General features: G+C 39.3%; 21 protein-coding genes and 1 long non-coding RNA gene across 67 annotated transcripts in view; 11 read left to right on the top strand and 11 right to left on the bottom strand.

Moving 5' to 3' along the window:
* LOC109980984 (membrane-associated guanylate kinase, WW and PDZ domain-containing protein 1) overlaps positions 1–76,895 on the bottom strand; it is an 87,279-nt gene extending 10,384 nt beyond the window's left edge. Inside the window, exons 1-18 of one of the 16 annotated variants that reach the window (XM_065961644.1) lie at positions 76,160–76,895; positions 48,402–48,518; positions 26,308–26,427; positions 23,675–23,863; positions 22,276–22,543; positions 21,925–21,972; positions 21,571–21,653; positions 20,962–21,000; positions 19,173–19,230; positions 18,926–19,035; positions 17,762–17,884; positions 16,997–17,182; positions 15,065–15,676; positions 8,348–8,382; positions 5,209–5,464; positions 1,830–1,921; positions 287–482; positions 1–110 (exon numbers count right to left, since the gene is read on the bottom strand). The exon at positions 1–110 is cut by the window's left edge and continues 193 nt beyond it. In XM_065961644.1, the coding sequence (XP_065817716.1) occupies positions 1–110; positions 287–482; positions 1,830–1,921; positions 5,209–5,464; positions 8,348–8,382; positions 15,065–15,676; positions 16,997–17,182; positions 17,762–17,884; positions 18,926–19,035; positions 19,173–19,230; positions 20,962–21,000; positions 21,571–21,653; positions 21,925–21,972; positions 22,276–22,543; positions 23,675–23,863; positions 26,308–26,427; positions 48,402–48,518; positions 76,160–76,457 (2,940 nt within the window). In that variant the 5' untranslated portion in view covers positions 76,458–76,895. Of the gene's footprint in view, positions 111–286; positions 483–1,829; positions 1,922–5,208; positions 5,465–8,347; positions 8,383–15,064; positions 15,677–16,996; positions 17,183–17,761; positions 17,885–18,925; positions 19,036–19,172; positions 19,231–20,961; positions 21,001–21,570; positions 21,654–21,924; positions 21,973–22,275; positions 22,544–23,674; positions 23,864–26,307; positions 26,428–42,042; positions 42,304–45,214; positions 45,555–48,401; positions 48,519–76,159 lie in introns of those variants that run through there. The other 15 variants (XM_065961646.1, XM_029276556.2, XM_065961645.1 and 12 more) reach the window with 15 other exon arrangements.
* Positions 76,896–93,364: 16,469 nt separating this feature from the next.
* Positions 93,365–98,039, top strand: ren (renin). The gene is made up of 9 exons (XM_065961803.1): positions 93,365–93,456; positions 93,878–94,025; positions 94,386–94,509; positions 95,065–95,183; positions 95,305–95,501; positions 95,987–96,109; positions 96,203–96,344; positions 96,448–96,546; positions 97,552–98,039. The coding sequence occupies exons 1-9, from the start codon at positions 93,380–93,382 to the stop codon at positions 97,711–97,713; spliced, it is 1,191 nt and encodes a 396-aa protein (XP_065817875.1). The 5' UTR covers positions 93,365–93,379; the 3' UTR covers positions 97,714–98,039.
* A 4,630-nt stretch (positions 98,040–102,669) lies between these two features.
* On the top strand, positions 102,670–111,727 carry csf1b (colony stimulating factor 1b (macrophage)). Of its 7 annotated transcripts, none has more exons than XM_065961109.1 (10): positions 102,670–103,221; positions 104,823–104,936; positions 105,030–105,092; positions 105,205–105,375; positions 105,547–105,748; positions 105,843–105,975; positions 106,057–106,132; positions 109,587–109,630; positions 109,719–109,756; positions 109,912–111,727. In XM_065961109.1, exons 1-9 carry the CDS (start codon positions 103,180–103,182, stop codon positions 109,753–109,755), a joined length of 882 nt encoding a protein of 293 aa, XP_065817181.1. In that variant the 5' UTR covers positions 102,670–103,179; the 3' UTR covers position 109,756; positions 109,912–111,727. The 7 variants fall into 7 exon arrangements, 6 of the variants coding, with proteins under 6 accessions (XP_065817181.1, XP_065817182.1, XP_065817180.1 ...); XM_065961110.1 differs by having other exon boundaries at positions 102,671–103,225; XM_065961108.1 differs by having other exon boundaries at positions 102,674–103,221; positions 104,817–104,936.
* A 140-nt stretch (positions 111,728–111,867) lies between these two features.
* Positions 111,868–114,992, bottom strand: fmodb (fibromodulin b). Its single transcript, XM_065961107.1, has 3 exons — positions 114,786–114,992; positions 113,795–114,688; positions 111,868–112,603 (listed from the first exon to the last, which is right to left on the bottom strand). Exons 2-3 carry the CDS (start codon positions 114,681–114,683, stop codon positions 112,452–112,454), a joined length of 1,041 nt encoding a protein of 346 aa, XP_065817179.1. The 5' UTR covers positions 114,684–114,688; positions 114,786–114,992; the 3' UTR covers positions 111,868–112,451.
* Positions 114,993–116,897: 1,905 nt separating this feature from the next.
* Positions 116,898–134,243, bottom strand: mapkapk2b (MAPK activated protein kinase 2b). Of its 5 annotated transcripts, none has more exons than XM_065961105.1 (11): positions 134,106–134,243; positions 132,929–133,053; positions 124,785–124,924; positions 123,231–123,295; positions 122,053–122,132; positions 120,894–121,020; positions 119,362–119,437; positions 119,153–119,277; positions 118,037–118,122; positions 117,854–117,934; positions 116,898–117,597 (listed from the first exon to the last, which is right to left on the bottom strand). In XM_065961105.1, exons 3-11 carry the CDS (start codon positions 124,922–124,924, stop codon positions 117,457–117,459), a joined length of 921 nt encoding a protein of 306 aa, XP_065817177.1. In that variant the 5' UTR covers positions 132,929–133,053; positions 134,106–134,243; the 3' UTR covers positions 116,898–117,456. The 5 variants fall into 5 exon arrangements, with proteins under 5 accessions (XP_065817177.1, XP_065817178.1, XP_065817175.1 ...); XM_065961106.1 differs by lacking the exon at positions 134,106–134,243 and adding an exon at positions 133,167–133,293; XM_065961103.1 differs by lacking the exons at positions 132,929–133,053; positions 134,106–134,243 and adding an exon at positions 128,331–128,926 and having other exon boundaries at positions 119,362–119,431.
* On the top strand, positions 130,143–140,188 carry eif2d (eukaryotic translation initiation factor 2D). The gene is made up of 15 exons (XM_020629444.3): positions 130,143–130,401; positions 131,226–131,416; positions 131,525–131,608; positions 131,702–131,792; positions 131,891–131,998; positions 133,319–133,617; positions 133,944–134,061; positions 134,139–134,184; positions 134,280–134,386; positions 134,502–134,657; positions 135,718–135,807; positions 136,373–136,468; positions 138,895–139,015; positions 139,703–139,877; positions 139,989–140,188. Exons 1-15 carry the CDS (start codon positions 130,346–130,348, stop codon positions 140,057–140,059), a joined length of 1,809 nt encoding a protein of 602 aa, XP_020485100.2. The 5' UTR covers positions 130,143–130,345; the 3' UTR covers positions 140,060–140,188.
* Positions 140,189–160,080: 19,892 nt separating this feature from the next.
* Positions 160,081–195,785, top strand: slc12a5b (solute carrier family 12 member 5b). 5 transcript variants are annotated; one of them, XM_065961578.1, is made up of 26 exons: positions 160,082–160,484; positions 179,510–179,613; positions 179,745–179,885; positions 180,695–180,841; positions 182,267–182,321; positions 182,413–182,543; positions 182,946–183,193; positions 183,268–183,479; positions 183,736–183,903; positions 185,490–185,588; positions 185,728–185,785; positions 186,759–186,933; positions 188,317–188,435; positions 188,576–188,674; positions 188,945–189,064; positions 189,221–189,325; positions 189,427–189,595; positions 189,703–189,898; positions 190,662–190,831; positions 190,996–191,127; positions 191,340–191,447; positions 191,731–191,844; positions 192,127–192,248; positions 192,764–192,778; positions 192,882–193,015; positions 193,615–195,785. In XM_065961578.1, exons 1-26 carry the CDS (start codon positions 160,430–160,432, stop codon positions 193,704–193,706), a joined length of 3,288 nt encoding a protein of 1,095 aa, XP_065817650.1. In that variant the 5' UTR covers positions 160,082–160,429; the 3' UTR covers positions 193,707–195,785. The 5 variants fall into 5 exon arrangements, with proteins under 5 accessions (XP_065817651.1, XP_065817649.1, XP_065817650.1 ...); XM_020629621.3 differs by having other exon boundaries at positions 192,100–192,248; XM_065961579.1 differs by lacking the exon at positions 192,764–192,778 and having other exon boundaries at positions 160,081–160,484.
* A 588-nt stretch (positions 195,786–196,373) lies between these two features.
* On the top strand, positions 196,374–198,755 carry rh50 (Rh50-like protein). The gene has a single exon (XM_065961581.1). It carries the CDS (start codon positions 196,870–196,872, stop codon positions 198,292–198,294), a length of 1,425 nt encoding a protein of 474 aa, XP_065817653.1. The 5' UTR covers positions 196,374–196,869; the 3' UTR covers positions 198,295–198,755.
* A 1,500-nt stretch (positions 198,756–200,255) lies between these two features.
* Positions 200,256–207,152, top strand: rbm39b (RNA binding motif protein 39b). 6 transcript variants are annotated; one of them, XM_065961239.1, is made up of 15 exons: positions 200,256–200,368; positions 201,303–201,360; positions 202,907–202,956; positions 203,068–203,259; positions 203,753–203,809; positions 203,968–204,085; positions 204,174–204,326; positions 204,659–204,796; positions 204,878–204,943; positions 205,028–205,232; positions 205,657–205,743; positions 206,016–206,112; positions 206,231–206,336; positions 206,454–206,532; positions 206,616–207,152. In XM_065961239.1, exons 2-15 carry the CDS (start codon positions 201,310–201,312, stop codon positions 206,714–206,716), a joined length of 1,500 nt encoding a protein of 499 aa, XP_065817311.1. In that variant the 5' UTR covers positions 200,256–200,368; positions 201,303–201,309; the 3' UTR covers positions 206,717–207,152. The 6 variants fall into 6 exon arrangements, with proteins under 6 accessions (XP_065817311.1, XP_065817309.1, XP_065817310.1 ...); XM_065961237.1 differs by having other exon boundaries at positions 200,259–200,368; positions 204,174–204,332; XM_065961238.1 differs by lacking the exon at positions 200,256–200,368 and adding an exon at positions 200,369–200,508 and having other exon boundaries at positions 204,174–204,332.
* A 1,049-nt stretch (positions 207,153–208,201) lies between these two features.
* On the bottom strand, positions 208,202–218,718 carry pabpc1l (poly(A) binding protein, cytoplasmic 1-like). Of its 2 annotated transcripts, XM_020629501.3 has the most exons (17): positions 218,399–218,718; positions 217,487–217,691; positions 216,825–217,018; positions 215,068–215,183; positions 214,796–214,882; positions 213,513–213,652; positions 213,337–213,431; positions 211,636–211,773; positions 211,434–211,529; positions 211,054–211,314; positions 210,752–210,839; positions 210,557–210,676; positions 210,338–210,474; positions 209,334–209,442; positions 209,092–209,222; positions 208,580–208,654; positions 208,202–208,364 (listed from the first exon to the last, which is right to left on the bottom strand). In XM_020629501.3, exons 2-16 carry the CDS (start codon positions 217,677–217,679, stop codon positions 208,592–208,594), a joined length of 1,968 nt encoding a protein of 655 aa, XP_020485157.1. In that variant the 5' UTR covers positions 217,680–217,691; positions 218,399–218,718; the 3' UTR covers positions 208,202–208,364; positions 208,580–208,591. The 2 variants fall into 2 exon arrangements, with proteins under 2 accessions (XP_020485157.1, XP_020485158.1); XM_020629502.3 differs by lacking the exon at positions 214,796–214,882 and having other exon boundaries at positions 218,399–218,658.
* A 70-nt stretch (positions 218,719–218,788) lies between these two features.
* LOC109980929 (14-3-3 protein beta/alpha-1) lies at positions 218,789–223,245 on the bottom strand. The gene is made up of 6 exons (XM_020629504.2): positions 223,089–223,245; positions 221,673–221,974; positions 221,438–221,561; positions 220,953–221,116; positions 220,710–220,805; positions 218,789–220,606 (listed from the first exon to the last, which is right to left on the bottom strand). The coding sequence occupies exons 2-6, from the start codon at positions 221,964–221,966 to the stop codon at positions 220,550–220,552; spliced, it is 735 nt and encodes a 244-aa protein (XP_020485160.1). The 5' UTR covers positions 221,967–221,974; positions 223,089–223,245; the 3' UTR covers positions 218,789–220,549.
* A 1,098-nt stretch (positions 223,246–224,343) lies between these two features.
* Positions 224,344–226,295, top strand: ognb (osteoglycin, paralog b). Its single transcript, XM_020629550.3, has 6 exons — positions 224,344–224,511; positions 224,628–224,688; positions 224,948–225,112; positions 225,191–225,393; positions 225,525–225,617; positions 225,724–226,295. Exons 1-6 carry the CDS (start codon positions 224,413–224,415, stop codon positions 225,892–225,894), a joined length of 792 nt encoding a protein of 263 aa, XP_020485206.2. The 5' UTR covers positions 224,344–224,412; the 3' UTR covers positions 225,895–226,295.
* On the bottom strand, positions 225,977–228,704 carry LOC109980958 (ubiquinol-cytochrome c reductase complex assembly factor 5). The gene is made up of 2 exons (XM_020629553.3): positions 228,411–228,704; positions 225,977–226,531 (listed from the first exon to the last, which is right to left on the bottom strand). Exons 1-2 carry the CDS (start codon positions 228,562–228,564, stop codon positions 226,440–226,442), a joined length of 246 nt encoding a protein of 81 aa, XP_020485209.1. The 5' UTR covers positions 228,565–228,704; the 3' UTR covers positions 225,977–226,439.
* Positions 228,705–229,960: 1,256 nt separating this feature from the next.
* On the bottom strand, positions 229,961–233,295 carry kctd6b (potassium channel tetramerization domain containing 6b). Its single transcript, XM_020629551.3, has 2 exons — positions 232,198–233,295; positions 229,961–231,680 (listed from the first exon to the last, which is right to left on the bottom strand). Exons 1-2 carry the CDS (start codon positions 232,222–232,224, stop codon positions 230,994–230,996), a joined length of 714 nt encoding a protein of 237 aa, XP_020485207.1. The 5' UTR covers positions 232,225–233,295; the 3' UTR covers positions 229,961–230,993.
* On the bottom strand, positions 232,162–239,321 carry abhd6b (abhydrolase domain containing 6, acylglycerol lipase b). 2 transcript variants are annotated; one of them, XM_065960835.1, is made up of 10 exons: positions 237,903–239,321; positions 237,576–237,707; positions 236,535–236,691; positions 236,068–236,181; positions 235,833–235,965; positions 234,457–234,674; positions 234,325–234,379; positions 234,120–234,220; positions 233,302–233,899; positions 232,162–232,298 (listed from the first exon to the last, which is right to left on the bottom strand). In XM_065960835.1, exons 2-9 carry the CDS (start codon positions 237,698–237,700, stop codon positions 233,720–233,722), a joined length of 1,083 nt encoding a protein of 360 aa, XP_065816907.1. In that variant the 5' UTR covers positions 237,701–237,707; positions 237,903–239,321; the 3' UTR covers positions 232,162–232,298; positions 233,302–233,719. The 2 variants fall into 2 exon arrangements, with proteins under 2 accessions (XP_065816907.1, XP_029132397.2); XM_029276564.2 differs by having other exon boundaries at positions 234,517–234,674.
* A 3,426-nt stretch (positions 239,322–242,747) lies between these two features.
* On the bottom strand, positions 242,748–249,555 carry slmapb (sarcolemma associated protein b). Of its 6 annotated transcripts, none has more exons than XM_020629453.2 (10): positions 249,414–249,555; positions 249,056–249,115; positions 246,865–246,993; positions 246,689–246,763; positions 246,303–246,605; positions 245,645–245,915; positions 245,325–245,496; positions 244,226–244,360; positions 243,661–243,740; positions 242,748–243,245 (listed from the first exon to the last, which is right to left on the bottom strand). In XM_020629453.2, exons 2-10 carry the CDS (start codon positions 249,105–249,107, stop codon positions 243,236–243,238), a joined length of 1,227 nt encoding a protein of 408 aa, XP_020485109.2. In that variant the 5' UTR covers positions 249,108–249,115; positions 249,414–249,555; the 3' UTR covers positions 242,748–243,235. The 6 variants fall into 6 exon arrangements, with proteins under 6 accessions (XP_020485109.2, XP_020485110.2, XP_065817722.1 ...); XM_020629454.2 differs by having other exon boundaries at positions 242,748–243,248; positions 243,653–243,740; positions 249,414–249,554; XM_065961650.1 differs by having other exon boundaries at positions 243,653–243,740; positions 249,414–249,554.
* Positions 249,556–253,196: 3,641 nt separating this feature from the next.
* LOC109980968 (ceramide synthase 5) lies at positions 253,197–259,217 on the top strand. Its single transcript, XM_020629568.3, has 10 exons — positions 253,197–253,579; positions 254,839–254,941; positions 255,150–255,280; positions 255,987–256,044; positions 256,163–256,213; positions 256,327–256,419; positions 256,912–257,040; positions 257,442–257,548; positions 257,708–257,864; positions 258,557–259,217. Exons 1-10 carry the CDS (start codon positions 253,404–253,406, stop codon positions 258,689–258,691), a joined length of 1,140 nt encoding a protein of 379 aa, XP_020485224.1. The 5' UTR covers positions 253,197–253,403; the 3' UTR covers positions 258,692–259,217.
* Positions 259,218–259,222: 5 nt separating this feature from the next.
* si:ch73-233m11.2 (NACHT, LRR and PYD domains-containing protein 3) lies at positions 259,223–265,042 on the bottom strand. 4 transcript variants are annotated; one of them, XR_010667498.1, is made up of 10 exons: positions 264,767–264,981; positions 263,050–264,650; positions 262,628–262,789; positions 262,342–262,515; positions 262,061–262,234; positions 261,716–261,889; positions 261,440–261,613; positions 261,173–261,340; positions 260,883–261,046; positions 259,223–260,751 (listed from the first exon to the last, which is right to left on the bottom strand). XR_010667498.1 is itself a non-coding variant. In XM_020629566.3 (9 exons), the coding sequence occupies exons 2-9, from the start codon at positions 264,636–264,638 to the stop codon at positions 260,977–260,979; spliced, it is 2,685 nt and encodes an 894-aa protein (XP_020485222.2). In that variant the 5' UTR covers positions 264,639–264,650; positions 264,988–265,042; the 3' UTR covers positions 259,223–260,976. The 4 variants fall into 4 exon arrangements, 3 of the variants coding, with proteins under 3 accessions (XP_020485222.2, XP_020485220.2, XP_020485221.2); XM_020629566.3 differs by lacking the exon at positions 264,767–264,981 and adding an exon at positions 264,988–265,042 and having other exon boundaries at positions 259,223–261,046; XM_020629564.3 differs by having other exon boundaries at positions 259,223–261,046.
* A 1,063-nt stretch (positions 265,043–266,105) lies between these two features.
* On the bottom strand, positions 266,106–270,139 carry LOC109980932 (intermediate filament protein ON3). The gene is made up of 9 exons (XM_020629507.3): positions 269,876–270,139; positions 269,542–269,750; positions 269,387–269,447; positions 268,979–269,074; positions 268,613–268,777; positions 268,284–268,409; positions 267,676–267,896; positions 266,532–266,578; positions 266,106–266,406 (listed from the first exon to the last, which is right to left on the bottom strand). Exons 1-9 carry the CDS (start codon positions 270,137–270,139, stop codon positions 266,324–266,326), a joined length of 1,272 nt encoding a protein of 423 aa, XP_020485163.2. The 3' UTR covers positions 266,106–266,323.
* LOC109980933 (deoxyribonuclease-1) lies at positions 269,854–274,591 on the top strand. Of its 2 annotated transcripts, XM_020629509.3 has the most exons (10): positions 269,854–271,483; positions 271,567–271,649; positions 271,907–271,995; positions 272,081–272,167; positions 272,254–272,366; positions 272,674–272,786; positions 272,981–273,138; positions 273,273–273,369; positions 273,483–273,606; positions 274,359–274,591. In XM_020629509.3, exons 2-10 carry the CDS (start codon positions 271,569–271,571, stop codon positions 274,478–274,480), a joined length of 984 nt encoding a protein of 327 aa, XP_020485165.1. In that variant the 5' UTR covers positions 269,854–271,483; positions 271,567–271,568; the 3' UTR covers positions 274,481–274,591. The 2 variants fall into 2 exon arrangements, with proteins under 2 accessions (XP_020485165.1, XP_020485164.1); XM_020629508.3 differs by lacking the exon at positions 269,854–271,483 and having other exon boundaries at positions 271,491–271,649.
* Positions 274,592–275,038: 447 nt separating this feature from the next.
* abtb1 (ankyrin repeat and BTB (POZ) domain containing 1) lies at positions 275,039–281,049 on the top strand. Its single transcript, XM_020629506.3, has 12 exons — positions 275,039–275,301; positions 276,494–276,556; positions 276,647–276,702; positions 276,869–277,013; positions 277,181–277,340; positions 277,451–277,496; positions 278,173–278,289; positions 278,481–278,593; positions 278,682–278,780; positions 278,900–279,067; positions 279,783–279,983; positions 280,258–281,049. The coding sequence occupies exons 1-12, from the start codon at positions 275,246–275,248 to the stop codon at positions 280,462–280,464; spliced, it is 1,431 nt and encodes a 476-aa protein (XP_020485162.1). The 5' UTR covers positions 275,039–275,245; the 3' UTR covers positions 280,465–281,049.
* On the top strand, positions 275,308–276,105 carry LOC136181021 (uncharacterized). The gene is made up of 2 exons (XR_010667499.1): positions 275,308–275,658; positions 275,931–276,105. It is a non-coding gene; the product is annotated as an uncharacterized lncRNA (long non-coding RNA).
* Positions 281,050–283,320: the final 2,271 nt, after the last annotated feature.

Raw genomic sequence — 283,320 nt, 5'->3', positions numbered from 1 at the left:
GTTCTGGCTCCCCTGAGGGGTTCGCTTTCCCTCAGTCAGGCTGGGTGCCTGGGTGCTGCTGTGGTGTGAGGATGCCGGTGACGGGGGGACATCACCTTCCCCTTTCGACACTAAGGATGGAGCAAGGGAACAAACTGGTTAGAATAGCAGTTTCCAGAGATTACTTTAACTTTGAAACATTTTGAGGTATTCATTGTGCCAGCCTTTCTTTGCATAGCATGCATGCAACATTACACATGTATACAGTAGATACATGTTCACATGTTTTCAATCAAACTCCCGTCACCTCCGTATCCAGGGCTCTTGCGTCTGACTGTGAGGTTAACGTGGCCCTGTTTGGCAGCCTGCTGCATCAGTTGCACCACCAGCTGGTGAGACTTGCCCACCACCGCTGTGCCGTCCACACAGATGAGCTCATCACCCGACCGCAGGCGCCCGTCCTCATCTGCTGCCCCGTACTTCACAATGTGCCCGATGTAGATCTGGAAAAAAAACATGCACAAACAATGACTTAAACTCTATCTGTTCATGTAAAAAATAAAAAAATTATGCAGTTCAAGAGTCCACAGTTAAATAAAGAAATTTCTTCTAATTTTCCAAAAGCAAAAAAAAATGGTTAATGCAATTGTGAATAATGGTTATAACACAAAACATGTACTTTTATACATTAAAAAAATCACAACAAAGCATGGAGGGGGGCCATGTTTTGGTCATAAAAATATGGCTAACACGCATCCATAGTGGCCGTTTTAGCAAGATTCTAAATGCAGCATTAAATCTGACCTCAAACTTTTGCAAGGCGGCTTCAAAGAGTGAACATCGCATACTCTACCATATTCTGTTTTATTTCATCATCTGTACATGTGACAATGGTCTGTATGAACATATTTGTCTTCACATTGATTCATTCAGAAAACGTGCTTTAAATATCTTCCTTTGTTGGAAGTAATGTGGCCTTTGGTCTGAAATAACAATGAATGGCACGGCAGATTACTGAGGGATTACTGACTGGAGTGAAAAGTTATTGTATCGTCTCACATTGACGTGAATACAGAAGCTTTATGAGGCGGTGTAATGGATGATTAAGAGTATTTAGACTGCAGTAAATTAAAACAGCACACATTAGAGAGCTCAATGACTCTTTGTGACTTAACTCTGATTTAAAATGCATTATTAAAACACAGTGATGTCCAGAGTCTACTGTTTCATTACTTGAAGGTTTTCATGGTCGACATTGGGAGAAACCATGAAGGCCAACCCAGCCTATTGGGACCGCATAGAGGCATGCATGCTTTCGGCATTGTGTGGGAGTCTCTACACACATCTCCTGACAGAAACATGTGCACAACAACCACCCAGCTCTTTTGGCACAAACAACAAGCAGTAACCCCTTTGGGTGCAGTCCTGAAGCTTGCTGCCATTTTATTTCCCTCTTTTCCTCAATCTCTGCCTCACAGTCTCATTCTTGCTCCCCCCCCTTTTTAAGACCAAAATATGGCACACAACCAGAGGGATTGTGGGTAAGGCCTTTGCTTCTCTTAACAAGCTGTCTATATGATCCTCCTGAGAGCAACAGCTCCGATTAGAGTCAGAATGATGTGGTAAGACTTTCTGCTTCTCTTGTTCAAAGGAAAACTGAATAGCAAAGCAGAAAGTCAGAGAAGCTCTTAAAAGTTGGAACCATACAGAGAAACAAGGACAAAACTCTCCCAAAATTTAAAATCAGCATCAGTATAGATGGACTTTATGAAGGCGCATGCATTGATGAGTTTTCAATGCCGCTGTTGTGATAAACTGTTGATGGTATTCAGTGGTGGAGGGATACTTACAGGCTCCCCAGGCTCATTTCCTCCCAGGATACGGAAGCCGAAGCCTGTATCCTTCCGCCAAAGGAAAATGTCCTGCTCCTGGCAATCTGGCACTGAAACACACAAGACAAACATTAAGAGAACTCAATGGAGAACAACCATCCAATCTGCCAAAGACGTGCATGCTTCTGTCATCAGACTGTTGAGCATCTTTGCAGGCAAATCACTGAACGCTCGTTGTTTGAATCAGCAAGTTATTTGCCTCCTTATCGCAGACCAAAAGCCAGCAGTGCAATGAAGGATCAATACTGTGATGGTTTTTCAATTTGTGTCAAAATGAAAGTGAGCAGAATCAGGAGTTACTCTCATTCATCTTCATCTAGCATCTTCCCTCATCTCAGTCCTGTTTTTTTTCTTCTTTTTTTTAGCAGATTGGCTTCTTGTTCTCCTTGTAGTCTGCAGAACCTCATGCTGTGACCTCATCAGACCCTCGCACTTGCAGTCTGAGAAGTTACTCCTTTGGCCTATTTTTATCCCCCATTTTAAACCGAACTTCCCCTACACAAATTGTTCACCTGTTAAACCCCTCTCAAAAGATACACACGTTCCCATACATAAGCATCTCGGCTTGGTCAGAGCAGATTGCGGAGGAGGACATGGGCCATTTGGCGTCATTCTGTTCAACCCGCAGGGCTGGTCCACACAGGAGGCGCAGACCATGTCCCCATGCGCTGCCTGCTGTCTACACGGCTGCCACGCAAAGGACAGCAGCAAACCGATTAGCCTTAACTTTTCAGGTTCCCTCTAGTGTGAATGAAACTGCTGTGACAAGACTTTTACTTAACATTACACTGGCATATGTCTATACAGTCGTCATTACAGCAACAGGGCCCACTCAAACTAGGCCAAGTTGCCCCTACCGTACTGATGCACGATTGTCAGCCCTCCCCAGTCCCCTGCACTTGCACTGCTCTAATTACATTTTCTCTAGTCTTACAATGGAGAACATGACGGCAACTTTACTGACTTTGCGGCTCATTTTGAGTCGTTTTGTTCAGATGCAGCCCTCCTACAATCCTGGATTTCTTGATAATGCAAGATGGCAAAGATTATTTGTCGTTTGTCCCATGTTGTTTTTCTGTACTTGTGCTCGTTCATTAGAAATCTTACCGTGCCAAAGCCCACCTCTTACAACAGTGCTGGATTGCCTAGTGTGAGTGCATCCTCACAGTTAAGTTAACAACGTGTTTGATTGAAATATTCTATGACTATTCAGGTGACTTTGCTGTTCGGATTTGTTATTTGTGTCTTTTAATGTCTAATCATGTATTTTGTATTTGTATGCTTGGCTGCTCCTTGTCTGTGTGAAACTCTGTTAATTGTGCTGCTGCCTGTCTTGGCCAGGACACCTTTGAAAAATAGATTTTTAATCTCAATGAGTTCCTTTCCTGGTTAAATAAAGGTTAAAGGAAAAAAAGGAAGCACACATTTTCCAAATTCTCTCATTTCAATGATATCCAGCCTGTGAAATATTCCTTTTTAAGTGCACTTAGTGGAGGCATGGAATCTCCAACTTGCAAATTCAACAGTCTGCTCTTTTGTGTGGACATGAATACATATGATAAATTATATAGGCCTTTTTGTCATTGCTTCGCCTTTTTCTTGTATCCGTGTGTCTCCCCCCCACCATAGACTTAAAAAGGGGCTGCAGCTCAGGGGTTATCAAACAGATATACCAATCAGCTGCAGCTTAAAGCAGCCCTCTCCGGGCTCACTTAATATTTAATCAGCAGCAGTCCTAGATTCTACAGGCAGCCGTGATTATTAACCAACACTGCAACACACGTCGGATTCAGGTCTGGGTTGCAGCACACACGGTAAACCTGATGTAGACATCGCAGATCTACAATCCCGAAAACAGTCTTTTACAACATCTGTGTTTATTGCACAGCACGCAGACCGCTTCACACTTTAAATATCATCTCCAGTACAAGAACAGGAGGTCTGAAAGATGTTGATCGGTCAGAAGAAGCGAGTGAAACTGTTATTTTGGAGGATCATTCTCCTCTCTCTGCAGCTCTTCTATTAGAAACAAGAAATAAGCGGTTTGACACCCTTACAGTGTTTCCCTATGAATAATGCAAGAAAAGGGCCATGAGTGCAAATGATACTGAGGAGTCTTACAGAGGGATAGAGTGCTTTCCAGTTTGGATTTTGAATACTCTTGTTTTTTCCCCTTTTTAACAGGGCATTAGCCAAACTGGCTGCAGGTGCCCACACCACTCACATGCAAACCCTTTGGTGTTTTCAAAGACACTTTCCTCTTACATGCACCTTTTGCCACCATCAGTTGTGACTCAGTCAACACCCAACTGCTTAGCCAACAGGTCTTTACAGATGCAAACATTGGTCAGATCTGCTCTGTGGTTATCACACTGTATTGTCATCTGTGGATCTTTTACTTTATGTTACTTTACCCTAATTGACGAGGTACAATTACGTACTGATTACATGACACAACTGAATCAGTTTCTTGTCAAAAATCCGCAGAATGGCACGGTAGCTCAAGTAATGCCAATGTAGCTCACCCTAATTTATAGGTAAGATGTTGTATTTTAGGATTAACATTTCTTCAGTGCACTGAGGTTTATAACATCAAAGAAGTACAACATCTTATTGTACAGCAATAAAAAAAACATTTTTCTTATTTCACTAGCATCAAAGGGGTTGTTTACAATCCAAACGCAAGGTTGCAATCATGAAAGTTTGTCAAAATTGATGTCATTTAGATTTTTTTTTTTAAATCAAAAATTTCCATCATAATTTTCCATTTCTTTATTGTCTTATGCAAAAATCATGAAATAGAACTGTTAAAATGGCAATTAAACCGAAGGGATTTTTACTAAATATTTTAAAGAAAAAAATGCAAGAAACAACAAATTGACATTTGATAATATCGAAAAGTACAAATTACCATGACAAGGAAAGAGCCCAAGGTTATTTAAAGTAACTGTTGACATTTATGCTATTGTGTTTTTTAATCTTTAATCTAAGGGTGAGAAAAGAATAGTAATACAAAATGTGTTTGTTTGTGAAGCTACAGTATGAAGGTAGTTGGCTCACCTCAGCATTATATATTTGTCATAAAATTCCTGTAAATCACTAAATAAAGGCCTATTTAAAACTAAGTTACTGCAGCCTCAGATCTATAAGCAAGCTATTCCATAACTAGGAATATTTTCTCTTAAATGTTTCAAGCCATTTCATGTCTCCGGCTGCAGAAAATATCCAGGCCTTTTCACATTAACAGAAGGTTGAAAGGTTCTTAATATCACTGGAGGACAAACTATTGAACCCTAAGCCAAATTCCTTTAATAACGTATAACAGAATTCTACTCACATCGGCTCTCGTACATGCTCCTGGACTGCGCCCATATCTTAAAGGGGTCCGGCTTCTTTTGGAGGGTGAGGGTGCCATCTGCGGGGTCCAGAGGGGGCAGGCCGGGCAGAGGCTGGGTAGGTGCAGCAGGAGTAGGAGCCACAGCCTCGCTGGGCATGGCAGAGGATGGGTGGCTGGGAGAATCAGCGTGGGTGCTGCGATGGCTGCACACACTGTGCTGGGAGCTGCTCTGGCTGTCTTTCCTCTCTAACTGGTGCTGGATGTACAGAAAATAAAGAGTCGGTGAGAGGTGTACATTTTTAAACGATGGGGGTGGATATACGTCGAAGAAGGAGGCAGAGGAGAGTGAGAGGAGAGAAATGCGAGAGTGATAAGTGAGTCAGAAGTGCGAGATATAGGGTGGAAGAGATGTGAGAAAAGTGTTTGATGAAGGACAAAGTGAGAAAAAGCACCCAAGGTCATCTTTTTTAGACATTGCAGCAGTAATGGAGTGGGTGAATTGACTTGGTTTCCATGGTTGCCAAACAAAGGCGGAAAGAAATGTGTGATCCCAATGATCCTTTGTTTATTGCAATGGGTCCCATGAATGGAAACCTGTGCAGAGACTCAAGGTTTCTCAGTCCAATCAAGCAGGAATTTGTCAAATGTGGCATGAAAGATAATTGTGAATTGCAAAATCTCACCAACAAAAAGAATCCCGGTGGGTGGTTTACAGGCTTTAAGTATCGTGTTGCTACTTAGTTAACTGAATATTGCCTGAAGTAATTGGCTTTTCTAAAAGGAAGCAAAGATAGTCATCAGCATAAGGCATTGCTCACACCATCTACTACTCTCTGGTTCCCAAAATCATTTGAATGATACTGGTCTGGTGACTGTTGAAAAGATCTACTGTTGCAGGCTTTGGCTGTGTTCAAACAAATAGTGTTTAGAGGATAGAAATGGACCCTCTGTTACCCATCAGCAGTAATCTAATGACATTTTGGCTTTAATCAATGTGAACATATATATGCACTCAAATGCTGCTAACAATCTTCTCTTTTATGTTGTTTTTCAAAATAAACTCTGGTTGCTGCTAAAGCTGCTATTTAGACCAAATGCTTATCATGTCCTTTATTAATAACTGCTGGCTACACCGGAAGCCCTGACAAACTGGGTTCAGAGGTTGAACAAGGCTCCATTTCTGGCAGCAATGTAACGCGCCATTGGGACAAACTCTTATGTTGTTTGAAGTGGAATCAACGAGGGCTAATTTGCAATAGATCACTTTGTAAAGTTAACTCATGACTGCCACTATGAAAGATTAATAACAATTTTAAAATCCTTTGAAAGAACTGTAAAGCATGATAAGAATTGAAGTGGAAAGGTCGGCTATTGAAACTCAACTTCCTGGATCATGTGGCTCATTATATTACTCGTGTCAGGTTTCACCCCTTACAACAAAGCTCCTTCTCTTTTCAACACAGTGTTGTTTATGGTGTGACCACATTTTGTTGTGATGTTATTGAGCTTCAAGGCACCATTTATTCTTCAATCTTTTAAAGGTAATTTTGCAACCAGAGAATAAACATATTAGTATCTTGTAATTTTCAGATGCATGTAACAAAACCCTTCTAAGCTTTGTGAGATATGAGCCTCCCTGAGAAAATGCAATTACTGACGCCTAAATGACAACTCCATCCTTTAGTTTTATCCGATATGAATAATAAACCAGCCCGTGAGCTGCTGGAGGGGACACAGAGCGTTCTCCCAGTGTCTCATTCATCACACTGTACAAGATGAGCGGTCAAATATTCCAGTAATGCTTCTTAATGAGGACAACAGCCATGCAAAATTGACTTCTCATTTGATCACCAGAGACTTGCCTAATGGGTTGAGACAGCACAGCCTCTTTTGCATATGGGAGTTTACTGTGAGCATTTATTTTGACTCTGAACTGGGGGCAAAATGGTTCTTGTGGGCTGACAAGAAGTCCCATGCAGCGTGACATTTCACTGTCATCACACAGAGGGGGGGAAACCAGCTTTTTCTGGATGAAAAGCTTATCCAAAGTGACACACAGGCAGTGCCACCATTGGTACAAATCGACCCCCTTAAAGTGCCCACCCATCCTCCATCACCATGCCATGTGACCTGTATAGTAACACACCCAAAGCCCTGGCTGATACCATTTTAGAATAATCCTAATACTTACATTCAACTAAATGTGGGGAAGGCTTTAAGTGGTTTTTCCTACTGAAGGTTTGGGAACTGAACCCTTCACTGACCTTGCAGGAAATGTACTCAAACTCAGTTTCTCTCAGGGGGTGGATTAGGGTGACTAATTTAAAGCTACACCGGCCTCTCTTCTGAGCGTGTATTGATTTTTTTTTTCAGGTTGAGATGAGTAGTAAAAATGAGGAGGCATTTGCTCTTTAAACTCCTGAATTACTGCACTGTCCCTTAAGAGACCCTCACTCTCCTCACAGAAACGCTCTTTCTTGCCCTTCTCCCCATCCTCTCTTATCTGTCACAAGAACAAGTCACATTGCAATCTGTTGCAATCTCTCCTCCAGCTTCCCCAACTCTCTCCCTCTGATTTGTATCCAGCTCACTGTGTCGTCACTGCCCTCTTCGCCCTGTCTGTTAGCCTCAGTGCGTCCTCTGTATCCACAGGCTCTCGGAGTGATTCACTGTACTGGGACAAACTATCTCTGCCCTGGTATTCCTTCTCCCCTCGTCCGAATCCTGTTTATTTTTTTTTTGTTCCATCCTTGCTTTAATACCTCTCTCCCATCTCCCATCAAGGCTGAGGCTGTGTGCCCCCTCTTGACAGCTGGTCACTGTTACACTGCGCAGCTTAATCGGTCACACGATGGCAGCATGGTAAGAGAATGAAAGAGCGTTTGAGACAAGAAGAAATGACAACACAGAGGCGGGAGACAATAGAAGAAAGAAGTGGAAGTGACAGACAGAATAGAACTAAAGAGGAAAGATGACAACAGCTCTGGATGCAGAACAGTAGCGCAAGAGTTGGATATCACATCTTCACGACTTTTGTTCTTTAAATAGCGCTCCTTCCTCCACTCTCTAGATTTAATATGCACACACACACACACACACACACACACACACAAAAGAATCTGAAGATCATAGTACTCACCACCAGCTTTGGACTCCTCTTGGCTTGCACCACGCCTGCAAAACATCGGCAGAGAGAAAGAGAGAGCATTAATGACCTGCTGTGCTCTACCCTGGTCCCCTCTGTTAAAAAAAAAAAAAAAAAAAAAAAAACTCCCCAGGACGGACTTGAGGACCCTGGTTCCCGCTGCAGAGCAAAGCTTAAACTAGCCCGACTCTCTCCCTCTCTCTCTCTGTCCTCCTCCTCCTCCTCCTCCTCCTCTCTGTTGCTTCCCCTCTCAGAGCAACACACTGCGCTAGGCAGCGCGCTAATCCAACTGATCTCCTCCCCCTCAGCGCTCTCACCCGAGCTATCAGAAGAGGAGCAGCAGATCTATCTGCATTAGACAGGATGCTGCTGCAGAAGCACCGGACTGCTGGTCAGAGCTACAGGTCCCAACAAACATCTACACACCCCCTCCCCTCCCAGCTGTCTCCACCGGAATCTCAACCTCTGAGAAGCTCAGCAGCCTGAGCATCATATCAAAAGGAAAAGTCTGAGCTTCTGCCTCACTGTGCACGTCCTCTTGAGTATCTACAGAGCTGTTTCCACTCCTCTCTGCTCCTCTGCTTTGCTCAAGGCTCACACAGACAACCTGATCTTCTCCCTTTGCCTTTTTTTCTTGTTCCCTCCCCCTCCTCTTCTTCTTCGTCTTCTTCTTCTTCCGTGTACCATGACTTGATCTCCCTTTATCTCCTCTCTCTCTCTCTCTCTCTTATATTCCAGTTAACACACTGTAGAGAGTCAACGAGAAGATCAATCTCATTTGTGCTAATGAAATATTAATACTCGTAGCCTGTCGTCAGGGGAAAAGATTCACAGCATACCAGTGTAGGGAATAATCTACAGTCCCACTCAACAGCTTTCCTTTCACACCCATCACAACCTAATGTTTCAGACACTTATCATGTAGGTTTCTTTTATCCTCAAATGCATCAACACATGCCTCATTAGACTCTATCTGATGGTTTACCTCCAAGACAAATCCTTCCTGAGGCATCTTTCCTCGCTGTTTACTACAACGCAGGGACAAAAATAGACAAATGCACAAACAACACAAAGCAGGAATGGGAGGAAATTTGTTGCCGTTGCCATAGCAATCAAGTTTTTTCTGTATATAGCACCATCATTCTACTTTGTTTAATATGACGTGTGAGCACATTTACATAAATGCCACACCTTTTATTCATTACAGCATCTTTCTCCAAACCATATTCTGTCCTGCGACGCCTGATACCAAGCGAGAAAAACCCCTGTTGAAAGTATAATGGAGAGTCATGCAACAACATGCAAGCATCCATCTTAGCCTCTTTCTGCTGCATTGGCAAAAAAATCATTAAATGTTAAAACTCTGTTGCTGCAAAGCCCCTCTCTCTACATGATTCATAATTTATCCTCCCTATTTTACCTCTCTCTCTCTCTCTCTCTCTCTCTTTTCCTTGTATTATGGGATCCAAGTGGAACATCTCAACTGCTGAAATGCTGATGAATGTATGTGTGTAGCCGTGTCTTACCCTGGAAGCACACGCATGAGGTCACGTGTCAGTGATAAGTGTTTGACATTACGAACAGCAGGTTGTATTAGAAGAGTCCTAAATTACACCGTGTTGGATGTCAATAGAAACCTTTCCCCTTTAAACACCCTCTGAAAATCTTCAAACTTGCAACAAGGTCGGCATAATTAAAATCAAGCATATTGAAATTGAGTTTAACTATGGCCATATGGTTGGTAACTTTGGGTTGGAGCTGAAGGGGAATAAAGATTCAAGTAATGGGCGTGTTCTGACCTCAGCTCCACTTTAATCCACTGTGTCAGCTGGACCAGCTGATTTACATGCTGCTTGGTGTGAACACATCTTCATGCATGCTGCAGTCTTTGAATCTGCTGAACTTGCTCCCGCATTGTGATGCTGATGTATACGTGTAATTCCGGGTTGATCGAATCTGGCTGAATGTAACATTTATGAGCGGCAGAGGCTCGGAGCAGGAAATATGGGAATGGCATGTTCCTGCACACACGCCACCATAGAAGCATCTATGAATAAATGCATGCTATATGAAGAAGTAATGTCTTCACAGAGAGGTATGCAAGAAGGTGAGCATTTATGAATGCAAGTACACACAAGCATTTACATTATGCAGCTATAATCCTGATATTTTTCACTCTGCTGAATGACAGTAAAGCTCTGCTTGAGAACGCTGCTCCGTTTTAAAGACACTGAATTGATTAAGGAGGATGCAACAGTGGCTTTAAAGTGTGGATTTCACTATGACTGAGTCAACCTTCAGCCAGAATTACTAAGACGGTGTCCATTAACTTTCAAATGAGACAGAAAGTAAACAAATTGGAATAGTGAAAGCGAGCGCTGTAAGTTACTTGGTGACCTAAGGATGCACCGAGCATCAGTGTGGAGGAGGATGCTTCTTAGCTTCTTTTACAGTAGACTGAAAAATATGACTATAATAAGAGGAGGAATAAAAAAGGAATATGCTAATGATGGGCATATTGAGGCTCAATAAGGCTCAATAAAATGCACTCTACTGTTGAGCAGAACCTGCAAACATTTGTCCTCGTTCTACTTTAAAAAAAAAAGTCCCCTATCCAGTCGTCCTCTCTCTCTCTTTTTTTTTTTTTTTAATCTTGTCTTCGTCTGTTTCTATCATATTTCATTCCTGTACATTCATTTCCTCTACATTTAAGACCCCTTTTCTCTGTCTTTCCATCTTCTCTCTCTTTTTTTCTCCATGTCTCTCAGGGGACAGGAGCGCTACGCACGATTGTCATGGCAACAATGATGGAAAAATCAAGATGGAGGCGTCATGACTGGCCTGGCCTCCTTTATGGGGGGAGGATCCTGAGTGAGAAAACACCAGATGTTGTCTTTAAAAATTTTATCAGAAAGAGAAAAAAAAGACTTGAGGTGAGAATAGCTATTTTGAACAGATAGGTATTCACAGATTGTAGCTGGTATATCACACTTGTTTAACACATTTCAGGCCACTGAAAGGTGATGATTCAGAGAGGTTAAACAAGAAAAATGTTACAAAAACTTCAAAATCTAAAATGTGCAATTTTTTTTTGCTTTAGAAATATAATTAGCTCCTTTTTTGGTGCACTGGCCTGCCAATGAGAGAAACATTAACATAAAAGCACAACACACTATGCTCTGTGACAGAAACACATGAAGTTTCTGATATTCAAACTTTCATTGTTCATTCTCCAGCGATACACACATGTGGTACAACAACAAATTTGCTTCGCTCTTTTTGTGGCATCTAATAAAAACAAAAACTCAATGTCATGCTTCGGAAGATCACAAAAGCTGCGTAAGTATTTGTCCAATGCAAAATATATCTAAATATAATTTTGCCACTTATTATTTTGCATAATCGCAACGACTGCAAAACTCAATCTGCTGCTCCCCAAAAAAAAAGTCATTCTGTAATGTTCCTGCAAATACCACAAATTGTAACTTCTCTGGAAAACATAAAAATCACGTTTGAGAGAAAAGAATCCCTGTAGTTTGTTTGACCTTGCTCTTTGTGCCCTCTCTAATAAAACATCCTTCTAACTCTGAGTCACACAGCGCAGAATGATGAGTCACAGATGAACAGATCAAGGCTTTTTCTTCTTCTCCAGCTGAAGTCCACCTTCTCCCTCTTCTTCCTCTCCTCGTCCTCTTATACTTCTCTGAACCAATCCGCTCATACACGCTCCCCTGGCTGAACTTCCAGTACTGTTCAGCAAATCTCACACTCTCTGCTCTAATCCTCCACCTCTACTTTCTAAAAAAAAAAAAAAAAAAAAAAAGATCCCCTGTTCCTCCTCTTTCTCATCCGCTACTTTCTCTTCTTATCTTCCTCACCTTGCTCCTCTTAGCGCACATAATTGTTGTTTGTGAATGATTATGCACTAGCAGCTATTGAAAGGTCACAGCATCATTCACAGACTGAAAGCCCAAATCACATCTCACTACAAAGAGCTGCTGTTACCGAGCACATGTGCAACTAATAATTATTTAGCATTTGGCTAGTCTGTGAAGCATAGCTTGGAGTCATTGATCAAGACGTTTAGTAAATAGTGGCAAAAGGACAACCACAATTCCCAAGAAACTAAAGTGATGTCTTCAAAATGCATCTGTGAGCAACTCCAAACTAGTCGTGCATGACGAAGAAAAACATTTAATGTGCAATAACATTGTGTGGTATCTGGATAACTCTATAAATGTGATACATAAAAAATAAAGAGTGCTTATTATATATCAATCAGTTTATGTCAATCCGCTGGGTTTGATTTTTTACACAATACTTGTGTTTGCAAAATTTCCCCCCTGAATCAAAACTACCTCAACATATTTTATTACCACTTAAATAGCACCAATTCATCTAAAGTGAGCTTGTGAGTCATATGACTAATTAAAACGATGTGAAGGCATTGCCATTATAACACAGCTTCCATCTGACAGGTAAAAATGCATGCTGGGTGAGAAAGCAATCCTTGTTTAAGTCAGAACATGTTCAGATTTATTGCGACGTATGGACATTAGATGTGTGAATGCCAATGCTATATATTATGATAATGCTGAAAATGCAAATAAGGTGTGCAGCTGTAGACCAAACCCCAATGATATTCAGTTATACTGATATTAACCAGGGAAAGGAGAGGCGCCGGATAGCCTAGCAGTTATGTGGTGCGCAACGCGTATGGAGGCTATAGTCCTGGTCATTTTAAACATTCATTTCAGGCCACCAACATTGTCGACATGATTTAGTCATTGAGCACCTTACATCACTCTTTTTACCTCTCAATCCTCCATATGATCAAACCAGATTTAAATAAAACAAATAGTTGGTAATCTAGAAACAGTAATGTCAATGTAAACAGTCAAGGATTATTCTTCAGACTGGTTCGGATTGAAGCAAAATGTTCCCAGTGTTGTCTACTTTATTTCAGCAAAATGACTGTTTAGCTGCTTGTGTTTATACAGCACGTAACATTTAAAGCTGTTGGCATCTTTTGTCAAATGAAAGATTGGTGTTTTACTCTTACAGTAAGTATCACCTAAGATGTCCCTCCGAAGTTTTAACTTGATGTTGTTCATCTAACCATTTAGATGAAAGATTAATTTAACAGTCCCCTCTCTGTCTCAGAGTGTTTAGCTTCTGACCCTAATCACCCGGCTACTCAAATGAGCTCATAACAATAACAGAGCGGTGTCAAAGGTACCAAAGATGATCTATGATCCTGTCAGTCGCCCCTTCTTGCCCCGGTGACTGCCGCCTCCTTCCTCCTTACCCTGTCCTGCTCTTGCTCTCTTTGTTTCTGTCCCTGTGTGCTCTGTTACCAGGACTGCTGCCTCCACATAATTCTCTCTGAAGACACACTCTGACAGGCCCATAATGATGCTGACATTTAACACAATACAGCAACGTTACTCCAGCAGCGGGGCACAAGGTCAGCTCATTAAAGGGCATAATTGATGTGGGGTGCACAATCCGGCCTGCCACGGTCAGATGGCACGGCACTTAACACTACAGCGAAGAATTTGTTCAGTTTTGACATTTCAACGCTCAAAACATTCGTCCCTGGAGTATTTCAAGCAAATTATAGTCACATGAATGGCAAAGTATGGCAGGTACCAGTAGGGGTGGGACAAAATATCAACTCGGCAATATATTTACAACCTTACCTGTGTAGTACAACTATTGCATAGCTGGTGCCAAATATAGACATTTCATGTTGTTGATTTAGGTGCTATTAACACAGATGTCCCTGCCAATCCGGCTCACATGTCACTACTTCACGATCAAAGAAGAAGTTGACAGCGCAATAATGTGGTGAAACTGACACCAAAAATCCAGTGAATAAATACTTTAATCCTGCACTTAAGGTTTTAAAGGGTACTTGGTATTCTTGTTAATCAGATACTGTATCTGTGACATTATATCATTGCTTTGCAATTCATGAATTATTGTGGAATCACTGTATCATGATACTTTACGATCATTATCTTGGTCTGAGTTCGGTGCATTGTGTTGTATCTTTGATTACCTTGTGATTCCAAGCCCTAGTCATCAGGCTGAGACTCTAGAGAAAGTAGCATCAAATGTCAAAAACCTGCTATCAGGTCGATTTTAGTGAATATATACAACTTGAGTACTTTATTTTCTGTCAAACCAATGAACATTTCACTCATGTAGGCTCTAATCTCCTCTCACTTCATAGTTCAAAGTAGGAGAAAAAAATCAAGACAGAAGCGAACGATAAAAAGTCAAACCAATCAAAAAGCCCAGTAGTTTCCAAGGCCCACTTCATCAGCTTCTGTATTCATAGCATACACATGTCCCTGACCTAATGTGCTCCTTCTCCCCTCCTATCATTCACTCATAACGCCTCCCACTCCTTCCCACACTCATCTGCTCATCTAGTGCCATGCTAACTCAGCCTCTCCTCCTTCCATCCCATCCAGTCCGAGCATTTTCAACCCAACACCCACTCTCTTCCTCACTTTTCTCTGCCGCTTCCTCATTATGTCACTCTTTTCATGCCAACTGTTCAAGCTGTTGTCTGTTTGGCGGACAAAGTTGCATTCTTTTGTGCTCTAATTCACACACCTTTCCACATCAAAACTTCAGATGTCCCTGCATGTGTTTATCAACCCCTGTATCAGACATATGACAGGAAAAATGAACACATACCTCTTTGCACAAGCATCGTAACCTCACTGCCTCTGGGACATTTGCTCAGCAGGTCCACCACCTGATTGTGGCTCATATTCTGAACGTTTCTCTTGTTGACCTCCATGAGAATATCTCCTTCCTTTAATCCACGGCACCGTGGATAGTCTACTATCTGCTTCACCCTCTGCCCGCCTCCCGTCAGACTGTCTGCAATGGTGAAGCCGAATCCCTTGTCGCCCTTTTCCATGTGGATGGTGATGAGTTCAGGCTGGGTGGCTATGGATGAGGCAAGGGTGACCACGTCGCTGCTGTAGCCGTGCGAGCCGTTAGATGCCACATCAGCAGAAGGGCTGTGTGGCCGAGGATCCCTCATGCCGTTTATTGGTCCGCCTTGGTTGGAAGGCGAGTCAAAGGTCTCCTGTCCGTTGACAATGATGGGCTCCTTGTCCAAGATAGCCACTGAGGTCACCAAGCTGGTGTTCGGGTCATCAGGGTCAAAGGGCAACGGGTAACCTCGGCATAAAGCGAGGTCGACCATGGAACCGATGGGGATGGATTGGAAGATCTTGACCACCTGAGCGTGGGTGTAGCCTAGCACGATGGTGTCATTCACACTCACTATCACATCGCCTGCAAAAAGCAAAAAAAAAAAAAAAAAGTTAGTGATGACATCATCATCACTAAAACCAGCTTTTTTTAATGTGGTAAAGGGCTTCTTGTTTTGAGGGCTGTTGTGCTTTTATTCATAAGTACCATTCAACAGTTTCACAAAATTCCATTGAGCAACGCCACAGTGACCAAGCTTTGCTGTGCCTCAATCTCAGAGCATGCTGGGATGTGAACAAGCCCCTTGTATTGCTAAATCAATGACCCAGTTTTAGTGTCCTCCCTAAACACAAAACTCTGACCCATTATTGATTTTTAAAGTGGTTTTCATGAATTTAAACATTGCAATACTAGAGCATTATCAAACCTAGGACACAAATAAGCCACATTGCCAATCAAATGCAGGTAGTTTCTCAAACGTTCTTGAATGTTACGCTATTAGCAGCTACTTCTGACTCAAGCTGCCTCAAACAAAGGTTTGTAACAGTTGTAACTCCGCATCACCGGATACATTTTTCATTTTCAATACTTGTACTTCCATCTTTCTCGTGCCCTAAAATGACATCACTAGAGGCCAATTTTGAAATGTCTTGCTTCTCTCTTTTGAAGTCAAAATGATGTTTCTACGACCATTTTAACATATTCAACGGGGCACCCCAAGACCCATGGTGTGCAAAATTGGCGGATTTCCCCTTTAATCAAGTACAGGAGGGTGTGAGGGCTTCAAATAGTGTATGCAGATCTGGACAGAACTTTGTGAAATCCTATTACCTGGGCAGGGAGACATTTTAACTCACTGTAGAGTGTGGCAAGTATATTTGACTGTGCTTGCATATTCCTTATTGTGTGCCTCCTTTCATGAGTAAAACACAACATCTTAATCCATACAGTATTTTTGGAAGTACTATAAAGTTATTGTAAAACAGACAAGTAGGCCTACATAAATAAAGCATGTGTCCTGTGTGCTTAGTTAACCTTTCTTAACCATGTGCAGTTCTTCTCTTATTGACATTTTAACGATTCAACTTTTTTGGTGATGACGTTATTTCCTCCAGAAAGGTCAGCAAAATTGCAGTCTTCTGGAAAGTTTTCAAAAGAGCTTAAAAATCAACTGGACAGCCCTTGCAGTTGCAGAATTCAGTGTGTAACAACCCTGAGCCCTCGTGAACTTTACCGGAGTGTGTGTGTGTGCGTGTGTCAAAATGTGAGTTAAAAAAAGGGGGACAATAACTGGAACATGGCCTATAAGAAGTTCAGAGAGTGGATGGATGTAGTGAAGAAGAATGCTGTGCTTTTTGTTGAAAGAGAACAGTGCCCCCTATGGACTGTGGTTATGTACTGCACCTGTCTCCATCTTGCCATCCACGGCTGCAGGCCCATCCAGCACCAGACTTTTGATCTGTAGGAACTCGTCCGGCTCGTCTCCTCCAACCACTGTAAAGCCGAAGCCCCGGCGACTCTTTTTCAGCTTTGTGTTGATGAAGGTTCCTTTAAGCTCTGCCGGGTTTCTCGTGAAGAAAGGCTTTCCTCCTGTAGAGCAACAGGGAAACAACTCTTCCCATCAACATTTTTTTTATAGTCAACGCTCCTAAATAATGTGAAGTTTACAGAAGTTTACAGTTTACAGTGGTGATCTTGTTGGATCAGGATTAAACTTTATTAAATGTAAACAAAAGTCTTCGAGCTGAGAGGAGTGTTTCAACAATAGCTGAAATGTTGATATGCGGTTGTTAGCAGTTTTGTTTTCTGATAGATATTTCTGACAAACACACACAGCTTCAACAGTTTGACGGGAGTATTGTTTGGTCTGTATGACAGACAGACAGGCATTTGATTTGTCTCATCCACATACAGTACTTTCCAAAATTGTGGGTGGTGTTCTATTCAGTCATCATATCAAAAGAATGTCAACATAACAGACATACTGAATGTTTTCTGACATGAAAAAAAAAAAGAGGAAAAACTGTCAAACAATCCAATAACAATTGGATTTTCTATTTTAACCAGATCTACAGGATACATCTTTGGGCCGCTGATAAAAGCACATGACACAAACAGTAACCAGTAGCAATGACGTTGAAACAGTGTCTGTTGAAAATGAAGCTTTACGTTTGATTCCTGCAGGGCCGGGCGGTAGAGCTGGAGGGCCTTGCGGGTCTCTGTAGGTCTCCAGGTGGTTCGGAGCATAGTTCGCTAAAGGAGCTGCTGCGGAGGAGTGCTCCTCTATCCACTCTGCGCGGACACAATCACACACGCATTGCTCAATACACAAACTCAACACAAAGGTGTATTAACATGCCACACACATGCACACGTTACAGACACTGAACAGCAACACACACAAAGACACACAAAAGCTTTAAGCACAAACTGTACATTCTTGTTTTTCCTACTTAACTGTCATCAGATACTTTTTTTCTTCTACTTGTGTTATTGGCTGAATGTTAGAAACGTTTGTAAGCGATGAGTAGATAATGACATGTATTAGATCTTGGCAGCAATATGTTAATGGTGAAAAAAAATAATTTTATGAAATGCAGAAGAAAGCAGGGCTTTTCAAAGACTTAAACAGAGGCAGGAACAACAAGTATGTGTAAATGGATAAAGAAGAGCTTTCAGTATTATCAGAAATGTAAAACGACGATCATTTTGATGGGACAATATGAGCCTCTTTTTAAATTCCTCTCACTGGACATTGAGAAGAAGCTTTCTATGAAAAGTATTAATCACACTGAAACTAACAATATGCACATATCATGTCTGTGTGTGACACGAATGGCTGTAATGATTGTAGAGAGCCTTCATTGCCTGTGTTAGCTGCATGTCACAAACTCATGACTAAAAGAACCCACTGAGCTAAAATAACTAGCCTCCATATGTTTTCACAACACCAGCATGCACCTGTCTCTTTCCTGTACTGCCGCATATTTGCCTTTCAGCCCTCAACTTAAAATCCCTTTGTTAAATTTTCATGATAAAGCAAATAGTATGATCAAATACAAATGATAAACGGCTGTTATGATTTTAAAAGTCACATAAATTAAAATCTAAACACCAAAATTGACACCAGGGTCTGGGCCAGCTCCATTGAGTGAGCTTATAACAATGTTCTTTTTTTTTCAATGTCATGTTGTGACATAAAATCGATTCGAAAAAAAGGAGATATATCTGTATGGCCCAAACCCTGGAGAGCACTGGACGAACTAGAAGGACACGACACTCACACACATGAAGAAAGAAAGAAATGGTGCCGTGCCAGGGCAGGAAACGAACCTCGAATATACCGCTCACCTTCTGGAGGCTGCGGCTGCTGCTGCTCCAGGATTTTCCGACGCCGCGCCTCCAACACGGGGTTCTCATACTGCGTCTTCCTGTTTATGTGACTGATGTAGAGAGGGAAAAAGATCAGTTAAAGTTTACAATAGCTCATCAGATGTTTTTGTAGCAACACGATAGAGCCGTATGTACGAAGAAACCCTCTGTTTCCACGTATTGGTGATTCCATGTGTCATTTACTTACTCTACATAATACACCCCGTACACTGGGTCTTCTATCCTTTCCCATCCTGGTGGCAGCTCTAAAATACAGAAGGCACACAAGATTAAACACATAATAACAACACCTCGCGCATTAGCTAAGCTGAGTGAAATAGTGATGTTGGGTTAGTCTCCGAACATAATACTGCACATTTTGTATCTGTTGTGTTGTGTTTATGAGCTTGAACACACATAAATGACCTGCCTCTATAGCAACGCTCTCATAAATGCCAAAAAAATTAAAAACCGGAAGCTTCAGCTGTCTAATACAGTGCGTCAGGGCAATGTATTCCTAATTTCAAACCGATGCTTCTAGCTGCCAAAGGCTCACAAAGCGTTTTATTACAGTAGTAAATGTACAATGTTACAGGCCCAAATTGGCTCTTGTCTAACAGAAATCTTTCTGCCTGCGCCAGTAGGGCTTAACATCTCTGAATATTAAACCATGTAGTCACCATGTCTGATGTTCAACCCTGCCAGAATGATCACAAACTGAATTATGACCTGGACCGCACCCATGCTGCTATATTATGCTTATTATAACGAAAACAACTCACAAAAACTTGTGTTCAAACCCGACCTGCAGCTGCAAACAACTTTAAAAAGGTCAACACACCAGTGGAGTCCAAAAATAAACGCCACATCCATGCTCATTGTGTACACAGCGGTACGCTTCATGGGAACAAGTGAAGCGGTCAGATGAGGCAGATCAAACGGACGCAATCCCACCTCACTCTTCCTCAGTGCATCCGATTTCAAACAAAGACATTAGACATTCTTGTGTTACTGCGGGCTTCTCCCAGGTCCAGTTAACAATTTGATATGAGACTGGATTTCACGATCAATAATTGCAGACTGTCTGCATCTGAGCAGACAGGGATATTAACAGCTTACAGCCAGACATCCAGGGCCTTGTTTAAGACTGAGCTCCAGTTACATTACAGAGATGTTTATGCCAACCTGCTATTGGGACGACAATCAACAGCCGAGCTATTTGACACTCTGGGATCAACTGCAAGAATCAAACCTGAGAACTTAGCAGAAGCTCTGCATTACATAGTCAAAATGTGTTTTTGTTCATCTAAGACAAGAGCTTGTGTCATTGCCAACCGTGAGGAGTAAAATATTATATGTGTCAAATAAAAAAGGATTGATCTAAATAAGTAAAAGGATACATCCTGTTTAAACTGATCTAAGGATGAAAGACAGCTTTGATCAGTGATGTGACAATTACTAAGAGAGGTTAGGGTTACATCAGATGGTTTTATTTACTATCTCTAAAGAGAAACCATCTCTGTTCTGCAGGGTTCTAAAGAAAAGAACACATCCTGCTTTGAACTTGCTTTAAGGAGTTTTCTCTAAGCAAAGACACATTTACACATCGTGTGAATGCTTGATATATAAGAAACACATTGTCGCCCTCCTTTTTTGTTTCTATAAAACACTGCCAACAGACAACATGCACGTCTGCTCTGAGCTGGCATAGTCATCTACCATGATGTCATCCCTTGCTTGTAACATACAGAACTTACGCTGTCGCAAGTGCACAAACATCATAACACTGCTACGCTGTCCTTATAGTCCAGTTTTAATCCTCCCTTTAAAAATTCTCTCCACCACTTGCTGTAACTTTACTTCATTTCAAAAACAGGACAATTCTTACTGCCATATTAAGAGCAGCATTTCAGAAAAGGTCAGTTCTTAACTGTGTCACCTATAAAGGTTTTTAAATAAATCATGAGTATAACTTTGGTTTAGAACACAAATCTTACCAAGATCGGCCTCCAGTTCCTCTGTATGTATCCCTTCTTCTCCAAAGTGAAAGCAGGATGAAACAAAGAAAGCAAAATGAAGAGTAGAAGGGGTGGATGGCAGGAGAGAGGTGGGTGAGGAATGGAGGAGTGAAGAGCAAATAAAGGATGAAGTGACCGTCCATGGAAAGGCAAATAGGGAAACGGACACACCTTAGTTTCAATTGTAATTGACAGGGAAAAACAACATCTCAAGAAGAAGAAAAAAAGGAACAGAGTGCAATGTGCCACCTTGTATTTCACCACTTGATGGTGCAATTTAGCAATCTTTGTTTTGGATCCTCAACTGTTATTTGAAATTGATCATTCAACTTGTATATCATTTAGAATTAATTGTTACTTTTCTAATGTGATAAAAGAAGTGAAACATACCAATGTAGGACATGCACCAAATCAACCTTCTAAAATTCAAATTCAATTGCTTCTGAGAAATAAAGGAATTAACTATGTCACCTCTCAGTACACGACAACAGCATGATATATTACACAATCACCAACTTCTAAATCCAGAGCACTGCAGAGAAGTGTGAATGCAAACTATTACAACATAAATGATGTGCAGCAGCTTACCATCGTCGTCACACTCTTCTAGAGGCCTTGAAGCTTTGTCTCTACACCGAGGATCCAGCCATGATGTGGTCTTTGTGTTGTGGCTGAGAGGAAACAAACAAGACAACAGCACAGTTCAACAGAGGCCGTCAAACCGGCATATAAAAGCACAGCAGGGGTGCATGAATGCATCAATAAGAATTAGAAAGTAAACCGCGTCAGCAAGTTTACAGAGGACAGCAGGCGTCTGCTGCGAAGAGAAATGAGAATAACAGAGCAGCACAGGCAGGAAACTGACAATAAACAGCCAGAAGTTTTCCCTCTATTGATACACAAAAACATACTGTAATTCGGTGATAGCAGAAATGAACATACAAGCTCTGAAAATATACAGCCATGTCCGGGTGGTGTGCCTTTGCCGTGCTGCGGAGAGGATAGAGAGGTGTAGGTAGTCAGGTGATCAGGATGTGATCTCCTTTAGAGATCGGGACATGCAGGGATTAACAGGAAAGCGGTTGCACCCAGGGGGCTGGGCAGGTTGGCTGGGGAGAGGCCTAAAAACCAAATCATGGGGGAAGACAAGGCACTGGACGAACAAAAGGGATAATAGTGCAGGTAAAATACACAAAACACCAGCTATAGCATAAGCTAAATGCTTATTCAGGCAGTGCAGGGAAGCATGTGCAGCAGGTCCAGAATAATATGTTGCAGGTTGTTGATACATACTCTATGAAGTAAAGTTCTCCATTCTCAGTGTACGCCATCTCCCAGTTTTCGGGCAGTGTTCCCAGTGGGTCTTCGGGAGACACCTGGGGTTCTGCGAGCGTCTGCTGCCCGCTTTCTGAGGTGGAGGTGGCCGCATTGTTCAGACCACAGGGTGGAGCATTGTCACGTACGGGGTATGGCCGGAGGATGCCGCCGCGGCTCTCGTCCGGGTCGTTAGGGTTACCTGTGCACAACAAAGGAGAGGGGAAGAGACTACGCACTAAGGATCCTGGGTAACAACAACAACAACAACAACAACGGGAACGACATGGAATGACAACACCAACAAAAAAGAACAGAAAGACAGATTATGTCTCATGCATGCAAGAAAGGAAGATATGAAATCAGCAGACAAACCAGTTCTCGATACTCTTTAGCACAATTCATGCAAATTGAACCCCACCAAACTCCCAGCACCCCCCCTCCCCTATTAACTTTGGCCCCCACCCATTTATAGTTTACTGAAAGAGCCCCAGGAATATGCAAATTCTTTCAGCAGCAGTCTTTCCCAAACTCTTTTTGACCCCCACCCTGTTTTTTTTTTACCTCTCAGCCCATAAGCCTTTTCTCCTGAAGCCAGCTACCCCCAACCCCCGATCCCCACCCTCGGCCCAATTCTGGCCAAGTGTTTTCCACTACTTCTGGGGGCCTTTCAGGGTTGATCAAATGCTAATTCAATACTCTGGCAGACAGTCTGGCAGTGGGACACAGAGAGGGCATAGATTCGTAGCGTCAATAGACGGGGAAAAACACAATCTCTAGCACTCAGAAGACAGGATGGAGCTCAAAGGAGAGAGAAAACACTGACGCTTTAGCATTAAATCTCCTGTGATCTTTTTTTTTTCTTTTTTAACGCATATATTTAAGAACTGGTAAACAGGAAAACAAAGATCCTGCTTACACATGCATGAACGAACGAGAAAAGAAAATCCGGTTATCACTGAAGGCAGGTATTAGCACTGGATGATCAAGTACACATGCAAGGAGAATTGAAAGAACAAAAATCAAAGAAAAGCGGCGGAGTAAGACACGGGTATTAGAGGGTGTGAGGCCTGTAGCATGAAGAGAAAATCAATAATGTTGTGTTTTGTCTGTGATCTACTTCCTGCCCCTCCTCACAGGCAGGTGGCAGTGTTTGAAGCCTCACAGAAAAAAAGAAAAAAAAAAGAATTCGGAATCACAAAGACATGATGTAACCTCCAGACATTCAGCTCTATACAACTGAGGAGAAGATGGTAAACATACACACATTATCTCCCTCTTCCTGTGTTTCTAGTCTCCTGCACATGCAAAGGTACACTGGCACAGAAAACCGAAGCTACGAAAACAGAAACTTCCGTTACAGCAGCAATGGCCTCACCTGTAAAACTGTTGTTCATTTCCGAGGCCTGGTCGTCATCATCGTCGTCAGCAGGCACTACTCGGGCGTTTTGCATGTCATTGTAGGACTTGGTGCGCTTCGGGGTGGACTGCTGGGAGCCTGCATCACTGAGAATCACTGTCCCAATGATGGGCTGCCTGGGCGGCTTGGGGGTCCCATAATAGTTACCTAGGCAACAAGAAGGACATTAGCATGCTTGAGAGAAAGACACAGAAGGAGGGAGAAGGAGAAATGGAGACCAAGAAGGAGGAAGCTAGGGATAAAAAAAGCTGGCAGAGGACCTATGAATCGTATCTCACACTGAGAGGAAAAGGAATAAAGCTTAATCTCAATGTGACCACAGAATGTGAAAATCAGCAGCTGGTAGGAAAATAAAACAGTTGTAGTTTGTTTTTTTTAAGGGTGCAGAGCATTATTGTCTAGACTCTGAAAGCATACTGTGCAAAAACAATAAAGCTGCTCACAAGAGCCAGCCTGTTTCAGCAGCTCTGTCTGACTGAAACTGTTTTAGTCAGCAGTGCAAACAAATAATTTATCAAGAGTTTTCTGGCACATTATAAATCATGTATACATGTATTCTTTGCAGAAAAAATAGGAGAGAAAGAGACTCCGTTGATGTCCAAAGCAAACCAAGGGATGGCAGCATTTAAGGAATAGTTAAACATTTTGGGAATTCTCTTATCTGCTTATTGCAGAGATATATGAGAAGACTAACCGACTCTAAATATGTTAGTTCTATTTGAACATGGAGCCAACAACCACTTAATATAGCCTAGCTTAAACACTTCAAGCAGGTAACGTAGTCGTACGTTATTAGCCTAATGTTCTTACTATCTAGAGTTAGCCAAAAGTGTTTTTAACAATACAAAAGACAAAAAAACTAGAAAAGAGATCTCTGATCCGGATGGGACCAACCTGGCTAAATAAAGGTTAATAAAAATAAATCAATACTAGTTTTAGATCCATACACTGCTACAGGTAGCAGATTTTAGCTAACCCTACATATAGGGCTGAAAAAAGTTGTACATTTAGCTTTAAAGATGCTGACGGGTAGGTTACATTGTGTTACCGCCACACAAAGCTAGGCTAGCAGTTAGCCCCTGGGTCCAGTCTTATAGTCTATGTCAGTGGCGTGCACAGACTTTTTGAAGGGCAGAGGCGAAAAGATAAAAAAAAGGGCACATACAGCGCCTTCTCGCCACTGAAGAGGACACTAGGTTCCGCGTGTTTTCGAGGGCACTTTAGACATGTTTATATGTTATAGAAATGGCAAATCATATAGCCTTAAAACAGACTAACTAGACAGACTACTCAAGTTTGTAGTTAGGATCAGCATCCACGAGAACTGTGTAGATTCAATATTGGACTGTGAAGAACACACAGAGACATGAATGTAGGAAGGAAATAAATCCCTAGGGGGTCTGAGGGTCCACCATATTAGCACCAGATAATCCAAACTGGTTCTGTGAGATAAAGTTCCGGCTCAATATAGATCCAAAAAGGGCCCAACATAAAAGTCACTGCAACTATAACAGAACTACTAACAAGACTTTCTGTCCTTAACTTGCAAGCATCAGTGAGTAGCTTTCCAACCATATCTGTGTTTCCAACTGAGCTGTGCACTTTAACTGTAGCTTAAAAAGCATTTTTAAAAATTAAAATAGAATAAAAAAATCAAACCACCATCTTGCTATATATTCATGTTTACACTATTGTCATGTTAGTGGTAACAATCATCTAGTGTAACTCTTGCACAATCTAAATTTCCAAACATGCCAAACTTGTTTCTTTTAACAGAGTTTAGTCATGCTGTTGCATTTCCACTCATCTCTTTCCTGTCAACTCTTCATTTTTTATTGGCAGATAAAATAGGCACAATTCTCAAAAAATGAGGGAAATCTATAAAGGTTGCATATGATAAAAAAATTTCTACGTAATGAAATATCCATAAAATAATCAGATATGAATCAATATTCTTGTCCTTCTTGGGTCGTCTGAACAGCCTCAGACTCCTGTGGACAGGTATTTGACATTGTCTGCGTGAAAGGAGGAACGTGCCAACACAGAGCAGAACCAGTGCCAAGCAGATTAATGTCGTAACATTCTCTCCCAGGCTGGATACACACAATCTGATACAGACACACGCACATACACACACAGGAATAAGATTTAGTGCTCGCACAGGCCTTGCAAACAAACCAAGGATGCCCAAACACACATCCGCCCACGCATGTTTACACACACAGGTTTGTGTCAGAATGAGACTTAGCGTTGCACAACAGCATCCTAATCAGAGTGAGAGGGGCAGATGTGGAGTGACCTGCTGTCTCCTGGATGCACCCCCCCCACCGCCTGCTCATCATGCAGCATTTAATCTGAATCAACTGAGTGCACAGTCTTACAGCCTGTCTGCATGCAGGGGAAAATAAAAGTTGATTGCTGCTATGCTCATTGTATCTGTGGAGAATCAGGACACCTGTGCAATCATGACGCCAATACAGTGTCAGTTCTGATCATTTTGATCTGTTCAGCACTTTGGATCCACAATGTTGTGTGTTAAGTGCTATATAAATAAAGTTGAGTTGGGTTTTGATCATAATCAGCTTTCTCACCGTCATATGTTCCTATCTCCAGTAGTGTGCCACTCTCCTCAAGTTCTAGGAAGTCCTCCACTGACAAGAAGTTGTAATCCACCCCAGGGACCTCTCCGTCTCGAGGAGGGCGGGTTGTACCTGAAGAGAGGACAAAACAAACACACTTTACTCGACTGCCAATATCTCGTTTAAAATTCAAACCATGCACTTACAGCTGACTGAAGGTGGTGTGATAGTTTTCCACCTGGCATGACAACATGTTCAAATATGCACTTTTCATTAGTGTTAAAATGCAGCCAACATTCCAAAGTTCATTCAGATTTGACAGAGACGATAATGGCAAATAAGAGACTTTTGAAATCCAGCGACTCAGATTGTGATTCAGTGTGGTGAGATGAAGCAAAGTGATTAGCAAGTGGCGGCGAATATCATGTCAGGAAATTAAATTGAGGCTTGCATCTCTAAGCCATTGCTACACCTCATGGGAAAGTGCTGCCTGCTAAGTCCGAAGATAAAATAAAGGTCACCTTAAGCAATGTTACAGATACTGTTATCAATCCATCACTTTCTTTATGGTGAGTCTGTAATTGTAAAATGTATCGAGATAATAGTGTGATAGTCATTTAACTTAAGCTGTTATTGATTGTTAAAGCTGCTTTGTCCTTGTTATGACTGCAGGGCTGAGCAGCAATGCTCCCTGCATTCTTAGGTGTCGTTACGTGTAACATTAGAACTATAAAAGCTTTTCAGGCCAAGACAGAATAAACCAGGAGTGATTCTTTTGTGTTCCGAGAGTAGACAAAACATGAGACAGTGAAAGGAATGAATCACACATCAGATATCTGATTGGGATTATCAATCACCTTTTGGTTTCTAAACTCTGTTAGAGAGGTCAACCATCATTCAAATGTCTTTTGCTGTCCTCACTACCTTATAGGTCTAATCCCCTATCGGGGTTAACGATTTATGGTCAGTTAGGCTTTTACTTTGTAGTGCAAACACTTTGTGGGAGGAAGCTGACACTAGACAATAGGAACAAGGCCTGTTCCTGTCTTTACAAAAAGGAGATGAGATGACAGGCCAGATGGTTGACGGGCGTTGTAGCCCATCTGTGATCAGGACAGGAGTGAATATATGCATATGTTAACATGCACACAGGTACAATGTGCTTCACATCCCTCTCAAGTGAGGTAAACTACTTTGGAATAAGAGAATTGCTGGCCATGGGAAAAAAAGGGAATACATCTTATTGGAAGACTTGAAAGTCCACCAGCTTGATAGTTATTCTCTGATGCTGTATGTATGCAGCTTTGAGCGTAATAGCTGAGATTTAAGTGATACAAAAGCAAGCTAGCATTTAGCAATTACTGGTAAATATGATTTATAGCTGATGATGATGCGCATGTCAAAAGTTTTTTAGGTATTGCAAGTATACGCAAGTACTTGACATATAAAGGTTTGCCCAAAGTGTTCATGTTTCTGATAGGGTTTGTAAAGATTGTGTAATTAGCAAGGATGCTATACATCTCGCGTCCTTAATAGGGCACAAGTGGAAATGTCAGTGGATCATCGCTTTAATATTTGTATCTAATGTCATGGAGTCCATCTATAAATAAAACATTTCTGTCAAATCAGAAAGGCTCCAAATCTGATGGTATTCAGATCAACGAAACCATGAGAGTTTATTGATGTTAAGCTAGTTTAGCCTGAACCAAAGTTATTGATCCAGTTGTCAGCAGACCAACTTACATTAAGTCCATGCCACTGACATGGCTAAAAAATGAATTAGAGCTCTTCAACAATTTTAACATCATCAACATCCTCATCATGTTTGACACAACTCTTTCCTGTTCAAGTGTTTACCTGAGCCTCTCTGAAATGCAAGCTTACACTCCATCCCTCAGGGTACATCCTGCCCACAAACAACAGATAATAAGCAAACCGTTACCTGAATTCTTCACCTGCAATGCACTGAAAAAAGGAACACTTGTTCTCTTTTTTCTTCCTGCTCTTTTGAGGGTGATTCTCAAGGCATATTGAAAAGACGTGATTTATTTAACAAACTATGTGCTATGAATTCTAGCAATGAAACAAATCCCCCATGTGAAGAAAAAAAAACCAAGATATATCATTGAACTGACCGCTTACAGCAGCCAGCACAGAGTTGATTTGTATGCACCTGAGTGGATCGGGATGAGATGAAAGCGAGGTTGTCTGGGAGTTTGAGTCATAGGGCTGGGTGGTCCCGTGGTGGGAGATGTTTCTGAGGCTCAGTGTGCTCTAATGACGCTGTCTGCTGAGCGGGGAGTGGAGCTGTTATTCCAGGCTATTCCCCACAGTGGACGGCTCTGATAGGATGACTAATTCTGTTGTGCGTATATTAGAGAATATTGAAGGCTGAACACTGCCTCGTTAAAGCAAGTCTTTTCATCTTCTGTTACATCACCATATGTTGGGCTTAAAACAATAATTTATCTGAATGCTTTTTTATCTTTTAAGCCTGCTGATAACTTCAATAGTACTGCATCAACTCTGCAACTATTTCAACATTTAACTACGTTGAAAAAACCTATGTTAGGGGGTTATGTAATTGATCTAATTTGTGCTAGGCTTTCTGGTCAAATCTTGCATCATTTAAAGGCCATATTTTTCCGTACAGTAGCACATCACTCTTGTCTTGTTGCACAGGATCCCTCATTGAGGTATTTTATGATGTCACAGCCAGGATTACAAACTCATTGGGATTAAATGCCCAAATGCTACGTTGCATTGTGTTCTGTTTCAGTGAAACCCCCAATAAAATCTCCCACGTTTGCTGGAAGGTATTGACTTCAGTCTGCTAAGAAAAAAAGATGTTCTCTCAAAAATGTAAAAATAAAGAAAACAGAAATTCAAACTACTCTTATCGCTAATCATGGACACACAAGCAGTTTTAAGGTGTTTAACCTCTAAATAAAAAATAAAAAAACACCAGACAGTCTGAAATACATAAACAAGCAGAAGAATAAAAAAGTAATGTATAACAGCAATTGTGCAAATAACTTATAACTGAACTTCTATCAAAGAGAAAGCAAGATCTTCATGGGAGTAGAGTGACTGTAAAAAAAAAATCTTTGCAGATTCACAAATGAGCTTCAAATGACAATCACTTTTATAAATACTACTGCGTTATACCAATAGTGGTAGGATTAGTTTCCATTAAGATAAATTGTATCACAAATTACAGCAAGTATGAGCAACTCAGATCAGGGCATTTGTTTTTCTCTAATCACTATATACCAAATGTCCCCTTTATCTTGGAAATGTATAATGGAAATTAAAACAAAACAAGTGGAAAAAATCAGTGACATGTGAAACCAATAAGCATATTGTTTGATTATCAAATCTTATAACTGAGAGTAAATCAAAATACATTTATTGAGGATGTTCTCGCAATTTTGCACAAAAAAAAAAAAAAAACGTAAAAAAAAATGTTTTTTTTGCCAGAATGATGAACTGGTAGAAGGACATTTTGTTAAGCCAGGGAGATAATTACAATAGATACTGGGCTGCTTGTCTCCAGCTGGAATCAAAAGAGAATGACAGAGAGACTGTTCTCACTGTACAGCGGCAGTGAGGTCAGGCTCGTCTCTTTACTATCACTGTGATCGTCTCTGTTGTCTCTGGCCTCAGAAACAATGACTTGGACATACTCAGCCCTGACCCCTGCTCTCATGAACTAACTTCCACAGACCGCTATCAATGGAGTCCATTGTTTCACTGTGAGAAACAAGCCAGTCCATGCATGAATGAATAATAAAACACAGCTTACTTTGAAATATCTCCAGGTTTGAAAATAAAGAAGAGAACAACCTTCGTTTAGGGAATAAGTAGGATGCTTAATGATACAGAGAACTTACATGAGAGTATTAAAATGCATTATTGTGCTTTTTTCATCTTGTTGTACTGATAAGAAAACAAGAATAGAACTTCAGCAAGTAAACAGCAATACCTGTAATATAAATGAAATTCAGCCTTTACAATAACACAAGAGCTGAACTGATATATATCTAACGAAATGCATTGCACTTTTATAGCAACTCTTTTACATGGGATTATGTTTTTGTTTGCACCCCTTGAATCCCCTCTTCGATGAAATTCAGAATTGACAATGACAATTCACAACCCAGGCAAAAACAGTCCAATTTGTACAAAGCCATTCTCTTACATTTCTAAAAATAATTATAGTAATTAACCACAACTAACGGATCTTTTTACTGTCAGAGGATGTCATCGTTTCTTTTTGGCTCTGGTGAAATAAATCGTTCTGCTTCCTGCTTTGTTGTGCTTTTAGAAAATCAAAAATGACAAGCCCTGGCTGACTTCTGCACGCTTCAAAAAATGCTCTTGAAAAGCCACTTTGGCACACTGCAGTTCAAGTTTAATGGTGTCAGTGGAGATGATGATTCATTTAAGGAGAGGACACATTGGTTTTACTCATGGTATTTTAACATTGTCTTAAATGTACCTCACTGAAAAGATGCATGTTTTAAAGCCATTGACTTGAACTGCTCAGCACTTTCATTAAAAAAGTGATGCTCACCTTAGGTATTTAGCACCATGAGAAGTTTCCAGAGGCTGTACGATAAAATGCAAGCTAGCTTATACTGTAGGTCTGTGTCTTTTACTGATGCAGTGATGTTTCATGTTTGTGCTTTTTTATATTTTCTAACCAGGTCAACTTAATTTTTGCTTCACTATGTGGAATACAGATAGAAAAGGGATTCATGTAAAATACCAGTCTTAAGTTGTCATTCATTTATTACACATAATGCTGTACAAGGAAAGGTAGCATAATATAACTACGATCCCAGTCCCAGTCTCTTTTATGAAAGCTTGTTTCGGAAAGAAAGACAAGACGTCATGCACATCTAACAGGGAGGCTGACGTCTACACTGAAGCTCTTTCCTCAGAAAAGCTAAAAAATCTAATCTTCAGCTTGGGCTGAGGCCTCCACAGGGAGTCAGAGCGTCGTCAGTGATGGTTTAAGTATTTGTCTTAAATCCTCCACATGTGAACACGAGAGCTGCATTTGGTAAAACCTGGTGAAAGTCTCACAGAGAATATTCACTGTACTGCACTCCTGGGAGTGGCGCCGCTAGCCATTTTCCTGTACACATTGTGTGTATATTTTATTACAAGTGCAAAAGCTAAACTGTGACTACAGTAACAGCAGATTGTGTGTTAAATTATTTTTCATTACTTTCCTCATTTCTGTTCTTGAGTTGCAGTTATTGGCTGTGTCCAGTCACCAACGTCATGATGTAAATAAATGAAGGCATACGGCTGCTGTAACATAACTATCGGTCATTACACTGTTATTATAGCAAAACATTGCTGGTGCTTAACTGTGAAGTTAGCTAGGTTGAATTAAGTTTATTTTTGTGTGTTGGTATGAACACACAATACACTGACACCAAAGCCTGGCTCACACTGCAGGATAATCGGGCCGATTTGAGCTCCGATTCTTCCTTCCCGACAATCGCAGGGTCTCTCCCGACGCAAGGCTGCTCGGAACCTATTATCTGCTCAGATTATCTTGTAGTGTGAGCGGTACAAAGGTCCAATCTTAACGTCCCCGATGTGCCCGGCGATCGTCGGGCACATCGGGGACGTTAGAACGTTAGAATTTTAAATCTTGACGATTACGTCATGAAAGGGTCCAACTGAAGTTGTGTGTGACTACAATATAATCACGAGAGACAAGGGAGGAATGTAGTCATGGCGACCAGCGGCAGGACGCAACCCGGCGTTTTTTTTTGCTTTTTTTCCGGTACAGCTCATCAGTGCAGCACTTTTCTGAAACTTGTATCCATATATCTACGATTGTATCTACTTTCCTCTATCCTACAACAACTCTCACTTCCTTCTCTTTCTCCAACCGTTTGAGTTTTTTTAAATGAAACTTTAATAACAACTGTCAACGCTCCGTCCCGATTTCACTCGTACAGTGTGAGCTCTCCGGCCGTGTCCGACAATCGGGTCGTACAGTGTGAGCACATAAATCTCAAGGTCTGATCGGGCGTCGTAAACGATTCAGTCGTACAGTGTGAGCTGACATGCCACCCCGACTTTTATACAGTCAGGGATAAATTGCACAGTGTGAGCCAGGCTTAAGGGTGCACTCACACTAGCACAGTCCTGTACATAAAATATAAAATACTAGGAGTCTGGCTGGATAAACTCCGGGTAAAGTCTGCGCGAAAAATGCGGCTGTTTGCGTTCACACATAGCCTAAAGAACCTCCGGGTAGCCAAATCGTGCAGAGTTTTTCAGGAGATTTCTGTATGTGTGAAGAGGGTTTCTGTAATCATAATGTGTGCTTAGTTTACAAGACAGGTGGACAGGTGGCAAAAAAGGGACGCACTGTCGGGTTAGCACAGCTATAATTTGTGATACAACAGAAGACAAGGCAGGCAGCTAGTGCATGATAAAGTCTTGTAGCAATCTAAGATGGTCGATACCCACATCAGTGATTGTTTTCCAAGCCCTAAAGACTCAGATATTTTCTCTACACAGCAGCAAATATCCACAGTATGTGTTATCTCAGCTTTCCCAGGTGAAATCGGCTTTATTACGGCTCATGAGATAAAAATGTTTCTCTATCAAAGCTGTACAGTACATTGCTCCCAATATTTAGCTGGTGGTTGGTTTTAAGGCCAGTTGTCTGGCTACTGGTGGTTAATGCCAGTTTCAGTGTTGTGTGAGTAGTGTCAGTGCACTGGCTTCCTCTCTCTCTCTCTAGCTCGCTCTGTCACTGTGATAGTATATGTGTGCGTGGGAACTGAGAAGATAAAGGTGTCCTACATCTTGTGCATAATATGAAATTTAATCCTGGCGGTGCCAACGACTCCTGGTACGATTCACTGACAGTATATCTTACTGATTTTTGGTGTTATGAGCAACTGTAGCAAACAAACTTCCCCCTGGGATTAATAAAGTATTTCTGAACTTGTTAAATATACGTTTATCTGACAATATATCTGAGACTGAAATAATCACTTGACCAAATCTCTATCAATAACACTCTTATGTCTGAAAATGCGAAGCTAAAGCTAGCAGCTTATTAGCCATGTATAGCAAAAAAGACTAAAACCAAAGATACAAAGATGACCAACAGCCTGTTTCTGCCCCAGGTAACCACTCCAATGTAAACTTATATGGCGGAGAATTGAATCAATTCCCAAATTGTCATACTTTTCTTTTAAAAGACCACATATCTTATCATATCACTCCGCCATGACTAAAAAACACTCATTAGGAAGGTGATAAACAAATATCAAGGTTGAACCAAACGGGTAATTCACCAGAGAACAAACATGAACGCAGTAATTTCAGCCAGGAGTTTGATCCGGACTTTTAAGGTTTCACAGCCACTACCTATGACAACAATCACATTAAAAGTGACAATATAGTAATAGTAATAGTGAGAATTCATTGAACACAAATGACAGCAGCGTTTTATGGCTTATATCCATCCAATAGTTGAGTCAAGGCCTTTCAACACCAACCTCATTATGGCACTAGAGCTAAAGTATGTGGATCACCAGAGTCATTGTGGTTTATCCTCTGGTCATTTTTACATTTATTTCACATTGATGACAATCTATCAAGTTGATGAGATACTCTACTCCTGACCAAAGAACGATGCTAACACAGGGGCGATGCTTTAAGACCAGCTGAAATGATAAATGGACATAATAATTCTACACTCCTGCAATGTTAGAAAGGTTTACTGCATGTAAACCTTTTGTGATTTCAAATGTTTGTGAAATAATCTAAAACATGCATCAGTTTGATTTTGATTTATTTACAAATAGCTCGTAGTTTTTCTCTTAAAAATCTCCCAACCTGCTGCCATAAGATCGCCTCCTAGAAACATGCTGTTGTCAAACATCCATGCAGCCATGCATCCATTTGTGATTATGATAGAAATCTGTCTGTCAGAGATTGTGGTATACTGGTCATACCAAGGTTACAATCCTTTTAATCCCTCTGACTGTATTAAGCTGTAGCAGGCAATGTTACACGTCAATCAGCTGGACTGCTTCCATAATATGGCATAATGCTTCAAAAAGGAAAGAATAAATCAGCAGCTTTGTACTTAAAAGCTCCCTCGGTTACCCTTTACTTTTTATTGTATTATGAATAAATATAACTCTCGCTGTCCGCTTAGCATAGCCTATTAGCATCTTATGTCCCTCCTACCATCTCTTATTCTGATTCCCTCCTTTTGGTGCCATGCAGGCTCCATTAAATCCCTCTCCTCTTTCATCTCCAGTTCTCAGTAGGTTGTTTGAATTCCCTATTCCAGTCTTCCTGCGTTAGAAAATATTCTTATATTTAAGTGGGTGAACACAGCAGTATTTTGATGTCAGCTTCTTTGGAGAGTTACGAAACCAAACACACACACACACTATCCAATCAATCGTGGGAGAAGAGAGCAGGAAGTACAGCCGCCTTCTGCAAATGTGAGGAAGGAGAACGATGGAGAGAGTGAACGAGGACAAAGCGTTGACACATGACACAGCATGGGTGGTGGTGGTGGGGGGGATGGGGACAATCACCTAATGCTAATGTGAAATCTTTGCATCACAAACTGCCTGCACTTTCTCCCTCATTCTCACCTCTTCCTGTCCGATAAACAACCAACACACACCAAAAGCACACACACATAACGACTCTATGGCTAGTTTCATGACTCCTACTTAGTCCTGGTTCTCCTCACATCTCCACTTTCATTGTGGAGAATCATGTTATTAAGTGAATAGCATCTCACACTCTCCCTCTCTCACAAGGGTGAAGCCGGGTATGTGCATGCATGTGTGTGTGTGTGTGTGTGTGTGTGTGTGTGTGTATATGTGTGAGGTATTGATCCTCAGACTGCTAAAAGGATAAACGAGTCCAAGCAGGCCTGTCTTCGCCTGTGTCACGTCATCAACATTGTCTTATGTCTCTTTCACTGCACTCATTCAATGAAGCTCTGCCTGAACACACAGAACACACCCGTGCTTTACCCAGCCAAATACACTTGACCATGGTTTTCTAAAACTAATTTGTCCCTAGCCTGTCTACAAACACCACAATTATGAGAGAAGTCGATCAGCTCCGCCTTTTGTGCGCTCCACTTATCAGAAAATGTGTTCTCAATCAGGCTGTGCGGAGATTTTCCCTTCATGACATCACAAAGGGAAGAAACCCCTCCCCCAGGTGGGTGTCACACCCACAGCTAGATGTTTGTTCTGCCCTCTGAGTCTACTTTTCCACCATAAACAATTGGGCATTGTGCAAGAAAGCTCAAGCCACATCCTCTTCCAGAGAGTGGCGTGGTCAGACACAGCTCATTTGCATTTAAAGCTACAGACACACATAACGTACCGTAGATAATAAATATGCAACTTTGTGCAATATATTCAAATATTACATTTCTAATTTGGCAATAGCTTAAGCTTATTATAAGCTTATTAAGTGTGTTTTAATGCCCCCCTGTATAACCAGGCGAGGGGCAAATATTGTGTATATCATTAGCCAAATCTTTGGGTCCAAACCTAAGGGTAGTATTGAATGTCTGCATTCTTCTCACTTCCTTCTCTGCTCTAGATTAAACTGTAGTCAGTATATTGAATTTACAGCAAACATTATGCTGTGTGAACCTCCACACTAACAACATCACACAGAAACACAATGAGAGACACATACAGAGGAGGGACAGAGTGTGTAAACACATATATAGTGTAGTGTATGGACTATAAATAGCAGGTTGTGGAAGCCAGTTTCAGTCCTTGCTGGCAGTTCATAAAAAGCTCAGGAGCAGGGGACATGTGTCCCTGAAGTGGCCTGTTGGACCGCTCGCTATGACCCACATCCTGACTCTGAATACTGGGCCACTCACTCAGTGGAGCTGAACAAGGAGCATCTTAGCTGTCCAAAGCCATTAATTACAGACCTTGAAGAAATGTGCTCTGTGTATTTTTCATTTCCATATCAACTCTTGATCGCTAATAATTTTTAGCTTTGATATGGCAAAAGGTGCCTATTAATCCATATCATGTCTTTTATTGGTAAATACCAATAATCTATGTGAGAAGAACATCCACAGAAAGGAAAAACTTTGAAGGGCAGCAAAGCTGTAAAATGTAGTGAGAAAATTGAGATGGCCATCATCTCTGAAAAGCAATCACTATAATGAAGGAGTTCGCCTTAATACTGGCTGTCATTCTTCTAATACAGTACATGATTACAAAAAAATCCCTGCCCTATAATAATGACACAAAAAGTTTGCATTTCTCCCCAAAAAAATGTAATCCCACTGTAAACAAGAGAGTAACAGTGGCACAACATCCGGGGGCCATTTCATGTAGCTTCAGAGAAAAGCAGACTCTAAGGCCATCTGGCTACTGAATCTTTTACAATGCACAGGGCTCAACTTCCACTTTTTTAGCAGCCAAAGAAACACAGTTTCCTTCCTCTACTGTTTGCATTGTTTGGCACGGTATTAGTTTAATACTGTGCCAATGTAGGTTTACTGAAATGCTACTACACAGAGTATTAGGAGATACATATGAGGTTTATTGAGTTGTAAATGTCATTGTTTTAGTGTACACTGTAAAATAACATCACATATTTGCATGAAATAAGGTTGCACTGCAGCCCTTTGTTGTGGGCTGAAACAAGCTGAGTGAGTGTATATTAAGAAGGAGGCTGTTATCTGTGTAGGCTGACTAAATATTTCATTCATCTTGCTGAGTGTACGCTTGTATCGTCTAAAAGTGGCCCAAGCCTGCCGGGGTATTCGCCTGTAACATTATGTACTGTACAGGAGAGCAAAGGTAAGAGATTAAAGAATTATATCTGGCACTAATTGTAATTTGTTATCTTAAAATTGAGGGATGGATGTTTATTTAATGATGTTTTATAGCCGTGCTAGAAGCTAGCATCATGACTCTATAGATTTGAAAATTGGTGAGTCTGCTGGTGAATCAACAGCTTTGGTCCAGACTGATGTTTCATAAGTGGCTGGTGATAATAGTTCAGGCATTGTTTCCAGAAGAGGAATCCTTGGAGCTTAAGGGTCAACAGCCACCAGCAGATTCAAATTTGAACTTATAACTCATAGAAGAATTGACATTTAATGATAAACCAACAAATTAGGGTTCCCAACATGATGCACCAAGTTTACTTAAGTGACATTCCTTCTTGCTCATATATCATAATAAGTTTGGCAACTCTGATTGAAAGTGAAATATCTTGTCAACTATTGGATCCATTTGCCATATTAATGTGCTCATTAACAAATGTTAACTTAAACAAGATAAACAGGATGTTAAACCAATATACTTACCCAGTGTCAGCATATTAGCATTGTTGAGCCCCTTGTTAGCTTGTAAACAACACTCTCCTGTATCCACCTAATCCTGAAGACTGAAAGTGACCTTAACCTGGAATAAATTTCTATCTTTAACCCCAGCCTGCAGATTAACCCTGAATTAGACAATAGATGTCTGCACACTGATCCCCTCCATTGTTACACCTGACATGCACTGTATATTTTTAACTGACATAATACAGTCACTTGAAAGCACTCCATTGCTATTATGCGCAATGTGGAGGATGCTTCAGAAGTCAAAAATAAAAACGGGTTCATGTATCTGCGAAAGCTGAGGTTCTGCAGGGTCTTCCAAGTAAAAAATGGAACATTGTTTGAGCCCTTACTGCAGGATTCTTTCCTTGTATTTATATATTTAACTTTGTGCTGAGCAAACAAACACGCAAGTGAAGTGCAGGATGCCAGACTAAGGGTGATATCTATCTTTACATCCTCTGCAGCCTCTCCCTTTATGTCCCGTTTTGACCCCTAGTTCTGTGTGATACAGTGTTCACCTGGGGCTAAGATAAACCTGAGTACCCTTCTGTGCACATTCACATGACCACCTGTCATCAGAGACACAAACGGCTTTGTTATATCACCCTTAAAGACTGAAAGCTGGTTTTATCTGTTTATAATACACAAAACAACAGGGAGGTATACTCAAATACGAGTACACCACGACCAAAACAACAGAAGCAAATTTAAATCCAGGTAATAAAAAAAGTCCTCCTGTGCACTAACAAAAGGCAAAAGGACACTAACAGCACTGGGATGACATCTGATACCCTCAATGGCCTTTCTACTGTTGATGGTCTGGGGAGCTTCCACTCATTGTCTAACACAGACATACACACACACACACACACACACACACACACACACATATACACACACACACACACACACAAGAGTTCAGCCAAACATCTGCTGTTTTAACCCCTGCTGGTTGTGAGTGTGCGCATGGCGTGGGGGAGAACACACAGGACTGAGCCACTTTCAACTGACCTGAGAGGGAGATTAGCCTGATGGTGGGACTTTAACCTCTGTAAGGAAATGCTTTGTTTTTATCAATCACAATTTATTCTAATGAATGCTATAGTTTCAATGCGTTGTTATCTCTCCTCACCTATCATTATTGTGTATTATGTGGACAATGAACACACAAACATGCAGTGTCGGTACTGTTAAGTAAACACACTTAGTGGTTATGTATTAATATTGATTGTTGTCCTACTTCATTCAGTAGTAGGTGGAGACAGCTATGTGAAAGCATTCAACTCAAAGACAACATTTCCCTACAAGGACAATAAAGTGCCATATCCTACCTATGTCACATCATATTGTATCATATCGTACTGTAAAGCAATACATAAGAATAAGTGGATTTCATCTCTAACACTCTGACAAATTGAACTCTCTCATTTAAAAGAAGTAAATCTTACCACTTATTCCTGTAAATGTCTCCTCCACAACATATTGAAGCCTTAACTGCAGCATAAATTGGGGTGTGTTTCCAGGGTAAACACACACACGCACACACACAGTGTTGATGGTGATGTGTGTGTTTTGAAAACACAGGCTATGAGGTGACGTGAGAACAAATCAAGAACATATCTCCGAGCAGACAGAGCCGGGGAGGGGCAGAGAAAGCCAACAGCCACACAGGGAGTTAGGAGGGAACTCTCTTGGGCCTTTAAGCCAATTACTGGAGCAGCATTGATTGAGGCAGCACTTTAAGGCCTCTTCTACACAAGTAGTCCCTTAATACACTGGTCAGAAGATGATGGGAGCTTCTTGACCACAAAGCATGGATAGATGTCCATTTACTTCCATTATTGTCTGCTTGACAAATCTATTCAGACATGCTGATACAGATTATTAGTAAAGGTGGTGTAAACATGGTTAAATGTATTTCTATTTAAGGTTGCGTCACTCCATCCTCAGGTACTGAACCGGATGACTCATCCTTGATAAGCTGACCCCATGAACAAGGTGAGTATCAATTCCTGGCTTTGTTCAATCAGCTCTTCTTTCCCCCCATTAAAAGGATTGCTGATCCATAATGATTTATGATGGCTGAGGTGATGCTAGCACACCATGCTGTTGGAAGTTCAATTAACTGCCATGAGGTCGGGAGAGCTTTAGCAGAGTGCCTCCTCGTCATTCCTTCAACAGAATATGATCAAAACCAGGTAAATGATTTTAAAAAAAGCCCTCATAATAGGGATGGGCGATGATACACACACAGACACCTAGCTAGATCATGCATCTCAGAATGCGTCACCAATGAACACTTGTGAGCAGATCCCACTTTCTCGCTTCATATGCAAATAAACACGGAGCCTCACTCATCTTTGTGAGTCTTTAAAAACATTGAATGATGATGACAAACCTTGATGCGGCACAGAAAGAGGGAAATGCACTTACAGTATGGGCACAAGTGGTACAGAGGAGCAGATGATTACAGACTATAGAGATAAGTGACAGACTACATGATCGTGTAATTTACAGTGTGTGGAAACATCGATTTGGTATTGTAGCGGGCCCTGCGCGGAAATACGTAACAGAACGTGTCCCTTATTATTGAGTCAGGAGCAGAGAATGACGAACAGACGGATAGATCTGTCGTTTTTCTCTCTCATCTTCTCCTCTGTGAATCATGCGTGTTCACTGTGTTATTATAAACTCTCAAAAACTGTTTGTGGATCACTGTATGACCCACGCTGTCTCACCCTCCTCCTTTGTCAGTACAAAGAGAAGGACCAATCACTTCATCACAGCTCTGTTTGTTTTATTATCATGTCAAAGAGTGTAGATTTATGGTACGCTACATTTACCTGGCAAAGTTTGTACTCATCCTCATTTTTTTAATTTTGTTTTTGTTACAGTCGTCCACACAGAACTCTTTGATAGCTAAAGACAAATCTGCATCTTTCTCTAATGCTTTCTTCTTCTTATATATTTTACTGGCGGTTAGTAAACGGCTTTAAGATGTGCTTCGGCCACCGTCTGGCAGGAGTATTGCATTACAACCATAAAAACAATATTAAACATATCAAGATGAGGTCATCGTTGGGGGAACACTTCAGTTTTCTATAATTGAATGAACATTCCAATTGTCAAAAAATCATGACCCATCGCTTTGTCATAAGTCACTTTTTAACAGAACAGGGTTCAGAAGATGTCAAGTTATGTCAAATGTATCTGCAGTGTTCGAAAAAAGTCTCCTGTCAAAGTGAATAATTCTTTTGGTGCCAGCAAATATGTCTTAGGCCCGATTGTAGCAAACGCATTTGAATAAAATAGTTAGTCTATGATGTTGATGCATGTGCTTTCACTATGGCAACATTCAATGTCGAAGACCTTTTGCTTTTTCTCATGGAGTTGCAACTGATGATGATTTAATTATCACTTTGCTGTCCATGATGTTATCATATAACCTTAATCAATTCTCTCTCATTTTGTCATTACTTTTTTTAAACGGCCTTTTGAATTTTCTTCAATGAAAAATTAAATCCAGAAATGTCTCGCTTAGTCAGTTCTGTTAAACAATTTCTGTCCAGTCACATAAGACAGAAAAAAATAAAACTGTCCACGTTTTAGGGCTGGAATCGGGTAATGTTTGGTCTTTTATGCTTGAAAATGTCTGAGGGTGCATTATTTGAACTTCAATTGATACTTTTCAGACCATACCCTGTTTCAAAATAATAAAAGGGGTCATTTTCCTTTCTTGAAGATTCTATTTTATTGTTCTCAGATTAGCAGGCTCCTGTCGGTGAGTGTTTAAATAAAGGCATGATGCAGTTATCCATTCAAGAGAGGGACACAGAGAGAGAGGACAGACACACAATACTGCTGCTCCCAACACAACAGGCCATTCTTTCAGCTCGCGCCACAACACTCCTCACAGCTGAGTCCCAGCCGCTATTCTCCTGCTGTCCCCCCCCTGCTCCCGCCCCATATCTCCCCTTTCAATATGGGGAGAAGAATGAGGGAATAGGGAAGGAGGGGGGGCAAGGATGAATAGTGGGCCAGCACATACAATCCAAGGCATCTTTAGGAAACCTTGTAAAATGTCCCAAAAGATTTCATGGTTTCTTTTTTTAGAAGAAAAGGGGCAATAAAGAAGCTTTACTTGAAAACATCACAGCTCATCAATATCACACCAACAATCTGCTAAGGTACAGATTCCTACATTTTCCTTTTAAAAAAATTTAATCCACCTGCCTATGCATTTCTGCGTATGTGTGTGTGTATCTGATTATTCTCCCACCCACATCTCTTCCAATCTAATCCCGGAAGCCAGGGCATCATTCCCAGGAGAAGAAGTAAATGTCACAGATTACCTCTACACCGTCACCACTGCTGATGCTGCTTTCCTCTCCTCTCTGTAAGTTATTCCACAGATATATTCAAAAAGATAAATCCATGCAGGCTGAGATCTGCTACCCCTCTTTGCACCAAAGCATCCATGGAGCCGTGTGAGCGAGTGCTAACTCCCAGCTTGCTAGGAGCTCACATTCAGGCAGGCTGCTAGCAGGCAGCTGCCGTTTTCCTTCAAAGCTCTACAAGCAGAGCAAATTAGAGGTCCAGCCCAGCTTAGAGGCTAAGCCATTGTGAGCTATTCACACTCTAGTTCCTGTCTGAGGCCAATGGCTGCAGCCCCCCTGCATCATACCCCCGCCCACTGCCTTGTACTCCCTCCCTCTTTCTCTCTCTTTCTCCTCCTCATCTCCTGCTATCTTAGCCATAAATATACACTCCTGACATTACCTAACACATGGTTCTTCCTGATAAACAGCAGCTTCAGGCGGGTCTCGTGACTGAGAATCATCTCCAAGGGTGAATTCTGGGTTAAGGGGAGGGCGGAGAGGGCAGCAGGACGAGTTAAGGGCATAGTATGAAGAAGGGAGGCATTTAACTGTCTCATGATAAAAGTGTCTTGATATGAGTAGCAGAGATTTTTTATTCGGACATGAGGAAGTTGAGTGTTCATCGCAGGTTGGGATTTTTTTTTTTACAATGCTTAGCCTGATCCTATAGGATAGGAAATTAAGAGCACAATGGTGGACCAAAAGAGATGTTGCACCTGGCAGTGCGGGTCAGTACCTGCATGGACATGGACCACTGCCCAGACAGTCTGACCACAAAACCCCAGAGCTGCCCTGAGGGGAGAAGACTGCAGCTTTCTATTTGGATGCACATGGTCCAATCTTAGAAACATTGCCTCATTGTACCTCAGCTAAAAGTTACTGGAAGTGAATCTTAAAAAGTACTTTTTTATGTTTTCTTACATCTTATTCTGAAGCATATCTTAGGTACAGTAATGCAATTATGTATAACAATTGTCCCATAGATCCGTAACACCTGAAATCCTGAATATACTGGTTAGCTCTGTAAGCTTTGTAAGAGGTTTCAAATTTGTAGAGTAACCGTTTTGATGGAGCTGAAATTGCAGTGTTATGTATAAACACTGTAATAACAGTAAGCTAACCCACAGTAGAGTAAACATGATCAAAACATAGCAGATACTGCAGGCAGAAACATGACAACAAAAGTTCTCTGTATGTAGATCAGACCGGCGTCATCGCACTCACTGCTCAGAGGCATCGAGGCTGGCTAACACTCAGGAGTTTCAGTATGTGTGCTAGCCGGCCGCCACACAGGATCCACATCCAAACCGTCACAAGACACTCACACAAGGATGAGTCGGGTTAAAGACGACAGAGAATCTTTGTCCGGTCTGTGAATTAGCTCAGTTCATATCCTTGACCTCAAAGACAGGGTTATTATCTTCATAGTACTCCATTAAAACAACGATAATCTAGCAGGACTGAAGCTCCCTCCAGAAATACAGAGAGAACAATTTCAATGACTATTGAAGTTGTGGGACATAATAGTGGTTTATTGGGCAGGGAATGATCGCTAAATATTAGTCTGAGATGACACTGTTAATCTTCCATATACAGTATCTACTCTACGCTATCAAAGGACTATTGCCTTTCAGGAACTTGCAGAGGAAACGTGAATAAGGCTTTTTAATGACAACAGTATAATGGTGAGCTGCAAGCTTTATATTTATAATCACAGTGGTTTCTCCTCAGGATTTATCTAAATGAAGTAAGGCACTGATTGTTCTAAACTTATGTGCAAAAGGGAAAAAAAGCAGATTTTGTTGTTGTAATGGTTTCTTCAATAATGTAGCATTATATGCCTTTAAAATGGGCCTCAAAGAGAGTGCCAATAACAAAAACAACACCAGACATTTCGGCCTCCAGTGCCACCTTCCACCCACCGGCCAATCATACTAATGGATCAACAAGGATACAGATCTGCAGTTCTTTTGACCTGTGGTAAGATTTATTTTAATGGTAGCAACTGATGCCTGCATCTGTATAAGAATGAATACACACCCACATACATAACCCTCAAACACACAGTGTCCATGTAAACACACACACACACACACACACACACACACACACACACACACACACACACACACACACACACACACAGCTTGCACCTGTCTACACACTCTTACTATGCAAAAACACATATTTGCCCAATTTCCTCATAAGCATAAGCTGACGTTTCTTTCCATCGATCATCCTTTTCAGAGCGAACTGAGGTTAACTCAGAACGTATTTGCTCACATGCAAAAAAAAAAAAAAAAAAAAATGAATGGTGCGTATGTGGAAAAAACAGGCAAACAGAAGCTGGGGCCCACTCATCCGTTACCGGAATGAATGGCCGTCATTAGCATGAGGCTCCCCGGCAGCACCCTGCAATGCAGCGACACACACAATGGTGAGTGCCACGCTTCCCCCCCCCACCTCCCCAAAAGAGAAGCCCCTTTTGTTTGAGCAGCATCTGGACCTGACCCCCATGCATTTGAGGCTGATGAACCCCCCCCCCCCCTTTACTTCTCTTCTCCTCTTGTAACCTCCTCTTTAAAAAACCTGCTCTGCCTCTACTGCAAACCGCCCTCATCCTCCTCCTCCTTCATCTCCTCCTATCCTCTCTACTCCTTTCCTCTCCTCTACCATGACCATTCTTCACACAGAAACCCCTCTCTCCTTCCCTCTCCTAGCTGAGGAGAGCAGCCATCTCTTGCCTCTTGAAAGAAGGTCTGTGTACTAGTGGGCCTTGCACAAAGCCTGCAGGGTGAATAAGAAAACCAAAGAGGAAAAAGCACCAGGGCTACAGGCCATCTGTCCCTCTGGGTTGGACGTGCCTGCTCCGAATGTGCCTGCCCCCCCTCTCTCTTTCCCCTCACATAATTCCCACCCCTACCCCCACCTTCTGATTCCCTTAGCCTATATACACAGCATCTACCACACATGCACATACACACATACACACACACACACACACACACACACACACACACACACACACACACACACACACACACACACACACAAACCATCTCCTCCATGTATACATCACAGGCTTCAGATGGCGGATGATGATGGTGGAAAAAGAGGAAGGAGAGAATAAGGAGCTGCCACTTGCCTGGATGCAGAGCGAGCCCAGCGTAGGCAAATCAAGCCGTAATCCCTTTTCTTTGTCTGAGCGGCAAACAGAGAAATTTGTCTCCAACAATGATTTCCCCGAGATCGGCAGTGGAGTGGAAAACAAGGAAGTGAGGGAGTGAAGGACAGCGAGGAAGGGGAGGGAGAAAGAGAGCGAGAAAGGGTGAGAGAGAGAGAGAGAGAGAGAGAGAGAGAGAGAGAGAGCGAGGAGGAGATGGAGGGAGACAGCGGGAGCAGCTCGAGTGTGACAGAGAGAGACAGAGGAAGGCAGCAGCCAACGCTGAGCCACAGGGACGCTGACACTCACAGGAGGATTTGAAGTGAAGAGAGGGGAGGACGACAGAGAAGAGAGCAGAGAGAGCGAAAGGGAGAGAGGGAGGGAGAGATCAGGTGGGGGGAGGGAAGGACTGGTTTGCTATGTGGATCAAATGCCGGGTTAACGCCAAGATAGCCCTCATCCCCGAGCAGCAGCTGTAGACGTGACAGGGAAATGAATCCCACGAGAGAACAACTTCTCTATCAATTGTCACATTTGCTGCACATGATAACAATGGCCATCTGTAGCAGTGGGGCTATGAGAGAGAAAAGCAGCAGGAGGAGGAGAAGGAGGGCTGAGGGGTGTTCTCCCTATAAACACCATCGCCCACAAGAGAGAAAAAAGAAAAAAAAAGAAAAAACACTCCGGCCAGTGGTGGCACCTGTTCGAGTCAAACACAGGCAGCAACACATGTGCTCAGGAGAGGGGGAGGAGACATGAGGGGACACACAGACAAAGGAGACAGAGGGCTGAGAAGTGTGGCTTTTATTTGACTGTCTTTGTCATTCTGCCTTGTCATGTCCAGGAAATATTTGCATGTGTGAGTGAGTGTGTGTGAGAGAGAGAGACAATAAACAGGAGGCTGCAGCGATAGTAGGTCAGCAAGAAAGAGAAAGAGGGAGGGACAGGAAGAGAGAAAGGAATAAGGGAGAGAGAGAGAGAGAGAGGAGGGTAAACACTATAAACATTTTAGTGCTTGACTGACCTGTCTTGATGTTTTTGATGTCTTGCGTGAAGCACTTTGAGTTGCCTTGTTGCTAAAATGTGCTATATAAATAAACTTGACTAAAGTATTGTTGTGAGCTAGTCAGCTTGCAAACTTTAGAATTTTGTACAAACCACTGAGCTTGTTCAGACTTCCAGCCCACATTTGGCTATGACCCCTAGACTGTATTTCAAAGCGTCTTTATAGCGTCACTAGCAATGTGACACACAAGAATGACTTCACATCTTAAGATAGAACAGCATGACTGTGGCTGAGCACATGTTCCTACTAGAAGCTGCTTTTTCTTTCTGTCCCAAATGAGTTCTGCACCAGGATTTGACAAGGGATGCTTCGTTTGCACTGTTCACTTTTCATACCAGGCTGGAAAGCTGCATTACAACACACACACACACACACGCAGTCCCTGAACACTGCGCCACCACAGCAACACAAGCAGATAGATTGGTGATGAGATCAATTGTACGACAACAGCGGGGACAGCCTGTCTTAAAGATCCTATTTGAAAAACAAATCAGATTTGCCAGCAATCTGAAGAAAGCCTCAGAACAGCGTCACAAAGCTGATGGCATTGCTGGAGATTTAGTCTTGAAAACTGTGGCAGTAGTGTCTTGGAATAGAATCCTTAATAAACACTTTTGACAACATTTAACTATTTTCTACTTTTGACCTTTTATCACATGTGGGTTGGGTGTACAGATTGTGAGCAGGGAGCTCCTTTTCCTCTTGATTTTTCATAGAAACGAAATTAAGAGACTTCTCAAGGTTATTTTTTAACTTGTTGAATATATAAGAAGCTGAAAGCACCTACCTTTGCTACCCACTTTGCAGTTTTTTAAGTCTATAGAGGTGGAAGCACCCTGTATGAAACTGCAAGTGCACACATTTGATGTCAATGCATCCTGAATATCACTGGGCAGAAGAAAGAATTAGTGAGATGTTAAAAAAAAAAAAAATCCCTGTAATCATCTGGTGAACCTTTGGACTGCCTTACTACAGATTTTGCTTCTTTTTTTCTTTGTCTATTTTTGTTGTTGCTACAATTATTTCAACACTGCGTGTTCCCTGTGTGCCGAGGCCTTTCCAGTGCCCTGTGTTCTTTGCAAGAGCCCAACATGTTCATCACATAATCAGGCAGGAATCTATTTTCAATATATCAGAACATCATAATCCCAGTCAGGGCACCGGGGAGGCTCACAGAGCCGGATTTACCGGTCACATGGCTGAGTGCAAGAGAAGGATAGAGAGCCAGAGATAGAAAGGCAGCGAGTGAAAAAGCAAGGGAAAGATGGGGATAGAGAGTAGGAAAAAATATACATCAATCTAGTCTAGAAGCTGTGCTATTAGGAAGCACCACAATGCAAATGCATGCAAACCAATGCACGCAGTCAAATCAGAAGTACAGTCGTGGTGTTTACTGGAGATGATGATCCCTTTCTTGGTTGATTAAATCATGTATGCATTTGTGTGATAATCAAAACAGTTCCTCAGAGAGGGAAAGACACACTCACAGCTTTATCGCATCCCTGATGGAGCCAGTTTGGTGTTAAAGCCTCGAGCTTTTTTTGGTTATCACAACTCCTGCTTTACGCTTTGAAGAACCAAAACATGACAGGAGTACAGTAAGACAACGAGCTGAAGAGAGCTGGGCTGTGTCTCCCAATCGCACATCCAAATGTTTGTGATGTCACAGAGCCCAGCTGTGGACTCTGGCACAGTGTGCTGTGTTTGGCTCAAGTCGCCCTTTTGTACAGTTGTGAGACACTCTGAGAAAAATCGAGCTCTGGCACTGTCAAAACATGTGCGTCTGTAATGGACAGTAATACAGAATGAATACTACAGTTCTGGTGTCTGGAAAATGTATGTTTTTTACTAGAGCTGGGGAAGATGTTTTGAATGATGAAGGGAAAATAAAGTGTAGCAGAATAATTTATGGATGAGTGAGAGGGAAACATTTGATTAATGATAGATAAAACAAAGGAGAAAAAAGCCAGAAGAAAGTAGGTCATAAGGGTAAAGATGGAGTGCTGAAGCTACAGACTGGTTAAAGACACAATTCATCAGCCAGATGTCCTGGTTAAAGCATCAAGCATCACATCATTATCTTTATAACTATTCTGTACTCACAAGGCACAGCATGGCGGTAGAGGTTGGCTCGGATGATTTTCTGAAGCTCATGGTCAGGGGAAGACTTCGGAAACCTCAAGCTCAGGTAGTGCTTGAGGTCCTTGTTGAGCTTGTGACCTGGAAACAGAAGACACACAAAAATAGCTCTAATAAAATAAGTGGAGAGCGAAAACCTACTTTCCTTTTTGTTTACAAGCTGTCATTTGACCAAAGGTAAGGTCATGAGAGGCAGTGACATTTCCAATGTCGGAACGCTCCTGGATACTAAAAGGGCACAAGACAGGCCTTGTTTACCCATCCTAGATAACAAGAAAAAACACAAATCCTCCAGAAAATGATGAAAATGTTTGGGATTATGTTAACACAATATAGTACAACTTAATTCATTTCAAGCAGCTATGATGAACTTTCATTTTGTGCAGATTCTGAATATATTCCCCTAAAAATAACATGCTGGTTCTACTAGGTAGAGTCAGGGCATCACCAAAGTCATTTTTGTTCATCCTCTGGTGGCAATGAATGTCTCCATAAAATCATAGCTGTCCACTCAATTGTATTTGAATTATTTCCACCTGAACCCGAGTGAAGGACTGATCAATGGACTGACCAAGGTTTAATAAGACTGCCTTTGAGTAATGCAGCAATAGACCAGAGTTAAATCCCATTTGACTTAAACATGAAACTGTGAGTAAGAAAATTGATACTCAACCTACTGGATTAAATGTATATATTTAACAACTTACTTTGATTCATTTCATATAAAAATAATAGCGTAAAAAAGCAAAGAAAAAAACATTCGAGCAAAAAGTAGACAACACAGACACACAGTATGTAACAGAAAGGTAATTCACAGAAAAGTACAAAAATTGAGGCAGTTTGAGCAATTGAATAAAAAAGGTTTCGATTTGCTCGGATTCCCAGGCCTTACTCAGCGTCCGACCAATCAGAGGTGCTGATGCTGCTGGCTGAGTTTGAAGGAAGCCCCGGCACTCACAATGGGGCCAGATGGTCAGAGCTCGCTCTCACACCAGGGTCTCATTTAGGAGCATTTAATGATCTCCAAATATATCATCCATGTCTGGGAGAGCTGGCAAGCAACTCTTGGGGGAGGTGCCATGGCCTCCTGTCGGCCTTCGATCACAGCCGAGGAGATTCTCCTGGCTCTGTGCTCTGAGGTAGCAGGGTCAGTGAGCGGAATGAACTTACTATGGAACTAATGGGAATTACAACATGGCATATAGTCATAGTGACACGCCAATTAAAGCCCCTTTCGCTTGTGTAATGTGACGTATTTCAGTGAACAAGATAACAGCGACAAATTTGAAAATGTAAACAAAGACTTAACATTCTCAACATACACAAAAACCTGAGTATACTTCATCCTTTATCCAAGTGGTTCTTAAACGTTTTCTGTCATGTCCCCTCTTAGAGGAGTAAACATTTTCACACCCCCACCCGACAAAATGGTATCTAAAAGGGCCAATTAAAAATATACAGAAATAAAATGAAACACAGTAATTATGTGTTGGAAAGGGGAATTTTATTTGAATTTCTGAGTACAGATTTTCTTACAAATGCCTTGCAGGTAATTACAGAGCCACAGGACACGCAGGAACAAAGTAAATGTAGCTTATTCTTGACAAAAAATATATCAAATTTGAAATTTGGTTTGCTGTAGCTTAGCAAAAAGACTGGAAAAGTTAAAGGTCACACACATCTGAGCTTATTTAGCAATACCTCATGTTTTGATTGTTTATGTTCATGTAGAGAAGTTACATGATTTTAGTCTCACAGCTAAGCTTGCTTGCTTCATGGTTTCAGCTTTACGGACATGAGAGCAGTATTAGTCACCTTAAGGGCTACATTTATTGCAAAAAAAAAAAAAAAAAAGTGAATTAGCTTATTTGACAAATATATCAAACCATTTCTTTATTGCTAGAGTTGGGGCTGAGGTTGTGTAGAGAAAGCCATACCAAACAAAGTAGGAAGTAAGGGAGGAAGTGCTGACAGGAAATGCTGCTTAGAGTTTCAGGGACAAGGACGGACAAATCAGAAGAATCAGCACAGCAGCTAAGAAAGTAAAAATGGTCTAAAAGCAGCAGCGCATCAGTCATCTGCCCTGAGGAGCGGCCCTGTGATGACATCATCATCTGTTAGCCCCGGTCTAACATTCACCTCCTCCCCCTGGGGACATTACTATAAATACTGAAGCATGTAGCACTGATAACATGAAGCACCAGATCTCAGGAGACAACAACACAGAGGCATGTAATACAATCGTTTTGACAAAAATATGAAAAACACAAATCAAATTAGGTGCTCTATTTTTGAAAAATGAACCGTGGAATTCCCAAAACAGTTGACAATGACAACCAAATTCAGGGGTAAACCTCAAGAAGACACACAGCTAAGCTAATTGTATCATAACATTGATTCGATGTAGGTAATGGGGCATTTTCTGCACAGAATGGAGACACTGGTTTGTAGTCTTCTTTGCTGTATTTTTCCGTTCCTGTACACACACATACATGCACACAGCCCACTGTGTAATTCAGTGCAAGCAAAGCACAGTCAGGTAATTGTTACCTAGCAACCATCTAGTGCTGACGACCATCATTACGGTCCCTGCTAGGCGAGCAGTAGTCAGATTGTAAAAGGAAAAACAGATACAGCAGCACGCACAGACACACACGCACAGACACACACGCACAGACACACACACACACACACACACACACACACACACACACACACACACACACACACACACACACACACACACACACATATACAAGCATTTTCACAATCAATGCATCTACAGATGCTCAGTTTGTCTATGGTGGTTAATCTAACTGCACCCTATCAAATTAGAATATATGCACATACATTAGTGTTTGCATTCAGCGTCATGTCAGTTTTGCTGCCTCAGATGCTTTCCCTGAGATAAGGACCGCAGTCAGGAACAACCCCCTCCAGTGGGTACGTACAGCTAGCAGAGGGCGGGCCACCCAGGTGTCGTGCTCCATCAATGAGAAAGTCATCAAATATTCAATATTTATGAGGATTAATGCTGTGTGGATCAGAGATTACAATCAAACCACTGTGGCCTGTGTTCAGTTCACATTGTGTTTACTAGGACTCTATGTGCATTTTTATCACAAATGTTGTCCCACCGAACAAATAAACAGACAAATCACAACAAATAACCAGATATTATGGTGCTGTAGATGTAGCTTGCTGCTACTGAAAAATGAAATCATGCTGATGTCTAGCTGCTTGGTAAAATAAGCTCCTTTCAAATCCAGACAGGAAGTGAATTCATGGATTTATATGAAACATTTCAGCTCTGCCACAGCTTGATACTTTCTCCGTTCAGAAAGAGACAAGAACCTGAGAACACCTCATTTATTTTCAATTTATTACAACAGTCAGCTTTATAACAATCTTGTATGGGTTTTTTTTCAATATTGGTATAAAACAAATGAGTGTTTCCTTTACGCATTTAGATTGTTATCCCAGCAGCATGTAACAAAAAGAGAGAAAAAAAGCTTTAAATCCAACAAAAACAACCAGATGTGCTAAGACAACAGGAGATATCATCTCAGTTCCACAGCCTCAGCACTCCACAGATTTTGAACAATACACATGGAGAATTGTTCAATTCATCCTTTGTACTGAATGGAGGTCCTTGTTTTCTACACAATATGATATGGCATGTTGTTTGTGACATTGTGCTAAATACTCTCAATATCTGTACAATTGTAGAGCTGCCTCTTTCTTCTGACTGTAGTCTTTTCTGTGCTCTTATTTCTAGAAATTTAATATTTGTTGCAAGTACAGACAACAATGGAAAACATTACAGATGACTTGACTAAAAATATGTTGATGTTATACCAGTAAATTATAAGTCTACGAGAACTAACAAAGAAGTCCCTGTTTTTATTACGTACTGTAATACCGGTAATAGGCTAAAGTGTAGATCTATGACAACAAAATCATAATTTTGAAAAAAATATGAAATAATTTTCATTTTAGTCTAAAGGAAATTAAATATGTTTAGCTAAAAGGCTAAATACAGCATGCTAACACATACTAAAATGAACATGCTATTGCTAAGAAGGTAAAATGCTTACCATGTTCACTTTCTTAGCTCAGTACGTTTGCATGCTAACATTAGCTACATTTGCGTAACGACAAACTTCTTTTTACAGTCTATGCAACAAACTAGTGTAAGCATACCTCCCTATAAAGGGTCTCTTTGTTTTCTCACTTTTTTCAACAGTAAGTGTTTAATGAAATGAAATTTTAAACTAATAACGGATCTAGATAATGAGCAGGTCGTCAAAGGTATAACGTTTACCAGGTTCAACATCTTATCACAGGGCCTCTGCATGCTACCATTAGCTATTAGCACAAATAGGTGATATTTTTTTTAACTTATCACAGTTGTTTCCTCAAAAAGTGTTAAACAAATACAATTCTTATCATGATAAAAGTGCTAGAAAAATACAAGGGGTAAATCAAAGTCATATTCCAAAGTTTTTGACTTCTGAGAAGGTTAATAGTCATCGAGGTCATGGATGGTAATTCAGCAGTCAACTGAACTTACTTAGGTGTACTTTAAGACGTTTTTCACCTCTTTGGTTTATTTAACAAGCGAGGTTACAAATATTATCCAGGCAATTTATTCCAGACTAGGCCTATGTCAGCATCAGGTCGTTGTAGCCAGATTATTAGATGTAACATGTTGGAGAATTTATAAGATAAATAACCCTAACATTTTTCACATGAAAATAACTATGATGATTACTTCGATTTTACAAACCAAAAATGCATAAATAAAGAAAATAAACATTAGCTGCACCACAAAAAAAAAACTGCTTTGTAACTCTGTCAGTGAAAATAACTGACAATCAGTCTGTTTATGAACGATAAGAAGGATCATTTTCAGGCAGCTTGGAGAGGATATTTTCTTCATTCTCATAACAATGAAATCATCCCATCAAGGGAGAATCTGAGTCTCCAGAGACGTTAGCGTGCTGAGAGATGTTTCCTGGGAGAGGAGATGTTTGTGGCACGGCTGGTAAAAGACTGTGTGTGACAGAGATCAGCGCTTCACCATCCAACCCTGGATGAGGCGGAAGAGAGATGTGTGAGGCTCCTGTCCTCTTACAGATACACATGGAGTGAAGAGTGAGACAGAGAGAGATGGGTTTAACCCAAATAAGAGTGGATTATACACATCCTCTATGCCTCCAGTCAGCATTACATAACCTTAAATCTAGTTATGCATCCCTGTCTCATTTTGGGGATTGGGGGAAGGGTGGATATGTGTTGATGAAAATTTAAGGAGATAGTGATTCACACGTTCTCTCCTGTGTATTTCTGTGAACATAAAAACATAGCTAAACACATATCTATCATTTTTTAATGATGTTAACAGAAGGTGATGATTAAAATGTTCCTTTTTTTTTTTTAAGGGTTGAATGTTTTAGATGCAGCTTTATGATTTAAATGAAGTAAGGTTTGGAAAGGTTAATAAAAAAAAAAATGCATGCATGGTCAAATACTGGCCAGAGCTAGGACATATAGTAGTGGCTGCTTAAAACATCAACTGGAGACTACCAAGTAGCTGCAGCCTGTATTAGCACATAACAGCCCGCATTACAAAGAGCCACCACTTTTACCTGTCAATCATACCAGGTAGTTTCAAAACAGAGTTTCAGACACCCAAACAGCATCAGTGGCTGCATGTTTATAGCTGATTTCTTTGAGAAAATGTCCATGTGAGTGTGTTTGTTGAAGCTCTGCTCAGCTGCTGATTAGGATTCATCCCCCATCCTCCAGCTCAACACTGCCCTCTGTGTCTCTGAGCCTCAACACTGACAGTCTGCTTCACACAGACCCTGTTACCACAGCAACCAAGAGATGACCAGTGAAATGAGATAAGCCATGTGTAGTCATTATTGGCTGCTGCCCTCCAGTGGTGGAATCTTAATCCTGTGAGGTTGAATTAAAAGAAATCTTCAACTGTGACTTCAGAGATGTGATTCTTAATCTCTTGTGGCTGCCGTGTCAACTAATTTAAGGATTAAAAAAAAAACTTAGAACTTGTCAACTCTGAAATGAAAAATTACATTAATAATATAGTGGTGGAAAGTAGCTGAATTGTTTACCTAACTGCTTTCTTTATATGCATTGCAGTTTAGTTCAACTTTATTCTACTATTTAAGTATAATTCAGTGGCAAATTCTTACATTTAAACTTCTTTGGAGTTATTTCTCAGATGCAGAGTTTACAAGTTAAACATGTGAAGATGTAATTCATTCTCACAGATTAAACCACAAACAGTATACGATTAATTCAGTTGGCTCAAAATCTTCAGTGACACTGGCATATTTACTTATTGATACTAATTCTTAAACAATAGGAAATAAATTAGCACTCAAAATACTTCAATACCGTCTTACATTTGAAGATAATGCAAACAAAACTAGAGTTTCTTTTTACAGATTTAAATTTAAAATCTTTAACTAGCGCTGCCATCACTTTGCCCTGTAATCTGCTGAAAGTATCAAAAACACTTGCAGGCAGTCTTCAGCAGTTAGAGAGCAGACTAAAAAAATAGCTGTAACAATGTTTTTTTTTTTTTACCAAGCTGGCCAGACATGCTGAGATTATTCACACCACAGGAGAACAAAATCCCTAAATTATAGCTGCTCTCTGGGAAAATGCCATACAGTTTATACTCCACAATTAGTATATGAGTAATTACTGCTTGAATAAAAATCAAACTCATCCTCCCTGTTGTTTTTATGCTGTTTTTAAAACTAAACTGACCAAAAAACAAACATGAACTTCACCAAAGAAAATGTATCAAGGTTACTTCATTAGGTTTATGTTATAAACTGGTTCTAGAGAGGGAAACAAGTCACAAAGATGCTATAACACAATAATGTATAGTGACACAGTGTAGACAAGCTCTATTCCTTTGAGTCAGGTATGTTTCTCTCTCTCATGCAAGTGTTAACATTAGGTGCAACTGACAGGCTCTTAACCCTTATATTTACTTTCACATGGAGAACACACAATCCTTAAGTAACTAGAAACTAAACAGGCCTTAAACATCAAGAGAAAGACACATACATTGGTCCACCTAATGAAACACCACCTGCAGAGATGACAGAGAGGATTATGGGGCATGCCTAGATGCCCTCCGGAGCTGGATCCCAGACAGAGGTTGAGGTAAAGGTGACACTGACTGGTGATTGGCCATCATACAAGCAGTTGCAGCGGTCATTGATCTTTAAAATAATCTATTTTTTTTGTTCAATAAAAAAATGAATACCACATAACATAATTTATGTACACAAGGGGAGAAAAGCTACTGCCTCTAACACTGTAATTTAAAACATTGTTGTACAGAACTATAATAATTTTAAAGGCAGTGGTCAGTTTAGTATTTCTTAAGCCAATCTGTTATCACATTCTGATTAAGGCGGCTCCACTCTGTCTGCAACCTTTTATCTGGTCTGCTGCTTTGGCACAAGAGCAGCAACAAAGTCAACAAAATCCATGACCAAAATATCATTGTCCATTACAGTTTAATTTCTATTAGGCCGCCGTTACACTCTTTACATTGCCCTCTTTGTCATTATTTCATACAGCTCCAGACCCATCTCAGACTCTAACACCCAAACTCAAACTGAGCACATCGAGACGGCATTTCCTCCAGAGGACGAATAAAATTGTATTTCCTGAGTCCAATTCCAAATAATGGCCACAGAGAAGGAACTGGAAATGCTGGCTCTTAAACAGTAAATTCCATTGTTCCAGTGGCTTCCTGTGGGTCTCAGGACATCCCGTCAACACTGGACTCTCCAGTTACAGATGAGAGCATTTAACTCTACATTATCCAGTGGTATAAGGAGGGGCTATTAGAGAGAGGTGAACACTGGGAGGGATCCATTAATGAAAAATAATCCAATCCTCCTGATCTCAGTGATGAGTTTCACTCAGCTCGCTTGGTGTGATAAAGAAGCTGCAATCCCTAGCTATTACACCGCCATTATGCCTGCTGAGAGGTCGTGACAGCTGATACAGAAGACAGAAGATTAATGACGTTAAACATGGGACACACTTGTGTAGTTCCCATGTCAATTAAAAATACTTTCCCTCTTCTTAAGTCACAAACAAACATAGTAGCACTGTTTCATGCTTCTTTTCACCACCAAAACCTTCAAATTATTTCATGCAATCAGCATGACAGAGGCGGAGGGAAAAACCCCACAATCATAGATAGGTCTGCCATAAATCTCAGAACTGGTCCTTTGCCTTCTCCTTCTATAATTACCTCCATAACTTGCACCGCCCAGAGCTACTTTCATGTTATTCCTAGTCTTGAAAGCCTTCATCAGTGGGCCTGGGCAACTAGGAGAAACCAGAAGGAAGCATTACATCAACCTATCACCAAAAGTGTTTTCTTCTCTAGAAACAGATTCCTTCCCTCTTATGCAGACTTCCAATCTCCACCATTTTTCCGATAGGGGTTGAGTGGAGAAGCATTGACGCATTTTACAACAACCAAGATGACTTCCATGGATGTCACTTGTGTGTCTCTATCTAACAAACTATGAAGTAAGAGTGCTCCGCAGGTTTATCCCCCCCAGAAACTTTTTTTTGCAAATAACCTCACAGTTTTGACTAATCGACATGCAGAAATGTACGGATTGTTTTTGAAAGAGGCAGGCGGGCCAGTTCTGACCCCGTTCTCTGCTGTGCTGCTGAGTCAGAGCCAGCAGTGCATGATGGGAAAAGTGATATAAAGAAAGAGTCACATACAAAGACACACACACACGCACCAAGGCAAGCAGAGGCTGTGTTCCGCTCCAGTGCGCTGCATCTGTTCATTGCTAAATATAACCAGAGGAACCCTGGCTCTGTCCGCTCTGTGCTAACAGCTGAGTGGGCCCAAAGATGAATGGAGAAAAAGGGAGGTAGGGAGGAGAAAGAAAAGGCTGATTATTAAGACTTAAGGAATGAGTCAAGGTTTGAGCGAGAGTCTTGAGAGGAGGGGTCATTGTTGGACGAAGTGGCCATCTCAAAGATAAACAGAGATGCTCCTTAAAACTCCTTCCCGAAATACTTACACAGACTAAACACGGTGATTCATGTCAAATACTGGAACACTAAACTCAACACACTCCTGATGGCAGGATCTCTATTCTTATCCCCTGAGTTCATCTATACAGGAAAGGAAAAACAGCTTCCATGTGCCATGTTTCTAAAAAAAAAATCCACACACACCATCTGTTTTAATGTTTCCATTGTATCTGTCCCTCTCCTGTGGGTAATGTGTAAAAACACTGAAGCTCGGGTGAATCCTGGATCCTCCCTCCCTGTATTCAGTTGGTAGTACGTAACACCATCAGTTCTAACTGGCTGCCTCTGTTAAATGTCATTGCCTGCCTGGTTGTTGCACACAAAGGGCCCCACTGTGATTAAAGCCCCCGCTTTCACAGGAGCCGATGACCACGGGCAATGAGACGGAGATGAGATACACGTCCCCATCCTGCCTCCTTCCTTTCTTTCTTATATTCCTTGGCTACAGCAGCAGACTGACACACACGTCACACTCAGGAGAATGGTGTGACACCACCAGCGAACCTACATGATAAAACTCACAATAAAACACACGTCCAAAGGCTACCACATTAGGATTAAATTATATGTGTTTGGATGAAGGAGTGGAAAAGGCGAAGCCTTTCCAGCGGGTGTAATAACCACTAATTTGTACCTTGATGGATGTAATTGAAGGGTTGATCTGGCGCAGAAACAAACCAGCAGGAGACATGAAGACGGCCATAGTGACCTATATATCTGACTTCTTAGCTGTGTTAAACTTACATTAATTTACATATATGGAACACCTACTTCTGTAAAAATAGCTGCTCTATGAGAGATGCAATCCATTAGATATACAGAGATGTGTGAGAAGATGGCTGACAGACAAACAGCACCACAGGGATATTCATTCAATTAATCTGACATGTGAATTTCCTCAGTAAGTTACCCAATGGATGCAGAATTTTGTGCTGAAAGGAAGCACTGCTCCTGAAAAATCCAGCTGGGATTTAGATTTAGCGAACGAATTCAACAAGAATAAAAGTGTTCATAATTTGGAAAGGAGGCAACTCTGCTAAAGGAAATACAGATGATACAGTGGTGTTTCAGAAGAAGTGGAGACATGAAATGAGTCACTTATAGCGGGGCTCGTGTCGGCTTTATCATAAAAGTGTCTGAAAGCAGAGATAGCGCAGAGCAGACTGGCAGCTGGAGCTCAGCAGCTGAGATAAGATTAAAGACAGGCCTTGAATCGCGTTGTTGTGATGCTGCAAACCTTCATAGGTGCACAGCAGGCCTGCTTTTTCAAGAACCTCATTATCCTCAGCAACACGTAGGAGCAAATCACATGTACAAGAACTGTTTTGAAGCCAACTGGACCAAGGGATTGAGATAAAGTGTGAGAAAGATTCATGTGAAAGGACACAGCATCAATCAAAGCTGTTAATAACTCTGAAAAAGTCAACCAATCAATCAAACATGGTGAATCTAATAACATGAAAATGCTATTTTCCCAACAAAACTGCTACTACTACTCTCTGAAGAAGCTACTTAAGCCAGATGCCCTGTCATTCACTGTTTCTGGCATTCAATAATTCAAAAACATTGATTCAGTGTGATCTACCGAGTGTCCCCATGGAACAGATAAGTTTGTCCCTTTTTTTTGTGAGTGCTCTATTTATTCAGTAACATGCAAAAATGATATACTTCAACCCACAAAAATGACAATGGATATGCTACCAACCAGAGGCAAATTGAAAAACATAAATATGAAAACTATTAACTTATTTCAAATTGTCCATTATTCATATGAATGTAGGATATTTCAAAGGGACAAAAAACAATAACTTGACGTGTCCAAGACCACCTCATTGCTCAGTAAAGAGACAGAACTGGTCCATTCCTTATCTACGCAGACATGAATGGAAGACATTTGAAGTATAAAGAAAATGAAACAGGTGATGAAGATGGAATGAAAAAAAATTAGATGCTTGGTCTCAAAACTAAACTGGGAGTTGGAGCTGCAGTTGGCAGGTTCACAATGATGGAGAGTCAAGTAAATAATGACGTGGAACAGTAGGTCTAAAAGAAAGGCCTGTGGCTGTTTCCACCAAAACTTTCAGCTTAATTTGGCCATAAGAATATATTAAAGTAGAGCTGAAACGCTTGCACACAACATCTCTCTTGTCAAGTCAGGTCAGCAAACTCTGTAAGATAACTTTCCAACTACTTCTACGCATCCATCAGATCCCCCGAACCAGAACCGAGAACCTTAGCCTCGGACCATGGCCTAGGACCTTGAGGTTGTGACCCTCATCCAAGGGCTTGGCACTGGTGGAAATATATTATTATTTGTTATAAATAATAAATATTTATTTGTTAATTGACATAATCTGGACCCTATGATAAACTATAGGTATGAGAAAAAATATGTATTTTAATGACTAAGAGTCATTTGAAAAGATGCGCTTTTTGAGGAAATCTTTAAGCGTTTGAATCATTTCACCTAGATTTTTACTCAAAAACTGACAGGTACACTGAATAATTCAATGGGTAATTGGAGGAGAGAAGAGGAAGGAGGAATGATTTAAAAAAAAAACTCATCTTTAAACTCATAATTACTGAAGCTCTAATCAGTTTCCACTTCTACACTTCTACTGACAAGATGTAACTGTAACTATGTTCAATGATGGCTGCTGTGAGAGCTAATGAAGAGCTGATTCACTGTGTTGTGTTAAGAGCTCCGAGCTCTGTCTTAATGAGAGCATGTTTCTCACCCAAAAGTACAACCACATGCAAGAATACAGAACATAACCAAAAAAATGTTAACACATTTTTTTGATGAGGGTATCAGGTGACACAACATAAACAGTCCACCAGTCCAATTTGTGGTCTTGTTATCAACACAGTTTTTCAAGCTAATTCAGCCCACTTTAAATCACTGATATGTTCAAGGCTATTGTCATATGGCTATCCCCGGTAAGCAATTCCTTCCTTCCCACAACCTTTGTAATAACGACATGAAATTTACCAAGGCTAGAGAGGTGAAGACAATAGTATTGGACAATTTCCCACTTTTACCCAGGAACATTCAAACCAGTGTGTAAGAATCTTTGAAGTTTTCATCATGAGCATATTAAGCACAATGAATAGAACAAATATGACTCCAAAACAGTTCGCTTAAAACTGGAATTTAGTTATGGTTAATATGGAGAGCATGTGTGGTACTATACACTGTTTTAATCTAGGTCTGTAAAAATATACAGATTATAATCACTGTTTTACTGTACAAATAGGCAATTCTACAATTTAAGATTTCAAATACAAATGGGAGATATGGGCCAAAAATCACATTTAGATATATTATTTAGCTGAATGGCTTTACACAATATATATCTCTATATAATTTATGTAAAGAAATAGCAAAAAACAAAGTCAGTTCTAAGTCAAATCCACATTACATGGGCCAAATGCCAAAGTCACACAGACACTTTTATTAACGTGGAAAATTACGTAAAAATAAACTACCTGAATGTGAAATACAAAATAATAATAAAACGCTCCTTCATTTTTTATTTTTTTTAACAGATGTTCCTTTCCTGCTAAACCAAATACACACAGCTGTGTAGTTTGTCATGCAAGAGTATTGCTCAGACAGGGAGAGATGCAGAGGAGGGTGACGAGGGACAGATAGTAAAAGCAGCAATCAGCGAACTGGAGGACTTACAGAAAAAATGAATAGCGTTATTTGAATGCCACATAAACTACATTGATATATACAATACCATATATATCTAGTTTGGAAATATACAGTATCAATATTCCCCCAAAACTCGGGATATCACCTTGTTTAATGTCAGTGCAGGTTTCTCATTCCATTAAACTATGGCGGACTCACACACTGATGAGAGCTGTTTCATTTGAAGTTAATCATTTTTAACTCTTCTAGCCAGCAGTTCTACCCAAGGCCACTTCTTGGAAACTTTTTTTAGAACTCTAAACTCAGTTATAGGCTCAAGGACACCCTGAGCCTCTGACATTAAATATTTGAGAATTGGCTGCCAAGAAGCATGGCCACCATGAGGTATGACAACACAAATCAAAGAGAAATGGCTACCAAACACAGTTTCCTTCAAGAAGTCAATACGATGGGGTTTCAGAGAAGTCCCTGGCTGCTACTTACGCATCACAAAGTGAGGACTGAATGTTCAATCTACTAGTCTGAGCTCTGCTGGAAATCTATGTTTACAAAATGGTCAGCATTGATTTAAAGATCAAACAAAATTATGTTAGGCTAAAACCTTTATAATATTTGCTTTTCTTTTTGTAAGTGTTAAATTAGCTCACCCCCTAAACACATTACGTTCCAGTCATGTCCTCTGCCTAACCCTGACTGACCTGCTCACAAAATATTTCTCCACTCAGTGTACCAGTCCCCCCATCCCCCCCCCACCCCCGACCCCACCACACCTCAGCACAGCCAGATGCTGCCAACTTCAGACCAGCAGCTGCGGAACAAGGTCACTCCCTCTCTCAGTCAGTCAGGAGCCTGCAAACATTCCTTAACTGTGACAGAACAAGCTGCACTGTTTTTAAGTCAGAGGATGGTGTGCACTTTATCTCTCTTAGCTTCAAGAAGCATACAAAACAGATATTTAACCTCTTACTGCCATGCCTGCTTAGTGCTTCAAATGGCTCTCAAGTGGCTCTGCTCTTTAATATAAAACATTCTGAAGATAGATTACAGTTTGTTTTGAAGTGATGAATTGAAGATTGAACATCCTCAGCTACTGCATATAACTTCAAAATGAGGCTCTATATTTAGAACAGAGACAAACATTAAATGATAAAAACAATGTCTTATTTTCCAGAGCCCCACGACAATAGAGTAAGTTTTAGTTCAAGTGAAAAAAAAAGGCAGCAAGACAAAGAAAAGACAAAAACTAAGTCACACAAGTTAAATGTTCAAAGAGAATTTAGCTGACAATGAAGAAAAATGTTTCAATAGTGGCATCTCTTTCTCTAAAGAGTATAGATTTACAGCTCAGTTACATCCAGAAGGGAAACACAAGGAACGTGTGTGATTGTGATAGATTCAAATGTGAAAGTAGGACAAACAAAGTGTAGAAAAAAAACATTTGTTTTAAGACATGTGATGTGATGTGTAGGCCTATAGCTCATGACCAGAAAGTCTGACATGACTTTTGAACAGTTAGAAAGAACGGTCAACCATTTTTCTCTGATGTCACACTCAGGGTTGGAGGCTCAAATGCTATTTTACTGTTTTACTGCTGTGTTCTGGGTTGAAGAAATTCAGGATATCTGGAAAAAAAATATTTCAACACTTCAGTTTAACATAGCTTACTGGCTAACATCACCTTTAGCTTGGAATAAACTCTTGCCCAGTTAAAGATATAACATTATCAAAAGAAAATGGTTCATTATCAGATGCTAAGGTTAGCATTTGGCCCATTTTAGCTAATGGTTATTTAGCTAGGAAGTTGCTGAATGCTAATGTTATATTTTGTTTGATAATAAATGGTAAATGGACTTGAGCTTATATAGCGTTTTTTCTAGTCTTCTGAATACTCAAAGCACTTTTAAACCGCACGTCACACCTACGCATTCACAACCATTCAAACACTGATGACAGTGGTTGCTATGTAAAGCGGCCATCAGAAGTAACTAATCCATTCATACACATTCATACGCCCCTGAGGAAGCAGCGGGAACAACTTGGGGTTGGACACATCGGACATGTGTGTACAGGAAATGGGGGTCAAACCCCATCCTTCTGGTTGAGAGGCAAAAGACTCTACCAACTGAGCTACAGCCGCCCATGATAGCCATGACTCTTCAAATATGTGTTTAAACCCTACAAATATGGCCTAATTTCCCTCCAGTTGGTAAACTGACAAGTAGTATTTATTTGAGATCATCACATTTTTGTCTGTTTTATGATTTGTAATGACAGAATCTTCACTGAGGAGGAAAAAAAGAGTTCCAGCCATTGTTTTGACAATCACTCCATCATTGTACACATGTTAAGTGTGTGGAAGTGGAAGTGGGTCCTCAACTTTGTTTAGGACTGAAATATCTCAACAAGTTCTGGATGGATTGCCATGAAATGTGGTTCAGACGTTTGTGGTTCACACCGGATGAAGATCAATAAGACTGAGGTGACCCCCTGACCTTTCCTCAGCACAACCATGAGGTTCACATTTGTGAAACGTCTTCACTGCTACTGGATGGATTACCATGAAATATTTTACATAATCATTTACTTAAGGAGCGATGTGTTGTGGATTAGGCTGCTAAGGCCTCTATGTGCACTAATGGGTCACTTTATTGTATTTGTTATGTGAAACTACTTGTGTTGCATTCTTAGAACAAGATGGAAAAAGATCATGGATCTGGCTAAATTAATACACAAACAACTTTGGCGCAGACATTCATGTCGTCTCCTTCTTCTTTATTTTTATCTTTCTTGTTATTTATATCTACATGGATGTCATTTGTACTGCTCCTTGTTTGGCCTGAATGTTGATGTTTATTGTGTTATTGTCCTGAGTGCCTGCCTTCGCTTTGTCAGATTAAAAAGTATGTCATACATAAAGTTATTATTATTAATAACATTATATATGTAAATAGATGAATTGGTATCATTTTTGGTGATTTGTTTTTTTAACCTTTATGGGGGGAGGAGTTAGCAAGGCTGCCGTCTGTCGCACATTACCTAAACCAGACACACAATTGATTTAATCATCAATGAGAACAACGACCACTAAAACTAAATTCATTTGAACAGAGTAGTTTCATAACTCCCTCCAAATTAGGATAAGGTGTGTTGTAAGTATTTCCTTCATGTCTTTTGTTTGTAATTGATGTATTTCAACATTGTATTGGTTAGAAGAGCTATTTGACCCCATAGTGATTTAAATAAATCAGCGTATAGACTATCTATAGCGAAAGATGACATGTCATTTCAGTGAAAAAGAAAATTCTTGGAAAAACAAAATACCTGTCACAGTGTCATGTTGGGGCATTGATCAGTCTGCTGTGCCTTTCAACAGAGCGATGTCTTGTGGATATTATGCAGATGAGTTCCAGCTGCACACACAGCTGTTTACATGGAACACATCAATCAGACTGTGGAGCTGCTACTCATGCGGAATCGTGGTTTTGTTTGACATTAAACATGTGTGCATAGTGTTACAACAGTGGCTACAATCTTTGTTTTGATAATGTTTGCAGTATTTTCTTTGGAAGAAGCTGCAGTACAGCACTGCACCAGGCAGACTTCTCTTTAGCACACTAATCAGCGTCCTTGTTGTTGCCTGGTCCTCTGCTGCTGTGACTGACTCAAACCAACTCAAACCGGGACATTTTACAGCTTCTCCACAGTAATGAGAATATCAGATCGAGGAAACCAACTCCTGCTATGCTGCTTTGATTTAGATAAGACGTCCTTCCACCTGCCACATTACACAGATATATGAGTGGGACGGGAGAGAATGATATGGATGATTGAACACACTTGCTCAAACACACTAACCTCACACAGGCCTTCTCCACCTGTTTGAAGCTGTCAGTCCATCGGTTTGATGCACCTTTCCCAGGGTCGAGACTCTAAGAATCATGGGATAACTAGTTAAGTATGACTAAACCTCAAACATCAAAGACTGCTCTGCTTCCTGACTCCAGCTGCTGTGTGTACGGTACGGTTTATGTGTAACGGAGAAGTTCTGTGTAAACAGAAGCAGAGCTGATATTGATATAACATAACAACTATGAAACCATGTCTGTTGCTCATATTATGCCCACAAATCAGCTCCAGTTTTACACAGAAGAAAGTTGTCCACCCTGGGACATCTTGTGATATCTCGCATATCATCACTTAACCTTTAGAGAAAAATACCAGGGTGGAAACATGTTTTTCATTTTAACACTGACGGTAAATTATTATCATAATAGTGTTTTGAAAATGTTTAAAACACTGATGAATGATTCATTAATGAAGCAGTCATATTCAGAAATCCCAGGGGGAAATTCGGTTGAGCAGGAGCAACTGGCAACAGGCAGCTTGCATGGTCGGCCCATAGGCACTTACGATTTACATTTACAGTTTACAAATACATGTATAGCATGATTTTAAACCAACACAAGGCAAACCATGACCAGGCCCTCCTCTGTCCTTTGATGCACCATCATTACCATCATCATCATCATCATGATATGATTATACCACTAGAAGACTGATATAACATCTGTACTGTCAACTCCTTTACCTGACCCTTTTCTGCAATATAGTTACCATTCTGAGTTCAAAGTTGGCCTTTTAAGAATACATAGGCTATCTGTTTTGTTTTTGTCAACTGCAGCCAAATATTCCAAATATTTAATGAAAGCTTTGACATTGCTGCGGTACACACCTCCATTATATGAGTGCATACAACTTTGCAAATGAAACTTCATCTGCTGCACAGTGAACACACAGTCACAGTTTTGTTGCCCTCGTGTATTCTTTGCTTTTCTCTGGTTAACATCAGAATAACCTAAACTGGACTAAAAGTCAGACAAAAACAACGATATGAAGACATCACCTTGGACACAAAAGTCTTTTAAAAGAATGAAGAAATGTCAAAATAAAAACATATTTGTATCACACAGTTACTGCTTCTCTGTGCACCTTCAAGTGCTTCCATCTCAGAGAACTGCAGGCTGCAAGCTTTCTAAACCTCACAGAGGTCTGGAGTTTGTTTGCTAAAGCAGATATGATAGCTCAGCTCTTTGAGGTTATTCCAGGAAAAGCTAGTCACATGAAAATGTTTCTTTCTTTCTTTTTTTCTTTCACAAGATCACATTGTTGTTGTATTAAAAAAAAATAAGCTTTGACAAATTGGAAGAACTACAAAAAGAAGGAGGAGCAGTTGGAGTCTGAGCAAGTTAAACTCTCACAGAATGACACTGACATCCCTGTTACTCATTAAATATATACAAGACATGTCCTGCAGTGAAGGCATCATTAAACAATGGTGTAGTCATTCCTGCAGATTTAGTAAAAGAGCAAAGCTAAAGATGCTTTTACTCATAAACCTAATACATCTTTGCTCTAGTTATTGAGAACAGGCTGTTTGAATATGAGCTGCGGGATAACATCTTGACATGTTTTACTGCTGCATACAGTCAGAAGCTCTCAGATTAAATAGCAGTGTGAACATCGGTGTCAGGATATCAGACGGTAGTGCATAAAGCATTCCATACACTGGTAAACCCCGCGGGGTCGGGTCAGCCTCTCAGGAGCTTACAGGCAACCTGAATCCGTGGAGATTGACGGCCGAGGAGGAGGAGGGGAGGGATGGAGATCAGCAGCACGAGAAAGCCTCTGAGGATCATCCGCAAACCTTTCACCTCCACTAAACAACACACCGAGGTTTATATCACAGGGGAAAATGTGTAGCAGCATTTAAGGTTGAAAAACAATCAAATGAGAGCACAGACGAGTGGTCTGCAGATGAGTTTCAGCTCGAAAGGCCTGCTGCATTTTCTACAATCGAGCTTGATGAAAGGGGACCTTTGGGAAAATGAGTATGTTTCTCACACTATATGCAATTGAAGCCTTAAGAAAGTTGTAATTACTGTATTAGAAAACCACAACAAACCCAGAGAAAGAACTAAAAGTAGAACTTCTATTCATGTGTATAAACGGACCCTGTAATGTGAGTAATCCTTTCCAGATGTGTGAATGTAGGAGGAGCAGAGCTTAAATGTCAACTCATCTGTACTATAGGAGATTCTACATAAAGCATGTGTGTGTGTGTGTGTGTGTGTGTGTGTGTGTGTGTGTGTGTGCGTGTGTGTGTGTGAGTGAGTGAGTGAGTGAGTGTTTGTGTGACTTAGTAGTAGCAGCGTGTGTGAGTGTGAAGGTCACTGCACGAGCATGTTTCTGCAGCAGTGAGAAACAAAGTAAGATAGACTGAGAGACAGAATCCAATGGCAGCTATTAACTCTGTCACCAAGTATTCTTGTTGTTTCTGGGTCACCTAATTCAAAGCTATATATTCTTGCAGGATACGGTAGCATTGAAGTTGACCAAACCTTCATGGATTACTAGGAATTTCTTGCAAAAATAAAGACAATAAAAATCAGCTTTTCACAGTAAACAATACCTACAAAACCACTAGGTTAACAAAATAAAGAGCCTTTTGACATGCTAATGTTAGCATGTAGCTCAAAGAATAAAGAAACTTTTTTTTTTTACATAGCCTACTTGATCCCTGAGGGAAATTCTGGTTTCCACTCTTATACTGTTATTGAAAGAGAAGCTTCTCACACACGCATAGGCCTTGCACAAACATGCACAAACAGGACCTGTTTACATGCATTAATGGGATCCGGCTGCTACACACTACACAGGGAGAACGCCACAGCTGTTGGGGAATTTGGGATGCTCAAGGGCACCTCAACAGTAATAGAGAAGTGTCCTGGCACCCCACCAGCTACCAAACCAACTTTAATATTTGGTGCAAACCGGGACTCACGACGACTTGGGTTCACAACCCGAGCCTCCACAGACTGAGCTACTGTCGCCCAGAAATGTTAAATCGTGAATGTTTTTCTGGAACCATTTTTCAGTTAATATTCATGATGTAGCTGCTGTAAGACACAACTTGTTTTCTTCCACACATGCTAATTATTAAAGTCACATGAAAACCCCTGAAGGTAAACTAAAAGGTTAGTTGTCTCTAAAATGTTAAATACAGAATAAACATTTATTTTATGAAGTCATCTTGGTTACCCTAAATAAGTCCCAAGTCATTCATACAAAAAATGAATTAATAAAACGGTAGGCCTACACACTAGAAATGGAAGCGTTTTGTAGAAAAAAAACTGAAATGCAGACACGATATGGTGCATTCAGACTTTTTGAAAGTTCATTTGAATCAGGCTACTCAAATTCTATTCTAAGTTAATTACACACGCTTCTATTTATTGACAGAAATATCAAATAACAACTGTCCGCATTTACCAATCAATCGTGGTTAATTAAGTGCATTCATGCATTCATTTTTATGAATGTTTTGATAAGCCTTCAGTGTCTCCCTGTAGTCACAGTGATGGAAAAGAAAAGACACCTCTGTGCCTTTAAATGTCTCACTTCACTTAAAAAAACTCACAGAGAGCTAAACTGACGAGTCAAAAGTAATATCCACCTTATGACATCAAACATTTCACTTTTTTACTGCTCCTTTTTCCATGGTTAAGTTAATGTCGTAACCTTCCATCTACAAGAAGGTTACTTTAAAATAAAAGAATGAATTCAAACAGCAAGTTAAGAACTCTAAGAAATGCGATTAAAAATGTGATACATTGCAATTAACAATTGAAATTTAGCAATTAATCAGGATAAAAAAATGTTAATTGCTTAACAGCCCTATATAAAATGTGATATACAAATATGATACAAAATATATAAGCTAATTCATTAGTATTTCATTTTTATTTTTTTTTAATTGTACTATCTGTACACAAAAATAGTCTTTAGATATTTTCAGGCTGCTGGCTTCCATCATTTACACTTCACAGTGACGTTATCAGTGCCCAGCTATACAACACAGTTTGAACTGAAACACATCTGTAAACAGCTCGAACCATGTGTGCAGACATCAGTGTCGTATAATAAATACAGTTACATTTTACAACAACATGCATACTTAGTTCAGTTTAGGCTGCTGCACAGGGAAAAAAGAGACTGGGCTGAAAAAAGGCGAAGCCATGTTTTTGTCATTTGGAATTAGAGTCAGTGAAGATCGTCTGTACGTTCACTAACATGCTGTCTGCTGGATGTGCTCCCTGAGCCTCATGTCTATGTTTTGGGCTATGTTAGAGGTGGAACATGATGCATGTGAACACCACATGAGACAAATGCGTTCTATTTTATAAACCCTGTGAGTTCTCCATGCTTGTTACTGATAATGTAGCTGATGTGTTGTGGAGGAGTTCTGTATCCTCTTTCATGAACTTACTGTATCCAGGCATGCAGTCAGTCTGCTTTATCTACGGAAACATTCTGTTCCAGATAAGTTTGTTTCTAAAAATCTAAAAAAAAATCTACTCTACACACTGTAGAAGCGCTGATAAGAACTACACAGAGGAGGTATACAAGATGACATATTTAGTACTCTGTACCACAGGAATATGCTTTTTGATGCTATCCCATACACAGTGTATTAAAAAAAAAGACACACCAAGTCAAATGTAGAAAAACACTGCTAGCTGCTAAAGATGTCTACTAGAATTTTAGATTAAAAATACTGAAAGTTTTTTCTGTGTGTGCTCTGGTCTTCAGTCTAACCTCATTGTTACATCACCTGAGGCACAGAGTCTGAATTACACATCCATTTGTTCAGGCCTAAATAAATCAAGCCGCTTGTGTTTGGTGCCATTGCTCTTTTGCTGATATGCAGCCATTGTTAATGTATCGGATAAAATTTCATTTTATAAACCTTAAAAAATAAAATGAACAGCTGCATACACACCTACTAAAACCTTTATGTTGAGGACAAACACACCTGAGTTTCTTACACATTTCTTGTTGTCACATTTCTGCTTGTGTCACAGTTATTGAGAAAAAAAAAAGGTAAAAAAATATGTCAATAAAAAAAAACTGTGAAAAATATTTGAGATGCCTCACTAGAACTCAGAGCTCCAAAGAGTCAGAGTTTGTAGAAAAAAAAGGGGAGAAGTGGAGTGTGGAAGGAGAGGGAGGAGAGATAGCTCCAGGATTCGTGTCAGGAGCTGTTGACAAGCCTTTCGGGGATAAACTTCTACAGTCGGCTGCACTTAATCAAGACTGACAAATCTTCATACTTAAGAAAAATATAAGGGACGTGCTCATCACAGAGGAGATCTGTGTCTTCAAAGCCCTCACATCCTCTGCATGTGTGTAAGCCTTCTTAACCGCGCACATATAAAAGAAGTTTCAGTGACACAACTCAGTGCAATCTTTGCAAAACGGAGGCAGGTTTAAGATGCACAAAATACAAGGTCTTCAAAGCCCTCAAAATATTAAAATTCAGTTTGCATATTTGCAAAATATTTCCTTGGTGTATCTAACTACTTAACAAAAAACAAAAACAAAAATATATATATATATAATTTCTTATTCCAACTAAAAATTATGATGCAAATGAAGCCATATAACGATGCATGTCGGGTTGTGAAATAACTTACTAAAACAGCTGTGGACTGATGTAGTAAGCTGTTGCATTGCCCCATCTGTGTGTTATCTCTGTCCTCCATATGGCACTACGTGACTCTGTGCATGACTTCATGTTTGGATTTACATCACAGGCCAACACGTGGAGCACTAAGTTCACAAGACCACTCATTGATCAGAGTGTTTACAGTCCATCATAACATCTGGCAACATGACAAATGAAAATGCTGAAAATCTAGTAGGCCTACTTCTCTTCTGTTGCATAAAGTAGAACAAACACCATTTCTGCCATGGTGTTTTTTTTTCTTTGAGTGGAAAAGCTAGAAATATATATTTTGCTGTAGTTGGAAATGTTGCAGTCTTGATTAAAGCAAAAACCAAGGGTTAATGGAAAGAGACTTTATGAATAAAAGATGATGTACATGAAGCATGTGTCTAATACTCAAACTTCACTGAAGAGATGAAAACGTCAGATCTTTGTAGAGTGATGAGAACGCTGTGATGTTCCCCAAATGAAAACATGAAAATAAGCCTGGTTTCAGTCTCTTCATCTGCAAAGGTTTAAAAGCCCTTATCTGAATACCATCTCAAACTGTTTATCGTGCTAGACTTCCTGCACTACTAGTGCATCTTTTAGAACAATTGCACAAAATGTCAGTGCATGTATTTATTTGTATGAGGCAATATCTGATAGACGCTATTAGGGCTGGGAATCTTTGGTTGTCTCACGATTCGATTTGATTTCGATTATTGGGTTAGCGATTCGATTCAGAATCTATTTTGGATTCAAAATGATTCTGGATTCATAGATCCATGGACTATTTTTGTCTATTTTTGATTTAGTATATACTTCAGGATCTACTCCAGTCATATGTGAGACTGGCTGAATTTCTTGCTGCTCAATTTGTCATTCTACTGAGTTAAAGAGCTAGCCTTAGCACTTAGCTGGGAGTGACTGATTTTTGGAAGTAATGAATCTATTTCAAGTCTCAGAATATAAGAATGTCGATATTTACATAAATCCTTTTTTTTTCCCACCCCTATAAGTTATATACAGCACATCATTACAGACTAACAGTATGTCAGCATCAGTTTAGACTCACTGTAGGAGTCTGCAATAAATCCCTACTTTACTACTTTAGTGTTGAGGCTTGCATTCAAAATGTTGGACCCTCCACAGGCGCACTCAAACAGAAAGGGGTATGATAGGAGAGGGTTTGAGGAAAGTAAAGTGGTAAAGTAAGGGGTGAACCAAAACTACTGAGCCCACCTCTCAGGAATGCCCTTCATCCTGCAGTCTGCTCTGATTCCCTCTGGCTGGGTTCAAGTAAAGGAGAGATATAAGGTAACAGAGGCTTATTTGTTCCCGAGATCAGATAGACACGCAGCCAAAACTACTCATGATCACACCACCACAGACCCCCGGCCCCTTTAGGTGCTCACCTGAAATGTAAAAAATGTGATGTCAGGAAGAATGTTGTAAAACAGTCTCTCAAACTCTGTTTTGATGGAACATATTACTTCATTATTATTTTTTTACATGTTGTTTCATTTAGCAAGTCTCAGATGCTCGTTGATTGTCTTTCATTTAAACTAACAAAAACTATTCTTATAACATTATTTAATGTAATGCACCTTTGCAACTTTATTACACAATACTGTTGTCAGTGCTAAGCCAATTGCAATTCAGTCAGGAGACAAAACCACAATACAGAGACCTTTGATGTATCCAACTGATAGAATCAGATAAGAGCTTCACTACAGGTCAAAGTACGAGTATGTCCGCCTCTGTGTACTTTAACCTCAGAATTATTGACTTTGCAAACAACATATGAGGACTATTATTATCTTTAAATAGACCACAACCCACTGGAGGAAATAATAGAAAATGCTGAAGTCGCTTTGAGTGTATTTGCATTTAATGTGTACTTTGTGAGCAGGTGTTTATGTTACAGTTTGAATATGATAGAGGTTCTGTGAGGTTAATGGGAGTAAGTAAGTGTGCGTGTGTGGGTGGGGGTGGGGGGTTATTATGTCAACCTGTTGTGATTGAGACACAACAGAAATTGAATGTATACCTTTTGATAGTTGATTTAGCCCGCTCTTCAACACGGTCCAATACAGGAGATTGACCACAAAAAAAGTTGGAAGGAAATTGCTTCTCTCAGTCATAACTTTATCGAAACTGGAAACACACATATGATGCATTTATATGTAGATTCAGTGTAATTGACTTAAATGTCAAAGTCAGTGTCTATTAGGAGCAAATGTCAATAAATCTGCATAGACAAAAAGATTCTCCAAAATATAAATGTCATGTTTTCAAGTAATCTTCTGCATCAAAGCGTCATCAGTTTTCTTTTTATCAACAGGAAAAAAAAATTACATTAGCTCATAAAAATGTTATTGGACCATAAATATAACCAAATACAGGCTAAAAAGATATGCTTTTTACATATTGAATCTATGGCCACACAAAATCATGGGAGTTGGGCGTACTGGGCTAATTATCTGGAAGACTGGACCCAATGCCTCCCATAGCGCCAAGCTCCTGTAATTAAAAGAAAAATACAAACACGTAGTAATCCAGCAGATTCAGGTATCATTCACAACCTGTTCTCCAAAACCACAACAAGACTAAAACCATATTAAAAAAGTAACTTAATATGAGGATTTTTTTCAATAAAATTTCAGCATAAATAAAAAACCTAAATGATGCTGTAAAAAAAACAAACAGAAAAGAGGATATATGAACATCACCACTTTTTTCATTTGAGTCTTGTTCAGAGATCTGCAAATATTTCGAGAGTCACACACAGTAGTAGGACCAAAATATCTCTAATTCAAAAGCCGATTATGCTGTATGAGTGTCAAGAGAAGCGTCCTGCGTTCAGTGATGTATTCACTCTCTGTTCTTGAAAAAAAAAACAGATTAACTGACTCCGTTTTTAACAATCCCCTGAAAATAACACAGAGCGGGGAAAAAACACCTGAGACAAACTTCAAAAACCAGCAGGAATGCAGTATAAAAGTTAAGCTAACAGATATTACTAAGTACTGTAAATGTAACACTAACTTTACTTTCAGTCGGCCTTCATCTTATGTGCCAGAAATAGCTCTGGCTTGTAAGATATCATGATACATGTAAGTATTTAGTTCTCTTATCTTTTTTTTCCCCCCTTTCTCTCATAACTCATTTACTCTGCTTAATAAAACCACGAGTTTAATATTCTACCTTCTCCACAGGAATGCATATACTTCATTCAGGTGGTTTTCTTTCTGCATTCCTTAGTGGGAGAAACACACCTGTGGGGGGACAGCCTGTCTACCTGCACACACAAACACACAAGCACACACACTGATAGAGTTTCAAACCTAAAGTACTGAGGCGATCTGGCCTCCAGTAATCCGACCCACAACTCTTTTTGAAGAGTGAAGGGACCTGATCTGTCCCGACAGCCCATCATTTAGTCTGGCACAGCTCGGATACCCCATGTTCAGACAGACTGAGACACAATGGAGGTCTTGTGAGCTACTCAAGAAAATCCTTTCCCTTTAATTAGAGACTAAGTAAATCTGCTGACTTATGCAAGAAACTAATGACAAAGCTACAAAGATGGCTCAGGATCTCCTTTACGTTTACAGTCAGAGTGCTGCAACAGAGTTTCTATACAAGCTCAGAATAATTAGAAAACTGTTGATGGATATTAAAACTCTCCCCAGTGCAAGTCTGGCCCGATAATGTTTCGAACAAACGCACACACAGAGCAGCATTAGTGCTGAGCTCTGTTCCCAAGGGTCGAGACCTCGGCTGCAGAGGTCAGGCGTGCACACTTCAGATTCTAATGGACCTTCAGCGCAATAGTAAGGCAATGATGCTACACCGAAACTAAACCGCTGTTACGTAACACAGTTAATGATTTCCCCTGGGAGAAGGCAGTGCAAGGCTTGACAAATATCGTGTGATTGTGTGAGCAAGGGAGGGAATGTGTGGAACGAGACATTTGAGGTGAAACACAAAAGATTTGAGGTTTTTAGTAATGTCAGTGATTCACTCAGGCTTCTCAGAACATCCAGGTCAGCCCAGGATGAAGGAAAACAAACACTACACACATTGCACTGGAGACTCTGAGGAGGAAAAGATTTAAAGTTTGTACCATTGGCTGCATCGCTCGGCCTCTCAGACAGATGCAGACGCATCAGACCGTGGGCAATGGGTCAAGCTCATCTGACACGCAGCAAGCTCTTCCAGAAATAACTCCATCTGCCCATCAGTGAAGCCCGCTCTAACAAACAACACATCCCCCCATTTATGACAAACAGCATTACTTTAGAGAAAGAGGCAAAGCAGGAACTGTTAGTCAGTTAGGCAAAGTTGTTTAAAAGAAAGGGTTTGATAAGTCAAATATTTCAGACATGTTAAAAGAGCTTTTTCCAGTGTTTGCCCCAAAGTTGCTTTAAATGCACTGATCAAACAAAAAAAAACAAAATGTGGACCTTTTTCTGGTTTAAAGCATCATGAGACTATAATAAATAACACAATGGTGTAATGATTGTCACCGCAAAATGTCAGCAATGAGTGTTTCTTTTTACCAATAATTTAATCTATTTTTGTGTTCTGGAACTGATTGGCCAATTCAGCTGCTAGGTTCTATAATCGGTTTGGGGACGGGAAAAATTGTTACAAACATTGAAATTTTCCTTTCCTTTAGACAAAATATTTTTTCTCAACATCATTTATAATTTTGTTGCTGACTTTTTTATGTTTGGGTGCAATTTTGGTCTTTAAAAACACCTGAAGGTGCATTTTTGGCTCTAAGGCAACTTTTTATCACTTTGATCGAACAGTTTTATTAAGAAAGCACAAAGAGTTAAAGGTTTCATTCATTATGATTTTTTTTTTACTTCTAAGAAGGCATAGGACTGGGAAATTTCAAGGTGGGTAAAAAAAAAATGAGATGGAATCATTCTTCAAGCAGAGAAAACAAGAAGCCCCATGAGGTGACAGCAGCCTCCAGCACGCCTCTCAAAAGTTTGGAAACATGTTCCATTTCTGATGGCAGAGTAGTAAACGGGCAGCAGCTGACAGGGTGTGCTGTTAGTGTTGGAGTGCAGATGAAGATTTAGAGCTGCAGTAAGGGGTCTAATGTGTGACCCCGCAGGTCTGACCCACAGTGTCTGTGGAGGGAAGGAAGGCTGTCAGGCCAGCTTCATGTCAAAGGAAAAACTCTTGGCTGCTGCGGAGAAGATGAGCAGCAGCACATAAACTGCCTTACTCCACACATTCATCACTGTATTGTTATGAGCTTGTTATATTGCGCCATATTGAGATGATTAAGTTACAACTTCCACTGGGATATCGCACCTCCACATGCACAAATTGTAGCCTGAGTGTCTCAGTTCATTTTTCTCTTACCTTGACGCACAGTTTTCAACCTGACAGGACCTTGGCAGCACTTAATCACAGCTAAAATGTCATACAGAGGTAATCCAGACACAGCCAGACCCTCCACCTCCAGCACTAGCTCCCCCTTGCTGAGTTTACCGTCCTGGTACAGCGCAGCATCCTCCCTAACTTGACCAATGTAAGCGAACTCTCCATTCTCAGCCCCGCCGAGCAGCTCCACGTTCAGCTCTCCACAGGCGTCCGGGTTCAGCGCGCAGTCGTTCACTTTATTGATCCAGTGGTTCTTCTTCTGCAGGACTTTTGACATGGTGACTCAGGTCCGAAGGAAACCCTTGTTATAACCGCGAAAAGGTGTACAAATCACCGGAGAGTCGCAACAGACGGAAAAGTTCAGGATGTTTGGGTGTCACTCCAAGTTGGAACATTTTCCCTCTTCTCCTGAGCCGAGGCATGCTGCTCCCAGTGCAAATAAATATCCAAATAGATTAAAATCCGTACTGTTGTCGCTTCTGTTGTTGTTTCCGCATCTCTGATTCCTCGCTGTTGGATCTAATCCGCTCCCTGATTGCCCGTTTTACACTAAAACCCTCTCCGCGTTAATCTTCGACTTCTGCCTCCTGTTATGACGATCATTTCCTATTTTCTCAACTTTCGAAAAAGAGGAAAACAGTTACCCATTCAGCTGTTCATACATCCGGCGGCTCCTTTAAGCAGGTAGCGCGACAAGTTCATTCTGTTTGCTCCTGCGCTCTGGATGGAGGAGGGAGAGTGGGGAGAGTGGAGCGCATGCGTCCAGCAGTTGTTCCACGAGGGAAAATCCCACTCGACCCTACACCTATCGGAACCTAAAGCTCCGCCCAGCCCTCCGGCCCACACGCGTTTTCAGACGGACTAAAGCGACCTGTGCGTCTAATCCATAGTCTGTTGTCTCATCCCGCTATAGAAGCTCCAGCAATCAATCGATTGATAAACGCTCCATATGGATCGATGGCAAGATGATGTTTCAAACCAGCACATAACAAAGGGGCCCACAAACTAAACTGAGTAAAGTTTATAGCCTTAGTTGTCAGCTTTAAAAAAAAAAAAAAAGAAGGTGATATCAGTAGGCCTATCCTATAGTTCAGATCAAATGTTGTGTTATTCCCTTCAGATGCTCATGAGCAACTGCAGTTTATTAGGCTACTTGGGTTTGTTGTTTAGTCCTTTTGACAGCTTCACACATTATTTCCTGGTAATTATTGTTATTATTGAAGTAGTCTTAATGACATCATTTCACATCAGCTGTGAAATAAAGCCGAATGTGTTTATTTTTTAATGCATAAGGGAAGATTTGTCAGTATCTGACAGGGACAAAAGTAAATCTGTGTGCTGTCTGCAGCCTGGACAGAGCGTGGGGGGGATCAGGTGAGAAACACATGCTGGGAACAGAGGGAATAACAACCTCTCTGTGTTTTCTGCCTGTTCAGATAAAGTACAGAGGTTGGCACTCTCCCACAGGCTACGAGGGCAGTGTCCTGGATAGCAGAGCATGAAAGGCAGCTTTCCATCTCACTTCATCTCAATGTTGAGTGCTTGTTGTGTTTGCAGTGACTGAACTGTGTCACTTTTACCTCTGCTGCTTGTCTTAAAGAAAGGCTTTGTCGTAAGATGATATAATATGTCTGGCATTCTTTGTTTTATGGCTTGTGTATTTACTCGATTCCTGTTGACTTTTGTTAAACCAACATGAAACTCAATCAAGTAAAAAAGTCACGTGGCATTCTCAGTGGGGAAAGTTACAGCTGCCTGGTGAGTCGTTTCTAACATTATCACATGAAACTAGACATTAAATTACAAAAGCTTTGTCGTTGAGTCCAGATGTGACTGGGGTTACAGTGTTGCATGGTTTACTGATTTAAATTTTGAGATAAAATGAAATTCCGACTATGATGTCTCAGAGTTTATTTGAGGAAAGTAGTTTTTTTTTTTTTCTGAACTTTTGTCTGGCTTTTTCACAATAAAAAATATTGTTACACTTAAAGGAAGAATGTGCTGCCTTTTACACATAAATACAGCAAAGTCAAGTCTATGTAAATGTCTCTCCCAGCCATGACTTTTACAATGAGTTAGAAGCATGAGTCACGCACCTGTACTATTGTTGGCCGCCTTTAAAATCATGTTGACATGGACAGGACAGCCTACCATATAAAGCTGTTTTAGTCAAGGACTAGAGAAAAGAAGAGTAACATACTCTTATGTGGATGTCACATAAGCCACGATCATTCTGTGTCAATTTATGTGCAATAAATGAAGCTATGAGTTAACCAAAAAACAAACTAGTCTATATCAACTGTTCTGTTAGAAGTCCTTCACACCTACTCTGTGCTCAGTGTTGAGTAAATGTAAGGAGTTAGACTTCTGCTCATGTTCAAGTTGAGCACAGATATGTGATTCATTACTTACGTATGTTCACCAAAAGAATCATATCAGAGATAAATGTTTAAGTTTACCAAACCTGGCCATGTTTCTGGAAAATATGCTTTTTTATTGCAAAAATAAAGTACATTTATTTTAAAGTTTTTACAAAACATTTTATCCCAAGCACTTTAGCCCTTAAACACGTTCATACACCAGTAAAAATTCCTATATATCTGCAATTATTTGATTTAATTTAATCTTAATTTTAACTTAATTTTTTTTACAAATTAGGGTGAGATGTGATCGTTTTTTGTCATTATGTTAGTGTAATACTGTTTATTTTCTAAATATAAGCCAAGGTGGGGGACATGAGAAAAACACAACATCTGTGTCTTGAATTTAGATGCATTTCAGCTAAACTGTCCTGTTATTTTTGAACTTATTAATCTTTATGTTTCAATGTTTATCATACTAGCTATCTTTATGTATTCTTTAACTTGTTCTATATGTTAAATAACTTTGGTTGTGTATTCTTCAATGCTAATATCTAACAGCAAACAAACAGAAACTTCAGGCTCCACTCCCTGTTGACTTTATTGACTTTAAACAAGATTTAGCAATTTGAACAAACTGTTTTCTTTTTACAAGAATAGAAAATAAACAGTCATACATTACGTGTCACCCTCACCACAAATAAGAAAGGCCTGACTTTGAATGGTACACAAAGGTGAGCCTGAAGCAACAACATGGAGAAATAATGAATGCAAATCCAGTAGAGTTATGTAACAGAGTGTGTTTAGTTTTATGAGTGGCATGAGATTGGCCGTCCACACTTCAGGAATGTCATGAGGCCACAATCATTGCCTGGTAGTTAAATATTAACCACGAAGTCCTGCATAGTATCGATCTGTCATGCCAGTCAGAGAAAAAGAGAAATGCATAAAGGTATTCTCTCAATTACAGTTATTTATTTATCAGATTTCTGTGTAATTTAGTAATCTATGGATAAGGGTATACAAGTGAAACAAAACCGATGGCAGAGAAGGTGAAACTTTGTTTTGTTAAGCCTGCGATAACATTTTTGACAGTTGGTAGTAGTTTTTAGTTTAGACATTCAGTATTTATATACTGTAACAAGATATTTCCTCATTGGTGTTGTTTGTCTGGCCACTTGATGTCTGTTAGACTTGTTAGACGTCACTCTTCTTTTATCTCTGTTTTTGGTCTCCACAACCTTTTATTGAAAGAAGTGGTTCTTAGAAGAAGAAAGGACATCATATATGCTATAGGCTATATGAACAAACACCTGAGCAGTTTGGGTTTCAGTGACTTGTTCAAGGGCACATTGACATTGGCAGGGCCAGGGAAGTGAAGTTGCACATCTCCAGCAACCAGTCGCCTTTTCCATTCTTTGGTCTGTATCAGGACTTGAACAGGCAACCCTCAAGACTGAGCTACTGCCGCCCTCTTTAGTTACTAAGTGCTACACTTTATTCAACTGGTAGCTAACTCTTAATGCCTAATGTTTGGTGCAAAATAGGTTACATTTCATTTTTTGGGGAGAATTTCCACTGAAAAAAAGCTGTGTTTCGCAGCATAATATGACAAATACTATAATATCCAAGTCAACAAAGTCACCATTTAGTCAACATTTAGCTGAAACAAGCTATAGCGCTAAGTAAAGTCAAGAGGAGTAGGGGAATCAAATCATTTTTCATTTTGAAAGGATTCAGAGTATTGCTTTTTTTAGTCATGCAAATTAAAGTCTAGTTGGCTGGCAGTGTGTGTAGCTTTTAGACAGACTGATGCCTTTAGTTACCTTCATGTGCATGTGAGAGAGATTAGGGTAACACAATTGCACAGCTGTTAAGTGGACTTCAAAAAGAGTTATTTCTGTTCCACATGAGGAAAAAAAACTACCCACCATTCCGACTTTCTACTGCACACACTGTGTTCTTTTACTGCCTCTATTTCTAAGTCTTAAAGTAAACATACTGACACAAAGATGAAATCAGCAGCTATTTGTACTTCAGAGAAAATCATCTGAGAGACCCATTGTTTGTGTTGTGTGAAATCATGAGAAACCAACTTTTTTTTTTTTTACACCTGTGAAGGATCAGATGGTTGCAAGGTTTGTTAAATAATGCAGGAGTTAGCAGCAGAATCTTCATAATCCAGATGTCTCACAGGATAAAGAGTTCAAATATCCTCTTTCACAGAAACCTATAATGAATGCTGCGAGTGGTTAGATTTTTAATGAGCATTGTTTTCACTTTAGGTGTGTATTTTGTTCATATACTAACATTTGCTCTGGTAAATTGAACATTTGTAAATATTGCATGATAGAATACAGCGGCCAACAAGGGCAAACATGCTGCAAGTTATCCATTTGGAGAATTGAGCTGCAAATTCAGAAAAGAGTATAATAATCCAAAAGCATAAAACAACAGACCTGGTGAGATTCCTTTTCTTTTTAAGTTATTTTATTTATTTATTTAAGATCCGAGCTGTACATGACGCGTGACATAATTGCTAGGCCATCTGCGTCCCCAGCTTCCTTTTTGATGACTGAATTTGCTTCTTTTTTTTCTGAGGCAACTTTTTTCCGGCTTCATGGGTTTTTGCCTTTGCATGTGCTTGCAGTGCATTTGCTTGAATGTATTACATTTCATTTAGGCATCATTTCTGAATTTGCAGCTTGTAGTGAACTTCTTTTGGTTTGTTGCAGTTTGTTTGCACAACGTGAAAAAAAAAAACATATTCTCAAAACAAAGTGCTCCTTATGATAATCACCTTTTGTCATGTTTAAAAATTATGCCTGTTCTGAGAAGACCAGAGACAACGGGGGTTTGAAGAAAAGATAACGATAAGCACTGAAGACATATATGGAAACATGGACAGACTCAAAGACAGCTTCAGAACAACAACAGAATGAAAGAAACGGTTAAATCGCAGCAGATTCCTGCTCATGACAATGATTTTCACCACTCCTGAAAAACTAGGGCATCAGTGAGGCTGTAGCTCATAGAAAGTGAGAGAGGAGGGATGAGGAAGACACATGATGACAGAGCGACATGAGTTGTCATGCAGTGGATGTTGTACTCTGGCCATCCTACCCCCCTCCCTTACATAAGACCCATGCTTGGCTGCGGGCGTAGAAAACAAAGCCTGTCCCCATGCATTGAGCCTTCCCCTTCACTGAGTCTTAACCATGCAGCACACAACAGGCGCAGACAGTGAGCAATATTGAATTATTCAGGCGCAGAGAACATTGCAGCTTTGAAGAGAGCAGGGTTGTGTTGACTTTAGTCTGGAAATGAGAACAAAATAATTCAAAAAGCCAAAGACAGTCATTCATGCACAACCACTATGTTTCTCTAGGTGCTGTTTGTTGTGAAAATGTTCATTATGAGGTTGAGTATGCAAGTCTAGACACTGTTTGTGGACCTAAAAGAGTTTTATTGATTTGAAAAGGATAACACATCTTCCACTAAAGAAATAGTCCTTCAGACTCTACTGTCAGAACTGTTTCCATTCAATGGTAAACTCTAAGCTGTCTTACGCTGTTCTTATTCATATTTAAGCATTTCCACTTGAAGTCAAGTGGAAATGAAGTCAGACAAAATGAACATCATAGGGCGGATCACAGCAGCACCTGATTGAGGGTTTCTGCTTTGTGACTGTCAATCTGTTGACATTTAACATTTTACGATCTAACAATCTCAGAACCCATCAGCCAATGTCTGATGAGGATATTAGTGTCTTGGAGCAATGGCCAACTTTTCGTGGCTTCAGGTGTAGCCAGCGATTATCAATAGAGGACTTGCAATTAAGACTTCCGGACTTGGTCCGTGCTGGGACTTGAACCGGTGACCCTTCGATTCCCAACACAAGTCCCTACAGACTGAGCTTCTGCCGCCCCATTTTCATTCCCAATAGCAACTGGAGAAGTGACAATAGTTCTTTTTGAAAACATTTAAAATCAGATGCATGTATTTGTTTGTAGACTTTAACTAAATCGTTAGATAGAAGAATATGAGATAGTTTCTCATATATTTCCTTTGCTCTGTACAGACCCTACTGCTGCTCATGTTAGCCCACTGGTGAACAATACAACTCAGACTACAAACATAAACCAAAGCACAATGTATTATATTTAGTGTTCACTTCATGTGCCTCCTTCACGTACCTCCCAGTTTAGTCATTTTATCTTACCTAGCCAACAGCTTTTTGTGCCTTTAATCTTTAACCCCCTTCTCTCCTGTTTGAGTGTCTTTTCATTATTTTCAAACTGTAAAAAGAGTGAAGTCCAAATTAACAGACTTCTGTCTGCAGAATGATGTGATTACATGTAGTCTTCTAGAGTCTTTGATCAGAGCTGCATCAATAGGACTGGTTGGTTCATAGTAGTGGTCTGCTAAACAAACAGGTGTGAAGCTGCTGTAACTGACCAATCTGTATTGGATGCTGTAATATAATGCTTTAAAGAGGGCATATTATACCTATTTTACACCTTTTCAAACAGTCCCCTGTGGTCTAAATGAAACATCTGTGCAGTGCTTTGGTCAAAATATAACATGAATCAAGTACCACAGGAGGTTTGTAATCCTGTATATACCAGCTCTCTCAGAGCGTTCCGTTTTGGTGTGTGTGTCTCTTTATATGCAATGAGTCCCCCTTGAGTTTTCCTGGTAGACATCACTCCTTTGTAGCAAGACTAAAAATGGCAGACCTGCGCAAAAGTTTTGTTCTAGGCTGGGGATGGAGTCCATGGGTGGAGATATCAGGGGAGGGTATTTGTTTTACCAGAATCCAGCTTGTGACATCACAAACTGAGAAAGTTTGAAACGGAGCACTTTTCACTTTCAGTGTTGTTAAGACTTATGCAGACTACAAACAAAGGACTGGATGGATTCATTTTATTCATAATATGTCCCTAATAATACATTTTACCGTTTCAAACAATCTTATTTATTTGTTACAGCTACCTCAAATAAACAAACCAAGTAAAGTTATATAATTGTTTTTTATATTCTTTTGTTTTCCATTAGTGAACAATTGTCATGGTTTATTCTTGTTTAATTAGTTTATTCCTTGTTTTGTTGCTTAGTAGTCATTTCCTGTCTTATTTGGGTTTTTTTTTATATATCCTATAGTGTTGTTTGTTTCCCCAGTGTGTATTTTTATTCTATGTTTTCCAAGTTTAGTTCGTTATGTTTTCCTGTTTTATTTTGTCATAACACCCTCCTTGTGTTCCTGTTTTCCGTGTGTTTATTTACTGTAATATACAGAAGTTAAGTGTTTGCTGATTTGTTCTTTGAATTTTTGCAAATAGATGTGCCTAAACATGCACAGGACACATGGAAAACACACTAAAGAGCATATAAAACCAGAAAAAGCATGATATGGGCCCTTTAAGCCACCGCTCTCACTGGGCTCTGTGCATCTTGCAGCTTGGTCATCCTTATTAAAACTCAAAATCGTACTTGATGATAAATGCACAATATTGCATGCATGCTTAAATAAAAGTGCAGGTCTAAATTATTATGATGACAGAGAGATGCTTCTTTTAAGAGCTGCAACACACTTTATTGTAGGGATCTTATGGTCTGACTACTTTTAAAAAAACCTGGATGTAAATAATTTTGATTAACTTATAGCACATCACAGAGGTTTAAATTAAAATGTAAAAACTCTGCTGGAGTTCAAAACATTCTTACCACCCGTCCTGTCTGACAGGAGTAGTCTCCAGCCGTGCAATGCATGTGTGAATAGCCAGGTCAGGAGAACATCCAGAGCACATATTTTCAGGAGTGCATATGTGAAAACGCCTAAAGACGCCACTGCAGCAGCACACTTTGTAGCCTGAACTGCTTACTTGCCAGTAATACAACTTTTACACAAATCAATCTGCAGAGCCCACTGCTTAGCCACATCCCTCTGCTGCTGCGCTCCCAGCGGTCACTGACATTCACAAGGGCCCTTCATCACCACTTGCGGTTTTAAGTAACATAAGAAATTACCCAATATAGGTTGTGTCGTGGACTTATCTTATTTTTTTTTTTAAAGCAATAAAAGTAACTTAATCAAAATAAACAAGTGGAGGATTTTTTTTAAAAGGTCAAAAATAACATAACTCTACTGAAAATGTGTGCTAACTGAACAGGATATGAACTAAACTTACAGCCCTGACAAAATGAGAACTGAGGGGGATATTTGAACCAGCTGACCAAACCAAAACTAACACACAGGGGAGGACTACACACAAGATAACTAAAAGTTAACACCAAGGCACCCAGATCCCCCCATGCTATCCAAGAACTTGGTATGGTCCTCTTCCAGAAAGCCAAGTTCCACCCTCAGCCTCATCCTTTGTTCAAAACAGGAAGGAGAGCACATCAGCCAGGTAACTCAAAAGAAAAGAGAAATTAATTCATAAAACTTTACTTAGTAAACGAACAATGACAAAATAAATCTGTTGTGTTTACTTAAATCAAGAGTTCTAATAGACAAATGCCAAACCAAACAAATAGCCTGTGTTATTCTTTTAATTCATAGTTTTCACGTGACGTCACACTCTTATGGCTGCCTACCTGGAGGGCAAGAAAGGCGCAATCTACCACTGTACACTACTGAGAAGTTACCGGTCTCAGTTTCCCATAGGCCTACATGTCTTTATCTGTTTTATTTTTAAATTATTCAAATGAAATACAGATATTTTTAATATGATACACTACCTGACGAGGAGACGAGCCCGACTTTTGCTTCTACAGAGTTTAATCGGAGAAAAAAAAACAGAAAGGAGGACGTTTTTGGATTAACGCAGTTAGACCCTCCTCACCTGTGAGGGGAAACATCGGACTTCTCCAACTAAATCTAAATATTCCTGCCGTTAACTCAAATTACTGCCCCAGAACACTCAAATCTACAGCTGATACCATCCTGATATTATCGCTAGTTAACGCTAGCTAATTTGCACTCACCGATGCCTGAATGATGAAGAATTTCTTGCCCTTCACCTCTCACACAGCAGCATTATGGACCCAGACCAATCAATAATACATAAATGCTGCCTGTATGTTTGTAGACTTTAATCCTACAGGTGTAAGGAGAGGGATTCTCATTTAAATATCAGCAATATCACTGAAGTGACGTTCTGGTGTTACGGTTAAAAGAGTGACCATGTTAACTGATGACATTCAGACAAACGTGACTGAAAGTGTCCTAACAAATGCCTATTCGTTCCGTTTTTGTATTATCATAATGTCAAAATTACTTATAAGATATGTTTTAATGAAATCTAAACAAATAGGCTTTCGTTAGGACACGTAACGTATGACAACCAGGCTCACTCGGCTGACAGTCACCAGTTAACATGCTAACTCTTTTAACCGTAACACCGGCACAGACCTTGCCGTTTCTAGCAAGTGTTGTGTGGCCTACAACCTTTTGTTGTGTGGCTGTGTCCATCACAGGTTGTGTTGGACTTTTAGTAACCTTGAATCAAACAGGTATTGATATTATTTGTTTTTTCTTAATATTGTTTAATATTTGGTATCATTTTAACTTTAAATAACCCCAGTCCTGAATCATTCACATAAACTTTAAAAATACCTTTTTGGCCAAAGAAAAGAAGGTATGTCCTCCTGTAGTATCAGTCCTCATTCTACATTTTGTAAACAGTTTTGAACTTGTGAGAACAAGAGAGCAATTTGAGCTTCAAAAGCACTGCAGAATGGAAACAACAATTCAACCTTTCACTTACCAAGTTTGCAGGGAAATATGAGTTGAACCTCATGAAACTTTTACACAGAAATTCAACCCAGTCTTCAGGATATAATGGAATATTAATGAGTAGAATGGCCAATAAAATGAACTCTATTCACTTTTTGCTATTTTAATCTCTCTCTCTATGAAATCTCATGGGGTGTAAATGACAAATACGGAACACATTTGCCTCTGAGCCATCCTCAATCCACATGATGAGGACTGACAGTTTAATCACTGAAGGCAGAGCTGTAATGTATCTGGGACAGGTATGTATATATTCCAGGTTATTTTTAGAAAGCACCGAAAAGTGGAAAAATAATTAACTGGAATTGTTGATCTGTCAGATAAAGACACAACAGACAGGCAGGCTTTTTAAAACATTTAGGCTACTTACACTACGAGGAGTAGCAACATCTGAGATCGATAGCTGAGATCTTTCACTACAAGCATCAAAAAGATGTTTCATGAATTCTGAGATGCTGCCACAACTCTTTCAAACTATTACCTTGAATCCACACACTCCAGTCATCCTCCAACAATGTAATGAGACAAAATCACAAGAATTTGCAACATAATTTGATTAATTTACGATCAAAAGATGGAGAAATAAGACGAGATATTTGACTCCATGCTAATTTTTTGGCTTTTCATGGTGAGGAGATATCATGGGGTTTTATTTGCCTTTTGTACTTTTATTTGATGTTTTGAAAAACAAGTATTTATCATTTCCTTGTAACTTATCTGCAAGCAGTGAGCATCGTACACAGGAACCTGTTTTCTGTGGTTATGAAGTCCAGGGGTGCAGGATTTTACATCATACAGTATTCCCTGAAAACAAAAAATATATATTTCAGAATTAAGCAAATATTTGGGGCTATGGCCTAGCGGTAATGTTGCACACCCCATGTCTGGAGACTATAGTCCTTGTAGTAGAGGCTGTTGGTTTGAATCCAGCCTTGCATGTAATGGCCCATTCTTTCCTCCAATAAAGGCAAAGATTGAATCACCCATGGTCAGAACTTTGGGAATCAGTGTATCAGAGTAACTTTCTAATAAAGGTTGTCTTTTATCAGGCTGTCCTCATCCCTTGTCCCTTGTCATATAGTGATGAGGACATTAAAAATGTCTGCGGTCAACATTTTTACATGAAAATATTAAATAGGTCCGTGGTCAACATAACATACTGTTGATACTGTTTAGTAAAACCATCCTGACTTTGAAAAAAGGTTTAATATCACTTCACATGGCTGTTAGCAGCTGACAAGATGCTATAAAATGTAATTATAGTGCCCCCTCCTGGCAGATACCTTTCTCTATAATGTGGTTCAACCACTGTTCAAATGTTTAACTTTTAAACATTTTTAACAATGAGGTTAAAAAAATCCATTATCAGTTCCTGTCAGTGGATTTAGATTTAGGCTTTTTTGTCCCAAATGGGTCATTCTTTTTTACAGCACTTTACAGGTCCGACAGCAATCATCATAGTCCTATAGTGACAGCTCGGATAAAATTATTATTAAAAATAATTGTAAAACATTTAGAAAATGAAATGGCAACAAAACATTTTGCTTCTTTGTACATAAGTTCTCACTTAGTAGTTTAGTAATAGTCATTTGATAAAGTAGAAAGAAAAGAAAACAATGAAAAACTTTAAGCTGCATATTTAGTCTCATTGCGGGTAAGTGTCTCATTTAGCCTCTATTGTGGGCTGTTTCTATGAGCCAGGGAATCGCTTTAGACTTGCATGCAGCCTGAACTGCCTTGTTTTTGGTATTAGCCAGACTCTAAAGTACAAAACATTTGTCTTCACAGAGCTTTGTGCTCTGGCTCTGCTCACTCATTTATTGAATCATTTTGGCTACATAGCTTCCACTGCTGGGTGTCTTTTTATATCAGCTGGCTGCAGCTCCCGTCTCTCTCTCGTGATGCTGTGCACAGAGCCGTGAAGACATAACACACAGTAACACACATGTTCTCATATTGGCCTTGCATAACACATACATACATAAATGTGTAAGTTGAAGGCAGTGATTTCTTATTTTTAGAAAAGTATCACATTTAAAAAAAAAAAAAAAAAAATTCATTGTAAAGAGTACCTGCTTCCTAATAGAGCTCTCTGGGAAAGGAAGTACATCTTCACAGGACGCTATTCAGGTATTCATGTTATCTCTCCTAGATAAATCAGAGATTACAGACAGATACTCACAAAGAGGTTTAATGTAACCAGAACCTGCAACCTGCAATGTGTCAACAGGAACAAATTCACTGGTGAAATGTATTTACAGCACACTGTTTTTAAAGTAATTCCATTCATATTTTGAGAGGACACAGGACATACAGCTTAAAATCTGTTTATAGGCTTGGCTGAATGTGAATTTGTTTCAGTTATGGAGACCACAACAGTATTTCTTTTTTTTCTTTTTTTTAAAACATCTTTTTTTTAAAGTCATTTAACGTTTCTTTTTTTCTTTTTACTTCAAATTTTTTCTGGAATTTTTGGCTAAGTTGGGGTTTCTTATTATTACATTGGTATTTGTCATTTTTAGTTTACTTATCTAATATTTAGGATATCATTGTTTTCATTTTGAAACTTTTGAAAAGATGTGATGCCACATAATGTCTCCAATATAGTCTAGCCGTGTGCATCTGATGTTGTGCATTTGAAAATGTATAGGCCTTTTTCATAGAGGACATGTTGCTTAATGTCACAGTGTCAAGATGTCAAATGTAAATGACCAAATTAATGATGGCCGATCTCCCTGTAGATGTTCCATTTCAGGGGTACTGTTATTGTGCATCGTGGCTCACTGTTTGGCAAACTAAGTCACTTGAATGGAAGCGAGCAGTTAAATAAGTAACAGTTTTTAATTTAGAAAAAGTTATTAAATCAGTAACACCAATGTTTTTTATACACTATGATAAATCAATGCTGTTAAAAAAGCCTATTTATTATTTTATATATTTATTTTTAGTTTGCCTATGACTTTGTGCAAGTGTGTAATTCCTGAATACATGCTGACTCCCGCAGGTGAAACTCAGGTTTCATTCAGGTTTCACTCAGTTCTGTCTGATGTGAATATTTAATCAAACGCTGCCCTCTGCTGGCTAAGAGGTTTACAGCATATTTATGCCTCTGAAAAGGTCAAAAGAGAAACAACCAGATTAGGAAATGATCTTTTCCAATGTTTTAAACAAAGACTGAAGGTTAAAAGTCGAATACATCTACCAGCCACTGGCAAATAAATCTTCTAATTCAATAGCAACTCTTGTGCAACACATTATTGTTGTTCTATATCTGCAAGCAACACTCAGAGTTTGGGAGCATTTTGCTGTTGGTTAAAGCTAAACACGTAAAAAAAAGAAAAAAAAAAGATTTAATTTGATCAATCAATCCACAAAATATTTGGTGGACTGGATGTCCCACTTTCTGACATTAATATGTTTTATCGAGGACTTTTGGTCTCAATTTGCACTTTTTACCTCCTGTTGTGAAGACAGTCCCACATATTTTCACTCATATTGTATCCAGATGGAATCTCAGACTTGTCTACTCTAATCTGGCGTGCACTGGCTTTAGATTTAGAAACATAATTATGCATAAAATAAGTCCAACTTAGTTATTCTTCACAGTTTTTTGTGCTATATTGTTTGAAGTGGGTTCTCAGAAATGTAATTAAATAAACAATTATCATTCTGTGGCTCTCTACAGCTGGTTTTAGATTGAGTTTTTGTGGGAGTAAGGCTTGTTTGGCGGAGTGATAACTTCCCTCAAGTCTTATTTCCTGCATTCAAGCACTGCTCTGCTTCATATCTCTCTTATCATGACGGATGGCTCACAAGCCTGCTAGATCCTCTTAGCTAAATTCTGCTTTAGTTGTGTGTCTATCAGCAGAGCTTCATTTGAGCTTCAGTCTGCTGTAACTTTATCTTCAGCCCCTTGTTTTATAACCACAAATGTTTTGCTTAAATGTGTTTGCAATACAGAAAAGTTATGGTGGTTGGCATTTTAGGATTGTTGAAGAAAGTCACAGTTACATCCTGACTTACAGGCCTCTAAGAAAATATGACACAAAAACACAAGAAGCTCAAATAAATCATCTTGTATTAGACAGTCTTAGATTTCCCATGCCCACCAGTGAAAAGGCCAGGCAGGAGTGACGCATTGGTTTCTCCAGGCACTGTGGGAAAGAGACAAGGGGGTATCTTTTTAGCAAAGCAAGTCAAGAGGTAGAATTCTGATAAAATAACACTGAGTCTGTCAGGTTAAAGAAAACTTAACCCCAACTGAATACTTATAGAACTGACTGATTCAGTTAGGTGTCTTCATAGCTAATAGTTTTCTAACATGTTTCCAGCAATTCAAAAAGGGTAATCACTGCCAACGCGCAAAAACGGGCCAAAATACATACGTATAATGTGACTCTCCTTTTAGGCCTCATTTGGTTTAACTCCAGAGGGGAAATTCTGTCTGTTCAGCTGCACTAATATATTCGTAAAATACTCTCTTACTGTGCCAGTCTGCTGTTTGTGGTTGATTAGATGGTGTTGAGTGGATCACAAGAGCTATTTACTGAAAATAGCTGCTTGTGTGGCTAAAATGGTGCAATGAGAGTGATGCCAATAAAACAAAACAGGAAACTTGTGTGCCTGGCAGCTAAACAATGAGCTAATACTCAAAATTAAACCTCTTGAAAGGCAAGGCAGGCTGCAGGTTGATATGATTATTCTCTGTCGGTTTATTACTATGAGTGACACATTTCACTTTGTAATTGTCACTCAATAGAGCGGATGGCCAGCTTCCATCTGGTTCAGGTTTGCTAATGGTAATAATGGAAAATGGACTTGAGCTTGTATAGTATATAGTGCTGACTACTCAAAGAGTTTTTCCAATCACAGCTTTAGCCATTCACACAATGATGGCAGAGACTGCTTTGTAAAGTGTCAATCAGTCTTAACTAATTTATTCATACACATTGGAGCAATTTGGGTCTCGCTCAAGGACACATCGACATGTGGCTGCACCGACTGTGGATTGAACCCCTAACGTTCCGGTTCAGAAACAGTCGATGCTACCACTGAACCACAGCCGCCCCAAATATGGTAATGCTCTGAACTACAACTCTATAACTAGTGTTACTATTAATAATGTTACTATTAAACAGACTGGATGAGAGTGTGTTGATTACTTAATCGTGTCATGGAAATTGTCTGTGTTTTTTACGAGCCAATAAGAAATAGATGTTGGATCGAGCAACCTAACTTAGCAGCATACCAGTCAACATATTTCATTGATCATTTTCACTGTTATTGGTTTCCTTTTGGTTTTCTTAAGCCAGTTGGAAATCAAAACTCAGCTAGCAACTGAACAATTTTAGCTGCAATAAAAAATTAATTCATTAAAAATAATGGATACCATTTACATAATCTAATTTACTTATATGCCACTGCTAATGAAAGCAAACACAACTTGTATGTAAATCTCTTTGTAATACAGTGCTGTAGTTGTTGATTCATTCCTGCATTCAGAAACTGTGACAAACAAATCTCTCATTTTCTGGAAGCTCTGCCCACAGGGATTATCTTAATGTCTGACCTCTGGCCTCTAGCATGGCTGTCCCAGCTTGTGCCTGACGTGGACCCTCACATATCTCCTTGGCTTGACTGGGTGGTCGGTGCAGCACCAACACACGACCCCAACCTGAGAGGAAAGATACTGTGGGAATCCGTCCTGTGGTAAAAACTCAGTGAGAACTAACACTTAGGTGTTAAGTTGTGTCGAGCCTGTGCGTTGCTGCAAGGACTACGACGTAATAACACAGCACTCTGCCAATCTCCTGCTCCGCATTATATGCTCAACATGGGCTCCGACTCCTGCCAATAATCCTCGTCTGAGACCTTGAACTGAACTTACATATGTGTATTGTCCTACCCCTGTAGGTTAATTATGTGAAAATCAACACAAAAAGATGCACAACCTAAAGCTGGATGAACTTTGTATGAGGTGAGACATCTTGAGAGGAGGATGTACATAGGGGTGTAAAACTTGTCTGCTTTACAGATAAGGTATCCTCATGGCTGGGAAAAAGAGAGGTCTAGTGTAATCAACCACAGAGAGAAAAATGCTACGTTTCAGTAAGGTTGTTCCTTGAAATTCAAACAGTTTTTGTCACATCAATCAGTTGATTGTATTCATACAGCAATAATTAACTCAAGTTATCTTAGGACACTTAATATAATGAAGTTCAGATTCTTTATATTGTCCCACAAGGGGAAATTTGTTTTGCAGCAAGGAGCACACAGAAGACAGCATATACAAGGACAATATCAACAGTAAAATCAAAATAAAATAATGCAATATTATGCACAGACATTGGACTTAAATCACAGAGCAAGCACATGGCACTAGTAAGAAGGAAATAAAGTCCTTTGTATACGCAAAAACCTTGAGCAGAACATATTTCCTTTGGTGAGAAATCTTCTGCCCCATTGGCATACGCTGAGAAGGTGGGGCAGATGGAGTGAGAGGAAGAAATTTATAAATTCTGACATTTTGCAAAAAAACAAGAATGCAAGCTAGTGAAAAGAAAATACCAATAGAATAAAAAAGTGCCTGTTTCCAGCAGATGAACTAATCTGCCCTGACAGCTCAGGAGCATCTTTCAATCCTGTCTAAAGGTTCTCACAGCAATGCCGACAAGTTGTCCACCCTATCAACATCAGCAATCTAGGGGGGTTCTGCACCCCTGCTTTCTGTCTTGAGTGTAATTTAAGAGGTCAGAGTTCAGACCTTTCACTGGGACCTGTTTATCACTCAAGGGGTTGTGTGACCAAGGCGGGAGGGTAGGGGAGGAGTGGAGTTTGTTTTCAAGTGGTCACCTCCAGGAAAGCTCCCAGCCGGTCAGTGGCCCATGATTGAGAGGAGGACATGGTATAAAAAGAGTCAAAGGGAATGGACATAGAAGAAAAGAGAGTCACAGCCTACACACAGTAAACATTTTATGAAGGTAGAATATCCACAAAGAGAGGAAAACGAGGTTTGCCTTTCTGATCGGAGAAATTGCTATGGCACTACAGATGAATTATTGGATGTGTTTGGTTGCCCTATTATTGACAGTAACTTCAAGCCATGCTTTGATAAGGTAAGAGCCTTGTTCCTACATTTCTACATGCTTGCTATGCTGGAAGAATAAAATATAGTACAGCGTTAAAGATTTCCTTTGTAACTGCAGGTTTATAAGAAAAAAAATGATACTGCCAATAGTGACAGCTAAAAACAAAACAAACAAAAACAGCAACAAAACAAGTTTTATGGGTTCATCACCATAGATCTTGTCTTTAGTATTGGTTCAACACGTGTTTTTGTTTCATTTACTGGCTAGGAGCTGAGAGCAAAGCAGCCCGTGCTTTATTAAAAGCTCATTGTAAATCTGGAATGATGACTAGGCATATGTACCAGATTGTATCAGATGTAGAGCTAAGATTTCTAATGTCATTACATCCCAAGGTCCCTGTTTGGGCGGATGAATTTACAACATACTCGCTCGTCTGGTTTCTTTCCAGGATTGGCCTGCAGAAGATGCCGACTATCAGGGAGACACTGAAGGAGATGGGTGTTTCTGCAGAGCAGGTGTTGACTGAGCTAGCCCAGATGAGCACAGACGACACCAACAACGGCACAGTTCCCACGCCTCTGACCAACTACTTGGATGTGAGACACTTTAATGCATTTTATATTTAGAGAAAAATATGAAAAACCTGTTTTGTATATTTTTATGAGGGTTCTGGGTAATGCATGTTGTAGAAAATCTATACCAAATGTTATGACATTTGCTATTTAGCCTTAAAATGTGAGCCTGAAACTGAAAGCAGATTCAGTTACTTTTAAATGACCACTACTATACTTTCTGTATGAGTCAAAAGAAATGCTTCATATTTCATCCCCTTAAAACAATTTTTGTGACATTCTGAAGTAATCAAATAGGGAACATTCAAACAATGTTACAATGAATTCAAGTTTACAATGTTTTGGAACAAAATCAATCATACATTTTCTGTAATTTCCCAACAGACTCAGTACTTTGGGGAAATCAGCATCGGCTCTCCGGCACAGCTGTTCAATGTCGTGTTTGACACCGGCTCATCAAACTTGTGGGTGCCTTCTCAAAGCTGCTCACCTTTCTCCACAGCCTGTTGTAAGTGTCCATTGCCACACACACAAGCAGCAATGATTGATTACTATATAATTACTTTGTCTAAATGACAATGTGACAATGAAGTAATTCTCACCATAATGGCATATAGCCTTGGCTTTGTGGAGCTTTAAAATGAGTTTTCAGCTCATTGTTAAGCTGTAGGTCAGACATTTAAATGTTTAAATTCATTCTGATAGCTATACAGTATAACCTTGTTTCCAGCTGCAGTACAAAACTGCTTTTAGCAAAAGAGCTATAAAAACCTTCAGTGGTACCTGATAAATATCAGACGTAACATAGTTACGTTATGTTTTTTTAACTGCTGGATAAGTAAATAACTAACTCTTCCCCATCATCAATTTTAAAGGTTAAATGTTAATATTCAATTAAGAACTCTTTTCACATTCCTGCATTTGCAACCCTCAAATCTTTACAAATATATAGTATATAGTCATCCAGAATGTTTTTGTTAATAAATTAGATTTGCATAATGTATGTCAAAACATTTCCAAATACATGGTTGTTTCATCACTCAAATGCTCTTTGAACTTTTAGTTACTCACAACAGGTATGATGCCTCCAGATCCCAGACTCATGTTGATAACGGCACCGGATTTTCCATCCAGTACGCCTCTGGAAATGTCCGGGGATTTCTGAGCGAGGATGTGGTCGTGGTGAGTTCAAAGTCAATGCTCTGTAAAAAAAGACAAAGAAAAAAGTATCAGTTTTATCTGTGTACACCAATGCTCTCATTTTGCCTCACTGTGACACTCATCTTGTTTCCGCTCCCTGCAGGTCGGAGGTATTCCTGTGGTGCAGGTGTTTGCTGAAGCCACTTCTCTGTCTGCCATGCCTTTCATCTTTGCAAAGTTTGATGGAGTCCTGGGGATGGGTTATCCTAACGTGGCCATTGACGGCATCACACCGGTGTTTGATCGCATCATGTCTCAGCATGTCCTCAAGGAAGAGGTGTTCTCTGTCTACTACAGCAGGTGGGTTGAAGTCATTTCACTTTTGTCAATTTTAATGAAAACAGCGTTTCAGGGGTGCAAAATAAAGAAAAATTAAGATAGTTGGAGAAATGACAGAGTAAAGAGAAATAAAAAAATAGGGGAAACTTGATCTGTTCTTGTTGGAATTTGTTTTTCTATCTCATGGGCAGAGTTAAAGAAAAACATGCTATTAATAAAGAAAGAAAAAAATGAAGAACATTCTGAAGATTGAGAAAAATGCAGTTTTTGTTTTCTCATGTCTTTGCATATTTCTTTTTCATTTATCATAGTAAGAAAACTGTTCAAATGACATAATGTTGTTTTTCCTTGTAATGGGAGGTCCCATTGGAGTGATACAGGTCATATAATTAAACCTTAGCAGAGGCAGTCATCATCAACAAAACAGTCCCCAAATCACAGCTTCAGCACTCAAAATTAAAAAGTGCATCTCAAAGTCAGGCTTAAAGCATGAATGTTTTTTTTAGGGACCCTAAACACTCCCCCGGTGGAGAGTTGGTTCTTGGGGGCACTGATCCAAACTATTACACTGGAAGCTTTAATTACATGGACACCAGAGAGATGGGCAAGTGGGAAGTAACCATGAAAGGGTGAGAGCTTTTCTTCATTACTTATTCAGTATGTGTGTACACGCATACAAGAAACATCTGTCTTATTTTCAACCTCTTCTTTCATTCCTTCAGTGTTTCTGTTGGGGTGGAGATGATGTTTTGTGTTGAGGGCTGCACAGCTGTAATCGACACAGGCTCTTCCTACATCACAGGCCCTGCCTCCTCTGTGTCTGTCCTTATGAAAACCATCGGAGCACAGCTGGATGAAAGTGGAGTAAGATTTTACACACGCAACATGATTTCCCACCATAAACATTTGCCTTGAAACAAGAACGAATATCATTGTCATTACTCATTACATGTGTTGCTTCCATTAGTACAAAGTTAACTGTGAAACTGTGAAGACGCTGCCCACTATCACGTTCCACCTGGGTGGCCAGGAGTATTCGCTCCCTCAGGAGGATTATATCTTATGGGTAATTCAATTCAATTCAATTCAATTTATTTTGTATAGCGTCAACTCATAACAAGTGTTATCTCAAGACACTTTACAAAAAGCAGGTAAAATACCTTACTCTTTGTCTGTTAACATTACAAAAGAGCAGGTAAAAAGACCTTACTCATTGTTATGTTACAAAAAGCAGGTAAAAGACCTTACTTACTGCTATATTACAAAGACCCGGCCTATCCATCATGAGCACTTTAGCAAAGCAGCAAAAGTTACAGTGGTAAGAAAAAACTGCCTTATTAAAAGGCAGAAATCTTCGGCCGGGGTGGGGTTGCTCTGGCAGGCCGTCAACCAACGATCCGGTGGGGAGGGGGTAGGGGTGGGGGTAGGGGTGGGGGTTGTTCTGGCAGGCCGTCAACCAATGATCTTGAGGAGCCTAAGAGAGCTCAAGAGCTCTCAGGAAAGTAGGTGGTTAGTGACTGAGATTTACAGATAGATACATGCAGTAATATGATGTATATGCACAGAGAGAGAGAGAGAGAGAGAGAGAGAGAGAGAGAGAGAGGAGCTCAAGGTGCCAGTTTCCCCGGTAGTCTAAGCCTATAGCAGCATAACTAAGCAGGATGATCAACGCTGAATCATTTTAGCATGAATAGACCGGGTTGGAATTTGACATAAGGCACTCTATGTTGTGACACTAATCTAAACTCCGCTGACTTATAAAACATGATCCCTTGTTACATTTTAAAGACCCTGCACATGCTCAACCTCAGATGTTTTCACTTAGGTGGTTGATTTAAACTGTGGATGAAGAAATTAAAGCATGCGCTGGGTTTACTTGGGCTCATTTTGTGCTGATAAGAAGTGCTTACTGGTCACGCAGCACTTGGAATTCCCAATGAACTCCTGAAAATGATCTGATAACAAGGAGCACAAAATATATGTGGAAATACCTACAAAATATGCAAACTGTTGTACTGTTCCTTTTATAGTGGCTTGTCGTGCAAAGACTCACTTTTCTTTTTGTCTCCAGCAAACACAGATCGAGGGCGACGTCTGCACCGTCACCTTCAGGGGTTTGGATGTACCGCCCCCTGCAGGTCCCATCTGGATTTTGGGAGCAAATTTCATCGCCCGCTACTACACAGAGTTTGACCGTCGCAACAATCGAATAGGGTTTGCCACAGCAGTCTGAAAGTATCTTAAACATCAGCTGTGTTGTTGTTTTGTTTTTTTCTTTTACTTTGCTGCTATCTCCAGTACTCACTTCAGGTACACATTGAGGAATATCACTCTCTATTTTTTTTTTTGCCTATTCTCTGTTATATTACATTTTGAACAGTTGCACTGAATACCTTCTAAACTTTTTTTTTTTATTTATAAGCATTTACAAGCAAATGCAATGTTTCTTTGTGTGACCGCTGTTTATATCCTACAGTAACAATGACAACCCCTACCTTCATTGTATGGATCTAATGAGAATAAAGTTGTTTTACTGCAGGGGTTTACATTTGAGTCTAACTTCATTATTGACTGTCTGTTTGTCTTCAAGTCCTTTGAATGCACTCTCTAACCATGTGAAAGTTAAGGCTGGAAAAGTGAAAACAGATTGTCTGAGCAGATGTAATTAGCCACAGCAAAGGGATAAGGGGAATATTTGTCATTGTTTATCACTGTGTATAAACATTTGTAGGTTTAAGTTAGAAGGTAAATTAATCTGACACACATCTCATGTATGGCAGTCATGTGAGTTGCAGCGGCGTAGTCTGACATGAACTGTGCTGTTCTGTACAGTGGGGCTTTATATTAAGCAAAAATGAGTAGGAGATTTTATTTCCTTAATCAAATCTTCCTTTTTCCAGACTGTGCAGCTCGTGACAGTGAGGAACTGGCTTTTCCTGTTGCAAGACAAATTATGATGAAGCCGTAATTGTTTTTTTGTAGCAAGGAAATCGTGATTTAGAGTTGAAATCCTGTTTTGGGTTGCATAATTAGAAGTTCTAAACTTAAATTCTCTTAAGGAGTAAACATGTCTCATTTGGGTCAATTTAAGACTGACTCTACTGTACAGAGACAGTTATTTCTGCTTACTTAGTAGACAGAAGAGACATATGAGATACCAAAACAACAAAAGCACAGATATCATCAGATGCTGCTGTCAGATCTTTTTGTCTCATTTTATATGAATTGGTTGGGGAAAGTCCAAACATGCAACAGCATTCTTGCCATGCTTCCTTGCTCTCACATCCATGAATTGTTTGGGATTGGATGCTATCTGTTGGTCATAGACAGTGAGGTGAGGGTGGCTATCTCTGCACATGAATTTAATCAGTATGTTCAAAACTTTCTCAATATGCTAGGCTTTGAGTCAACAAAAATACGCAGGCTGGAAACCAGCCCAAACAACAGCCAAAAGACATTAAACAAAATAAACAGATGGAGACGTTCATGAGATATTATCTGTATTGTTCCTGGCAAATGTTTTTTAAATAATACTCTTTGTTTTTTTATATTACAAAAGAGCAGGTAAAATGACCATACTTAATGCTATATTACAAAGACCCGGCTTAACCCATCATGAGCACTTTAGCAAAGCAGCAAAAGTTATATTGGTAAGAAAAAACTGCCTTATTAAAAGGCCGAAATCTTCAGGCCGTATCCTGGGCTCATGACGAAACAGCCTACACAGGCCTAGAATGCGCCGGGCTATTGAATACTCAGCCAAAGCTTAAAGCCTACAGAAGTTAGACTCTTTAAAATCTGTGCTCTTAAATTGAGGGCACACGGGTTAAACCTATTTTACCAAACTGTAAGCTATTTGAAACGTCAGTGCAGCTCATGCTGTTATAATATGTAACAACATCCCTTACCCTCCTACAACCTTAATAAACATAGGGAACTGGGAAAAGATGTCCCAAGATAGCATGTTAGCTAAACCCTACTGTGCCTGAAGCTAGCAAAATTAAGCTATCAACAACTCTTTGATTTTCATTTGCTACTTGTTTAGTCTTTGTAAGTGCTTATAATGAGATTTTTGTTCATTCCTGAAAGAGCAGGATTTACATATAAACTAGGGGGGAAAGGCCCCCACAACATATTAGTTAGACTGGGCTGTCTGCTACCAAACAGCTACAAAAACGAATTATTTACATTTTATCTCATTTGTAAAACATGTATAAAAAGTGTAAATACTTATATGCAGAATTTTGTTAGAACTGTGGCTTAAGGATTAGGCTATGTTATACAATCTTCTGGCAGAGATAGCTGTTTATGCAACATCATAACTCCTCCTGATAGAGGTGTCTTTGATGTTCAGTCAGAGATGAAAGTGATATCAATCTTCTCACCTAACTCTTGGAAAGATAAGCTTATTAAAATAACATTTGAGTAAAATGGTGAGGGTCAACACTATCCTATGGCTAGAACTGTTACAGTGCTAATTCAAAATCTCACTTGAACTTGGGGAGTTTTTGCTCCCGGAGCATTATCGAGGCAAAGTTTGATTCAAAATCTCCAGAGAAATGTGTTGTCTATGACTTTTGGAGATAGGCCTAGTATTCAGTGGGAGTGGATCATTGTTCCCATAGGGTCCTTTTCCCCCCAGGGCATCTGTCCACCAGCTGAATACCCAGGAGACAATTCTCAGCAATGTCAGGTCAAATGTATGTTGAGTTGTGTTGAATTACTATATCAAAACCAACCACTTACTGCTTAAAGCCAACTAACATTGAAACCTTTTTACCAACCGAGTTACATTTTAGACATCTACCTTTGTTCTTGTGCAAAGTTCAACTCAAATACATCTCTTACTGTACCAGTCTCTTACAAGTGAACATAGGACCATGGGATCATCATGATGACTCCTATTTAATGCGCTTACCCAACCCTTCAATTTTACTTTCAGATATTTTATGCTATGGCACAGACAACAAACACATCCAAACAAAAATAGTAATGGTTAACATACCATAAAAAACTGATTATGTGAAGCAGATGGGGGATCAATCTTAAATATAAGCTGCAATATTCTTCTCCCATGATTCGTTTCGATTTTTGTGTGCAGTTGAAGTCACACAAGCATTTGACGGACCTAGTGAAAAACAAGGCACATGAAAAGTTAGGCAGCTCCATTCCCATGACTCCCTTTGCTGTCTTGATAAAGCCCTACATTTTAAACTGATCACGAATCACTGGCTCATGTCATTCTATATTTTTCCTACTATCAGTGAATCCAATGAAAAGACCAAAACCAAAAATGTATTTGTCTCTCATCACCTTCTGGCCTTCCAAAAATGTCTGCAGCACTTAACCCCAAGCCCATTTATTTCAACTGAAGACAGAAATTGGATATAAACATGAACTTTAAGAAGCTGGATTTCTTTCAATTTGGTTAAACCCGCCGTGTTGAACATTTGTCTCCCCCCTCTGGCAATAAGAGCAATTACACACAGTTCACAAGACTTGATCTATGAGTTCCCAGACTTATGTCTTCATTGCTTAAGGAGGAAAAGTTAATGGCCTATTATCCTTGTTGGTCCTCTCCTTTGATCCCTGTCTTTTATAGACTGCAATTCCTGCTTTGAAGGTTTCAATTTATCTGAACTGTCAGAGACTTTTTCTGGATGCCAGAGGTGGTTCCAACATACTATCCATTCACGTTGTCTACTTTGCCGCAACAGTTACTTCACTCTTCAGCACTGGTAAACCAATGATTCCTTGTTAATGAAAAATACATCACAAATGGTGGGCCAGTGTGGTCATGTAGACACTACTTTTAAAGTAATTTCATTGCTGCATCAAAACAAAAGGATTTAAAGAGTTGAGTGAAACATTCATTAATGTACAGTAATGCACGAGTGCACATGCTTAATTTATTTCCTGAAAAGGCTTGGTAACAGAGAAGGATTGGCATTTTTGTTGTTTATTTGTTACTTTTTTGGGCTATACTTTAATGGCAGTATTTCAAAAGGGAAAAAAACTATAGTCTTGCCAACACAGACAGTACTCTGTACTCTGAAGATCTTGTGATGCAGTTGTTGTTCTTTTCAGGAAATTGGTTAATTTGGTTAATAACGAATATCACCAGACTTTCAATTCTATTCTGACCTCTTCAGTCAGTGGTTTTGCATCCGTAGTTTCTAGTATAATGAGAACCATTTAAGGGGTTATTTCATCAGGATTATGTGCCTGACAATAATATTATGAATTATGATATCACAGAGAAAGAACACTGAGCTACAAATCTTGCATTCTAAAGCCAAAAACTTCTTTCAGAGTTATCATTCAAATTGGATTGGGCTATCTGATTGATATTATTGGTGTTCTAGCATTGACACAGTATTTTTATGTCTTTGCTGTAGAAGGGAGAGCTAATTTTCACTAATTTGCATCCTGTTGCGTATTTTCTTTTCTTTCTTTTCTCTTCATTTTTTTTTAATCTGTTTGTGTGTTGATCAGATTTGCCATGATCAGATTTGTATGTAAAAAGTTGCTCTGTAAAGTAACTACAGCTGTCAATTTAAAGCAGTTGAGTCAACAGTACACAAAAATGGCACAAATTGGAAACATTCAAGAAAACACAACTTCCTCCAAACCAAACTAATTACAGTACTTTACCCCACCACTGCTAAAATAAAAACAACACATTTTGCAGTACAACTTCAATAAATGAGTCTGATACATCAGTTTACGATGTAAGGTGTAGGAATGTGTTCATACGCAAAGTGTGAGAATTCACTTCCTGTGTTAATAGATTCCAGGCCAAATGTGTTATTTTCCTCCGTTGGAGTCCGTTGAACTGTTATGAGAAGAATTCCCCATCAAAAGTCGCCCCCGCTTGTGTGTGTCTCTCTGCAGGGTTAGGTCAGGTCTTGCAAATAGTAGCAGGCGACACACCCACAAAAACACCCTGACTTTCCTTTGGTGCAACATGGCGTTAGTAAGAAATAAGAAAAGAGAAAGATTTGGATTCCTTGAGCAGCATGGAACATCTGCTGGCTTGGACTACCTCTGGGGACCCCCATAGTGATGTGCAGATCTTCTCTCTGACTGCAGCTTGTTTTTCTTGCCCAGTGGGTCCACTTGATCACAGGATTTATTCTCCTGAGAAAAACAAGGATGCATTGCTCCTGATTAACATTGTTATTCTGAGAGTTCATGCATGGACTGATGTTTAAATGGAGGACTTTTTTTCCAGAGATATAGAGTTTCAAGAATGAGAGCAGATGTTATCGGAACCAACTTTAAGCTCCCCATAGCTTTTATTAGTACATTTTTGTACCAAGTTATTCCCTAAGAAGACCCACAGATTGGACCAGAAAAAGAACACATTTTCAAGTCAGTCTACAACTTAAAAAACTGTTTGTCATAACACATCTGCTGCGACACAGGACGCGGAGAGCTGTCATACAGAAGAGAGGTGGGAGGTCTTTAAAAAGGGCCGTCTGTCAGCTGAAACAGTTAGTCTGCTTTTGAACTCACTCTGTGCAGAAGGAGCACATCAGGCAGTGCATTGAATAACAGCGCCACATGACGAAGTGACATTTTTCCTGAACGGCAAATTCCTTTCCATGGAGTGGAACTGACTATATGACAAGGATCTCTTTGCTTCAATGTATGTGACAGAGGAGTCTGGTGTTTTCCATTGTCAAACACGTACCAGATGACCATCCTTGTGTCAAACCTGATTCAGAGCAAAGCTAAGGTAGGTGAGAACTTTTCTACAATTGCTGCAAAAAAAGTTCATTAAAAATGCTGTCAGCACTGCGTACAGGAGTAGACCCGAGCATGCTTGTGTTGGTGGATGAAGCTTTCTTTCTTGATTGTGCAGATTGATGACCTACATACAGACATCATAGACAGCATGGCGAAAAACAATCATGTGACAGGTGACATTTGCACCATGTGCTCCTGCATTTGCCACATACCAGTCACATTAATAGTTTTATTAGATTACATTAATTTCATTATGTTTCATCATCAATCATCTAGTGGGTCTACAATAGCAGTCAGAGGCTGGCATGATAATCTCTCGGCTCACACTGGGCATCTTGTTTTACTTTGAGAATCACTGTTGGTTCCATCTTTGCTGTTTAAAAACAGTAATTCCCCAGATTGCTTTTTATCTCATTTTATTGTTAAATCCATTATGTCACAAGATTTGTTTCCTCCCCTTCAGACCCCAGCATTACATTTGCATGCACATTTTGTTGAGCCAAGGTTCATGGGAAATCGCTCGAAGTGATCAATGCAGGAAACATAAAGAGTTAAACTTTACAGCTTTGTGTAATATGAGGAACAGACGACAAATAATGAAAGGGATACATGCTGTCTCTTGTGGTTTTTGAAGAATTGTCTTTTGTGTCTTAATATAGCTCAGAAGTCAAGCAGGAAACGGCTAAATCATTTTTTTTGTTACAGTTTAGTCTTTCTCTGGCATCTGTTTTGACTGTTGCAATAGCAAGGGTCAAATGAGTTAAGGAATGATTATCATAAATACCTCTCAGGGCAGACATTTTGCCCACAGTGTGAAAAACATATGCTTGTCCCCCATCTTTTAATCCTCAGTAGAAGTCCATCTGGAGCCCATTTCACTGTAACAGTTGCCAAAAGGTGCTTGGTAGCAGAAATCATTCTAGTCAGTGCATGATGCTCTCCCAAGCCATGCTTTATATGGTAGAGGGCACTATTTGACCAGAACTGGAACTAATCTTGCACCAAAATAAGTTCCTTTGAGGTCAAGCACAGTTATACATCAGCTACTGGAACAAAAACCTGATACCTGAACCGAGATCCAGAGCTGTCATAAATAACAAACATTATGTGCAGAGGTTAGGAAAAGGTGGTGTTTTTCTTGTAAGCGAGCAGCTACTCCTGTTAAGTCATACTTTATGTAAACATTGCAAAGAACATTATGTTCGGAAAAGCAGGAATGCTCAAAAGCATATACTGTAAAAGTGGTTTTGGCACATGGAAAAGAAAATTCCATTGAAGATTGCTTTGAACTTTGTTTTTCTAGTAAAATGATTTATAAGCGAACTCTTATGATGACAATTTTGTAGGGAAAAGTCTATAAGAGTGTGATTGCTTTTTGGAATGCATTCATCTTGGAAAGGTTAAGGTTTTAGATGCCATATCTGCCATTAATGATGCTGTGGTTTAGTTTGATGGCTTTGCTATTTTAGCGTATTTATCTTCTTGAGCTGTCCTGCTGAGCAAAGGGTCATTCTGTGTGTGTGTGTGTGTGTGTGTGTGTGTATGTGAGCTGAGGGATGTAAAGATAATGCATGGTTCTGTCAGTTGCAGGTAAAGTGTCTGTGTGTGCTTATGTTCCTGAGCTTCCCTCTGACTATGGCTGAGGTCCCTGGTCCATGCAGACACTCCATCACTAGGGAGCACCTGCTGACAGTCAGGCATCTGGTAGGTGTTGAATCATCAAGACATACAAGGCTGTTGGATTACAGAAAGATGCCTCGATCATGGGATGAAGTCTTCCTTTTGTTCCCTCTGCAGATGGATAACCAGTTAAGAAGCGGGTGCACCATCACCTACACATTCACAGAGCGGAAGAGTTTGGTAAGGTAACATTTATTTTATGGGGCTGTTTCCTCCCGAGGCCTTTGATTAAAACTTTCCATTAACTGTATCACATGTTTAGTTAATGACCTCGCACTCTGATTTCCCGCAGAGCAAATGTTGCTTTGTTAAAGCTGCTTTACCGTGGATCCTGGAGCTCCTAACCACACACTTCAAATATAATCGAGGATCAGTCAATGACGGCTACGTTCAGTCCCTGAGGGCCCTCATCCTCAACATTTACTCTCAGAAATGTGTCCCTCAGATTAATGAGGAGGTTGAGGTGAGTCTGGGCTTCAGAGCAGGGATCCTGTGGATTGTTTTCTCAGGAATGAGGGATTAAAGTGTCTATAATATGAAACATAGAGAAGAAATATGTGATGAGAGGAACTGCCAAGGATGAACAGATAAATCTGCAAAAACATGTAAGGTATTTTCTGGGAATTTGCTGCAGGATAAGCCAGAAAGTTTTGAGATGCTGTATAGAGGGTCTCCGTCCGAGGCGCTGCAGAGGGCGTCAGAGGTGCTGTCTGCCTACTGGGAACTAGTGACGACCAGTGATGCACCAGTCGATTGGCACTGCCAGCAAGAATACATAGAAACCTTTGGGTCGTCGACAGAGCTGTTTACAGAGTCACCAACAGAACATTTTACCGGTGGGAATTTTGTCTTTTGGAAAGTACTCTGATGAATTTCACAGATGTCTGAGGCCACTGAGATTACATATGACGTGTCCTTTTCTACAGACAGTTATGGTATCAACTCAGAGAAGGCCTCACACAGGAGATCAGACAGAGACCTGTACAAGCTTGGCTTCATCATTGCCTCCATCTGCGGAGGACTGCTGTTCATCCTCACACTCTACTGTCTCATCACACAAAAGGTACCAGTGCGTCTGTTTAGTTAATTCCTAATTCACATGTGCCCTTATAAAGTCTAGCCATGCATTCCTATCATATTGCAGTAAAGGAGGCCTTGGCTGTTTGGCTGTGTTCTCTGGGGAACTCCCTCTTGCAGAAAGACCAGCCCTCCCACAGCTGGTAAATACAGAGCATAACAAAACAAGGTAGAGGCTGTGAGAGCAAAAGTGCTGTTTTGCAACAGCAAATGCGCCAAAGTCTGAGTGCATTTAAGCTCTTCCCTCCATTTGAAGCAATTGGCGCCATCAGCTATTATCAGATGCAGAAAGGCCAGGGCTCACAATAGGTCATAAAATGAACATAATGTCAGTTTTAAACAACGTCCTTAAAGATTAAAGAAACAAAAGTTGTACTAAAGGCTTGAAAGATAAATAAAGTAAAACCTTGAAACAACTCTTTGGAAACAATTCCTAGAAAGCAAAAATATGTTAAATAGGCTTACTAAAAAATTATCTTGGCATTGGTGTAGTTGATTTGTGTCTTTGTACAGGCGGGGAAACGTAATTGAACATTTGATCAGGGGAGATTTTAAACATTTGCTCGAGACTTGGAGGACGGGCTAATGAGCTGTACAAAATCTGGAAATGGTTCTCTTATTATTTTAGTCTAAAAGTCTGGGATGGTGGTAGATGAAGTGGTTTCAAATTTGTGTTTTGTTTACTTTGTCAAATTCAATAAGCTAATTTTTAAACTCTACTCTGCAACAGGCTCCACACAGGGCTTTGTACAACCACAGCAAAAAAAATTGAATGCTGATTTCAATTGCCCAAGTATTGCTAGTGCATGTTATACGTGTGTGGTGATGGTCATAAACTCCTGTAAGAACTGCTCAGACGACATTGAGAATCACTTAGTGCCACAATGTGTTTAGTTCTTTAACAAGCATGCTGAATGACAGGATGATTTGAAAATGAGGCTGCGGATGGATTTCGATTCGCACACCAGAAGAAAGAGAAGCTTACGTCAGTGCCTTTCCGCATATAATCACATCAGAGCTCCGCACAAGTGGTAAACAAATGGATCTGTTATGAGCTGTTGTGTAGGGGTGTTAGGCCTGCGGTTAGTCAGAAGCTGTTTTTCTCAAACAGAAAAGTTTCAGACTTCACACGTGCTGGCAGAATCACAGCAACACCTACTAGAATCTGCTGACAGAATCACACAAAACTCTGCAGCTGGTAAACCAAAAAAAGGAAGGGAGAGCTTTTATTTTCTTCCTGTCATTAATTGAACCTGTGTTGTTCAGAATGTAATCTGATTTAATTTTCTGCTTTTAAATGGCAAATAGCAAGACTTGATGGGCTGGATCGTTTACAGCAGGTGATAAGGATTTTTATAAAACAACGAATTATCTATAATATAGCTACAGAAAAAGGAATTGACACCCAGTTATTACTCAAATGTTCATTCTAAATGTCTATGCAAGGACAAATCATTCCTTACACTATTAAACAAAACAAATTCAAAACAATTACAAAAAAAAATAGACAACCGCATTCAATCACTCACAAAATCAAAGTCACCACAACACGCACAAGATTTTCATAATTCTTCAGCTATGTGAGTAAAAACAATTTGAGGACTTACTAATGAAACTAGCTACACAGCTCTTACTAGCCAGAAGGCAACTTCCTGTTAGCTTAGCTAACCCTCTAGGCAAATAAAACGTTACGTAAGAAGCTTACTTTCTGCTCAAAACACTTTACACTACGTATGAAGCTCCCAGATGTTCTGACAGCCACAAAGTTCTACAAGTCAGTGTCTCCGGCATTAGCATCCTTATTGTTAGGTTTAGCAGCCTGTGATCACGACTAGCCTCCTGAAATAATCTTTTTGTCACTCTTTTTTAGAAAATCAGTGACATAAGGGAAGCAGTCCCTAATCAGGGTTAGGACAATCTTACTAGTAATGTGTCTTTGTCATACATTTATAGTCGTACACATAACCATAAGAACATGCTAAAACATTTGACAACAAGCAGCAAAGACCAATGGTCATCGCTTGCCCCACTGGAATGAAACGATAATATTTAGTATTTATAATATCTGTAACTTAAAGCCGTACCGATGTTGGTACATGTGTATTTTACAGTTCAAAAATATTTTCATCATAAACTGGAGGGGATGGAGGGGATGGAGGGGATGGGGGGCTACGGCTGTTTAAAGGAAGTTGCAGTCAGCAGTGAGTGCACAGCAATGGAAGAGGGCTTTTACATGAAGTGCATCTACTTCTGCCTGTGGAATGCTACTGTTGCTGTAGCCCTTAGCAAAGCTATTTTCAGTAGCTTTTGCCTGTATCACTTTATTTCACAGCCACAGTGTTTGAGCAAACGTTGCCCTGCCAACTACCCCGCTTTAAGGCCGAAGCACCAAACCCCCTTCTGACTTTAATTAATATCATCTGTGTTCTCAGTGAGCTTGTGTGGCTAACATAGGATGAAAAGACTCTCAATAATATTTTAGGAAGTGAACAATGTTAGAAATGTTGTGCTACTTGGGGCAACTGAATTCCGTTGAACATAAAACCCTATTAATCCTACAAAATTAACATCTTTGGTCAGTGGCTGTATTTTTAAAACCCTAAAAATTGAATAAGATATGATAATTAATTGATGTTTAATATTAAGTATAAGCGAATGTTTAAAGATTTCTTAACATTTACAAGTCTTTATTGCTGTGATATATAAGAGCTGTGTAATTATAGTCTGCAGGGGGTCTGTGTCATGTTACGCCCCAAAAAGTCGTTGCTAACTTGGATTAAGTCTGCCATGAAGAAACACTTGGTCACACCTTTCTATGCTTTGATGTAATGTAGTCTATATGTTATTACAACTGGAGGCCTGTGAGAGAGTTCGCAGCTATAACTTGGCAATAAATTGTAAGCTGTCCCGAACACATGCAAGCTCTGTACACCTGCACGTTTTTTTGTGATATGGCGGCACTGATTTAAAAAACTGCACTGAAGCCAAGCCTATAACTGCATGAACGTTCAAATCTGAGCCAAACATACGGCACGTTTTAGTAGCAAACAAACGGTCTCTTTCAGAAGACCTTCAGTTCCCATCGCTGCTGCACTGTTCTCCTTGCAGAGGTTGATTTTGGCCGTGTTCCTTTCTTAACTGACCTGTGACCCACCTCGGTTGCCACCCACTAGTTGAGCACAAGGAGTTAGCTTTGCTTTGTCTACAGGGAAACACCAAATAATGTCAACATCGCATTGCTAAGAACTTCAAAGTGATAACCAAAGTGTAGATTTTAACCTAGACAAAAATTTGCTTCTGTTCATTTGAAAGGGTTTTTTTTGTTTGTTTACTACAAAAAGAAATACTGAAGTTTGGAATTCAGGTTTGGATTCCAGTATAGACACGTTTAACTGGTTAATTTCTAATGTATAAATCTTCACACATAACACTGTCTGTTCTGCTCTATCATCAGTCAGATTATTGTTTGCAAATGGTAAATACACTTCAACACTAAGGTGTGTTTGTGTGTGTGCGTTACTTTGCCAACAACCCTGTAGTTCTCACCATGTGTGGCCTCTCGGTTTTATTTCATAAGCTCTTTTCTTTCCAAAACAGAAAACTCTCAACCCACATAGATCAATATCATACACAAACTCAAGGTAAGAACACACCAACACATACAATGAAAAACAATCAGCCTCTATGCGTTGAGTGAACTAATGCATAATATTGTCATCCGGAGTAAAGCAGAGACCTCCAGGACATAGAGATGGAGCCACAATAACGTGAGTACTGTTCTCCCCTACATAAAAGTGTTAAGAACTGTTAAACAGCGAGAACTGGAACCTATTAAACAAACACCTGTGTCTGCCTCAATGTAAAGTGAAACAGCAGAGCACATACATCTTTACATTTTATGTGCTATTCTCTGTCTCCACAGGTAGTAAAGACCACATCGCTGCAGCAGCAGACGGAGCACATGTGAAGCTGTACATTTTACCCATCATGATCAAGTTTCCATATCAGTACCGTGTGTGCAACTTATCATGCTCTCCTATTTAATCAGAAGCTTGGCTTTGACTGAGAACAGAGATGGACCTTATTTTGAAAACCATGCTATGTATATAATGTTTATGCGTTATGTATTACAGATTTCTTCTCAAGTCCACTAAAAAAAGTTTTATTTTTACACTAGTTATGTATGTTTGATAATGTGTCTCCATTTGCTACCACTTAACCAAATGTTCATATTGATGTTTGCAAATACTACAATTATTTATTAGTTTGATTTTATTCAATCCACTGAACTGATAATAAAAAATCCATTTATACTGAAACCAAAACAAAATGCTGTCTGCCAAGTAGTGAATCACTATGAAACCACATCTGAAGGTAATGGCCTCATTAAAGGATTCAACCTGAATTTTACTTAAATTTTCACTTTAATGAGAAGCCATAAAAGCTTTTATTCTCTTTTGTTTTTATTCCTTTTATGTTCGTGTCATTATCAGTCAAATACGCTCATCAATGTTCTTCTGTCATTTTTAATGTAGCAATAACCAAATTTTTTTTATTGCAAAACAGTATGAATAGTTCAACATGCACCCTGGAGTATAACTGTTGTCGGTCACCCACACTGAGCTGCTGAGCAAGATAATAAAATGGATAGACTCACAGCAGTTGCTGCTGCAGCTTCACAAGAAATGTCCCCACTGGGCAGGGTGTGACAGGATCTGATAAGATTAGATAGTTGTTAAGGAAATTTTTCTTGGCTGCATCCAGTTTCTTCTGTTAAGAAACACACAAAATCACATGGTGAGAAGAGCTGGGTGGTTTTGGCAAAAAGGATAATACTGAGAGAAGAGGGGGATGAGGGGGGGGGCAGTGAGAGGCTGTGATGACTTTCACTCATGTACATTCAGTGATGGTCCAGCCTTATGTTTTATAATAAAAAGAAATTGCATAATGTCTGAGTTTGAGAACCGTTCCCCACACTTTGTTATGTGTCTTGCTAAGGAGTGCGTCAGTAAATCCTGTCAAAAGATTCCCACATGTGGTCATGTGCATGTGTGCTGGCGGCTATTTTGTTTTTTTCAAAGTCTGTGTAGGAAACAGAGGAGGGAAGGAAAAAAAAAAAAGGCCCAACCTTACAGCCTCTGCAGAATTGCAGCCTGCAATTTAACCTGATCTGTAACATCCTTAATTTCACAGGCTACTGCTTATCAGTGTGCAAACTACTGTGGCATTGGCAGCAATCCATTCTTCATCCCAAAACATCACTCCATTACTAAACAAGGAAAGTATTCCTGTAATTCAATTTAGTGCCTTTCTGCAGAGGATTAAAGGCAGCTGTGGAAGATGAAAAGGCGAGTTGTCTTCAACAATAAATATGTGGGAACTGCCTAAGACCAGTTAGAACTGTTGAGGAGCTGCCGCCCCTTTTCGCCCTGCCTGCCTCTATTCCCTTCAAATTAGAGAAAACAGAAGTTGTTATCGTTGCAATTACTGTATCTTGGTCAACGTTCAAGTGGAAAATAACTCTGGGAACTTTTTTTTCTGATGCAATAATGGTAAAAAAAATGAATTTAGAAAAGCAAATGTAATTGATAACTTTCTGGCTGTGTGAATATAAACTGAATTGGGTCAATTTTCATTTCAGAATTCTGACATTAGCATACCGACTTCAATCATTTATCAAGCACACATTGTCTGGGATATACATACAATATGTGTGGGCTCAGAAATTACAAGCAAAGACATCTTTCTCAAATCCTAAAGAAAATTAAAAAATAAACAAAAATAAGCATTAGATAACGGTTGTAAGATACAGTCATTAAGGTAAAACGTGATAATATTTTGAGGCTCATTAGCTAATAAAGACACAAACACAAGGGCACAAAGCTTTCAATGTATTTCTATAAGTAAACATGAAGCCATGTATTCATGATGGAAAGTACGTTACAGAGAGACTCATTGCTGCTGTTTTATCACCTTATGCCACACGGTGGAGGCAAAGATCCAAACTGAATCTAACACCAACGATTCACAGATTATACAGGTATTATTGTGGCTGACATGATACAGGCATAACTTTCCATCATCGGCATCAGTGATATCTATAATTGGAGTATGATTTTGCCAAAACGCTAGAACTGATAATCTAATTAGTTTAGGACAACAAGTCATGTGGCCTCTTCAAATCACTCGTTGAGCCATACAACATCTGGATACGTGATTATACAACAGTGGTATTTCCCGTTGACTAACACTGGAGCTGTTTAATCAATTGGAATAATAATAATGGCACACATAGCATCTTAAAAACACATTATCTTAACAGACAAAATGTTTTGATGGAGTGGACTGTCAGCATGTTGGTCAAACGATGTCACAGATGATAACAGGTCTGTTTGCTGCAGATGGAGCAGAGGCACCATGGATGACATAAGACGCATCGCACACGCAAGAGAGCCGGACGCACTACACATCAATGAAAGCAACACGACGCAAACAGTAGGCGGCTTCGGCAGGAATGTCTTTGGCACCGATCTTGTTGGCATCCAAGCGCAGCACTCTCAGCCTGGAGAAGTTTCTCATGTCAATGGTGCTGCAAAAACTGCTCAGCGAGAACTCTAAAAGACAACAAGAGGAGAAAAAATATGGTGGGAGGTCAGTGATCACTGTAAACTCCTACTGGGACATGAAATAATCCTGTAATAAAAAGTTACAGTTCATTATTTTATTTTACAGCTACTCAAGAAGCCATGTGATTTGAACATTTTCTCCCTGTTTTTGATAAAAGTTAAGTTGTGTTTTTCTTGTTTCATAGGGTAATGTTTTTGTTGGTTTTTTAATGGTTTGTATAAAGTTTGTTTTGAGTCTGTATGAGATTCCAAATAGAGAATTAATGAGAGAAAACGCCTTAAAAGACCAATACTCATTGTTCTAGCAGACATCTAGTGGTTATAATAGTGCTTCGCTACACACTCAGTCCGGACCCGACAGAGATGGTGTGACGTCACTGTTGGGCGTGGCCAAAAGTACAACAAATACAAATTTAAGACTTGGAGTTTTGGAATGCTGAGAAAGTAAACTTTCTCAGCTAAAAAGCTGGAAGTTTCAACTTCCAGTTAAAAGCTGGAAGTTGTTGATATTCCAAATACAACTGTGACACCTGGGAGGAAAGAAATAATACGACTAAGCTGCCAGCATTTCTGATTTTCACTTAAGTTCCAAATCACAAAACCTACTCGTGTGCATTCAATCAAAGGGTTGTGTGACTCTATAAATGCCGCACGGGGGATAAATTAGATTTCTCTTCCTCCCAATTTAATGTGTAACCTAATTAAATTAATTCATTGTGTACCATTTTAAATCCACATTAATGCAAGATAATGTGTCATGCTGTGCCAGCTAACACAATAACAGTCAGGATTAAGTTAAAACATTTTCTAGCGTGTCCTTTTTAAATAGAGATGAATGGTCAGTAAAAGAGTAACTTGGAGAACACCAGTGCATTAGCTCAGCGTTGTTACTCATGGCTTCACAGTGAATGTAGAAAATGGCATTTACGTGGAAAAAAACAACTATAATAATAATAATTAATAAACTTTCACATCCTCAGTTTAAGGATGGTTTCAATACATAACATGATTGTTAAAATGGTTTGATATCATGTTTGAGTGTTAAAAATCACCTAAAACATATCTGTCTTATTGTAAACCTTACTTTTATATTCTCATGGGACTTTGAAGTCATTTAAATTCTTTAGAATCAAAGTTTCAAGTAAAATAAAAAACTTGAGTAACAGAAAGTTTTCATACCTTTGATCTTATTGGCATGTAAATAAAGGTTCTCCAGGTTCCTACTAACAAGAGGGATTTTCTCCAGTTTATTAAAAGACAGATCAAGCTCAACCAGCGTGCTGATGTTAAAGACATTGTAGGGAAGACCTTTATCTGTCAGCCTGTTATGAGCCAACCGGATAAAATGCAGTTTGGGATACATGGAGAGAAATCCTGCTGGCACTCTGTCTATGTTGTTGAACTCCAAGTAGAGCTGCTGCAGCGTCTCGGGAAGGTTTTCAGGGATTTTCCTCAGCTTGTTCTTCCGTATATCCAACAAGGTCAAAGACTTCAGTCCCTTGAACACACCTCCAACATCCTCTATGGCATTTGCTTGGAGCTGCAGTGTGGTGATATTAGCCATCCCCTCAAACGAGTTAGAGTTTATTTTTGAGATCTTGTTGTGACCAAGTCGCAATGTTGTGATTGAATTGGGCAAGTTTGGAGGCACTCGTGTGAGCTCATTGTGATCCAAGTACAGCTGGTCCAGGTTCTTGAGCTTGCTGAAAACATTCTTGCCAATCTTGTCTGAGTTGAGCTGGTTGTGAAACAGTACAACCCACAGCAAGTTTGTAGCATTGTCAAACACTCCATCCTGGATGCTTGTGATCTGGTTACGCTGCAGGTAGGCGTATTTGATATGTGAAGGGACGTAGGGAACATGCTGCAGGTTGCGGCCGTGACAGTACATAGCTGTGGGGTAGGCAGACGGGCAGTCACACTCCAGGGGGCAGTCCATGTCCTCGGCCTGCCAGCCGACATGCCGGCGTCGTCCTCTCAGCTGTGAAAGCCACTGGAGCTGACTGTAATGCTGGCTGACACCCAGCTCCACAAGTCCAATCATAACGAGGAGAACCACTGACCGCATGATGACTGATGGAAACCAGGAAGAAAGAAATGTCTGCTGAAGTCAAATTCAGGATATGATTAACAAAACAAAAAAAACACTCTTATTAAGAAATGCTACTACCTTTAAATTGGTCCAAGACTTAGCTAACTCTCTCTGCTACACTTTTACAATGTACAGCAGTTATAGTATACACCTTCTCCCTTGCTCACCTCGCCTGTGTCTCTCTCAGACTGCAGGAATATTTTGTTGGTATGAAGTAAATACCCCCCTCTCCAAACGTAGCTGCAGCCCTGCCACCCAGTCTCATTAGAGCACATACATCTTCCACTTGCAGAATCTAAAATATAGCATATACCCTCCAGCCATGTCAATATCAATCCCATCTGTGGACTGGTGAGGCCATCTGCTTTTTAACAACCTTGTTTTCCCTTACTGTGTCATGCCTTATCATTAGCGCAGCCACTTGAAGCCTAGCTAGCTTTATTCTTGTGCTGCTGAGGTAGTGAAGCAGGTGGGGGGTCATGGTTTAGAATATTTAACGAACCTTACTAGATGCTTTAACTGGTGCTGTGGTTCTCAAATAAAAAATGCAGCTTCGTTAAAGTTTAAAATGTAACTCTGAAGTTGTAGCATGCGCTTGCCTTTATTATAAACTATATGTTTAAACGTATGCAAGGTATGGCAAACCCTGTTATTTGTCCCCTATCATCAACTTCAAGCATTTTTTGTCTGTCTTTCCCTGTTCCTGCCTGCCTAGGGTACCTATGTTTGTAAATTGCAGTTTTCAAACCATGGAGAAAGTTAACATGTGTTTGTGCATGTGCCTGCAGGCAAAGAGCACAGTCATCCCTCCTTTAGAAAGGCCTCTCCATTCATATGCTCCGAATATTGTAGACAGATTTTAGAGATTGTTTTATTTTCCTAATCTGCTTCCTGGCCCCTTGAGGAAGTGAAGGACAGTGTGATGATTTGAAAATGGAAGTTGTTCAGAAGGTAATAGACCCTAATCAGCAAACAATTACATCAAATCTGTGAGAAGAGGAGACCCGAGGATAAACACATGGGATTCATTTGCACAAAAGACTTGGCAGATTATCAGTCAGAACACAAAAGTCTTTGGTCAAAAGAAATACTCTCGCTAAAAATGAGATCAAAGACGTAATAGTAAGTAATCTTTTCCCCAAAGTGATGTGACATTATCATATTATTTATAGCAAAGGATATCACTCTGTTATACCTGAACCATAAGGATCAATCCAAAATCAAAACAGGATGCAAAAGCTGAACATATTATCTTGTAATTAAAAAGGCTCATGTGAACAAAAACAAAAACAATTTGCTTTATTTTTCATGACAGGATTAGACTAAACTAAAAATGGGGAAACCGATATTAAAAACAACATAATGTAAAACACATTGGTGTTTTACTTTCAGCTTAGGGATTTTTCAAAATTGAAAGGTCACAGAGTGTTGATATTAAAATGTGTGTGTGTATCAAATCTAATGGACAGTTGCTTAACGTCATTAAGCCCATTGACCAACTTAAAAGAAACATTAATGCTGCTGGTCATTTCCAGTAAAGCTTTTTGGTTCCTGCCTGGTTCTTGGCTTTATTATTTTTTTAATTGCTGTATTTTTTTTTTTTGACAAACTATTAAATGGACTGCCATGATATTTGTGAGACATACTCAATCCCCTGGTCAAAGCATCCATCTGGCACTATACATTTCATAATGTTACCATGGACATGCTGATATTTTGAACTATACTTTGAGTATACAGAGGCCTGTTAGCTTTTAACAACGGTTGTTTGCAGATTAAAATACAATTCCCAATCTAACTTCATAATTTATGAGGCGATTTCGGTTAGCTCTGTGACTTAGATACATTTTGGTAGAGTTAGTAAAAACTAAAAAAGTAGAGGTAGTAAAAACTAACTCTACCTTCACATTTGACTGTAGTCTTCATGTGAAAAAATAAGTCGACCATCGAAAATAACCTTATTTAAATAATGTACCAGTTATTTGTGTAGATACAACTAGAAACGTTATTATTATTTTATTTAATTTTTTCCCATGGCATGGCTTTTAGTTTATTTATTGCAAACATGATTGGTGTTAACATGCCACCAAAAATATGTGTCATATGTTGGAAACATTTGAACTGAAGGAAAATTGACTTGATGTTAATGGTAGGAAAGCTAACTGACCAAACAACAACAACACGCACAACTAGAGACAACATCAAGATGTTTAATCCAGAACATAAGGCAGACAGCATAATAGTAATGTGCAACATTTTCCACTGCATGTCTTTAAGTACTTCCTGGATCTAAAAGTTTACTGCAATCCATCTTTCCACTCTAAACACAACGATGCTAAAAAAAGCACTAATGATACTATACTGCTGTAGAGAAGATCAAACAAGAGAACAAGAAAACAAGAACCATATATAAATTGAAACAGACAAAGTTCTAGCATGACTCACAGGGAAGCTATTTAATAACACGTCTTTTCCTTAAACATAACGCATACAGCAGATCTAGGAATACGCCTTGTTGCACATACAGAACACTTTCCAGGCATAGACATAGTTCTAAGTCCTCCAAGTACACTTTAAAATACAAAAAGCATGTCTAAGGATAACTGTATAAAATCAAACAGGGTAAAAACAAATTATAAAATTGTATTTAGGAGCCACTTGACAAGGCTCTGCATTTTATCTAGTGTGAACCAGTTTGTGTGTGTGTGTGTATGCGGGTCTGAGCACCTCTTAAAGAGTCTTTACTTGACTAGCCTGGAGGTTGTGTGGCTACGTTTTTAGTTTTCTTTCTTCTCCTCAGGAGTAGAGGATTTGTTGAGTCCTCAATAGTTTTGATTTTCGTTTGATCATAGTCCACTCTCATCGTTTGCAAGGCATTTGTCATTTCCTCCTATGTACAGAAAACAGTTCAATTTGCCAACATGGTTCAGACAAAAGCAGCATGCACAGTATCTGCGTCATTTTTAGAATTCAAATTGTATGGGTTTCATTTTTGAGCAACAGAGACAGCTATACAAAAAGCATAAAATATTTCAAAAGCGACTATATTGTCCACAAAAAAACCTAGTCAACACTCTACCAATGCCTCAATAGAAAACAATTCAAGTAGCATCAAAATGACTCATAAAAACATCCAAAACACTTACCTTAACCTTCTCCCAGACATCTTGTTCCTCATGCAGCACACGGCTTGTGTGAAGAGGTGTTTGAGGGATCTCCACTGACTGCTGTGATGTGTGACGATATTGATTAGATTTCACCGAATCTCACATATACATTTTGAAACTAAAACTACAAATCAGATCAAATCCAGCAGGAAAGCTTCTTACATTAATCCAGGGATGGTTTTTGAACTCAGTGATGCTCATTCTTTGGGTGGGCTCAGTTTTCAATAACTGGCCGATCAACTGTTTGGCTGAAACAGGAAATCATCATTTAAAGGAAGAACGTGTAACATTTGACACATACTTAAAGTACAAATCAAGTATATCCTCTGTGAATGTCTCTCTGAGTCATTACTGTCTACAGTGAGTGAGAGGGATGAGTGCAGCCAGCTGTTGGCTGTGTTTACATGGACAGGCCTTGTGTATAAAGCTGTTTTCGTCATGGTAGAGCAAAGAAGAATAACACAGCCTACTCAATGATTATTTGGATGCCAAGTTCTGTCGTTAGATTACGCAAAAGTTTTACTCTAGGCTGGGGGTGGAGTCCATGGGTGGAGATACCAGGGGAGGGGAGGGAATCCCACTGTGACATCACACGTTGAGCAAATTTGAAACAGAGCATTTTTCTCTGTGCTGAAAGACTTAGGCAGACTGCAAAGATCGGTTTTTAAATAAGCTGTAGGTATTGTTGCCTGTACACTTTTACGATGGACTGTTGGTCCTTTGTCTCTTAACTCACTCACGCCCATCATGGTGATATCCATGGTAGTTATGTTTTATGTATGTATTTATGTCATTGTGCTGTTTTTTATGGATGTATTGACTACCTCTGTTGCAAACCAAATTGCCCCTTGGGGACAATAAAGATTTTCCAAATCCAAAATTCCAAAGAAAGGTTTATTTTGTGGATCATTAGACCCTCAGGTTAGCAAAATATATGTTCAGAAATATGTCCCCTTTAATGTTTGCATTTATCATAGTAGCCAATCTTTGAAAGTCAGTCAGGTACCTGCAATTAAGTGGGACATTTTCCCAATGTCATTGATTAAAATGTCTATGACAACATTTACACAAACAATGACATATAAGAAAAAATAAAAAAAGGAAATTTAGAGCAAAAACAGGCAGCACTTCGGAACAGAGTATCCATAGATGAAAAATAATGTGAGGTGTGTCTTCCCGGGGGAAACATGGATGATTGTGACCAGGAAGTATGACAAAAGTAAAGGGAAGAGGCATTTCCCTAAAAACATTTCAATCAGATAAACGACACCTTCTCACCTTCCTCGGACACATCAGACCACTCAGGGTTTGGGAACTCATAGTGTCCTTTACAGATCCTTCTTTTCATTCCAGGAGATATTGCGAAACCATGACGTGAGAAAAAAGGAGGGTATCCACAAAGTCTATGCGTAAGAAAAAGGATATACTTGATAACAAGACAGATGGTGTAATTACACAGGCAAGAATTACAAATTTCAAAGACTTACAGGATATACATAATGACTCCCAGAGACCACATGTCACAAGATCGGTCATACTTCTCTGCACCAAGAACTTCTGGAGCTGCCGCAGTGTCAAGAGAAACAGACAAACTGCTGTGTTATACGACTGCCAAAAACATCCAGATCATTGAAGTAGCATTTATATCTTTCTTTTCAAACTTCAGCACAGCATGTAGCCTCATAACCTAGATCAATGCAGCCCATTTGAACACAATTTTAACAACTTAAAATTGTTGAAATCCCTCAAGGGAGAGAACTCAAAGAAAAAGAGTCAGGGAACATTTTTGGAAAAATTGTGATTGATTCTGCTTTTGAATGGCTATCACTGACATAAGGAGGTTTAATCTCCCAGGAACTTAAATTGCTCAAGGTCTCGTTCATCAAAGCAAAAGTAAATGGCTAACACCTGTGTACACTAAAAAGGCTACTAAGGTCACTTCATCAAGCTGAAGATGACTATAATTAGCCTAGATTTCCTATAATTGGTCGTATGCATCCACCAACTATCTTGCAACTAGGGTGCAACGTGTCCCTGGGCAAGTGATTTTCCTTGGCGAACCCAGAATTGCTTACGTCGGCAGCGTATGAAAGCATATAAATGGGATTAGTCACTTCTGATGGTCTCACTACACAGCAACTACTGCCATCAGTAACCACTGCCATCAGTGTGTGAATGGATAGTTGTGACATGTGGTGTAAAAGCTCTCTAAGTGGTCTGAAGAATACAAAAGTGCTATACAAGCTCAAGTCCATTTACCATGGGTGTTTCTTATACAGATGAACAATGTAACTGTGGCCACAACAAGCGATATTATATTTTAAATGATGAAGAGAAACATAACCCTTCATACACAACAACATTATTTTATATAAGATACTGATGCATCACAATCATATACTTCCCTTCTGTGTCAGTTCATTGTCGTATGTTGGATGTCGGTCGTCTTCTGCGCTAGTGGTTTGACTTCTAGTTTTTGTTTTGAAGTAAGTTTTGTTTTTTTGCCTTTTTGTTAAAATAAATCTTATTTTGAGTTTCTGCAATTGGGTCCACCTCCTCTTTGTATTTTTCATCAATCCGCTCATTACAACAAACTCTTCTGTCTGGTGAATAAAATGAATAATATAAACCACATGTTTTAAAACGTGCTAGACCGGAGATCACTGTGACTTCTCACATTTGAACATCCAACACTGATCATTCAGACTGTCTCTCAAGGCACTTCTGAAATACTGTGTTTCAGAGATTGGGAAAGCATACATTGTGACATAACTGTTCTTTCCTCCTTTTTGGAGTTACAGTGACCTTTGGCTATGAATTTTTATTCTCTCAATATTTTATCCTATCTAGATTTTTGTGCAATTTCGACACAGTTATTGTTTCAATTCTTGAGTTATGGCCCTGAAGAGATTAACCGACAATAGCAGTGTCAATTCTGTTTCTGCTGTATATTTGGACAAATAATGTAGATAATCAGATATACAGTAGATAAACAACATCACACGTTGTGGGGTCTTACCAACATAATATGGGGTAAAACATGGTGTTGCTAATGAATTTATCGTGGTGATTTCCTTGGCGAACCCAAAATCAGTCAGCTTAAGCAGAGCATCTGGTCTTTTGGAGGTGTAAAGCAGGTTCTCTGGCTGTAAGAGAAGCAACCCGACATCAGATGTTCAAATCTCAGGTAATTTACCAAAGAAAAACTAAGAATTAAAAATTAGAATCACAGATAAATCAAATGCAAGCCATCTGCTGTCACTACTGTTCAGGTTTAGCAGAAAAATCTCAGGTAACACTGGCAGATTTTCAGATTTGGTGGGAGGGGTTTGGAAAGGGGTTAGCAACCTGTGATAAGATTAAAGTAACATGCACAATGCATTGCTATGTCCATTCAGAAAAGACATGGCAATGGTATCAAAAGTTAAGAAGCTGCATGTACACTATCATCATTTTACTTCTTTCATTTTGCAACATAATCTGCAAATGGACCTCTGTTGCATGTTATTCCCTAATCATTCTACTCTAAAGAATATAACATCTTTAATATCTCATCTGGTGACTTTACTCAACCAGGATTATGCATGATAGAGTTCAGTGTATGAACTGTCATCATTGGACACTCAAGTACACATATTAACCCATAATAGTGTGTGTGAATTGGAAGAATTAGAGGTAAATTGTGTGAATTGGAAAGATAAGATGTAAATTGTCCTATAACTGAACAATAACACATTGCACAATCTTGTTTCCTTTGTGAAAGTGCACTCTAAGCATTTCAGACCAGGGAAAATAACTACAAGTGTGTCAGAGTAACCAATTCAAGATAGAAAATACAAAAATGTTTCAGGGAAAACGTTCACAGTTGTTTAATGGAACTAAGTGATTGTTCCATCGAGGTGTTTCTGGTCACAATACTTCAGTTGCCAGACATTGTTTTTGGTACATATGAAAACAATTAGATTTTCATATGAACAGAACAAATTTCACCCTCAAGCTCCTGAACACCAATTATGAGCTTTGTAGCATGCACAGGACAATAATTACATGAAAAAAAGCATTGGTGTCAATGTCAAATTTGAACGACTGCTTATAATTCTGAGGACAGATCTTGTCACTTTGCATAAAAAACAGTCCACTGCTGCAAGAGTTGACTCACATGCTGACTGATAAATTACCTTGATGTCTCTGTGAGCAATGTTGATGGAATGCAAGAAGAGAATGGCTTCTCCTATACTTTTCATAATGTCAGAGGCCTCTGATGGGAAAACATGATGGTATTAAAACAGAAAGGTGCAGATTAAAGTAAGTATTCAGCGACACATTTTTAAATTTGATGAAGATCCTCTAGACCAGCGATCGTCAACAGGACGAACCGCGGGCCACATGCAGCCCCCTAACACTTCCCATCTGGCCCCCAGAATATAAATAATATTGGGTGGTTAAACAATAAACATACAAACAAAATCGCAAGGCTGAAAAACTTGCCCTAGGTTAATGGGAGAAATTACATTTCCTCTCTGACAACAGTCATCAGTGTCTTTCAAGAAAAAAAGCTGGCCCTTGAACAAATATAGTTGATGACCCCTGCTCTAGACTTGAATGCAATGATGCCTCTTTTGATTGTGTTTTAGTTTCTGTTGTTAGTTCACTGTAATCTCTGCAGGATAAGATTGTCTTCACATACAGAAAGGACTCAAAGGAAACAACCCTGAACCCCGTGTCATTATTATTATGGTTACAATTTATGATAATTGCTGTAACCAACAATCTCTTTCATTTCCTTGATTAATGAATTCGTCGTTTTTAAATTACAAATAAGAAAATGTAAATCATTATTTCCTGAGCAACAGGTTTTCAGATTGTTTGTTTTGTCCAAAACCTTAAAAATATTCAGTTTAGTACATAAAATGGCAAAGAACAAACAAAAATCATCACATTTAAGAAACTTTCACCATTTCCTGTGCCTCTTTATGTGCCTCTGACTGAAACATTGAACTATTAGAGTTTTAGTAAGTTCTCCTCACTGCAAACAGCTCCACAGTTTACTGCTCACTTTCCTTCAGCCATATGAAAAATTGTATGAGGTTACAGCTCATGAATGAAAACCAATACAACATTCTTCATGGCATGATGAACAAAGACCAAGTGTTGTCTGACTTTATTAAATCAACATATGTGTATTTGGCTGCACTCTGACAAAATAAACTCTGCAGCCCCCAGAATCCTGCGGGATGTAGTGAAACTGAACCACATTTACTGTAACCACCAGTAAGTGTACATGAGCCAAAACAACTAGGACTGAAATGCATTAGAGTTATAACTCAGCTTCAGTTGTGAAGAAATACAAATTTACCTCTTTCTGTGAATGCATGATTCCCTTTGTCTTGGATATGTCTGAATAATTCACCTCCATCCATGCTAGAAAGAAGAAAAACAGCAGAATGGGCCAAAGTACACATTATCATGCCAAATATAAAAATATACGTTAAATATATGTTTGTATATGTTTTGCCACCTGTTGATGCAAAATGTTAATAAAAAAATGAATACAACAAACTGCTGCTTGGCTCTGTAAGTAAAAAACATTCATGGTTATAAGATTATTTAATTATGACATCACCTCAGTTTTTTGATGAACAGATGTTGCTAAGTAGACATGGCATGATTTTTTTCATCCTCTAGACCAGGGGTCTCCAATCTTTTTTCATCTGAGAGCTACTTTCAAAAAATTAAAGTGGCCAAGGGCTACTTGCATCAAATCGCTTGCATTTATGTACATAGCTCAGCTGAATTAAGATACTGTTTGTACATGTGTGAAATTGCAATAAGCCAATGCTTATCAATAATCTTAAATTCACATCAATGTCCAAGAAAACTTTAGTACTTCATACTTGTTTTTATGGGCCAAATATATGAATAGTGGGAAGAGGTGCATTTACCATCGTCAGATTTTTATTTTTATTTTTAACACAGTCGGTCAACCTATAGGCGAGCTACTGAAAACCTGCCCGGGCTACCAGTAGCTCCGGAGCTACCTGTTGGAGACCCCTGCTCTAGACCCTCTGTGTTGCATTATGGACTTCTTCCTGGGTAGAATTATATCGCATCAGTTTTTTAATATTTAACCCTTCTGTCTTGCTGCAGTTATTCCTTTTATTTTGAGTCTGATCCACAAGGTTTGCAACTCTCATGAGATTTTTCCATTTCTTTTATAATGTCTTTTGTATTGGTATTTTGTACCCTAGTAAAAAGATTGTTTTCCCAACTAGCTCTTCTCCTATTATGCCAATGTTCAAACTAAATTACTTAGTTGCTGACTCACACTACAAGCCTTATAATAATGCATGCTCTTTTTTTCTTACGTGATTACTATCATTTCTTTTGAGTTGTATATTCTTGTATATATATGGGCAGTTAAAATCCCTAACTCAACATGATTTTGGCCACCAGAGCCTATTGATATTGTTATGCTAGTTCCTGGGAACACAACTCCGCCCCCAAACATGAATGATATGTTTTAGCACTGGTGGACAATTACAATGGGTTTCCTGGATCTTTTTTTTCAAGACTAATGCTAGCCATCTGCAAAGCTTACCTGTTCAAAGAGAGAACAGTGTGTTCCTGCCTAATTATGCTTTATTATGTTATGAGACAAAAAATACTTGTTTTTATCACTTTTGGCCCTGAAGTGTTCTGGAAACTTCTCTTGTCAGTTGGTGTGCATTAAAACAAAGGAGGCTCCACCAACCCACAAAGCAACTAATAAGAGACACAACTCTCAGGGGAAATTTGAAGATGAACAATGTCCAACGAAGAAACTTTTTTTTCAACACGTGCTATCAATTTAAGAGACCACACATGCATCATTAGCTCCGATTGTGTCTGTGCACATGCGGGAAAAACCCACCACTCCATAATGATAAGGAGACACTTCTTGCCATGGTAGAGGTTCTCATAAACATCTATGATGGGTACAATGTGGGGGCAAGGTGACACCCTCCAATGGAGCTCAACCTCTCGTCTGGCTTCTGGACAATCCTGCAGCATCTGACAAACAAACAGCAGAGGAATGAGCAGGTCAGAAAGCAGGGAGACATTTTAAATACAAATGTCCTCATGTAAATCTACTCTGGGTGAAATGGGTGCACTTTTCTTTCAATTCAGTTGAACTGATTTCCAATATCAACATACATAAAGGTATGAGATAGCCTACTTAATATTGTGGCTGTATTGAAGATTGTGTGATGTTTTTTTAAGCCATCATGAGCCTCAGGGGTTTTAACAGTAAAGGCACATTTTTACATGTGTCGATGAAATTATAGTTGATTCAAAGAAAAATTATTATTATTGTAATCTCTACATTTTTAATGTCTATTTTTAATAGAGAAAATACTCATGACCGTACATTATTCGTTTTGAAATATTGAAACAGCTCCAATCACCGTTCATATGCGCAGACAGGGATAATTCAATGGACGTGGACAGTTATGTCATTTTGGTTGTAAAACAAGCTGAGTACTGTTCATGACGCCAGTAGTTTAATGATCTTATATCACAAGAACAAATGGCTATGTGCAGGATTCCAGTTGTAATTGCACAAATTTTGCAGCAGACTTTTTGTGGGGAATGTGATTTACAGAGGTACGTTTGCAGCAACTCTTTCCTTGACTAGATAAGTCTTTCTCACATACTATGTATCTTAATGAAATGTTTGTTCTTTCCTGACATGCGCTTTTTTCAAAGACCTCAGGAATGTCAGCGGATGAGCCATTTGGACTTAAAAATTAGGTTAAATCTTTAAAGATCGATTACGTAGAGAAGGATGAAAGGTTTGCTGATATTCAAAGAGTTCGTATAAGAAGGTATTTAAAAGTGTCTGTTTTCATGTACTGCCGCTCCATGCAGCGGCTCGCTTTTTTTTTTTTTTTTTTGAGATTTATTTTTGGGCTTTTTGTGCCTTTAATGGAGAGATAGGACAGTGGATGGGGCTGGGGGTCGGGGAGAGAGAGTAGGGAATGACATGTGGGGGGGGGGGAGCCACGGGCCGGATTCAAACCTGGGCCGTCCGCTTTGAGGACTGTGGCCTCCATATATGGGGCGCACGCACTAACCACTGCGCCACCAACGCCCCACCGGCTTGCTTCTGACTCTCTCTGTAAGGCTCTGAAGTGCCCACGTTCAGAGTCCCAAAGTCTGGTCCGATTGGTCGGCCTGTCTGCTCTGCCGTAATTGGTCAGTCGCTCAGCACGGTTCTCGGAAATTTCATGCCCCTTTTACCATATTGGGAATGCAGCCACTTTGGCTCCGAGGAGAGCAAAAACATTAGCACCTTAGCACTACTGTGCTACCACAGGCTACGGCATATCGTGTCCGTGCTACAGAAGTTAATGGGCGTGCAACATGAGCTGCAGGGCTTTCCACAACGAGCCAATGGACTTAGATCAGTGATATCACACTGACAAGACGTCACACTGGCAAATTTTTATCGAGGTGGGACAGGACACATAGAAAACACACTAAAGAGCATATAAAACCAGAAAAAGCATGATATGGGCCCTTTAAGTCAAACTCTGTCAAAGGCTTCCAATATTGCAAATAGTTTTCCAAAAAAATGCTATTTGATGCCACTGATGAAGTGTTTTCTCTGTAATTAAAAGATTATTCACTGACACGATGATGATAAAATGGGTGTTTGCCATCAAAAGAATTTTAAGCCTGCACAGATGGGGATTAGCTCAAATAAAAGCCAGGACAAATGTTATTGTATGTTTGTTACTCCACTATTTTTCAATCTCAAAACCTTCACTTTCACTGTAATAAAAGCAGCGTATAAACTTTCTGCATGACACCCTGTCCATGCTGTGCCCAGCTAGATGTCATAATCTCTCTGACATCTCAGGCATCTGCATGAGGCTACTTTTAGACACTGGCATGTCCCCCCTCTCCATGTCTAGCTGGCATCATGTCAACATAAAAAGTCAACACTCCTCTTTCAAAACAGTCAGGACAACATGGTACACCGGAGGCCAAAGCTACTGGGCAATATGTAATTTACAGACTGAAACAGAAATAAGACCCTGACAGAGGCGCCCGTTGTGTATGATCACAAAAAAAAACAGAAAATTACAGGATTCCAAGAGAGAAAATCTGTAACTCACAGCTCATGCTCAGTGACCTCACCTCTCGAACTTTGGCAGCACTCAACTTTAACTCTAAATACTGCTTTTAACTCCAAATGCAGGTAGTGTTTAGTTGGATGTGCATCACACGCACTTTTGGAGTGACAAATTGATCCCAGAGGAATGCAGTGGGGTAATATAATTATTTATCTCTCCCCACTGGCTGGAACACAGACTTAAAAGGGGGAAACTTTGAGAAGCAGATTTTCTACAAAACCAAAGATAAGCGAGGCGCATCTGTTAACTTTCAACTCACATCCTGAAACATCTTGGGCTCAGCCTTTTCTATACTCCTCTTTTTTTTCTTACTCATCCTGATGATGTGACAAAAGACAGACAACTTTGATCCATGAAGACTGTTTTTCATCAACACCTAAGCTTTGATCCTGTTTCCTCCATAAAAAATAAGGAAAAATCTCTCCTGAATCAAGGAAATGTAGATAACAAGTAATTTGGAACAAGAAAGGCCCCAGCAGGAACTATTTGCAAACAAAATCCACGTAAAGCTGCAACTGCTGCATTTAAGTAGATTTAGAAATTGTAATAAGAACAAGAAGGCGATAATGGAGAAGAACAAGAACAAGAAGGAGAGGAGCACGAGAAAGAAGGAGGAAAGGCAGAACAAGAACAAAGGAAACCGAAGAAATATGAAAAGAAGAAGAAAAAAGTAGAGGAAGAAAAAAACAGAAAAGAAGAACAAAGAAGAACATAAAAGCGGAATGGAAAGGGTGAAGAACAAAAAGGATATAAAACATGTGCAGAATATGACTAAAATGACATTTGACAGAACAGTATAGGCTTATAATTTATGGTTATAACGGTTTGCTAAATGTCAAACTCAAATCAGATTTTGACAGAGGGATCTGCAATCTGTGACAATCTTTTAGCTCATATACACAACTCTCTCCATATCCAAACCCATATAGCTTAATATGTTTCACTATGACTCAAATGATGGTTATGACAATGCTTCAGTAAAAAACTGTAGAAAATCTGTAATGCTATATTTACCAACACAGGCCTACATTTTTTTAATGATGCAGGTTGCAAACTCTTAAACATTCTAACACTATAGGCAAAAGCACATTTGCCTTTGAAAGCCCCCTTAAATAAAAAGTAGGCTATACAGATTTACATTTAGCTTATTAAAATAAATAAGCATCCAGTGTAAAGTAGCCTACAGCTATCCATTTTAGTACATTTATAACAAGTAGGCTAATTTATTACATATTTTTGGTGAAAAAAAAAAAGTTAGTTTCAGAAAACATGTTTACCTTTAGTGCATACTTCTCCCCACTCTCTTTGTGGAATATTTCCATCACTCTGCCATTTATCCCCATCCCCAGCACCTGACTCGTTAACGTATAAACATCTGTAATAACATTGCTTTTGATTTGAAGAGGAACGGCAAACTGTCTCACAAAACACTGAGGGAAAGGAGCAGAGTTGAGATCAGGCTGCTGTTGGATCGGGAAAGTCGGCTGGTGCTGATTTGACATGATAACTATCGGCGACACATGACTGTTTACCGTTCAAACAGGTGCGTCCAGTCCTTGAGGAGTAGCCTAACCTCAGCTAGTTCAGTACCGCTCAGTCCTGGTTTACTGTTCGCCCACCTCTTGCTGGGACAAGTCCTGGGACAGTCCTTCACACGAAGCAGGCGGGTGACTGTCCAGGAAGTACACTTTAAACTTCGGTTGACACTTTATCAACTTGGACTAAGAGTCGCACAGTGTTGGCTCGCTTGATAAATGAATTCATTTAAAATTAAAATTCAAACTTGTGGGCGAAATTGGCCGACGTTAACGCACCATCAAACTGTGACAGTCACCCAGCAGGGACTGTGTCTGCGGACAGGATCAGCTGGGTGGCTGCCCAAATGTCACTCCAAAATTATGAAAGGCTATTTGTGATGTGACTATTTAAATCTCCCTATGCCGGCTGAAATTTGGAAACATGTTTCCTGAAGAAATGCAAAGGGGAATACTGTAAGTGTAGGCCTATGAGAAGCAGATCATCGAAAGTGGAAGATAAGTGAGAAGCATCTGTTTTTCACTCAGACCTCAGCATGAAACATTGTGGACTCAGCCTTTATTCACTGATAGTGAGAATGTGACAAAAGACAGCCATAATGCGGTTTTATTACTCTACATAAATAAGTGGGTGGGGTGGGGGGGGGGGTTCTTTTTATTTCAACTGTCTTTTATTGATTTTTGCATTAATTGTAGACACGTTCATGTAGCAATATTAGCACACAAGCATCCAGCATAAGGTGTAAAAGAAAGTAACGCAATGTGCATGAAGGGGAACATATCACCCTTGACAACAACAGTACAAACACCCCTTGTACAAAATAAATAAATACATAATAAATAAATAAATAAATAAATAAAAGTTATGATAATAATAATAATAATAAAACCAAAAAAAATAAAAAAAATAAAAAAAATATATATATATGTACATACACCTATATACACATACATACACATAATTCAAGAAACCAATGAGCAAAAATTATGATAATAAGGAATAAATTAATAAATGTAAAAATATATAAAAACAAAACATACAATATAAATAATAAGAAAAGAAAAAAGAAAAGGGACAAATCAATATTAAAGTTATATTAAAGTTATCAACCGCTGTAAGAAACCCAAAGTAAAATTTAAATTGCAACTAAAAGAAGGAGGGGGGGGGTCCTTTTTAAGTATGTTAAATGCCCCCATTAAAAACAGAAATGGCCTAGTAACAGTCTAAAAAACTTAGAAAAGCTAGCTTTAGTATAATGATGTCAGCTCTTGTGTTTGCTTAGCAACCAGCATGACGGACTTGTGTTCAGCAAAGATGACAAATATATCAACAAGTGCAGTGGCCCAGTGGCTCTTGACACATTTAACAAGAACTCAGCAAAAAGGTAGTTTTTTTTTCTGTCAAAAAGTGTTGGTGGGCACTACGGGGATGTTAACCTACAGGTTTGTATTCACCGTGCAATGGGTGACGACACTTTAATCCTGACGATGAAGGAGGCTGAAGGACGACCTCTCATCATGCACTTAATTTTCGTCCCGCGGAACTAACGTGTTGCTGCGGTACAGTTTCAAATCGGACATAAACATGTGTCGGACCAGTAGACCCAGCAAATAAACAGTACATTTCTGTACAGCTAAAATAACACACATTTAGACTGTTCTCTGGTGAAGAGGCGTTAAAGAATTGTTTGCGCTGATGTTATGAAAATAGTTGCATTATCTCTGCGGCGGACGAGCTGATTTTGTACTCTGAGAGGATGTTTGCGAGACCGTTTCGTGTCAAATCCAACACCGCAATCAAAGGATCAGACAGGTGAGCCACTGCCTCTGACTGCTTCTATTTCAAATCACTTTAATGCTTTGTCGTCACTTTTAATAGCTGCAGTGTCGTTCAGTCTGAGTAAAATTAAGAGTTGAATTGAAACCTCTCAACAACAACAGAAAAACTCAATTTTGAAGGTATCAGAAATGATCCAGAATAACAGACTGCAACTTGCACATTGCTGTGACAGGTCAATATGTCAGTGATGCTTGTTTTAAGCCTCGTGTTTGTGTATACAATTATGGAGTATCAGTGTCCTGCAGCATATCAGCAATCTTCATAAACTTGATCGCTAGTCTGACAATTTTTTTAATCCCAGTGCCCGAATTTATGTGATTATATCAAAGCTATTGATGATATTCATATTAAGATAAAATATCTTTGTGATGTTGTCTTGTATTTTCTGTAATCAGACTTCTCCTAGAAAGATCTCTTCAATATCATTTTGTTGTTTTGCATTTTTATACATTATGTGCGTTTAAGTCTGGATTCAACATGTCTGGTGTTAAAGCTTCTCGTAATCATACTGCTCAGCCGTATTTGATACAGATCATTCTGACAGGCTGTGTACACTCCTACAAAGTTCAATGCACCAGACAGTACAAGATAGTAACCAGCCATTTACCAGTTATACAAAAATACGCATATAACATTGATATTTTGAAGACAAATTATACTTCTTTGACAAGCAGGCCTTGTATTAGACAACTGATTTTCTTCTTTCCATACATATGTTTTAAATAGTTCCAACCTGTTGCATTTACTGAGAAAATCTGAAGAAGGAGGTTAACGACTTCTTGTTTTCTCACACACAGGAGAAAGCTCAAAGCTGACATATCAGCTGCTTTCCCTTCATTGCCTGCTGATGAGCTGTCTGAGCTGATCCCCAACAAAGAGGAATTAAATGTAGTCAAGATTTATGCACACAAGGGAGAGTCTGTGACTCTTTATGTTCTTCATAAAAACCCGCTCTTCTTTGAACTGGAAAAACGGCTTTATCCAACAGGTAATTTATCTGAACATCAATGTACATCAAGATGACTGAGTAAAAAAAAAAGTACCTTTCTGCAACAAATTTTCACTTTATAATAAATATATATGATATTATTTTCAGTGTATGTGCTTTGGCGATACCCTGCTCTCCTGCCAGCATTCAGAACATGGCCCCCAGTGCTTCAGAAGTTGATTGGAGGGGCAGGTATGTTTATTTTTTAAAGATTAAGACCTGAACAGTTGCTTTAAACTGTACATTAAGACAGATACAATTAACAAGAACTTTGATTCCCTCAAGATCTCATGCTGCCAGGTGTGGTGGTGTCGTCAAGTGGTCTCCCAGATGTAAAGCAGGGTGACTGCTGTGCTGTAACAGTCGTGAGCAATAGGTAGGCTATGATAAGCAACATGTGAAGACTTCTGTCATAGCCTTTTAAAGGCATAATAGAAGTCCTCAACAGTGACACTGTTCCTTTGGTTGATGCAGAGCTCCCGTTGCAGTTGGCACTGCTGCCTTGTCGAGTTCAGAGATGCAGAGCGTTGGTATGAAAGGCAGAGGAGTGTGTGTTCTCCACACATACATGGATAGTCTCTGGTAAGTAGCTCCCATTTTTCTTAATTGAAATCCTGCATCTTTTTGAAAGAATGCTTTTGTTTCAAGGGGTAGTTTTATATTTCTTAAGGCGGGTTAAATGTGAAGATACTAGAGATACACCGATTGCAATTTCTGTTTTTAACATGTTCTGAAATGTAAAAAGAATTCTTACCAGAAACTCTGAGGCAAACTAGTTTACTAACTAATTTATTATTTTTGTGGTATATATAAAAGTCTCAATGTAAAAAAAAAAAAAAAAAAACATTATGGTGACAGAGTAATATTATTTTTCCTGTTAGTGACTTCCTTGAGTCTCAGCTGGTTGCCTAGCAACCTCTCAGTGACTAGACATCAGGAAGTCAATGGGCATGACATACAAAGATAATATAATTTCCAACTCAGTCCACTGTGTCCCTGTGTGGAGATCAATAAAGTGACCAAAATCATCGGCCCATTAATATGTGTGTTTTGTTTCAAGGCAACATATATTGAGATTTCACATTTAAGACATCCTCAGTGGACCTAAGTGCTGCACAGGTGTTTAACGCACAATATAAAAGGACAAACATGAATACAATAAACAATGAATAAATAACTCAATAAGAAACACTATAAATAAATGAATAAATAGGAGCGTATTCAAAATGTCAAAATGTCAACCTCAACTTGTATTAAAAGCCAGTGTCAACAGGTGTGTCTTAAGAAGTGATTTAACATTTTCAATGGATTGAGCAGCACTGATGTTCCACAGTTGTGGAGCAGTCAACGCAAAGACTCTGTCACCTTTGGCCTGCATCTCGGAACATCCAAGACCAAGAGCATCTGGTGTGTTGACCAGAGTGCTCTGACTGCAGCATGTAGGTGCAACAGCTCAGATAATTAAGAAGGTGCCAAACCATTTACGTTTTCAAAAATGCAAGTCATAAAAACCTTAAAACCGGATCCCGAAGCGGACAGGAAGCCAGTTGAGAGAAGCCAGTTCAGGCGAGATGTGGTCACGTCGTCTCTTTCCTGATTCGGACACGTGCTGCTGCGTTCTGAACCAGCTGCAAGCGCTGATGGAATCCACACCAACAAACAAAGAGGTTAAAATAGACTAAACAAGATTTAATAAACATGTGAATGACTCTCTCAAATTCATTTGAAGGAGGATAGGGCTCTACCTTACCCAGCTGTCACAACTGCAAAAAGCTGGTCTTGACCAACAAGCTAATCTTGAAAGAGCTGTCCAAACTCAAACTGAGATTTTTGATGGAAGGGTGACTTTAGGAGACACGGCGCAGACTAACTAAAGCTTTCTCTATGATTCACTTTTTCTAGGGCATTTGGGGACAAGTCAGGTCCTCCTTCTTTACTGCACACAGAGAGCAAAGGACAAGGGTTGAATGGAGAGGAATGTGAGGTCGACAGTGAACTGGAGGGAGAGGAGGAGAAGTGTATGGAGGAGGAGGAGGAGGAGGAGGAGGAGCAGCACCAGCAGCAGAGTTCCGATGAAACAGTCACTGATCAAGCCTGTTCTGGTGTTGGGGAACTGAGTCTGGCTAAGGAGGAGGGAGAGAAAGGTGAAAAGGACAACGAAGAAGAGGAGGGGACTGAGGATGATCTGAAAATGCCACAAGGTATTAGGTGTAGTCATAACCCCCACAGTATGAGTCAAAATTAACTATTTGAAGTCTTGGATTTGCAGCAAAGTACTTTTCCACAGTTCTTTTTCAACAGTTTAAGACAGGCTCAGCTTTTATTAAGGCTAAGCTTCAATGAATGCTGTCTCAGGTTCTAATCAAATTGAAACATTCACTGCTAAATGATTGCAGGGCTGGATTGAGTGCCTGTAGATTTATTTTTGTGGCCATATGGTTGTGTTTTGTTTATTTTCTGATGTGGCAAAATGGAAGCGTGTCCAGAAAGGAAGGGATGTGACCCGGGTCAAACCTTGATTTCACAGAGATAATGGACGCCCTGCTATTGCAGTGTTTCCTCCATGCTCTCAAGAGCAAGGTGAAGAAGTCAGAGCTCCCTCTGCTGACCAGTACATTTCTTCGCAACCATATGTTCTCCTGCTGGTAAAGTTCAATTCATCCTTTAAGAAATGCAGAGGGGTACTCACGTTTTGTACTCAAAGCATCTGGTCTTTTTTCAGCCCAAGTGGGAAGCAGCTTGATATCAAGAAATCAAGCTATAAGAAGGTAAACTGCATGTCGAGAATGTGGCATTTAACACATACACATGGACAGATGTATAACTCCACTAGTGAGCATTAACAAATGTTTTTGTCCAACAGCTTTCCAAGTTTTTACAGGCCATGCAGCAGAAGCATAACCTTGTGCGGGTAAAAGAACTGACCAAGGGTGTGGAGAGCATTGTGGAAGTGGACTGGAAAAATCGAGAGTGAGCCAAGTCCTGCCTCAACTTAAAGAAATTCTTGGTTGGGATTCAAAACCTTCACAGCCCGCCCACATGTCAGCCCTTTATTTTTTTTTTTTATTGCATTAACTCTTTGCAGACTGCGCTCCTTCAGCGTTCCTGAGGAGACAGATGTGGAAGCAGCTCCCGCGCAGGATGGAGGAGAGGGTGAAACACTGTACCATCCTCCTGAGATCACGACTCTTTACTCTGTGTCCGCTCGACTGGAGCCTCTCTTTCTGGATGCAAAGAAGAGGTGTGTGTGTGTGTGTGTGTGTGTGGACAGATTTGTTCCTTTTCTTTATACATTTACATTTACCTGCATTTTCCAGTTGTTTATTTCAGGCTACATATAACCTTCAATTGCCTTGGGCTCATACTGGATAATAAACCCAGTTTCACACCCAGAACATATTGAAATGCTGCCAGCATAGCACTGGAAGCATTCACCACCCCCACCTTCTGCTTAACCAGGACATAATTCAAACCAGAGCAGTCTTCTGCCCCCCCTCACCTCCCCATGTGTACTCATGCTAGCTGTCTTCAGAAGGAACAATCTGTCCCCTGTAAGACATGAGGCTTCATACATAATTAGTATTTAAACTCCCAAACACTCAGATCTCAAAAGACCGCCACCGACTGCCCAATTTCACTCAAATTCCATCTGGCTGCAGATAGAAGTCTCTGAGAAAGACTGCTTCCCACCCGTTTCGTTCCCCACAACCATAGTGGTTCTGAACTCTAAAGCATGACAATCACATTTACTGTTCTGTTCAATTTAATTTTGTTGCATGTTCTTGGAGGAGAAACATAATGAACATGCACAAACTCTTAACTTATAAGTCACAGATGTAATGTTTTTTTGATTTTACATTAAAGTGGGAGATTTTTCTTGTCCAGGAGTTACAATAAAACATAAGTGTGTATTCATAAGATCAGGTATTTTCTAAAAATGGTTTGAGTTCTTAGATGTTATTTTGAGAATTTGTAAAAATAATATTAACTTTTTATTGTGAACAAAATGGTTATTAAGACACTTATTATTTGACGCTAAATCTACTTATAGAGACAGGCATTGCAAATGAGCTTAGCCCATAAATATACAATGCTAGGAGGAAGTAGTTGAGGCAGTATTGTTGTTCCTATAAATATTACGCTTCTTAATGAATTAAGCTTCTGGTTTTTTTTTAGTGTGCAATTCATGATTCAAGATTACAAAAGTAATAGGAACCCCCATTAAGAAGTAAGGGTGTCACTGTATTGATACATTTCTCACAATCATTCCTGTACTAATGTGTGCTTTGGTGCTTCCACAGAAAAGGGACAATCCTACAGCCTGCTGAAGTGAGGAACATTGTCACGGAGTATGTGAAGCAGAATGAATTGGTGGATGAAAATAATAAGAAGTAAGAAGATCCTAAACTTCTGTAACAAGAAATGAATTTGCTCCTGGAGATCGTTATTTTTGAAACCTCAGATGCTTAAATATATAGCCATTGTTTTTGGCTCTTGGGAATGGGTTTCTATATCACATAGAACTATATAAAACTCTAGTTAGCTGACATAAGATGAGATAGTAATCGCACAACACTGAGGGCACAGAGTTCTTTCAGACTTTGAAGATGAGCAGCATTTTGTTGATAATGGGTGCACTTGTAAAAGTGCAGCATTAAAGCCCACTGAACAAATACAGGGCTGACCCCAGACCATGTGATGTGATATAATTGGCTAAAATGCTTAAATGTGACTCTCATGTTTCTTTTTAGCTCCTGAAAATCGTGCATGTTCTGATGTGAAACTAACTGATATTGACTGATTAGACTGAAATTAGATCAAATCTGCCCTGAAACTTAAAGGCAAATTTTATTGAATTTGTCATGTTCCGCTGCAGTATGTTTCCTGTTGCAGGGCAGCTCTGCAGTGTTTAAATGCTCCTTTTTAATGCACCAATCCTTTTCTCTTCTTTAATAGTTACGTAACCATAAACCCAACTCTGTGCGACTGCCTGTTGGAGAAATCTGAGTACCAGGAGATAGATTCTCTCAAGTGGGATGACCTCTTTAGCAGGTAAATGTTTTTCGCCTGTCTCGATGTGTGATTCAAGGTACCACACTGAAAATAAAACTGCTGCTATTGAAAACAAAGAAATTGTATTAAAAGAAGGCATGTCATGTTGCTTTTAGTCCCTTTGTCTCAAGTCATATCTATTTGTGTTTGAGCAGATTGACCAAATGGAAAAAGCTTGGAGAATTCAGATTCTCCACAGGATTTGAGGTTCTCTGTAATGACTGCCCCTTCCTGCTTTTAGGTCATAGTGTTGACCTATTTATTTTTTTTAAGACTAGTTCGATCAATATTTGTCTCTGTTCTTGTTTTAAGAATATCAACATGTATCTTGTTTATTTCTGATCGATATGCCAACACTGTGAAAGGCTGACAATGTTCAAGATGTTTTAGTTGTGCTATGCTTCAAAGGTCTCATAATCAAATTTAAGTAGAGGTCAGTTCTGTTGCTGAAAGTCTGGAGCTTCACTGTTGGCACTGCCGTACTGACTGCAGAGAAAATGGGTAAATACCATTATTATGGTCCTGTGATTTACTGGCGAACAGTCCAGGGTGTATCCCCCCTCTCGCCCAATGACAGCTTGGCTCGGCTCCAGCTCCCTGTGACACGGAACAGGGAAAAGCGGTATACAGTTGCAAGAAAAAGTATGCAAACCATTTGGAATTTCTTAGTTTTCTGATTAAATTGGTCATAAAATGTGTTCTGATCTTCATCTAAGTCTCAACAATAGACAAACACAGTCTGCTTAAACTAATACCACACAAACAATTATATGTTTTCATGTTTTTGTTGAACACAACATGTAAACATTCACAGTGCAGGGTGGAAAAAGTATGTGAACCCCCTACACTAATGACTTCGTCAAGAGCTAATTGAAGTCAGGAGTCAGCCAACCTGGAGTCCAATCAATGAGATGAGATTGGTGGTGTTGGTTAAAGCTGCCCTGCCCTATAAAAAACACACTCCAGGTTTGAGTTCGCTATTCTCAAGAAGCATTGCCTGATGTGAACCATGCCTTGCATAAAAGAGCTCTCAGAAGACCTACGATTTAGAATTGTTGACTTGCATAAAGCTGGAAAGGGTTACAAAAGAATCTCTAAAAGCCTTGATGTTCATCAGGGTAAGACAAATTGTCTATAAATGGAGAAAGTTCAGCACTGTTGCTACTCTCCCTAGAAGTGGCCGTCCTGGAAAGATGACTGCAAGAGCACAGTGCAGAATGCTCAATGAGGTGAAGAAGAATCCTAGAGTGTCAGCTAAAGACTTACACAAATCTCTGGCACATGCTAACATCTCTGTTGACGAATCTACGATACGTGAAACACTAAACAAGAATGGAGTTCATGGGAGGACACCACAGAGAAAGCCACTCCTGTCTAAAAAAACATTGCTGCACGTTTGAAGTTTGCAAAAGAGCACCTGGATGTTCCACAGCACTACTGGCAAAACATCCTGTGGACAGATGAAACAAAAGTTTATTTGTTTGGAAGGAACACGCAACACTGTGTGGAGAAAAAAAGGCTCAGCACACCAACATCAAAACCTCATCCCAACTGTGAAGTATGGTGGAGGGGTCATCGTGGTTTGGGGCTGCTTTGCTGCATCAGGGACTGGACAGATTGCTATCGTTGACGGAAAAATGAATTCCCAAGTTTATCAAGACATTTTGCAAGAAAACTTAAGGCCATCTGTCCACCAATGGAAGCTCAACAGAAGATGGGTGATGCAGCAGGACAACGACCCAAAGCCCAGAAGTAAATCAACAACAGAATGGCTTCAACAGAAGAAAATACACCTTCTGGAGTGGGCCAGTCAGAGTCCTGTCCTCAACCCGATAGAGATGCTGTGGCATGACCTCAAGAGAGTGATTCACACCAGACATCCCAAGAATATTGCTGAACTGAAAAAGTTTCGTAAAGAGCAATGGTCCAAAATTCGTTGCCAGCAGGTCTGATCTGCAACTACAGGAAACGTTTGGTTGAGGTTATTGCTGCCAAAGGAGGGTCAACCAGTTTTTAAATCCAAGGGTTCACATACTTTTTCATGCAACTGTAGCTAATGGATTGGTGTATGGACCATCGTTATGGTGTTAAACATAAAACACATGGAGAGTGTTAGAAATTTGGTGTGTCGACTTTCCCCCTCAAACATAAATTAGGTGATACTGAAGACAACTTGAGGCAATGTGAATTAAGGCTCAGTGAGACAAGATATATTCATTTTGCTTGATTGCGGTAACTACACCATTAGGTAAATGAAAATGGGGAAAAAATATAGCTTTAGTTTACATGTAGACTTTGGTGAAGGTATGCTCTACATTAGTTACATGTATGGAGGGATAGATATTTAAGCAAATCTGGTACAACTTTATCCTTGTGTCTCTTAACTTCTTGGGCAGATTTAACAGTATATCTTCTAATTTTCACAGGACTTTGGGAAGAATGCAGGAGTGCTATGAAGTTGTATTCCCTGGACAAGCACCCATGAGAAAGAAGGGCCACATTGAGCCCATTGACATCTCTGTGGCTTCTCGCGGCTCCAATAAGAAGGTTAAAACTTTCACCTCAAACTTTCAAATTGTAAGCTGCAGGTCAGCAGCGAATACTTCTTATTCATTATCTCTACTGATGATACTTGAGACTGTAACAAGACGAATGGTCTGCAGTTGATCAAGTCCGTAATTAGGTGCTGGTGTTCTTTGGGATGTTAACGCATCTTTTTTTAGCATGTTAGCAGGCCAAGCTTTGCTAAACTTAGTACAGCAGGTACTTAAAGGGATGTCAGTTTTGCTGATATTTATACATAGATATATCTCAGAATGTTTCCTGAAGTGGACATAAGTAACTGTGAAATTAGACAGAGACACATTTCAGTTTTAACAAGAAATAGCCCCATAACCAGAAAAAGGTTGTTGTAATATTTTTGGCTCGGATGTTGAGGACTAATTAACCCACACTGTCCTAGAGCCATGCTGCCAGAGAAGCCGCAGATCTGATCAACATGAATTGTTGGATAACTGTTGAGAAATTAACCTGCCAGTGCTCCCTGTTGAGTATTAGAGACACTGTTTATACACGACCTCAGCTACAAACCTTTGACATTTGAGTATCAGGTGATCTTTTTACTTATTGACTGGCATAGGTTAAGTACAGATGAGCAGTAAACGCATGTCAGTTTATTAACAGTCCTGCTGATTAACTGTTCTAGCTTTAACAGTTTCCATACGCTTCCTTTAGGTTACTGTAATAAAGAACCTGGAACTTTACGGTTTGGATCCTGCAGTTGTGGCCACTGCTCTGCAACACCGAGTTCAGGCCAGCTCTGTCTTGCAGTCAATCCCTGGAGCCAAAGACAAAGTCCTGGTGCAGATCCAAGGGAACCAGATCCATCAAGTCGGCAATTTCCTGCTAGGTTTGGAACATAATACTTTAATTGCCTTACAAATCGCTTCTGTTATTTTTATCCACTTTCACAAACAAATTAACTTTATCTTATCTTTTTTTTTTTTTTTTTCAATTTCAGATCATTATCAAATTCCTCGTAAGTACATCCAAGGACTAGACAAAGCACCTAAAGGTGGCAAGAAAAAATAACATTTCTGTAATACCAACAATTTGCTGTCCAAAAAGCTGCTTTACTTTAGGTAAACACAATAAAAACAGTTTGTGTAATAAAGTTGATCTACTGTCATCTTCTGAAGGATGATGACAGAAAGCACAAGACTTCGTTGTTCTTTGTTTGTCTCCCAGTGATTATACCAATTTAAGGAGCTGAGCATTTCAAGAATTTGGTCTTGGTGGTGAAGAGAACTTACTCTTCTCTCAGTCTAGGGTGTATCCCCCCTCTCGCCCAATGACAGCTGGATCGGCTCCAGTTCCCTGTGACACTGAATGTGGAAAAGCAATATAGATAATGGATTGATGTATGGACCATCATTATGGGGTTAAACATGCAAAACATGGAGAGTGTTAGAAATGTGGTATGTCAACTTTGCCCTCAAACATAAATAACTTTTCTCTCTGTGGTTTAAACCTTCAAAACAATCATAGTAAACAAGGTAAAACAATATTATGTTCAATTCAGACTTGAAAAAAAATACCTTAAAGGTAACATTCACAGCAGTAAAGCAGAGCGGGACAGGGATTTGGTTAGGGTTTGGTCTGTGGTGTAACTAGGACAAGGCAACTTCAGGTCTTAGGTCATGTTGTTAAATCCAGTTACATATTTGTAATCCAACATGACACTACAAAATTAAACCTTGTTCCAATCAAGCCTGTCTTCTGTGGGATAATACTTAAAATTCAACTTTGGGAATTCCCCACACCAAAGGAAATTTCATAATTATCCTGCAGTAATTCTTTTGAGCATGTATACTTCTTAAATTTGATTTGTTTGTTTTTTTAAGAGATGGACTCCACTTTAACTCGAGGCTGTGTTCAATTATGCAGCCTCAGCTATGTTGAGGTCAGGTCGCTGTGACGACCACCATGGTGTCTCGTCTGCAAATTCAGAGTTTTTATCAAGTTTTTTATGTTTTTTTTGAATAGCAGTAAAAGATGGAATTTACTCCAATCTTTGCTTTCTCTAAACTGTATCCACTTCTCAGCCACTAATTGCTCATTTGAGAGAAGTACATGCAGGATGCATGAAGATGAGGGGGCATTTGAACGTAACAGGACAGAGTAATGCAACAGTTTTTCGTTTATTTATAGTAATTGTTCTCCCAAAATAAACTGGATGTAACAGTAAATACAGATAAGATGGTAGAGCATGGTTTTTAATCAATTTAAGTAGTTAACTTATCTGCTTTGGAAAGCATCCAACACTTGTATATTCCATACAATAGACAGAGATGCAACTGACTTATAGAGCTGCAGCTAATTTTCACAGAAGGCTTTAGACTGGCATGAGAATAAATACCAACTCTTTTCCAAACCTGGCATTTTTATAAAATTTGAATTGCTCCATTATACTGTCTACCACTTTGTCAGCTTGCAGGTATTTCTACACTGTTTTTCTCCTCATAAGCACTTCATCCCCCAATTACACCTCTGCGACATTCAGATTGAATGCAAAATATCCCAAGGCCATAAATATCGCACCTTGAAAGAGCAGACTGAATAGGGCTATAGCTGCAGGGTAAAGTATCGCACAGTCTTGTTTTGTAGCTATTGTAGGTTTTGTTAACAACCTAATATTTTGTATTTTTGCACTTTCTTTGCACGATATTTATTAGTTATTATTGGCCCAAATAGTTGAAGTGGGAATTTCTGGGCTAATTGGTTTTATTGTATAAGGTACAATTATAAGTTAAATATTGGATATTTTGAACTATGAATGGGAAAATTAAAAAAAATCTCATCTTAGTATTGATGTACAAAATATACAGTATGCTGTCAATATATGATCTGAAATTAAGTGCCAAAAGCAAATAACTATTGCTGTACATATATTCATTTTCAAAACTCAAAGTGACATTGGCGGTGTGGAGACTGTAGCCCTCCAGGTGGGAGGCCTGGGTTCGGGGCCGACTGATGGCTCCTCTCCTGCGTGTCGTTCCCTGCTCTCTCTCTCTCTCCCTGGTTCCTGGTTCTCTGTCCACTGTCCTATTTCTGGACAAATATTTTAAAGACAATCAAATTGTGTTTCATGGAGTCTTTAATGAAAGGCAGCTGAGAGAAACAAAGTAATTAGCTGGTTAAGACTCTAATGAGATAATTTCCACTATTCCCAGAAACCAATAAGGTGCATCTGTGAATGATTTCTGAGTGACAGTGTTTATTAAAGACACCAGACAATTTTTTTATATGGGGCTTTGTTTTGAAGCAGATGGACTTGTCTGAATATTGAGAGGAAACTTGGACTGGTTGCATTATACAGGTACAGTACATGTTAGAAGCCATGTTGCAAGACTCAGCATCCTATCAGTGTCTGCTGCCATAATTATCCCCAGGTTAAATCCTTACCATTAGAAGTACTTGTGGTGTAGTACAGTGGTGCGGAGGTATATCTCAGTTACAGCATGGATGACAGACAGCAGCAAGACACTCATGGACACCTTCACTTCCTCTTTCTGTAATGCCGCAGGATTCCATAACTTTGTTAACCTTGGACAGAAATGGCAAGAGTTTGTCAGGTTGCTGGAGAGCATGCAGTTCCTCATCCAGATGTTCAGAAGTGTGATGGTTTCACCTCAGGAAAAGATATTGGTCATATAAGACCTCCTGCTATCTTATCTATTAATTTACCAACATGATTTTTGCCATAGACTGTCTATAAACATGGATGAAGTCTCAGTGATGTTACCCATTGGTTTCTGGAGGGCTGTTTTGGAGCCAATGTATTGTTTGGAAATGCTGACTATCAAACCTTCAGTCAACCTCACTACAGGCAAAGAGCTGGAGCTGTGGCAGTCCTTAAGCCTCTTGACAAACTGCTACAATGCAGCGGGTTGCATCGGTCCTGCCTGTAATTATACATAACTTGTATCTTTTATTACTCTAGGAACTAGAAAATAAAAAATCATAAATTTTGCATGCTTGTGTTTTTTCAGGCCGATCAAACAAAGAGTTTCCTCGTCACCGTATAGATTTACTGTGTTCCATGGAGTAATAATGGCCTCCAATGACCATTCTCAAATGGCTAGCTGCATTGAACATAAACATGGTTGAAGTGATTATTTTTCCAAAGAGGATCATGTAGAGCAAACTTACTTGATACTTGCTGAATGGCACGTCTCTCCCAGAAACCACCAGGAAAGCTGATGCAATGTAAATAAACAAAACAACTTAACAACAAACGTTTTCCCCTCTCCCCTTGAGCCTTTATGACTATGCTTTAGTAATTCCTCTGTTTTCTCTGTTTCATAAGAGTATCCCCTTATCTCCAACATGAAAATAATTTTTCCATCACAGTTAATGATACATTGTATTAGAGACATTTTAAGTGGCTAATGTAGTGTTATTTAAACAGATATCAGTAGACTGAAGGCTGTACAGCAGTCAATAACTTCACAGCTTCTCCAAATAGGGTTTTACTATCCTACATTTTCAGAGAATATGTTCTGCTAACACAAGTACCTCTTACAAACCCTTGTCCAAACTATGTCTGTGATTGAATTTCTTACATTTAATTGCCAATAAGGTGGAAACTTTGTTGGCACCCCCTTCTTAAATGTTATTAAAATCCACTGTATAATTAGAGATTTGCTTTTTTGTCTTTACCTTGGCTACCCTTATAAATGAGAAACAGTGCATGTTTTCCACTTTCCCATTAAACAAAATTAAATAAATTCAAAACCTTAAGTCAGAAGTCACATGAAGTTCCTCTTCAGGGGTTACGTTTTAACAGAAAGGTTCCTAAATGTGTCAAAATACAATACAAATACAAGGGTATTTTCCTTGAAGTCTCTTAGACTTTCTGTTGGATCACCACTGGGTTTCCAGGATCTTGAACACCTTTTTTGCATGACTCCTTTAAACTATTGACTGAACCCTGGGTCTCAGACATTTTCTCTGTACCTCAAATCCCGCGATTTGATCTAATTGAGTGGCAGCAAGAGAATAATGAGCTCTTAGTCAGTTAGACAACAAATAAGGATCTTGATTGGATAAAATGTAGCTTCTTCCTAATGATCTTACGGTGATGCTGAATGGGGTTCCTCTCACATCCTCTTTAGTTTTTTCAAAATGAGCGCTAATAACCTCCAAAACCTCCTGAACATCTGAGTGCACAATATACAGTACTAACACTATGTTAGTATAATCTGCAAAATATTTAACCTCCCCATTTCTTTCTAAAAATCATGATTGTGTGGCATAAAACAAAGAACCCTGCTGGAAATGAAAATTGAGAAATTTCATTGATGTGTTTTTATTCTTAATTATTTCAACCACATTGATTTCCCTTGCCCTTGGCAGGGTGCAAGTATGCTAGAGTGTTTTGAAGTCTGTCTATTTGTGCTCAATCACATCAGTTATAGCATCCCTTATTGCATTAAGCTCAAATTTAATCAAACCCAAACTGCACAATTAAATACCATTCACATAAATAAGACTGATACTTAATTTCTTGGCAAGTGTTTGTATTATAATGACAGATTGTCAGCCAAATGTGATCTGTGTAAGCTGTGCGATAGCTGTTGACTGTTGAAATTTGGGAAATAACCTGAATTACTGCTTATTTTCTAGTCAATGCAGTGATGGTTTTAAATCCTGCTATCTGTGCTGAATGTGTTCTTTGGAGCCATCTGTTAGTCTGGTCCTAGGAACCTTTCCAGACATCTTACACTGTGGACTTCCAAAGACGCCTGACAAGTAAAGCAATATTTGACATGATGTCATTACAGGATGTTATGGTTCAGTGCATTATGCTCACATACATTCATTTCGTAGAGAAGGAAATCTCAATCTGATGTGATGTTGAGAAAACTCTAGGCTCTTCTGTCTGAGCTTACAATATATCTTTGTTTTGTTCATAGATTAAATACAAGCGTTTTAATCACACTTCCTCTGTATCATAATTAAGCATACAACAACACAAACCATTCAGTGTCTTAATTTATTTACAATGAGTCCAGTCACTGATACATATGGAATAAACAGAGACGGATGTTCCCATTTCCTGAGTTGGGAAGTAGTTCTTCAGATTTCTCTGTGTTTATGGTCTCTTAGTCATAATGGAACAAGTCATGGAAATAGTGGAAAGCCAAGATGATTTATTGAAGTAGTTGGGTTTTTTTTTCTAAAACTGTTTACCTAATCGTGATAGCTGTTTTCATGATTTGAATTACCGTGAAGAGCAAAGGAAATGGATCTGGTGAGTCAACCAACCATGAAACATCATTAATTAGCATTCCTGCTATCAAGATTAATGTCTCAATCTAATTTCAGTCAGAACATGTTTACAGTAACTAACAGTAACACCCTAATACAATGTGAGCAAACACTTGTCTACAATACTACAATACTGATGACATTTTGTTCAGATATTTCCTATTTGGACTAAAATGAAGTGGCCTTAAATTGTTGTTGTTTTTTTAAATCTATGACTATCGGATGAAAAGATTGACCTCACTGACTTACTGGAAGAATATTTACTTGTTAATCCTGAGGTCACATCCACAATTAAAACTTTACATGGCACAAAGACGCTAAACTATGACAATAATGAACTTAAAACAAACCCCCTTTTTGTCTTAAACACATTTATGTTGATGCATGTATTAAACGTAAAATAATTATAATATTATTGAGTGAGCACTAGAGGTGGAGTATGCAGAAAGCTGTTTTTTATTTGGTCTTGTTAACACAGGACAATCTCCCCGCTCTATAGCTTTATAATGAATAAAGAGATATTAAGAATATGAGAATTACTACAAATTGACTGAATATTCTTTAGGTTGTAGTTGTGGACCTCACAGCAGAGGTATGCACTGACATAGAAGAAAAACATGGAGGATATTAATAATTTTATATTTCATATAAAACTAATTGAGATAGAATATCTCTTTTTCAAGAGTGTCCTGAAGAAGACAGGCAGAGGCACATGTTTTGTCATCACTCTCATTCTCAGCTGCCGAGACCCTCACCCACGCATTCATCACCTCCAGATTAGACTATTGCAACAGTCCTCCTCTATGGTTCACCATCCAAATCACTCAAGAAACTTTAATACATTCAAAACTCAGCTGCTCGTCTCCTCACACACTCCCACACCCGAGATCACATCACCCCTGTCTTTCATGACCTCCAATGGCTCTCCATCCCCCAGCGTATCCACTTCAAACTCCTCATCATCAGGAGTTTGAAGCCCTCCACAACCTGGCTCCCCCCTACCTGTCTGAGCTCCTCCACCGACACACTCCCACCCGCACTCTCAGGTCTGCGGATGCAAACCTCCTGTCCCCCCCTTGCAGGGCCTTCTCCATTGCAGCTCCCACCCTCTGGAACTCTCTCCCTAAAAACATCAGAGACTCCCCCACACTCACTTCCTACAAGAAATCCCTAAAAACTCATCTTTTCATCACCGCCTACAACCACTGACTCTCATCCTCTTCCCTTGGCACTATTTCTATTTTGTATTGTTCTCTTAGTTTTTGCTTTGTTTTTTGTTGTTGTTTCCTGTCAAAGCGTCTTTGAGTATTTAGGAAAGCACTATATAAATCTAATTTATTATTATTATTATTATTATTATTGTTAATATTAAGAGTTTCAAACAAACAATGAGCAGCAATACATATAAATACAAAACAGAAACATAATTATAAAACGATAAAAGACACAAATAACAAATCTAGTGCCAGATGTGTCCCACCTCCAAGTCATTTAACATCCTCCAGGATTAAAGGAAAAACGCCTTCAGACACATGTGCTGCTTGTTACAGAGGGTGCCATGTTACTGTGGAAACAAGGGCTCCATGATCAGCTTTCTGCAAAGGAAGAAGACTCATCTGGAGAGGATTTCTTGTCTCTTGCTGCAAAAAAAAGGGTCATCTAATAATTCACATGAACTGGCTTCTTCCCATTCTACCCACAGCGTCTTGGCTCTTCTAAGCTTAACATGCAGCAGGGGTCCCTTCTCCTCCCTCCAGCCACCCACTGAGGAGATATGACTTTATTGATGCGGTGCCAGCAATGCTGCACAAAAATATGACTGTGATTACTGTGTGATGCAGGGGTTACATAAGGCTATAAGCCAGTCATTAGGAAAGATGTTTTTAAATATTTCTGAAATCTGTATTTGGCACTCACTGGTGTGTTTGTAAATTATGTTAGACTATATCAGTTTCACTTTTCATGTTACAGTGAAGCCATTTCACGTATGGTTTAAACTTAAGACCTTCTTTATATGTACAGACCAAAAGGGTGATAAATCACAAGTAAATGCTTTGCTGTTATTTCCATTTCCCATATTTAAAAAAGTATATACCCACCTGCATAACACCCCATAATAAAGATAAAAGTACAACAAACAATACACTGTATTTGAGTTTATTCTATTTAGTATGTTTTTTTAAACCAGCAGTTTTTATTGGTTTTTGTTTTTCATTTTTTGTTATGTTGAACTACTTTTCCCACTTCTAGGTCTCAGTTTAGATAACAGACTTGCTGATTGCGTAACAGATGTGTGGCGATGCTTCTTTTGTGCTTACGTCAGGATCACTGAGGTTCCAATTTTGCTCCAATTCACAGCTGAGAGGATGAGAAACCAAAACGATTTGGATGTAGTTATAGAAAATATTAATCTGATTTACCATCTTTTTTGTCTGCTATACCCAGCAGCTGTTTTTTTTTTTTTTCATAGTACGTGCTAATCCACTGACCATGTCATTATGTTGTTCCTAAAATTGACACAAAGGAATTTAAATGGTGAACAAGTGTTCTTTTTTATTATATTTATTGTTATCATTTCCTTTTAGATGTGATATTATAGTATTTTAGTATCACTGTCTGGTTTCTGTGGCTTGTCATGGAGCAACACAGGGACGGAAAATCCTTCAGGAATTTCTCTCACGGTATTTCCTTACGATAGCTGTGAGTCCCAACAATCCTCCCAGATGAGGGTATTGAAACCAGCTCTATCAGAAGGGAGGAACAGTAAAACCCTCAAGGTAGAGTTTCACAAAAGGCAGATGTCAAACATGGAGAAACAAAAAACAGAAAAAAACAGAGTCAATCCCTGGAAATACGACAATGTACTGAAGTGATATGACTACCCTGGAACTAAGCACAGTAGCTGAATAAATGGTCATTCATAATCAATAGGAAAAAGCATCAATCATGAGTAGCCAGAGAACACAAAGACACTCAGTCTGTGTCTCCATCTGTTGGTCAGCAGCCAGCACAGCAGGGACACTTCAAACTCAGAAGAAGGGTAGCACTGGAACTTTAAGGGTTACATTTAACCAGACCAGTAATAGAGCCCAGCCTGCAGTGCACTTTGAAGCCATTATGTCTTTGATCTGTGTAAGAGAAGCTACCGTGGGAACATCTGAGGCTGTTATAAGAAGATTTGAGGTGAAGTCTCACTTGAACATGATGATGCTCAGTTACTATTCATCTTACTTTTTATTTTAAATCAGAGTAGTGTATATTTTTCTTACAAATACATGCAAAAACAATACTGTAGTCATAATAAAAAGGAACCTGCAGCCCCCTCCATATGATCTGGAAACATTGGGTTTTTGTAAGAGCATGTCTTAGCATAAGTCGTGATTTGAGCAGGGTACAATTGAACACTATATATGTGGTGCTTGACAGAGTATTTGTCCAATATCCCAATGATATCACAGAAAGCAACTTGCATGAAATTAAGATATCTGCAAAAATAGCTTGCTAAAAGAAAAAGTTCAGCATTTTGAGATTCATGCTGCCTTGCTTTCCTCCCCATCCTTCACATGAAGCTGAGTCAGATGTGGAGTGGTGTTTTTTTCCTCAGATATTTAGGCTCCCAAGCTCAATATCTCATTATCCTGACACATTTGGAAAACTATGCAAAGTGTTTCATTTTCTCAGCAATTCTTTTTCTTGTTTAATAACACATGTTGCCCTTATAGGTCAATGTGTTGAAATCACCCCTACAGATTACAGCCTATTGATGTTATCACCCTCTTTCTTAAAACATACATCATACAATGTTTTTAAGATAGCCCTTGCCAATTTTTTTTTACGATAAAGTGAACATAGAATCCTGGGAATGTGCAAATAACCTCATGCAAGGCTAATGCCAGCAGCAGGAACATATATGTTCCCAGGGTTCTATGTTGCCAACTTTAATATCCTCCTAAAATGACTCATAAGGAGATCTGTTAGGATACTTCATGTTCTCAGAAATGATTATCACTGTCCAAATATTCAATGTATGTTTTTAACCCACTGACACCCCTTGAAATTAAATCCTCAAACATTAAAAACACCACTGTTGCAAAACAGATTTTTACCCTTTTAAATGCATTTAAAACTTCTGTCTCCTTTTTTGAAATTTGGCGGTTTGAACTGTGAAGATAGTCCACCAGTTGAATTTAGTTTATGATAAATAAAATGGGATGATTCTACTTCTAGACACATTTGAAAAATCAATCCCTGCAGTTGTTATATGGCAATCCCAACTGCATATAGAGCCCTTATCAATCTGATATTATTAAGTAGTCCTGTTTAGTAATAGGACCCTTTGTATTTGGATATTGTTAAGAAGAGCAGCCCACCACCTTAACTTTGCTTTGCATAGATAAATGAAGATTGGAAGGAGGGAAAGTGCTGGGTCAGCAATTGTGACCTCAATCAACATCAACTGACATGTTTGTTTTCTAAGTGGAAGTTAGATTACCCTTGGAAACAGCCATTTTTCTTGTGCAGACATTTGATTGGTACCAATATTTAATTTGACTTTAAGGAAGGAGTGTATAAACATGTTTTCCACAATTTCAAACAATCCCATAGCTAACGTTGTAGCAAAACATTTTCTGCATATAACTACCTTGGATAAAAAAAGAAAAAAGGGTCTAAATGAGGGTCTACAGTGTGTCTTTCAGTCCAAAATTCAAAACTTGCATTCATCAAATAGTAGGAGTATTTTTCTAGTAACTTAGCCTTCAGGAAAGGTCACTGGTATTGATATACTGACAATACCCTCATGTTATTCAACTGACCTACAATAGAAGCAATGACCCTTGAGTTTCAGGATACATGGAGTGAACTGAGGAGATGATGCTGCTAGTCACTGATCCAACAGACAGGCTAGTACGTCATCACGCTGAGAGGATTTTCACTGCTAAAAAAGGATTACAACATTTGACATTTTCCCCTACCAAAACTGCTTAACCACTTTGATAAGGGACCAAAAAATATCTATTTACGACAAAAGCGTCCAATCAATTCAGAATATTTTTGGGGCTGTTTTGTCCTCCAGGGATTGATACGGCTGAATCATGGAGAGGTGGAAGGTTATTTAAGGATACAGATCTACCACAGCTACTCTACATATAGAGTATCATGTTATCTCATTTTTAATATTGCTTGAATGCTTTGCAAATTTAGTTGTGGGTGCAACAAAGTACCTGCCTGTATTGTGTTCACAGGCAAAGGTTCCAAATGTGAATGAAGAACTCCATTTATATTTCACACTGGAGTTGCAAGGAGTTGTTTGGGATCAATGGTGGGTATCTAAAGAACAGTGCTGTCACAACAGACTCAATGGTTTGTGTCCACACTCAGGTCTGTGGATTTGGTTTACACTACAAAATATTTTAGTCAGGATTAATTAAATATTGCAATTTAAATTTGAGAAGCTGAAGAGAGAAAGGATATGTTGGTAGGATAGAGAGTGGGGGATGACATGCAGCAAAGGGCCAAGGTCAGATTTGAACCTAAGGCCACTGGGACAAGGACTATCAACATGGGGCGGGCCATACAATGCCCCTACTAGGTAGAACTATTTTGTTTGGCTCCCTCCCCCCATTGACAAAGCTTTATGTCTTATCTCTTAGCTGATCCTGTCCTGAACATGCAGAGGTAATATTCCCCAATGAAATATTCTCCTGCTGTCTTTCAACTGTCAAACTAAGGAGTTACTGTGAATATTCACTGTTTAAAATTTAAACAAAGGCTATTTTGGCAGTGAGATTTAATTTGTCTCATATTAAACCAACCCAGGTATTCAAAAGAACACTGTAGACATGACCAAACGTCTCACAGATGTTCTTGTTTGCTTTTGTAGCTCAAATATCAAATCAAACAAGGTTCAGCTACCACAGTCAAAAAAGTCTGGCTACGCTACGGGGGACATCGAGACTGACATCAAACATAACGGACTAATAAAGAAATGACTCAAAAAGAAAGTTCAGGACATAAAACTCTGGGGGACTGTGGTCAACGGCCTATACTCCATAGAGGAGTTATAGGTGTAAGTAAGTAATTAATTTAAATATCAAAATTAGATGGAATATTTTTGGAAGTCTAGGCTGTCTCTTGCTGAACACCACTGAAATATAAAACACCTCTTTACTTTGTTTTCAACATTCTTGATATTGTTTTAATTTGCCTTGAAAAAAGTTCATGTTCATAGAAAACATTAACTCTGTTTTTCACATGTTCTTTGAACAGTTGTCATTTAATTATGACAAACTAAAAGCCAACAACAATGTGTTTCTTTTTTTTTTTCATTTGTTTTTTCTTTCACTCTGATATTTAAAGTCTACCATGTGTGTTCCCATGTGTTCACTTTAAGATGCCAATAAACCATAAAAAATAACAGTTTTCTTCTTTGTTTACATGTTTTCCATATTAAACAACGAAGCATCATTAGAAAAAAATGAAATCCAGCTTAGATCATACATTTAATTTCCTGAACACATTAGGTGAGGAATACGGCGGCTGGGAAGTGCAAAGCAAAATTAGAAAGTGTGAAACACTTTACAAAATTTGAGACAAATTTACATTTTGAATGACATTTTTACATTTTATAAAACAAAATTACAAAACCAAAATACTTTTACCAAGGACAAAAAATACTACTAAAAATAAATTTACCAGATGTGAAACAATTTTGCAAGTGCTGAGACAAATTTACGAGTAGCAGAACACTTTTACCAGTCCACAAACAAGTTTACAAACTACAGATTCTTGACGGAAAGGGAATGTACAAAACGCAGGAAGTGACCTGGAAGTGATTGAGTGAGGGGTCCATTTGTTTTAAGTGGTTACTTAGGGGTTACTTAGTGGTTACTTAATGGTTACTTAGGGGTTACTTAGTGGTTACTTAGGGGTTACTTAATGGTTACTTAATGGTTACTTAGGGGTTACTTAGTGGTTAATTAGTGGCTACTTAGTCGCTACTTAATGGTTACTTAGTGATTAATGAGTGGTTACTTAGTGGTTTATTAGTGGTTACTTAATGGTTACTTAGTAGTTATTTAATGGTTACTTGGTGGTTTATTAGTGGTAACTTAATGGTTACAGTGGTTACTTAACTTTCATCCAAAACAAAAAAAATGACCCCTCACTCAATCACTTCTGGGTACATTCCCCTTCCGTCAATATTCTGTGCATTGTGAATTTGTTTTTCGACTAGTGAAAGTGTTCTGCCACTTGTAAATTTGACTTGACACTTGTAAAAGTGTTTCACATATTCTACATTTAAAAAAAAAAAATGTAAATAAGTTTTTTGTCTTGGCAAAAGTGTTTGGCTTTGTAATTTTGTTTTGTGAAATGTGAAATTGTTTTCCAAAATGTAAATTAGTCTCAAATTTTGCAAGTGTTTCAAACTTTGTTATTTTGCTTTGCACTTCCACGCCACCATAGAGGACAGACTTCACACAGATCCCTTCACAGTATTTCTCTATATATTTATTTTGTTATAAAATAGTTGGTAATCTAACTTGACTCTTCTGTGGCTCTCAGCGTGTTGGTGAATACATTGATTAGATCCAGTTTTTGTAGACTTACTGTCTTTTCTGTTCATTCCTATCTAACTCCTCAATTAATCTTACTATAATTTCTGCTGGATTTTCTCATCACCAACAGAACATCATATTTTCTGTGTTACTAAAGATTAATATAATGGGGTTTTCTTCCAATGACAAGCAATCCATCTATAGCATATCTGTAAAATTTCAACACATGCTTTCTCTGACAGCTGAGATGAGGGATGATGTAGAAAAATGCATAGTCTGCATATTTTTAACATCCAATTGAGCACCATGATATCGCTCAAATGTAGAATATTTAGAAGTCAAAGTTCAAAGATCAAAATGGAAGATGTCTCAGCAGACTCATCAGCATGCTGTCCAACGATGACATAAGAAAGAGAGCCTTTACACTAATGGTACATGAATGTAATTACTTTGTGTGTTACAATGGAAGAAACAAAACAGTTCTCCTTTAAAAAGGGTTCCTGGGCACCTTTTTACAGCCTACTTTATACTTCCATGAGCAATCCATATATCAATACAATGGTCCCCTGGTTTTATTGAACCCCTCCAGCAAATCTTGTAAAATCCCAGTGGTAGAAATCAAACTGAGGTCACTTAGGGGACAAAACCATTAAAATAAAATGGCTTCAGAAGAAAAAGCGCAAAAATGTTAGCGCATTGCTGACACACTTAATATTGCATCTTTTCAGCTGAATAGATTTGATGGCAAAAGCTCACAGTAAATATATACGTAGTTTCTGTAGTTTTCTACTATCAATCATTCTAATCACAGATTGTAGCCTTTGCCTTAGTTGTAATGCCAGCACACACCTGCAGTTTTTCAGGCATCAAAGCACCATTAACCATTACATACACACCTGGGACGTTCTAACAGGTTAATGAATCAGGATTCATCACTGCCTACATTTCTCCTCTCTCTAGAAATGCAGAAATGTTATTATGTTCGCTCTCCTGTGCCAACACTTTGCAATCAAGAATTAGAAGAGAGAAAAAAAAGGAAGCAAGTGTTGATTAGGTTCACTTTATCAACTTTTAAAAGCATTTATGACCTTTTAAATACTTGAATGAGTTTTCATGTCTGGTGATTATGTGTGTTTCTGACTCATCCGGAAGATTCAGACGTAGAATGTGTCCCTGTGAATGTGTCCGACCGTCAGTCAGATGTAGATTTTAACTGCAGCAAGACATTTTCCAAATAACTACACTATTCAAATTCTTATTTCAATTTATCACCCTAGCTAAAATTCACAGTTTTATTACATTTTGTATTTGTCACACGATTCAAATAATTGTCCTTAAACTGTATTCTGACAAATACTTGTTTTATTTCTATTTAAATTTGTTGGTTCTGTGAGACAAAAAACAAAACGGAGGAAATTCAAGAGAGAAATGCTGTTTGAGAGATTCATTTTTCCTTGGTTTTGGAACTTAACTCCATCAATAGTCAAAAGTCATCTTCCAGACTTTCGATTATATTTTCATATTATCAATGGCTATTTTTTAAATGAATTAACAGAGCAATATCACTCAATTTCATCAGCTCAGTTTGAGTATGTTGGTTATCCTTAATGTTGCCCTCCATGAATCAGAAAAAACTGACTGTACATTTCTGTTTCAGCACCAATTGGCAGACAGGCAAGATAAACGAGATGGTGAACTAATTAGCAAGAGCAAATAAGAGTTACATGACTCCACTTGAATGTTGCTATAGCTCAGTGTCTGCTAGTGTGTAATAAATAAATTAAAAAAGCTACATGGACTTGAATCACGATAATGTGTCAGATTATTTTCCAAAGCCCTAATTGGCCCAAAAGATTAAAGCTGCATAAATGCTCATCTCAAATCAATAAAACATGTCTATGATCTTATTCTGGAGGATGTGGGTCTAGTCTTCTTCTCACTTATCTGACTTATGGAATCCAGATGACATGTTTCGGTCTCTGAGATCTTTGCTGCCAAAATGAAGAACTTAAACTCTCCTTTTTCAATGCAATGTTTTCATCAAACTCAGCTCATTACAGCCGTGTTAAACTACTCACAGAACAAATTATAGAACAAATGTGTGTCTTTTAATCCCCTCCCCCACCTCCCCACTAATGAATAACACAGTTTAGTTTGACTTGCACACATGACTTCTATATTTATGTATTGATTCCATATGCACATTCTGTCTGTATTTTGTACTTAAAAGTTAACAGCTGATTTTGATACAAAATGCATAAAGAATATCAGATGAAATACTGAAGTCATGAGTTAGCACAAAGAAATATTATTACAGAAGGGGATAAAGTTTCTGCATTGCTCAAGATATAAATTGTCCTGCGTCCATCTTAATCCTTTAAATAAAAATGATGATTTATATATGTTCCTTGCAAAGATGCAATAAAAGTATATTACAGGATATATTATCATTTTGATACTGCAATATCACTTCAGCAATAAACTGAATACAAACACAACTAAAGGTTTGTGTTGCCCAAAGTAGAAAATAACAAAGTGTAATGTTAATGCAGCAGATTTTACATTTAACAACCGTAAACTCAAAGAAAAGGTTACACAATTTGGGAAATATATTTGACATCATTGTTTTCGGAAGTGACTGCTCCAGGTCTGAGATGCAGAACATAACTGTTCAAAGGTACATCAGTAATACTCAGGAAGCTCCGTTCCTCAGCCTTACAGGGACTCGGCGCAGCAAGCCTCAGGTTCCCAACTCAAGTCCCTACAGACTGAACTACTGCCTCGTTAATTCATACGTTTTAATGGTGCTTTTAGGAAAATCAAAGAGATGGACTGGAAGTTTTCCCATGTCCAGTTGTTATGCTAAGATAAGATAGTGGAACATTGACCAACTCTCTACAAACAAGGAGGCATGTGTTTTAGTATTGACTAACTGTTTCAACAAATTAAATTCACTTCATTCATTTAATTCACTTTTTGAAATGGTAGTTCAAAATGACAAAATATCTCTTAAAACAACAGAGAACCCGTTTTTATAATTAAAGCTTTCCTGTTTAAAAGGCACCTTTGCCCTACATGTCGACCAAAGCTGAACTCCCCTGATTGTGCTTCCAGCTTTAGTGTCTATATTTCTGTCCCAGCTGTTCATGGAAATGCTCGTGTTGACAGACAGATATTTTGGTGGGCGGGACAAGAGATCATTTCTGCCTTAGGATGTCCCTTAACTGTCCAGCTTGGGGAAAGATTCAGAACAGCTCGAGCTCTCATTCCTCCTCCCCGCCGCTCCCAGAGCCCTATATATCTTACAGCCGACAGTAGTGCCAATAATGACAAAGCTGTCCTTGCTGTTAAAGGTCTTTTGCATGTTGTTCTGTTGACTTCAAGACTTACAGCCCTCTGTAAGCTGCAACATCGCCTCTTACAAAAACAAAAATAATGTTTAACAATTGGTTTAAGTTGCTTTAAGTCTGCCTCTTCAAGAAATCAAACTTTAACGTTTTTTCTATTTGATATAACTCAATATGAAATAATATGTTACTCTAAGAACCTTACAGAATCAATCACATCAGACAAGCCAGCTAGAGAAAGAGTCCCATACAGCCACAATGTTTTACATTGAAGTTACTTGTAATGCCGGTTTGTCACTTTGAGGTGAATGCCTACGGTCTGTATGAGTGGCAGAGGGGTGGTGACAAATTGTTGGTATGTGATGTGTTCGGAATTAAATGGGCTGGTTTTTTAGAGTTCACAGTTACCACTGAAAAGAACAGCACAGGAATGTGAAGTAAATTAGACGGAAGATTTGGAAAAGCAGAAACCTCTATGATTGAATGCCTGCTATGAAAACGCTGCTACTAAAAGTTTTTGAGAAGAATTAATTCTTCTTTTTCTTAAGTATTTTCTTACACCAGTACTATTACTTGTAATTGAGTCAAATGTTTGTTATGTAACAGTAGTTGTACTTGAGTACATATTTTTAGTACTCTTTACACCTCTGGATGCCAGACGAGCTGAATAAACATCTGGGAACCACAGAACAGGCCCTATGTTCTTGATCAGGAAGTAGAAAAATTGGATTTCAATCCAGAGCTTCATGGCCTTAATCTGCAGGATTAGAGCATCGCAAAAGTTCTCTCCCGTGTGTATTTTATGTCTGTGTGTGTGTTTGCAAGGCTTTATTTGTAGGTCGCCTGCCTGTAAGCAAGCTTTTGAGTACCAGCAAAGGTGTGAATGAGTGTGTGGACTGTAGTATCCTCAGCCACATGTGCAGCTACAGGCAGACAGAGAGACAGGCAGACATAAATGAAGGGAGGGAGGGAGGTGTGGAGGTGCCCATGGTTTAAGAGCTAAAGCCGCTTGGCCCAGATGAAGATGGCTCTCAGGCTCTCTGCCAATCAAAGCCTGGCCAACGTTACACTCTCACTGACAGGGCAGGGAAACGGTCAGTCAGGCCACACGCATACTTGGTGTATGTACAGCCCTCAGTTTAAAGTATAGGACAGACAGAGTGTGATGCATTAAATAACAGAGCATTACAGGGAGAAAGACAGAGTCTGGGTTAAAAGCCCCTTAAAGCTGCTTTAATAGTTTTATTAGTTTTATATGAACAATGGATGCTATTGCTGAGTTTTTTTCTTCATTCCCAAAACTTACAGTATGTTATTGTTTAAAGCAGTTACCTTTTATATTATTATTATTATTATTATTATTATTATTATTATTATTATTATTATAATAATTATAATAATTATAAGTTGCTAAAGAGACCAATACTCAGGATGTGGTGAAGACAAAAACAATATTTGATTTATCAAGAGGTCCAAAATGTCATTCTACAGTATATAGCTGATAATGTAGGCCTCATGTGTTTGATGAACGAGAAGCAAACTTGAAAATCAATGCATTTCCACCCACGTCAAATGTGCAACCACCTAAACTTTAGTATAAATGCTCAAAATTTTGAAAGTTTTTGCTAAATCTTGCAGAAAAATAGAACAGATCTGTGTTGAGCACTAATGAAAAAGAACACTTTTATCATATTACTACATTAGGCATAATGGTATAGGTAAATACAAAGACAAAGATTTAAACAGATGGAGGACTGACTTTGTGTATTAATGACAACATCTTGTTGCACCCCCATTTTTATGGTATAAATAGATGTAAATTGAGAAATATACACCAAAATGTGTTTATCCAAATATTGGCTTGATAGTGGGTGGGAATACACAACATTTTGAATTAACTTTAACTAATTTTTTTAGGGAAAAAAAACAGCTTTAATTTTACCATGATTATAACAAAATTAGAATTTCTGTTTACAGATGTATTTATTATTACTGAACCTTTAATGATCAAACAATCTGTTAATGCCACTTTTAAGACCACATGATGAAGTGGGGGTTTATTGTGAGCTAATTTCGGGGCTCTGTCCATTTATGTCTATACTGTTCAGCTTTTTGAAACCCAGCACCCAAGCACTTGTTGTTTTAAATATCAAAGATGCCTGTGCACTACTGGGTGACATGAGTCAACATGATGCAGTCTGTATCTGCTGCCAGTCAGTGAGGATAAAGTCTCTGTGAACATCTGCCAAAAGTCAGAGATCATCTAACCAGAGATGGGCACCCAGTTCATTGTGACATAATGTCAAGCATACAAATACTAATGGTTCGAAAAATAAAAAAAGCTTTTTTTCCTCTTTTTATCCTTTAAATGCCAGTTGTGTTTTTGGCCAAGCTATCTTTGTCACTAGGCAGGTGGTGTGGATTAGATATGCTCTTTCCCAAAATGATACAAGCACCATACATGAAAGTATACGAAAACAAAAAGCTTGCAGTTTTGTAGTCTTCAACAACTACATACACATTCCTTCCCTCTTCTCACTTTACTCCTCCATTTATCTTCCTGTTATGTCCATTTGTCCCCTTCAACCAGCTCTGCCACACCACTTTATTAGTCTTTTACCACAATCTATAATTTGTACTGATTTGGATTCATGATGCTGCCTCCCTTACAAATTGAAATTTCACAGGAGTTAAGAGTCCTTAAGGTGACCCTGTGCTATAATTACAATTTATTGACCAAAAAGAAGACTGAAACAAGTGTTTTAGAAGCTACAAATTAAAAGTACATCTAAGATTTGAAAAAAAAACCTAAACAAATGAGTAAAAAATGGCAAACATTAAAAAGCATTTCATACACACGTGTGAGCTTGTATATGAAAAGGAGGTGACCAAGTATTGAACCATGTGGAACACCATATCAAAGTTAATGGAAACTTAAATGTGCTCTAACTGTGGGTTTTTCAGGGTTGTAGTCTCTTAGCACCACACTAAAAGTCCCACTATTTGTAGCGCCTTAAGAATGAGAGTTTTGACAGAAAGTCAATTACTTCAGTTTTTCGGAAATGCCATACATTTCACACACAATTGTCCCTCAAGCAAATTGATATGGGGATCTTCTAATTTTTCTGTAAAACTGACTCAAAAAGCTGTTTTCTTAACAAGCTGTTGCGGTTTAAAACATACAAACATGAACCAGCTAATAGTGTCAGGAAAACCAATGATGTCACAGGTGACATTATGGGCCGGCTGGACATTGGCTGAAATCAGCCAGTAAACATCAAATCTTTAAAACAGAAATCTTTGAAATTTTCAAAGATAGTTTCCTATCACTGCAGAATACTTGTTTTCCTTTTAATTTGTCTTTTTTACGTATACATTTACAAATAAAAAGGAAACATAATGGAAAAAAATCAGAAATGTCTCAATACCAGGGGTTGAAAATAATGCCAACACAGGGCAGTTCAACCACATTGTGTGGTTATGGTTATATGCTCGTATTTTAAGTTCACAGAGTTATACAAGTACAGCCTACAGCCCTTCCACTGATAATGGGCCATGAGCATGCTGCAAAACATAAAAGAGAGAAACAAGCAGGGAGGGGGAGAAAATAACAAAAGAGGGATGAATACAACGTAATGAAATGGAATCTCTCCTTCCGTCTGAAAAGAACATCAAAGGAGATGCTTAATCTCAGGAGGCAGTACTTTGTCATCTGTCATGCAGCTCCTCTGTCTCTCAATCCCACTACATCCATCCATCCCTCTCTCATGATGAGATGGATGATGATGAACGTGCGTGAGGGAGAGAGAGGGAGGGAGGGAGGGATAATACCTTCTGAATGCATGATGAATGTAGTCATCAGGCTTAAACTGACTGGGGGGCGAGTGGTGCACAGAGACCAAGAGCGTGCATGTGAGTGACACTGAGCACCATCATGCTCATCTACTCTCCCTTGCAGCCTCTCTCAGTCTCTCCATCTTCCTGCTGAGGAGAGACACAGATAATCACGCAGAAGACCAGTAAAAGAGAGGATAAAGTGTTGCTTTCTTCCCTTTTTTTTTTTTTTTTTTTCCTTTCTTAAGAACATTCAGAGGCAAGAAAAAAGAGGCAGGGAGTCAACAGAAGTAAAGCGCATCTTGTCGTAGACTCCAGCCCACCCAGTGCTTTTCTCTGAGCAACAGGATCAAGAGACGCTCTCAGTGCCCACAGCCTGAGGGAGAGAGTGGATGCTGAACAACATGACGGACTGCGAGGAGGCAGAGGGGGGACCCAACAGCCAGGGTGAGTGATGAAACCTGCCACACACGCATAAAAGAGGAGTGTGTATATCTGCGTGGGTGCTCCAAAGAGTGAGTCAGGGTTTACAAGATTATGTCATTTAAGGGATACAGGTATTTTTGTGTGTAAAGAGCTGAGAAATATAAAGAAAAACGGTATGTTTAACACACACACACACACTAACACACACACCATGTTCAAATGACACCGACCTCCAACCTACTTGGCTCTAATGCACTGAACCTCTTGGGGTTGCATACAAGACCACTTGAGACTTAATTTCCCCTTTTCTGCTTTCTCCCATCTGGTTTTCAAAGAGTGCTGTTTTATTAGGATAGTTGACTTTGACATCTTAGTGCAGCAGATGTGATTTTAGATTTTGTAAAATAGGTTCGTCACTTGCTTTAAGAAATATGATTCCATGTCAAACACTCAGATTTATAAAAAAGGTTTCTAGTGAACTGAGAATGGCCCCTGCAGAGAGTCTGTGGCACATCAGCCTTTCATGTTCTCCCCATTACTAACAACTAGCTAGGGGCAATAGCTGGCTTTCATAAAAGTGCATATATGTGTGTGTGTGTGTGTGTGTGTGTGTGTGTGTGTGTGTGCGTGCGTGTGTGTGTGTGTGTGCGTGTGTGCGCGCTTGTGTGCGTGCGTGTGCGTGTTCTTGTATGTGTGCGTCCGTGTGCGTTTGTGCTGTCAGTATGTATACAGTCTGAGTGTACCTATGACATGCAAATGGGTCTTGAATTGCACCTTTCCATATATATATATATATTTTTAAATCACAGATCTGTGTCCCTTTAATTTATCTTTTATGGTTATCACTAAAACTATTTAGATTTTTTTTTTTTTATTCAAAAGAACATTAATTGGTTTCTGTTTTGATACTTAACAGGCTACTTTTGCTGGTTTTGCCTCAGACCACACGTCCAAATTGGAGACATCTTTGTGAGTTCTGACACTGAACTAATCACTAAACTAATTGGCCCATAAACAATCAATGAATGTAGGAATTTTTCTATCACCACTTTTACAAATACAAATCTATCTTTTCAACCTTGCCTTCAGGGAACAGGAAGAACCTAAAAACTTGTGTCTAATTGACTCTGGCGGTTGTTTTGTAAACAACCAAGATGGCTGCCACTGGTTCACAGAATCTTGCTGCATCAGCCATTGGCGGCAATTATTAAAAATAATTTGAATTTAAACTGCTCACACCCTGGGGCAGCTGTGGCTTGGTTGGTTAGTCGGTCATTTCTCAGCCAGAAGGTCAGGTGTTCAATCCCTGGTTCCTGCAGCCAAATGTCTGAATGTACTAGATACTTAACCCCAAGTTGCTCCTTCTGCTTTGTTGGCATATGAATGTGTATGAATGGGATTAGTTACTTCTGACGGTCACTTAACATACATATAACTTATTTTGTAAATCTACACATGTGAAGTCTGATTCAAATTTGCAAAAGATACATTTGAAAACATGCGATCTACTTTATGAACTGGCTGAACTGATATTCCACCAACAGCCTATTGTTTAAAGGCATGTGTGAAAAATGTGATGATAAGGTTTAAAATGTAACCACAGAGTCAGTTTATTCTGGCCTGCTTTAACAGAGTAGGCAAGGTGACAGATTTATGAGATCCCTGGAGGGGCCATGTTGTCCACTGGCAATATAAATGGGTCTAATCAATAAGTTCAGTAAGGTTATTGCAAGGTGCAGGCTCAGTCCTGGAGCAGGTTTATGTGTCAAAAAATTAGTTTTTTTTTTTTCTTTAAGAAGTAAGCAACTGGCTTATCTTGGAAATTACTTCTTTATTTCTGCCATAATTAAGATTTGTGTTCTCCTTTTAGCTCTGTCTTGTCATTCATGAATTACTTTTAATTTATCTTTAACATTTTGGAGTATCTAGAAACCTTTGAATACTGTCTTGAAAAAACAAAAGAATAGGTCGTTGGTCAAATAAAGCTGTCATTTCAATAGAGTGACCAGTTTATCAGATACTTCTCATAATGCAGTTCAATTGGAATATCCTGATTATCTTGATTTTTGTTGTTGAGGCTGGGTCTACTTTCAGGTCATTATTGATGCTCTATCAGGGCTGTTGTGTAGTATGCAACAGTGGTGGAAATATAACTAAAATTGTATACTTAATTGATTTATAGGTATTACTTATACTTATTACGTATTACTTATTCATATCACTTAAGTACTACATGCATATAGTACACATATATTTAATTTATCATTTAATTGACATTTAAATACATCAGAATAAGTAGCTAAATATAATAAGTAACAACACATCTGAAATCTCATAAAGGACCACGAGGTTAAGTCCACAGCTCTCTTACAGATACAGAAACTACTTGTTGAAGTGCCCAGTCTTCAGGAAGACACCCAATCTTCCACCATCCCTATCAGGACAGAGTGATGCATCCTGAGTGCTTCATCGGGCTTTTAAATCCCTCAACGTGGAGACTGTTGTGGAAAAATGGTGGATCTGTAAGCCACCAAAATACTGCTTGTATCATGTGGAGCAGCTGGTGCAGACGATAAACAAAGGTCATGTCAAAGTCACATTTTTGGCAGCATTAATATGAAAGCATTCATGTCACCATGTGTGAGTAATGGTCACAGGTGAGGATTTCATGATAATACCGGTGAATGACAAACAAAGATGCAGAAAACATAAACAAATGTATAATTTACAAATATAATAAGAATGTAAAACAGCCAAATAAAATGTCAAAATTCGGTATTGTAAGGACAATTAAATGCTTTAGACAATGTTTTGCATATTTCTTTATTTTCACAGATCATGTAGCTTCAAACGTAGGAGTATTAGTGTTTTATGTCAAGTGTGCATTAAGATGTGCTGTCAGGATAGAAGACAAACAGACAACTGCAGGTTTGCTGACACTGCTAACCCTCTCATTGTCCGAGTCACTCTGGGGGCAGATGGTCTGGAATTGCCCTTTTAGTGATGTTTAGACTGGGAGAGATTAAACTTTGCTAGGAGATATATGCACACACGCATGCACTATACAATGTAAACAATGAATCATATGAACAGTTTTAGCTGCTTCAAATTTGTGTAGTCAGTTTTCAGTAAGGAAAGTGAATGTCAGTTAATGTAAGAGCGACTGAAGGTCTAAAAGACTTCTGTCTTGCTCGCAGCTTCGGGTATTTTACTTGGGCAGTGGACTTTTAGAGGTATGTTTACAGGCTTGCTATGAATCTGCTTGTATGCTGATGATTAACTAGTTTACTATCTTCAACCCTTTTGTTCAGTTGTAAAATAAGAGTAAGACACAAAGTTCAACGCCAGCGGTTAATATTTTTCAGTCTGGACTAAAGTGGTTAGCTTGTTGACATCGCTTCATTCACGGAGGTCCAAAGTTGGGCATTTTCCCAGATAACACAACATTTAAAATAAAAGGTTAAAAAAACCTTGCCTTTCTAATAAATGTTTTTCTTGCTGCTTTCTTTCCCCTGTAAATGATCTTCTTGACACCTCAGAATTATTGTGTGACCCTCAGGGTCTTGACCCCAGGTTGGGAATAAGCGAGTTTACAAAATGCTCTTTAAAAATTCAGTACATGTTGTCGATGTCAAAAAAAACTTCCTACTGGATTCTTGTTGTTCCTCTCTAAGGTGAATGATTGACTGAGGGCAGTGGGTTAGCACAGTTTAGCTTAGCTTAGTGCAATAACAAAGCAAAGAGAAAACTGGCTAGCCTGACTCTCTGGTAAAAACATGTAAGAACTGGTTGCATGGTACAATTTTAAGTGTGCTTTTGTGTAACTTGTACAATGTATTAGCTTTAGAACTGCTATTTAGCTCTTCCTAACGACTATGCCAGGCGAACAGTGTCCTTTCACTGTAGCTTCAAATATAGCTGTAGAGTAGCATTGCACTTTTTATTTACTACTTGACATTGTTTTTTTTTTTATGATAAATATAAAACTATTCCTTTTTTAGTCAGAAATGTATGAACCTCTTAACCCAACCACAGCACACTGGATGGACTTAATCTGCCTGCCAGATGTTGTTAGCTCATGCAGTGGTGTTCGTATCTGAACCAATTTGTCTGATTGCCCATACGTTAATGCAGAGTGAGCACTGTTGTCATTTCTCTGAGAAGGGTCACCTAACATTAGCATAGGTGGATGATTGATGCACAGAGTAAACCTTCTGCTCCACCTAATACTGATGATGGTTCTTTGTCTTTGACAGGGTCATAGCTGCAGGCTAAATAATGACCAAAATAAAACAATTCCATAAGTAATCGCTATCACTATTAATGTGTTATTTAAAAACAGAATTAATCAATGAGGCAACATGAGCTTTGAACATGAAAAATACAGAACAACTCGACATGATAATTTTCTTGTTTTTGTGTGTGTGAGGGGTTGGGGGGCATGTGAGCACAGCTAGAAGTCCAGTTTGTGTTTCATTGGTCTCTTGTATCCGTGGCATGAGCTGTCATTATGTTGAGCAGGAGGCATTATATCATTACAGAGGAGTGATGCATTATGTAAAGCTACTCCCCTAATGCCACATAGATTTGATGCTGCTTCCTTGTTCCGCTGATGTATCGGCTATCAGTGTCCAACAATAGTGACACAAGTCTGACATTTCACACAAACTTTTTACCTCAAGCATTTGACATTAGTGTCTTACAGAGGGAGTGGGGCTCAACAGTGACAGATTGGAATATGGTTAGTATATAGAGTCTGTTAAGATAATTATTTCAATCTATAGAGTGAGAGGATCAGAAAGTCAAAGTTGGACTCAGGAGATTTTGACATCTTGTGTACATGTATGTAGATTTATGTACCAATACTTAATTCACGTATGTGGACCATGGTATTTAGAATAAACCTACCTTCATTACAATACCTGTGATGCCCTGCTATGTCAGATTAACACTTTCAATAACCTAATGTAGTTGAGCTAACATTAACCCTGTTGACATTGCATGCTATAACATTATTTTGTTTCATAATTTTATTTGCTTTCCAATCCAGTTGAAGTGTTAACCATAGTGTCGTTTATGGAAAATTGGGTCTTAACAAAGTGTGATTGTATAAAACAGCCAGACGTTCAGCATCAAGGTCACCATTGATTTCCTAGCAGCTAGACGCCTAGAAGCTTTTTATGCACTCACTTTATTATATCTGCATTTATAGATGTATGGGGGCAGCAATACAAGCTGTAAAGATAATGCAGACATACTACCAACTTACAGAGTTGATATTTTGTCCTTGTTAGTAAATAGATATTATAGGTAATTATCTACATTATAGAAATACATTAGCATTCATGTTGTGTTGTATTTCCAAATAAATTATCAATGTAAGTCCAAAATGCAGTCTTTAATATCTGAGAAATATTTTTGGGACTTTTAGCTGTTAATTGCTCTACTAGCGTTTGATGCTAATGTGTCTTCCAGCTGTGTGGTGCTGAACAGGTAGTCGCAAACAGATTTTTCCTTGAGAACAGCAGCTTTTTTTCTGACTTACACAAAACTTTGAGAGTGATGTGAGCGAAGTAAAACAAAGTTGAGATTTTTGTATTCTGAGCACCATGTTTAATATTGAGCTATTAATGTGATTTGAGCTCTTGTTTTATATGGCAAAGTTGTCTAATATTACAGTTAAGTTTGCTTGTATCAATAACAGAAACAGAAACTTTATCATAGGTGTGTTTTGGGTCCCCTCTATTCTAAACAGCATCCTCCCTCCTGACCAGTTTTTACTGTTTGTCTACATCTGGATGTCAAATTTAGATATTAAACAGTACCCAACTTTTGCCTACTTTCTCTTGTGGACCAACCACTGGTGGTTGATGGAAGCCCTTGCAATGTAAAATTATAGTTCAAAGCAAAACAAAGAATACTGAAAGAATAAGAGCTTTTTTTTGCCTCACCAACAACAAAAAACAGTGAGACATTTATGAACTAAAAACATTGGAGATATTAAAATCACATGCTGTGACAGACCTCACGCAAGACTGCCCTCCTAATTCTTGACTAAACAGTCTCACATTAAGATTTGAAAAAAAATTCAAGTTTTGTTATTTTCCACAATACAAACAGGACTACACAAAACAAGACCACAGAAGTTCCATAGGGCTGTAACACATCAAGACGTGATCTTTCAAGGGACCACGGATCTTGAACAGCTAGTGTTTTGTTGTGGTGGTGTTCTGTACTTTCACTTTCTAAAGCGCTTCACAGTCACATGACTGGCTGAGGCGTTGATGTCTTTAATTAGACCATGATCACACCACACTTTGAGATTCAGCTGCAGAGTGATTGAACTGGAGAAAGACAAGAGAAAATCATGATATAACGTTCACTAATCCTCTCTCTGAGCTACAACTTCACTCCAGCCAGTAGTCTTAGATTAGTGGTTATTGAATACAGTGTGGTCTAATCCCTTCCTCACCATTTCTCTCTCAACAGTGAGAGAAATGGTGAGGACGGGATGTGTGCAAAAATACTTCATAGTATAACTTTATTTTTATTTCAGTATTTAGAGATGAAGTTTTCTTAATTTCTTGCATTTTATTTGTAGTCAAGAAGTCCAGGGAATAGAAAATTAAAAGAACCTCCTGAAAATATCTAGATAATTTCAGGAGGACTGCTCCAGCTCTTCTCCTGACCTGGCTCTTCACATGTGCTCCTCACCACGGTAGACTATCCCTGTCAGACAAACAACAAACGACGGGGAAGTATTTGACGAAACAACACAGTCCCCTATATGATGCTATAATGCGAATATTTGCCTACATATCAATGCTACGTGTAGTTCAACGGAATCACAATATCAACAGAGGAGCGTAGAAGAACATACTGACGAACAGAAAACATAGTGCAGGAGTTCAAGTACGTGCACGGAGATCGTAATGCTCGCGTGCATACACTCTATGCATTCCAGTCACAGGATTTAAACGTAACTTCCCCTCCCATCGGCTCGAGCTGAATTCTCCAGAGAATTTCCTGCGGCGTTCTCATATCAGCTCAATCGGACTTGCTGCAAAGAAATACTAGGTGTCTGGCAGGAGAAACTCGGGGTGAAGTCCGAGGGAAAAAGGTGACTGTTTGTGTTCACACATACAGCTCCTCCTTGAAATATCAATAGTTTTTCAAGAGTTTTCTGCAAGTGTGAAAGCCCTATAAAAAGTATTTATCTAAGTCTAATTATATCTGCATGTGTACGCTGCAGATATAATGCATGTGTAAGCTCCACTCAACAAAACTATGCTCACCTTATAAATTATTGGGTTGGAAGGTTCTTACCTAGATTTTGTGTCCTATGTGGTGGATCCATAGCTCACACACATGAAAGTGTTAAGAACTGATGATCTTTAACATGACACAAACAGGTAAAGGTCTGCACTTGGTAGACAGTTAAAGTCTTGTTTTGCTTTTTTGCCTTTTTTTTAATCTGGTTTGAGGGAATAAAAAGTTTTGTTCCCTGTTAACTGTCATTTGGCTATTAGAAAATGTCCAGTTGGTTTCAAGATTTCCACTTTCAAATGGATTACATTTCTAGTGAGTATCTCTCCAATTCTAGGTATGCACAACGTTTGCCAGTAGAAAAAACAAAACGTAAAAAGTAACATCTCGAATTGGACTTGATGCATTTTATGTAAAAGTGATTTTGCCTTTAATAATACGCTATAGGTCATAGTTTGAATGCCCTCCCAAACTGCTCATGACAAACAAATATAAAAGTCTAGAAGTCGAGACTGAGGGAAAATTGAAATGCAAGATGGAGGAAATTAAGTCAGTCAATCTTTATGATCTTGAGGGAAACCCTTGTGAATAAACAGTGCAAGTCAGTACAAACACCATGCTGATTCAAGTTTTCTCAAAAAATGTTGGTACAAAATTAGCTCAGGTGAAAGATTAACTTTGGAGCGTTCAATGTTTAAAGTGAGGTGTGGGAGGTGGTTGTTTCTTTTTATCTTACCAATTACAATTCTGTGATTTGTGTTCATTTCATACATAAGGTTTGTGTTGTCCTCCTTCCTTCTGTGTTCAAATAGAAAAACTAGGTAATTTTTTAGTATTACTAATAGGGGTTGGCTATAAAAAAAAAAATCAGAGGCCTGTAAAGCACTTTGGTAGTTGGACTTTGGTTGAGTTTGGTATTTTCCAAACAAGTTTCATTCCTGTAATTTTATTGAAACCAAAAAGAACACTTTGTATCTGCAAAATTTTGTCTTTCATGGAGGTTTCACCAAAAAATCTGTTTTGGTCATGTTTTTTTCCCTTGTTTTAAAACCAAAACCTCTGTCTTTATAGCGTTGGCTTTCTTATATCACAGTGAGTGGTTCTTATTAAGGTTTCATGTGGTGGTGCCAAACTTGGTTTCTTTAAACCACGAATTGGATATTTCCCCCAAAAAATCGTGACAAAGTGGTTTTAGTTTCCTGAACTTAAAGGAAAACAATATGTCATTTGGTTATGCAGACCCTTTAAATAACTAAGGACTGGCTTTGATGTCAGTTTGATCAAACTGCACTTAAAATGTTTGGGAATCCACTCATTTATTTTTTACTTTGAAGCATTATGAGAAAATGAATTCCACATGCAGCTGGCAAACGTAGCTTCACAAAAACACTGGAACCAGAAGAAACAAGCAGCAATGATTTGTCTGAAGGTATAACTAAATCATCCAGCCAGCCAACTATGAAGATTCTGAATGCATGTCACTGATGGGATATTGACAAATGAACATATTTGTCCACCTTTTTGTAAATCCCATCCCATGTAAATCCCATGCAGAGTTATTTATCTATTATTATGCCTGCTCTTAATTAAATGGCCGTGAGACAGATGAGCGAATAAATAATGCTTTTCCAAATCTATGCTTTTCAACAAAAAAATAATTCACATTATGTTAATATAAAACAAAACAAAAACACTTTAATATTAATGATTCATATCCTCATAATTCATCTGACTTTTTTAGGCTTTGATGCCTTCCCTGAGACTATGCTGACACTAAAACCAGGGCCAATTTAATCAACGACTAAAAAGTACAAATGGCCGTTGTCCACTACAGTAAACATGAATTAGAATTTATAGTGAATGTATATCAATCATCAGAATAGCCAACAAATGAAATCACATTGTATAAGCTTCATTAAAGGGTCTTTTTTTATCAGCCAGTCACAAATACATAAATGGTCATTTTGGGCCAATGCATGCAGACACTGAATTTGCCTTGACAGCCTAACGACCAAACTATTATGGTTGGCAACTAGCTGAGCATCCCAGATGTCATTGATCAGGAGCGTATAGCCAAAGTACAGCGTTACGTGGCTTTATCACTTTAATGAGCTTTTGGTCAGAGTAAAGATTACTCTTTCTACTGCTGGCAGTTGCTTAGTAATAAATAGATCTATAAGCTAACAAAGTCAATAAGTACCCCAGAAGATTAACCTTTCCCTAAGCCTTCTTGAAATATTAGAGGTTTTGTCGATATATTCCCTGTTATATATGACAATGTCATTAATGGATTATTCACTATAAAGTACAGTAACTGTTTGGTCTTAAGGTAGAAAACTGTTGTGTGACCCTTGTGCTGCTCCAACTCATTGCTTCAGTGTCAGCTCTGAAGTTCTTGCCTCTATTATTTTTGGTGAAGCAGTTGTTTATTGATCAGTTAGAGAAACACGATTATACAAGTTTATACAAAATGTGTAAGAGATATATTGTTCCCATGCACTTGAGCCGATCGCTTCCTCTTTCCAAATGTGAGCCTTGCCTGGCTGACAAACATGTGAAACAGCAGAAACAGGGTGGTGTCGTTAGCTTAATGAATTATTCACGGCATTTCATTCTCAACAGCAACACAGAGCAGTTCTCTGTTTGGGAAACGTCATGGCTCATATGTTCTTGGAGACTTTCTTGAGTACAGAGGCACAAATGTTTTTTCAGTTAACACAAAAATGCTTCACATCTGGAATTTTTCTGTGCTGGTTTGAATTTTCAGCAGTTTTTCACCTCCCTTTTTTGGCATCATTACAAGATCTCTTAGCAAGATGTTAGACAAGACTACATGCGTATGTTCTGATGTCTCTAAAATCACTGCAAAGGAAAGAGGAAATGTGTAGCCATCATGCAAACATCAGGAATTTAGACAAATGTATGATAGGAGGCAGCAGATGTGAACTATCCCTTAAGAGTTCATGGCTGTATTGATTCCATATGTTGCAGCCCACAGTTAGTTCTCAGATTTCTGTCATAAAGTCTATTTGTTGTTGGTGAACATTTTTTTTGCAGGACCACAATTTAGCTGGATATGTATTATGAATGCAACACAATTCACCTGATTAGTAAATGCAGGTAAAAAGATTTATCAGGAAGAAATGGGACATCTGTGATCTACCCCAACAGCTCAGAGGCGCCCCCTGTGTGAAGCCCCCGAGCCTAACATCTCTCCATGAAACCATCCGGGATTTATAAAGTATACAAAAATTATAACTACTTTTTTCTGTCTCTGAAAATCATGTGTCTGCTTTACACATAAAAAAGCAGACACACTTTCCAGTCAAATTCATATGGTTTATGTTAGCATGCGGATGCCAAGTGTTTTGTAACAATGTACTGAACTCAGTTTGGTTTAAAAGTAGCCATTAGTACAAAAGACAAATGGAGATGTTTAATCAGTAAGTACAAAACTAATTGAAAATAATAGATAGCAAATGTTAATGTGAGCACCAAAGAATTCAAAGAAGATTTCCCTCCAAGTGTTAAGTGAAAGTGGCCTTGTTGGGCTCCATTTTGGTGTACAAAATGCAATACAGTTCAACACCTATATAATAAAAAAAACATGCTGCATTCTGGTAACCCACCTCATACAGTTGGTACCCAATTTATTATTTCCATCCTTGCCCCTAAGAAGGCCTATGTCAGCCCTCTGATCTGGACTGAATAAATGGACCACCCAGGATTTCAATGGCTACGACTGTTGAGCTAATGGAAATAAACCACCTTTGTCCAGGTGCTTTAAACAGGCCACCTCACTGTGTCTTCATGCATCAGATAAATAACTTCCTGATTATTTTTGATCCATGAAGGACTCCTACAGGATGTTTGAGTGAGGCAAGAGCAGTGTTTGTTTAGAGAGAGATTACAAATGAAGCAAAGCATTATATTGTACATCTGTTTGCCAGGCAGAGCATTCCTCTAGATTAAAAGCAGCAAGTCAAGACAATTAATGGCCCCCACAAATCTCAGTTGAGTACGTGTCAGCTAGCATATCTACAGCCAGTTACCTCATGCGTATCTGTCAATAGCTGTAATCAATCCGTCAATAGTTTCAGATAAAAAAAAGGGTGTAGTTTCGTGTAGGACTGGTATTTCCAGCCCAAACGCATCTCCTTATCTTATCATCGCCTTCTAGACTGAACAGTTTCCCTCAGGTCTCTGCAATCAGCAGCACACATTTCTCACTTTATTTGAAGTTTAACCTGATTCAACCTCTGTTGTATCAAAAAAAATAATTCAACTTATTTCACCCCATGGTTAATATTAGAGAGGGAAAGCCTACGCTACTATTGTGGACCTTGACAGTGTTTACTTCTGTAAATTCAGACTTTTTAAACGGCAAAATTAAATGTTTATTTCAGAACTAAAGATTCCTTATTCCTACATAAAACCATGTTCCTTTCAAAAATGTAGTATGAGGCATGAGGAGAAGGCTTGATGTTAATTACATGGCGTATCAATATGCGCCCACCAGCGTGGTAACATTATTGAACTATAACGTGTACAAACAGCTGCACTAGTTGACATTTAACAGAAGAGGTCAAACAACAAGTGCTAGCTAGCAATCACAAATTAGCAGTAGGCTGTAAGCTAACTCGAATGAAGGCTACAGCTGTGTCTGATTTGCAGGTGTTTGATCATAAAAGCAAACACTAGTCAAGATTAAATTTGAAGTTGATGTTGGGATCAATGAAATCTGTAGAATCCATCCTATGGGAAATATGAACACTTATTAGTTTTATGCAGGTGATTCAGTTGTTTGAGGTTCAGAGCTTTTCAAAGTCGTAGACCAACAAACTGATTGGCAGTCCGACATTGTAGAGCATGATCAATACTCTTCAAGAGAGATTCACGCAGATGCAACCTGACCAAATATTCAGTAGGCTACAAACAGTGGATGTAAGTGAGAACCAAGTGTACGCTGTGATGTTTAAATTCAAAGTTGATTCAATTTTGGCAAAGGAAAAAAAGGACAAACAGTGTAAATCCTGTGTGTGTGTGTGTGTGTGTGTGTGTGTGTGTGTGTGTGGGTGTGTGCGTGCGTGTGTGTGTGCGTGCGTGTGTGTGTGTGTGTGTGTGTGTGTGTGTCCGTCCGGAGATAGATATAAATTAAACAAATGACTTCATGGAATTAGCTTTAATTCCTCAGTTATAGCAGGCGAGGTGAAAATGAACAAGGTGCACGTGTGATTGATGTAAATGTGAGGTTGCTGTTCCGTTGATTGGTGCATGTCTCTCACATGCTGAAGTTAATTTCTGCCCTCCTCTGTGGCCTCCAGCTGCTAGATAATCCCCTTGAGCCTGCGCCCTATTAAGCTTTTAAAAGCCGGTATAAACTGTCCATTTTGTAATGGCCATGTCACATCAAGGGTACAAGTCTACACAGCCCACTGCTTTTCATCTGCCTGCTGCCCTCCAGTGATAATATCAACAATATTATTTTTGGTAAATCTGCAGAACCGGAGCCAATCACGTCTCATCGATACGTCATGACTGTCTGTTCGGGGGGTTAACAGGGATGTAAGCTGAAGATTTATCATTTATTTGAAGCTCCTGAGCAATAGTGTGTGACTCAGATTTTTTTTTGCTGATGTTGTTCTCCTGACATTACAGAAATATTGTTGCTGAATTAAAAAGTAGATTTGAGAATTGGTTTGTATTCTCTCAAAGCCTTTTCACTCTGCAGCTCCTTTGGTAATCAGTATTTAGATCAAGTTTGTGCTCCTTTCCCTCAAGCACTGATAATCATTTCTGAATTATAAGGGTTGTAACTCTGATGGCTTATTGTATCTTGTTCTCTTTCTTGTTTTCCAACTCCCTCTTATTCTCAGCTTGTGTTAACAATCTACAGTTTAGAAAAAGTACCTCATGGATTTAGCGGTGCACTACCAACACCTTGTTCGGCTCGAGACTGACCATTAAAAAGCAGTAATTCAATCAATTCAGCAGAACTGTCACTATTTTTAATCCCAAACACTCTTCTTCATTGACAAAAGCTGATCACCATTACCCACAATACAACTTGGCCAACCACAATCTAATCATAGTCATACTTTAGAGAACATTTGTTCAAATACAGAGACATTCCTGTTCTCCTTAGGTACGTTTTTAATATCATCTGACATAGCAATCTGTATGCTTTTAAAAACGCCAGGTTAGATACCTACAGTGTGTGTGTGTGTGTGTGTGTGTGTGTGTGTGTGTGTGTGTGTGTGTGTGTGTGTGTGTGTTTTTCTGCTCATGCACACGAAGGACAAACTAACGTTGAGAGGTCGTCCTGGGGCAGTTATTCACCTCAGACATGATGAATGTTCAGGTCATATGAGGCAGCTCGTCCTGATCCGACCAGCTCATCATTCACAAAGACCTCAGTATGTTACTGCCTCATAAGTTCCCATCAGCCCACCTGTCACCTCAGATACTCTCTGTGTTTGTGCTCACTGTGGCCATAATGCCATATGGACTTTAATGCCTGCACTAAATGCCTTTAGTCCTTTTTTTCTGCTAAAGTATATTAGATTCAATTCTACAGTTTCATTGCTGTGTTGATGTTTATTAGTTTACCTCATGTGACAGTTTATGGATATTCTCAGGAATTTGAGGCTTTTGTAGATTCATTCAGATAAGTCCTGAGTGCTTTTCACGCCTGTTGAAACTTCTTTGATATCTTTGAAACGAGGAATCTTTCTTTAGTTGGTCACTCTGTAATCTCTGTAATCTCCAAGCATACCGATAGAGCCCAATAAATCCTAAAATAGATCCCCGTGTAATTCAAAATCCATTCAAAATTCATTAAATCCAGCATTCTTGTGTTAAATGTTTATTTATCTTTTTCAATTAAGCTTTATCTGAGTAGTTTTACACCAAAATTACTGTATTTTTTTCTTCTCATCCTGACTCATCCTGCACTCAGGGACATTAATAGGATTTAAACATTTAAAAAGCTTTATTGAAGCTAACTATCCAATCAAATACATCCCAACGTTATGTCATGCTTTCTGTCTTGTAGCAGAAGACACTCCCCAAGTTCTATTTTGTGGGGACTTTAATAAAGACTTTAATGACTTTACTCATATTTCTGTAATATTATTTCTGTAAAGCTCCATATTTCAGCCAGGTATGGGCTCATACAGAGGCAAAATTAGTTGGGTCGAGTTTGTCTGGATGCATAACAGTCAAGAGAGGAAACCAAAATGTTGCCTTCCTCCCGCTTTAAAGCCCCAGGTACAGCTCTAACAGACTAGTTGACTGTCTTCTCTCCAATACTTTCTCTGTCCTCACAGGCTCCCTCATGTGACGCATCAAAATGCTACAAAGTAGCATAAAACACATCAGTAATAGGATAAAGTATGAGCTAAAATTCATTTTTAAAGCAGTGAAGCGCAAACTTAGAGTTTGCTTTTAACAATACATTGATGTGACCTTGCACTGATGGATGAAGGATGGATCAGAAAAGCATTTCCATCACATGCAGCCTTCCCATTAAGAGTTTTGTAAAACAAGGAGGGGTCAGGGGGAACAGTTGAGGCTAAAATGTGTTGTGTACTTGAGCCGTGGACATTTTTCTGTCTGTTTTTTAACCCTAGTTAAAGCCTGAACATGATTTTTGAGAAAAGCTTCATAAAGGCTGCAGCACATTCACAATCACATTATGGAAATCCTGAAAAATGTCAGTGATTGTAATGGGTTTTTAAAATGTTAGAGAAACATAGCTGACCACTCAGTAATGCACAGTTTCTCTGTCTGGACTATTTAAGGCCCATCAAGAAAAAAAACCTTGAGTTCTGTACTGTTTTCACACAGAGCTGGAGGATTTAAAAAAAAAAAGAGGAGCAAAGAGCAGGTTCAATTAGATGGACAGGATTCTAAGAGTGTTGTATCAGTTTAGGATTACCGCTTTGCAAAGAGACAGAAAAAAACAACAACTTTAATCTGTCTTTATTGTCTGGGTATCAGCTTTTAGTTCTGATCTCTTTCTACCTGCATCTTTGGGCACAAAAAGCATTATAAGCCCTAAATGTTCTAGAAACGAGGCTACAGTGCAAACTCTTGGGTTAACTATTCGTAGGCAAGAAAACTGAAATCATCTGCAGCCAGGGAAGTTTCGACTACAATTTTCAGAAAATCATGCTCACAATATAAGAGATACACTACCTGAGGAAATTCAGCTTCACCAAAGTCTTGAACTCAGATGATCACACAAACACAAACCTATATATGTGATGTGTGTGATAATATGAAGAAGTATGTATTTTATATAAAGTTAAAGTTTGATGCAAACATCTACATGTTGCTGTATGACTCCTATGGCAAATTGTTACGATAGTAATTTTTCTAAATGCAGTTCATGCAGAAAAGAAAAACATTTCATTAACAGGAGAAATTTTGGCTGAGGGCTTTTGAAACCTCAGGAGATCAATTAGAAAAAAAGGCTCTAGTTGGTTGTTTTTACTTCTAGGTCACTCAGAGTAAAGGGCGAGCAGGGGTTAATCTCAGGAGACACAAGTAAGGGGTTTTGTTTGTATAGCTTGTTGGTTGATGATTATTACTGACATTTGCAGGTAAAACACAAGTATTTGTTTTGCTCTGGAGATACAGATTTGTTCACGACAACTAGAGGCCATTTTGGCATGAAAGGCTCAATGCATCAAAGTACAAAAGCACGGTTTAATGAAGTATGTGTATTACATAACATTCCCATCCCCTGGGTAATATCTCAGCAAGAATCCATCACTGCTTATCCAATGACCTTGACTTGCACCTTCGTGCGTGATTAACATGGATTGTTTTAGCAACTCTTTGAGAGTCTGGAGGCAGAATACAGAGGTGAAGTACAGACTGGGAAGTGCTTTTTTTATTCTTTATCCGCTCTGGCCCCTTCATCTTCACATAAACATGATCCATTTGAAAGTGAAAAACAGTTTAAGGAATTATTTGTACTCCTAAGGTTCTCCTAACATAACATGTTGTGTAATTTCTCTGAATGACTTCACTTAATACCATCACACCTGAATTTTATAATACATTTTTCATATGTTAATAACTCAAACCACATAGAATAGAGTAGGCAAACACACAGTCATATCCTCACACACACATGCAAAAACACACACACACACACACACACACACGTGCGCATGCGCTTACACATAAAGACATTTAGAAAAAATGGTTAAATCGCAATTTTTTAAAAGCTGATTTCACTCTAAGCCGAAAGCTGAAATGAGCTTTAAATGCAGATTTACAAATCATGCTGGATTACAGAATACTCAGGTGGTTGGCTTCAGCAGCATCTAAACTACAACTAAGACCACAGACAGGCTGTGTGTATAACTGTCGACACTCCTGATTAAAACAGGTAACCAACACGTCTTCATTGTTGTCTACTGGATAGCCCGAGAAAATGTAAGGTTACACCTTTTTTGAAACATTATTAATGAAGAAGTCGCCTATAGGAAGAGGGCATACCATGTTTGTTACTTATTAAAAGTGATATAATATTTGATTCTCTTAACATCTTAAAATCAACCTTAAATCAAAAAGCTTTCTAATCCAATTAAAAAAGCGAGGGGCTTCTTTTGCAGAGCAGTTGTCGCTCAGAGGATTATGTGCTGCGTGAGAGCAGTTCAGCTGCTATCTGACTCTCCTCTTTGCTCCAAAGATTAGTGAATAATACGGCCGCAGCCTGGGGACCTGAGAGAAACAACTTGATTATGAAGCTTTCACTTATTAGGTGCTGCAGGACGTCTTTTTATAACTTCTTTTGTTGATTCCCTGAATTTAACCCTTTTCACGGTAATTCCCTATATTTCATGGAATAAGGGAAGCTGGTCACAGTCTTTCCCAGAATGCATTGTTTTACATTGTATGGTTGTTTTATCATGGGACACGGGATGTGAGAGTTGTTTTCCAGGATTGGGTCAGGATTGTCTTAGTGCCTTGAAATGTGAACATTAACAGAAGAGTGTAGACCTGGAGAAATGAGGAAGTGCATTACAGAGTACATGCAGACTTGATCCTATAAAAAGAGGGTGACATTAAAAGTAATATGGCTGCTTTTAAAAAAAACACTGTGATAAAAGTATCCTTAATAGAAATCTTCTTAAACATATCTTGACTTTTATCGAGTTAAAGGTGCTCTGGACAGTATTTTCTCTTTTTCTATATTTTATTTTGTTTAATTTAAACACAATGATCGACAGAAAACGGCACGAGGGTTAGCATATCTTTTGATATAGTTTGTAATATGTTTATAAGTGTGACATGAGAACTTCATATTTTCTAGAAAAACTTTTGATAAATGGTTGGTCCCTATGGTATAGTTTCTCCACAGACGACTGTTACTCCAAGCCTAGAGGGAAACCAGACGTAGCATAAGAGAGACCCTCTCCTTCCTCACTCCCGATGATGAGCAACAACCAAATGAATTTTTTATTCCAAGACAATGAATTTATTTACAGCACAAAGACAGACAGACACACAAACAAGAAAAGAGCAAAAAGCCCCACAAAGGCAGAGCCAATGATAATAAACATACACTTTAATAACACATGTGACTCACAGTCATAACACATCAGAGCTCTGGTCAATGTTTTCTACATTAAGTGAGCTTTTTGAGAGTTAGTTTGAACATGTGCTTTCTATTGACAAACCCTCCAAAGCCTTTTATCATCTTTGAGCTCATTGTTTTGGTCTTCCCACCCATCGCGTTACCATTGTGATTTACTCAAATTGGCTTCCTGACATTTGTTTCTAAAGCTCTTATGCAATCATTTAACACGATAATAAAGTGTTAACTGCTGGTTGTAAAAATACAAACAAAAACAGATTTTAATTTAAACTCAGAGAATCTTTTTCACTTTTTCAAATTTCTGATAAAAGCCAATATGTAACGTACTCGTAACATAATCTGCAGAATTTATACAGGTCAAGTATGGATGTTTTTGTTTAGGCATGTCATGACGTCATGACAGAAACTGTTGGGTTTGTAGCAGCCTGTGTAATGACAAACTTAATAAACTGCAGAACATCTTTGGTACCCTTCTAATGCGATCCGCATCAAACTCTGAGTCACACGTCAAAAAGTCCATCTTTGCTATTGAAGTAACACATTGCAAATCTTAAGTGTGAGTGGAGCTAGCATGGATAGCAGCTCTGCAGGAATCAGGCACAGTCATACCAACCATGAGCCCGGATCGAATGCACACAGACCGAGCACACAAACAAATATTATTGGACCAAAAGACTAAACACAGGACTGACGTGTAATGTTCTGTATGTGTCTGAAAATAATTTTTTTCGATGTAACTTTTATCAATATCATCTTGACCTTTGACCTTACTCCCTGTAGTTATCTATAATTTCTGTCTAAAGCAAAATCTTGCAACAGTTTTCTTTTCTTTTGCCCTTTTAGATCCTAGTTATTTTTTGTCGGCACTCTCTCCTATTTGTCTCTGCCCCCTGCTGTCTCCTTACAATGAGAACCTTCAAACCATGTTAGAGTAAGAGATAGTTTTCAACCAAAAATGACAGTGTTGAAATTGCAAGGCCACAACAGTTACATTGAAATTCTAATGTTCAACTTGCCCTTCTAGTGTGAATTTCTTTGCCCTAGAAAATGTCATTGCATTTCAACACAAGGATATGATTTACAACTTGTAATTTGAGCCTGACTCCAGAAAGCCTCTGATCATCAGCTCTAAGTCTTTCTCGTGTTTGGTGTTTCTGTGTTTCAGGTGATGGGAACCCCAAAGAGAGCAGTCCTTTCATCAACAGCAGCGCAGCCAGCGATGCAGAGAAGAGCCAGCAGTACGACGGCAAAAATATGGCTCTGTTTGAGGTGAGGACAGCTTCACTACCCTTGGATGTTAAAACCTCACTCATTGCTGTTGAACTCGTTAAAATGAGGGACATCTGTTTTATTACACCAAGTCTGATGTAACTGCCTGTTACTGTGTTTGTGTCTTGCAGGAGGAGATGGATACCAGTCCAATGGTCTCCTCTCTGCTTAGCAGTCTGGCAAACTACTCAAACCTGCCGACCGGCAGCAAAGAGCACGAAGAGGCTGAGAATAACGAGGAGGGGGCACGTCCGTCTAAAAAACCTGTCAAGGTAAAGGTCAACCAGGCATCTGAGAGCAAAGGCTGTAGTTGATCTTATTATTCATGTCAGTACATAGTACCAGGCCCGGTTCTAGAACAAAATTACTTGCAGGGTGCATCTGAGATTAAACGGGGTGCAGCTACAGTGACCGGCAAAAATGAAATTGTGATGAAAAACACCTTAGGTGGTATGGGTCCCTCATGTGGTCCCCGCTGAACGGAAAGGTCACATGCACTGTAAAGCCCATCAGATCATGGATGCAATAAACACGATCTGAGTCGATTATGTCATTTGAAAGCCTGGATTACTTTTTTTTTTTAACTATCGTTATTTTTTTGCGTCCATTCAATTGAAGTTGCAGAAATTTAAAATGAGGGTGCAATGCAACCTTTTGCACCCTCGTAGAACAAGGAGAGAGTGCCCGACGAGGCCCCAGACAATAGAGAGGAGTACCTAAGATGAGAAGTGGATGGAATGGTGGATGTGAAGTTTTACCCCATTAAAAGCAGTAGAGATCTCTTCTTCTATCACAGGAAAAAAAAGATACAACATGAAAACACGTTTTGATAAAAAAAAGGTCCGTATAAACAAGATTGATAGTGATAGTAGTAGCTCCATCACGTAAATTAAATACCTCATTTTAGTGTTTTTAAACTAAAACTGCTGCCGCTGGCAAGGCAAAGTATATTGAAAGAGGCCAAACAAAACAATGGGTAAATGATAGATTCCAACCAAATAAAAATCCATGTGGGTAAGCTGCTTCTGAAGCGAGTTGCACATACTCTGACATTATCACCTTCCTGGTCTGGGTTTCACAGGTTCCACAGCTAGGCACTTTGATGGGTGTGTACCTGCCATGTATCCAGAACATTTTTGGGGTGATCCTCTTCCTGCGGATGACCTGGATGGTTGGGATCGGTGGCGTATTGGGCTCCTTCATCATTGTCTTCATGTGTTGTTCCACGGTGAGTAAATCTGCAGGCGTCCCTGCCTGTCGTATATCCGTTGTGCAACACATCTGTGGTTCACAGAAAACAGATGTCACATAAAAAGACATGCCTGTTGAATTTAACAGGACAGCTGTAAACTTTTGCCACAAGGTTCCTTAACTCTTTTGTGTTTCTTAAGCACATAAGTACTCAGTTACTAGAGTTTGTGTTTAAACTATAAAAAGGATGCTTGATAATTATGTGCATTACACAGATTCCAAAGGTAATGTAAAATGCCACCATGTTCACCACCATCGCTGTTTTTTCACACCTATTTACTGCTACACTAACAAGGTTTAACTAGAAATAAAAAGTACCTATGCTGCTTTAAACCCCAGACAGAGCTGATGTAAAATTGTAAAATTAAGTTTAACAAAACGTGTTTAAAACTGAAAATCCACTCTTACCTTTTTATGTTTATGCATTCTCTGATTGATAATCTGATTTGCAGAACAGAACAGACTCCATCGGGCTGCTGTGTGTCCCTGCTAATTATTTTGCAAATTGCTTTACTACAGATTTGTTTGTTGATAACCCTCAGATTAAAGTAAATCATTCTCATTGTCCCAAGTCTAAATGCTTGATATAGCAGTTTATTTTAAGTGCATATGCAAGTGCTGCAGTTTTGAATTTTCTTTTCTCTAGAACTCTCATTAATTGTTCCAACAAAAATATTTGGATCAACTTATGCAGAATGACATCCACAAGTTTCCATTATGTTCATATATAAATGCATTGCATACAACAATTAGACACAATAATAAGAGGTTTAAATTACTCAAATTATTAAATTATTTTCATGAGTCAGTCACTTTCACTGTGGTGGAGTTAAAAACTTTTAAACTGACCAATAAGGTCTCTTTTCATTTAAAAAATCCAGAACCCTATTTATCATTTTTATGCCTCCAGTTGAGAAAGGATGGAAAATATAGAAAAAGAGGAAGAACACCAGAAAGAAAAAAAAATAAGCCTGACTAATGTTTAAAGAGTTTACACAATGTTAGATATCAAATCTACAAATAAGTTTGTACATTTTAAATTAATTATGAACATTAATACTCAAAACACAAAGCCATTCATAGAAGAAGCTATCGTAAAGTAAAATGAAATAAAATAAATACATTATCAACCACAGCATTAAAAAATAAATTATTTTAAAAAACAAGATTTTAGCAGGGATTTAAATGACAGGCTACCTTGTGGGTTTTTTCATGATGGAGGCGGCCTGAATACTTTAAGCACCCATTTCCCAGACTTGGGCAGGATACCTTTGTCTGGTATGAACAGGCTAAGTTGTTCATATTATGAGATGAACATAATATACATATACATATACACCTCATATATACATCCCCACCTGCTGCCTCTCAGACTCTGCTCTGTCACCCTGCTCTGTTTCAGACCATGCTCACAGCCATCTCTATGAGTGCCATCGCAACAAACGGAGTGGTACCCGGTGAGTGGACATCTGTGGGGTGCAATAATTGGCTTTACGTATGAAAGAACTGTGCTCTGACTCTTGAACATATGGTGTTTGTGACTCAAAGCTGGAGGCTCATATTACATGATCTCTCGCTCCCTGGGGCCTGAGTTTGGAGGAGCTGTTGGCATCTGCTTCTACTTAGGCACCACGTTTGCAGGTGCCATGTACATTCTTGGCTGTATTGAAATCTTGCTTGTAAGTAGCCTTATTTTCTCATTACTCACATAATGATGGTTTATATAGTGTCTGTTTTCCCTCCTTGCTTATTCTATATGCAGGCCCTTATAACTACAAACATTTTCAGGAGAAAAGATACAGGTGTGATTGGTGGCTTATTGGGATAAAGAAACTCTATTTCATTCCTTTCTACTTTTATTGACAATATTAAAGCTTACATTTTGATGAAATGAATTGAATTTGAATGAATGAAAATGGATTTTAAGATCTTTTAGTGATTGAAAATCAAACACGTCCTTGCATCCTTAACCAATTCACTTTTTGAACATAGGTCCATTTTGGATGACCAAACTTCTCCACCATACTCCACCACATTCTCCTTCCTCTACATCCGATCCCTCCATATATCCATCCTGTCAGATTTATATCGTTCCCCAGGCTGCCATATTTAAGATTGAGGGCCTGGAGGGGGCCGAGGCAGAGGCGGCTCTCCTCAACAACATGCGGGTCTATGGCACCATTGTACTGAGCTTTATGGCACTGGTGGTGTTTGTCGGAGTCAAGTATGTGAACAAGCTGGCGCTGGTCTTCCTGGCATGCGTCATCCTCTCCATCCTGGCTGTTTACGCTGGGGTGATTAAGACCGCCCTTGACCCTCCCGTGTTTCCGTAAGTGATTGTTTTTTGAGGAAAAGTCTCCAGATATGATGATAGTTTATGACTATTATTAACTTCCTTCACAGTGTCTGTCTCCTTGGAAACCGTACTATTCTATCCAAAGGATACGATATCTGCGCAAAGGTTATCGAAATAGACAACGACACCGTCACCACCAAACTGTGGAGGACCTTCTGTGATTCTGACAGCATCAACGCCACATGTGACGATTACTTCAATACCAACAATGTCACAGAGATTCAGGGTATCCCTGGGGTCACAAGCGGCATCCTTGCAGGTAATAGACGCCTATTAATCTTAAAAACCAAACCCTTTGAGGATCAAACAATCTGAAGCCCCTTTCACACATGTGCTCTTGAAAATGATCCAAAATAAAATCAAGACCTGCTTGCATCAACTTTTACATGGGGGGGCTGGGATGGAAAAAGTCCTGGTAAAGTTGGTTGGAATCAGTTTGAGTTCACACATGCAGGTCACCTCAAAGTTTTCATTAAATAAAAACAGTAACACACTCATTTAAATCATTCTCTTAGAAAACCTGTTCGGGAACTACCTGGAAAAAGGTATGTTCCTGGAGAAACGTGGGCTTCCCTCAGACGCAGATCCAGACAGTCCCCCAGCGGGCTCCAACCGCTACGTCCTGGCCGACATCACCAGCTTCTTCACCCTGCTGGTCGGGATTTATTTTCCATCTGTCACAGGTTGGTACATAAAAAAACAAGTTGTTGACAGGCTAAGGGGCTGTTTTTAAGAATAGCATATTTAAAGGCTCTCTGTAGCTTGTTGCACCAGCTGTGTTCAGTTAAAAAGGCTTTGGCATTGTCAATAAACAAAAAGTTAAAAACTTTTCTGACTGAATTATACTCATAGACCACACTAAGACTATTTCATGTATATTAACCTGGACAGAGCAGACAGGGCAGAATGAGATTTGTGCAAAAAGTGAGGATTTTCTTCTCTCTCAGTGTACAATATGTACAGTGAGGTGAGGGTGTATTAATAAGGCTGGAAAAGTAATGCTGGAGCATAACGCACGGATGAGAGACAGACAGAGATACTGCAAGTTTGTATGTTTTTAGCATGGGCTTCGGCTCCCAGTAGCTCATGCTAAACAGGATAATGTCTTGTATTATAATTCAGGACGAATGCTACAATGTATATTTTCATTGATTGAATTTTTAGAAATGTCAGGGGACCCCATTTGATTTCCATGCGACTCCATATGGGGTCTGGAGCCCAAGGTTGGAAAAGCCTGCAGTAAGGTGTTGTCACTGCCTGGAGCTTGCATGTATGGACCCTAAGATCGCGGTCACGCTGCCAATGTTGTTGTACCGTGCTTAAGCATCACTTTTTTTTTAAACTTTTTCATTTATATAGGCCTATATGTTTTTTAATTATTGTTGAAAAATGTGATTGCAAAAATATTTAAACCATTATGCCATGTTGCTCATCCCAACCAGAAAGCCGGTGTTGAATAATGGATAGAATAAAATCTTTGATTGTCGATAGGGAACTTCCCATGGTGATATTGCTTAAAGGGTCAGTATGTAACTCTGACACACAGCGTTTAGAATGGGTACAGCAGTAAAACCACCAAAACGTGTGGGGGTGCCTTAAAACCGCTTAACTTCTTCTTAACAGATAATTCCTGTACGGAATCTAAACTTACAACGAGGACAAACTGGCTGCTGCATTGTTGTCAGAGAAGCAAACACTTCATCATTGCATGTTTCCAGAATGTCTGATAGAATATTAAGGTCATTTTATAATTCAATTCAGATATCTTAATATTGGTCCTTTAACAAGTTTCTAAACAAACTTTCTACTAGTATTAAGTCATCAGCATCAATTCTGAAACTGACCTATTTGTGCTCAGTTCTTCATACAGAAGTAAGTTTAAAATATGCACCCAGATCAGACACGTTCCTTCCTTTAGTCATGGTAGTCACATGCTTATTTGGTGTTATGCTCCTCCTTGGGTTTTGTGGAAATATATTGCCTGTGTGCTATAACCTTGGCCTTTTCTAACTGTTAACAATAAGCAAACTCTTCACTCCCATCTCCCTCAAAACAAGAACTTCATGAAAAACGCTTAAGGGAATTAGTAATGGCATCTGTCTTCATAAATCTTTTTGAACATTTTTAAGCATGAGGTGGAGCATGGGTTGAAGGTTATAGTACATGGAATGCGTTTCAGAAGATGAAACAGAAGAGCTGTTAAATGTTTACTCATTAAAAAAAAACACAATGTAGTTGTTTTTATTATCTCCCCTTGTTCCTCTCTCAGGTATCATGGCCGGCTCCAACCGCTCTGGTGACCTGCGCGATGCTCAGAAGTCCATCCCTATCGGCACCATTGCTGCCATCACCACAACCTCTATAGTGTGTATCCTTCACCAAGTCGAGGACGATAAAGCAGAAACTGTGTCGATTTGGAAGAGCTGATTGATCGAGGACTTTTATCTAACACTTTACAAGTTAGGATGCTTGGATCAACTGTATATTTCTTAACAGTGTTTCTACAGACATGTCCAGTGTGGTGCTGTTTGGTGCCTGTATAGAAGGAGTCGTTCTAAGGGACAAGTGAGTCTACTAAAGAGCTTAGCAACAGTAGTTTAGTCAGATTGATTCTGAGGGTCCGTTTGAATACTCCTTTTTGTTCATGCAATATTTGACTGTAAACTTGACAGTATTGTGTTGTAAACATACAAGCTTTGGAAACGAACAATGGTCCAGGGCACCTAACAAGTTCTCTACTGGGTGCCCTGACACACCTGTGCCTGATTACTGGCAAAATATTATAATTTCTCTTGTCTTGCTTTGCTATACATTTCTCTCACCCATGTGAATTTATATTACATTGGTCTTTTCTTTGCAGGCGGCTTTATTTGAAAAAACTAAATCAATTCAGCCAGTTGAGATGTCAGTGTCTAAAATTGAGAAAACTGCCTTGCCAGCAAATACCAGGGCATGGATTTTGGAAGGAGTAAAACATGTGTATAATACTGAGGTAGTTTAAATACGAGGTTGGTTATTAACATTCTGACCTGCAGGGAAACATACATTGAACATTTAACCACAGAAAATATATTCGAACATGAACCCTTTAAATGGTCTATTTAATGCCTCATATTAAAAAAATATTAAACATAAAACCCTGGTGTATAGAGCCCGTGAATATATTGAAAACATTTTAAACGTAAGACCCTGGGTGTATAGAGCCCTGGGAATATAGACTCGTCCCATTTTTCAATGTGACCATAGAACTCAAAAGCAACTCCAGATGTTAATATGTAGAAATATTTATTTCTTTTCAAAACCTTCAGTTAATTCATCATTTCCTACACAGTGATTCAATGCAGTTGCAAACCTGCAAAAAATACTGTTAAAGAATTCCTTTGCAATAAATGTCCCCTGCTTTCCAAAAATGTGTTTTCTTGACATGCAGAGAAACAGAAACAAGGGAGAGTGAGGCTTAGCCAAGGGTCACATCTTTAAAAAAAAAAGTACTATTGAATAAGTTATTTCAGTATTATATCTTGGCCTTACTCTACAGGTTTGGTGAAGGGGTCAATGGAAACCTGGTCATTGGGACTCTGGCATGGCCGTCTCCATGGGTCATTGTGTTCGGCTCCTTCTTCTCCACTTGCGGAGCGGGCCTCCAGAGTCTGACTGGAGCGCCACGTCTCCTACAGGCCATCTCTCGAGACGGCATCATCCCATTCCTTAGAGTAAGTACTCATTTAGGTTGCTTTTTAGTTTCTATAGCTATCTTGGTTAATCACAGTCGAGGATGTGATTAATCAAGATTAATTACAATTTTAAAAACCTGTTTTTACTTTTTAAACATTTAAAATACTGCAATGCAAAGACAGCTTGTATCTGTCAGGAGAGGGAGGGGGGGGGGAGTGAGGCGCAGGTGTGGACTCAGGGGTGTCTTAAAGTTATCCCATGAAGGATAACCACGACGATCACAAGTGATGGATTGCAGAGGGGAAAAAACAGACATTGTATAGAGCCCCAAAGAGCTTCCTAATATAAATAATGCACCGAAAATGAGGAACCAGACCTCTGCTGCCAAGCACCTGACACAAAACTATTGTCCAGAACCCAGAAAATGGAACAAAAAGCAAAGGCTGCCAGGGAGGCCCTTAACAGTTAACACAACACAAATGGCGTAGCAACCAAACAACCCAGCGCCCCAAGTTATACTCTGAGAGACTGTCAATAGGGAGAAAATACACAGAAAGTTATTTGATTGTGTTTATACTTTTACACACACAACAAGCTAAAACACAGGGGGAACCTTGCACTACCTCTGAAGGTGAGATAATGCGTTAACAGACAGCACCAGAGACCCAGAGTTTATATAAGCTACACACACCTGGGCTTAATCAAAGCCAATCAGCCACACACACCTGACTGCAGTGAGGTAATCAATCTCACAGAGATGAAGTGAGTGCCTTCACACTCCAAATCGTTAGGCTTTTAGGGTGTCTCAAATTAGACTACATGTGGGGTCCAAGCAACCCTGGCCACATCCTGGACCCTTCCCTGCTGCACATCCAAAATAAACTGAGCCCATCCAGCTCATCGCGCACACCACTAAAGAGACGCCTATTACTAAACAATGTAGATACAAAAACCATCCAGACAACTACATTTGCCCCTGCACAATTTTAGACAGATGTTACCTCACACCCAACTTGAGCACATGAACATACTATCACTACCTGAGTGTTAATTCAATGAATGGCTTACATAGTGCAACAGAAGTAGCCTCTTTTTATGACTCCACATACTGATTAATGGATCATCAGTGTTCATGTGCATTGTGGTGAGGAGACAGAGGTTTCATAACAGAGAGCTGTGTGTTAACAATGCTTTGTTCATTCGCATATGAAGCAGGAAAGTCATATTATACATTTGCATTAAAAAATAATTAATGCATTAGGGTCAGTAGATTAGTCGCATCAGGTTGACAGGCATATTTCTTTTTTAGATTTAGCAATCCGTAATTTGACATATTTCAAATCCAGTCTAGCATTTGTGCTTTTATTCCCTAGAAAAATGTTCAAAATGTGATTTAATTCAACCCTTGTATGTTGCTGCAGGTGTTTGGGCATGGCAAAGCCAATGGGGAGCCCACTTGGGCCCTCCTGCTCACTGCAAGCATTTGTGAGATTGGTATCATCATTGCCTCCCTGGATGCAGTCGCTCCCATCCTCTCCATGTAAGTACGCAGTAACCTCTCACGCACTCTATGTTCCTTTCTGTCGAGTCCTGCTGTGATTGGGATCATTCTGTACTGTATGTCTTAGTTTTCACTTTGTTACTCTTCCTCACACCCACATTCTGTCCTTCTTTCTTTAGGTTCTTCTTGATGTGCTACATGTTTGTGAATCTTGCCTGTGCACTGCAGACTCTGCTGAGGACGCCTAACTGGAGACCGCGATTTAAGTTCTACCACTGGTGAGTTTGGGTGGCTGTCTTGAAATAAACTAGACACATATAACACAAAACTATAATTGCATGAGTTCCGGTTTGAATTTCTAGCTAGAGGGAAAATGTTAAACCATGCAGAGGTCACCTGTGGTCACCTCTTTTCTGTGTCTCTTTTCCAGTATTACTTTAGCAGCAGCAGACTGAATTTGAAACATTTATCTAAGAGTTATCTGCTCGGATGTGTGGACGATATTTCAGTTAAGTTAGACCAAACCTGTGTCTTCCTGTCGTCTGCAGGGCTCTGTCTTTCTTGGGTATGAGTCTGTGTCTGTCACTCATGTTTATCTGCTCCTGGTATTACGCCATAGTTGCCATGGGCATCGCCACCTGCATCTACAAATACATTGAGTTCTGTGGGTAAGTCATTATCATAACAGCAGCCCTGAAAAACCACAATAATTAGATTGGATTGCAAAAACCTGAGTTCAATACTATGACAGTTGTTCTTGTTTAGTTGGATACTGTTGAGTATTTACTTAACACCCGCATCATGTGTTATGTCCTGTGTCACAGAGCTGAGAAGGAGTGGGGTGATGGCATTCGGGGAATCTCGCTCAGTGCTGCACGCTTCGCTCTCATGAGGCTGGAGGAGGGACCGCCTCACACCAAGAACTGGAGGTCAGTGTGCACAGGTTTTGAGCAATAACTGATGACCTTATATAACCCATTGAATCTTTAAAAAAAAAAACTTTTTGGTGCTTTTGGACATTGTCTGTCAGGCCTCAGATCATGGTTCTGGTGAGTGTGGACGCTGAGCAGAACGTAGAGCAGCCTCGACTTCTCTCACTGACCAATCAGCTGAAAGCGGGGAAGGGTCTTACCATCGTCGGGACGTCGGTTCAAGGAACCTTCCTTGACAACTATGTGGAGTCCCAGAGGGCAGATCAGGTCCATTCTCTTATCCCTAAATATATATTACAAACACATCAATACAGTTGATTACATTTATCACAGAATATGTAACAGGTGTCTCTTTCTCTGCATTTTGTTTTTAGTCTCTGCGTAAATTGATGGAGACGGAGAAGGTGAAGGGCTTCTCTCAGGTGGTCATCTCCTCCAACCTGAGGGATGGGACGTCCCACCTGGTCCAGGTTGGGGGACTGGGAGGTCTGAAGCACAACACTGTGATGGTCTGTTGGCCCAAAAACTGGAAACAGCCTGAGTACCACCAGCATTTCAGGAACTTCATAGGTACTACTGAAGTGACGAGTAAATGATAGATGTGTTGTACACTCAGAAAACTGCTGCTTAAAAAATTATATGCAAACTTTAATCGGACCACTGGGTTACTATGGGACAGAACTCACTGTTAGGTTGGAGTTGTTTCTATAGTCGATGAGCAATGATGAAATCGTGAAACAGACTGTGGATCATCTTAGATTTATTCAGCCATGGTCAGACAACATAGAAACAAAACACACATGTGGCTGACAAAGTGTGGACCATCGCTGACCCATGCTGACCAAGATCTCACAATCATTGACAATCATTGGCAAACATTGGCCATCATGGGCAAAGTGGCAAAGTGTTCATCTTCACAGTGTTGCTTATATTCTGCTAGAAGGTACAGCCCACAAATTCCTGGCCGCTTCGTTACATCTCTAAAAGGCTAAAAAGAAGACATCACCTTGACTCGTAAATGTCAGACTTTCTTCAGTCTCAGAGTCACATTTCCTTTTCAGCTCACAACAGACACTTGGCTCCAATCCAACTAACTCTGCTGCTATGAGGTCTCTAACACATATGTATTACAGCTTCACAAACCTAAAAAAAAGAATTACTCTGAGCTGGTTGACACAATTTAAAGATATATCCACAAGATTATCAAGATGAATGAATTCATGAAAATACGCATTAACACTCACCCTGGGTTAGTTTTACCCAAGTGAGGTATACCTTCCCCTGGCCCTCTATAATGCTCATAACAAACCTATTTTCCTCTCTCCCTCTGTAGAGGTGGTCAGAGAGACAACAGTAGCCAGTATGGCTTTGTTGGTCCCAAAGAATATCCACAGCTACCCGTCCAATGGAGAGCGCTTCACTGAAGGCCACATAGACGTGTGGTGGATAGTCCACGATGGAGGCATGCTGATGCTCCTGCCCTTCCTCCTGCGACAGCACAAGGTGAGAAACGAACAACTACTCACATCTGAAAAGGTTTCATGTGATACTGCCAGAAGTAAAACTTTTTCGTAAATAATAAACACAACTTACAAAGCACACAGTGTTCAAAAACATTAAGAAGGTGTTGATCATTTATGATTTAATGCTCCTGTTCTGTCTTGCAGGTGTGGAGGAAATGCAAGATGCGCATCTTCACTGTGGCTCAGATGGATGACAACAGCATCCAGATGAAAAAAGACCTCATCATCTTCCTCTATCACCTGCGCATCGATGCTGAGGTGGAAGTGGTGGAGATGGTGAGAGCCTCATGCGACTCTTGGTCTGAGTTCACACACAAATCCTGCGGGATGAAAGTTTTTGTTCTTCTAACTTTGTATTAAAAAATAGTTTTGTGTCCTTAGAGCAAAGCCAGATTTCTTACACAAGCATATTTTTTTTCCTTTATATGACTCATGTCTCAACACTTGACAGTTATGTAATAAATGTCTTTTCTTGATTTGTTCTGAAGCATGACAGTGACGTTTCAGCCTACACCTATGAGAAGACACTGGTGATGGAACAACGCTCACAGATCCTCAAACAGATGCATCTGACAAAGAATGAGAGGGAGAGAGAGGTAAATCAGAAACTTCAAAACAACTTTAGAAAATGGCTAATTTTTTTAAACCTGCTCTCATAGAATAAAGCAACCAACAAATGTAGTCAGCGGAGTCCACTTAGAACATGACTTTTATGTGGACATTTTAATTATCACTCTTTGGCTCTGTGGGAGGGAAGTGGTTTATAATAAGGTGTTGTGTTTGGACTCGTTTTCACTCTTCTAAGGGAGGGAATAATCAGTTCCAGAGGGAAATTACAAAATGACCCATATTCTTTTCCGTACTTTTGCACAACTACAGATCCAGAGTATTACAGATTCTTCCCGCGGGTCCATTCGGCGTAAAAACCAGCCCGGCTTGCGCTCACAGCAAAGCATGGAGGAAGCCAGCGTGGCAGAGAAACCAGAAGACGAGGTAATGCTGCATGTCCCTTTAAGGAGAAATGACCAGTTTATTGACTTCTCCCTCTCTCCTCTCTGTGCTCTGGCTTGGGCAAAATGATATTTCATCACAAGAGCAGCATATACAGCAACCTTTCACTCATTCCACCGGCTGCTCTATGATTGCCCTCTGGCTCCTGGCTCTGAGAGTTTCACCTTTTTACTGACAGGTGTCTCTTTTCTCTCTTTCACCCTGTCACACTGTCGCGTCACGGTGTCCCTGTCTCAGTCTGTGGCTGTCTCCAACCCTAAACAGGTACAGCTGATCCACAGCAAGAATGCAGCCTCACCCACCAGCCCCACCTCTCCTCCTGCGCCTGCAGACAAGGGACAGACAGCCAACGCAGAGGCGGGCAAAGACCTCTTCAACATGAAGCCGTGAGTGACCACTCCAGTTTCACTGCACACATAGCAGATAAAACTATAAATGTGCCCACAGGGACATGGGTCAGTGGTCAATATTTGTTCATACTGACCCGTGTTCCTGGGTTCAAACAGCTATTATCTTGGTTCTAAGCAAGTGACAAACAAACCTTTGAACTAAAGTTACACAAATAGTGTTAACTCTGTTGATTTCACAGCCTGTGGGCCGAATCTGGCGCTTTAAAAGCACCATAATCCTTTGCAATTAATAGAAATACGGAAAAAAATTCTTAAAAAATATATAGAAGAAAAAATATTTTTAAAAGAAGCTGTTCATGCAGATACACAAAACCTTTCTAGTACATTGTTTGAGTATTAGAAGATCATTATTTATAGAGGGTTACTTAAAAACTCATTGGTTACCAGTTTTGTTAAGCTCATAACAGCACATTCCTAAAATCTGGCTCTTTAAATAAATAAAGCGGCTGTATGATATTCACTGTTATTTCCATCCTAACATGCTGCTGCAGAGAATGGGAGAACTTGTAAGTATTTGCCATCCTTAGTGAGATATTCTGTATATGCTCTGAGCAGCAAAAAGAGTGATCTGTTGTCTTACCTCAATGTGGCAAAAAATGTTTCCCTCAGGAACCAGACAGACCTGAGGCGTATGCATACAGCGATGCGGCTCAATGAGGTCATCACCAAGAAGTCCAAGGAGGCAAAACTTGTTCTGCTCAACATGCCGGGACCACCCAAGAACCGCGTGGGCGATGAAAACTGTATCCTTCATAAAACACAGAACATTTACTCTGACTGACAGGTTCAGTGGAGTTCAGGTCCTTATTCAATCACAGACGGGAATACTTTTGAAGCAGGGCAGCATTAAAAAATAAACTAATAATTACTTTATTTATGAATAAATTAAAGCTCTGGTATTAACAAAGTGAAAATGAAGGTAGGGCAAGGATTACGTTGACACAAGAAAAGGAAAATGCATTTAGAAGAACAGACATCTTGCACTGTATCATATGTTAGAGATGTAATTGCACCTGCGGGACTAATGAAACCTTTTGCTCCTGTTTTCTAGAAGCAGCTCTTGGCCTGAGTTGAGACTTACTGAAAAAAGAGATGGTCAGGATTTTCTGTTGGCTACTTATATTGTCAATAAAAAAGAAGGCTGCTAGTGGACAGACATTTTACTCACAACATCAACAAAGTTTGATGATGTTTTTTTCTGTTTTCCTTCGTTTGTTTTGTGTCATTTGACACTTCAGATATTGAAAACCTCCCGCTTCACTGCATGTTTTAACATAATGCTTGGTGTCACACCTTCTTTTCTTTTCTTTTTTTACTTTCCTTCACTGTGATCGTCTCTCAGACATGGAGTTCCTCGAGGTGCTCACTGAGGGTCTCAATCGGGTCCTCCTGGTGCGCGGCGGGGGGCGTGAGGTCATCACCATTTACTCCTGAAGGGCTTTCAACTGCACCCACACAGACTTTACCCTCTCCTACCTCTGTGTCGTTTCAGGAAACAAAAAAATCCCCCCTCACCCTCCTTTTGTATATTTAACCTTTTAATGGTTACGCAGAGAATGATGCAGCAGGCTCTGTTCTCGACTTGTCAGCTGATTGCGACAGATGGTTAGTTCTTTCAGAGCAAACACATCTACACACTTTACCTTTTTTTTATATGTAAGAGTAACGTTTTGTCCTTTTCACGTTGACCCTTGTCATTTGTAAAGAGGGGTGTTATAAGTATTTTCTTTAATTTATTATTGTTATTTATGTATTTATTCATCTTATCATGTCCGTCTTTGTCCTGGTTTTTTTCTCCTTGTCTTTCATTGTTTGTTTTTTTTGTCTTTAGTGTAAAAAGGGTGGAAGAAGAGGTTTGCCCATTCAGTACATTTACATCATCAACTGGAAATCTAGGCATATATCTCATTTACGAAGCAAAAGTGGAAGGCTTATATGTATACAGTATATCATAAATTCCCCAAAACGTATACAGTATATCATAAATTCCCCAAAACGTATACAGTATATCATAAATTCCCCAAAACACACATAGAGCAACTGGATCCACTAGGTTTACCTCTACTTTCCTTTTTTTTTAATCTCATTTTACTGCTCTAAGTCTATTTATCATCTATGTGAATGATGATATGTGGGATTTGCAGTTCACGCTCCAACCATAAACCATGTTCTCATTCCAGTCTCGTCTTTTATTATGGCAGGGATTTATCCATTTGTTTGTTTGTAAATTGTGCTTCACAGAACTAACAGAACTAAAAAGACAATGACTCGATGTAGATTATCATGATCCCTAACCCAATTGTTTACTTCATTATCCCCACAGCTGGATGTGGATCATAAAGACGCACATACACACGTTACACAATGTATGTGTCTCACTGTATTTCCAGGGAGCTCGTTTTTTTCCATATTTACAATTGCTTAAAATATAAAACATAATTTATTATATTTATTTGCTCGTTTCGGTGTATCATTACAACAAACATATTTCAAGGGAATTATGTTACTTTTTTTTTAAAGTACAACATTTAATGTGAAGTTAAATATTTTTAATGAAAATCAGTAAAAGACGTCTATCAGTAAAATCATATATCAGAAGTTTTAACAGAGAGTATTTATTTTTATATAATTGTTAAGACAAAAGCTTTAGATACATTTTATTCTAATCATTTCAAATGTAATGCCGCGTTATCCGTTACTCCGTTATACTCTATAATCTAATCCAACAGAACATGTATAGTTTAGAATAAAGTATGGAAGCAAAGCTTTTAATAGTATTAGTTGATGCTTTAACTTTTTGACCCTGAACAGATTTTAAACAGTATGATCGTTTATATTTAATCTTCACCTTTAATAAATATTTCAACATTGGACAAATAAATTCTGCATCAACTTCTAGAATGAGAAATCCATAGCATTTAGTATGCTCCCCAGGTTATCATAAGACTTGTAAGTACTCTGACTTCCTTTAGATTAATTATATAAATATATCATTTATAACGTTGTTGGATATTCCTCACCTCATGACACACGTCTTTTTCTGTATATGTGTACATTTTCATGTTTCCTTTATTCCTCTGAAAAGTAACTATTGTTGTTGTTGTTTTTTTGTTTGACTCTTATAAAGGCATCGCAGTCCTCCAGTCGATTTATCAGTCACTGGTCTGCAGACATTTAGAGTTACAGTTTTAGACTGAAGTGTGCTTCTCTGTGTCTGTATGCTGTGTGTGCGTGAACCTGACTGAGTGAAGACAGTAAATGTCATTGAAGAGCGAGAAGATGAGACATCTGTACATAGATTTGTGATTTTAGGTTTAGAGACAACAAGTGTAATCTGTGTTAATACACTTTTTATAGATATAAAAATCAAAGGTTTGGATTGTCCTTTAACACATTATTTAGTTATTTTTGTTCTATTAAGTCTCATGCAATTATTAATGATGAATGGTTCAAAGAAACCAGATCAAATGTTGGCGCAATGCAATAAATTAAATAATTTTAATACAACTGCAATTCTGTTTATTGTTGTTTTTTATGTCAAACAGTTTGAGGTCAAAGAGTTTTGTTAATATTTGAATAATTATTTTCAGATGTCAACTGTCTTTTCAGCATCACTAATCCCAGCAGTCAATAAGAAAGACTTTGTGAAAGCTAAACATTTAAAGGGCACAACTCTAATTTCAGTTTGTTACATGTGCAAGGCTGTCACTTTTTATGTTTCAGAACATCAAATTGTACTTAATGTGAGAGGAAGTATTGATTTTAAGTAATAGAAAACAAGTTACCAGATTGATTGATTGATTGATTGATTGATTGATTGATTGATTGATTGATTGATTGATTAATTGATTAATTGATTATTGATTGAAACTGACTTGCTGGTGGCATTCAGGACCAGTTAAAGCATTTTTTTTAAAGGATAATGAATGTCAGTAAAAAAATGTGATGACAAAATATGGCTCAACATTGTGTATGAGGTTTGGACTGATTTCTCCACTGTACCTTGAACAAAAGCAAAACAAAACCCTTTTATCAGCTGCAGAGTTAAGAGAAAGATAACTTTTTATTACAGCTAATTTCTTAGAAAAAGACACAAAAACAAAAAGTGCTTACTTCATGATACTTTTCCATATTTCTTCATCTGCCCTGTCAATAATACTCTTTTCTGAACTTTGATTTGTAGTCTGAAAGAGCAATTCGAACTCTGATCGAACCCATTAAGGACAGAATTATGGGAATATTTAAATTATTATTTTAATGAAGGTCTATCAAATGTGTTTTTATGATACTAATCTTTATCAGGGAAACCCCCTTTTGTTGTTAACACTTGTAAACAGTGAGGTGGGCACACTTTATCAAACTGGCCAATGGGGATTTGCATTGTGCAGACCACAGAAACGCTGATGTATCACTACAGTTACAGATCTTTTACAATGACCAAAGTCCTCACAGCAGGGTTTCTCTCTGAGCTGAACATTGCAAGCTTGTTTGTTTTTTCGAGAGAGGCTTCACCAAGGCCCCTGAACTGTCTTATCTACATAGAGATAAACCTTACTACAAAAGAAATGACTGCCATTTGCTCCAACGAGATATCAGGATGAAGACGCAGTCGGCCAGCCTTCGAGTGAAGTTACCATTGTTTGTTTTTGTTATAGAGGTGGTTATGGTCACCTTGTATGCTGGTTTTGTCACCTACGATGAGCATGCAGACGCCAGATTTCAGACTAACAAGACCAACCCCATGGACAATGCAGTGTACAAGGACTACCCTTTTTTTACCGACATACAGGTCATGATATTCATCGGCTTTGGCAGCCTACTGGCTTTTTTCCGATTGTATGGCTTTGGAGGGATGGTTTTTAACTTCCTCACTGCTACTTTTGCAATCCAGTGGGCCATTTTGGTGCAGGGATACTTCCAGTTCAGCCATGACGGTAAGATCCACCTCGGAGTGATCAACCTTATAAATGCAGAGTTTGCCTGTGCTGTGGTGCTGATATCTTTCGGGGCAGTGCTGGGAAAGACCAGTCCATTGCAGCTTCTGGTCATGGCCTTGTTGGAGGTGCCGGTGTTTGCTGTTACAGAATGGGTTGTGCTCAAGTATCTGAAGATCAATGATGCTGGAGGTTCTATTCTCATCCACCTCTTTGCATGTTATTTCGGCTTGGGCGTGACTTTTGTTTTGTACAGGCCTTGCTTAAATGAGGGCCATGCAAAGGAGAACACCAGCTACCAGTCTGACATCCTCGCCTTGATGGGGACTTTGTTTCTCTGGGTGTTCTGGCCTTCCTTCAACTCAGCATTAACCCTGAAAGGAGACGACCAGCACAGAGCCATCCTGCACACCTTCATCGGCCTTAGCGCCTCCACGCTCACAGCTTTCGCTCTCTCTGCCATGCTGAACAAGAACGGTAAGCTCAGCATGGCCGATATTCAGAATGTGACCCTGGCTGGAGGCGTGACTGTTGGAGCATCTGTGGATATGATGATAACTCCTGCAGCTGCGTATGCTTTGGGTATGATGGGCTGCACAGCCTGCATGCTGGGATATAAGTACCTGAGCCCCTTCCTGGCACGGCGCTTCAGGATCCAGGATCAGTGTGGGATACATAATTTGCACGGTCTAACAGGACTTATATCTTGTGCTGCAGGGATATGTGCAATACTGATTGCTAGTGAGGAGGTGTATGGCCCCAGTTTCTATGAAATCTTTGCTCATAGAGCGCCAGTGGAAGGAGACCCAAAGCTGCAGGAGCTCCAGATGTTGATTCCAGGTTTACAGCCAGGGTTGGGGAGGACAGCTCAGGAACAGGCTCTCTTTCAGGTTGCAGCTGTGGTCTCCACCATTGGAGTGTCAGCGTTTGGTGGACTCCTCACAGGCTGCGTTTTGAAGATGCCCTGCCTCTCACCTCCATCAGATGATTTGTGTTTTGACGATGAGCTGTTTTTTGAAGTCCCTCCTGACTATGACTCACCCCTTAGACTGAAAAACATAGTGACAATGAATGATTCAACTGACTAACTGCAAAAGAATTGTGTGACTATTTGAAATGTTTACATTCATTACAATGTAAATAAGTTGAGGTCACTGATAATCATTTTTATCATTTATATCAGTGCAGCACTGTTGAATAAATCTAGTAGTGGTGTTATTTCTTGTCCTACATGCACAAATGTAACATAATGAATGTTAGGGCGCTCATGGGCAATTCTAATCAAGTACCTGGAGTAAAATAATTATTTTTAAAGGGATGACTTACTGAGCCATGTCATTGCTTACATGTACCAAGATCATCTTATGCATTTCTTTAGATTCCCATGTGTTGCCATTGTTTACTGCCATATTATTAACAAGTGAGAATGCTGAGCTGACTGAGAGCTGACATCTTAGAATGGCTTGTAATCTGCAGTTGAATGCAGATATGTGTTTAAAGACATTTAATAAAGTTAAATTGTCATGAGAAGACCGCTGGGTTTTTAGAATTGCATTATGGTTGACTGTATTCTGCCCCTTTTGCTCTCCACAGTTTTCCTTCATATACAGCCAATGACCTCTTCAATGCTCGTGGACGATACTATACAAAAAAAGGCACACATTTCTAGTTCTGCTGCCAAGGATGACTTATTTTTTTCTTTGCAGACTCTATAGATAAAAGTAAAAGCAAAGGTGGGGACCACAGAGCCAAGCTGAAAACAACCTGGTTTTGAAGCTCACCAAGCTGAACTTCGAGACACAGAGAACATCAGCCACAACGCTGATTCATTTACTATTAATCTGATTGGGATAGATGGAGGTACAATTTAAAAGCAGCTCAGAGTAACTTTACAGAGTGTGCACATTTTATTTCAATTTGTTTAATTATTGTTAAAATAAACATTACAAGGTAAAAGTGAGAGGAGGACATAGAGACAATAGACAAACAATGTAGCCTACAATACGAACAGTAAGGGTTACAGTTATGTATGGATGATAGGACAGGTCTGGGATTTAGAGATATAATACTGGTAGATGAGCAAAGGAGGGGAGAGGGAAAAAAAATATTTATAAAACAAATAGAACAAAATAAGAAATTATGAATTATTGTAATAGATCAATTGGTATTTTGGTTGAGTATGAACTGAAGTAATGATATCCATCAGTGTTAAGTAGATCTGGAACAGTTTTCATCTTCACATTTTAATGTTTATATGTTACAAACTCAAACTGTGAAGAGGGAGAATAAACATAAACAAACAAAGCTTCAAATTTCTACCTTAAAATTGATAAGGATAATTTATTTGAGATCCAACCTCCTGATTCATGGTAACACAGTTAACACACATGCGCATTAGGGTTGACAAGTTTCAGGTTACATAATTTACATATTAAGCAAAACTACAGGTCTGTTGGGCAGTGGGGGGCAGGGGGCATTTACTCTGAACTAACAAAGAATGGAAGTTATCTGCCAGAACCAAAAAAAATTATGAACAATATTTTAAAAAAATATTTAAAAATCAAATAATAAACAATAAAATAATGTAACAGGCTGGCTATTACACATGAAACAGATGGGCACCCAATTTCTTGAACTATAAAGGACACACAAAGAAAGATTGGGATGTGTGTATGTGATGCTATAAAATGTGTTTTTAAGCTTCGAAACATTTCATTTAAAAATCTCTGAGCGATATTATATAGCCTAGCCTCCGTTTTTGTTGTTTCTTTTTAAACTAAAATGTATATTGATGATAGACTGTGACTCCTGTAAACCATACAATTTAACAGTTAAGAGTGGTGTTCTAATAATAATAATAATAATAATAATAATAATAATAACAACTGTGGCTTAAAGTTTTAGAGGACACTTTTAGATTCAGTTCACCATAGACTGTAAGTGTGGTAAAAAAAAAAAAAAAAGAGAGAGTTTCAGAAAAAGAGCGTTGAAATGCTCATAAGCGCCAGTAGGTGGCAGTAAGGAGAACACACATGTTGCCGCTGCCGTAAAAAAACCTAAAAAAAAAACCTCAATGTACCGGAAGACAACGAAGAAGAAGGAAGGCGAGCATTTTGATACCAGGCCAAATCCTGCTACAGACACTTGCTAACAGAGGAAAAGGTTAAATAACATCGACAATTTTGATAACATCCTAGCTTTCTGTGATCTGCCTAGAAGGAAGCGTCGAAACGCATCTCTACACTTGCACATTTTCCGTGATTTCTTGACGTCGGTACATCATTTCATCGATTTAAAAAACGGTAACGTCGATGTTTGCTAAAAAAAAAAAAAAAAAGCTAGCTTGCTGCCGCGGAAACGCCATGTTGGCTCTACGGTTAACTTAGCGCTTGTTTTCCAACCGTGACACTTGGCCTGCTGCAAACAATTTAAAGTAGTTAGTCCCGACGTGGTTCGCTTATGCGCATTTCTAATGGTTTATGTGCATTCACGTATGTCGTAGTATCACCTGGCGCAGTGGTAAAACTATTAAAAACAGGGGTCATGAAAAGACGGCAGACCTTCTCGATGTGGCTAGTTTAGCGTTAGCATCGTGTTTACTGCAACGCGTGTTTGATCACACACAAAGTCCATGATGTTGATCATCAAACAAAAATAAAAACGTCGGCCTCTCAGCGTTGTTGAATCTTTGTCGTTATTAGTGGTTCAATAAGCCCGGAATCTTTTATTTAAATGTAACTTATTGAGTTTGTGGTTGATATATTCGGACATCTTGCGGAAGTTTGGGGGGGAAACTCTTGTACACACTCCGTGTAGCTACGTTTTCGTTCCCATTTGACTAGATTTAAGATGTAATTACTCGATTTTTGTAAGCTCTTACTCACTGATGTTTAATGTTTTGTTAACATTTAAGATCATGTCCTAACACTCTTACATTTGAGGTTTGTGTGAAACACAGTATCAATAGTATGAGCTGTACACAAGGGTTTAATTAATTTTTATTTCCAAGAAGATGCAGCAGTTTCCTTTACTTTAATGTTATTGTGTACATGTGCATGTAAACAATATTCACTGTCCCTGTTTTTCCCCCCCACAGGGTAATCATGGCTGATGATTTTGACGTTGAGGCCATGCTGGAGGCACCATACAGAAAGGTGGGTTCAAGATTAGAGACATGAGGCCTGTTTCACTGTTATGATTTACTCTTTGAGTCCTTTATATCTGTGTCAAAGTTTTCTTGAATGTTGTGTGGTGTTATTGAGTATTTAAAACGCAATACAGAATTATAAATAAATCCACATCTATCTCTCTTTATAGACTTCCCTAATGATATCTCACCTCTACTCCCATGAATTCATCTTTGATTCCACTGTGAACTGTGAAAAAAAGGAAGGTAGTTATTGTGCACATACTGATGTACTGTGGTTCACCTTAGGACTAAAAAGAGATTCAACCTAGAACATCCAATTCGTATTCGGTTACAAAAAAAAAAAAAAAGGTGAATGCCAGTGGTTGATAAGCCCATCCTTATCTATTCAGCAAAGGAGGCAGTATTCAGATTTACAATTGGCCCACCAATCCTGAATCTCAAAGTGTAGTCCCAATCGAGATTAAAACTGGAAGATCTGAAGAAAAGGGGATAATAATTTCACTGTGTCTTTGAAAGAAATTTTTCATACTGTCAAACTGCCATTATCAGAAGTAAATGTACCTAGAAACATTATTTATCCAAATGAATCCTGATTGATAATGAAGTGTTTTTGGACCAAACTTTTAATTTTGACATTCCAACATTTGGTTTGAATTCCAAACTATTCAGCTGCAAAGCTTTGTTATATTAACACAATTTCCATGTCATGATTTGAATGCTAAATACAGATGCATTATATTTTTATTTTCTGTGTAAACATGAATACTGCCTCTTTGCATTAGCCAGTTGTAATGTGAATAAGCATCTTGATTTTTGCATGCTTCAGAATACCACAGATATTGATATATTACTTAATTGACTGTCAAAGAGATACTTTTTTTCTATCTAGCATTGTTTTATAAGTAACTTTCAGTAGTCAGTACTTCCTTAAAGTCAAAAGACTGGAGATATTACCTGTTATATTAGAAAACTCAAGATAATAGAAGTGTAACACATAGCTGAATTAATTGATTTATCTAACTTTTATTCATTTATTTTCATGGGCGTCAATATTACTAAGAAGTGTGAATCCCTGTTTGCTTCAGGGCAAGATGTGTGACAGAGGTGGCATCGAGCTCTTACAGTCCAAGAACGAAAATGGGTGAAGATCACTGGACTGACATCAACCACACAGGATCTCTTTTAGTGGTCGTGGGCCGTGCGTGGTCACATGATTAGAGAAATAGTGGCATGGGTACGGCCTATTAGGAGGGAAATGGTGGAGATGATCTGACTACTTGAAAAGTCCCCTGCACTCTGCTAATGTTGGATACCCCCCCCTTAACTTTGCTTTTTTTAGCTCTAAGTACTATGCAGTAAAAAACAGGAGGGGGATGGGAAGCTATTGGGGTGGTGGACGGACACTGTCCAGACATGACAGTAGGAATTTTAAAGTATTATTAATTGAATATATTCTGCATTTTCTCTTGTCCCACCCCACCCCCTTTACCTTGACGACTTGAAATGTCTCATCTACGTCCTCATGATGTTCTTCTATGAACCTTGCTTAGGATGAGATCAAGTCCTCTCATGCAAACGGACATGAAGACTCCAGCAAGAAGTAAGTTTTTAAATATTTATATCAGCTTCATATCTTTTGAACTACACAGTCAAACGTTTAATCTAACACCGTTTTTCACGTTGCAAAACTAAGTGTATTCATTTGTTTTAGGAAAAGGAGGAGCCGGAGCAAGAGCCGTAGCCCAGGCTCTAGGAAGAAAAGAAGCAAGAGCAGAGACAAAAAGAAAAATAAGAAGAGGAGCAAGAGCCGAGAAAGAAAACGAAGCCGCAGCAGAGAGCGACATCGCAGTGGCTCCCGAAGCAAGGAACGTTCCGGACGGTACAGAGCACGCAAGAGCCCCATGTAAGTGACCCCTTTAACATTGATGGCATGTACATTCAGTTTCACTGTTAGTTTCTTGGAGTCAAATGCAGCCCTGCTACAACATCTATTTCTACTTGGCTCACATTGTCTATATAGGCAGAATGTGACTGTACTTTTTATAAGGAGTTCATAGTCGGAGATGTCGTTGTACTAGACTCTATTATATTAAGAGTTGTATCTAAATTTGAAGTCATTATTTACATAGAGGAGAAGGGCAAGATATTAGAAATGCAGCCCAGTCTTCATTACATTTTACTGTGCCAGCTTAAAAAATGTAAGGTTTATTGAAGTGTCCCTAGAAAGCATGGCAGTGAACCAGTGTGCAGTTGGGGTCTCAAATCAGAAGCTACAAAGTGGAAGTCAGCCATCATTAATCTTGTTTATTGTTCATAGTACTTCTGTTCGTGGGAGACCCAGTAGTAGTTTTTTTTGCTTCAGTAGACATCACATCCTGCTTCTTTTTTTACTTTAGCCGGAAACGAACCAAAAGTCGAAGCCCCCCTTTCAAAAAAGAAAAGAGTCCCATCAGGTGAGATCACTGTTTATGGCACTACATTTTTGGCTTTGTCTTTTTTATCGTCTTCTGATTTGTATGGAATAAATAATTTCACACATTATTTACAAGCTTCACTTACTGAACCCAGGTGCCTTCTATAATGTTTTTTTTTATTTTCTTTTTTTTCTAAGACAACCCATTGACAATCTAACACCAGAGGAGAGGGATGCCCGCACAGTTTTCTGTATGCAGCTCGCTGCCAGAATCCGAGCTCGAGACTTGGAAGACTTCTTCTCAGCTGTTGGAAAAGTCAGTTGGTTTCCATGTTATAATCACGTCAAATGTTGCAGGTCTGAGTATGGAAATGATCTCTAAAATGTTCTGTTTTTCTTTGTAGGTAAGAGATGTCAGGATGATCTCGGACAGAAACTCCAGGAGGTCCAAGGGCATTGCATACATAGAGTTTGTGGAGGCTTCATCTGTACCACTGGCAATTGGATTGACTGGACAGAGGCTTTTAGGAGTGCCCATCATCGTCCAGGCCTCTCAGGTCATGGTAACTTCATCTAAGTATAACTTCTACTGGACTATTTCTACCCGATGTGACCGAACATAAAAATAGACCGCTGCCATGCTGTCTGCATGGGACAGAGGACTGTCAGTGACCCAAACACTGAGCGGCCAAGTCTTCAGTTCATGAAATCTAAGATGAAATGTTTGGAATTATCCAACAAACAGTGCTGGGTGTGAAGAGCACTGTGTAAAATGTAAACAATAAGCCCCTGGGATAAAGCAGGTCACATTGGGCTGGGTCACATTCAATATTTCTAAACAAGTATGCCGAATTAAAATAACTACATTCCCTTTCAAATGTGATTACAGGCAGAGAAAAACAGAGCAGCAGCAGCTGCAAATAATCTACAGAAGGGCAGCTCAGGTCCAATGCGCCTGTATGTGGGCTCGCTGCATTTCAACATAACTGAAGAAATGCTTCGAGGGATCTTTGAACCTTTTGGAAAGGTCAGGAATGAGTTCCAATATAAATTATACATCTCTTCCATTTTTTGTAGGACCATTGCTTACATTTCATTTGTCTTTAAGATTGAGGGAATCCAGCTGATGATGGACAGCGAGACAGGACGGTCCAAAGGATATGGCTTCATATCGGTACCTTAAGTGTTCATATATCACACATTCTGCTTTTGTCGTAGCAGGTAGTGGGATTCTTACTCCTGTTTTTTTTTTTTTAAGTTTGCAGATGCAGAGTGTGCAAAAAAGGCTTTGGAGCAACTGAATGGCTTTGAGCTGGCGGGACGTCCAATGAAAGTGGGCCATGTTACAGAGCGCTCCGACTCATCGACAGCTAGCTCTTTCCTGGACAACGATGAGCTGGAGAGGACCGGCATCGACCTTGGCACAACTGGGCGTCTGCAGCTCATGGCTCGACTAGCAGAAGGTTCGTTATAACTGCACCCGTTTCTACGTTTTTAGAAGAAAGGCCCAAGAAAGTATGCTCTGTCGTTTTCGCACAGGAACATTATTGTAGATATTCTAAAAAAAAAAAGTGTTCTACTCAACGAAACGTTTCTGCTAGTCAGCCCTACCCTTTCACTAAACATGTTTTTTTTTTTTTTAAATGACCAGTCAATCATATGGCTGTCACTTAATTTTATATTTGAGCTGTAGTTGTTGAATTGAAAGTGACAGGCCTAGTCAATCAATAGAACAAAACTTGATGATGATTTACAGAAAGGAGACCAATTCTCATTCAGCTGTGGTCTGTTTTCTTAATATCTTCTGTTAGTGTCATGAACAACTGTAATGGTTTGATCATTTTAAATTAACCTGCACTCAAAGGTCTCATTCCCATCCATTCACAGGAACTGGTCTGAAGATTCCTCCTGCTGCTCAGCAGGCCCTGCAGATGACCGGCTCTATACCCTTTGGAAACATCACTGCTCCACCAGGTACGTGTAGGGAGAGTTCAAAACATGTCATGGGGGTTGGTTGATACACCGCAATATCTGGTTATCACAGTTCATCTTGTACATTCATCTTGTACATATTGTAGTATAGTAGTCCTCTGTACTTATTGGTTATTTTATTTCATACTGCTGTATTGTGTGAAGAGCAACGGTAACAACAGAATTTCTCCCTGGGATTAATCAAGTATTCTTGATTCTGAGTACTTGGTGGAAATTCAACGACACATTTTCCATTATTATTTTGTTTGTTTCAGCTGTTCCAGCTCCAGCTCCAAGCCAAGCCTTGAACCTCCCATCACAGCCGCTGGCCACACACTGCCTACAGCTATCCAACCTGTTCAACCCACAATCGTAAGTACCTTTTAGCCTTATATTTTACAAGCTGGTCATTTTTAGTTGGAAGACCTCATTTTGGCTTTAACTGTTTAATAGACATAGTTTGACTTGATAATGCTTCCATGTTTTTCAGGGAAAATGATCCCACCTGGGCCATCGAGATCCAGGACGATGTCATTGAGGAGTGCAACAAACATGGAGGAATTGTTCACATTTATGTTGATAAAAACTCTGCTCAAGTAAGTACAGTCAAAGAGTCACTTAACTTGGCCTGGTGGGGGTGTACATGTAGGTAAAAACTGTGATAGGGCATGGAGTTCAATTTTGTGATATTGTCTGTTCTGTGTTTTTCAAAGGGTAATGTGTACGTGAAGTGTCCCTCAATACCAGCAGCAATGGCAACTGTTAATGCACTTCATGGACGCTGGTTTGCAGGTTTGTTAACTCTGTTTTTTAATCTCTGAAATGCATCAAATGAACCAGAACTTGTGTATAATTTTTCTTCTTTTTCTTTCCAGGAAAAATGATTACAGCTGCCTATGTTCCTTTACCAACCTACCACAACCTTTTCCCTGATTCAGTAACAGCGAAGCAGCTTCTAATGCCAGCACGTCGATGATCTGATACAAGCTAATGAAAGTCTGTGTATATACATTTGTTTGCATTCATGAAAATGTCATTGAAACCGGCGCATTGAAATTAGTTGGCTGTGTGTAATAAAAGTTGCCTCACGTTAATGTGTTCACCTTTGAAAATAGGCATTTTCTTTTCAGCTGCATTTCAGAATTTTGTGGGTTTGTGTTGTAAAACTACCACTGAGAAGTAATCTGCAGGTATCTATTGGTCGAAGTTTTTAAATATTACTGTCTTATCTGCTTGTTTCAAATCAACTGTTTTAGATTTAAAATAAATTGCAAAGGAATACAGAAACATGTTGGGTTGATAGGCCTTAAATGCCAAAAGTATATCAATGTCATGAATAATCCTTTGTAACTTTTTACAGCCATAATTTCATTTTTTGTATGAAGGCTCCCAATAAACTTTGGCAGATTTGACATTTTAGTGTTGTTTCTCACACCAGGTTTAGTGCACATGATACCAATGTCAGAATTGAACCACACTTCTCTTGCCATCACTCATTTCAGGAAAGATCTCTTGAACATACTCAGTGTAAACTTGAATTGCAGTACCTACTGTCAATACATTCAAACTGATTTAATTCACAAAGTTCAGTAATTGATGGCCCTTGTGAATAATGTAGCTGGAAAGGGCTGGTGGTGAGAGATGCAGCCATCATAAATCAGGTTGTTTCTGTGGGGGGACACTGCCCACAAATGTGACTTAAAACCTCTGAACTACAGAAAGGCAAAGGATATGCGATAGATGTCCTCCACAACCAATACAGTGAGATTTGTGTATTACCGTATTTTCCACACTATAGGGCGCATAGAATAGAACGTGTTTACAACTGAACAAGGCTGGGAGATATTGTGAATATATAAATATAAATACGTATAAAACTACAAAAGTACATAAGACGATTTCCCCAAATAATAAATTATTTCTTTGACGTTTCTCTTAACTCTCAAAACGTAGTTTTATACGTAGTGCATTCACAATAACTCAACGTTGTTCAAACGTTAATGTGCATATTCACAATATCTCCCAGCCTTGTTCAGTTGTAAACACGTAAAAGAAACACAGTCTGATACCGCTAATTCAAACGTTAGTGCATAACTCAACATTGTTCAGTTACGTATAACACGTAAAGCTCACTTTTTCAGTTCATTCCCTGTCCACGAATCCCTCGAATTCTTCTTCAGTGTCCGAATTGAACAGTTGGGCGAGTACGGCATCCAACATGCCCGGCTCCCTCTCGTCATTATCCGAGTCAGTGTCGCTGAGCGCCGTGTACAACCAGTATGGATCAACCAATTAACCAATTGATCCATATATAAGGCGCTCCGGATTATAAGGCGCACTGTCGTTTTTTGAGAAAATTAAAGGCTTTTAAGTGCGCCTTATAGTGCGGAAAATACGGTAATATGAAACATTTTCAACCTTAAGTTGTTGAACTTGTGTGCTTAACAAATGACCAAGACAGTTTGATGCATATACTGTAAACTTTTATCTTCTAACAAAAGGTATTAGAACAAAATAGCTTTAACTTTACAAATCTCTTTCTGTCAATTTAATCCACATAGAAATGATTTTTTCGATTTTTCTTTTTTTTTTTTTTAAATCTTCCTCCAAAAAGTTGCTGACATCTGAGGAAAAATGACATGATTAAAATTTAAGTGAAAACATTCAATGCTTTCAAATAAGCACACTTTCTGTAAAAAACAGCTATGCAGGACTCTTCATGAACATGTCAAATAGTGACGATCACACAAGGACATATTTAACAACTGAGGCCTGAGCTTTAACTTCTTTTACCAGCACCGATAATAAACAGTGAGGCTCTACAAAAGTCAATGCTTACTTGAAAGAACCTTTACTTCTTAGGAGAACAATCCTTCACCTGGTGGGCCTGCAAGACAGCGATCGCCTCATCCACCTGACCAATGAGAGAGGAAAAGAACAGTCTTATAGCACCACACAGAGGAAAAAACTGGCCTAGCTCTGATCCAAGTGTAGATCAGGAGAGCCTATCTAAAATGTTCCTGCAAGTTTTTAGTTTTATATTTGAAAGACAAATCACAGCATTTAACACTCAACTCTGCAGCAGTTTTAAGATAAAAACTGAAGTGTGGAAGGAGATTGTTCTTCATCAGTTAGTGAATAGTGGAGGGTGAGCAAGAGGCCAGTAAAAAAGAAATATATATATATGCACACACACATTTTAAAAATACCTGGTTTACTTTAAGTTGATTCAGACAAGACTTACTCAGATATTTTGAGGTGAAGATAAAAAAAAACAAAAAACTATAACATTTGTTTTTAGGCCAATAGTGGCCAGAAACGGAAGATAAGAGAAGATAAACATATTTATGCCTTAGCGTGCAGGGACTCGGGCGACTCCAGCATGTGAAGCAGCTCAGAGTTGTCTATCTCCAGCAGCATCCCAGTGATTTTTCCAGCCAGGTTTGGGTGAAGGGAATGGATCAGAGGGTACAGTCTCTCTCCTGCATTATCACAGCACAAAGAGAGAGGGTGAACAGCTAAACAAACAAGAAGCATGAATCTTCATTGGAGGAAATAGACGGAGGGGAAACAAAATCAAGCAATGCCCGCACCAAGAAGCTGTTTCTGATCCATGGGTTGAGCTGCAGCCAGCAGTGAGGCGGTGAGCGGCTCTTGGCCTTGAATGTGAACCTGCTGCTCAATCACAGGAGCAGAAATGACCTGAAGATGTTGTGGAGAAAAGTTCAAACAGTTATATTTTAAAGGACTTATTTTCCTGCAATATTACAAACCTTTCAACAACGAGCTACCAAGCAATATTTACTGAAACATAATACTGCTTAAAGCAGTTTCTTTTCAGCTCATCAAAGTAAGTTTTTTTGTTTTGTTCATTTGAATATATGCTTCATTTTTCAGGTTTGCTAGCATAACCACTAATAACTTTGATTCTTTATTAAATATTTAAGTAAAAAAAAAAGTCAGCCTCAGCATATATTATTACACTTTATATAAAAATTCAAAAAGGTACTGTGTGGTGTTTTTTTTATCCATGTTTGTTGGTATGCATGCTTGCAAGGATGCAAAGGATGCAGGCCATGCACACTAACAGAGCTAAATAGAGCACAGCCAGTCAGTCCTACTGCAACTAAATAATCCCATGCCACTTTAAAGCATCTCATCAAAGAGCAACTATACAGAAGAACCAGTTTTAAAACAGCTGTAACTGAAATCAGATTGCAATCGTTTGATTCTTGTTGAACTCTCCCTGAGCCTATAAAACTATTTCTAAAGTTAATGTAAATGTTTAGTTTAACCTGAAAAAAATGATGCTGTCTGCAGAAAGCAGGAGCACATATACAAATAACTAATGACATCCAAAAAGACTGAGTTGCATTGTTGACCCTGGTATCAAGTTATGAAATTAAATCCTTCCCCAGACACCATGTTATTAAAATGATCTGAAAGCTAGGAGGATGAACACTAAGAGAGGTAGTTAGCCAGCATTAGCAAAGAGAAGAACTGTCCTGTTATTAAATTAATTAATTTGAACAAAGCTTTGTTACCAAGAAAACTCAACAACAGACCCTTGATGGGTTTCAGCATCAGACTGCAGTACCTGTAGCCTGGTCATGGGCGCAGGTATAGTAACAACCTGCGTGACGTTTCTTACAGCAGACGAGTACTTGTACTGGCCACTTCTGGTCACACCAGGCACATCAGTACGCCCTCCCACAGTCTGAGTCCCGATGTTATCTGAATAAAGACACTGCATGGATCAGGTCCCATGTTTGAAGGATTGAGCTCATCATGTTGTCGTTGTTGTGCTTGTACTTACTTGTCTTCTGTGACGAGCTGATGATGCGGGGAGCCTGAGTGGAAGCCTGTCTGACTGTGGCGATTGGGTTGGATCCACGACGGGGAACAGAGGTACCAGCATACTGGGCTGGGTAGGGTCCTTAAAACGGAGGAGACAACATTGACACACAATGCATATTTACATAGGTGCAGATAAAACAAGTGAGCCATTCACCCTGCACTCTGGGTGGTTGTCCTGTCCATCGAGGTACCGGTCTCATGTTGCTGACGGCATTGTGGTTGTAGAAGGAGCGAGCTGGAGGCTGGAAGTTAAAATATAGGTTTATGGAACAACAATGCGAATATTGAGAGGAAATTCAAAAGACATTACACTTGTAATATCACATTGCACAACATGTGTCATTTAAAAATGATGTGAAATACATCTACAGCCCCATTCAGAGGGATTTATTTATGATTTATATAACATTTCATACAGCAGCTTTTGAAGCCTTAGATGAAGAATTTCTGTGATACCTGTGGTACAGTCATGTAGTATCCGCCCTGATGATATGAGTCTATTATGGGACTGGTCATGGTCCTCAAGGAAGCAAGTCTCTGCATGTATTTATTGGTCAGGATGGCTTTACGCTCCTCCCTCCTCTGAGCAAGAGCCACATACAGCGGCTTGGTGGCAACGATCCTCCCATTCATTTCAGTGACTGCTTTAGTCGCTTCCTCAGGTGAGGAGAAGCACACGAAGCCAAAGCCTTTGCTCAGTGAGCCATCAGTCATGACCTTCAGGAAACAAAGACAATCGTGTTCATAGTAGGAGGTACTTGACTCAAGAACGGGCATTTAAACAGGACAGTTGTACATTTTAGTAAAGATAACAGCCATCTAAAATCATTACACACCTTGGCACTGGTGATGGTACCATACGGAGCAAACTCCTTCCTGAGTCTCTCATCATCTATGCCATCGTCTAAGTTCTTCACATACAGATTCACCCCCTGGAATCACAAAGAGAAACTAGTAATAGGTTTTACTTTCCCCATCTCGGGCCGCCCCCCTAACATAATGGTAGGGGAAACACTGCTGCCATACAAATTAAAGCACCTGATAGCGCTGGATGCGGTCCTGTTTGATCTGGTCAAACTTGCGCTTGAGCTCTCCCTGGCGCTCCAGTCGCTTCTGAGCCCGACCAGCGAAGATGGTTTTCCCATTGATCTCCTTTCCATTCATTTCATCAACTGCCTGGGGAAACAAGAGGAGAAGTGCCATGTTACAGAAGAGAGACGCAGAACTGTATAAAGACAACTTTTCTATCCTCACATAATCTAAAAATGTGTGGCCCTTTTGTAGTCACAAGCTCTCTTAAGGCCAGGATGCATTCACACTTACAACTGATGGCAATGCATTGGTGAACAGCATTTTTAAATAGGGATGTGCAGGTTAGTTGTTATCACCCTCGGCAGTCCTTAAACAAATTCTCAATATTTTCATATGCTGAAGCTCAATGCTGGTCAAATGCTAAACTCAAACTGCAACGCAGACACCTGCCACTAGATGGATTTGAACCCGTAAACTGGCAGCAGCTCTAGTAACAGGGCCTGCTCTCCCCACTCTACTATCCAGATACAAACAAGCACAGTGCATGGATAGCATCTCATAGTAGCATTTCACCTGGTAGTATTTTGGTCAGTAACTTGAGATACAAATGTGTGTAGGCTGCGTCAGGTTAAACTGCCACTCCCATATCACCCAGAGCAATGCGTAACCACATCCAGAACAGGCATGTGGATGTTAACCTGCATGGACCAGAGGCTTGTTTGTTTACCCAAATGACAATTGAAATAAATTGTTCTCAATTTCAACTGTTGTCCGACCTTCAGACTCATCTGTTAGCCTGAATTTCACTTTCTGTTTGACTAACTAGGAAATGACTATTACTCCCTATTGCTTAAACCTGTCACTCTATTCCAGATTGACAGTGACTATTGCCCGACAGTTTCATGTTTGAAGCCACAAAGAGCACAGAGCTGCAGGTCTGTCTTTTTGTGAGGGGGAAGGGCAGAGATATGAATACAAAGCAGAAAGGCAGAGCTGCAGGGTGAAAGATGCACTTCAGATGGATGCAAACTAACCAGCAACTCCATAAACCCTTAGCAGAGGTGTGATAGGGTTCATTAGTGGTTTTGTTTTACATCCTGCACATGGACCTAAAGGAACAAAACTCTTGTCCACAGGCTTACAGTTTTGTTTTGTATCCACATGCCTGAAAGAGAATCTTCAGGAGAAAAATCATACACACCATCTTTAAACGGTATTGAGTTCATTCGTTGAAGCTTTAGGGTTTTTATGGATTTAAAGTACACAACATTTTGATGCCTTTTTTCCATAGGATTTTTTAGGCTGAACAACAAGTAGCAGGAGAGTCAAATGTCCCCGAATTATTCACTAAAATGTTGGAGGAGCTCAAACCAGAGATACAAAGCAAACAAAAATATATCCAGAACAAAAACTCCAGTGGGAAGCTTCCCTTGTCTTTGTAAATCCACTGTGCATCTGAGCGTTTAGTTTGAGACTCCCAAGTCTTGATGTAACTTCTGATCTGTAAACAATAATCCAGGATCTCATGGTTGTCCGTGAATAGTGTTGGAATAATTTGCACTTTGTTTTTTGTTTTTTTGCCAGTGAAGTAAAGCTAACATGACAGTAAAAGAAAGAGCAGCATTTCAGCTCCACCCTTTATATCAACTCAATGAACTGCCTCTGCTGGCTGGTATCCAGGGCACACAGACATGGCACACAGTCTACCTTCTGAGCATCCTCGTGGTTAGCATAGTTAACAAAGCCAAATCCTCGTGAGCGTCCCCTCTCGTCCCTCATCACACGCACACTGAGAGTCCTCCCTGAGAGAAACAGTACAAGCAAGCATTTCAACACAACTTTATTGAGCACTGGGAAGAATCGATAAATTCAAAATCTCTTACCAAATGAAGAGAAGACTTCCTTGAGTTTCTCATCAGAGTAGTCTTCACCAAAGTTTTTGATGTAGACGTTGGTGAACTTCATAGCTTTGGTGCCAAACTCCACCTCTCTTTCCTTGCGGGATTTGAAGTGGCCAACAAAACTACAGACAACATCCAACCCATCACCAAGGCAACAACAATGACAAAGTAAGTTAAAATCTTGATGGTCTGCAATGTGGAAATGTGTCTTCTGTCTTAGGCTTCAGCACACAGCATTAAACAAAACAAGACAATACATGAGGAGGGACATAAAGAACACAACAGCAACAAAAGGAATATAGAGCTGGGCGACAAGTTGATTCAATCAATTCATTTCACTTCCTGTTTTGTGTCAATATTCAATCTGGAAATAAGAGGCCCACGATAACTATCACCATACAGTAATTCTGCAAGAACTGACGTGTTGGAATTGTTTGAAAGAAACCACAATATCCAAGTAACTGTAGAATATACAATACCTCTAAATATTGTTATTTGATGTTAGGGTCCTCGATTATTATGATTCACCCTTTTACTTCTTTTTACTGCTGCCCGACATTATCCCGCTGTCTGCTTCATCTTCTTTTATCCCGCTTTCAACTTCCTTTGCCAATTGTTGTCCATTCACATTACCTTCATTGGGGCGCCACCATGAGGAGTTATGAAGTTGTTACGAGGAGAGGTTAATTAGAAATCTGTTTAGAGTGGTCGTTTCTAGATTTTAAACATTGATATTAGGCATCAGTGACTAGATAATTCTATAACACATGTCAGGACAATGATATTTCCTATGTCCATATTTTGTCTAACCCCTAATGGAGAAATATGTTAGCGCTATAAAAAGTTACGTAGCCATAGACTTAAACCTAAGTTCCCCCTGTGCATATATACATGCACAGGGGGAGAATCATAAGAGAGTGATTCATGTTTTGTTGCATTTGTGAAACAGGTTCAACACGACCACATGGGATATGTCATGTGTCCTTTGTTTTTTAAGCATAGAAAAAAAGTAATATTTACTTTTTTTAAAGAAATTTTGATTTTGTTTTTACTCCTTATGGCCCAGCCCTACAACAGAACTTAAAGACATGGCAGTGACATACAGTATAACGTATGACAGAACTTTGAACAGATCCTTTTTTTCTCTCAAACAACCTGCACTCTATTGACATGACAGCTTTCTTATGATCGGATTTGTCTGTTTTGTCTTAAATTAAAACACAGAACACAACAAACCTAGACACAGATCCTACCTACTCACTGACCTAATCAGGGACAAATGACATTTTTTCCCCAGGAAACAGGCCTTTGCGTTGACAATGCCAGATTCCAAATGAAAACCTGTCTTTCGACTGAGTGAAAAAAACAACAACACATGAAATAGTCATCTGCACAAAGTCTGTGGCTTCTTGAAGAGTCAACAGTATTCATTCATAGTTTATATTGTTAACATTCATAAATTCTGCACTAACTCTTCTCCTCAACTTGTTGGTATAATCTTACCATCTCAACGTTTCTAAGTATTTACTTTACTCACACTTTCCTATCATTCAGCAGCATCCCATTCATTGTGTCAATGGCCCGGTTTGCAGCCTCGTGAGTCTCAAAGTGAACAAAGCCATAGCCTTTGGATCCTTTCTCATCACAAACCACCTATAAAAAAATTAAAAAAAACACTAAGAGCTTTGTTCCATAAAATATCTCCTTGTATTTGAGTTGTAGATATAGATTCTTGAGTCAATGTGGGTGATAAAGGCCTCACTGAAGTTAGCTACCAGGGTTTTTCCTGGCTCAGAATGGGCCTTTGGGGGGGCGACTATACGCGCTGTAGTAAACGTTCGACCCGCGTATAACAGCATAGTCTACAAGTCTGTATTACCGTATTTGACAGAAATCTGTGCATTTCCTGTTATTTCTGACCATTTTATAAATAATATTATCATTATGCTTAAGTTACTGAAACACCAATTAAATCTGGTAAAGAATTTTTTTTTATTGCAAGAGTGACACAGGGGAGGAGTGGGATTTTGAGGGAGAGGGGTGTAATGAGATTAGGCGAGGGAAGGTCACATTCTGCAAGTGCATTTCACCCTCTACCCATGATGTCTGCTCTTTTCCTTTAAATTGTGTTTTTGTTTTACATACACATTTGTTTAAGTACATTTATTTGAGTTACTAAGGTATTATGTGTGGAGAAGTTCACAGACTACAGCTGGCTGACGTTACGATCGTTAAGTTATTGATTGTTGATAAAAGCAGACACGGTGGAAATGAACAGAGAAAAGTTGAACGTGCGTTCCCGGTCCATACGGATGGCGGATCAAACGTGTTCCGTTGCACAGTTGCACTACATGTAAACAGGTGCACGCGGTGGTTGGCGTTCCGGTGTGTGTGTGCGTTTGCAGCCATGTATGTTGGTGTGTCTCGGCGTGGCCCCACGATGACCCGTCTGCAGACAGCAGAGGAGCAGGGACAAGTAGCCGCAGCTACGTCATACGCGGTTTAGTATAGTTTTAACATGACTGTTGGGATAAATATTTACCGCCATGAAGTGCATTGCTCTTTGAAATTATAATCAACTCACATTTAGGCTCGTGGGTGTCAGCAGAGCGTCCGAAACGAACAGTCAATCAGCTGGCTATCCAGCGTGAGCCGCATGCGTAAATGGATGAGAGGGGAGATGACTGCTAGAAGTCAGAGACATCGTATTAAAAGTTTATGTTCTGCTTGTTCAACAGTCGTTTGATGTATTGATATTTTTAACATACATTCAGAGAGGATTTGATTTGCAATTTGAATCGTCTTTTTTTTTTCTTTTGGCGCTCATGATTTTTCTTTGGCGCAGGGTAAAACCTCTTTGGGGGGCGCCAAAGAATACTCTATGCAGGAAAAACCCTGGCTACTATTATGTCAATACGAGATAATCATCATGTTATTGCTCCACAAATCTGATTGTTCAGACTGAATATTCTTGTTGTACAACTGTTTGTTTTATAAATGTAAAACAGTTCATTGCACATATCCTCAGTGTGTTTTTTCATCATATTTTATAAGAATTTGGCACATCAGGATATATTCAAACGTTAAAAAAACGGTATTATTGTTGTTCATGTTATTAAATGAACAACATTGGATTTCTATTCAAATTTTACCCTCCAATTGTATTTTCAAACCAGATACATTTTTGATACCATACTATCCCTAAAATTGTAAAAACAAAATATATGTATATTGCTGTTTGAGACCAGGCGTTTCAATAACCATGCGTAGACAACAGATGACACGGCCCCTTACCTTGCAGGACAGGATATTTCCAAAAGCTGAAAAGGTGTCGTACAGCGCCTTGTTGTCAATGGACTCGTCCATGTTCTTGATAAAGATGTTCCCCACACCGGACTTCCTGAGTCCCGGGTCACGCTGAGACCACATTATCCGGATAGGCCGGCCCTTAATGACATCGTAGTTCATTGTATCGAGGGCGCACTCAGCTAGGAAAAACATTTATTTATAATATAACATATATTATGAATAATATATATCATGTAATATCATCACAACAAGACATTGTATCATCTCTGTGAAGGATGCATATTGTGAATCAATAAATAAAAAGAAAGGTTTGATCCACAACTGCTCGTTCTGTGAAGGGTCTTGAAAAGATTTGTTATGAGTGAGCATTAAACAAAGATTGATTTTCAGTGTTTTATATCAGTTAATCCATTTACACAATCATCTCTGGATCATGACAACATCCAGCCTTTTCAAGGTTTTTGTTTATATTTATTTCAGAGAATTTAGTCTTTAACATCATATGTTAGAAGTTTTTGTACGAGTGCCTGGGTGACTGATGTTACACAGTGGCTATTCCAGTGTATTACAGCATATCTTACAGCTTCTGCAAAGCAATGAACGCCCTGCAGAATATGTAATGGATTTGTGCACAATGGGTACTGTACCATCTGCTGGTTGCTGGAAGTTAATGTAGGCATATCCCAGAGATCTGCGGGTGATGATGTCACGGCACACACGGATTGACATGATGGGTCCAGCGGGAGAGAATTTCTGGTACAGCATGGCCTCCGTTACATCTGGATGCAGATCCCCGACATACAAAGAGGCCAGGGGATAGGATTGTCCAGTGCTGTTCATCTTGGGTAATAGCTAGTTCAAGAAAGAAGAATAGTTGTGTTTTAAATAGTACTTAAATCATAAAGCTTGTTTGTTCATGGTATTAAGAAACAAACATGTATCTTTCATCATGACTGAATCTTTTATGAGTGGTAAATATACTTCATACCCTAAGTTACATTCAGTGTAAACCTTTTATAGCAGCTCTTGAACTACCTTTCTGAACATCATCTTATTCTGTTTTTGTAGATTAAATTTAATTTTATGTTTCCAAGACCACAGTGATATTAGTGATTTCTACATAAGGAAACATGTACTTTACATCAAGTCTCTGAAACAGCCTTTAAAGTCTGTATTTATTTATGATGTGCCATTGTTGGTTAGTATTTTTTTTTTCCTAGCAAAAATAATAATGAGACAAGAGGAGGTTTCAAACATGGCTAAAGAGATTCATAGGGTCATAGGTCAAATAAATTAACATGAACTAATGCTTCTTAAGTTAGCTTTCAATCAAGCTAGGTTCACAGTAAAATGAATTCCAACATTTAAAGCTTTAAATTAAAGTTTAAAAAATATATATTAATTGGCTTTTTACCAAAAAACATTAGCTTGGAAAAAGTGGCTACAGCTAGCTAAATATGTCCATGCCCTTGATGAGACACTTCGCTAGTGTAGTGATGCCGACGAAGCAGCAAAAGCTTTGACAAACACGGGAATCGCAAAAACAATGCTCTACTTACAGCTTTAAGCTTAATTTGTCTATGAGTTGAAATTCTGATGTGTGATTTTTCAATGTAGCAGGTCGTGAGCGCCGTTTAATTTCACATGGGCGGGAAGTTGTTTTCGTTTAATTAAGACCGTAGAACACCTGCATCTGTCCTCCGCGCAGCGTTATCAGACCGAAACTAAAGGGTTGTGATCTAACTACTGTAACACACCGCGATGAAATATAGTTCTCGCGGATTAAGGCTAAAATCTATTTTATTTCGCCCTCTAGTGGTAAACTACGTCGACACACAACGTGTCACCATATCAAAGCGATTAATCTCCATGTGTTAACTACTTTCCTAGCATTTAAGCACACCCATAGACATAGTTCAATTGAACAAAATGAAGACGTTATTAGCCTGTTATCTTAAACGAAACTTTATTTCACTGAATGGTCTTTGACACTTTCCTATTTCTTACATGTATAGTGAAACTAGAATGGTTTTAAGATACATAAACACAAAGCTAGAATTACACCAACCATTGTTTTATCTCCATTTTCAGTCATTGCTTTTTAAGAGCTATTCTAAAGTTTTCACAACCACGTGTGTGCACTGGGTAATAGACTGTTACAGAAGCAAATTTTAGCCATAAGACTTGTCAGTAAAAACAAAGCAAGTAGATACCTGATATACAGACAGGCTTCGTTCCACATTCACTAACTGCATTTTCATCAAGCATAATAAACTGACATGATTTTTTTTTTTTTTTTTTTTAAACAGAAATGATTTCAATTCATTGGAGCATTGTCAGAGTAAACAGACTGTCAGCTATAATGTGGAATGGTGTCTTCAACTACAATATGTGGAATGTAGTGGTGATACATGGTATTGTGACACTGAGCTTCTTTTCCAAATCTCCAAATTGCACCATCAGAACATACTTGATTATTGAGGCGATTCTTCACACCAGCTATGTTTAACAGCACAAATGCACCTGGGTAAAAATTGAGATTTAGCAAATTTTAAGTTTGTCTGGTCTAACTCGTTTTCTTCTAAATTTTTAAACAACAACAAGCAGATCTGGCCCCTGAATGAAAACAGAGGCTGCAAGAGAAAGCCAGGCACAGATTTTTTTTTTCTTTTTTTTTGGAGAAAACAACCGCTTTAGAGGAATATTTTTGCAAGCAGGGTTGATACAGTGTGGTAAGACATTTTCAATTAACATCAATAAAAGGTTATTTTAGGTTTTACATACAGATGATAGTCAATCTTGCAAAAAATACATGGAACCACATTTACGCACATACATTTTCCATTGTACTGAGATCAAGCAGCACCTGAACAGTGAGTAAAACTACAATGACAATCCAAACTTAGTTCAAAAGAAAAAGAAAAGAATGCACTGCCTTTGAAGAGCTTAACAATGTGGAATGTCTGATGCCTGGACAAGTCTAATATGACAATTTGAGGGGTCCCTTAAAAGTTCAAAATTGTGAAGTTTGTGAACATGATCAAGGAGCATTACACCAAGATGTCAGTGTCACAATACAGCCTGCCTCCTTTCTGTATGAACACAGCAGAATTGCAGTTAGTGGAATACAGGATTGTACGCATGTCTGAAATTCTAACCAAAAAAAAAAATGTTTTAGGGGTTGTGAAGCAAATGCAAATGGAACGCCTACCATCACAGTGTTTGGTGGAAATCAACTGCCAGTATAATTACCATACAATAAAACCTGTAAATATCATGAGGAATCACAAATAAGAAAGTAACAAAAAAAAAAAAATGGGATGAAAAATGCACAACTAGCTGGGACAAAGGGATTTGGAAGGACGATTATAATTCACAAAAGCCCCCCTCAGACCATACACACAATCTTTCACTCTTGCTCACTCACTACAAACAGGCGTACACACATGCACACAAAACAGACACAAAAAAAACAACAGCAACATGGACTCACTAATTAATACAACATGTTTCAACAAAGTGACTGAATCTGCTAACTGAAAAATCACCCTGTCACCTCACAGTGAACTGAGAGGGGTAAACTAGTTGGTCAGGAGCAATTCAGGCTGCTTGTCATACAGAAGTGGGAGGAGCTGATGGAGTGGAGGGGGATGTATATAAGCTGTCTGTGTTTAAGATAAGAGTGTAGGTGGATTAACAGTGCAATTCCATTAGTTTTCCCCGTCTCCAGTCTCTGCCTCATCTGCCTGGTTTTCTGATGTCCACAGCTGGAAAGAGAGAGAGAAAGAGAAAAAAAAATCAGTATATTTGATGTGAATTAGTACATCATGAAAATCATCGGGGTCAATCATCACGGGGCTGGAGACTCACAGTGAGGTTGTCCCTTAGTAGTTGCATGATCAGGGTACTGTCTTTGTAAGAATCCTCGTTCAAAGTGTCAAGTTCGGCGATGGCTTCATCAAATGCCTGAAATAAAAAAGTTCAACTGATTTACAAATATGAAAATATGAGAAAGGTATACAAGTGTGATAATGTGTATACAAATGTGGCTAATTTAGACATTTATCGTTTACAAATCCTGAAAAAAAGGTGAAATTAGAGGTCAGTCCATACCGTCTTTGCCAGGGTGCATGCCTTGTCTGGGTTGTTGAGAATTTCATAGTAGAAGACTGAGAAGTTGAGGGCCAGGCCAAGCCGGATTGGGTGTGTTGGCTGCATCTCTCCCTTGCTAATGTCAAAAGCTTGCTGGTACGCCTGCTGGGAATTGTCCACTGTGTCTTTGGTTCAAAAAGATATACAAAACAAACATGTCATTGATCACGTCCGAATCGTAACAAAACAAGCAATGATGAGAATGACACTGAATTATTAGTGTATGCCTGAAAAGTTGAATGTGTTTGCAGAGAGTTGCCTATTAGATATTGAGCAGCAGGCACAGAACACAGTTGAGTTTTAGTGTGGATAAAGTGGCTACAATGTTTCCATTTTGCTTAAAATCAGCTAGTAGTAGAAACTATAAAATGCACTCCCTCCCCAACAAACATACAACCAAAAGTAGACAAAAATGATATGCAGAGCTTTAAAATGTCCCCACTTACCCTTCTTAGCATCCCCAGATGCAACCTCAGACAGGTATCTATAATAGTCGCCTTTCATTTTCAGATAGAAAACCTTGCTTTCAGCAGCAGATGCATTGGTAATGAGAAAGTTGTCCAGCAGCCCCTGAAAACAAAAACACAAGTTTTGAAGTTAGATTATCAGGCTTATGTAAGTAACAAGTGTTTGAATTGGGACTGTTTTAAAAACCTCAAAAAAGAAATTTAAAGTCCTTACAAGCACATCCTTGCAGATATCCTGCAGCTCAGATTCAATCTTCTCCCGGTATTCACGTGCCATCTGCTGTTTTTTGTCATTGCCCTCAGTCTTCTGCTCGATGCTGGAGATGACGCGCCAGGATGAGCGACGTGCTCCCACAACATTCTTGTAGGCAACGGAGAGAAGGTTGCGCTCCTCATTTGACAGCTCCGAACCTTGCTCTGTCACTTGCTTCATGGCTGTGGCCATGTCATCGTAGCGCTCAGCCTGCTCAGCGAGCTTGGCCTTCTGTACCAGGTCGTTCTTGTCCATTTTCTAGTCTGGAGGAGAAGAAAAACAACAAATACAGAATAAAATCAAGAATAGTTCATCAAAAAGAAGGAACAATGTTTAACCACAACCTGCCCTATCACCTGACAATAATGTTATATTTGAAGTCCCACGATCCAAATCATTCAAGTAAGGAAACCCTTGGATTCAATACAAAGCGAGGAAATGCACTTGCCAAGTGGGCCCCTTGGCAAGTGGGTCAACCATACTCATCATTAGCTAAGGTTAGCTGCTACCTAGCCGACATGGCTAACCAGTCGTCCTTAAATGATTTAAGTCCGCGTATTATTTAATCCACGTTGTCAACAGCCTTAAAACGCACCACGACGTAAAACTGAACACACACACAAGTTCCACCTGCAAATTTACCGCAAACAGAAAGCAGCAGCCCTCCCGGGTCAGGCTGTAATCACCTCCTCCTCCTCCTCTGATGTTGCTACAAAAACGCTAGCGGGGCTATTTACGTTAGCTCAGTATGTGTTAAGATATCTGACAATGATGCATCATTGGTTCGACTGCGATCAAACGTGGCAACTCGCTTCCCTTTTTATTTAATTTTTTTTTACGTATTTGATGTTATTAAGCTGTCGTATAAACAACACAAAGTGAACGGGGGCAGTGAGCTAAGCTGTCGTTGTCCAGTATTACCGTCACCACCACCTAAACGGGGAATGTCCGTAAGCTAAGCAAGAGAAGGCCAGCGAACAGGAACGACTGACTTTCCGTTTAAAACACACACTTTAAAAAAAGGTGTTGGCGAGCAACCGTGTGGCTTCATTAAAACCCATTACTAAATTAAATATTGCACTCCCATGTTGGGGCAATTTGGGCTTTTGGTTCGTTTTTAAATCAGCTGTGGGGCACGACGGCCCGCCCGGGCTGACGAGCCTGTCAGAACAAAAGTGTGATGGACTCCCGTTAGCTCGCAGCTAATGCTAATCAGCGAGCTAACGGTGGTAGCCTTTCACAAATTCCGCTATCTTGGTGGGGTTAGCGTTACGGTATACAAGCAGACACGATGAAACAGCCATTCAAACACGGAGCCAGTCATGAATTTATAACATTATAGTGCACTCTTCGTCAACATGGGGTCGTTATACTCACAATAGTGGCGGCTTTTAATCCTCCTTTTTTTTTTTTTTTATCTTCTCTCTCTATGGACGATTCAGCCTCCGTCCTCCGTCTCGCTCAGCGTATCGTTCAGGGCAGTACCACTTCCGCTACACTGGCGCTTCTGTTTCCCCTTTTTTTTTTTTTTTTTTTCACCACACATCTGCCTTACGTAATGCCACCACTGCTCAATGCGCTAAATAAGATCATTTACATGCCCATACTATATAAAAAAAAAATAATAAAAAAAAACGTTTTCATGAGATTTTAAAGGACGATGCCCCCGTCAAAATGTGTGATCTCAAAAGAAGTGAGCAAAGGTGTTTTTTTTTTGGGTTTTTTTTATAAAGTAGCATCTGCGTCTTGCCTGGTGTCGACTTTTTTTGGCTTCAAGTTTTAGCTACTCAGATCATTATTCATTAAAAAAAAAAGAAAAAAAAAAAAGGCAATCTTCGCTGACTGCACATTTTAAAACACTTTGATGATTTGAGACATTCCTGGGCAGAACATTTGAGATAGCTTTGTTTTCATTAGTACCTGTGGCAACTTCACATGGATGGTAAATGCTTATGTTTTGGTTTTTCATCCTGCACAAAAAAAAAGGTCAAAGGTCAAGGTCATTGGCAGAGCACCAACTCTGGGGCCTGAGGGGCTGCAGTGTTTTATTCAAGGAAACTTCAGCAGCCTCATTTACTCAGTGCAGGAGGTTGACAATGATACTCCAGTTTACAAAGGTTTCTGTAAACAGGGCCTGTATGCAGTTCAGTGAAGCATTAAAACATTTACCTGCAGGCTCTATGTCCAATCCTTTCCTCAGTGCATATGACAAAGGTCTGTCATTTTTAATGATTTTGATTGATCTGTAGCTTAATTGTTTTTTTTATGAATTATTTACTTTATAATATTTTCAAAACAGGGAGATATCCTTTGCTTTGCTGATTCATTTTTAATCAGCAGTTTTTCCACATTAACTGAAACACCTTTTCCCAATAACTACAGACTACATCACTTTAAGTAAACTTAACAAGCAACATCTGTCATGTTTACTTAACAATTTGTCTGCTACCAATACTATAGTTGTCACTTTGTGATACTTTTCTATTTGCCATTTACTCAAATATATTTGTATTTACAATCATCCTGAGCACTGAGAGAAAAAAACAGCCCATATTGAGTTAAAATGTGTTCCCTTTTCTTACTCAGCAGTATCCTGGCAGCTTTATAAAAACTGGATGGAAAGTTTTCCTGCTCAAATGTACCTCAGATTCCAGCCAAGCACGCAGCACTCACTTCTCTTACCAGCAACTAAGACACAACGATGCGTTTAAGGACTTTAATTTTCACATATGTAATGCTACCATGGATAGTACTGTCTTCTGCAGCAGAGGAGGAATACTTGGAAGCAAGGAGAACCAAGGTAAAATGATCTTTTTGTGGTTTATACATGTTGTGAAGACGTAGGTGAAAGAAAGTCATAATTGACTGAGTTTGGAGGCAAAGTAAAGAAACTAACAAGTAAAATTATTTTTACAGAGCATTGTAAACATACCAGACAACTATCAAAGTGACCAAGATGTGTCTCCCAAAGCCATTGGTAAGGTTTGTTAAACAGAAAGTTTTCACAAAGTGTTTATATGTCGGTTATGCAACACTTACTGAGGCATTCTTCCACATTTTTCTGAATGTAGCTAAAGCCAATATTATGTAATAAAGGGGCTGATCAAGTGTCCTCACATAAACGGAGTTGCAGGATAATCTGTACAGTGATACACAGGGAGCAGAAGTTATTTGAAAGACACAATTATATTTTCCGTAAAGAAAAAGGTAATATAACAAAGTTGTGATCTTTACAGAGCTGCCAACATGTCTGCTGTGCGTTTGCCTGAGCGGATCTGTCTACTGTGAGGAGGTGTCCCCGGAAATGTCAAGTGTTCCAGCACTTCCAAAGGAAACAGCATATCTGTATGCACGCTTCAACAAAATCACAAAAATCAGCAACAGGGACTTTGCAGACATGGGTAAATGAAAGTGACTACAATAAAGGACAAATAGTTCCACAAAGGTCTTCTTTAAAACTCTTCTTCTTTTTTTTCCAGTCACATTAAGGAGAATCGACCTCACTGGTAATCTCATCTCTGAAATAGAAGACGGCGCTTTTTCAAAACTCTCAAATCTTGAGGAGCTCTCTCTTGCGGAAAATAGACTGACCAAGCTCCCCATGCTGCCCACCAAGCTGGTATCATTCAGTGCCAATTTGAACCAGCTTAGAACCCAGGGGGTAAAGGCGACTGCTTTTAAAGTAAGTCAACAGGCAAACCCACTGTAATTATAGCCAAATATTACACTAAATAACAGCACATGGCATGCATGTGTTCATAAATTTGAAAAAGCAAGTAGACTGCTCAGTAATGACTGTCATTCATTTTGCAGAAACTTACAAAACTGGCGTACCTTTACCTCGGAAACAACGAACTGACAGCAGTGCCCCAACTTCCAGAGTCTCTTCATGTCGTTCATCTGCATGTAAGTTCACATCATTCCATTTTTTAAAAATCTGGATAGACAGCTGTAGATTAAGTCATGGTCCATTTTTGTTTCCTTGGATTGTTCTCTTGCCTTTGCTCTGCAGAACAACAAGATCGCAACAATAACTGATGAGACGTTCTGCCAAGGGAACTCCAGCCACTACATCAGGACCAACATGTACGAGGCCAAACTAGACGGGAACCCCATTAAGCTTTCGAATCATCCTGAGAGCTTTATCTGTCTGCAGTCTCTCCCTATCGGCTGGTACAACTGAAATGAAGAGCATGCCATGGTCGGGCTGGGGGGTGGGGGTCAAATTAGGGATGCAGCGATACAAAGAGTCAAAATCCCATGTGTTAAATACTATTAAGCATCATTTAATATACCAACATCTTTCATACAGTAAATTTCCATGTTTTTCTTAAAGAAATCTCATAGTTACAGAAAAAAATAACATCTGTTTTTTTGTATTTGTTTTTCCCAAACGTTGTCCATGTTGCTGTTTTGTTACGGCAGGTGCTACGCAATGTATGAATCATAACAAATCAACATAGACTTGTAATCATATCACATTGTTATTATTTCATTTGATTGCAAAGCAGTGGTATCACCCTTGCTGTAGCTCTTTAAACAGAAGGTTGTATTAATAATAAAGCGTGCATGTTTTAAAAGGGATATCTCCATCAGACTTTTCACTCTTTGATAACATGTTTTGTCATCTCTATGAGGTCCGCTCCAGTTGGTTGACAACAATGAAATAAGGGTCAAAATGTGTCCTTTCATTAGACATGTGACGTCCACATGAAGCTTGACCAGTGTTCACTTTGCTGCAGGCTCATTAAGCACAACCAAACCATCCACAAGCTTCTGCTGGTACTCCCGCTCTGACTGTTTTCTTCGGTAGACATCATCTGGAAGGACGATAGCAGAATAAAGACAATGAAATGAGACATGTTAAAGACAGCAGGTGTAGTTAAAAGTGCAGGAGGTAAAGACAGAGACATATGGTGGACTGCACAGGTATTCCTAATAACATTAACGGTGACTCTCTTCTAGTAGCCCTGACAGCTGTCCAGTATGAACAAATAGAGCTTTTTCCAAAGTAGACGATTTGGCAGGTGTACCTAATAGTTAGTGTGTTCCATTTAGGTGAGCCAGTTCCAAGATTCTGGAACACTAGTTTGGATTAAGAGACACATAAAAGACCAAAGCCAACGCTCTCTAAACATTTTTTTTCACCTGTGCTTTTCCTGCTTTGAATAATTTACATAAATGCTGTGGAAAAGATCTGCACCAGATAAATGAAATAAGGCTTTAAAAAATGACTTCAACTTAGTGTTTGTTCTTACTGTGACATGCCAAATGTTCTTGTATAAACTAAACTTGTGAGTTACCCTAAAAACAGTTTTTGCAAATCTCGTTTAAGTAAAGAGAGTTTGTGTCTTGGGAATGAAACTAGGAAAGGGAGTATGTTTTCTGCAGAGGACAACTTTTTCCTTATCCCTAAATGGCCTCAGATTAGCAAGAAGAAATATGAAGGCCAGGTTTTTTTTTCTTCTCTTTAACACATTTTTTTTGTTTGACTCCACTAAGCTCTCCTGAAATGCCCCAGACTTAAGATCAGAGAGAAAGAAAACACATGTGGTTCATATTGCTTATTTGATCCAGAAGCATGGATAATCTTTTCAGGTGCAGTTCAACACCTTTCTATGCAACATCAAGCATGTGACGTGCAACTACAAATACTGTCCTAAAGTCAATTTTAGGTCCTGATTTTTCACTTGAGCTTTTCTGACTTGTTATTCTACCTCACTAAATCTCATGGAGAATTATTTTCTAAATGCATCTGACAGACAATTTTACAGCCACTGAAGCCTGTGTTGAAGCCCTGTTTTAACTAAACTCTGTATAACTCAAAAGCTACAATATGTGGTCAATCACAAGAGAAGATCAACAGAAAACAGCTCTGCTAAAAAGAGATTTGTTCGGAGTTTTAATGTATTAAAAAGGTGGACAATATTAGTTTGTTTTCACCTTTTCAAATGTGAGGGGCTTCTACTTTTCCCTCTCTTCAAACATATAGAAAACAGATTGTGTTATGGGGTTTGTGGTATCAACCAAAGAAGACTTAGAAAACTTGTAAATATTTACTGATCATTAAAACAGCAGCCCTATCATACATATGTGATGATTAAACAATACTTATTTTACACTGTTTGGGTTTATGAAGTATTTTTCAGTACAAGTTTGGATTCAGGGTTATTTTTCATTGCCTTAAAAATCAAATTCATTCTTCCACCAGCTGAGCTATGCTTTACGTTGTCATATTATCATGATGCTCAGTTGGCTATATTTTTGTTGTTGTGAAGTCTGAATTATAATTTGAAGATATAGGCCCACTACAGTAATTCTATGAAACACATCAGTTTACATCAGAACACCTGTTACATTGTATCGTCCCTATCAAATGAATAAACATATATAACCGATAACTACGACCAACACAGACGTATTCAGCTGAGTCAAAAGTTAACATGGTCACTCTTTAAACCGTAACACCTGCACACTGCGACAACATGGAAATTTGAATATCTCTCTGCTAAAATATAAAATTACCTTTTATAAAACAGCTTACCAGACAGGAGGTACTTACAACAGTTTATCAATACATTTAAAATATGATAAGATATCCTGTTAGTTCCCATTGTGTTACTGTCGTCAGCTTATAACATTTTTTTTAAATATATTTATATAAAGGCTTCGGTGGCAAATTTGTCATGGTTAACTTACAAAAAGTCTCCTTCCCTATCCTCACGTTGATCATGATCCACTCCATGACGCCTCCGATACAGAAGAAGACGGGGAGGAACCTGTAGGTCCCGAGACGACTTTTACCCGGGACGAGGTTCAAGAAATAGCTTAGGTTTTTACTTCTATAAAACATTCTGACTAACACAGATATACATCAGTTTCGTGGCTCGAAAAACAGTCGTGGGCAAACTACACAATGTTAAGTGTAGCGCAAGGGTGCACCTTCACATGTCCTTTACACATGTTATGAGAACGAGTGACGTCAGGGGGGAGCGCTCGTTTTAGGACCCGGCATGAAGCAAAGGAACAGATTCATCTTCAATGGGCAAACACAAAAAAAAAAAAAAAGGAAGGCAGCTTTACGATGGAGATTAAAAACGAGTGCATCCAGGAAGCGATTTTTACATCCGGGTGAGTTAAAGGTTGATACGTAAATAAACAGTAAAACATCTCTGAGCAAAATATGCAATTTGTGCGTGTGGCTTTAATCAACCGTGTTATGTTAAACTTTTTCATGACTGCTTTTGAAAAATATAAAGGACGAAATCTATGTAGATATTTTCATTATTATAGCATAAACATAGGCTAAATGTTTAAGATTATAATTTTTTTAAGATTTATTTTTAAATGACTGTCAAGTTTTCTAAAGCCTTATCTTCATTTCGCCGTTATATTGTATAGTTTCTGCTTATAATATGTCTACACTCATGCACTTTAACTTATGTGAATACTGTCCATTTATGACTCTGTTTTTTTACATTTACATTTAATCTTCCTATTTAAGACTAGTAATGCTTAGTTAAATCCTGGTTGTATATATTCACATTCTTAGTTTTGATATTTTTTAGTACTTATTTACTTTGTAGTTAATATTATATTGTGTTTAGATTTGCTAACATTGTGTTTTTTACTCATATTGTGTGTTTGGATAACCTGCTTGCTGTAACGCCACAATTTCCCAGTTTGGGATCAATAAAATAATTCGTTTCTATTGGGATAAATGAAATGCAAAGTAGGTTACTGAGTGGACACAAAAGATGCCACAGGGTTTCACTGACGTTCAGTAGAAAAAATAAACAGATCCATGTGACAAAGAAGTCAGACCTTGAAAGAGATTATTTTAAAACAAGTTTTAAGTATCCAAAATCTTTCAACCAATAAAAATTGCTTGTTGACTAATATATGTTTTTTCTAGCATACAATTTACTCAGATAGATTTTCTGTCTTGGGAACACGTTATTGAGAAGCTGTCTTCTTTGATTTTTGTTTTCCTTTCGGAATAAATGAGAGCAAGTCAACAAGATAGAAAGGCAAATATAAGGCTCTTACCTCTCAACAGACTGTAACTTTAAACATACACACGCCAGGGTTCTCTCTGGATAGCTCAAATAAATTGTTGTGAACTAGGTTGTATATCTTTTTGAAGGAGTTTGTCAGTTAGTTGATTTTTGGATTTGTTAACAGTCAGTAGGAGTTGTAGTAAAGAAAAAAATCAAAGTCAATGTGAGAAGTTAATTGCTTAAGCAGAATTAATGAGTGACAAATACACAATGGGTTTATTTTGGCTTGGGTAACTAAACACATCACTGTTGTTATGAACACTGTGACACAATACTGCAAAGCACAAACAGATATATATATATATATATAGACAGGACACTCAGACACATGCAACAACAACTCTGGTCTTCAGAAATACTACCATAATTAGGAGACAATAGAGAGCTAGGACTAAAATGAAAATATAATAAAAGCTCCCCAGAATGATTAAGGGCTTCAGATAATCATAATTTACTATCAAAAAAAGAAATGCACCTGACAATTTGGATTACAGTATTAGTTCATGTCGCCTCCTGTCCAGTACATAGGAGGCAGCTACTATATGGGGTCAAAACCTTTTTTTCCTCCTTTTCCCTGAAATGGTTATCTAATATTACATTAATTCATGTAGGTAGGCAACACAAATCAAATCATGGCCTCCTATTTACTTTATTTCTGACTTAAGAATTAACAGATGAAGGTACTGGAACCACATCAAATCAAAGTCATTCCATTAAATCAATGTACCCCCATGTTGGTTCTGAGGCAGACACCTGCTGTGTTGGGACGTCAGTCTGTTTCAACCATGTTAAAGAAGCTGAATTGAGAGGTGCTCCAGAAGTTTCCTTCATTCATGCTGTCAATGTACCCGCATGTTTAGTTATTTATTTCAACAGTTTCCCCCTGACTAAATACCATCTCTAATACTGGGTCACTTTGTTTCATAAGGGATGTTTTTTTTTTTTTTTAGACGTTGTTAAAAATGTAGTGGTAGCACAGATTGGAGTGTCACAAAAAGTTAACACTCAGATGAATAAATAAATCATTCATATACTTGTTTATTTTGTGCTGTCTGTCTGGACTGAAATTCGAGTTCTGGGCTCTGTACCACTTTGATTACGGCAATGAAAAGTAATCGTATCTATGATTCATTACAGAAACATAGGTGCATTTTGTTTGTTTTTAATCATGATTTGAGGAGTATGAATACAAATCAGACATCCATAACAACTCTGCTGTTACTTAGTCCTCAACTTTGTGAGCCGGTCTACAGAAAGTCCAGTGATGCTCCACTGTGTTCTCGTTTGCACGCTCACTCATGTGATGCACGCGCGTGTTGCGGATGGTGAAGCCTTGTTTCATGATGTAATCCATGAGGTGAACCCTTAGGGAGATCTCTTGATGATAGTCACATGGTCCAAAGGTGAATGACACCTGGCAGTCTCTGGTGTCCATCATGTGTTTGTTCCACTTGGTAAAGTTGTTGGAAATCCCTTCTAGCAGCCCATGAACCTTTGTAGTTATGGTTAGCTGTGTGATGATAACAGCGACAGGGTTTGAATATTTGGACAGTTTTCGAGTGCTGGAGAGCTCCACCACCTGCTCGAAGATGTCAGGAGGGTACAGGGGCTTGGGATCACTAAGACAATGGATCAGAGGTTCGATCTGGTAAAAATCAGCCTCTTTCCTTAGGAGGTCTGTCTCTGTGAAGTCCAGCGGGAGGGTGAGCTCAGACGTTCGCAGGAAGTTCAGGATGTACCGGAAAAGCGTTCCGTCACGGTCTATGAAATAATTGCCCTGGGAGTCACGAGTTGTCGGGAAATCTCCCCTGAACATGGCACCCAGCATGGAGTCTGGGTAACGCTGCAGGGTGGACAAGCTGGTGGTGTAAAGGTGGCCTCCCACGTTCAAAGTAACAGGAGTAGTCATCTAGGCCAAAAGGGAGCAGGGAATAAGATAAGAACATGTGGTTGTGCAGTTAAAATACGTTAGCATTTGCATCCTGCAGTTATTGGTATTTATTTATTTTCAAAGCACACCTTCACTGATAAAAGGTGTAAACTCTACCATAAATCCTGTAGTTCACAGAACCATGATGGGAATCACTTAACATAGTAATACATTTGTTTACCCAATTCATACCAGTCAGGGTAGAGTAAATAACAGAAACAACTTACTATGCACATTAAAGATTTCAGAGTCTCCAAAACTGGCACACATTCAATCAAAGTCTCTCCACAACTATTTTAACCATTTTTTTTAACCAACATTAGCATCATAACCTCCAAGGAGGTGGTCTTTAACTACGGTGGGACTGTTGCACAAGATGTATTAGATGGTGGAACTAAAGTAAAAAAAGAAAAAAAAAAAAAAAAGAGAGGATTTACCATCAGAAACAATCACCTGACATTACCCTTATTTTGTCTGATTTTTATCCATCTCTTACCCTATGGCCCCAGTCTCCATTATCCATTTGTAGAACAATACCCACTTGGTCAGAACCAAAATAGAGGGAACAGATATGGTATTGGCTTACTTCAATTTCACCTGTGAAAAACAGTCACATTAACATGAGCTGTAACACATCATGCAGTAGAGGGGATATTAACATGAAGACTTTGTGAAATCACGTGGTACCTAACAGCAATAATGATCTACCTGTCTTAATATTTACTAAGAAGGCGATGCTCTCTTTGTTGATTTTAAAGATCAGTGTACTGAAGCACATGGAATATTCTTAATGACGTGCATTGCAAGTATTGCATTGCATTTCACTAAGAAACACCATTTAAAGGTCCATTTAGTGTTTATTCTAACTATAAGACCTTTTGTTTAGTGTATTGAATACAAACATCGAGGTCTTTAGCAGCATTGTCATAGTCATCAAAATAAATGTAGGGAAATCTGCATTTTTAAGAAAACTTGCAAAATGTTCATCTGCTTAGGAAAACAATGTGATATAATCAAAAAGCAGAGGAGACACTTGTAAAATGTTAAATGTTTTAAAATGTGTCCCCAAAGTCAAAGAAGCACCTCAGTCCTATTTGTATTTAGCTTAGCCAACTCGGGACTGAGGAACACAAGACGCACAGTTTACTGAAAGTGAAAGCTGGCGATGTGAAATTAACTTTAAAGTATTTTATTAATCAACATCCAAAGGTTTTTACATCGACAGGGACAATTATTCATCTTTACTATTCAGTGGTGACTGCTTACGGCGCTAGCTTGTCTGTTTATATAAAAGTAAACCTCACTGCATTTCAGGTCTGTCTGCACAAAAAAATGGGGAAGTAAACTGGCTCAAGGAAGCAGGCGCCTCAAGAAACAAAACAAAAAAAATACATTAAAGTACGATATTAGTTAATCGCAAGCCTCACTCGGATTCATTGAGGTATTAAGCGTTTAACACATTGCGATTAGCACACTCGAAATGTAGCCTGTTAGCCTAGCGAGCGATGCTGACGTTAGCTGGTGTTAATGCTTCAGTTTTCACGTCGAAATCTCACAGAGGCTACCTTGAAACAAGACGGGTGCTGAAACGACGCCTTACCGGTTCACTTTCGTGTCACTTTGTCTCTTATTGTACAAAGTCAGCGGCCTACGGATAGCATTAAAAGATGCAGTCAGTCACTGGTGTTTGCCGCTGGATTCAGGCTGCAGCCACACTGGACTGACTGCTTACACAGGCAGGCTGCTGCAGGAGGGGAGGAGGTCCTGCTGCAAGCACAGGGCACCTCTGCAAGAACACATTCTTACATCTGTCACAACAACATTAATGCAAGGGGATTTTAATATAATGATAAAGCATGATTTATTTTATTTATATTCGAAATGCTGAAAGGAGAATGACTGTTTTAATGTATGGGATTGGGCATCGATACATATGCATGTCATTTACAAGGAGCCTGTTACAGCATTACAGTAAAAAAAAAAAAAAAAAAAAAAGCTCTGAGGAAAAAGTGTTTGGTTCAGGAAGATTTCTTTGTTCCGCCTCGGGCATCTTGCTGCATGATGATGAACTCCAGGATGAGTTTGGCAGTCCTACAAGGTCTCTCCATCACCACTGAGTGCCCACAGTTCTCCAGCAGGTCAACCCTGCATCCGGGCGACACTTCGGCAATGACTGTAGCTCCAGAAACATCAACCACCTGAGCCACAAAAAGGCAAATAGGAGACAGGTGTCATGCCAATGTAGGCATGTGTTGGAAAGTTCAGAAATATGATCAGTTAGAGAAAGAAACTCGAGCCAACGCCTCCATGTTACACAGCAAGAGGATATTAGTCTTATCTGACAGTGTCAGGCACCAGGTAATCCCCTCTGTAATTGTATTAAGTGAGTCAATGTAAAAGTGAAACATCATACTTTACCTGGTCCTGTTTGCCCCATATCACTTGTAAAGGTGCAGTGATGAGATGTAAGTGTTCCTGTAAAGCATATCTGGATTCCTCACCAACGATCTCCATAAATACTAATAAAAAAGAAACACAATTACTGTAACAGTATAGGTCACATAAATTGAAATGAACAGGATTTGAATTGTAAATCTTGAGCATTATACTAATGTGAACTAACCTTCTTGGAAAAATGTGTTGTGAGGCTGCCGGACATCTACCAATCCTTGAAGAATCTAAAGAATAGAAACACATGTTTCAGTATGGCACGGAGGTGATTACTATAATAAGTTACATCATCCATGATTGTCACCTGCTGTAAGTGCATTGAAAGGGAAATCCCTGATGCTTTTATTTCAAGTGTTGGTCTGACCTGCTGAGGGATTTTAAAGCGAACATGAGAACAAAGTCTGAACATGTCCTCCATCTCCTCGGTAGTAGTTGGGATCAGCGGGATGTTTAATGTGTAATTGCTGTGCTCCAGGTCCTGCAGATGATTGTCAAATTTGGTCTCGCATGGGTGTCTTATACCTGCAGGAATAGAGGAGTGTTTACTTATTAAAAAGTGACAAAGCACGCAATCATGTTTGCCTTCAATTAAATTGCACATTACAAACAAGGTGAAATAAGTAAGGATGTGTTACCATATGATCAAGTCAGGTCATGTCTTGTACTTACAAATAATCAGTATTATATAAAACCATTAAGGACAAACTAGCAGCAGAAGCTGGTATGAATTATTTGACTGTTAGTGTTTTTTTATTACACTTCTACAAAGTCTAAGAATTTGACCAACACACATGACTGATCCAAACTTTTAGTTTCACTTTTGGAGAATGTCGAGACCTTCATTTTCCGCGTATTTCATTAGAGCCCCCCTTGTTTGTAAATGGTGAAGCGTTTAACTGCAGGCTTTTAAATCTGTGTCTAAATATATAAAATTCAGCATTTTGTGATCCTGTCTGAGAGTTTAGGGAGAATAATAAGGTGACAGACTCGAAGTATTCCAGTATGTATCATGACAAGTTGTTGCACAGAATCATAAAGGATCAAGCCTTGCAAAACAAAAAAAACAGTGAGGACGTAATCAACATCACAGAGAAATAGAAGTTTGAGAGAAAGAGAAGTGCCTGCAAAATGTATTTTTACTTTTGCTAATTCTCTTATTATGTAGACCTCTACATTAAAAGATTTGAAGTTATAGATAGGAGTAGTACGTGACTAGATACATTCTATGTCTGAGGTCTTTTAAGGACTACAAACAAATGGGAAGACAATAGGTTCCCCATGGCAAGAGGTGGGTCATTTTCAAAATTCCAGACAATTTGGTGACATCAAGCCCAGGTTAAGATGAACAAGGTGACATTGTTATGACATCATCAGGGCTACTTTCTGAAAGTTTGAACAGCTATCTCTCCAGCAGCAGAAGACAAGAGAGATATCGTGCACACACACAAATACACAAGCTTTAAGCCCTTTTGTGTGTCTTTTAAACACACACACACACACACACACACACACACACACACACACACACACACACACACACACACACACACACACACACACACACACACACTCTCTCTCTCTCTCTCTCTCTCTCTCTCTCTCTCTCTCTCTCTCTCTCTCTCACACACACACACACACACACACACACACACACACACACACACACAGATAGTTACTGACCGTCTGGACAAATGAGAGTCATGCTACAGATCTGTGAGGGAAAGCAGGCTGCGTAAACTCCAGCTACATTTCCTCCCATGGAGTTTCCAACCAGATGAAAAGGTTTTCTGTTTAGTCGAACAGATTCCACAAACTATGAAGCACGAGGGACATAAAACAACAGATTGTCAGTGGAATGATTTTAGTTCCAAACACATCCGTACAGAGTTTTTCATTGTCCATATCTTTTGTGTACCTGATGGATCCTTTTGACCTGGCCCTGAATGGAGTAATCCTCTGTGTTGGTCCGAGTTGTTCCTTCATGGCCGGGCATGTCAACACACACAATGTGCAGATGTTTGGGTAGATACTAGATCAGTGGAAGACAAAAAAAAGTTCATTTTTAAATTGAAATGAACTAGATGTGTTGAAAAGGGAAATTCAAAACAGATCAGATAGTCCCCTGTGTACAGTATTCCAATGCTATCGTGTTATTGATATTAATTCCACATAGAGTTCTAACTAATTATTTACTTTTGCTATCAGGTATTATAGTTTCTAGAAAATTAAAACCTTTATAGCCTTTAATGGCTTTCACTTTTACCTTTATATGAACCCAAACTATTTATTTATAAGCTTCATTTGTTTCAGAAAATGTCAGGTTTTTTAATGCATTGTTGAGTTCATGTCAACAAACCACAAAGAGTTTCAGATGCCCCAAACCTTGACTACAGTGAGCCATGTGTCTTTGTGGGCAGAGAAGCCATGCAGCATTAAGATGGAGGGTCTCATCCCAGGCTTCCCTCTGTAGGAGTAACAGAAGCGATAACCACCGCAGTCTGCGTATCGCACCTGCAGGCCCAGAGTCCTCCTCCAGTACCTGAAGAGGAGCAGAATGTCTGTGCTTGTAGATAGAGACACAGGAATTTAAATCTGTGCCAAGTGGTAATAGGCATGGATCCAAACTTGCCCACATTGATGTTCTCTTTACTTTATTTTCATAACTGCGGGTTTCATGGAGAGACATCCAAATGAGTTGACTGACACTTTAATTAAGTGTATGTTTATAGCATGATGTAACATTAGTTAAACTAGAGTAATATTGTCAAAGTCAAGTCAGTGGAACACTCACATGTCATAATTACAATAAAGTGGTGACTGATCAATGTTATTTCTGCAGGCCCCTGCCAACAACCCTTATTAAAGTAGCGTACATTGTAGTATTAGAGGACAGCAGACAAACATGCATACAGCTGCCGTGATACTCTCACAGTCTCTGTTGTTTTTTTGTTTTTTTACCTTTATTTTACCAGAAAGTCCCATAAAGATTAAACATCCCTCTTAAAAATTACATTTATTAATAATGTAAATGTAAACTATAAAGTTAAACACTTTGTCTGATAGCTACCACACTGCAGCTATTTCACAGTAAGTATTAGAAGTTACAAAATAGCAATAGGCAACCTTGTGGCTTTAGTCCTGATTGCCCATAAAGACACATCAGTATTCATTTCCATCTGTTTCATAACCAGATAAAAACTCCTCAAAATAGCTTACAGTTAGTAGTTTAAATGTTGTTTTTTTAATCTGTCAAAGAGTTAATACTACACGTGTTTGGATTGGATGCATTGTTTTAATCATCATCATTTATTGATTTGTGTTGGGATTATCATCTGTCACATCTCTGGTCTCCACAGTGAGAATTCACATTCTGTTTGAAATCTATAATAAAGTGAAAATAGGGGACACAGTTATTGAGCTCACCAGTAATAGACTTTGATGAGAGCTGACGGCCAGAGCAGGAAGGAAGCCAGAAAGGCCAGGATGGGAATAGCCAGTGTTCCCCCCGCAATGATAAATAGGTTCACCACGTCTAGATCAGCTGCCATGGCTCGCCTGAAACACACATCACACCGCTTACAAACATGCAGTATCTCATGTGGGGGGAGGGGCTAAAACAGTTACAACATCCACTTAATGCTTAGAGGAAATAATAGAGAATAATTCCCCTTAACAACATTTTAAATACTTCTCATTTTTACTCAGACATGCATGCCATAGTACACCTTTGAGGAAACTGTAACAACTTACTTTCAGATGATTTCTTTTCCCCTTTGTTTCTTCTGTGTCAGGCAGACACATGTGATCGATGGTTCACCTCTGATTCTGTTGATTTGTGTCACAGCAGGCAGATACTTTCACATGTATTGGGGTGTTGTTGATGATGTGTGAAAGCAGAAAGTCTACTTATCTTTCTAAAAACTCAGAGTCTAAAAACGAAGTGTCCCGGTGGAATGCAGTTAGTCCCAGGAGATCATGTTTGCTCTGGATATCCTCATTGATTATTACTCATTATTAGGGAAAGCGGGACACTGAGACTGTTCGGTCAATCTTTTAAAGTGAACGTACGGACAATAGCTTGATTCTGAGCTGGACACATCTCAGATCAAAGGGTGCAATAAAGAAAGAGCGAGTACTTTACATGATGGAATTGATTATACAAAACAGCAGTAGTCAGTAAAAGCACATTTACAGTTGAGCAATAAATGATTATTGGTCAAACTACAGTGGAAAGAAAGGTTTATATAAATGTATGTCTCTTCAATCATTTGCCCAGCATATCAGCAGCCCTCCAACAAAGACAGACACTCATACCAAAGTGGTTTTTTGTTTCCACAAAAGTGTTTTGATTTATTTTTATTTTTTGTAAAGCTGGAAAAAATGTAAAATGCTGAACAAATGATCTATCTGTGTAATAATGTGTCTTAAATCATATTCAAAAGTCTGTGGTTGTTTTGTGCTGCAATTGGGTTTTTTTCTGTTTTTAATCAAGGTTGTTTTATTTCTCTTTGTCTTTTTTTAAATTGCACTCCTGTTTGTATGAATCCGGTTTAAAGTCTTATAGCCTTTACAGCGGGTGCATCTGCTTGACTGAAGTTTCCAGCATGAATTTCTAATGGAAGAAGTGTTGCCGTTGAATGGCTTACAGAGCATTTAGTAAATTATAGTTTTGACTCTTTCCCTCTCATTGAAGACACTTTTGAGTTCTTAGAGTTGTTGTTATTGTCTGACATGTCCAGAATAATGAGGAGGTCAGTATTCGAGAGAACTTAATATCTGTAAACTATAAAGGCAAGATGCTGCAACAGTGCTGACAAAAATAGAAACATATTTCTAGAACTTTGCTTTGAAACTGTCTGAGTACATGCGTAAATGTTCTGTGACATGAAGACAAAATAATATTAGTGACGCTTCATTTTTGTTATTAATTTAAATTGTCACAAAATGAACAAATTATAACAAAATAACTTACTTGATTTGTATGTTATTTTGGACAGAAGCACCTCCCTAATAAATCAGTGTTGCTGTGAATCTGAAGCTCTAATTTAAAGACAATAAATTAAAGAGTGCTTGAGTCGCTATTGGTGGACTCTGTCACCAGGTCCAAATTGAACAACTCTCACATCCTGTTCATACACGACGGATTTCTTCTTTAATTCTTGGTCCAAGACTTACCACTGGGTGTCATGGTAGAGGCAGACTATTGGAGTGTCTCCCTTCTCCTTCACTGAGTAATGAACATGTCAGAGCTTTTTCTACAGAGAATCACAACCTCCAGGATGAGTCATCATCAGCTCTGCTTCACTTGAGGAACGTTTTCCCTGACTGAAGGAAAGGAACAGAACTGATGAACACAGGAAGCCTCACTATTAACACACTGCCATCAAGAGGTGACCCTGACAGGATAGATACTAGAATGTTCTCTCGATCAAGATAACTTCATCTCGTCCAAATCAGGTTTTTTTTGTGCTGACCTACTATTTGATACAGACAGATATACATAAAATATGTATTTTATCACAACTATGAAGATATAAAAAGGTGAATTTCTTAACTAAGAGCAGAGATGTTTGTATTGAAGGACAAAGCTACAAATCCTGGAGGCATCAATGATATAATGGACTACAGGAAATGTTCTTCAAATTTCTAAACTTAAGTGTAAGTACACATGCCAGGATATATAGGATACAGCTGATCATATAACAGCTGATGCACTCTGTACTGTATTTAAGCTGTTCACTATGTTTTCATATGAGAAATTAGTTTATATTCACAAGCATACAGGGTAAAAAGGCTTACCCAGTTTAGCTGTGTAAATTAGGGCTATATGAAGCCAATAGTTACACCAGCTTATTCAGCTGCCATTGTGCTGCCTCCCTGGTCCACTACAGACGACCTACATACAAAGTAGAGCAGAACAAATGGACACGACAACTCTGCAGAGAGGCCGGCAATGCGTGGGAATGAGTCTCTTATTTGGTTTTATGTATATGGAGAAGAGCCCGTCCCCAGTCAGCTGGCATGTTACACAAACAGTTTTCTCCAGGTTGTTTGAGCTCAAGCTACCTCAGTCACGTGTCACATTTTCTCCCGAGACGAATCCATGACACAGCAAAGACTGCAAAACAGAAATGACATAGCCTGTGCGTAGCACAAACTGAATGAGGACCAGATGCATCACGAGTGATTTCCTCTGCAACTTTGACCTGGTGGACAGAGCAGAATCTAAATATGAAGTAACAGACTTCCCTTCCTGTTGAGAAATATTCTGCATCCTACTCCAGAGACCTTACATCAGTGTGGTCAGCCTGCGTCAAAGGGCGTTGCTGCACTGAGTGCTTAACCCTATAATCTTCCAGCAGATGTTAAGGCCCCCTACAGTCAGTTGTCACATTAATTCAGGTCATCAAACTGAGTTTCATGATCTCTCAGTGTAGCTGTTACGGAGATTTGGCATCACAATTTTAGTCAGGGTCTCACAAAAAAAAAGGAACTGTCTAAATCAAAGCAACAGATGCAGAGATATTCTGTCTCCCTACAATTAAGACTGCTTTTTTTTTGTTTGTTTTTTTGCCAAATGGCTTTGACATCCATCTTGCTGGTATTTTTTCTGACCAATTTGGGCTCCTTAAAGAATTACAGAAAACATTTACAGACAGTACTCGCAGGCGAGGTATACTCTTCATTCATTGAGACAAACATGTGAATAGATGGTTGGATGTCCCTTAGATTTTTAATTTGGCACTTTTTAGAACGTAGCTAATACAAACAAAACAAAAGAGAAACAGCAGTCCAAGTAATAGCACCAACAGCCATAATGAGAGTAAATACAAGATACTTTCTCTATTAGTGCCTGATGTGGGAAAAAAAATCAGTAAAGGATCTTTCTTCTTTCCAAGAGCTTATCTAGATTTAACAAGTTTGTCAATTCTACAAGCCACATTTCATTAGATGTAAATAGAGCTTACCTATATGAAGAGAGAGATATGAATGAAAAGGTGTTTATATTTAGATTTCATTGATTTTCTGAAGTGGATGAGCTGATTTATTTTGATATATCTGACTTACATGTTGATAAAAAGCCTGAGCTTTGTTTCAGGAAGTCCACAACAGTCCAGTCTCCAGTCTCATCTACCAGAGATGTGTAGTATATCCTGGTCATCTTTTTGTGGTTCAGGACCTCCGAAGGTCAACGATTGTCATACAGATCTAATTGCGGGTCACTAACACTATGGCCTCACATCGGAGGTGATCATTGTACCAGTGTGTAATCTGTGGCTGCACTCAGCCTTTTTCCATGCAGCATATGACGCACACACTGCGCTCACCTGAGAAAACCTCACTCCCTCTACATCTTGCTGTCAGCTGCAATCAGCCACTCTAAATGCCATCTGAAATACAGGGTACTATTAAAGGGAGAAAGAACAGGGACTGTGAGATATGAGAAGATCTAACTTAACAATGTTATTGTTTACAACACATTTCCCTTCCCTGTCTCAACAACTTACCTCAGCAGACCGTCGATTCAGAGGAAATACAAATCTTACAGAGGCACGAAGATGGCTTCTGAAATCAACCTGCTTATGTAATAACCTAAAAGAGGAATTTATTGGGGCGCAGATGGCCTAGCAGTTATTGGTCACGCACCATGTATGGAGGATGTAGGTTTTTCAAGCTAGTGGTCCGGGTTCAAGTCCAGACTGTGGCTACTTACCCTCATGTCATTCCCCACTCACTCCCGATTTCCTACTCTATCCAGATAAAGGCAATCCCCCCCCCCAAAAAAGCTGAATTTATTAGGTTAAGATCAGATCAAATTGAGATCATTCTTTACATTTAGGAGCCATTATTTATAAATGTTAAATCGATTTAAGGTTACAAACGGATAAGTAATAAAAAACAAGCTGAGTCAACCTCTGTCATATTATTCACTAAGTTATATAACTCGTGCAAATGCTATAAAAGCATCAGAGAACCCTGAGAGGGAACTTGTTTAGCATTTAGGTCCATGCACTCTGCTATGAGGTGATTTATTTAAATGATACTTGATTGTGTTTTCTAATACTGACTTTGACTTCTAACCAAATGATGTAATGTAAAGTAAAGTCTGTGGTTGATTGGCATTATTTATTACCTGTATGTTGCATCTTGTTGATGTTTCAATCCTACAAAATAAGGCTGAAAAATGGTATTGTTCCTTTGATCATGCTTTGTTAATAAAAGGTGAAAGGTTGATACTAGCAGTTGTTGCAGAAGCAAAAAAAATAGATTTAAGAAAAGTTAAAAAGCAGATATATCATCATCATAACTGTTTCTTTTCTAGTCACACCATTCTGGAGTAAAAAATTAATTAAAAAAATCCCAGTTTTGAAAATTAGATTTCAGGACCGAGGGGGGGGGGGGGGGGGGGGGGGGGATACCTGCTTTAATACCATTCTGGAGGTAGTCTCCAAAATTAATTTGAAGAACCCGTTTTCACATTTAAAGTGGTTTTTAGTAAGAAGTTGAATCTGAACAGTGCCCAGCACAACCATCCACTGATGAGTAGCTAAGCTACCCAGGGCATTCGGCATACAATTCATCAGGGGGCTGCAATATTGTGACAGTTTTTATTATTCTCACAGTTACAGAGATGTGTTACATTTAGGGAGGTTCAAGCTTAAGGGCATCCATCTAAATTTTCATCATATTTATTCAAAATTAATGAAACACGTCGAGTATCTTTACATTCATTAATAGATAATCCTGTAAGTCACGATAGCAAACCAACCCGACTCTCAAATAACAGACGTACAAACAAAGTGGTTGATTTACACACGAACAGACATTCTTTTATTAACCTCTCTGTCATCTAAAATAGAGCATCTTAAAAATGTTACAGTGTTAAGGATGAGCCCTCCAAATTGAATGTGCAGATATGATAAGAGGGCAAGTTTTTTTTTTTTCAGTTTCAGTGCACAGGAATCTGATGACAAATACGGGTTTCGCTTATGTTTGAGTGTGTGTACATTGCCCTCAGGTCCTGAAGAGCACGGCAACAGCAGTCACAGCTGTTAGAGCTACGGCGACCACAGGGCCCCAGATCATCCACTGCTTCTGGAAGAATAAAAGGCCACAGAGAAATGAAAACATGAGCATCATCGTATTAATTAACCCCGTCCAAGGATTACCAAAGCTTTTGACAGGGGCAGCTTGCCAATGAGGTCGATGCAGAGCACAGAGAATGCGAGTTAGCTCTCTCAGGTAAAGATTAAGCCCATCCAAGCTAACTGAGAGAAACAGTTGTTAAGCATTAGCCACCAAGACAGAACAAACAGATGTCAGAGGTTGGAGCTGCATGATTAGAGAGGTTAGAGTAATTTCAGATGTCAATTTTTGAGAGTTTCCCCCGAGGTAAACATTCTGAGGAATGAGGAAAAACCTGATTAAGTCATGCAGTGATCTTAAAGACAATAATGAGAATGATAGATGTAGGCAGGCTTGACAGAAGTAATGTGTACCTTCCTACCACAATGCGCCGAAGCACCAATACAGCAAAGCCAGGATAAGGCCGATGACTATGGCTTGAACAGGCGGCAATAGGGATCTCTACAGAAGGGAATGGATATTATAGTGATTAACTGCAACTGGACATACTTTAGTCGGGTGTAACTTTTATTAATAAACCCCTCAGTCAGTCTGTAAATGGTGTTTATGTAAGTCTCAAAGTTACACATGGCTGTCAATGTCTGAAAGCAACAGTCAAAAAAACGACAGTGGATGAGTAGAGGGAAGCAGATGTGCTGAGATTTTTTTTTTTTAAATGGTGTGAATCTTAAAAAAGATTCAGCTCTTATGGCTGCAGATACTCGACTATACACATGACAAAATTGAAAGCAAAGCTCAAGCTTCCAAAACTAAGAGAACTGAACATTACTGCCTCTTATGCAAATAAAGGCTATGGTGCTGTTTTTTGTCACTTACTTGCAAGAATGTGATTCATACGCTACATGCAGTGTTTTATAAATTAAGTTCAACACTATTTGTATGATACTGTGAAGAAAAATAAACCCTGTTGATTGATCCGTACTAACCTTTGTTCCCTTCTCCTGTATTTCCTTCATGTCGGCTTTGCACCCCTCCAATTCATCGGTGAGCAACTGTTTTTCCTGCTCGGTCTTTTCGTATTTTTCCTTAAGGTCAGACAGCTCTGTCCTAGCCTCCTCATACTGCGGAGAGACATGTTCAGAATTTCATGTAATTACACGACACGTTCAGTTACATTTATTCTCAGGTAAACAATGGAGCTGCTGCAGGGCCACAGGTTGCTGCTGTGAGTATCGTCGAAAAACAAAAGGGGGTTAAATATTTCTCATGTCCTTTTTTATCTGACAGCTCTACACAGGATATTAATGTCTGACCTTTTTTGAAAAGGCACTGAGAGCACTTAGTTTCCCCCTTTCATTCATACTAAAAAAGAACAACGACACACAGAGACAAATGACTTGTGGTGAATGATGACTTCACCTCTGCCTTCTGCTATTCAACAGTGCCCCTCCTGTGTAACTTTCACAACAAGAGGCTGCTCCCCATCCAGCCTGCTAAACCTGACTGGGAGCGGACAACTGTTTGCCTCTGTCAACAAGGGTTACAAGGTGGAGCCATTTCAATTGGAATTGTTGCATATGTTGTTTGTAGTTTAAAGAGGAGTTTGGGGTTGCCTGTTGAATATTCCCATTGGATATTTAAAAAAAGGTTAACTAACAGGTTCCAGACCACATCACTACAGCAAAGAAAGGATAAAAACTTCAGGATAAGGTGACTACAGAAAGCTGTTGCCTGTGTGATAGTTGTGTATTTGTATAAGAACACATCCTACTGTCCTGAATGATCACCAATCCTGGATTCATTCTTATTAAATCTCTGAACCTTGGCTACCGTTATGCAATTATGTAGACAAGCAAGCTATTGACTAGGCAAAAGCCCTGATGGACAGTTAGACAATCAGGCAACTTAGTACTGGACTTAAATCCTAAAACTACAAGTTCAAGATCAATGGAGATTGCTACACAGTTTGCAATTGAACTATATATGTAATTAAAGTCCAAGAAAGTTAAAGTGTGACAGTATGTAACTGTCAGCTTTGAGGAAAGAGCCATTCTCGGCCCTACAAGTAAAGTTGTAAGAACATACCTCTCTCTCCAGAGTCTTGCTGCGGCTGTCCGCTTCGTCCAGTTGGGTTTGCAGTTTGGTGCTGTCCTGCTGGTGCTCGAGCTGCAGGGCTGAAAGCCTCTTCTCAAACTCCTGCTGGGATCTCTCCAGGGCTTTGAGGCTGCTGCTCAGCTCAGCATTCTGGGCACGCGAACTACCAGAAACAAAACAACAGCGAGTTCAATAGGTGAAGGATCATACTAAGAGAGCTTTGTAGTATGCTGCTGTGAAGCAAAATATGTAGAAGTGGAAACAGAGGGAGCACAAACGTTGGTGTAGAGCAGAGATCTCAGTGCACTGACCTGGCAAGGTCGTTCTCCAGCTGCTTGTGTTTCTGCAGAACGGCCTCTTTCTCAGAGCGCAGCGCTGCATAGTCGGTCTGCAGGCTGACCTTCTCTTTCTGGTGAGCCTTGAGGAGTTCCTCCTTTTCAGCACTGAGAGATGCACACTCACTTTGCAGAGCGCTCTTTTCCTTCTGGTGCTTGTTCACGATGTCTTGTTTTTCAGATCGCAGGGCAGAACACTCCTTCTGAAGGCCGTTACACTCCACCTGCATGGACTGCAGCTCACTGGCTGCAGAGACAGAAGCTCTTATGTAACATAGAGCAGATGCTCTACTCCTAATTGGCTTCAATAAATCATATTCAAGTATATTTGTGTGTCTGTAACACTGTCTGCTTGACTTGACATGCAAATGTACATTCAAGTATGCAGATAAATCTCTTAATGCTAGAAAAAAAGAGCTATATTTCAAGTATAATGCACTACTTTCATCTTACATCTTATTGAGCCTTTTAACCACGTGCCAAGTCAAAATTAGCAAAGTCCCAATTCTGCAGCTTAATTATTATTTTGAAGATCAAAGTGTGAATGACTAAATGAAATACTGCCGTGTAGATCAAATATAGCATCAGATAAATATAGCATCTCGTTAGCATGTGTATGTGCCTTGTGTGGTACCTTGAATTTCTGCAGTTTTCTGCCACTGTTTACTCTGCTGCTGGAGGTCGCGCTGTAGGTTGTCAATCTCATGCTCGTATCTGTTTGCAGTCTGACGCCACTTGTCCAGGTCCTTGGACACAGTTGACAGATTAGTCTGGATGGCGGCAACATCACGGTCTCGCTCAGCAGTAGATGCCTCAAGGGCACGTTTCAGCGCCTTCACCTCATCGCGTGCTCTTTGTAGCTCATCGTGTGAACTGGAGGAGACATCTATCTGCTCTCTGAGAGCTTCAGTTTCATCTTGGAGCTGTCGCAGCTGGCCTGTTAAAAGCAGAATCAGTGTTTTGATTAGAAATATTAACATTATTTCTATCAGTAGGCACAAACCAAACACAAAGATGTACCTTGAAGAAGTTTGATCTGTTTGGCAGAATCATCAGCTTGTTGTTTGTTGTCTTTTCTCTCTTCCTCCAGGATACCTGAAATATACGATAGCTTTTATTTTCTGAACATGTGGTTGTCTGAGAGTGCACGGTGAAGAGATTTGGAAGTATCAAACATCCAATATTTATATTTTTACCTTGTAGCTCCATGCTTTTGTGCTTCTCAGTGTTAGCTAGCTCCTGGGCTCCTCGGAGTTCATCATTCAAGCGCTGGATAATCTTTTCTGATTCACCAGATGAACCCATGTTTGACCTGGTCAAGTCATCTGATGATGAAATACAGAAAAGAAATGATCATCCAAATTAGAATTTAGTTTTTCTCCTAACATTAAAAAAAAAAGTATCTTGCTGTTAGGATTAATTCTCTTGTAAGCCTGCAGAGTCATTGCAGTGCAAATAGAGACATTACAACTATCAATATAAAACATCAGGCAGTACTGATGGCAATTCAAAACTTTAAAATTAGAAGTACAGCTAAAAAGCTCCAACACAATAACTGTGCTTCAGTCCCAAATATTTAACCAGGGCTGACATACACCATGATTTCCCAAGATATCCAAATGGGACTATTACATAAACTAATTACTAACCCAGAAATAGGCACAGCTGCCTTATCTGCATTTTCTATCTAAGCGTTCCTTCATAATAGGCGATTCACCGAGCCACATAGGAGCCTCTGACACATGCACACTGCTTGTTAACCACTGCTAGTCTCTGTAAACAATAAACAAAGGGAACGAACTAGCCAAGGTTGTCAAGGGTCTGTTGTGTTTTCCTAGAAGTGGAAACACTCTGCAAATACTTTGGGCTTTGCAATGCACAGGGAATATTTTGATCCCCTAATCTAGCATGACTAGGAAAAAGGGATGACCTCATCTGAGGCCGAGCATTTGGCAGAGGGGAAAACAAGAGTCGGGACAGGTCAAGCGTAAGTGCCATAAAAGGCGACATAAGAGGACCGAGACTTATTTATCATGAAAACTGTGATTTCATTGGGTCTGGCACTCACTGCTGCAAGAACACAAATACACACACATGCATACTTGTGGCAATGATGAATGCTACTAAAAATTAAAGGCTATGAAGCAAATGCTGCATGGAGGAGGCTGGTGGCACCCTCTGACTCAAGCACATGACCACCCCGCTGCATGTCGGACAAAGACTGGGCTCACCGTGCTCAGTCCTGCATGTGTGTGTGAGGGTTGTGTGATGCCATAAGCATGCATATGTATGAGTGAGAGTCAGAATGTGAGTGGGCTAACTTTATGTAGGGATGTCTGTGTTCAGTTTGTGTGAGAGATTAATGTCCGCCTCGAGAGGGCAGAATAACAAGAGTCATTTAGACAAGTGCGTTCAAAGTGTTATCTTTAGTAACATTAGTTGTTACAGACATTATGCTAAGTCTTAGTATCACAGAGTGTGACACCCTACAAAGTAATGATGGGATTAGAATGTGGGTAAAAATACCACTCTGACTAGTCGGGGATATTCGGCATCACACTGCCTCAAGTGACGGGAGAAAAAAAAAAACTAGGAGAAGGTCTTTTTTTAGCTCAAGTGCTGAAGGCTAGAGCCATCATGCTCTATCTTTCCCCGCTGTTGGTTTCCTTTCCATTGAATGTGACAGCATTCTCAAACTGAATCAGAGGGTTAGCACTGCTCGCACTGAATGTCCCCAGTATTTAGCAAGTTTGTGCTTATCAAACTGCCGTGTCTCTGTTTACAGCTACAGAACACGCTGTCTGCTACTGAAACTAGGAAATGTCCCCATCATCCTAAAATGACTGAGACACCTTTGTTGCGAGGACACTGTTTGCTTTGTGCATCCTGTACACTGTGCAGAGTGGCATTGCAAATGAATTCATCGTGCAAAATTGATTCGCTCACTGATTTGTTTTCACATGTTGACATGAGTGCCCCTGTTGATTTTTAAGTTCACATCAAAATCCCAGCACAATCCCCAGCTTTCTCCTCTAAAGAGCAGCTCTATATGGCACATCAGTCAGCTGATGAGCCCGCTGTGCAAAGGGACTCCATCGTCTAATAAGCCGTTGACACTAGAGACATCAGCCTCTAAAACAAGGCCATCTACAGCACTGTAAGCTCTGAAGCCAGCCAACTGCCCCTAATAGCTACCAAAACTCTCATCTAGTGTGACTCATGCTTTTCTCTCCCTCTCTCTCGCTCTCTCTCTCTCTCTCTCATCGTCAGTGGGTTAGATCTGTCGTGTCAGGTAAAAGCCATTAAAACAGCAAAACAATGCAAAGTCATTGAGCAGAATTTAAGTCTGTCCATGATTAGAGAAATAAAATAACCCTGTTACATTACCTCTGATAAGTGATAAGTTATTCAGGGGGTCACTCAGCTCTTTCTCATCCATTTGCTTATCTGTGAGAGACAATAAGGTATAATACCACATATTTACAACAAAATAAAGCAAAAGCTAAAGCAGATAAATAAATATTTTTTTAAAAACAGAACTGAATTGAATCATTAAGACTGTTGCTGCTTTTGTTTTGAATATGGCTTTGAAAATGTTTCGAGATAAACAGAAAAATGCATGCTCATCTATAAACACAAGTTCTTTTGAAAGAAAAAGCCACAAAGCTGTGGATAAATGTCCCTCTGAGGGTTAGTTCACAGAAAATACACCAAAAATTGAATGACATTTCCAAGATAATAATACCTCAAGTGATCCAGGAGCGTCAGTTCTCTGTGTGCTGAGCCTACAGCAGTCCCTGACATGAAGAACTCTTCTCCCAACTATCAGATTTTTTCACATGCGAAATGGAACAGTCCAAGCAAGTGAGGAGGGGGACGCCGAGGGGGATGACAGATGCTGCTTTTTGGAGCTGCATGCTAAAATTTCACAGAAGCAAGCAAGAAAAGAAAATCAGGTTGAGGTTAGTTGACAAATGCCAAGAGGGGTTAAAATGCTGCTCTCGAGGTAGTAGGAAGATTGTATTGAAACATACGACCCCCCCCCCCTTTCTGTGGTTGAAGTCCCCTGCCCCTACACTGTAGGTCATGCATCCGAGTCGGGCATCTCGGAAGCTGCAGCTGCATGCTCACACAGAGAGGTTTTGTTTAGGGGGCTGTGCTGTTCCCTTGTCAGTTGGTAATGATGTGAAAATCTACATGATGAAACAACTTGGTTGGGTGTGTGTGTGTGTGTGTGTGTGTATGTGTGTGTGTGTGTGTGTGTGTGTGTGTGGGAGGGGGTGTCATGTATGTTTTGCATTCATCTCCTCCATCTCCATTAGTCTTCAGGGTGAGATCTAAATGTTGTCCAGCAGGGTGAGGACATGTTTTAACTTTAACATGACAGTTTTGATTAGGCAAATTAAATTTGACTTGAATGTAAAACACAGCAGGTTGCGTAGGAGGAGGGATACTTATGATAATGCAAAAAAACTTTGACCTAAATTAAAAGCACGTCACTCTCGTATCATGTACCTTTTTTCTACATAAGTAAATAAAAATGCAAGCTGGTCACAAGGTTTCATAACTTCTTGTGTTGCATCAGAAATTCCTTGAATAATGTATGAAGTATTCCACAAATGACCTTGCAGGTTTGATAAACTGAGAAAGAAGATCATAGTTTAGAGAACATTTATACGAGTTAACTCAGACTTAACTTAATACTTTCACTTAGTCTGAGTCCCCTTTAGGTTTGTTGTTGTTGATGTTTGTGTGTTTCACTTCAGCATATTCTTCCATTTTATTTTTTTCTGTTTTAACTCTTTTTTTTTTTCTTTTTTTTTTAAATGTACAGGAAGTTGTTCCTGTGGCTTAACCTACTTACTAACTTGAGAAATGTATTTTTTTCTAATGTATTAATCCTCTATTAATATTTCATCAGCTCAACTTCTGATTTACAGCGGTGCAATTAAAAATCCTTAATGGCCATATTATACATTATCTACTTTATGTTTCTGTCACAGGCTTAATGATAGAAGTTTATTTGGCTGTGTAAAACATTTGTTTCCAGATAAGCACGAACCCATACAGAGAGGTTGTAATAAAAGAACGCTCTATTCTTCTCTCACAGTGCAAACCTGTTATTGTAAAGAGGAGAAAGTCACCCAGCTGGCTGCAATAGTGCATAACCTCTGGGATGTTTTCAGCTATCTGTGTGCATCTATCTAATAGCAAAAACATCTAAGGAGGCAAAAATGTAACACACTTCAGGGTTTACTAAAAACAAAGTGAAAGGGAGTGAAATGTAGGACGCAATTGATTAAATCTCAATGGCTTTCTTAATTTTGCTGTGTGGCCCAATTCCAGCCCAATGCCTTATCCTCAGTTGGCATGGGCTGGTAATGAGCAAATGGTTTACAAATTCCAGCTGCAAATCATTGACATATTTCCAGTCAATAATCAACCTTCCAACAGCCTACTTGTTTTCAATAAAAATATTTACAATCAAACTGGATCCTGGTATCTCAGGGGTGTGTGTGACTGTGATCCCACTCCAGAAAACACTAAATAGCCTATCCTCAGTTAAGGGATTAAGACTCTTAAAGAGCACGCAATAAGTGCTCTCTTTATAGACCATTGAAGGTCAAATCCATGATAACAGGTCTGAGATTTAACTGCCTGCACATAAAGCTCTGGAACAAAAATCAGTGTGATCATGACTAACACATACAGTGACACTTACAGTGAATCACTTCTTTCTAGTCAGCAGATTTAAAATCCGCTGTATATCAAACGCCTGTGAACAGGATTTATGTTGTTGTAAAAATCTGCAAGTTGGCTGTTATTCTGAATGGAAATACAGGCACAATTCAAACTCTATAGGCATATACTCAGTTTATTTGGTACACATATATTAAACTAATGCAATCGAACACAACAGTTAGTCCTGAAGAATATAATACATTTATCAGAGTTGTGTTGACCTGTGTTAAATGGCCGTTTTGCATTAATGCAAGAAGCCTATATTTACTGCATGGTTCCTGCATTTGTCTAAGCAAGGTGGGAGCCGTAAGGTGGCAAAAGAGTGAATAATTCCGAAATATAATTTGCCAGGCCGTGGAAGTTCACATAGACATATTAACTTAGCTTTTAGGATAGAAGGGAATTTTAACATGCTCTAAAGAAAATGGGAAAATGACTTCAGTGTCTGAAATTCTTCAAACATGCTAGTTAGCTAAGCTAGGCTATAGCTGGGGGTGTTAAACATGTTACCGGATGGTTTCCAGGACTTGTTTTTTCTTTTAATGATTGCCTAATATAAGTTCAAGGACATCAGCTGCTGTAACTTAAGTTATACTGGCAGAACTCCAACATACACTAGTGTTAATTTGATAACTAAGCCATAATCAAATGTTGTTTAGTGTTAATTGCAGACTGGGGGTGTAGTTAGCTTGTGTTTGTTGAAGTCATAGAAGGCTGACGCAAGCTAAGACTAACTTCTTGTGATTTTAGGCGTATTACAACCCTTCACAGGACAAAACTTAACCGACACAATCACGTTTCATATCCTCACATACAGCCATGAATCATGCAGGAACTGTAACACTGCTCTCATGGTCAAGTTGGTGGTTGCCATGTTGGCCAAAGAAAGGTTTAATTGAAAATGATTATCCTCCCAGTTCTGAGAATGTCTTAAACCAAGTTTCCCTTTCTGTAATACTTGACACATTGTTTCAGGTCAGGGTGTCCACAGTCACAGAGTCCAGTATGGGTGCTTCCCTTTGATGCACAAGTAATGCTTTAACCCATATGTCCAAGCCTTAATCTGCACATTTTAACAGAGTCTCTTCGTGTTCCTGAACTAACTTTCTTTAATCTGAGGATGAAAAAAAAACAAAAAAAAAACAGGGCCTCCCTTTGGCCTCCTTTTTCCTCATAACAAACCCTGCCATTCATTTTTAACACTCTTTCCAGGGATACTTTCACAACTACTTCTCTTTTCTTAAGGGTTGCCTCTGGGATCTGCTATTTCATTCTTCCCTCGAGTCCAGCATGCCCAGGAACCCCAAGCAAAACTTGACTTCACAATATCTGTCATCCAGTCCCAACTCTGAACAAGAAGCCAGATAAAAATCAGTTAGTTAATGAGTTCAGGGGCGAGCTTTTTGATTGACTTCCTCTTAGAGCCACAAGCACAGATGCTGAATGAAAACAAAAACATCACTTTGTTTGAATGTATCTCCTGCCCATAAACAGTTCTGCAATGCATTAAACAGTTCTGCAATGCATTAAACAGTTCTGCAATGAAAACAGAGCTTCCATTAGAAATGTGCTTGTTGAACCCAAATCCGAGCTGAGCCACAAACACCCCAAATTCTCCACTTTCTCGACAAAAAAAAAAAAGGGAAAAAAAAGTGCAGCAGGAGGAGAGGTTGTCTCACGGGCTGTGACGAAGCAGCAAGTTCATTCTTGATGCGGAAAAACTTCATTGAAAGTTGCCCAATCAACAGTGTGCTGGTGGGCGTTGTCTTTCGGCATTACGTGTCAACCTAGCGGTCTGTGCAGTTTTAGTCTAACCCGTTAACCAGGAGTGACACTCAGCAAGGTAGTGTAGCCAGGGTAGGAGGTGGCAACTTCACTGCAGTCGGGTATCGGTGAGTTAAGCCACAACCAGATGTGCGAAAAGTAAGTTTCCCGGTCTGCCTTCGTAGCTGCGGTACTCTGCTGCTCCTGATTTGTATTACCCAGCACCCCGATGACTTCCTCTATCTCAGACTGGCTTTGGAGTGAGAGGTTTTGGCTTCCCGAAAATGTCTCATGGGCGGACCTGGAGAATCCACCACCTGGTGTGGAGTATCCACGATTTAAACACATGCTCATCGCCTTGCCTCTGGCCATTGGAGTTTTTCTATTAAGGCTGCTTTTTGAAAGGTAAACTAGATCCTCGTTTGTTGTTGACTTCACCAGTTTCCTCATCCTGCGTGATCCATGTGAGCGCACAGTTTTGGAGTTTCTGCCGTGTGTGGCACAGAGGGCAGAAAAAAACAAAACAAGCAAAGCTACATAAATAGGTGTGCAACAATAGCCTACAATCCTAAAGCATGACTCATTTTTTTTTTTTTTTGACCACAACAAAATATCTGGAAGCTAGAGAGAGCTTCTTTTCTGTAGCCACATTTTGTCACAGTAACAAAGTAAGTTTTAATGAAATCATGTAAATATATTGAAGCAACTTCCTTGATTTGATCAGACATAGGCCTATCCCTTTTTTCTTTTTTTTTTGATTAATACATGAATGGGGCTGCCTCAGCTCCAGACAGTTAACACGAATCTATTTCTATGTCTTTATCGATGTGAAGGTTTTGTCACTGTTGTTGTTTTCTGCTTTCCTTTGTGGTGAAATATAACTCCAAACCAGCTTGAGACACCAGTTTACCTTGCAGAGTAATGCTAGTTTGCTGTCAGAGAATGTGTCCTGCAGTGGTTTGACAGAACTGGCATCTGAATGTCCCACAGTTTCTTACCTGTCACTGGAAACTGAGACTTTTGTGGACTCAGAAAAGTGTAGCTTTGTCACAGGCCCTGACTTTCCTTGCAGTGCCTCCTTTTAGAGTCAAATCACCAATGAGAGGGTCGACCAAAGTCCAGTCTGTACTCCTAATCATTCAGTCTTTTCTAATGTTGGGAAAAACTACACCAGATAAGTGGGTTTATTTTGTAAGATTGAGACCTAATACATTGTTACAAGTCTGAGCACTGATGATCTTGTGACCCACATCAGGTTTTTTTTTTTTTTTTTTTGAGTGTGTGTGTGGAATCCCTCATAATTTTCCTCATACTCCCACCCTCTCACATGACAGGTCATCACGCTGTGTTTGGAATAGGTGCCACATTCCCCAGGATTCCTTCTGTGTCTCCCCTATAGGCTCTATTGTATCCCTTACACACATGCATGTCACACATAGCTGTGTGGAAAAAAAAAACTGCTGAAGCTACACAGTTCATTTCAGCGAGGCCAATTAAGCTAATGGTTAATGTGCTCCTTCAGCCTGTGCAAAGTGTTTAACTTCTCCATCTGTGTCTCTATTTTTCTGAATGTCTTTATTAATACAACACCATCTCTGTGTCCCCTCCCTGCCCTCTCTCTCTCTCTTTTTTTTTTTTTGCTGCCTCTGTCTGTGTGTATACAGGCTAGTGGCCAAACCCTGTGCCCACATACTTCAGATTCAGGCGGGAGTGCCTCGGCGAGCTCAATCCAACGATGTCCTGGAGAAGGTGTTTCGATCCAAAACGGTACATAAAGACTATGATTGTGCTCAAAGTCCAGTAAATGTTCCCCTGTATGCTGGATTACAGATGTTTCTGCACTGGACTACCCCACCACAGGCATAATGATACATTTAGTCAATACTTAATGTGGTGTGTCATACCTACAAGTATTTCTTGTTTTTTAGAGTAGAGACTATGAAAACCAAGTGATTTCTTTTGGTCCTCTTTGCAGTGTCCCGACACGAGTCAACTGGACGGTCTCTCCAAGCAGCTGGACTGGGACGTGCGCAAAATACAGAGATGGTTTCGTGTTCGTCGGAACCAAGACCGGCCCAGTGCGCAGAAAAAGTTCTGTGAGAGCATGTAGGTTCCTACGAAACTGCTTTGTGGGACAGCACTATGTGATGAGCGGAGATGTGTCTGCACTGCAGTACATTTTATGTGTTTGTTTGCTAGTCAACAAAACTCTCTCAACAACTATTGGACAAGGTGTTCTGAACATGCATTCATGATACTTACAGGATAAACCTTTAGCACTAACAACTGAGTTGTTCCTTAAATTCCATAATGAGGGTCAAGTTTTGTGGTTTTGAGTGTGATGTTTCTGCTAGCATGTGTAAATCTTTTAACAAATGCTAGCAGTTAAATTAATGAATGATACAAAAGTTAGCATCGTCATGTGAGCGAATTGTGTTTGGCCACTGTAGTCCAGTTGCTTTTTTTGTGTTTAATTATTTCTTTTTTAGCTTTCGCTATCACTTAGCACAGCTCAACACAGGCTGAACAACGAAACTGATCTTGTCACAAGTATCACTAAAACGACAGGATCGACAGAAAGCCAGAGCCTGTAAGATGGTTAGCATTACTATAGCCTCTGAAAGATAGTTAACATCATCATGGCCACTGAATGTTGTTTTCAAGAAAAGAACACGTTTTTCTGTTTCACTAATTCTGCTATCATACTGACAGCATGCAGCTAAAATCACTGCTGTGCCCAGGAACAGCCTGAACATTGTGTGAGCATAACTGTTTTCTGTTTTCCTCATTCTGCTTTTGTCTTTTTCCCCAGGTGGCGGTTTACATTTTACCTGGGGATTTTCATCTATGCCATTCGCCATTTGTGGGTGGTGAGTTGACTTGGCATACAATATGCTTTTTTTTTTTTTTGTTGCAGTACTGCTTGCATTAAGTGTTGCATATTGGAGCGGTCAGTCTAATCAGGCATGTTGTATCTGTTTCTGTTAGTCTCCTTGGATGTGGGATACCCGACAGTGTTGGTACAACTATCCATTTCAGGTTGGTATAATCACAATAAGCTGTCTATATTATGACTTTTCTGTTCAGCACCATACTACCAGTGGAGCTTCATGTTTGTTAAATATGTTTTTTTGCTTGATTCCCTCCCAAAGAATATGAGCCCTGGACAGTACAACTACTATGTAGCTGAGCTGGCCTTCTACTGGTCTCTGATGTTTTCCCAATTCATAGATATTAAGCGTAAGGTGAGTCAACAACAGCTAGACTTTTGTGCTGTCTCTCAATGGCCCTCCTGAACACTTCTTACCCTGTAGTGTGACAGCTTTGCCTGCTTTTTTGTATTCATATCATGTCATATCCATTTTTGTGTACCTTTTCGGAAGGCGTGTTTATAAGCTCAACTCTCACACCATTATGTGTACCGTCTGAATGAATTATTGCTTTACGTTCTTGCAAAACAGGTTAGACAATTAACTGCTACTTCACCACATACATTTACAATGAGCCTGATTAATAGCTTCTTGTCATCCAGGTATTCATACAAGCCTTTCTGTTGGTGTTGTAGCTGATAGTCTTAATGAATGCACAAAGGTTAGCGATGAGGATTTTTCTGCTTCATCTCAGTGGTTCTGTTTGCCGCAGGTGTTTTTACATACTTGTAATTTAACCCCCCCTTAACCATGTCTCTCTCTCTCTCTCTCTCTTTCTGTCATCTCTCTTCATTTCACTGATGACAGGATTTCTTCATCATGCTTGTGCACCACCTAGCAACCATCATGCTCATCACATTCTCCTATACCAACAACATGCTAAGAGTTGGCACTTTGGTCATGTGTGTGCACGATGCATCTGACATCTTTCTTGAGGTAACGATCTTGATGAAGAGTTTTAATAGCACCGTTGTTCATGTTGACCATAAATAGGTGTACAAAATGTAGGCAAACACAGCTGGGAGCATACTAGCGTGGACTATTTAGTGCTGCCTGTGCTGTAAGCTACTTGTATAACCTGTCTGACAGAACACACGGTTCTCATTCAAGGGATGTCACTGACACATACTACCTGTTTGACAGAAAAGAGCAGGCGTCTCTAATTAGCATTGCTGTGACAAAAATAAATTTGAAATGTATTTTTGGCTAATAAAAGTTGGTGTGTGAGCTCAATTTAGTAGCGTGCATTCTGTGGGAAAATGTGACGTCAGGAAATTACAATAGAAATGAAGGAAGGATATTTTGTCGCTGATTGAATTCCTTTTTTATTTCCAAAGGCTGCAAAGCTGGCCAACTACGCCAAGTACCAGAGGCTATGTGATGGCCTGTTTGTGGTGTTCAGCATAAGCTTTTTCTTGACCCGGCTTGTCATCTACCCATTCTGGTGAGACTTAACAGGGCTCATTTTTGTGCCCTATTGACATACTCTTTCTGATGTATGTCTTTAAACCTCTTTTAACTTGGTTAGTTTCTTGACAAAAAGTGAGAAAAATTATAAACCGAGCGGAGCATTAACCGTTGAGTGTGTCTGTATTTCTTTCAGGGTTGTATACAGTGTTCTGATTGAGAGTTGGGAGATCGTCGGACCGTACCAAGCCTGGTGGCTGCTCAATGGCCTGCTGTTGGTGCTGCAGGTTCTTCACATAATCTGGTTCTACCTCGTCGCTCGTATTGCCATCAAAGCCATATTCAAGGGAAAGGTAAGTTTGACCGTATGTTGTTAGTTTGCGAAATAGTTTCATGTTCCACACTCTGAATATCTCGACAACTTTTAAATGGGTTGCCATGAAATGTCCAGTCACCAAAGGATGGCCCTCAACTTGACTTTTGGGATCCTTTTACATTTACTCTAGAGCTACTGTGAATTTTCCTTTTTTTTTTTTTGGTTTTGTGAAATGCTTTGACAACTCTTAGATGTGTTACCACGAACAAACGTTCATGCTCCCCCCGGGGATACAGCTGAACTCGATTGATCTCCTGACTATCATCTTACACCACCCGGTCCCATAGGTCAAAATTGTCACTTCACTGAATAACATCCGTATCCCTCTAAGATTTTGAACACAGATATTTGTTGTTATTAGATGAAGGCTCCCACTGGTGTTCCCTCCAGCATAATCAGCAGGTTTAAATTTGGGGTTTGGGTTGATATGACTTCACACATATTGGACAGGTTTCAGTTTTATTTGGTACAGACATTGATGTTCCCCTTGGGTTAAATTTTGTAATGCTTGAGACCCTAAATTAAATGACTATGATAACATCTGTAAGCAGGTCATAATTACAGATGTTAGCATAGTCATCGTGAGCATATTAGAATGTCTTTTAGACTCTTATCCTCGTTATTATTCCAGTTGATAGTCAACATTTCCCTCTGCGATTCATTAAACAGGTTTCCAAAGATGACAGAAGTGACATTGAGAGCAGCTCAGACGAGGAGACGAAAGGCAAAACTCCCAACCAGACCCTAAAGCCAAAGGACGACAATCACACTGGTAGCCTTAATGGAGACACTCATAACCACTGAGTCTCATGGGCAGATGTTCTCTCCAAGCGTGGCTTTATTCATTTCCAGAGTGCCTGTGTGACTCACCACATGAAAAGATTTGAAACTTTTCTTGTCACTTGAAAAAGATTTCCCGAGTTGTTCAAACGGACTTCAATACAGACACACTCCATTTGTTGAATACAGACTTAGCTTTGTCTTACTGAGTCAGGTTTACACTGTGTGATGTTTACACCTGCTTATTGCTTACAGGAGTAGACAGAAGAATGTGTGCACCTTGTCTGCACCTCGCTGTGTGTGTGTGTGTGTGTGTGTGTGTGTGTGTGCGCGTGTGTATGTATTTGTGTGTGTGCATTCCAAATTTAAATAGCTGCAAATGTGTTTCTGTCACGAGTAATTTTGTACATGTAAATAGATTTTATTAGTGAAACTGGTAATATATTCTAAAGCTGTAAAACAAATCACTTCATCTGCCTTTCAGAATATACTACAAAAATGTCTTGAAATGCCAAAGATTTCTTAATAAAACATTAATGTATCAATTGCAGTGAGGAAAGTGTGATATCTTTACTTTATTATGGAAGTGCAAGGGTTCTTTTGTAAACATTTAACACAGAAAAGGCAACTCAAAGTGCTTTACATACACTATGCATAAACAAACGAGGCATGCATATGCAAAAAAACAAATCAGACAGGGAAAGAGATAAACAAGCTCGCTTTACAAGGTTGACGTAGTGCAAAAGGTATAAACATGTATCCCATTTAACTTCAAAACGATGGCTTGATTTTTACTTCATTTAAAAGAAAACAAAAAGAGAACAGGTATGGTCTGACCTTAAGTGTTCCTGAAGTTTAAAAAAAAACAAAAAACTGCCCCTTAATGTTTGGTTCCAACTCTGGGCACACCGAGCAAACCTGCTGCAGATGATCTCAAGAGAGCGGAAAGGCTCACACGACAGAGCATCATTCAGAGACAGACAGAGTTTTCTTATTAATCTTGTTGAAGTGTCTTTTGTAATTTAAGGCTGCATTTCATGTCCATACTTTTATGTCAGAGCAGATTTAGTATGTTCTGGTATATGTTTGCCTAAAATACCAGGATGTCCTACTTAATTAGGTCACATTTTGCCGTGTACAAGCCAGTATGCTTTTTTTGGCTACCTTTACCCACAATCCATTGCACAGCGGTAAAAAAAAACCCACATCTACTGAGCCTGTGGTGAAGGTACAGAAATAACGAAGTAAAACACAGGAAGCTAGTGTATTTTGTCAAAATGTGGTTATAGACATAGCATTAAAGTATAGGGAAACAACTATGAAAATAATTAACAAAGCATGAATATGTAATTTTACTGTTGGTTATGCAATACTGCATGTTGGAATCCACAATTAAATAAAACTACTATTCAAAGTGAGAACAGCAGAGCTCCTCAGGTTGATAAGCACGTCTCATATATTGGCTTTTGGATCTCTAAGGCAACCATTTTTATAAGGAATATTCAACTCGTTTACCATGAACTAAGACATATGTAGTGGGTAAGAGGGTCATAAGTTCAAGGTACAATGTTTTATTGAAGCACTATGTCTCACTCGTACACATACTGCATGAGAAGTTCACGTTTTGTAGATGCAGCTGCAATGCATACAACAGATGTGTGGAACTCAGGGCTTCCACGACGACACCAAGATTCCCTACAGTCTTAAACAATACAAGGTCTAACATTCAATTGTTGTTTTTTGGAAGGATTAAGTATTAGATTTTTTTTGTATCTGATTCTAATTGGAGATACTTCCTAAAAATGTTTTAATCATGTGTGCTGTCCTGTAAATGTTTGTTTGTATGGTGTTTAAGGCTCTCAGTGCAAGACAAATTCCCCCAGTAGCAATAAAGGTTTTCCTCCATTCATTATCAACTGCAAACAGAATAAAGGTGGATTTCACTGGGTGCAGGTATGGTTAGTGTGTGCGCCCCATGTGCGGAGGCTGTACTCCTCCAAGTGGACGGCCCATGTTCGAATCCAATTTCTGGCTCCATTCCTGCACGTCATTCCCTGATTTCGGCTCTATCCACTGTCTGGTCTCTACATAAGGCACAGAAATCCGTACAACAAATCTTTACTTTCTTTCAAGGTGGATTTATCAGTGTTTTTTTTTATCAAATCTACAAAGCTACAATCAGAGCCAATTTTGCTTGAAAATTTAAGTTTTTCACCAATCTCTAATCCATTTTTGACCAACAGAAAAATCATCTATGTTCTTCTCCTTTTAGCTGTAAGGACAGTTTTTCAGGTCATCGTCAGGTTTCTTCAGTATCTTATTCTATTACACTCTTCCAACATATCAAAAACGTCTTCACTGAAGTCGTTGTACTTCAGGCTGAAAAAGACAAAAGCAGCAGTTTAGATTGATGGTTGAACTGTTTTTTCTTCTTGTGCTTATTAAACTATGTAAAGAGCACTGGCTCGTTATAGTTTGTCATTGAGTGAAGGGAACCAGGCTTACCACATCTCCAGCATGTTGGGGCTGTCCTGCATGACCTGAACTAGGGCTGGGACAGACGCGTCAGTCAGTGAGTTGTTTCTTAGTTCCAAGCTCTTCAAAGTCTTACTGGCTCGTATGGCAGCACACACGTCCTCCACACAGGCATCAGTAAGATCTGTCATTTCAACACTGCCAAAAAAGAGAGTAAACCAGAGTTGAATTGAGTGGACACTTCAAGGTTGTGGTGGAAAAAATATATAAGAAAATTGTGTTTTTTGGTCAACTCACTCAAGTTCCTCCAACAGACAGTTTGGATGTGCAACTGCATCCAAAAGATGTTTAACCCCTCGGTCTCCTACTTTATTAATACCCACAACCAGAGACTTGAGTTTAGACGTTCCACTCGTCAGCACGGAGCCCAGGTCTTTGAAGACCAACTCTGTTAACTCACATCGTTTCAAACTGTAGGCGGCAACAAAACAAGCACAGATGAAGAAGTCTGAATATCAACAAATATTTGTTAAAGGTGATACTTTGGCGGACTGTTAAAACATGTGACTCTACCCGAGTGTTTCTATTGGACATCCAGGTTTGCTGAAGGCTTTGCAGAGCAACAGTGCCCCCTCCTGGCCCAAATCATTCACAGTCAGCTCCAGCTCAGTCAGAGAACAGTTCTCTGACATCAAGGCTTCCATTAAATGAGAGCAGCACGCACCAGTTAACTGACTATCAAAGAAACTAGAATTTGAGAAAAAGAAAAGGTCACAGATGGCAGTAAAGTGGATGTGAATGTTTGATTCATCACTCCCATTCAGGATTTTTTTTTGCTAAGGCAATGATTAAAATTTGGTGTTTTCAGAAACCTTCTAAATGAAAACATATTAATTAAATCTTTGGTTGCACACTTACTTGAGGCTCTGCAGTTTACAGAGTGGATGTTGCAGGGATTTGCACAAGGCCTCAACTCCAGCGTCGCCAATTGTGTTGTTTGTCAGGTCCACCTTCCTCATCTCTGATTGGCCAGAACACAAAGCCGCAGACAAAGCTTCCATGGATGTAACAGTTAGCTCGTTTGCTTGTAGGCTTTAAACAAACAAAACAAGTTCATTCTTCATATGAAAAGCAAACTGATGTATAAACATAGACAGCTCTGTCAAAAAAAAAAAGACCGTAAAAGAAATTGTACTTACACGAGCTGCTGTAGTTTGCAGTGAGGACTCTGCAGGGCTTTGCACAGTTTCATTAAGCCCTGATCCCCGATCGCATTCCATCGGAGGTTCAACACACACAGCTGAGAGGTGCCTGAAGTCAGGACCGAAACCAGATCTTCACAGCTCGCCTCTGTCAGGCTGCATACTTGAATACTAAGTCAATCAAAAGTGGGGAAAAATGAAGAACTTAATAACTGAAGTGGGTGAGTGAGTTTTGCCGTGGAGAATTGTCTGTAAACAAAAGTAAGCCTTTAAATAATTTTACTTTAAATTGTGCAGCTTGGAGTCTCTGAGACCAGCGCTGAGGACTTTTAACTTTTCATCTCCCAAGTGGCTGTTAGAGAGATTCAGATCCGTGGTGAGCCCTCTGCTGAGAGCTGAAGCCAGATGAAGGACAGCTCCAGTACTCAAGGAGCAGTCTGACAGGCTGTTGGACATAAAACATAGATCGTACACATGATCTGCATATTGAACACATGAAAAAGAGGTGCTCTTATACCATATGTGACACCAATGTTCATAGACTTGAGAATTGGCCAGTGGCAGCACATTGCTGATATTGTCGGACTTGTTGATACCCAATAAATTTGAGGCTTTATCACTGACATTTACAAAACGGGTATTGGTATTGCAACAACTCTTCATGAACGGAATTATTTCTACACTTGAATTTTTGGCATGACTTACTTTATATTATGAGACAAGCTCATAGCTGGAGCCAACCTCTCTGCTTTCTCCTCGGTCAAATTTCTCATGAGATACAGATTCAACTGCTTCATCTCACCGAGGCACGTAATGACATAATTCAGAGCCACACAGTCCTGGAGGCTCAGGTCTCTGTAGCTGATACCTAGATGTGCTGAGTCTGTGACAATCTCTTTCACCAAACTGTCACTTTGAGCCTGATGCAGCAGATGGAAGCAGCGCTGGTGCTTGTCTCTATAGCATCCCTTCAGGGTCATCGCTGAGCTGCTTTTGAACCAACTCTTGAAATCCATGATCTGATCTGGGTCAAATCTGCCGATCAGGGTCTCCAGAGGTCTACACTGAGTCGGCTCTGAGAGCGCTGACAAGAACATATCTAGAAAGTTGGCACCTTTGTGCTTTTCTAACACACTTTCCGCACTCTTAGGCATTGACTTGTCAAAAAAGAAAGACAAGGCCAAGAGGAACTCCTGCATCATTTGAGAGCGGAAGGTGAAGACCGGTCTACTTGAACGCTCTCCATCTACTTGTAAGAAAACTCCAACTGAGTTGAGAAGCTGCTGAAAACCAAAGGCATCCATTTCCTCTTTGTTACAGCTCGAATGTTGATCGACAGAGCAGTGAGATGCCATCCTGCCAAGGGCCAACACTAGTTCTTTATTACAGTTCTGGCTCAGAGACAGCATCTGAATCAGGTTGACCAGGATGTCTACATACAGCTGAGATATTGTTTCAGGAAGTTTTGCTGCAGCATCCATCAGGGATTTGTAGGTAGAACAAACTGTCCAACAAAATCTTGGGGTGGTAGAGACATCATAAAAGCCTAGAGTCCTTTCCATGTGCTGAAGTGCTTTGTTGGCAACACCTGGGTCAGTAAAGAATCCTTGAAAGTAGGCCTCTCTTTGTGGCTTTAGAAACCCCAATACTTCTACCTGAGTACCATCAAGAAACCTTAGGAATCCAGTTGTCCTGGTGGCGACCACAAAGGCAGCTCCTTTCAGCAGTGACCCATGAAGCAAGCTGGCCACTAAGCAGGACAGTGACACTGCCTGAGAAGGGTTAGAGCAGAGTGTTTGGGTTGTGGGGTCCAGGCTCTGTTTAAAATCATCCAGATCATCAAAAACAAACAACACATCCTGTGGATTTTGCAGGACTAAGGGTAATGAATCATGCTCGATGAGACCATGATGGTGCAACAATACCGTCTCCAAGGAAAGTGGCCAATTCATGTTATTCAACTCCCTGAACTGGAAGTGAAAAACAGCAGTAAAGTTTTGAAGGTGTTGTCCTTGTGCCCAGTCCAGTACAAGCTTCTGCAGAGCTGTGGTTTTACCTGATCCTTCAGGACCAACCAGTGACACGGTTTTGACCTTACCTGACAGAGCAGTCAGGATGGCATTACTGAGGGAGGGCAAGTTTCCTTCCACATTTCTTTCTGCTGTCTGAGCTTCAGAAGTCAGCAGGGGTATGTACCCATTGTTGTTTATCACATTTAGAGGCAGTTCCCCACCAAGGAGTGTCGACATGCCCTTCGGCTTCAGGATGTGAGTCAGCACAGTGTCTTTGTCCATGGTGTTAAAAAGCTGTTGTGAAAAAAACAAACAAAAGAAAAACATCAAATATAATGCAATGAAGAGACTACAGAGGACACGCTATTCATTTCTACAGATAAATTACAGTGTAATAAACTGTAGTCTACCTCTCAACTTGAAAGCACTCCACCCTACCTGCTTGCCCACCTTAAAGTAACAGTACAATGACCACTGTCCTTTTTCAAAACACGGAAGACAAATTTAAAGTTACATTTAACGAAGTGTTGCTGGAAAACAAATGGAAACAAACACGTGTACGTGTAGAAATATTCCTGTTTTAATGTTAGGGTTTATGCCCTTTAGGAACGCTGTCGTAGTTGCAACCTACCAATTCAACACGACTAGCGAGAAATAATTTACAGTCTATGAGGAAGGAAGAACTGTGATGCTTGTTTTTAAGCCCTCGACTCTGCCTTACAGGCGGCAGTACTGTGATGCCTGTTTTAAAGCCCTCGACTCTGCCTTACAGGCGACAGAACCGGAAGTCAATAACATAAGACTCCGTTTGAGTACTGTTCATTCTAGCTGGTTTTATTTTTTTTAATCTATGGTTTCCACATAAAGTACTGGGCAGAAGAAGCATGCTAGAAGGACTGATAGTCAAACGGACAAACACTCGAATAAAAAAGTTGTTAAGCCTACTTTTGTACAAGAACGATAATGACCAATTTATGCCACTTTATTATTTTACTACACTAAAAACATTTAGCCTACTGAACTTTTTACTAAACTACAATTAATTTCATTATTTGTCACTTTAAGATAAATTGCCGACCCGGATTATGTTGGTGAAAAATAACAATAAAATAAATGATTGTGTATTTTTATAGTCTAGATAAGCACCGGTAATAACAATTTATGTAGCTTGTACAAGCTGCACCAAGTGATGCTTCAAGTAATTACCTGCAGGTTCGTGTCCACAGACACTGTGTAACTTGCAGAAATACACGTATTTGAAAACAATAGTATATGTGTTATCAACGTTTGGCATCATATCAACCAATGATGCCAACAAAAAAGTTCTTTGTTACTTTTGTCAAACATCTTTTTGAGCCCTTAAAGAATCAAGCTTAATGTTTTCATTCTGTTGTGTTACTTTTAGAAAAATATTTACACAGGTCTTTAACGTCTATATACTTTGTTAGTAGTAAGTCCTTCAAGCGGGCAGCCCGGCTTCTAGTATGACCTGTGGCACATTTCATGTAATTCCCCATTCTCTACCCTATTTCCTACTCATACTGTCCTATCAAATAAAGGCACACAATTGTCCCCCATAAATAAATCTTAAAATTAAAAGCCTGGACAAGCCCCTGTACACCCGCAACTTTTACCTTTTTATCCGCAATACTTTGTATGTAACTGTAAAGACTAAAAAACATCTACATGTATTTAAACTACTACTTATACAACTGTACACTTAAATATAACCCAAGAAGAAAAATACAATGCAGTTGAGTACGTCTTTATTTTTAACACAGAAAGAGGCAGATGGTGTGAAATTCAATACGATGAGAAGGAAATTACACAATAGACAAACAGATTTGGCTAAGTGCTGCAAGTAACTTATTATAAATTACAGCCTGATGTTAACGTCAGAATAAAATGTCCAAAGTTATCCAGCAGGTTGCGGCACTGAATTATGTTTTTAGTATTATCTTCACTATTTAGTACATTCTGTCAGAAGTCTCCGTTGTCTTGACGAGAATTGCGCTTGACCTTCGCTGGAGTTGGTTGTGAACTGGGTAGGCTGTTGGGTAAAAGACAGTTAAAAAAAATCACAGAAATGCACACAAACATAGGTGCTATTACAACAATACATATAGGACAGTGATTATAATGGGTTTGTCTTTAGTTAAAATATATGGTAGTTACCTTTTGTGGGCATTGTTTGGATGCTGAGAATAGAGTCCTGTCCAATTCTGCAGTGAGAAAAGGAAAACAATGAACAGAACTGATTTACTAACTAAGTAAACACATATTAAATAATAGAGCTCTACAAATAAATACATGTAAATCTGTTTCCAGGTTTTCCAGATCGGCACTGTCCGAAATTTGTGTCTGGATTGTTTCCCCATTCTGGCCATTTTCAGCAGAAAAAACACAACCTGCAAAAACTGTTCTCAAAAGCTCTCAAGTGCCACTACCTTTGAACCTAGCATGGAAATATTGATAGACGAAGCCTGAGTGACATCACCCACCCGTTACTGCAGGGGGGCTTTTGGGTCCCATTGATGGCAGTCGCCATGCTGGAAATACTGTCTCACCCTAACTTTTGGTCATCCTAGCGCCATGCTAAGAGTAGGAGCTTAGGCGGGTTTTAAGCCTCTTGACAAACCGTTACATTTCACCCACCCGTCAATCAGTTCAGCTGCGCTCCTTTTTGTGAATAACGATTATATTTTATAAAATTGAAACCTATTAGTTATCAAAATCCCCCCCCCCCCCCCTACAGTGTATTATGATCGAGACATGAGCTAGTCAGACCAATTTCAGTTTTTGGACCAGGCTGTAGACATGTTAATTTCTGCTGTAAATTTATTTTTTTATTTTTATCTGAACCCCCGCTCTCTAACCGTACTGTTGGTGGTAAAATGCATTTTGGGGCGTGCAGGTAACAGGTTTTTGACAAGAAACAACAGTGGAATTGGTTAAAAACCTCAAGTTCAGGTGTCGCTGGTGGCGCAGTGCTTAGTGTACGCGCCCCATGTATGGAGGCTGTCGTCTCAAGCGGGCGGCCTGGGTTCACATCCCACCTGTGGCTTCTTTCCTGCATGTCATTCCCCACTCTCTGTCCCTGATTTCCGACTCTATCCACTGTCCTATATCTCCATTAAAGGCATAAAAAGCCCAAAAATAAATCTTTAAAAAAAAAAACAAACTCAAGTTCAAATGATGAGGCATAATTTTCTGGAAGGTTCCAGTGTAGCTTTTTTGGTAATTAAAGCTCTAAATAGCTTGCATTTAATGAGGTATGTCAAGAGAAATAGTCACTACTCTGATTCTCAATACAACTCACCTTTCTTCCTCTCCTTCCAGCAGCTTCCTGTAGGTGGAGATCTCTATGTCCAGGGCCAGCTTGACATTCATGAGCTCTTGGTACTCTCTGAGTTGCCGAGCCATATCCTGCTTAGCCCTCTGCATAGCCAGCTCCAGGTCCCTGATGCGAGCCTTGGCATCCTGCACAGCCTCCTCACCACGAAGCTCTGTCTCGGCTACCTGCTCTTCAAGGTTAGCACGCTGAAAAACGTGTGAGGCAGGATTATATAAGCAGGAAGAAAGCACTGTTCTTGTCAATCACCTTAAAACATGGGACTGCAGATGTTTCATTGACGTTGAGGTATGTCACAAATGCTTGAGATAAGAAAATGTTAAATTACTTGCACACTGTCAGAAATTGTTTCATAAAGTTAGATTGAATCAGTTAAGTGCTGCTTGAAGAGTAACATTAAGCTCCAAAGATGTTGCTTTTTTATTAAAGTTTGTTTGCATTCCTTTTATTTTACAGATTGTAGCACCTATTAGCAAAGATAACTCAATTACCTGGAAAATATCAAGCCCAGACAAGTCCATTAAACTTTGACTTGCCACATACTGTATCAGCCATTATCCAAACCTTTCACTGACCTGTGCCTTTGCAGCTAGGATCTCGTTCTGCAGGCGGCTGATCATTCTGTTGAGCTCAGATATTTCCCCCTTGGAGCTACGCAGCTCATTGCTATACTGGTCGGCCTCAGCTTTCTTCTGGTCAAACTGGTGCAGTTAGGAAAAAAAAAAAAACAGAGGAAGAAACATGTGAGAAAAGTGAAGAACAGGTTTGACAAGAGTGGTTTCACTCAAAAAGTCAAGGTATTTAAGTAGGTTTATGAGCTCTTCTAAACTGTTGACCCCTTTCATTTTTCTGGTTTCATTCTAATCTTGTTCAACAACAACAGGGAAATATTTAAGAGCATCACCTTGTTTTTGTGCCAGCTTTCAGCTTCCTCGCGGCTGCGGGCGGCAATATCTGCATACTGAGCCTTAACATCAGCCACGATCTGTTCCATGTCCAGGCCGCGGGAGTTGTCCATCTGCACCACCACAGAGGTCTCCTTCAGGCTGTCCTGAAGCTCATGCAGCTCCTTTTTCATTCAACAACAACACACACACACACACACACACACACACACACACACACACACACACACACACACACACACACACACACACACACACACACACACACACACACAGCTACAGTAAGAAGACAAATCCATACATAATGTTTCTTTGATATGAGTTTTAAGAAATTCTGTGAAGGTTTTCAGCAAGTGGTTATGTACCGTGTAATACAGAGTCTGGAGGAATTTAAACTCATCACTGATCAAGGACAGCTTGTCTTCTAGATCTATCTTGGACATGTAGCTTGCGTCCACATCCTGAAATTAAAAAAAAGCACAAGAACAGTAAGAAATACCTTTCCTGGGTTTATTACATTTTTATTTAATAGACACAGATTCATTTTTTTAATCAATAACTTAAAAATGTGCAGCTGAGATTGTATTATTGTTTGATTTGTAGCTTTCAGATGATACCAAACATCTCAGTAGAATGACTTTAAAAAACATGAATGAAATGGAATACAAAACAAATAGTTCAGATCCTAATCTGCATAAAAAAGTTATATCAATCAGTTTTATAGACACTCAGGAAAAAAAAGTGTCTATCATAGCTATCATGTTATACTGCACCTTTTTTAGCATGACAAACTCATTCTCTCCATCATTCTTCTGGTTGATCTCATGCTCATACCTGAAACAGTGCAAAATATCACATTAGTCCCGCAAGTCTTATCAGTAAGCATCTTAGCTCTAGTTCCCTATTTTGCTCAAGGGGATTCTCTTACTTGGTCCTGTAGTCGTCCACATTTTTGTGCATGACATTGTTCTCCATGTCCAGTCTTTGTCTGTCATTGTTGATGAACTCCAGCTGTCTCTGCAGATTGCTGATGTAGGACTTCAGCATGGGCTCCACATCAGAGGAGGCTTCAGTCTGTCCCTGCAGCAGCTCCCACTTGGTTTCTAACATTTTGTTCTGCTGTTCTAGGGATCTCACCTGTTGCACAAGGAGGAGGCACCAACAAAATCAAACAGATCCTAACATCTTTTATGTATATATTTGGCCTAAAATAAAGTATCTTAAGTGGATTTAAATGTAAAAGACAGGGGATTTACTCTTACCTTATCAATGAATGAAACAAAGCGGTTGTTGAGACTCTTGATCTGCTCTTTCTCCTGGTTGCGGACAGCATGGACATTGGGATCAATGTCTATTATCAGCGGGTTCAACAAGCTCTTGTTGATGGTCACGGCTGTAATCATGGCTGCCTGATGTGGTCCACTGTTGATCTTGGAGAAGGAGTTGGATCCCATGGACCTGGTACTGAAGCCCCCTGAGGACATGTGTAGTCCTGGGCGAGTGCTGCGTTTGCTCCTCAGACTCATGGCAGTGATGATATGTGGATATTTATTTCTGGAGAGGATGGACAGGAGCTCAAGCCGTGTTTGAGCTCAAATGTGCATCTCTTATCTTTTGGTTGCTTCTTTATAGGCCTCTGGGTGTGGCATGATAGCGGAGATATGTGGCTTTTCAATGTGGGTTAACCAGTCAGACACATGCCTCCTGTTCTCCCACCTACCTCCACTGTGAAAGTTGCATTGTTTCTGTTGTTGAGCAAGAAATTTTCCATGTTTTGCAGTTTCAGGTATTTGAGCAATGCCCAACAGGTGTTTCATCAAAGACAGCACTGTCTGATTAAGGATAGAAAAGTTAGTGATTGATACAAGGAAGCATCAAGTGACAAAATCTGTAATCAGAGCATGACTGGAATCCAGATAGATACAGTAATTGGATCCATGTCCGAGTTAGATGGTTCAAAGTAATGCTGCATGAGCAGTAAAAGAGCAGACAACAAAAGGTGGTGAAAGACAAATAAGTGTGAATTAAAACAGCAAGATCTCACACAATCTATGAAAAGTAGGTGGAGCTTGTTATCGAAGATTTTCCAAATTTCCTAAAGTTGCCTTTTTTGATTAATGACTTTGTCCATATAAGGACTTTTGATGAGACAAGTAATTCCAGCATGTTAAATGCTATAAATGTGTGTTTTATGTCCTTTTGAATGACAGTATATTAAATATCTTTGAGGTTTGGTCAAAACAATGTTTAGAAATGATAAAAAGACATTATTTGGGCTTTGGTGAAAACTGATCGACATATTTCATGATGAGCCTCTGACGTTTTATTGATGAAACTCACGTCACAGATTGATTCATGGGGAAAAAAATTGACAGAAAAAAATGTTAATTGAGTGAACTATAAAATAAGGCAACAAAGGCAATAATAATAATAATGTGTAGATTGTAGATTATCCAGAAAATGCACCCAAAGGTGTAAAAAATGTGAGACATGTAATTGTTTTGGGAGCATCATGTCAATGAGCTTTGACATGATGAAAAGAAAACTGTCACCGTCTTCAAATGTGTTTTTACAAATGTATTTGTTTCATCCTTTAAAAAGCATAGTCATGTCAAAAAAAGAAAAAAGATTAAGTCAGAATGTAGGGATTGTTGTTTCCATACATGTGGCGTCATTTATCATTTAAAGTGACAGCTGGTTGTAAACCAAAATCTGGGCTGTCCTCCTGTTGTCACAGTGTTTGCTCTCCTCCCTTTCACACCACTTACGCAATCATCGGCTTAAAAAAAACAACTTTTAAAATGCATCAGTTGTTCAACCTGTTGTAGCTTTATTCTCAGCGTTTGTTAGGAGTAGGACCTCTATAGAAGGTAAAGCCAAGACTTTGTGTGTATGTGTATATTAAAGGAAAATGGATTAGTTGTAATTTTTCCATTGGCTCCTCTCTTGTCAGATATGAAGATCGCCTCTTTCAACGTTCAGAGGTTTGGATTGACGAAAGTCGCTGATCCAGATGTCCTGTCAGCTCTAATTAAGGTAAAGAACATCTCATTTTGGTATTGTTATGTAGCCTGCCGTATTGTTACGCTAATGGAGAGGCATCAGGGGGTCGGTTTCAGCAAAAACGGTAAACAAAAAAGATCTGTTGTTCTTCAATTTTGTGTTTTGGTAACACATGGGTCTTATCACCAATGTGATTTTTGGGAATCAGCCAAGAGGAAACATCAAACAAAATATTGTGAAGAATGAAAATACAAAAAAACGTCCTTCCTTCCCTGATTTATCCTCTGTAGATTGTGTCCCAGTATGACATCATACTGATTCTGGAGGTTGTGGATGTGAGCGGAGATTCAGTGAAACTCTTCATAAAAGAGCTGAACAGGTACGTTTATGTTCTTATGTCTAGCTGGGATTGTCTTGGCCTATAGTTATTTATGCTTACTTGTGCTGATCTTGTGCTGTCTCAGAGTCAACACCAGACATCACTACGGTCTGCAGCTCAGCACCCGCCTGGGCCGGAACAGATACAAGGAACAGTTTATGTTTCTGTACAGGTGAGATTGAATCTTATCGCCAGACATTGTCCTCTTTGTTTCTATCATAAACAGCTTCAGTTAAAAGCATTCTTTTCCACTGTCAGGGATGATGTTGTTGATCTGATCGACTGCTATCAGTATGAAGACAATCAGGAGGATGACATGGATGCTTTTGCAAGGGAGCCGTATATTCTCCACTTCAAACCCCGAAACACAGGTTGTCTCTCACAGGAAGTTTATGGGTACTAATATGATGCTTGTTTTCAGTTGCTGTAGACGTTATGATGACATGATGAGAAGACTGTGGTATTTCTGAGTCATGTCTTTGTATGTGCCTGGTTGTTTTCTTAAGCTGAATGAATCTGATTTAAGGTGACAGGTGACACACAGGAGCACAGAGCAGGTTTACCAAGTTAAATCGGTCTGGGTGTCTGCTTTGTGTATCTACACCTTTTTAAATTCACCCTGATGGGGCATGTTATCAGAGGACAGATCTGGAGTTTATAGGACTGTTTTGGTTGCAGTGTTGAAGAACATAGTGCTGATTCCGGTGCACACCAGGGCGTGGGACTCGGAGAAAGAGCTTGACGAGCTGTACGAGGTCTTCCTCGAGGTCAAAGCCAAGTGGAAAACTGATGTGAGTGAATAGTCCTTTAAAAGCTTCAAGGTTCATCACTACACCTGCATACTTTTATTTCATTCTATATGGCTCATAAATGATCTATAAATAATGATGTACCGTGTCTACATTTAAAGGGATTTCTCTGATTTCTCTGAACTGATGTGAGCATCGACTGTACTGCTTAAATAACCATCTCTGAATTCCTCTAGAACATAATGATCCTGGGGGACTTCAATGCTGATGGAATATATGTCACCTCCAAAGAAATGAAAGACATCCGTATTCGCAGCGATAAGAATTTCCATTGGCTGATTGGTGATGACGTGGACACGACTGCAAACACATCAAACGAGCACAGCTACGACCGGCAAGTGCACTGTAATTACCTCCATACATTCAATTCCAAAATAACCATTTCTTGCAGGAGTATTAAGAATTAGCCCCGTACAATCTTTTAAAAACAAAAAGAAAATGTATAATCTAGTATATTTCTCTCAAAAGGATTGTTGTGTATGGAGAAGATATGCTTGCCGCCATTGTGCCAAACTCAGCCAAACCATTTAATTTCCACAAAGAGTTTGCGATGACTGAAGAAATGGTAAGGTGTCCCTCATAGAAACCAACACAGTATTTGCATTTTCCCACACGTATAGCTGCTCCTGTTTTTGTAGAAAAGTTCCACATTCAGTTTATGCATGCAAAATCACACAGGCCCTGAGAGTGAGCGACCACTACCCCGTTGAGGTAGAATTACGCAGCACTCCTCTTTTCTGGGTGACAAAGAGCCAGCAAATATGTGACACCCAGCGGGCATCAGTGAACAGAGCTGTCACAGGTAAAGCGCAAAACTATGATTTACTCTCTCTTGTCTGAAGGAGAATACAGCAGACCAACACTTGTGCTTCATGTTTAGAACCTTTGAATTTTACAGCACAGTATGGCCTCTTTGAATGACAGGGTTGCAAACAGGAGAAATGCTTGGTATTTGGGAGTGTTTTCCTCTTTCTTTTACAAATTCACAGCTGATAATAAAGGTTTCATTTAACCTTTTTTTTAAATAATATCCACACATTATAATTGGCTTAATATACCCCATATTAGATAGAAGCCCAATGTAATTAAAAAGAGCTAAATCAGGAAACTCACAAAAGCTGCTGTTAAAAGTTGTTTAAAAAAAATTGAGACAAATGTCGGCGGGTGGCTTAAACTAGCTTGTAAATATTACCTCTTCACTTTAGCCTTTTAGTGGACAACAACAACGTTTTATGCAGGCTTTAGGTTTTAATTAGCCTAAAATGTATAAAGTGTTATTTAAGCCATTACAACAAAGCCTTCAAACGTAAACCCCCTTGTCTAAACTTCAGTGTCTCTGCATTTGTACTGCTAATTATTAGAGAAAACATGTTTCACATGCCAGACATCTGTATTACTCATGCTTCATGGTAAGGGGTTTTTCCCATATAAGATGAATCATAATTAAACACATGTTAGTAGAGGATTCTTTCCTTTGACTGTAACATTATAATTGTTTCACAAGAATAATAATAAAAAGAATAATAGCCTTTATGTATATTTTTTTCCTCGCAGATGGTTTGCAGTCTGATGTGTTGAAACTGCAGAAGGAAAACCTCCTGATGGAGCGAGAAAAACTTCAACTTCAGATCTCCTTATTAAAACATCGGGTTGCAGCACTTCATCTGAAAGAATAAATAGAAGACCTCAAACACTTGTGCTTTCGTTTTATTCTTATCATTTTTCTGTTATCATATTTTGTATTTACAATTTATATTGAAACTGGAATAAATACTGCTTTAAAAACATGTACTCGTTTGTATTAGGTCAATAGGTTATAAATTAAATAAGCCTACTGGATTGAGTCTTTAGATGTTAGTAGGTATACTGGTTTGTCAGACTATGGGTTGAAATTAAAGAGTGTGTTTTTCAGCTCAGGGCTAAACCCTCTTATTTACGGTCTATGGCCCCAAGCCATGAACTGGACATATGCTGCATTCACGTGAGCAGCCTCAGCTCCGACTTTCAGGACTTCAATGACGTTTACTCCAGCGGCTGGCTATTTAAGTTAGGAAGAAAATATAATGCGTAAAATTAGTAAAAAATTGTTTAAACAAATATTTGTTGTCAGTGTGAGACAGCGGTACCGTGGTCTCTGGCCTTTATAGTAGAGGATATAAACATCTACCCCGCTGTTGGGACTTGAGTGTACCATTTTTTCCGACCACAAGCGAAGTAGACACATGTCACGTGATAACAGCACTTTCTTCGATCAAAACACAGAGCAGTCAACCAGCTTGTAAACAACCACAAGAAGGTGTGTCAGCAGCCAATTTCCCGTCGTTATTAAACTTCAAACGTTACTAAGCTTTAACTGTAAAGCTCAGCCTACTCATCCCTCACCTGTCCGCCCGACAGGCCGTCTAAATGCATTACAGAGGACCGAAAACACCGCGGAGATCATGGACGTGCTTGATTTGTTTATTAGTTGCAGAAAGGGCGACATTTGCAGAGTCAGGTAACGACGGCGACTCCGCTGGTATTTTCTCTCTCTCTCTCTCTTAGTGTTATCTTTCCCAGTGTACAAGTTTATTTTACAGTCAAATAAATGGAATAATTCGTTGTTCTAAAAAGCTAACTGCAGTGTGTTTTGAGGTAAACAGCGATGGTGTTGCTAACTATAGCTTTGATGGCCCAGGCAGTAACTTCAGCTGTTTGTAGGTCAGCTGCTTATTTTCTTTCTTTTTTTAAAAAAGCGACGTAGGATAAGATAGTTACCATTCTGCAAACATTCAATGTCAGACACAACATGATTTAGACCGATGTGAATATTAGATCGATATTCAACATGCCACCTGCTCGCAGCGGTACACAGGTGAGTCTTAGTTTATAAACACAGTACATAACAGAGATGTGTCAGATCGATTTAAAAAATATATAAAATACAATTTAATTAGTCCTCATTTAGAGATAGAAACATACTCTGTGCACAACATTAGTATGTTTCCAGTTTTTTTAAGTAATATTTAAACCCAAATCCACGAAGTCATTGTATGCAGCTATTCATTATTTGTCATAATATACAAATATTTTCCCAATATACATATTATACTATAATAATAATAATAATATACATTTTTTTTCCAGTATATACAAACCACTGTGCTGACACAAGACTACTGTAAACCAGTTAAAGGGGAAAACAAAGCGAAACCTGCTCTGTGTGTGTGTGTGTGTGTGTGTGTGTGTGTGTGTGTGTGTGTGTGTGTGTGTGTGTGTGTGTGTGTGTGTGTGTGTGTGTGTGTAAAAGATTGCACAAGAGGCTTCATGCACTTTTAGCCGGAGCTGTATTTATTACACATCCACGGTCGCCAGCCAACATCACATACAAGTGCGTCTATCTGTATAGTCTCGCGAGAACCCTTACGTACGCTGCTGACGGTGTAACCGTACAACATGTAATAGTGCACAAGCACTTTCAACATTATATGACACTGTGCACATTACTAGCATTACTATGTTTCCATGGTGATAATCAAAGCATGGATTAGCATAGGATTAAAAACAACCTTAAATGAAAGGGTAGTTTCCATATAGGGTGTATCATTTCTGCAGCTGTGTGAGAATTTATTTTGAAGCACCCATCGTTTTGTTAGGGCCTTTTGAGAAAATTACTCCGACCGCTTATCTGTTTTTCTTGTCTTTTTAAGATACCTTGTTGAACAGAGGGACGTGGACCTCAATGTAAGAGATAAATGGGACAGCACTCCTTTGTAAGTACAATTAAGTCAAGCAGTCTTAACTTTCAGGCTCACACAGCATCATAATCTGAAATAACCTAAAATGTTTATGCACCTTTTCAGGTATTATGCCTGTCTCTGTGGCCATGAGCAGCTGGTCCAGTACCTGTTGGCTAGTGGTAAGACTGCAATTCAGATATAGTGATATTGCTACTTTCTTTTTTCAACAGAGTTAAAGCAGAATGTCAAAATGATTTGATTTGAATATCATGCTCAGCATACCAACTGCTCTGAAATGTTCTGTAGTATAACCCTCGTCTCCATGATTTGTATTTCTTCATCAAGGTGCCAAGTTTGAAGCCAACACGTTTGATGGCGAGCGATGTATGTACGGCTCTCTGAATGACTCTGTTCGACGTTTGATCAAGGACTATAAGTGTGTCAGTGTCCGCGCCATGCAGAGGGGAGATTTCAACTACTTTCTGCACATGTAAGGATCGATGCCTGTTGGCTTTTTTTTTCCCCTCGGCTGTTACATCAATTTACAATGAGAAGAATGAGGAAATGAGAGGAATGGAGTACAACAGTACAGCTTGCAGTTTGGATGCAAACCTGTAGACATCATGTTCTCTGAACATTAATGTGTTTTTGCTTTAGGTTACTGGAGCAGGGTCCACAAAGTGATGTCAAGTTCCTGGTACACGGACAGATATTTACGGCCCACAGATGTGTCCTGAGTGCACGCTCCGAGTACTTCACTGATATGTTCGAGACTAAATGGAAAGGGAAGACGTTGATCACCCTCAAACACCCTTTGGTAAATTGATATATTCTAAAAGATGTGTGTAGGTAGTTTCTTGTATTCAACATTTCAGACATACGTTCTCCCTTTATATCTGTGCTGATCAAAGCGATTTTGACTTTCAGATAAACCCTGCAGCCTTTAGAGCCATCTTGCAATATATCTATACAGGTGAGTGTATTAGAACTTCAAATACATTTAAGCTTCAACACTTGGCACAGTTACAAGATTCTTCTGGTAAATGATGTCTTTGTTATCGTTCTGTAAGGTACCAGTAACAAAGATAACATCATGGATTTATTGGAGACCCTTAAGAAAAATAATGTATCCTCCCTTATGTGCAAAACTTCATTTTAAGATGACCTGAAGTTAATTTGCTTCGTTGGCCTTCTGAGTTAAATTAATGAGGTGGGAATCTTCCAGTAGTTCGAGTTCAAAACTGTGACCCCCCCTCCCCCTCCTTTTTAATGTCATGGGAGCCTGAGAGAAGGGAGCTTTTCACATCTAGTATGAACAGAGGGAGTTATCACGAAACAAAGGAAAGTATTGCTTAAGCACCAATAAGTTGATTATAGAACTGCAGCAAGTGTTATTTCCATTGAACACAAACCACTGTACCTTAACATCACTAGTTAACACAAGTGAAAATAACATTTGAAGCTGTAATAATAGTATAATAACAAACTTCATTTATAGAGCACCTTTCTTATCTTGTGTTACAAAGTTCTTCAAATCAGTAGAATAAAAGGAGCACATAAAGCACACAAGAAATCATAAAAACAAATAAATCAAACACTGTATATGTAAGATTCCCATTTCTCATTCTTAGTTATTCTTATTGTTACAGGACGTATGGATATTGACATCAGCCTTGTGGAGGACTCCAGACGACTTGCTAAACAGTGCAAAATGACCGACCTCATAGAGGAGCTTGAAAATAAATGCAAAAAGGTGTATGAATTTGGTAAGTCAGGTCTCTGAGTTCTTGTTCACACTGTTTAGAAGAGTCAAACACAACTTTTCAAATAGTCACAAAAACACATTTTAACTTGAGTGCATCCACGTATTTTAGGTAGCTTGGGTGAAGTATGTTTCACTTTTATCATAAAAATTGTCCATTTTGTGTCTATTTTCTTTTTTGTCTTCACTCTGAAGTGTCCAACAAACCAGGAGTCTGTGTGAAGGTGCTCAGTCTGGACCCTCAAAGCTGCCAGCTGCAGGAGGAGATGGCTCAGTTAGCAGACTGTGCAGTTCCCACTGAACTGCGGGTAAGGGCATTGTGAAACGTTTAACCGCGTCCGGTTTAGACTGAATTAGTCTATTTTTAATTCCACTCTTTCTGTTTATTCTCCACAGGTTGGATTTGGTGAACTTCCATTTAACAGAGTCGACCACTTCCCAACGTATCCTGACATCTGCTTCCGAGTCGAGAGTTTTAATTTCCTGTGTCATAAGGTACAAACGAGCCACAAAACATTCCTTGATCACATCACAGAGCGCTGCACCAATCCTCTCACTCAAATGAAAATGTCCATTTTTATTCATTGTGATATTTTTTGTGTGCGTGTCTGGAGGCGTTTTTCTGCGGACGTAGCGATTACTTTAAAGCCTTGCTGGAAGACCACTTCAGCGAGGGCGAGCAGCTGCAGTCTCAGCCCAGCACGCCAGTGATTACTTTACACAACATTTCCCATGAAATATTTATCCATGTCATGTACTACATCTACAGGGATGACACAGAGGTGAGTGCACAGCCTCTGGCTTATTGTTGTTTATGGATCTGTTTACACTAAAATAAGAATTACTTGTTAGTCTACCAGCTGTTAAAAAAAATCTTTACAAACTAATTAATGGCAGACAAACTGGTTTTTGAGAAAAAAAAATGTAGGAACAGGAGTTCACATTTGTTTTGCTCTTTAACTTTTTTTCTATAAAACAACTGCAAACACTATTTTAGAATATTTCTCACTTTTCTAAGCACTTTTTATGTTTTATTCCACCCAAATATTAACAATAACACTTTCACATATCAAGCATCTATATAATCATTCCCTCTTTTATTTTGTTGCTATGGCTTGATTGATGAACATCACGCAGTATTCTTGCATTTGGAAGTTCATCAGTAAGCTCATAGATATGTATCGTATTTTTCCATTCACTCTTTTGGTTTTACAAGCCAACAGTAACGTTGCAGTCCTAAACCCACGCCCTTTTTCTATCTTTGAAGGGTGTGACACGCAAATATTTAAGCTACATATTAAGTGGCCACATTTTTAGGATGTTTGAAATTCAACTCAAGATTGTAAACACAAACAAACGGATGTACTAAAACCAGGGAGGAAGAGACAGACAGTCGATAATTATATCTGACAAACGCAAATGAATAACAAAGGTAATGTCACTTGACTATTATTAATGATTATAATCAGACAGTGACTGGAGTTCTTTCCATTACAGCTGACAGCAGAGAATGTGTTTGACGTGCTGTGCGTGGCCGACATGTATCTGCTGCCCGGGCTGAAGCGTCTTTGTGGGAAGACTCTTGCTAAGACTATATGTGAGGACAACGTTTTGTACATGTGGAAGATGGCGAAGCTTTTCCGTCTCTCTCGGCTGGAGGATCAATGCACAGAGTTTATGGCTAAGATCATTGATCGGGTAGGTGACGTCTGTGCCTCTTTGTTTACACTGGAGCCCGTTTGTTGGTCCTGGCAAATATGGGTTAGAACAGCTTGGGGCTAAATTGTACAAATTTCAAATTGATGCTTTAATTTCTGCATATAAACAATTATTGATATTGATAACATATTTCTTCTTTTTGCTGCATCTAGTATCTGCGTCAGTAGTTTTATTAGCCTGTGAACTCACTGTTGCCCCAGCTACACTTACCGGTAAATTCACACACATACATGTACCTGTCTATATGTCACAGCTGGTGGAGCAGCCCGAGTTTGCAGAGGTCGTTAAAGAGGATGCTGCGTCACTGGAGGAGCGACATGAGACAGACTCTGTCCCCTTGGTAGACGAGATCCGCTATCACATCGCCAGCAACGTGCAGACGTACAGCGCCATCGAGGAGGCCAATCAGAAACTGGATGCCTTGGAGGAGCTGCTCTGCAGCGTTAATATAGACTGCTGAAGGGTTGGCAGGTTGTGAAGATATAACGGGAGTGAGAGATAACATATGCTTCTGTATGTTTGTAGGTTTCATTGTTTTCTTTCTTTCTTTCTTTTGTGCAATTTATTTGGAAAGATTATATATTTTTATTTTATGTTCAGATGAGGCATATGAAGAAAAACTATGTTAGTTGGCTGTTAAAAATGTTTCTGGATGAAACATATAATGTGAGACGAAATATTCATTTTGAGCAAATTATTGTATGAGTTTCGACAGAATATCTTAGAGTTGCACATGCATGAATTTGTTTTAAGCATTATTTTATTGTTATTGTTTAACTGTCTATTTAGTTCTTTTAAATTGTACCTGAACCAAGTTGAGGACTAGCACTGAGGTCTGTGTCATTTTATTTGATGCTTACAAAGCCACCAAGTACATGACAAGAACATAATTGATTGACATAAGTATACATGATGACATGAAAGTGGAAATGTATTTCAATGTTTGAGATGTAACATTCCTCCACCCAACCACTAATATAATCCTATATTTCCTGGAGCCCTGTACCCAGTGTGTGCGCAAGAAAATAAAGCAGTTAAAAAAGCAGTTTGCATGAAATATCCTTTTCTTTCAAAACAAGGAAAATAAAGATTTTTTCCAAAATCCTGATATCCGTTTTGTAGTCTCCCTGGCATTATGAAATACTGGTAGATAAACAAAATGGTTTAGTTAAATGTTTTATAATTCCCTTTTTTAATGAACTCCCTGTTCGTTAAATCTTGCGAGCACATACGAAATATAAAGCAAACATAGGGACTTTTAAAAGAGTATGTGAAAGTAGAATTTATTTCACTATCAGTATCCACTTGTGTTAACAGAATATGCTGCAGCTGCAGTTGCTGACACATTTAGAAATTAATGGCTACATAGAATTACTATCCTCTAAGTTATTAAAACCCCTTTATTATACGGCTTTACCATAGACTGTGAATATACTGTCTTCACATGTATTTTAAATTATCAGACAGTTATGCTTACCTGACGTCACCTTGTTAGCATTGTAATTCTTAGCATATTCTTAGCATGTAGCTCAAAGCGCAGCTCTGCCTAGATCAGGGGTGGGCAACTGTGGCCCCCATCAACCCTCAACGTGGCCCTCAGGTCAATTTTTACACATCAATGAATTGGAAACATGAAGAAAATGTCTGAAATCTGCCATGAAATCATGAAAACCAGAAATACGTCCATAATAATATTTGATCACTGGCATATGCTGAGTTAAATTTGAGACATAATTGATTTTTTCTTATAATTGATTCATAATTGATCGTTTTTGTATACTACAATTTGGCCCTTTGGCAGGAAGAATTAATTGAATGTGGCCCTTGCCGTGACCAAAGTTGCCCATCCCTGGCCTAGATAGTCGAACACAAGTTATTTTTTTAAACAACAGACTACACGTACAGATACAGGTGAGTGAATGACGTGAGGAAACCATGAATTTATAGCTTAAGAGCAGCGGAAAGCACCTGAAGATGGCGCCATTTCTAAGCTTATTGTCACTGTGGCGGTGGCGATGAGTTGAAACAGCATTTGTGGTTCTTAAAACAAATGTACACTTCTTCATACTATGTGAAAGAGAAGTTCTTCATTCAGATCTCCGAAAACATCACTAAGAGTGTCGTGGAAGGGGAATAAAGGGTGAGTAATTGTTACATGTTAGCAGTGGTTTGAATTTGTGTATGTGTTTATAACTGGGGTCCCTGTGGGCTCAATCACTCTTAAAGGGTCAAAGAAAAGCTGCATGTCACCAAAATGTTCCCCTGAGGTACAGAACAGAGGGTAAGCTCAATTCCCAACACTGTGGAGCAAAGCTGCTGTTATGGTAAAGTTCAGTTCAACTGAAACACTATTCTTCTTTAGACAAAACCTTTGGCTTTGAGCCCAGCACCCTGACTGCGACATGTTGATAGAGACAAGAATAAACAGCACAATTAGTTATTACCCCAGCAGTCCTTTACACATTTTGGGTGGTTGTTGCTAAGGAACATGGTTCTGTTTAGTCTTGGGTGGGAATGTCCAGTTCATTGAATTTAAGAATGACATCAAACATTGTGGCCAGAGCAAATTGACATTTATGCCCTGTACAGGAGGGACTCATTTTCTCATTACTTCATTCAATTTCCATGGAGACTGTTTACAAGTTAAACCGACCTCTCTCTATAATAGCAGTAAGCTTCCATTTTCGTGGTTTCCACACCTCCACTGGATCCAGTTCAGAAAGAGACAGACCAAACCATGAAAACTGTGAATGTTGGATTAGTTGAAAGCACAGCAAGTTAAATTTGGCTTGTCAGTTAGAGTTTAGCAGCATGTCTTGGCACTCAGATCTGTTCACCATTTGTTCCCGCCTGAAATACCTCAACTACCTACTAAAGCCCACTGGACTAATTAAGATCAAGTTTTGTACACATATGGTCCCCAAAGGATGACGCCTTAAATCTGGTGATTCCCTAAGAATATTTAGTTTGACAACACCATTAGGTTGAAACCAGAACAACTTTCACTACTATTCTGTGGATTTTCGAATTACCCCCTGGGGATTAATACTTAAATAAACTGTGGTGACTTTACAGGCGCACTATGGATTTTTTGTAGAGCCACGTGAAAGTTGGAGAAATATATAGATTCAGTACATGTTCATAACGCTATACACTAACTGTCCTCAGAGGAAAACAGTTTGAGGATAAAAAAATGCAACGCGAGAAGTTATGGTGGTGTGTCGCAACAGTGAAACCGTAACTCTCCTGGTAGCTTTTTAGCTCCAAACAGTGTACCAGGGACCCATTTTTTTTTCTTGAAATAAAGTTTGTGTAT

The sequence above is a fragment of the Labrus bergylta genome, chromosome 12 (genome assembly GCF_963930695.1).
Source record: "Labrus bergylta chromosome 12, fLabBer1.1, whole genome shotgun sequence".
NCBI classification, from domain to species: domain Eukaryota; kingdom Metazoa; phylum Chordata; class Actinopteri; order Labriformes; family Labridae; genus Labrus; species Labrus bergylta.
Note: the sequence above shows the minus strand (reverse complement) of the source record. Positions and strands in the feature narration are given on the sequence as shown.

Excerpts from the sequence above, each read along its gene's own strand:
- mapkapk2b (XM_020629604.3), bottom strand. The coding sequence starts at position 128,555 with ATGTCAAATCAGCACCAGCCGACTTTCCCGATCCAACAGCAGCCTGAT. Across the intron at positions 123,296-124,784 it reads CTCCTTATCATTATGGAGTG|CATGGATGGAGGTGAATTAT; the intron begins GTGGGTTTTTCC and ends TCTTCTTTCTAG. Across the intron at positions 122,133-123,230 it reads TCATGCATTCACAGAAAGAG|AGGCCTCTGACATTATGAAA; the intron begins GTAAATTTGTAT and ends TTTTCCCATCAG.
- eif2d (XM_020629444.3), top strand. The coding sequence starts at position 130,346 with ATGTTTGCGAGACCGTTTCGTGTCAAATCCAACACCGCAATCAAAGGA. Across the intron at positions 134,185-134,279 it reads AGAAATCAAGCTATAAGAAG|CTTTCCAAGTTTTTACAGGC; the intron begins GTAAACTGCATG and ends TTTGTCCAACAG. Across the intron at positions 135,808-136,372 it reads GTGGATGAAAATAATAAGAA|TTACGTAACCATAAACCCAA; the intron begins GTAAGAAGATCC and ends CTTCTTTAATAG.
- abtb1 (XM_020629506.3), top strand. The coding sequence starts at position 275,246 with ATGGACGTGCTTGATTTGTTTATTAGTTGCAGAAAGGGCGACATTTGC. Across the intron at positions 275,302-276,493 it reads GGCGACATTTGCAGAGTCAG|ATACCTTGTTGAACAGAGGG; the intron begins GTAACGACGGCG and ends TGTCTTTTTAAG. Across the intron at positions 278,781-278,899 it reads TTAATTTCCTGTGTCATAAG|GCGTTTTTCTGCGGACGTAG; the intron begins GTACAAACGAGC and ends GCGTGTCTGGAG.
- LOC109980958 (XM_020629553.3), bottom strand. The coding sequence starts at position 228,564 with ATGTTTTATAGAAGTAAAAACCTAAGCTATTTCTTGAACCTCGTCCCG. Across the intron at positions 226,532-228,410 it reads GATAGGGAAGGAGACTTTTT|ATGATGTCTACCGAAGAAAA; the intron begins GTAAGTTAACCA and ends TCGTCCTTCCAG.
- slmapb (XM_020629453.2), bottom strand. The coding sequence starts at position 249,107 with ATGGATGAGAAAGAGCTGAGTGACCCCCTGAATAACTTATCACTTATC. Across the intron at positions 246,994-249,055 it reads TAACTTATCACTTATCAGAG|ATGACTTGACCAGGTCAAAC; the intron begins GTAATGTAACAG and ends TTTCATCATCAG. Across the intron at positions 245,916-246,302 it reads GAAAACTGCAGAAATTCAAG|CCAGTGAGCTGCAGTCCATG; the intron begins GTACCACACAAG and ends CTGTCTCTGCAG.
- LOC109980929 (XM_020629504.2), bottom strand. The coding sequence starts at position 221,966 with ATGGACAAGAACGACCTGGTACAGAAGGCCAAGCTCGCTGAGCAGGCT. Across the intron at positions 221,562-221,672 it reads ATATCTGCAAGGATGTGCTT|GGGCTGCTGGACAACTTTCT; the intron begins GTAAGGACTTTA and ends TTTTGTTTTCAG. Across the intron at positions 220,607-220,709 it reads TACTAAGGGACAACCTCACT|CTGTGGACATCAGAAAACCA; the intron begins GTGAGTCTCCAG and ends CTCTCTTTCCAG.
- kctd6b (XM_020629551.3), bottom strand. The coding sequence starts at position 232,224 with ATGGATAATGGAGACTGGGGCCATAGG. Across the intron at positions 231,681-232,197 it reads ATGGAGACTGGGGCCATAGG|ATGACTACTCCTGTTACTTT; the intron begins GTAAGAGATGGA and ends CTTTTGGCCTAG.
- csf1b (XM_065961108.1), top strand. The coding sequence starts at position 103,180 with ATGACCATCCTTGTGTCAAACCTGATTCAGAGCAAAGCTAAG. Across the intron at positions 105,093-105,204 it reads TCACAGAGCGGAAGAGTTTG|AGCAAATGTTGCTTTGTTAA; the intron begins GTAAGGTAACAT and ends GATTTCCCGCAG. Across the intron at positions 105,376-105,546 it reads AGATTAATGAGGAGGTTGAG|GATAAGCCAGAAAGTTTTGA; the intron begins GTGAGTCTGGGC and ends AATTTGCTGCAG.
- rbm39b (XM_065961237.1), top strand. The coding sequence starts at position 201,310 with ATGGCTGATGATTTTGACGTTGAGGCCATGCTGGAGGCACCATACAGA. Across the intron at positions 201,361-202,906 it reads TGGAGGCACCATACAGAAAG|GATGAGATCAAGTCCTCTCA; the intron begins GTGGGTTCAAGA and ends AACCTTGCTTAG. Across the intron at positions 206,533-206,615 it reads TCATGGACGCTGGTTTGCAG|GAAAAATGATTACAGCTGCC; the intron begins GTTTGTTAACTC and ends TTTTCTTTCCAG.
- abhd6b (XM_065960835.1), bottom strand. The coding sequence starts at position 237,700 with ATGGCAGCTGATCTAGACGTGGTGAACCTATTTATCATTGCGGGGGGA. Across the intron at positions 234,675-235,832 it reads GACTCTCATTTGTCCAGACG|GTATAAGACACCCATGCGAG; the intron begins GTCAGTAACTAT and ends CTATTCCTGCAG. Across the intron at positions 234,380-234,456 it reads TTTCAATGCACTTACAGCAG|ATTCTTCAAGGATTGGTAGA; the intron begins GTGACAATCATG and ends TCTATTCTTTAG.
- fmodb (XM_065961107.1), bottom strand. The coding sequence starts at position 114,683 with ATGCGGTCAGTGGTTCTCCTCGTTATGATTGGACTTGTGGAGCTGGGT. Across the intron at positions 112,604-113,794 it reads ACATGCCAATAAGATCAAAG|AGTTCTCGCTGAGCAGTTTT; the intron begins GTATGAAAACTT and ends GTTGTCTTTTAG.
- LOC109980932 (XM_020629507.3), bottom strand. The coding sequence starts at position 270,139 with ATGAGTCTGAGGAGCAAACGCAGCACTCGCCCAGGACTACACATGTCC. Across the intron at positions 269,075-269,386 it reads AGTTTGTCATGCTAAAAAAG|GATGTGGACGCAAGCTACAT; the intron begins GTGCAGTATAAC and ends TTTTAATTTCAG. Across the intron at positions 266,407-266,531 it reads CCAAACAATGCCCACAAAAG|CCTACCCAGTTCACAACCAA; the intron begins GTAACTACCATA and ends TTTACCCAACAG.
- si:ch73-233m11.2 (XM_020629566.3), bottom strand. The coding sequence starts at position 264,638 with ATGGACAAAGACACTGTGCTGACTCACATCCTGAAGCCGAAGGGCATG. Across the intron at positions 262,235-262,341 it reads TGCAAACTACAGCAGCTCGT|CCTACAAGCAAACGAGCTAA; the intron begins GTAAGTACAATT and ends GTTTGTTTAAAG. Across the intron at positions 261,614-261,715 it reads TGTCCAATAGAAACACTCGG|TTTGAAACGATGTGAGTTAA; the intron begins GTAGAGTCACAT and ends TGCCGCCTACAG.
- ren (XM_065961803.1), top strand. The coding sequence starts at position 93,380 with ATGGCACTACAGATGAATTATTGGATGTGTTTGGTTGCCCTATTATTG. Across the intron at positions 94,026-94,385 it reads CTCTGACCAACTACTTGGAT|ACTCAGTACTTTGGGGAAAT; the intron begins GTGAGACACTTT and ends ATTTCCCAACAG. Across the intron at positions 95,502-95,986 it reads TTCTCTGTCTACTACAGCAG|GGACCCTAAACACTCCCCCG; the intron begins GTGGGTTGAAGT and ends TGTTTTTTTTAG.
- LOC109980933 (XM_020629508.3), top strand. The coding sequence starts at position 271,506 with ATGTGTATATTAAAGGAAAATGGATTAGTTGTAATTTTTCCATTGGCT. Across the intron at positions 271,996-272,080 it reads TTCATAAAAGAGCTGAACAG|AGTCAACACCAGACATCACT; the intron begins GTACGTTTATGT and ends GTGCTGTCTCAG. Across the intron at positions 273,370-273,482 it reads TTGCGATGACTGAAGAAATG|GCCCTGAGAGTGAGCGACCA; the intron begins GTAAGGTGTCCC and ends AAAATCACACAG.
- slc12a5b (XM_020629621.3), top strand. The coding sequence starts at position 160,430 with ATGCTGAACAACATGACGGACTGCGAGGAGGCAGAGGGGGGACCCAAC. Across the intron at positions 188,675-188,944 it reads CGATTTAAGTTCTACCACTG|GGCTCTGTCTTTCTTGGGTA; the intron begins GTGAGTTTGGGT and ends TGTCGTCTGCAG. Across the intron at positions 189,596-189,702 it reads AGTCCCAGAGGGCAGATCAG|TCTCTGCGTAAATTGATGGA; the intron begins GTCCATTCTCTT and ends TTTTGTTTTTAG.
- rh50 (XM_065961581.1), top strand. The coding sequence starts at position 196,870 with ATGAAGACGCAGTCGGCCAGCCTTCGAGTGAAGTTACCATTGTTTGTT.
- pabpc1l (XM_020629501.3), bottom strand. The coding sequence starts at position 217,679 with ATGAACAGCACTGGACAATCCTATCCCCTGGCCTCTTTGTATGTCGGG. Across the intron at positions 213,432-213,512 it reads GGAAGTCTTCTCTTCATTTG|GGAGGACTCTCAGTGTGCGT; the intron begins GTAAGAGATTTT and ends TGTTTCTCTCAG. Across the intron at positions 211,315-211,433 it reads GTACCATCACCAGTGCCAAG|GTCATGACTGATGGCTCACT; the intron begins GTGTGTAATGAT and ends TGTTTCCTGAAG.
- LOC109980968 (XM_020629568.3), top strand. The coding sequence starts at position 253,404 with ATGACTTCCTCTATCTCAGACTGGCTTTGGAGTGAGAGGTTTTGGCTT. Across the intron at positions 253,580-254,838 it reads TTAAGGCTGCTTTTTGAAAG|GCTAGTGGCCAAACCCTGTG; the intron begins GTAAACTAGATC and ends GTGTGTATACAG. Across the intron at positions 256,420-256,911 it reads TCATAGATATTAAGCGTAAG|GATTTCTTCATCATGCTTGT; the intron begins GTGAGTCAACAA and ends CACTGATGACAG.
- ognb (XM_020629550.3), top strand. The coding sequence starts at position 224,413 with ATGCGTTTAAGGACTTTAATTTTCACATATGTAATGCTACCATGGATA. Across the intron at positions 225,113-225,190 it reads CAGGGACTTTGCAGACATGG|TCACATTAAGGAGAATCGAC; the intron begins GTAAATGAAAGT and ends TTTTTTTTCCAG. Across the intron at positions 225,618-225,723 it reads TTCATGTCGTTCATCTGCAT|AACAACAAGATCGCAACAAT; the intron begins GTAAGTTCACAT and ends TTTGCTCTGCAG.